Source organism: Armigeres subalbatus, chromosome 1, assembly GCF_024139115.2.
Source record: "Armigeres subalbatus isolate Guangzhou_Male chromosome 1, GZ_Asu_2, whole genome shotgun sequence".
NCBI lineage: Eukaryota > Metazoa > Arthropoda > Insecta > Diptera > Culicidae > Armigeres > Armigeres subalbatus.
Window position 1 is genome coordinate 108,449,408 of NC_085139.1, and position 266,228 is coordinate 108,715,635.

Genomic DNA, 266,228 nt, shown 5'->3' on the forward strand with positions numbered 1-266,228 from the left:
TATTATTTTGTATATTTTTTTTAACAAAAGCGATAGTGAATTTTTATTTAGCATATATATACCTACCACGTATTTCAAAGTATTTTGCAGTATAATATGTACAATAGAATGAATTACATAATGATATCTACGCAAAAATCCAGTATCCTGCATTTGGAAATATAGTCAAAAGAATGGGACCTTCACGTAATATTTATTTAATCATACAATGAAATGTTTTGACGTTTGACATGTTTTGCTTTATGTTATCGTCCTGTAGGATTTACGTGAAAACTGCTGTGGAAAAAATCCATGCTAGTTTTCACGTAAACCTTACGATGATATTTTTCTGGGTGTAGAAACTCATTTCATTGCCAAAACCACATCAATGCTATACATAAATGGTCATATTATAACAGCAGATTAAGATTAATTGAAAAACCATTTGAAATCTACAAAATTTCAGCTAAAACAAAAATCGCGCCGTTTACTCTCATTACCGGCAACACGTCTGGTTTTTAAGCCGTTTGCTCAAAGCTAGTAACACCATCGGATTTGTATAGATTTGTTAGCCAGAGCAGTTCTGCTATGTGATATATTGAAAACCTAGCACGAATATACGTTTTAAAATAACTTGAAGCTAGTTTTTCTAAGGCTGTGAATCATTCCAGCGATTCGTTTAACTTTTAGTTAAAATTTGACATTTCGATGGTTATTTTCCCATCGTGGTTAAAATTTTATCCCGAAGCCGACCCATTTGAGTTTTAACAGATTGATAGTTATTTGGAACAATATAGATTTGGCGCCAATTTTCTCGCGAACAAAGTTTAACTATCAAACTGTCAAATCTAACCATGCTCCGGAGCAGGGTTATTTTTAACCACAGAGAAATAACCATCGAACTGTCAAATTTTAACTAAAAGTTAAACGAATCGGTGAAATGGTTCACAGCCTAAATAAACAATATAAAGTGAATGGCCTAAAAACCACAGCAAACATTCTGCATGGTAGTTAAGGGCGCCAACAAAGGACTTAAAAACCACTACGGTGCAAATGGTTCATGAGCCATTCACTCAAAATAGCAATAAATGTGATTCTTAAGAGATATCAAGTACGGAGTTTTAACTACAGTCAAACCTCCATGAGTCGATATTGAAGGGACCATCGACTCATGGAAATATCGAGGAGTGGAGATGAAAATCCTTGGAAAGCTGTTCAAAGATCATGGTTTTGGTTTATAAGCCGTAATCATATATAACCCCTTGGCAAGACATGCTTTTCAGCGTAGCGAACATCTTCATGAACATGTCCAGCATACATTTTGAAAAGTACTTCTCCCGAATCGTGCGTTTACAAGCAACTACATTTTATCCAAACTATTGTTGGCTACATATTTTCAAATTATTCAAAAATAATACCAGCTATTATGGGCATGTAAATATAATCCTAAAACATCTTTCTGCACACCATTTATTTCATTTCAATTTCACTATTGAATGTTGTTCGAATTGCATCAACTGTGATGCTCATCACAGTATAAACAATAATAATATCTTTTGTTTGATTCGGAGCGGAGAACAAGTTACGAAATATGATTTCGTGTAGCGTTTGATTTCACCTATCGATTCACTCCAATTCGTTAGTTTATTATATTTTATCATCAAATAACATAATTCCCATGGTCAAAGATGGAAATCTTGCAAATTATTTCGAAAACAATTTTCAGATTTAACCAAAACAAATAGTAAACAAAACACATAATGTTTATTTTCGTACAATAACAACGGACGGTAATGAGCTACCGTCCGTGGACATGGTGGCTATTGTCAAACCCCTTGTGGTAGTATAGGACGCCAGGGGGGTGGTGGCACCCGAGCGTGGAAAGCTGGATACCAGCCTTAAAGGCCTTTAAAGGATACAAAATCATAAAAACCACTGTGGCAACACTGCTGCTCGGACAGCTGAGCGTTGTTCATCGACTTGTTTTGAAATCAGTTGCGCGTTTCGTCGACTGCTTGTAAACAAAAATTCACCCCTCCCGCGTTTCCGTTTCACATCGGTCGAAATCACAACACAGCACACACACCTGCGCAAATCGAACAAAGCAGGAAAATTTTTAATGTCGCGTTTCAGAACGGATCGTCGTGAAAATCGTGTGAAAAAAGTTCCTAAACCGCAGGAATCGCTAGTGAATTTAGGTGGAATGCATGGTTGAATGTTGTTCGCCTTACGTAAAAGTGGAATCGATTATCTGGCACAGTGATCGGTAGGTAAAAATGTGATGTGCATTGTGCTGGTATTTTTTTACGGCGAAGAAAAAGCCCCCGATGCAAGCTGTTGGGGGAGAACAACTTGGTCCATTGCGGGGCGCTAGTGTTACGCAAAATCCCAAAAAAAAAAACATTTTCGACGACGGACGACTGAGGGTGCGAGTTGTTTGTGTCTGGAAAGCTTTCTGTTTTGATGATTTCGTATATTATAATATTTCATATAATAATATTATAAGTTACTGTTTTATATTTGTTACACTAATAAATTACAAAGAAATGAAGATGGTAGAATGGTAACAGAAACGGCTGTCACTCTGCGGACTTGAGTTCGATTCTCATTGTTAATCTTTTTTCCCAGTTCCTCGGTTTGAATTTTATGCCAAGGAAAATCAAAAACTCAAAGGTGCAGCCCAATCGGGTTGTACGCAAAAGTGACGTAGGACTACGTAGCTATACGAAATGGATGGTATTTGTCATCATAGTTTGTGTTATTTGATATTTCACTCTCGTATAAGCTCTTTCTTCCTCATCAATTATTGGTGGCCCTGATAAGAGCCGTTTGTTTATGGTTTCGATGGGAATCTGTGAATTCCGGTTATTTCTAGTGGATGCTGAAGTCCATTTCTCCTGCTTCATTTGATAGATCCTGTAAACATTTGATAGATGAGCTTCTGTAAATAAATAAAGAAACAAGGTAAAATTATTCTCTATTAATTTCCATTTATAAGATTATCGTACGAATGCCATTAAAATAGGGTAATAAGAAGTTTTCTGCCTTCGATGAATGCTCTGTAAACGAAAATAAGAAAAATTTCATAGCATTTTTGATCGATCAGTCGTCGATAAATGTGAAAAGCCGAGCAGCTTCCAGCAGGATGGACTTTAAGTCTCCAAAGATGGAAAAGGGATTAACACGACTCATCGGCCGCATCGCCGCTGAAGCCGTTCGTCTGGCATTCAGTGGAGGACATCGGAATCTCAGAAGTCACCATCATCAAACATGTCCAAAAAGAAGGAAAAATAAGCCGAATTGGAAGCGGCGCCAAACCAAACGCAAATATATTTATTTGCAACGTTCGGTTTCCGCCCGCGGTGGAGGCATACGTGTTTCGTTCACTATGGCGCCGGTGAAAAGTGAGAGGAAGTTCAAGAACTGATTGCAAACAGTCCTTTTCAGGACTAAAACTATTTGTCCAGGAGGATGAATTGACCATTGGAAAAAATGACAAACTCTAAGAGTCCCATGAAATTTTCTCGCAAGATTCTCAATTTGGTTATAAGATGTTGTTTATCTAAGATGCATATTGTTGCGAAGAATAACAACAGAAATTTGACTCAAGACGAAGTTTCTTCATATTACCAAACATTATCTCTTGGCATCTGTCTGTCCAAGCGACATTCACTAATTGGTAGTTGCTGTAGGTAGATAGTTTTCACAAAGGTGGCGTCTTTATTGATTTTATACAAAAGAAAGTTGATCCGACTATCCGAAATAAACTTTCTTCAAAGTTCAAAACTCAATCGTAAATAGCGAATTTGATAGCGCGTCGGAGGGAGATGATGTAGAAAATTTTAATGGATGGGATCACTAACAGCAACCAAGCTACCACGTCAAACCCGATGCCACCGAAACAGTCCATTTTCGCAATAAACTATTTCTTTTTATAAAATGTTGGTCCTGAGAAGAACCAATTTTCTTTTCCCAATGTTCCTTTCCAACTAACTGACACCACAATTTGTCAAAAAGTTTGATAATTTGGTGCGGGATCGCCACAGTGCTATTTTTATGGTCAACCTTTTCTTCATATGAAATTCTGGTTCGTTGAGGTTGAATAATCTGCAGCAAACATATCGAGCACCACCACCAATGCGACAGATTTTCTTTGAAAATGTTATCAGCGCCTCCGTGATGCTGTGTCCGCTCCGCTACGATCGCTTTGATGCGTCTGCTATGCGTAAAATCTTGTTCAAACTGAGGATTAGATCCAAACCCGCAAGTGATTGATTTTTGATGTCTGTGCTAGTGATGCATGCACGTGATTGGTTAGTTTACTTATTTCCAAACTTTTGATCAATTATCGATAATAAATAGTTGAAAGTCAGTATTTTCAGAACAATACTAAGAAGCGTTGACTTTTCTTTGTTCGAATGGTCCATAAAAATAAAAAATCGATCGAGAAACAGCTGAGATATTAACGTTCAAAGTCTATCATATTTTCGTGACGGTTTCCGATTTTCGTAATCGTAAAGTGTACCCCAATATAGAAAACACAGACGTAGTCCTACGTCAAAAAATTAAAACCAGAAAATTTCCTTCAATCGAATTTTTAATCGCCCATTTTATTCAATTATATTTTTGCCTTTCTCGTATTTTTGAAACCAGCATTGAGAAGTATTCAATTTTATAAGAACACTAACTCAAGGTGTCTCCGAGATAGAATTGCGTGCAAAGGCGTAGGATTGTCAATCCGGAGATGACGAGTTTGATTCTCGGTCCGGTCTAGGATGTTTTTGGGTGGCATGCTAATAAAATTCTAAGTTGATATTCCAGTTCCAGTTTGAATGTAGAGCCATCGAAGACGAAAGAGAACAGATGGTGTATTAATTGATAATCAAAATCAGGCAACTAATAAAGTCATTTCAAATTTACTAAAGCACGGTGGTCAAGGATTCCAGGATTCACTGTTAATAATTTCTATTGAACGACAATACACGAGACAAATCAGACCGCATTGTGCTCTTATGCTGTTGCATTTTCTGTTTGCTGAAGAAATTTTTAATACTACCCGAAGCTTTTTCAATTCAACAGTATTTCTCAGTGCTATTTATATTTTATACCTACTAATCTCGTTAGCGGTAAGATGTGCGGCTATAAAGCAAGACCATACTAAGGGTGGCTGGGTGCGATTCCCGGTGCCGGTCTAGGCAATTTTCTGTCTGGAAATTGTCTCGACTTCCCTGGGTATAAAAGTATCGTCGTGTTAGCCTCATGATATACGAATGCAAAAATGGTAACCTGGCTTAGAAACCTCGGGGGATGTAATGCCATTAAGGATGTAATGCCAATAAGAAAAAGATATGGTTTCATATTGGAAAACGTTCGACGTATGAACATTTACCCATTAAACACTACCGGCCTCTAAAATGCCACTAATGCAGCTGTTTCATTGCACTTCACGATAAACAACATTCCGCATTCAAAATGATGTTATCAGACTACAAACAATATGTTTTTTACACGGTTGGTATTTATTAATTTCTCGGTTAACCTAACCTTTCACAGCATTTGAAATACCACCTGAATTTTCTTTAATTTCTAGTGATTTTAACGTAAACTACGTCTAAGGGAAAGACTCGGATACAGGGTGACAAATGAAAATTACCAAATTCGAGACCGTCATGAAATTAGGATAGATTTCAAACGCTAATAGGTCCTTTATCTTTCAATGGATTTTATTATCAATCGAATCAGAAACTCTCCAGCATTTTTTAAGCCTATTAGAAGTATTGATTATCAACGTAAAAACATTAAAAATTCCAAATCCTTACCAACCCAGTAAAATTTCAGAGTTTCGTTATGACCGCCGTCTGCGGTTGGTTCTTGCGCTCTAGTTTTGTGCGGTGATTCGCACAAAAAGTACAACAATAGAACCAGAGCAATGACCGCGGCGGAGCAAAAAAGTAGTGTTTATGAAAAAGTGCTACAGATGCTGGACATGTTCATGTAAGCAAGAGGTGATTATTAAAATTGATTATTAACTTTAAACAAGGTTATTATACTATTTAGGCAGCATCCCGTTAAAATAACACTTCAAAAGCATTTAATCGCTATTTAATAGGCAATTAACTATAGTGTTGTCCAATGAGCTGTTCGAAGTAGCTCGAAGTTGTTCCCGTTCTGCTCGTTCTTTTTTGTCAACAAATGGGCATGAGCAGGGCAGGGAGAAACTTCGAGCTACATCAAGCTCTCATTGGACAGCATTTATGGATGCATTAATCACTCTAAGTCGAATAACAGTCGGAGAAAGACATCATCACCACTGCGGAATAATAAATTTGGGGTTTGTAAATGAAAATTTTAAATTGTCATACCCAACCATTTTCATATATAGTGAGTTACGCCAATTTTGTTCGAAACATAAATGGATTGGTGTGCGATCGAGCATGATTTGCGGAAAAACTACACATTACACGCGGCAAAACGTTTACCAAAACGAACCTCGCTACCTCCCGACCCCATATATCCAACATCCCAATGGTTGTAATTTGACTAAGCACGCACGCGCGGTTTGAAGTTTGTATGAGAATTACTATGAAAACAGTAAATTTTTTGGAAAACCGTTTTGCAACGTTGCTAAAAATATATGAGTACGTTGGCAACATAGGAAATTTAGCAAGTGAATAAATCGTCTTTATTGCGAAACAATTTGCTGACCAAACAACCAAAAAGTTGTAACAATTTCAATTTGGGGTCAATATGACCCTAGAGCTTAGACAACGTAAATCTTTCAATAAAACTAGACTGTGGCGTTTATTTTCCAGATTTTTCAAGCAAATTTGCACCTAGCGGAAAGATCTCGGCCGAGTTTTACCAAACTACCAAAAATTATGACATATTAACCCCAGAGCACAGACAAAAGGTTAATGGGAACTGGGAACGCTGCCGCTGCATCCCAGATCATGCGGAGTTTTCCCGGTTTATAAGGGTTATAAACCGGAAAGATAGGTACATACCAGACACGATTAAGTGGATCTTCGAGTTCTGCTACTGATAGTTAGCGAATGTAGCCTTTGATTTCGTATTCCACGACCTTTGCACGAAGTGCCTCTGCGTGAGATTTATCTTTGAGCATTCGTCGTTCCAACCACTCAAACCGATTCAACGCCATCCAACGACTCTCGGGAAGCCTCACGTTTTCATATTTCCAGAGTAGTCAGTTATTGCAGCCTGAGACGAGACCTGCAAAGACGGCTTCTTTTTCCTTGTTTTGACACTTATTCTTCTTTTCATCACAGTTGATCATCGATTCTCAACTGTTTCCTTGAGTGTTTCACCTAAATCCCGGGTAGAATCTTCTGAGCACAATAAAAGTGTTTGTGATTTACGGAATTGTAAACTTATTTTTATAAAGATTTTCCTATCGGAAATAAAACACGTATTCATAACAGTTCAATATTAAGCTGTCCGGCTTTTCTAGAATACTTTTCAAAGTGAAAAAGTACTCGTAAAACAAAATCATTCGGAATACTTTTTGAGGGATACCAATACTTTTACACAAAAAGGTGCTGGTTGCATCTGACAATTCGTGACAGCGCTTGCTGGTTGCAGATGAAGTTACATTTTTTCCTCTTTGCAAGTCCCGTCCCAGATTGCAGCCAGTCTTGCAAAATGTCGTGACCATCACCAGATGATCAGATATGGAAACAAAAACCACCACGCTTTTAAACGATGTTCTTTACTGACAATCACTGCAAGCGCATCGTGACATGTAGAAGCTGACACGTGAGTACCTTCGGTAAGCGTGACACCCAGATTGACAACCACAAGCTGAGAGCCATAAAGAGCATCAGGTCGGTCAGCTGTCAAAAGTGCAGGTGAGCACCGTTATTGATTGATTTTGTTGTCGTTTGATTGGTCTGACGTCGTTTTTAATTGATAAATTGGATAAATCAATAGTAAAATTAAGGGTTCATTCACAAATTACATAACGCTAAAATGGACCCGGGGGCTGAAAGACCCCACCCACCCTCTCGTAACGTATTTTGTATGGGAGGGTTCTGAAATTTGTATGGGCCGTATTTGTGAATGGCTCTAACTAAGTTTTACCAATTTGATCCAGACTATCTTTTGAAAAAGGCCAAATTATTTTATTGATTTTTTCAAATGGATACAATCAAAAAACGACGCATCCTACAAAAAAATGTTAAATGGGTGACTATCGCAAAATCAGTCAAAGTTTCTAATAAAGATATCGGAAACAATTCAAATTGAGCCCTACACTGTAAAAAAATCAGTTTCAACAGTTTAAAAAATTAAAACTCGATTTGCGAAAAAGGCTTTTTGATTTGTATGAAATTGTGTCTCAAGATAGGTGATTATGTTCCTACCAACCGTCCATACATCGCAAGCTGGGCACTTTGAAGGAAAAAAGTTTTTCTAACAAAAACTTTTTCTTGACGAAATTATTTTCAGTGTATTTTTATCCGTTGCGATTAGTTACGACCTAAATATTGTACTCTGCTTGACTGTACAGGAATATTTAAATATATGTATGTATATGTTAAATCCACTGGCACTCCTTGACACTGAGAAAAAAAATCAATTCCGACAAGAAAAATTTTTTGTTAGAAAAACTTTTTTCTCTTAAAAGTGTCAAGCTTGCGATGTATGTACGGTTGGTAGGGAACATAATCACCTATCTTGAGACACAATTTCATCCAAATAAAAAAAAAGCGTTTTTTCGCAAATCGAGTTTTAATTTTTGAAACTGTTGAAACTGATTTTTTTTCAGTGTAGGGCTCAATTTAAATTGTTTCCAATATCTTTATTAGAAACTTTGACTGATTTTGCGATAGTTACCCATACAACACTTTTTCGTAGGATGCGTCGTTTTTTGTTGATATCCATTTGAAAAAATCAATGAATAAAGTTTGGCCTTTTTCAAAAGATAGTCTGGATCAAATTTGGAAAAACTATGTATGTACTTTTCTTTTAATAGCACCTCTTAAAATATTGCACAAAAAGTCAATATAAACAATAAGAACACTTAAATGTTCCCAAAAATTCTATTTTGGCTTCATGCATTTTTATCACAGCAAAAATCCATTAATTTCGCTAAGTGGATTATTCCATTGCTGTCGAGCGTTGATTTCGAACCAAACACCGCAATAGGTCAAGTGATCATCACGATAGTCAAGATGACATGGATATGACAACCACAACATCAGGAAAGTTTTCCTATCATTCATGCTGGTGATCACAGGCAGAAGAAGTGAAGACATGGTGAGTGACCAAGCGCTAGTTGCTAAAATGTCACTTTCATGGTGATCGTTACACCAAGCATGTGAGATCCACATTGAGCATCACAATTGAGTACTTGACACATGACCTGGATTTTGTAATTGTCACGCTTTGCGTGACTTGTACGGTGACACTTTGCAGCACTGATTGCAGCATGTCAAGGGTACGTGCGTTTCCTTTCGACATTAGTGGTTTATCTGCCTTTGTAATTCCCATACTATCAAGTGAAAAGTATTCTTTCACTAACGTATGTAGGTTTTCTTCCTTCTGGCAGTCGCAATGTTCGGTATGAATTATATGGCAGTTCACTAAATAACTACACGATTGCTTACTTCCACTGCAGCATCCATATACAAGCCATCCGAGTCTAGTTTTTGCGGCCACCGGTTGGTTTGGTGCTCTCTCTCGGCCTTTTAAAATCTTTGGTTTGGTTTGACCGATTAAAATCTTTGGTTTAGCCATCTTGTAGCTTTCGATCGGTAGACCTTTCAAATATGGATAATGCTCTTTCATTTGCTCCCTCAGCAGCGTCTCTCGCGGTAAGTTTAGCTCACGCACAGTACGGACTTTAGAAAGTGGTAACTTACGCAGGTTACGCAGGTCACTCACTCCAGATATTCTCAAATCAACACAACGAGAGTAACCTTCATATCGCCGAGTATTTCCCGTCCATTTTGGGCATATCGGTCGTGTTGTTCCCGATACTGCTAACTAACTGTCAATTCTAACTGTCAATCCATCATCCAGAAAGGCATACGTTTCAATCGCTTTATTTTTACCGTAAAGAACTACTGGCACTACTCTGAACAGCGTATCACTAGTGTGTGACTGATGGATGTTGCAGCTCTGCACATTATCAGTATCTGGCGGATGAGAAAACTGCTGGCCGAGTGATGAATTTGTCTCCTTTTTTCAGTGTGTAAAAGCGGGAAATAAATCCGCAGCTTGTCACTTTTATTTAAAAGAGGGGAAGTCGACGAAGAGAATCCTCTCTTGCGACATTCGCCCTTATTCCAGATAGAGCTTGATTTATACGTAAGAAAATGGCAGACCTCCCTCCCCCCATAAGTGCTTACGTAATTAGTGTACGACCCCACAGACGTAAATCCCGAACAGTTGCCCATTTAGAATCGCTAGTGAATTATATGAATCTATCACATTTGGCTGCGATTGAGAGTACCGAACGCCTCATTTTCATGCTCTGCTAAGAAGATTCCCAAAGGAATTTACGGTGTGCTTTTAAGATTTTCCTAAGAAATTTTTGAAGAAATTTTAAATTTTTTATGTAAATTTTGAAGAAATCTCCGGAGGAGGGCGAGCTTGGTGGTCTAGTGGCTACCGCTTCTGCCTTACAAGCAGGAGGTCGCGGGTTCAAATCCAGACTCGTCCCTTTCCTACTTTGTATTTCACGTTCTACCAAAACAATTCCTACTGTCCAAACCTTCCACACTAACAATTCCAAAAAAACCTCCCTTGGCACCTATGAGAGGCCGTAGAGTTCTCTACATCTTTCTTAAGTAGGAGCCCAACTAACCATCCTTCCCCTTCCTCAGCATTCGCAAGGACGTGACAAGGACGGATCTTGACTATTGGAGAGTGCATTGCTTCCATCTAAGAGATAGTGATAGATAGTGATTAGTCCCAAATCAATATCTGTGGTAACGGATGTAAGCCATACTACTTTCATACAATAGTCTTGGCTTGTACCACGTACGAATTTGTGCGAATTGCTCAATGCTAATGCTAATACTTATGCTAATTTTGAAGAAATCTCCGGAGGAATTCCTAAAGAAAAGTCTGGAGAAATACTCAAATTTCTGTAAGAGTTGCTAAATAATTTGCTGGGAATGTCCTAAATATGTTCTTAATAGATTTCCTGGAGGAAGTTCTGGTAGATTTGCTGGTAAATATTTTTAAGGAATTCCAGGAGAATTTTTTAAAAATTCCCGAAAAAAATTCTGAATAATTTCCTTAACCCGTTTCGGTCTGACCTAGAATTTAAAATTAAAATAACCCGTGTGGGCTCATTTTATGCCCGATTGCCATAAAATTTATAAGAAGCGTCATCATGTCTATTTTTTCATTTGACCTTGGTGTATATCCGGCCAGATTTATTTAGGTGGTTCCTGGGTCAAGTGCAGTCAAAAACGGCTAATTTTTCTTAAAACCATTGATAAATGAACGAAAGTGACCAGAATGCTGATGCAAACGTGGTCAATCATCATTGACCAGCATCAGAAGTTAGTTTTGATACATTTGAATCACCAGGACAGGGTTCCGGATGTTCCGGGAACCTGGTTCCCTGGGGTATCCCTGGGGTGGTGGATGAAAATCCTAATAGATGAGTTTTTGGGAGGTTTTGGACACATTGGCCACATCCGGAAGTGTTCCCGGGATCCTGGTTCCCTCAAGAAAGTGGACAAATCTCGATTTGCACCGAAACCCTTCTTGCGACATATCAAACTCCATGATTTTGAAATACAAGCTCAATAGATGAGTTTTTGAGAGGTTTTGGTCACAGTGGCCACATTCGGAAGTGTTCCTGGGAGCCTGGTTCCCTCAGGGAAGTGGACAAATTTCGATTAGCACCAAAACCCATCTTGCGACATATCAAACTCCTTGATTTTGAAAGACACGCACAACACATGATTTTTTGAGAGGTTTTGGACACATTGGCCTCGTCCGTAAGTGTTCCCGGGAGCCTGGTTCCCTCAGGGAAGCGGACAAATTTTGATTAGCACCGAAACCCATCTTGCGACATATCAAACTCCATGATTTTGAAAGACAAGCTCAGTAGATAAGTTTTTGAGAGGTTTTGGACACATTGGCCACATCCGGAAGTGTTCCCGGGATCCTGATTCCCTCAGGGGACCGGACAAATTTCGATTGGCACTGAAACCCATTTTGGGGCATGTCCAACTCCATGATTTTGAAAGACAAGCACAATACATGAATTATTGAGAGATTTTGAACACACTGGCCACGTCCGGGAGTGTTACCGGCAGCCTGGTTCTCTCAGCGAAGCGGTCAAATTTCGATTGGCTCCAAAACCTATATTACGACATATCAAACTTCATTATTTTGCTTGACTTTCAAAATCATGGAATTTGTTACGTCACAAGATGAGTTTCGGTACCAATCTAGATTTGTTTACTTCCTTGAGAGAACCAGGTTCCCAAGAACACTTCCGGTCGTGGCCAATGTGTCCAAAATCTCAAAAAAAATTAATGTATTCAAGTTGTCTTTCAAAATCATGGAGTTTGATATGTCGCAAGATGGGTTTCGGTGCTAATCAAAATTTGTCCACTTCTCTGAGGGAACCAGGTTCCCGGAAACACTTCCGAACATGGGCAATGTGTCCAAAACCTCTCAGAAACTCATTTATTGAGCTTGTCTTTCAAAGTCATGGAGTTTGGCATACCGCAAGATGGGTTCCGGCGCTAATCGAAATTTGTTCGCTTCCCTGAGGAAACCAGGCTCCCGGGAACACTTCCAGACGTGGCCAATGTGTCCAAAATCTCTCAAAAACCCATCTATTGAGGTTGTCTTTCAAAATCATGGAGTTTGATATGTCGCAAGATGGGTTTCGGTGCTAATCGAAATTTGTCCGCTTCCTTGAGGGAACCAGGCTCTCGGGAACACTTACGGACGACTCAAAAAATCATGTGTTGTGCGTGTCTTTCAAAATCATGGAGTTTGATATGTCGCAAGATGGGTTTCGGTGCTAATCGAAACACAAGATGAGATTCGGTTGTCCGCTTCCTTGAGGTAACCAGGCTCCCAAGAACACTTCCGGATGTGGCCAATGTGTCCAAAACCTCTCAAAAACTCATCTATTGAGCTTGTCTTTCAAAATCATGGAGTTTGATGGGTCGCAAGATGGGTTTCGGTGCTAATCGAGATTTGTCCACTTTCTTGAGGGAACTAAGTTCCCGGAAACACTTACGGACGAGGCCAATGTGTCCAAAACCTCTCAAAAATTCATGTGTTGTGCGTTTATTTCAATACATGGAGTTTGATATGTCGCAAGATGGGTTTAGGTGTTAATCGAAATTTTTCCGCTTCCCTGAGGGAACCAGGCTCTCGGGAACACTTACGGACGAGGCCAATGTGTCCAAAACCTCTAAAAAAATCATGTGTTGTGCGTTTCTTTCAAAATCATGGAGTTTGATATGTCGCAAGATGGGTTTCGGTGCTAATCGAGATTTGTCCACTTTCTTGAGGGAACTAAGTTCCCGGGAACACTTCCGAACGTGGCCAATGTGTCCAAAACCTGTCAAAAACTCATCTATTGATAAGAAAATTATTTTGAGCTTTTTAGTGGAATGTTTTCACCTGTCATAAGACGAGTTTATACCATCCCATTGAATTCCACCACTTAATTGTATCTTGACAGATACGTATTTCGACCTCAAAGGTAAGGCCGTCTTCAGTGTCTCGTACTTCGAGACACTCGAGTCGAGTCAAGGACGAGACACTGAAGACGGCCTTACCTTTGAGGTCGAAATACGTATCTGTCAAGATACAATTAAGTGGTGGAATTCAATGGGATGGTATAAACTCGTCTTATGACAGGTCATCCATTGAGCTTGTATTTCAAAAACATGGAGTTTGATATGTCGCAAGATGGGTTTCGGTGCTAATCAAAATTAGTCCGCTTCCTTGAGGGAACCAGGCTCTCGGGAACACTAACGGACGAGGCCAATGTGTCCAAAATCTCTCAAAAAATCATATATTTTGCTTGTCTTTTAAAATCATGGAGTTTGACATGCCGCAAGATTTCGGTGCTAATCGAACTTTGTCCGGTCCTCTGAAGGAATCAGGCGCCCAAGAACACTTCCGGACGTGGCCAATGTGCTCAAAGCCTCTCAAAATTTCATCTATTGAGCTTGTTTTTCAAAATCATGGAGTTTGATATGTCGCAAGATGGGTTTCGGTGCTAATCGAAATTTGTCCGCTTCTCTGAAGGAACCAGGCTCCCGGGAACACTTCCGAACGTGGCCACTGTGTCCAAAACCTCTCAAAAATTCATCTATAGAGCTTGTATTTTAAAATCATGGAGTTTGATATGTCGCAGAATGGGTTTCGGTGCTAATCGAAATTTGTCCACTTCCCTGAGGGAACCAGGTTCCCAGGAACACTTCCGGATGTGGCCAATGTGCCCAAAACATCTCAGAAACTTATTTATTGAGCTTGTCTTTCAAATGTGTGTCGCAAGATGGGTTTCAGTGCTAATCGAAATTTGTCCGCTTCTCTGAAGGAACCAGGCTCCATCTATTGAGGTTGTCTTTTCAAAATCATGGAGTTTGATATGTCGCAAGATGGGTTTCGGTGCTAATCGGAATTTGTCCGCTTCCTTGAGGGAACCAGGCTCTCGGGAACACTTACGGGCGACTCAAAAAATCATGTGTTGTGCGTGTCTTTCAAAATCATGGAGTTTGATATGTCGCAAGATGGGTTTCGGTGCTAATCGAAACACAAGATGAGATTCGGTTGTCCGCTTCCTTGAGGTAACCAGGCTCCCGGGAACACTTCCGAACGTGGCCACTGTGTCCAAAACCTCTCAAAAACTCATCTATTGAGCTTGTATTTCAAAATCATGGAGTTTGATATGTAGCAAGATGGGTTTCGGTGCTAATCGAGATTTGTCCACTTTCTTGAGGGAACTAAGTTCCCGGGAACACTTACGGACGAGGCCAATGTGTCCAAAACCTCTCAAAAAATCATGTGTTGTGTGTTTCTTTCAAAATCATGGAGTTTGATATGTCGCAAGATGGGTTTAGGTGTTAATCGATTTTTTTCCGCTTCCCTGAGGGAACCAGGCTCTCGGGAACACTTACGGACGAGGCCAATGTGTCCAAAACCTCTAAAAAAAATCATGTGTTGTGCGTTTCTTTCAAAATCATGGAGTTTGATATGTCGCAAGATGGGTTTCGGTGCTAATCGAGATTTGTCCACTTTCTTGAGGAAATTAAGTTCCCGGGAACACTTCCGAACGTGACCAATGTGTCCAAAACCTGTCAAAAACTCATCTATTGATAAGAAAATTATTTTGAGCTTTTTAGTGGAATGTTTTCACCTGTCATAAGACGAGTTTATACCATCCCATTAGAATTCCACCATTAATTGTATCTTGACAGATACGTATTTCGACCTCAAAGGTAAGGCCGTCTTCAGTGTCTCGTACTTCGAGACACTCGAGTCGAGTCAAGTACGAGACACTGAAGACGGCCTTACCTTTGAGGTCGAAATACGTATCTGTCAAGATACAATTATGGTGGAATTCAATGGGATGGTATAAACTCGTCTTATGACAGGTCATCTATTGAGCTTGTATTTCAAAAACATGGAGTTTGATATGTCGCAAGATGGGTTTCGGTGCTAATCAAAATTAGTCCGCTTCCTTCAGGGAACCAGGCTCTCGGGAACACTAACGGACGAGGCCAATGTGTCCAAAATCTCTAAAAAATTCATATATTTTGCTTGTCTTTTAAAATCATGGAGTTTGACATGCCGCAAGATTTCGGTGCTAATCGAACTTTGTCCGGTCCTCTGAAGGAATCAGGCGCCCAAGAACACTTCCGGACGTGGCCAATGTGCTCAAAGCCTCTCAAAATTTCATCTATTGAGCTTGTTTTTCAAAATCATGGAGTTTGATATGTCGCAAGATGGGTTTCGGTGCTATTCGAAATTTGTCCGCTTCCCTTAGGGAACCAGGCTTCCCGGAACACTTCCAAACGTGGCCACTGTGTCCAACACCTCTCAAAATTTCATCTACTGAGCTTGTATTTTAAAATCATGGAGTTTGATATGTCGCAAAATGGGTTTCGCTGCTAATCGAGATTTGTCCACTTTCTTGAGGGAACCAAGTTCTCGGGAACACTTCCGGATGTGGCCAATGTGTCCAAAACCTCTCAAAAACTCATCTATTGAGCTTGTCTTTCAAATGTGTGTCGCAAGATGGGTTTCAGTGCTAATCGAAATTTGTCCGCTTCTCTGAAGGAACCAGGCTCCAGGAACACTTCCGAACGTGGCCACTGTGTCCAAAACCTCTCAAAACTCATCTATTGAGCTTGTATTTCAAAATCATGGAGTTTAATATGTCGCAAGATGGGTTTCGGTGCTAATCGAAATTTGTCCACTTCCTTGAGGGAACCAGGATCCCGGGAACACTTCTGGATGTGGCCAATGTGTCCAAAACCTCTCAAAAACTCATCTATTGAGCTTGTCTTTCAAAATCATGGAGTTTGATATGTCGCAAGATGGGTTTCGGTGCTAATCGAAATTTGTCCGCTTCTCTGAGGGAACCAGGCCACTGTGTCCAAAACCTCTCAAAAACTCATCTATTGAGCTTGTATTTCAAAATCATGGAGTTTGATATGTCGCAAGATGGGTTTCGGTGCTAATAGAAATTTGTCCACTTCCTTGAGGGAACCAGGATCCCGGAACATTTCCGGATGTGGCCAATGGGTCCAAAACCTCCCAAAAACTCATCTATTAGGATTCTCTTCCAAAACCATGAAGTTTGATATGTCGCAAGACTGGGTTGTGTTCACTTGAAAAGTGTCCACCACCCCAGGGATACCCCTAGGAACCAGGTTCCCGGAACATCCGGAACCATGTCCTGGTGATTCAAATGTATCAAAACTAACTTCTGATGCTGGTCAATGATGATTGACCACGTTTGCATCAGCATTCTGGTCACTTTCGTTCATTTATCAATGGTTTTAAAAAAATGACCCGTTTTTGACTGCATCTGACCCAGGACCCCCCCTTAATAAATCCGGCCGGATTGGCACCATGGTACCAAAAAATAGACATGATGACGCTTCTTCCTTGAAAATTTCATGGCAATCGAACGAAAAATGAGCCTACACGGGTTATTTCAATTTTGATTTCTAGGTCAGACCGAAACGGGTTAATGTATTTTTGGAAGAATTTTCATAGGAATTTCGGTGGAAATTTGCATGAATTTTTAAAACTATTCAAAGCATTAATTATTCCTATAGTAATTTCCAATCAACTTCCGAATAAATTCTTCCAAATTTCCAAAAGAATTCCTGAAAAAAAATCCATAGGTGTTTCTAAACGAATGATTTAAAAAAAATCCGAAGGAATTTCAGGAGGAAGTTCTGAATTTCGAAGGAATTCCTGAGATTAACTACGAAGTAACTCTTGAAATTTTCTTTCAATTTTCGAAGAGACATCTGGAAATTTTTTAAAAGGAATGTTTAGATTTACTTCCAAAGTAGTTCCCCGAGGATTTTTCGCAGGAATCCCTGGAGGAATTTCTAAAGGAAATCTTGACGGAATTTCTTGGAGAAATCTGAGAATCTTGGAAATTCTTTCAGGAATTCTTTCAGAAATTTGCTAAAGAATTTCTGGATTCAAGAGGGTCCAGAGGGTGCTTTGTCCCTCCAGGAATTTCCAGAGAATTTTTGAAGGAATTTTCGAATAAATTACGGGTAAAGTTTTCGAATGAATAACTACCTGAAGCTATTTTCGAAGAAATTCCTTAAAAAGCTTGAGATGGAATTCTTGAAACAATTACGTAAGGACTTCTCGAAGAAGTTCCTGAGGCAATATCCGAAGGAATTTCTGGAGATATCAAGGAATATCTTCGGAAACTCCAATAGGTTGGTATTTCTACTAAAATTCTATTTGGATTTTTTTCTATGAAATCCTTTGGGAATTCTTTCGAAAATGTGTTCAGGAACTCCTTCGGAAATTCGCTTAGAAATTTCTTCTGAACTTCCTTTATAATCTACATTGTAAATTCCATTGATTTGTTTCAACTGATTCCTCCTGAATTTCATATAAAAAAAATCCTACATGGATTCCTCCATGAAATTTTTTGAGAACTCTTCTAGAAATTTCCTCTAGAATAAGCTTGAAAAATGCGGTACACATATCAAGTTTCGACCTACAATATCAATACATTTCTCGACATTGACTGATTTAGGCTCAAAAGTAACCCGACATCAGTTCTGACTTTGAAAGAACTTTTGCTAAATATTAATTAGTGTGAATGGAAGAAAATAAAAACATGAATGTCTCTAGGTGGTGAATAGTAAGAGGCATTGAAAATTCGTAAAATTTAAAGTATGGCGTTTAGCCACGAAGTTTAATATTTTCCGCAAACACCCGCAAAATTCAGTAAATTGAAAATCATTTAAAAATCTGTTGCAAACCACCGGTGTCTTGAGAACTCCTGTAGGTTAAGCACCACAGCTCTATAGGGCACTGCATGGAAAAATATCTTTCTCTTTCGTTCTTCAAAAATTTTGACGTTTACTGGCCTTGTTGTTTTCTAATTTCTTTGCAGCGAGAAAGGGACAAAGCAGCTTGTGCAGTGCCCTATACGGCACCAACCAAAGAGCAAGAGATGTTTCCGTGCAGTGCCCTTTACACGGAAGAAAAAAAGTACCCAAAATTGAGTATTTTCAAACTTACTTTTGAGTTATTTTTTCTCTTCTCTTTCATCCACTCTTTCTTTTGTTGTCAAAAACAAAAGAGCCAAACAATCCAACGACTCCAGTTCAATACGGGAAGCCAATTTTGAGTTTTATTACCTGAGTGAAATTGAGTGAATTAAACTTACATTTGGGTAAATAAATTTTCCGTTAGGTACTTTTTTAACATGGGAGTAAAGGCAAACTACTTCGACCCTACTTACTCAATTTTGGCTTCCCGTACGGATGTTCGAGGTTGGGTGAATTAAACTCATTATTGGGTAGTTCATTTCTTCCGTGTAGGAACCGTATTTCAAGACAGTGGTTGCCACGCACTTTTTGGGTCGTAGGGGAAATGTTCCGATCTCCATCCCACTGTACATATATACATCTCATCGCTAAACAAAGAAATACGGCACCAAATTCGTCGCTTCTTTTTGTCAACATGCGTGCTCACTGCTGAAAAAAATCACAAAAATAATAAACAAACCAAATTCCTTACCATTGCTTTGTTTTTGATGGGATGGAAATAGGAGCTATGAGATGAAGTGGCGAACCGTTCCCCTATTTGCTGCGGTGATCTCTTGAACAAATTCAAATTAATCTATTACTTACCACTAATAATTTTCAGAACAAAAGTTACATTGAGTGATTACATTCAATCATAAAAATTGACGAAACAGCTTGATTTGTTGGACCATGCATAATGAATTCGTTTATGACATTCTTAACGTTGGAATACGAACTGTTTATGCTGAACATAATATAAACACAAAATGTTTTGTATATTAACCATCAAAGAACTTTTTCAAAGATCTTTTTTTCAGAACAGCTGTTTCACAGTTTCTGGTGATGTTTTGTAAAACCCTTGGTTTGCTCAGTGGAAGGTTATTCTACAGGGTCGGAACTAAACGTAATCGAGTCACCACTTCCACTCCTGGAAGGCTGCCAACAGAACTCACGACAATTAGGGTGATCACATGAACAAAACTAGGTGACCGAAAACTATCGGTATTTGCCAAATGGTTGAATCCGCTCAAAAGCCACAGGGTTAAACCTAGTTCAAAACGAACCGCTAAGGGAGGGAGGTATGGAGACCACACTTGGGTCCGAAATACGTTACCAAATTTATAAACAGTAGTGAGCTTTTAAACACTATGAAAAGTTTCCATGCCAGAGTTGAATTGCATATTAACTAGTATTATATTATACAATTATAGGGTACGAGACATAATTTTGGTACATTTTTGCTTAACCTATTGTGACGTCACATGCTACTTGCGGTTTGTTATGATGGTGGTTATGGGTCATTGTGGGTGGTGCTGATGTCGATGATGGGTCAAATAATCCAGCGGCTATCGGCCGGTGACGCTCTTGGCCTACCGCAGGGAGATGGTTCGCGAACGTTGTCACGCGGCGTGGGCCACGAGTGTCGACCTGGGTTTTGGTTGGTAAGATGACGGCGGAGGGCCGGACGAGTGACGTTGGTTCACAAGCGTTGTGGAGCCGGCGTGGGCCACGGAAGTCGTGCTGATTTTCTGGCCAAGGGAACGGCTGTGGGCCGAACGGGTGACCTTGGTTCACAAGCGTTGGTTTATGACCGGCCGCGGAAGTCGAGCTAGCTTTCTGGTCAAGGGGACGCAACTTGGTCACGGGGATCTGGCAGCGGACCACGGGAACGAAACCTCGTCACGGGAGTCTGACTATGGACCACGGGAATGGATCTTGGTCACGGGGATCTGGCAACGGACCCCGGGAATACAACCTGGTCACAGGAGTCTGACTATGGACCACGGGAATGGATCTTGTCCCGGTGGGGGTCCGGCTACACACTACGGAAGTCCTCTGTTGATTGGTGATAGCCTCTAGAAGAGTGGACAGGCCGTTGGAGCCGACTAATGACCGACGATCGTGCCCGCTATAACGGCGTGCTCCCACGTTTCCTGTGTTCCTTTTGATTCACAAACACAATAGGTTGCGCCCCGTCAAGATGGCTGTCGAAGACAAAGAAAAAGGCCCGTTCGTGGACCTATCCACCATTGTTAATATTTCTGGTCTCATGTCTAGTAAATCCCTCCCATAACCACCTTTAAACCACAAATTTCACAATCTTATGATATACATTATGAAAATTTACCTTTTTCTTCTAGATTATATTGTTCGGTAGAAGTGACCGTTGGGAGCGGTTTGACTATATTTGGAACTACCCTAGTAGTAAAAGGACACTGTTTTTAACTATTATTGCAATATTTAACAGTTTATCTACTAACTAACCACTTATTGCACTTTTTGGACCCTATATTTAGCACTACTATACACCGAATCGTTTCTTTTTGTACCTAAGGAGACTAAACACAGTATAAGAAAATTTCTACACGTTTTTTTTTTCCACTGGATGTGATACTCACAGCTAGAGATCTAACGCGACGCGCACTGAGGCTGCACACTAAGGCGGTCTGAAACGAATTAATTCTAACTCCTGCTAGCAAGCCAAGCCAAAGCCCGAAAATCATAAGGCAATACGAGTAAATCCGATGATCCCGTATTTAATTATTTTTTTTTACCATCGTTGTCGGTCCCCTGGCCCCGCTCACGAATTACCCCTCTTGGGTGAGTGGAGATTGGTAACCGGTTTGAGTGAGTGGTGCTTTGGAATCGTGGAAGGGTACGGGAAATGAGACAAATACAGGGTGGAATTCAGGATGCGGTCACATACCGTAATACTGTTTGCTTGTGATAAAGTAACAAGCTCATAATGTTGAAACCATCGGTTACAGTTTCGTGAGAGCCATTTATACTGATAGAGTATCGCCAAATATACTGCACCAGATGGTATTTCTGACGAATCTTATAAAATACACATTTTCTATTTTATATGATTTGCAAACTCCTCGAATTAAACATATATTTATGGACAACGTTAATTCATATACGTTTTGATAGGAACTAGTCAGGGCTTGTTAACCCTTAAATGCGCAATGTTGTTTTAAAACAACAAACCGAAAATACGTTTAATGTTAATGATTTCAATGGTTATTTACGTTAAAAATATTTCCGGCGATTTCTAAAAAAATCGCCTTGCGCCTTTAAGGGTTAAGAATGGATCAAATAAAACCTTCTTGTCTCGAAATCCGTCCAGAGTGTACTAACTTTAACTTCAAAGGAACCAAATCTGTAGTGCCATTTAGTGATTTCTCAGCTAAACTCCAAAACTATATATTTTAAAACAATACTTCAATCTATATACATAAAAATGAATTTCTGTCTGTCAGACCCTTATGGACTCGGCAACTACTGAACCGATCGGCGTGAAATTTTGTATGCAGAGGTTTTTTATGGCCGGGGAAGGTTCTTAAGATGGTTCGAGACCCCTCCCACTTTTGGAAAGGGGGGCTCCCATAAAAATGAAACACCAATTTCTTCATAATTCGATCAATAATCAGAGAATAAATCAACTTTAGGCGAAACGAAGTTCGTCGGGTCTGCTAGTACACAATAAACGAAGCTTAAACGCGGCCCAGAAAGTTTATGTGCTCATTATAATATGAATTGTACGGCCTACTTTGATTAAATAAGTGACAGGTTTCCGTCAAACACATCCGGAACTCAATAAATAACCCACCGAATGCAACCGAATTCACATCCGTTACATTCTGTATAACCCAAAGATTCTGTCCGAGATAAAATCTTAGCGGGAAGTGGAGGGAGTTGGAAAATAAATCGATTTTTCATCATATTTGTGAATATTTTACAATAATTAAGGCGTTCTCCAAGTTATTTCATTGTCAAATCGGCTTAGACACTACTATATATTGCTCTCCGAGATGCAGAAAAATTATGCGAAGATCAATATTGCACATAGATACAAAATTAAAATACAAATAATCAAATTTTGGATATAAACTCACATTTTTTACATGAAATGCATTGTATCTTAGAATCAAAAGCCTCTTCAAAGATAGTTCCTTCACAAGAGTTGCTCATAATACTGAATTCTTGATTTTTGCTGAAGACACCATCATCCTGTCATGCTCATATAAAAAGTAAGCTGAAGCGCCGCCCTAGCGGGAGAGTTCCTACCTATATGTTTATTACTATATGAAGGCCTATTTATCATGCAACACCTTTGTGGAAGACACCAAACTTCTATGAGGCAACCCTAAGGAGTTATTTATTAATGTCATGATTTCATGATATCCGACCACAGTGAATCGTCAATCCAAAAATCAAGGTCAGAATCAGTTTTCCTAGCATTGTAAAAGTTCCTAGCATTGTATTTTTTTTATGATATTCTATTGTTAAACCGATTGTATCTAGATGGATTCATTCTAACAGTGCGACATAATAGTCTTCTTTTATCGAATTTATTTTTATATGAATCTCCTCGTATTCTAAGATTTTTTTTTACAATTATGACGTGTATAAACTAGTTATGCAATTAGTTCTTATCAAGTGGGTGTGTAGTTGTATGTCCATAGCAATTTTATCTGCGAACAAAATAGATTTTGGTCAAAAGTGTGCGATTCGAGTGTAGAGTTGGATTCAAAAAGGAAGAAAAATAATCTACTTTGATGTTGACGTATATAAGTTGAATGTTTACCTGACAGGCACCCGAAAAGATGTTTTATTCAATGATATGCACGACAAAGAATCGCGTTTCTAGGAAATCCCAATTCCTCGAAACTGTCAATATCTACCTAAAGGAGCCAATCGTTCGTCGCAAACCACCGCATGGTGGCGTTTCCCGTGAGCGCCGTTCCACTGTTGATGTTGGCTGGCCCAAAGTTGTTATTATCGCTTGCTCGTTGTTATTGCCTGTGCGCGCGGTCTTTGTGTGCAAACATCATCGACACATGTAACGACGCGTAGGTAAAGATAGCTCACATAGCGACCTGACTAACTGGTGCTGGCTGAATGAGTACGGGTAAACGCAAACAGCCATAAGCCAGAACAGCGCAGTGGCCGGAGAAAAACACTTATTTAGGAGAATTTTCATAATTTCAGTTTATTTTTATTTTTGGTTTTATTTGTACATAGTACATAAAATCCGTTCAACCTGGTCTAAGGCTACATGTCCCCAACCACGCAGTCTTCGGAGGGTTTGCAAATCGTCTTTCGTTTGATTGATCCTCGCCTTCTTGTGCCCGGTCATCTGATTTTCGTGATGTGCACGATGAATGGTTCGCCCAACAGCTGATGCAATTTGCATCTCACCATATATGGTACGCAGCACTTTCCTTTCGAAAACTCCGAGCATCGTCCAGGTCTCGTGTTCGTAGAGAGGTTGAGCGTACATTTTGTTACAGTGACTATAATAACAGTGTCGTCAAGTGTCAAAATTGGAATAGAATCAGCTGTCAGTTCCATACAAATGCGCGTTCCAATCGAGCAGGAGACCTGTCAAACGTGGAATATGGCGGTACTCTTCTTATAGGACTCTACATTTTGTAGGGTGGCCACTCACTGGAAAAAACTGGGAAAAACACGGGAAATCAAAATCACCTGGAAAAGCCGGGAAATTGATGAAGTCACCTGGAATTTTTCTAAATTTCTTTTCAAGTAAAAAGTACAAACCGTAAGCACAGTTGATATGAATGTTATGAATATTATCAAGTGAGAGTGGAAAACTATTGGAGTTGCAACGCAGAAGCATCGAAGCAACCATTGCTCGAATGTCAGTTAATGTTTATTTAGCCTCAATAAACTTACTTCCTATCAAACCACAGCTGACGACAGACGTGTTTTCATTACACCGGTACGATCAACTTCACTTGAAGTTCCAATAAGTTATGGGCACAGCATTCGAATCAAGACCGGTGAAGTTCCTTCCCCTCGGATATGTTACCTTGCCGCGGTGGGTCGGCTTACGCCATTAGCACTGAGATGGCAACCAAAGACATATCCTGTCGTGGTGGTATCACATGTTGACTATTTTTGTATGGTGCCGCGTTACATATCTGGCATTGACGCACTAATTTACGGCATTTGCATGTGATCCAACGGACATCGTGTCTTGGAGCCTTGAATGGTAGTGCAGTCTGGCAGAGGCCTTTCACATAAGTGAAAATGATGTGAGTTCTCTTCTTTTCGGCAATACTAGACGATGAGACATAGCCAGCTAGCTAGGCATTTATTGATACACAATGTATTCAAGACATTCGTAGGGAAATTACTACTGCTAGAGTGCTTTGAGAATAGGTCGTATGTGCAAAAGAGAGCCTCTCTTCGGTTACATTCTCTTTCGATTATTACAAAGCTATACACAAATTTATGTTGGATATTTTGGCAGATATCTAAAGACAATAACTTTGTCTAGCGTGCTAAAGTGAAAATGTAGCAGAAAATGCTAAACTTGCCGATCTATTAGCGAAAGAGAGCGTGAACAAAGAGAATCTCTCTTTTGCACATACGACCTATTCTCAAAGCAATCTAGACTGGATTCACTGAGTAGAAGTTTTTTTTTAAACTAAGAACGTGGTGCCAGTCTTATTTTGTTATGCCTCACTTCGAAGAGCCATAATAAAAAATACCACACATTATAATGATGGTATATGAACAATCTTATGACGGCTTCATTCTCGATAATTTTCACTAATAGTAGGGAATAGGCGTGATGAAGCTTTACTTTGCCACCGAAAAGTGAATCCTATAGCTGACTCATACCTGATCATTAGTACATAATAGATAATGACAGTTAGTTTGGAAACGATACTTCCTAGAACATAATAAAAGTAATACCTCGACAAAGGAATAACAACAAAATAGACTAAATGCACGAACGAACAGTTTCCATTTTTTACAAAACATAACTTTCATTGTGATGTTTGATAGTATTGACAGGATGAACCAATAACTTAGACAAACAAAGTAATTCAAGGAACGCATTTTTCGTACCTTCTGACCATAAAGACAAGAATGACATCGTACAGATCAATCTATATGATTAGGAATGAGGGAGAGAGTATCTATTAGAGTTTTAAATGTAATGTCTTTTGAGCCAGTTCAACAGTGTCTTAATGGACGAAATGATCCTTGTACGGCTGGAAAACTGCTTCAAAAGTTATTAATTTGTCATATTTTATAAATTGGAGATTGAACACTTTCTTATACTTGATAAAAAAAAAACTTCCGGCTCAGTGTCAGTTTCTACGATGAAGCATTGGGCAACATGTTCCATGTAAATCGGATAAACTGCTTCGGTCGATTTTGAGCGCGTACAATGACATTAGACGTAAAAATAGCATAAAAACTGGCGGAATAATTTGAATCCGACAATAAAATGACAAAAATGACTTTAAAATATTACGAAAATAGTTAGCATCTGACTATTTATGAACGTAAATCCCTTCGATTCGATTGCAACGGCGTCTTCTTAAACGACATGATCCGTGTACGGCTGGCAAACTGCTTCGAATTGAATTATGCACCAAAGGCCTGGTGCAGAGGTTTCTACTCTACTCAGAGTCCCGCCAGTAAACCTCCATAAAAAAAGCATTCGAATCAAGACCGGTGAAGTTTGAAGATATTTTTTGTACTGAAGAATCGAACAAACTGCTGGAAAATGGAGAAGTCGTTTGGGAAGGTCAACGGTACTTATTACGATAACTGGAGTTTCCGTATGATGCTGCTTCTGGTGAAAGAAGGATTTTGGACCGCCGTAAAGGATAAGAATCCTGAACCGGGAATCGCTGCCTGAAAGACAAATGGGTCAAACACAATTGGTACGTTTGCGTGCGTTTTGACAGTTTTTCCATGGGAAAACTGTCAAAACGCACGCAAACGTATCAATTGTGTTTGGCCCAAAGATGAACAAGTTCTGCCGACCATCGAACTGCATGTGGAAGACAATCAGTTTGTACACATTGGAGGGGCAAATCTGCTACCGAAGCATGGGAAAAGCTTGAAAAATTCTCCGTCAAGAAAACATGTACCACAAAGGTATCCGTGATGCACAAGATTTGTCGATTACATTTGAACAAGAATACGAACATGGAAACAATATTTTTACCCTGACGGGTTTTTTCTCTAGAAGCTGAACGATCTGCAGCGCAACAACATGCTCGATGATCAGTGGCTGGTGGCCATTCTGTTGAATAGCCTGCCGAAGGAGCACGAGACCTTCGTTGCCAGGGCGGAGAAAAATATGAACCTGGTGAAAGGAAAGCTGATCGATTAGTGATAAGCGGATAAGAAAAAACAATCCAAGGTAACCAAGCAACAGAAAGTCAATAGTGTCAAACGATTTTGGAAATGGTTTGGATTGCCAACGGCGTGAAAATGCATTCAAAAGTCCGCGGAACTGGTAGTCCTGGATGGTGCCGACAACCACCGAGTGATTACGTTGGATACGGTGCTGTATGTTCCTGAAATAAAGTCCATCCTTTTTTCGGTCCAGCGGTTGGCGAAGAAAGATTCCACACTTCTGTTTGCCAGAAGTGGCAATCAAATTATGACAAATGGAACTAATGGTGCACTTGCTGAGTTAGAAGGAGGTTTGTTCGTGATCCGTCAGCACAAGGATTCTTTGGCGATATCTGTGGATCGATACGGATGAAAACCATTGAAGTACGGGGATATTTCCTGACGTTTGTTGACCATTACACCAAATATACGATTGTTTACATTCTGCGGAACGAATCGGAAACACTAGAGAAATTGGTACGTGGAGAAGGTGAAAACCCTGTTCAACAAGGAAACCGAAAATCCTGCGATCCGACTGAGAGCGTATCTGAAGTGGAACGGGATTGTTTGCCAGTTCACTGTTCCCTATACTCCGCAGCAAAACGGATTGGCCGAGCGGAAAAATCGATACTCGGTGGAAATGGGTCGTATGCTAATTGACGGAAACATGGATCATCGATTCTGTGGAGAGGTGCTGGTTACAGCCAACTATCTTCAAAATCACTTGCTCAATCTCCGGTTTGGTAAGAAACCCAAGCTGGGGCATGTATGATTCTGAGAGGATATATTCTACCATGTGCCTAACGAAAAGTGCGGAAAGCTGGACAGCAAAGTAGTAAAGTTCAACTATAACCATAGAGCACCTAAACGACATCAAATTGGCTGCACGTTGCACTCCTCGCTCAACGGCGTTCTGATATGCAGAGTAAGCTCAACGACAGTGGCCCATGTGTGGTTCACAACATCAATTCTACACTCAGGGTTCAACAATGGTTCTAAAAAATTCCAATTAAATTTACGAATTGTTCATTGTTTGTTGCCAAAATGGTCCGTGTTTGACTAACATCATCAATTCCATACGATAACAATAGGTTTTAAAATACGATGAAATTTACCAATAGACTATTTTTACGGATATTCCGGATCTTCGAGAGGACTTTCCCGGCGGCCATAATGGTCCGTGTGTGGTTCACAACATCAATTCCATACTCAAGGGTCGACAATAAATGATTCTAAAAAAAAATCCCACCGTTCTACGTTCTAATTTTTGAATTGACCTTTTTACGGATGTTTCGGATCTTTCAGTTGGTACAACCAAAACTCCAATAAACGTAATATTTCGTCATTTTCTTTGTGTATATGCTGATGTGTTTGCAACCATGGTGCTTTTTCACGAATACTGAATTGGATGAATTGAATTGGATTGGATTGAAGTGCAATTAGATTGGATTTGAATTGGAATGGGATTTGAATTAGATTGATTGTGGATTGAATTGAATTTTATTGGAACGTGCATGGCATGTTATTGGAATTTTAGTGATGATGGATTGGAATGCGATTGAAATTTGTTTAGAGTTGAAATTGAATTTGATTGTGATTGGATTGGAAGTGGATTTGAATTGTATTGGAATCGGATTTTCACAGTCCATACAGGAATTCCTACAGATGCTCCACCCGGAATTTATCCGGAAGTTCCTCCTGAAATTCATCCGGGAGTTCTCCTAGAAGTTTCTCTCAGAATAGCTCCCGAAATTCCTCGGAAAGTTTCTCCCGCAGTTCCTCCCGGAATTTGTCCGGAAGTTCCTTCCGAAAGTTCTTCCCGGAATTCCTCCAGAAGCTCCTCCCTGAATTCTTCCATAAGTTCCTCCCAGAATTCATCCGGAAGTTCCTCCCTGAATTCCTCCGGAAGTTCCTCCAGTAATTGCTCCGGAAGTTCCTCCGGAAAATAGAATTGGATTGTCCCACGTTCAAGTTCCTCCCGGAATTCCTCCGGAAGTTCTTCCAGGTATGCCTTCACCTTTTGGGACTCCACCAGAAGTTTTTCCCGGAATTCCTCTGGAAGTTCCTTCTGGAATTCCTCCAAAAGTCCAGGAATTCTTGCCAGAATTATTCAGGAAGTTCTTCCCAGAAGTTCCTCCAAGTTCCTTCCTGCTGAAGTTCCTCCCAGAATTTCTCCACGAATTTTTCGGGAAGTTCCTCCCGGAATTCCTCGGGTAGTTCCTCACGGAATTCCTCCAAAATTCTAAATTCAAGGTCCTCCCAGAATTCCTCCAAAAGTTCTTCCCGTAATTCCTCCCGGAATTACTCCAGAAATTCCTTCCAGAATTCTTCAGAAAGTTCTTCCCGGAAGTTCCTCCAAGAATTGCTGTGGAAGCTCCACCCGAATTCAACCGGAAGTTCCTCCTGGAATTCCTGCTGAAGTTCCTCCCGGAATTTCTCCGGAAGTTCCTTCACGAATTCCTCGGAAAGCTCCTTCCGGAATTCCTCGGGTAGTTCCTCACGGAATTCTTCCAAAGTTCTAAATTCAAGGTCGTCCCAGAATTCCTCCAAAAGTTTTTCCTGGAATTCCTCGGGAAGTTCCTCCCGGGATTCCTCTGGAAATTCCTCCAGAAGTTCCTCCCGGAATTTTTCCGGAAGTTCTTGCCCATATTCCTCAGGAAGTTCTTCCCGGAATTCCACCGGAAGTTCCTCCAAGAATTGCTCCGGAAGTTCCACCCGAATTCAACCGGAAGTTCATCCTGAAATTCCTGCGGAGGTTCCTCCCGGAATTTCCTTCACGATTTCCTCGAGTAGATCCTCCCGAAATTCCTCTGGAAGTTCCTCCGGGAATTCTTCCTCTGGAAGTTTGTCCCGAAATTCCTCCGGAAGCTCCCCCCGAAATTCCTCCGGATGATCCTTCCGGAGTTCTTCCCGCAATTCCTCCCAGTGTTCCTCTGGAAATTCCTCCAGGAAATCCTCCGGAAGTTCCCTTACGAGTTTGTCCAGAAGTTTCTCCCGGTATTCCGAAGTTCCTCCCGGAATTCCTCCGGAAGTTCCTCCATGAATTCTTCATGAAGTTTCTCCAGGAATTCCGAAGTTCCTCCTTGAATTCCTCAGGAAGTTCCTCCTGGAATTTCTCAGGAAGTTCCTCTAAGAGTTCCTCAGCAAATTCCTCCAGTAATTTCTCCAAAAATTCCTCCAGGAATTCCTCCGGAACCTCCTCCAGCAATTCCTCCGCAAGTTTCTCCCGGGATTCCTCTGGAAATTCCTCCGGAAGTTCCTCTCGGAACTTTTCCGGAAGTTCTTGCCGGATTTTTTCCGGAAGTTCTTGCTGGAACTCCTCCGGAGTTCTTCCCGAAATTCCACCGGATGTTCCTCCAAGAATTGTTCCGGAAGTTCTTCCCGGAAATTCTGCGGAAATTCTTCCCAGAACTTCTCCGGAAGTTCCTCCAGAAATTTTTCCGGAAGTTCTTCCAGGAATTTCTCCGGAAGTTCTTCCAGGAATTCCTCCGGAAGATCTTCCAGGATTTCCTCCTGAAGTTCTTCCAGGAATTCCTCCGGAAGTTCCTCCAGGAATTCCTCCGGAAGTTCCTCCAGGAATTCCTCCGGTAGTTCCTCCAGGAGTTCCTCTGGAAGTTCCTCCAGGAATTCCTCCGGAAGTTCCTCCAGGAATTCCTCCGGAAGTTCCTCCAGGAATTCCTCCGGAAGTTCCTCCAGGAATTCCTCCGGAAGTTCCTCCAGGAATTCCTCCGGAAGTTTCTCCAGGAATTCCTCCGAAAGTTCCTCCAGGAATTCCTCCGCAAGTTCCTCCAGGAATTCCTCCGCAAGTTCCTCCAGGAATTCCTCCGCAAGTTCCTCCAGGAATTCCTCCGGAAGTTTCTCCCAGAATTCATCCGGAATTATCCAAGGATTTCCTCCGGAAGTTCCTAAAAGATGTTCTCTGGAACTTCTTCCGGAAGTACCTCCAGGAGTTCCACAAAAATTTCCTTCAGGAATTCCTCCGGAAGTTCCTTCAAGAACTCTTCCGGAATTTCCTCAAGGAATTCCTCCTGAAGTTCCTTAAGGGATTACTACGGAAGTTTATCTAAGAGTTCCTCCATGTATTCCTTTTGGATTTCTTCCGGAAGGTCCTCCTAGAGTTCCTTTTGTCCTCAGTCCTCAATGTATTCCTCCAGAAACTCCTTCGAAAGGTTATTCACTTTCAATCTGTGGATATTCCATAGAAATTTTTTTGGGAATCTGTCAATGAATTCCGCTAAAATTTGCTTCAAAAGTTCAAGCGTGAATTCTTTCGACAACGTCTCCGGATTTATGTTTTACATGTGTTTCCTCGGAAATTCTATCAGTAATTCCGCAATCAATTTCTCTGAGTAGTTCTAAAAAAGTTCTCTCTGAAGTTCCTCCAGAAAATCCTCTAAAACTCTTTTTAAATTTCTTCTACATCCTAACAAACATTACTCAAACTCAGAATTTACCGCCGAAAATAAAAAAAAATCTACAGATAGTTCCTCCAAAATTTCTGCAAGAGTTCACTAGAAAAATTCTTCAGGCTTTATCCGATAAATACTTTCAGATATTACAATTTTTTTTTTCTCTATCGAAGTTTTATTCGAAATTTCTGAATTTTTGAGGAAAAATTTCCTGGTACAATTCATGGAGAATTTTTTTGAAGATATTCACGAAGAAATTCCTGAAAAAACCTTTCAGATAAGTTTTTGAAGGAATTGAAATTTCCAATGCAATTTCTGTAGACTTTTCTATGAAATTTCAAGAAAAATACTCAAATAAATCACTGAAAGAGTTATATAAACTCTTAAAGGGATTTCGGGTGAATTGTTGTACAACTGGAGGATTTCCCGATGGAGGCATTCTCGAAGGAATTCCTAAAAAAGTTTCCAAATTCCAAGTGAAATCTAATAATTGGAGGTATTTTTAGGGAAGTTCAAATGGAATTTTTCATAAAATCTCTGACTGAATTTTTGAGTTAATATCTGTTAGCACTATAGGAGGATTTCCATAAATTCCCGAAGAAAATGTCAAAAATCAAATGTGATGCGTGTAAACAAAACACATACTATCATGATTTTTATACTGAGATGTTGGCTACAAAAACATGGCGTCGTGCCACCGACCTGACAGACGGTCCGACTTGGCTCCGACCGAACCAAATTTCCTGGGGCGGAATCAAAGTTGTACAACACGTCGGAGCGTGTGTGGGGCCCCTTAGATACTGGAAGGGGAAACCAGAAGAATTGAAAGCAACAGTGTTATACAACAACATTGCACACGATGCAACTTAGTTGTACAACATTTGACTCCGCCCTTCAGAAGACTGAAAGACTGAGAAAAATCAAACGGTTTTGATTTCTTCCGACGAACTTCACAACTTTGAAACCGTCTGTCCAACAGTCATACAATTTGCCTACATACGGTGTCCGGTTTTACTCCGATCGAACCAAATTTGCGGGTGGAGGTTCATAGTTTTACAACATATCGGAGCGTGTATGGGGCCCTTTAGAATTTCATTTGACTTTACAAGCATGCTCACGGATTTGCAAGGTTTCTTTCATATTTTTAGAAACTTAAGTGCACTCCATGCGATTTTTTGAAAATTCTTGGGAGTTTCCTGCAATTTACGCAGATTTCCAGGTACTTATCGTTAAGTACAGTAATTTGATGCATTTTTGACCAGGATATGCACTGCTGGCATTTTTTTTATATCAAACTGAAGTCGTGTCAAGTACAAGACACTGAAGACGACCTTACTGTTGAGGTCGAAATACGTATCTGTCAAAGGTACAATAAAGTGGTGGAATTAAATGGAATTGTACAAACTCGTCTTATGACAAGTAAATGCATGCAATTTTACAAGATCATCTGGTCGGGGCTTTGCAGAAACTTTGAGAAAAGTTTCAAAAACTTCTTCATATGCTTTCCCGTGGATATTTTTTCGATTATCATCTTTCTGCTTCTTCTTCATGCAACATCAAAGCGCCAATAATTATTTTTTCTACTTTATTTCGACGGCCCGCCACTGTGGTTCATGTCGTCGTGCGTCGCTCGCTCGCTCGCCTGTATAGCGCAGAGCAGCCAGCCAGGATGGAACAAAGAAACGTTCGCCTCCTTCAGTCGTTCGTCGTCGGCCAGACAAAGTGGAGGTAGCTAACTAGAAAACTAGAAATCCCCATCTACCTACGTAAGAAGAACAACTCTTCGGGGCAGGGAGATTCAGTCTAATCCCCAAGTCAGTTTCAATGCGTAGCGAACGGTGGAAGGACTTCTTTATTCACGAATCGTGCAACGGGATTCAGTCATTTTCAGATACCTGTGAATGAGGGATTTAGAGACGTACCATCACCCATCATCGAAGTCAGTCCCAGCTTCAAGTAAACGCGTAGAAAGTGTTTGTGTGTTTTGATTGCGAAACAGCGGACTATGTAGTGCGTGATTTTCGAGCTGAAAGTTGAAAATAGGCTGTTCAGAGAGTGCATTTATTTTTCATGTGAGGTTTCCAGCCAGTGGAAGGAAACCATCAAGAAAAAACAGAGTACGACGAGATCTGGATTATCCCTGCATGGAGCAGAGATTACTATCCTTGAGTTATTTTTAAGTTTGGAAGTAAGTGATTCACCATTCGAGGAAAGAGGAGCCTCGACGAAACGAAGTAAATAATCGCCACATATTGGTGTCTCGTGTCGAATGGTGCAAAATAGTGAAAGAATTCTAAAGAATCAAGTGCAGTGTTTTGAAGCGTTTCTACGAACACAATCTCAACGCGAACATCGTCATCATCATCATTGGGTTGGGTTGGTGTTGTTTTTTGCACCACATTCATATGAACCTTCTTACAACCCCCTCCTCGCCATACCGTGATCCGTCAATAGGCAGAACGGAGAGGAGCGTGTGGAAAGTTTTCCTCAATCGAAAACGAAACACAAAAACAAGAGTGTAGTGAGCAAGCGAGAAGCGAACCCGCCAGCTAGGGAACGTTCAGTCAGTGGAGCCAGAGCGAGCAAAATAAACTCGAACAGCTGAGAAACCTTGAAAATTAATTCGTCGGGTTGGTCGGGTCCGGGTGAGTTGTGGAAAAAAATAACAAACGCGGAATAAGTTGAAGAGTTGAAAAGCGAGTTTACGAAGAATAACAAGAAGAAGAAACCCCCGGACTGGAAGAACGGAATACAGGCAGCCTATCGGGGGAATCGAATCAGAGTCGCGCAAACATGCCGTGGTACGATCCGTGGACCAATGTGATCAAGAAGAAAGTGTGTCGCTTCGTGCTGCAGCGATACCTCGGTCAGTTCATCGAGGAGAAGCTCAGCCTCGATCAGCTGAATGTAGATTTTTACAACGGGACCGGAACGGTGTACGACGTGACGCTGTACTGCCAGGTGAGTGACAGTTTCTTTCTTTTTATGAAGAAAAATAAATAAATAGTAAAAAAAACACCAACGGACGGGCAAGGGTTCACAGCTCGGCCAATTGCCATCATGAATCAGAGCCTGTAGCTAGTCATCGTTTTTGCTGCCCCCATGCGTTGTTTTAGTCAGTAATAGGAAGGCTTGTCGTATGGAAACCATGACCTGGGGTGCGGGCGATGGCGATGCAATTTAATAGTCGGGGCTCTTGGCTCTTGCGTGAATATGATTATCATGACATTCGTATTTACCGATTATTGTTTACAATTAGGTTAATAGAGCGTTTTATTGCTCCGGAACAGGTACCGTGTTCCTTGCAAAAGGCTCTTTCTAATTTGAGCAAATTTTACTTATTCGGATGAAAATAGCTCGATGGTTGGGGTGGTTTAATCTGAATAAAATAAAAATGATCAAGATTTCCGAAGTGCAAGGCTGGTTCAAACTGAGTCACAGAATTTGACAAGGTATAAGACACTTTGAATATTTCAAGTGGTGTCGTAGACTTATTTTATGGCTCCCATGAGATAATTGATGTAGTTGAATAGATGACGTTCTAACATTTAGATTTTTTACGGAAAATTCTTAGAAATTTTGACAAAAGATTCTTCGGAATTTGAACGGTAAATTTTTTTTGAAATTTACAGCAAAAATTCAATCAGTAAATCTTCAAAATTTTCACTATATATTACAAAAAATCCAAATCTATCTAGGATAAAAATCACAAAATCATGAGGATTACTACTCTTGGGCACGCCTATCTTCACCGTAACTTGGGAAGAGAAGGAAGTGTTGATGTAACACTTATTTAATGAGAGGCCCCCGACACAGCGACACCCTTATAAGTACCACGGAGTTGGATATTAGGGAAGGTATTCGTTGTTTCAGGATTAGTCTGTAGCTGACAATGTAACCATGGTAGATCTTACACCGTAACACACCACGCAAAGTTGTGTACCCTGTGCAGCGATGTGTCAAAAACTATCGGCGTCGATGTACACCTTCACTTGGAAAGAAAATTGGTAATTCGCTAACGATTTTCGATTTGGGCCGAAAATTTCATTTGGCCGAAACCGCCGTAGAGCCGAACTGGTAATTTATTCGAGAGAAAAAGTTTGCCAACATTTCGTTTGGCCGAATAGGAAATGTGGCAGAAAATTCCTTTTGGTCGAAATGGTCTTAGGAAGAAAGGGTCATTTGTTCAAAAATGTCATTTGACTGGGTAATTTGACCAAAATTGTCAACTCGTTCCGCCAAGTGACATTTTCGGCCAAATGGACCTTTCTTTCAAACGATCATTTCGATCAAATGGAACGATCGACTGAATGGTCCTTTTTGCAAAACGATTATTTCCGCCACGCGGCTTTTTCAGCAAAATGACCAGTTCAGCCAAACGCACTTTCGGCCTCATGTCCATTTCGGCCAAATTGCCTTTTCAGCTAAACGGCCGTTTCGACCATCACTTCTCATTTTCACGGTTTAGATATTCTTTGTCATTTGCCACTTCTCACAGTACAAATATAAAAAAGTGAGAAGTAACAAATAACAAAAGAGCAGTTGGAATGTTGAGAGGTGATAAATGAGACGAATTGTAAGGAAGTGTAAAATGATAAGTGAGACGATTTTTCGTTTTTGATTATAAATACTATCAGCCAGTGAAGAAAAACTTAAAATCTCCAATCTCATGAACGATTCAAATCAATCGTGAGTTGAATAACACAAACTCAGCACCTAAAAACTGATGGCAAAGTTGAATCATCCATTTCAATCATCGAAGGTTTTCTTTTGTTCTCCGTTGTTAAAAACAGTGAATTGACATTCGTCACATAGAACAATGAATACTCTTGCCTTTATAAACCACGAATTGCCCTAAATTTATTTTGAATGCTTTTTTGGGGCGAAATGAGTGAAACGTTGCGATTTAGCATAAAAAACTGGATGCATTCCTTTAAATTCGCAATCCGATGATTTTACCAACACTCCTGATTTCTAGTGATGTTATTTTTGGGGAAAATAATGTTTTCAAGAAATTATAGTTTTCAAAAAAAAAACCGGTAAAATTTAATTTTTAGGCAAATGTTATTTTCAAGCAAATATTTTTTAGAGGAAATGTTATTTTGAGGAATTTCTATGTTAGTGGAAATGTTATTTTCAGAGAAATGTGATTTTCAAACAAATCTAGCATTATTTTTGACAACGTCATATGTCCAAATGAGAGACACATTTTCATTGCGCTCTCTTTCTCTAATATCTAGGTTAGTTTCGCATTTGTGTCTTTTGTGTGTTTGTTGTGTTTTTTTACCTCAGCATACTAAACAAAGTTCTTCAGATTTCTGCCAAATAAAACAATGTAAATGCTACTAATGCTTCGTAATAATCGAAAGAGAATGAAAATAAAGTGTGCCTCTCTTTTTGACAAACGACGTTTTTAAAAACCAAGCGATAAATGTTATTTTTGGCTCGGTTAAGAAAAATGTAACTTTCCCAGAACAGAACTTTTCATGGAAATGTCATTTTAATGCTAATGGAGAAATGTTGTTTTCGAGGAAATGTTATTTTCTGGAATGCTGTTAAGGGAAATGACAATTTCAGAGAATTATTGTCCTTTTCGAAGTAATGTTATTTTTCTGGCAAATATCATTTTCAGGGAAGTTTTATTTTTAGTCTTATGTTATTTTCCAGCAAGTATTTTGGAAGAAACGTTTCCTTTGAAATGTCATTCTCAGCAAGTGTCATTCAGGAAATGTTACTTTCGTGTAAAAGTTTTTTTTCGGGCAAATGTCTTTTTCGGTGAAGTGTCAATTTCAGAGATATGGCAATGTCATCGGGATAATTTCGTAAAAATTTTATTTTCGAGAAACGCTATTATAGGGAAATGTTGTTATTTTCGGGAAAATGTCACAGAGAAATTTTATTTTCAGAGAAATGTCTTCTTCGGAGTAATGTTACTTTTGGGTAAATGTTACTTTAAGACAATTGTTTTTTTTGGGCTAATGTCATTTTCGGAGGAATGTTATTTTCAGGCAAATATAATTTTTCGGGGAAAATGCTACTTTTGTGGTAGTGTCATTCTCGGCAAATGTAGTTTAGTAGAAAATGTTTTTTTTAATGTTATTTTGAGGCAAATGTCATTTTCAGCAAAATTATATTATTGAAAAATTGGGGAAAGAATTAGTAATTTATTTAGGCACTGTAATTTTACGTTTGGTTCACCCAAAAGCACCAGTTCTGCGTATCAAAGTTTGGCCCACTAAGAGACATTTTTGCCTTTCTCGTACAACAAAGTTGTACCGAAAGGCTATAGGACTACTCCAAAAAACAACTTTTGATAGAAGACCCGGAGACCCATAGTGTTATATACCGATCGACTCAGTTCGACGAATCGAGGTGATGTCTGTATGTGCGTATGTATGTGTGTGTTTTTTTTTCTTCCTAAGCAATGGAGGGGGAATCTGCTCAACAGACATCCTGGGTTGTCCAGGAAGTGCGGGGTTAGGGATCACCTCCAACAGCAAACGAGGGAGGCAGGACTACATCCCCGACCCGCTAAACCGTTTCCATTGCCGCCAAGCTCATAGTCCCTTCGGTACAACCAGAAAGTAATGCTTCAAAGGGGGGCCAGTGCACAACGCACCCTCGAGGTTAGCTGCGTGTCCTTGCAGCACCGAACATCGTAACTCGCTTTTTTTAGAAGAACACCCTGGTATCGTGCCAGCGCGTTGCCGGCTTTCCAGGTGGCCTTACCACGCTCTATGTCCTCGGAAGGTGGGAAGGGTCGACTTCGCGCCTGCTTCCCTCTGCACGACTGGTATCAAGAATGATGATGCCGCGTGTACCCCAAATTGACCTTTCTGCGATAGGGCCTATTCGCCAGCACACAGAGGGACTTGCCGACGCGGTGCCTACGCCTGCCTCAGCCTTGACGAGGACTCCTTTCCGTCCTCGGGCTCGGAACCCGCCGACGATACCATGTTGTTCTTCGCGCGGCCACTTGTTCGATTAAAGGATCGAGTTCGACCACAGGGCATGACCACCGGTATGACCCATGAAGCCGACTCCGATCCCTTGGACCACCTCTTATTTGCGCCTGAACTAGCCATCCTTGAGTCCACGCGCCACCTTCTGTGTAGCTTCGAGACGATTTGGGCGATAGCCGATGAAACGGCGTTCCAGCCAACTTCATCTTTACACATCCTCCGAACTAGGTTGTCCGGGGTAGTGTCCAGACCACATGTGGCAAGCATGTGGTCACGCATTGCGCGAAAACGTGAGCACACGAACAACACGTGTTCCGCCGTTTCCTCTAAACCTGCGCACACCAAACACTCGGGCGAGGCCGAGCAAGCCAGCTGCGTTACCTGCACTGTGATTTTGCAGCACGCTCAAACGCCGGGCACATCGAACCCCCCATGGGGTGCTTGCTGTTCACAGCTTTGCTGGAACAAATCAAACAATTGGGAGGGTTCGTGCAGCAGTTAAGTCCCTCCAATCCGCAGCGTCGGCAGAGATTGCTTCTGTCAGGGCCTTTGCAGTCCCATTGCTTGTGCCCCGGTTCCAGGCACTTGAAGCAAACTTAGGGTTGCTCGTATATGCCCACAGGGCATACCGACCACTACCTTGGAGGCGTCCGCTGCAGATAGCCGAACCAATGCTACCTGCGTCCCTGCCGGACCTTTCCGTAGCCGAACGGCTGCGGTGGGCGTCTCCACTTCACACTGTCGCCGCAGTGCCGTGACGAGCTCTTCGACTTCAGTGATCTCGTCCAGGTCTTTAACCCTTAGATTCACCTCCGTAGTGAGTGTCCTCACCTTGACCGTCTCGCCTAGGACTTCCTCCGTCAACTTTTTGCAGGCAGCGCCCTTTTGCGAGATGCCCCGCTTCAGCTCGAGGATCATCTCGCCCATCCGGGTACGTCTTATTCGACGTACGTCGGCGCCGAGTTCACCGAGCTTGACGTCACTTCTCATCGCCTTCAAGACGTCCGAGTACTTAGCCTCGTCCGCCGTGATGACTAGGGCATCGCCCCTGGAGCGATTGGCGCCTACCCTAGACTTCTTGCTACCCTCATTCGCCTGGGCCTTCTTTTCGGCCCTTGACGTCTTCGGTTTCCTCTTGTTCTTGACCAGGGTCCAGGAGGCGTCATCCCCCTCTATTTCCCTGGTCTGGTGCGGCTGAGAGCTCTCAGCCTACCGTAACCCCTTACCACCGTCTTTCCTGGGTGGACGGACCTTTCCAGGTCCTTCCTCCCCCGGTTTTGGAGGTACCTGGCCGGGGTTCAGCTTCCCAGCCCCACTACCCTTGTTCGGGGTAGTAACCCTCCGCGTTTTAGAGAGACCCCAGGGAGCTTATCCCCTGGAGACTGTCTTCCCCGTTTTTGTGACCGTTGGAGCAGTCACCCCCGACGTGCCCGCAAATACTTTAGCCTCAGTCTGGGTAGATTTTGGGACCACCGTCTTCGCTGGCACTCCTTGGGCCTCAGTCTGGGTAGACCTCCACTCCACGAATTTCACGGGTTTACACTTGGCCGTCCCGACCGCCCTCTTCAGCTTGGCGTCCAGCATCGACTTTCGAAGTTTCTGCAAGCTCCTCTTGAGGTCCTTACTGATTTATGCTTCGATGACGCAAAATCGATGATGGCGTCCAGCTGTTCCGTCGCCACCTCGAAGGCCGAAAGCCCATCGCGTTTGCGGTTCATCGCCTCCACAAGCCATGGGCCGTCAATAACCCCTACCGGCGTTTTTGACGTAAACTACGTCTAAGGGGAAGACTCGGATACAGGGTGACAAATGAAAATTTCCAAATTCGAGACCGTCACGAAATCATGTAAGATTTGTAACATTAATAGGTCTTTTATTTTCCAATGGATTTTAATGATTTATATATCAATTTATTCGTAAACTCTCCACCAATTTGCCAGTAGTTTTGAAACTATTGATTATTAACGCTAAACTATTAAAAAATTTAGTTCTTCCATGCATATTGCATCCCCTATACAGCGCGTTCCAATCCTTGGTAATTGCCTACTTTTAGGGTATTATCTATTATTGAACTGGGTTGTATGAATGGGGTGGCTCAGCCGCTAGACATTGGAGCCCCTACTACCTCATAGAGTGGGAGATGCTGCTAAACCGGGTAGTAGTGTCGTGGGATGGTCCCTTCTCTTCTATATAGAGCGGAATAATTGGTTCAGTGTACTATATTTGGTTTTACGTAGTTTACGTCGAGTGGTCGTGTCTTGTATACAACCCCAAATTTTTTAGCCGAGAGGAAGGTTAAGTGACCCACGCTGGCGCTGCGCACTGAGCTGCCGACTATTGCCTCTGGCCTCCTAGGCGGAGACCTGAACAACCCACCTCTTGCGAAGGGGTTGTCGCCTGCACTACTACCACTAATTGAAGAATTGACTTGGTTTTCCATTTTGGTCCCACGAGTTGCTCGGGAAAAGAGGTCCACCACGCCAGAGCCCAGCATGACGCGGTAAGGGACAATTACTGTGGAGGGTGCCCAGGTACCCCACAGGCTTCGTTAAAGGCCTAGCTATTTCACCTCCTTGGCCATGCATTCCCTCGGCACGGGTCGCTTGACGCCTTGGGATTAGGGGTTAAGGACGATGGTCCCGGTCTAACTCGCAGTGGCCATGGGGAGGGGTCGTCAAGCCCTTTGACAAAGTCCCTGCTGCCCCGATGTATGTATGTGTGTGTGTGTGTGTACATATTTTGTAGACACACTTTTTGGAACTTAGCATTACCCGATTTACTAGTAACAAGTTGCATTCGACGGGAAATGCGGTCCCATTGTTTGCTATTGAAAATTGGGCCGATCGGACATTGCATTTCGGAATTATTGAAAAATCATTGTTTTTTCCCAAAAGTCCCCCCTTGGAAAAAAAATTCTAAATCGAAAAAAAATGTTTTTCCGAGAATGGTGGTAATTAATGCAAAAACATGCAAAATGGTAGAAAATATGCGATCTATTCCCCTAAAGTGCTTTTTTGACCTTTCTTATGTGATTTTTTCAGTACATTTTACGATGCACGAGAAAGGCATCATCGCCGCTAGGTGGATTATTCTGGTTTTTTACCTTCGCTTATCTCATAAGCGGTGCTTACCCATGCGCTTAAACTTGGTTAAACGCTCAAGTGGAGGTGAAGAAATTTACCCTAAGTCACAGATCTCTTCTACGCGGTATCGGACCCGCATGGGGGGAAGTCAGCCCTGTTTGCGTCACGTGTTGCAACGGCATCAAGCAAGAATGCCATGGGACGTATATTTTGAGCCCAAGGCCTCACCCAAAGCTTTCTCGAGCAGCGTGCTAGAGACGAACGACGTGTGTTTCCTAGCTGCGTTAGATTTACTTCCCAGGTAACCAATAAGCATTAAAGTAAGCACTATAGTAGCATTATAATGGCATTGCATATGCTTCATGCTGTAAATAAGCATTTCGAAAACCTGGCTGTTCTAAATAAGCATTCTCAAAGCAATCATGAGAGGCATAGTCTTATAATAGCATTTTGAATGCACAATGTTGTTTTTCGTTAAGTGCAATGGAACAGCTACATTAGTGCCACTTTAAGGCCTGTAGTGTTCATACGTCAAACGTTTTCCAATATGGAACCATATAGCGGAGACTATTTGTCCAATGAACTTAAATTTGAGAATAGAAATCGGTACGTGCAGAATGTTTTTTCCATTCCGACCATTGACAGGAGTAATTGTTGTTAACCTAACCCTATCACTAGTTACATAGTTTAGCTACATTTGATTATTCCATTGCACTATTTTCGATTAATGCATTAAAGCAGCACTACTGTAGCTGTTTCATTGAAACTGGGTATGACGTTTGTGACGGTTGCATTCTGAAATGAGTTAGATTAAGTTTCAATGATCCTGAAAGGGGGTTTTGTTAATGTTGGGCAAAATTATTCCCACTACCATCTCTCTTATGGGCCAGCTGGTAAGGGCGATGACAACTACAGCGTCGGGTGGCAAGAGCGTGAGTTCGAATCCCGCTCGAAGAAAGTAAAAAATTATGTTCCATTTCAAATATGAAAATACAATAACGATATAATATGACAATAAAACTATGTAAAAAAATAATTAGAAAAAAATGTCATTGAAAAAACATTTTTTCTTGTTTTTAAAATTAAGCATTTATTCAGCATTTCGGATGCTGAATAAATGCTACTCAGCAAAATTTCTACTTTATCGATAAAGTAGGATTGAGCATTTAAGCAGCCATATATTGGGCCAAAACCTGCATTAAAATAGCATTAAAGGCGACTATAGGGCTTATTGGCATTTAATGCTTTGCGGTAAAGGCGCATATAATGCCACTTAAATGCTTAAATGCTTTTTTTACTGGTTACCTGGGTTTTCTTTGACCGGCCGTGTCCTCCCAACAGGGAAGAGCAGATGTCACCTCCGGCCGACCAATATCGGTAGCGGTTTACCAAGTTCGAACAATGAGGGTGGAGCTTGACGATTTTTCTCAGCGGCTAGTTTGCTGGCAAAACGTTGTCCTCTTTGATGATGGCGATGGGGCGTGTGGCGGTTCGTAACTCTTAGTTGCACAGAAGTGCAGCTGTTGCAAGCACTCTAGGTAGCAACGGGACCGGATCTGTTGCCGATGATTCTAGTTGGTGCAATCGCAGTATTCTGAAAGGTTGTTGGCGGTCTTGGAATCTGGAACCGCTCGGAGATTCCTTCCAACAATGAAGGGGTTTGACGATCTTTCCTCTGTGGAAGACTAGATGGCGAAGTGCAGCTAAGAACGCAGGAGTCAATAAGTCCGTCCCTAGCTCGATTGGGCCACGGATTTATTTTGGTTGATGACGGTCTTGGGCCAACATTCAAGCTACAGTGAAGGCCATGAAAGTTCCAATCCACTAATGGGAACAGTTGATTATATCCGTTGAGTTGACTTGAGGCGCCTCAAAATACCGTTGGGTCGGTAGGAGTTTCGGAACCAGCTTTGTGCCTCCAGTAGTCTATGCTTGGGGTGGTCTGGATCACCGACATGTGGTTTGCGACGAATGCTTTCCAGCGGGTTGAAGCACGGTGCTTGAATCGGACCAGAAATAGGCAGCGGTGGTGGTCTTCTACGAGACCTCCAGCTTCTTGAAGAGCTGCGTAGAATTGTTGAGCTAAATAATAGCACTGATTGGCGACAGCTCGAAACGAGGATCTTGGCCAGCGAGAATGTAGAACGTGATGTAGAACTGCTTCCAAACGTGTAGAAGCTGATTCGGCAATGAAGAATCCCACTCATAGAACGCATCGCCATCTATGCTTCGATGGCCAAGGACTCTGCTTGAAGTTCTGTTTATGACTGGACCATTGCTGGACCATTAAAATAGCATTAAAGGCGACTATAGGGCTTATTGACATTTAATGCTTTGCGGTAAAGGCGCATGTAATGCCACTTAAATGCTTAAATGCTTTTTTTACTGGTTACCTGGGTTTTCTTTGACCGGCCGTGTCCTCCCAACAGGGAAGAGCAGATGTCACCTCCGGCCGACAAATATCGGTAGCGGTTTACCAAGTTCGAACAATGAGGGTGGAGCTTGACGATTTTTCTCAGCGGCTAGTTTGCTGGCAAAACGTTGTCCTCTTTGATGATGGCGATGGGGCGTGTGGCGGTTCGTAACTCTTAGTTGCACGGAAGTGCATCTGTTGTAAGCACTCGGGGTAGCAATGGGACCGGATCTGTTGCCGATGATTCTAGTTGGTGCAATCGCAGTATTCTGAAAGGTTGTTGGCGGTCTTGGAATCTGGAACCGCTCGGAGATTCCTTCCAACAATGAAGGGGTTTGACGATCTTTCCTCTGTGGAAGACTAGACGACGAAGTGCAGCTAAGAACGCAGGAGTCAATAAGTCCGTCCCTAGCTCGATTGGGCCACGGATTTCTTTTGGTTGATGACGGTCTTGGGCCAACATTCAAGCGACAGTGAAGGCCAGGAAAGTTCCAATCCACTAATGGGAACAGTTGATTATATCCGTTGAGTTGACTTGAGGCACCTCAAAATACCGTTGGGTTGGTAGGAGTTTCGGAACCAGCTTTGTGCCTCCAGTAGCCTATGCATGGGGTGGTCTGGATCACCGACACGTGGTTTGCGACGAATGCTTTCCAGCGGGTTGAAGCACGGTGCTTGAATCGGACCAGAAATAGGCAGAGGTGGTGGTCTTCTACGAGACCTCCAGCTTCTTGAAGAGCTGCGTAGAATTGTTGAGCTGAATAATAGCCCTGATTAGCGACAGCTTAAAACGAGTATCTTGGACAGCGAGTATGTAGAACGTGTTGTAGAACTGCTTCCAAACGTGTAGAAGCTGATTCGGCAATGAAGAATTCCACTCATAGAACGCATCGCCATCTATGCTTCGATGGCCAAGGACTCTGCTTAAAGAGCTTTGTTTCTGTTTATGACTGGACCAGTGCTGCAAAGTGTTACAGTTGAAGTCATAGAGGAAACTGGGGTAATATGCACCCCCGGGGCAAAACGACCCTTTGGCATTTTTTAGTACATTTTCGGCAGTTTTTTCAGAGTATTTACTACAGCGCATGTAGTTCGGATCTCGATCTACCAATCCTGCATTAAACATTCTTGAAAATATTCCTAGAACACAGCTAAAAATGCCAAAAGGTCGTTTTGCCCCGGGGGTGCATATTACCCCAGACACCCCTACATAGCATGACAATCATATAATTCATAGGTCATGTGTCAAGTAATCATGCGGAATTTATTGAAATTTTTGGGATTGGGATAGAGAGGCAGAGGTCCGTCTTGGTTAACGAGCTGCCAATATGATAGATAGGAGAAAGCAACTTATGGAATATCTAATTGGATGAAGGAAACGAGATACTTGCTAGAATAGTCAAGTTGGAGGTATAGGGATAGGAATGGAAACGGTATGGAAGTCAATTTCCAGTTCTAGCGATTGCTAGAACATGAGAATTATTGAGAAAGATACATAGTAGGAGAATGGAACGGACCTGGGAACCCATGACGAAGAAACAGTAGCCATATGACTACCAAGGCCTGCCAGTGAAAACTTTCCAGATGTTGTGGTTGTCATATCCGTGTCATCTTGACTGTCGTGATGATCACTTGACCTATGTTTGGCTCGAAATCAATGCTCGTCAGCAATGAAATAATCCATCTGGCGGAAATTAATGGTTTTTTGCCTGTATTATAAAATGTAAGAAAAATGCATAAAGCCAAAATAAAAATTTTTGGGAACATGCAAGTGTTCTGATTGTTTATGTTGACTTTTTATAGATTTTTTGGTCAATATTTCAAGAGGTGCTGTAAAAAGCAAAGTGCATACTTAGTTTTTCCAAATTTGATCTAGACTATCTGATTGAACTGACTAGTTCTTAGACCTGTTTTTTTTCAGTGTAGGGAACAATTTGGATTGTTTCCAACATTTTTATTTGAAAGTTTGACTGATTTTGCGATAGTCACCCACACAACACTTTTTTTATAGGATGCGTCGTTTTTCGATTATATCCATTTGAAAAAATCAGCAAATAAACGTTTGGCCCTTTTCAAAAGATAGTCTAGATCAAATTTGGAAAATCTTAGTTAATTTAACTATTGATTTATCAATTAAAAAGAGATGTCATTCCTATCAAACGACAACAAAATTGCTGACCGACCTGATGCTTCTTATGGCTCTCAGCTCGTGGTTGCCAGTCTGGGTGTCACGCTTACCTAAAGGGACTCATGCGTCAGCTTCTACATGTCACGATGCGCATGCAGTGATTGTCAATAAAGAACATTGTTTAAAAGCGTGGTGGTTTTTGTTTTCATTTCGGACCATCTGGTGATGGTCACGTCATTTTGCAAGATTGGACTGGACCCAATAGGCCCAGTGGATCGAAAATTCATTGCCTTCCGTTTGGTTAGGACGGCTCCCGGGGGAGATGCCACAATAGGCCGATCATGGAGGTGATCTGCTCATGCTACAGATCGTGCAGAGGTTGGACGGCCATATCTTCTAGCGGGACATCCTGGAGAACTCCTGGGGCGTTCGAGGCCTTCCAGCGTTAGTCTAGCCGAACCTATGCATGGCAGTCCAAACTTCATGCGCCATTACGCTGTTCGAAACGATTGTACTTGACATCGTTGACGACCAAGGCATCTTGGCTCGTGTTCTTCTCGATTCGGCATCGATGTCGAATTGCATTTCGAAACCGTTGATGAAGAACCTCATCAGCCGTTGGTCTATAGTGAAGCCCAGGCAGAAAATTATTATTATTTATTTACTCAGACTAAGTCCGGAGTGACCTATGCAGTTCATGAAAGTCTTCTCCATTCAATTCGGTCCATGACTACACGTTGCCAACCACGCAGTCTTCGGAAGGTCCTCAGATCGTCTTCCACCTGATCGATACACCTTGCTAGCCGGGGGAAAACTATCCCATCACGGTTGAAGTTGGAATGTGTTGTTTATATTTATCTTGAAATCTAAAACAGGATCCCCAGAACGTGAGATTTAGCAAATCAATTCGATTTATCTGAGCTTCTATTTACATCGACTGAGGACTTGAGAAGACTGAAGAGTTAAGACAGTATTCTTCTATTGAGAAATCATCAAATGGACGAGTCTCAGTTAGAATGTTGACCGGCCAATCTAAATTAAGTAGTCATACACTAATAAGCGTGCATTAGATGCCAAAGAAATTGCCAGACAAAACATCGCATTTTCAAATATAAGCGGATCAGATCTACAGCTCCGTAGCTCGTTGCAAAAGTCATTTGCATAGCACCGGATTATAAAATCAGGCAGGGGGTGTTGAGTAGATGCTATTTTTGTTTTGCCTAACTCACGGTGCGGTATTAGTTTTTCTGGATGCAACGCAGATTGTTTTCGCAGCGTCAACAACAGCACAAATATACGACGAATAAACATATATTAGCGCTGTTCAATACGTGTTTCTCAGGTCAACTTGAGTTGTTTGTCAACAAATGATTGGCAAATTATTTCCAGTTTCCTGATGGTTATTTTTCCCTTATTGAACAAAAGGGAGATGATCATGGATTTTTATCGTCTGTACGGTTTGCATAATGTGAAAGATAGATAACAAACCTCACCCACACCCACACATCACTCAAAGTTGACAAAGCCCCTGTCTGGCCGTCTGTCTGTCGGCTGTCAGGAATCTTTCTTCCTTTGTCTCTCCGGTCGGATCGGATGACCGACCGGTGGAACTAAATACCCAACAACCAACACACAGCCACTGTGGTACATAAGCCAAGTGCCTGTCTGTGCCATGTATACCAACATACATATGAATAGTTGTTGAAGAATACGCGGTCGATTGGTGTTTGCCAAAGCGTGTACGACTTGCACGCTGCCCACGCCGAGACCGAGTGCCGCTTGTTTTGGAATTATGCATCGCGCCCGCCGCACCATCCGCAATGCATTTGTGGAACCCAGCAGAACCCAGCCAGAGCGGGCCAGACTTTGTTTACGGTAGATATTGCAACGTGTGTTGTTTGTTGTCGCTCGGGTCGGTTGATAAGGGATGCCCACCGCGAACCAGATGACCGACCGACCGACCGACCGGAGGTTGGCCGCTGATGGAAATTCATTGTTTTGCTTCGATGATTAGGATCTCTGTAGCAATGCATTACAAAATGAAACGGAGGCGGCGCGGGTGAACATCTTAGGTCACACTATTTAGTTGTTTGGGATGTCTTCATGAGAGGAAGTTCCACCAATTGAGGGGATGGAATGGAATAACTGCTAAGATGGCTTATCAACAGTTGCGAACAAACACGTAGCCTTAGCTACTGATTCAATCTTCATCAAATTAGAAATGATGAATTGCCAAACAAATTGGGTCTTACAGTGCTGAACATTTACCAATCTAAAATGGCATAGAAAAAAAAAAGATTGATTATCAACTATGTAATGAAAAAGCAAAGAAATTGTTCACGCTTGGATATTTGATTAATAAGATACTTTCTCCCTAAAAAGAATATTTCTGTTGTTATAATTTTAATCCATCTCACTGTCCAGTGTTTCATCTGAAGATATTTAAAATAATTTGTTCAAAGATTCAAAAGTTCTACTTTTGGATTTTCCCAACGTATTGCTGTCCCCAAGTGTGTTATCAGCTATAATCCTTGTCGAGACATAGCCCACAAATAGTTACCGTCTGCATAGTCTTCTGAAGCAGTATATAGACTGTAAGTGTCGGTAAAAATGCTGTATACAATCTACGGAAAAGGAGTAAGAGCTAAGGTACACATTGGTTGGGCGACGTCTATTCCCCCTATGACACACAACGACTTTCTCCTTTCCCGTTCAGGATTAGTTTTTTTTTCGCATAAATAAACTGAAAGACTGGAACGATGAAAAACTTGTTTGCCTGTGTTGAGCAGACGGTGCTAGTACCTGACTTCATCTAAGAGGAAACACTACAGGACCGGGGCAGAGAAGACACAAAGTGCCAAATGATGCGATGAACTAATAATAATATGCGACGCCGTTCATCGCCGACATGCAGTCAGCGAGTGAACAGCACCAGCAGCAGCAACTGCAAGGAATGAGGTTATTGAACGTGATGTTTTCGTTGTCATCAGCGAGCTGCGGCTGACTGTCGTCACCATTGACGCTGATGCAATCCTAGACATGCAGACGTTTGTCTCAGTCTCAGATGAAAATGGCTTATATGCAACGGTCACAGTAGTTAAAAACCTTTGCGTTCTTTTCTTCTTTTGCGTCAGAAAATTTCGGTAATGTTTTTTTGATTTATCGGATATATCGGTTCTAGAGATGGTACGAGTGCGAACATTAGTTCGGATTCGGGTTCGGGTTGGGTGAGGGTTTGTGAGATGAAAAAAAAAAATCGGGTATGGGTTTGAGGAATAAAACTTGTTCGTTGTTCGGCGTATATCTTTTTCGATGTAAAGAGAAAAAAAGTTTAACATTAAATAAATTATAATTAAAATGATACATACTGCAATATTTATCTCGTAATTTTACAAACAAATTTCAAAAATGTATTATTTTATCTTTCGTTTCAGGTTAGTAATAGTCAAATTATTCGAGAAAGTTCATAAGGTCAGTCAGCGCATTACACGATGGAGTAAGGTATGTTTTAGTAGAAGTTTTGGGGAAAACTCAAAATCTCAAAACTCACGAACGATTCAAATCAACCGTGAGTTTGATTGAACGCATCCAACTCAGTCCTTAGAACGCATGGATTATTTGAATCATCGTAGGTTTTCTTTTGTTCTCTTTCGTTAAAAACAGTAAATTGACATTTATCGCATAAGCAATGGATACTCTTGCATTTGTAAACAATAAATTGACCCTGAATTAAAATATTATTCATTTTTTTTGGTGTGTATTGTCTATACACTGAGGAAACTGGCCGTAAGACCACCATAAGATTTTTTTTTGAAATTTTGCCCCAAGAAAATGTATTGATTTTCATACGATTGTCTAATGGAATGTATTTCAAACGACAATATTATGAAATATTTTCAGTTTGTTTAAAACAAATTGTAACCTGGTTTCGAACCATGAACTTTGTGATTAGGAGGCTTGTGTTTAAAGCGCACCGACGTTTCAAGGAATCATGTCGATATCCAATTGAAAGATAGACTTCAGCAAAATAAGATCTCACGGTTTTTGCAGTTCAATTATTATACAGGCCGGACTCGATTATCCGGAGTGTTGTGAAAAACTTCACTCCGGATAATCGAACCCTCCGGATAATCGAGCCATTTTTTTTTTGTTGCTGAAAATTTAACTTTTGCTCAAATAATCTTTATTCTGCTCTTTTTTAACATCTTATAAAATATTCCGTTGGTCCGTTCATGGATTCTGACTACCGTTAGAGGTCAGCGCCGAAGTTTTCATGGATATTTCTTTGAAATTTTTACAAGAAATTGATCAGGAGTTTGCCTATGCCACCGGGCCGAATTTAACAGAATTTCCTTGTGAATTTTTTAAGTTTCTCAAAAAAAACCATCGGAATTTCAACTGGATTTTTTTTTTAATTTCTTTGGATTTCTACGTAAAATTCCTTATGTTGTCTATTAGTAATTCTTCGGATATCCTACGAGAACATTTTCAAAAGACGAAGGGTCGTTTGGTTGCAAGTCATTCGCTAGAAAGTCATTTGACCGAATACCACTTGACCGAATAATACGTTAAGCCGAAAGCTATCTAGCCGAATTCCATTTGTCCGATACGGTTATAATGTGGAAAATGGTTTGGCGGTACGACCAAACTAGTCATTTGGCCGAAAAAGCCATATGCCCTAACAGGTCGTTTGGTCGAATAGCCCTTGTCGTCGAAAATTCCATTTGAACGAAACGGTAGGGCAATTTGGCCGAAAATTTTATTCGGCTGATTGGATTATACGGCAAAAAACGTCAACCCCTTCGGCAAAATTATCAGTTCGGCCATATGATCTTCACCCGTACGCTGCTTTCAGCCAAATGACATTTTTGGCCAAACTATTTTCGACCTTATGTCACATCGTCCGGCCAAGCAACATTTTCGGTCAATCGAAGTTTTTCGGCAGCTCGGGCAAACAACACTTTCGACCCGTAACGCTGGGTAGAAACCTTTACGTGGTGTGTTACGGGGTAAGATCTACCACGGTTACATTGCCAGCTACAGGCAAATCCTAAACCAACGAATACCTTCCTCATTATCCAACTCCGTGGTACTTATGTATGATGGTGTTGCTAAATCGGTGGCCTCTCGTTAAGTAAGTACCACATCATCACTTCCTTCCTCTCCCTAGTTACGGTGAAGATGGGCGTGGCCAGGGGTAGTATTCCTCATGCTTTTGTTAATTTTGTTTAAAACTGGAATCAAGGACCACTCCACTTCTTGATTTCTGATAGCATTCTAAATAAGGATCTCAAAAGTAAAACATGAGTATCACTAGTGTCCAATCTACGAATTATACCGTAACAATGCTAATGCTAATGCTCTATGTCAGTCTTTTTCCGGATTAATGACATGTTCGGCCAAACAACAATCGGCCCTTTCCCGTCAAAACATTTGATTTCAACGTAAAATTCTGTGCATTTCAACAGGAAATCCTTGAAAATTCTTCGAGATTCCTAAAGGAAATTCTTTATAATTTACCAGGGAATTTGCACCTAGTGGGCTTCGTGACCGTGTGGTTAGTGGCATTCGTCGTCTAAGCGTATTTGTAAGCCATGGCGTGTGAGTTGATTCCCGCCCTAGTAAGGAGAAAACATTTCGTGAAATGGAAAACGTTCCACTTTTTCATTGGGTGCTGTGTGAATGTCCTGTCCATTTTCTAATGCTTAGTGTTAAGTATTCAGTCTGAGTGACCTCTGATCAAAGATGGTGATCCTGTCTTTTAAATGCTACAAAAAGATCTTCCTAATTTTTAAGGAAATTTACTCAGAATTTCAACGGTTTTCGGATTCTTCAGAATTTCCAATGAAACTTCTTAGTTTTTACGAAAAGCTTTTTCGATTTTTCAACGTCCAAATTTTATCGTTAAGCACCAAGATTTTTCAGATGCATTTGTTTTTATATTATGAGCAGGGAATCATTTTTTTGGAATGCGCATGCGAAACAAGCGACAAAAGATAACCAACGACAAAGCTTTGTTTTTGTCGGAGATAATTATGACAAAGATCCGAAAATATTTGTCAGCAACAAAAAAGAAAACAATCTTGTTGCTAATTTTTCATCCCGTTATTTTGCATTATTCCTAGAGCAAATTTCGGTTTTATGCTATCATAGTTTCTGCTTTTATGCAAATATTCGAGAATTGAACAATGATTACAAAATTAGCATCGTATTTTCGGAAATATCAGAGCATGCAAGGCAAATGATTCTTGGCATGTTGTGTTCTGTTTCTGATAATGGTTTGTCGCTAGGTGCGTTTGTCAGTAATAAACTCTGTTGATGACAAAGAGTATATTGTTAGGTGTTGCTTGAATATTGATTTCCTGATTATGAGTATGCACGTGATGTTGTGGCTTATACATCCCAAGCAGCACGCTTGTCATAAACGAGTTGATGTCACTTATGAATGACCAAATCCAGTCATATATGAGTTGTTGCAACCAAATCGGTCTAAATTGTGCTATTTGGGATGTCGTGGCGTTCCGCATATTCCGGAACATCCGTGAAATAAAACAAAAAATAATCAATTTCGTCGCATAGCACCATTTGACATTGTAACAACGTAATTTATTTCATTTGATTTATTCAAACTAAGGCCTTTGCAGTACATAAAATTCGTCTACTTTCAGCTCGGTCAGTAGTTGCACGTCGCCAACTTTGTAGTCCACGGAGGGACCTCAAATCGATCCACCTTGCTCTCTGCGCAGCTCGCCTTCTTGTCCCCTGCTGATCCCTATCAGAAACCATTGTCACCGGGTTATTATCCGATATTCTGAGCATGACATTGTGTATGGATCACATTGACCACCGAGTAATTCTTTAGAAAATGAAAATATTTATTTCATCATTGAAGGATGACACGACACAAGCTTTTTCATCAGTCCCAGCTTGCATAGGCATTCAACCATGTCCATAACGTATTCCAGAAGGTCAAGAGACATAGTGAGATGATTTTGGGATATCCTGGGTCACCCAAACCGTCCAGAGTCCAGAACTTGCGATCTATAGCCACGACACTTGCTTTTTTCAGTGATGAACTTATAAAATCATAAAAAATTACTTTAACCTTTTGTCTGTGCTCTGGGGTCAATATGGCCCCAGGCCACTTTGAGTGGCTGCCATTTTTTTAGTTTTCAACCGATTCTCCTAATTTTTGGTAGTTTGGTAAAACTCGCCAAGATCTGTCTCCTAGGTGCAAATTCGCTTGAAAAATCTTGAAAATATTCGTTACAGTGTACTTTTTTCAAAAAACTTACGTTGTCTGTGCTCTGGGGTCAAATTGACCAAAATTGAAATTGCTATAACTTTTTTAATGTTTGGCCGATTTTAGATTTTTGGGGCTGTTTCGGAAGATAATTTAATCATCTTTCAAATCGTCACCAAAGATTGACTATAGGTGGGCGGGTACATCGCGGGGAGGGATTTTCGTAAAAAAGGGTACAAAAACAGTGATTTTTCACGCTTATTTTACTTATATTTGAAAATGCTACCCATTTTGAACTACACCTTTTCAAAAAGGTTTTACAGGAAGGTGTGTGCTTTCACATGAGGCATTGATTAGTTTAGAGCTTGGTCGCTAGGTGGCGGTATATTTGAATTCATTATTTTAGACTACTATAGTAATTCCGATATACGGAATTTTCCTCATTGTAAATATTCTTATCGCACAAATTTGAAATTTGTAAAGATGACGTCTTCAACAAAGTTTGTCTGGTGGGAATGGACTGTCATGTGACGGAATAAATAATTAGGAAATTTACAATTAGGCGGCGCTAGTGTACTTGCAATATTCTTGCATATATGAAATATTACTTTAGCTCGAGATACCTCATACCTACACCCAAGTTGTATTCGGCAACATTGTTCAGGATGTCCAGGACTACAAAGCGGTGCTCAATATAATGAGCACTTTTTCCAAGATGCGGCGCTAGTGAGCTGTTATATTTGAGTATATTGTTCCATGTGATATCTGATGTATTTTGGTTTGTAGCATTTTTGGCAAATATGAATGTTGTGGTAGAGTTCATCAAAAGTTTTCTTTGTATTCAACCTGCTCCAGCGATGCTGCAAATAATAGAATGTGTTCACAGAATATGTTTTAGGTCATCCAAGAAAACCCTGGAATTAAGGCCTTTGGGCAAGGGGTAACTAACTCTAAACTTTCGACAGTATCCAGAAATACTAACAAATACTAGCGAAAAACTACGTCGTATCGGCGGTAAATTGTCTTTGAGCCCTGGTTGGGAAGGCATGAAACACAACGCCATCCAGTATATACAGTCCACCCAGTTTTAGGAAACACATGATTTCAGTTCCCTTTAAATTCTTGAAAAATCACTGAACAATTATTTCTATTATTATTACTTTTTGAGCAATCTTTAGGACCCACGTTTTGGTTTGATGGCATTAGAATTATAAAATGTGATTTGAAAGTTTTCTAGAATCTGTAGAAGGTAGAAATCAGGTGTTTCCAATACGAGGGAGCACTGTATTTCAACAACTAACTGACAAACGCCATAACAACCGAACTAGCAACCGTTTCTTTGTTTAACGAACATCATGAATATACTAGAAATATCACGAAATACTATTTCGAGACAATGAGTAATATTATCGCAAAGTTTAGAGTTACTTGCCCCTTGCTTTTGGGTCTACATGCGTAACCAAAGATCAGCCAATTTGCCGGCTATTTGTAAAATTCCCAATTATTACTTCCGTCACAAGACAGTCTATTGCCACAGGAAGACCTTTGTTCAAGACGCCATTTCAACAAATTTTAAATTTGTGCGATAAGAATATTTACAATGAGGAGAATTCTATATATCGGAATATCTTGAGTAGTCTAGAATAATGATTTCAAATATATCACCACCTGGCGACCAAGTTCTAAACTTATCAACGCCTCATACCGAAGCACACGCCTTCCTACATAATCTTTTTAAAAAAAGGTGCAGTTCAAAATGGGTAGGATTTTCGGATATAAGTAAAATAATCATGGAAAATCACTGTTTTTGTACCCTTGTTCACTAAAACCCCTCCCCGCGCTGTACCCGCCCACCAATAGTCAATCTTTGGTTTTGATTTGAAAGATGATTAAATTATCTTTTGAAACAGCCCCAAAAATCTAAAATCGGCCAAACAATAAAAAAGTTATAGCAATTTCAATTTGGGGTCAATTTGACCCCAGAGCACAGACAACGTAAGTTTTTTTTAGCACAGACAGAAGGTTAATAAAGAATAAAAAACTTGCTTTTTTCGTCACTCCAAGCTTGGATATGCATTCAACCGTGTCCATAACACATTTCTGAACATCAAAAGACATGGTCAGATGGTTTTGGGATATCCTGGGCCATCTAAAGCGTCCTTAAGTTCAGAGCTTGCGATCTACAACAATTGTAATAATCACATACATATAGCAGCGTTGGGAAAAGATTTCTTAGCAACTGTAGATCTCTAGTTAAAAGTATAGTTTAGATGAGCTAGAATATCCAAAACTATATAACGATGTCTGCAGAATTGAGATGCAATGCATATAGTTGAATACGTATCAAAAGCTTGAGTAGTGGAAAAAACATGGCTACAACTGTTGACTGCACCTCAAGGATAGTTTGGATGACTTAGAATATTTATACTATCTGCCGATCACATTTTATGTGATCCAAAATTTTGCAGTTTGGATTACTCAGAATATCTCAGATCAATCTATCGGTTTTTTCTTCTTCCAATCCAATAGATGCGATGAACAGCGTTGAACGTAAATCAAGACATTTAATAGCAAAAAAACGCTAGTTTGCAAGCTTAAGAACGTAGATTCTGTGCTACAAGACAGTTTGGATGATCTAGAATTTGCTAAGTATCGCATTTATAAGCCGGGAGATCTCCTAGAAGCTGTAATGGATATAACTGAATACACATTCAAGCTTTGAGGATTGGAAAAAGACTCTATTGTAGCTGTAGATCTCAAGGCCCGAACTCAAGGACAGTTTGGAAGACTCAGAATATTTCATAACTATCTCACGATATCTGTTGACCTCCCAGGAGCTGTTATAGATTTAACTGAATGTATGTTGAAGCTTTGAGGACTGAAAAAAGACTTTCTTGCAGCTGTGGATCTCGAGTCTCGAACTCAAGGACAGTTCATTTTTCAATTTCTTGAATTGCTCAGACAAATTGAAGAATTCTATAATTTTGTCACTGGTTTTGATCACACTATAAGGAGTACCTGGTATACCGTAAGGGATGGTTGTGTCGGTAGTTTGATTCTTACGCTATATTTCAATTTCACATGAGCTCTATTTCATATGAATTCAGCTTATCGGCTTTTGTAGTATTATCTAATACCTTTGCGATTAGTAATACTGAGGAACTTATTAACTATACTAATAATCGACCAAAATTTGGTTTCAACTAGAGCCTGGATACGAGAAACGCGGTTAGAAAATGTTTCTCTGTCATTCCAGTCAATCTTCTTTATTATAGAGCTACACTTAATAAAGGGAGAAATTGTTTATCTAAGTAAAAGTTTTCATACTGCTGTTTAATGTGTTTACATCGCATATGCATCTAACAATATGTCAACATCGCATATAACAACATAGTCCAACAAACAAAGCAATTTAATTCCATAATCTATCATTGATTTATTGCAAACGTGTGTAAAATGCGTTAGAAATGTTTTTTCGCTAATGGCGTTATATCCAATTTAGCCGTTTTCAGATTTTGAACCAATAAATTGGCTGCTTGACAGGTCTCTTGCTCGAATGGCTGCAGGTTTTTGACAGTTCCATTGGCGGTACATTCGTATCCGCATTTATCTTATACAGGTCTCTAGTGTAAACTATGATATGTCGAACGAGTGAGTGAAATATTGGCCCAGTACTGCAAAAGGTCGTGATCGTCGTAAGATAGAGACGGTGTCAGTGCTGGTGCTGAGTCGTCGGCTATCGGCATGTGTGATAACAGCCGCGAGTCCACGGTGTTCTCGACTTCGGTCAGGAGACTCCGGACCTTGCCGACGAACACACTACTGCTAGATTGTTCTTGACAGTACGAATCAGCCGCACCCAGCTACCACGGTCGTGAAAAGGCTGCAAGGCGACCGAGCGGAAGCCATGAATGGAGGATTTGGAGCTACGTGCTAGTTTACACTACTGGCAATTTTTATGCACTTTCGTAGCAAACACGCGAGGAATACGGAACTTCTGACGGATTTCATTGAAAACCGTCTCGTGATTGTGGTGATGATACTTGTGGTGGTAGTGCGCAACGATCATGCGGCTGATGAACCACTTGCCCTCAGATGAAAATTCTGGATCGCAATTCCATTTGGTGGCGTCTTCGGCAGGATTTTGCTTGCCAGAGATCCATCTTCATTCGTGTTCTTCGGATATTTCGGTTAAAGAACGTCTGAAATCAGACCAGTACAGCCTACGAAAGATCCTGAAGGTTAGTGACTTTTAAACGATTTGCGTTAGCCGTTCACTAACAACAACAGCTTCGAGTTCCAATCGTGGTATCGAAGTGAATTTCAATTCGGCATTTGGTTGCGACAATGGAACAGGAAGAGGATCCGTCGCGTACGAATCGAAGATAGCAAACGGCAGCCGTGTCGCTCTCACTGGCGTTTTCCACAGTGTGCAGCTTCGCTGATGGGGTACTAAGAACTGTAGCACCGGGTAATATTCTTTATCTTTATTGTTGTTGCATCAACAGGCTACATTTGGCCCCAATGATGTAGAGTATTTGAAAAAAAGTGAACATTAAAAGATGGTGTCAAGGGACAATACAAAATAGGAATAAAACATTTAAACAAGCATAGTCATTGTCTTCGTCTGTTTATGTCTGCGAAGAACGATGAAAATCTTCGGCGTAACATGCTCCGTGTGGCGTGGAAATCGAAGAGTGATGCGACTCTGTTGAAGACACGCTGTAGGCCACAAATAGCTCCATGCATGCCATAATTTGTACGACGAAAGGGCAGCCTCAACATATGGCTGTTACGGAGCATGCGTGGCTGGACGTTCAGGTCTATTTGTTCCAACATAGCTCCACAGTTGATTCGTCCCTGCAGGGTATCGGCGATCATAATGGCTTTGTCGACATCTCTCCTTGAGCGAAGTAGCTCCAAGTTGATCAACTGACATCGGCTTTCGTAACTCGGTAGGCGAAACGGATACCGGCCAAGGTAGCCTACGAAGCGCGAATCGAAGGAAACGGCGTTGAACAGATTCGATTCTCTCAGCACCGTTGTTGTAAGACGGATTCCAGACAACAGAACAGTACTCTAGGGTCGAGCGCACTAGGGAGCAATAGAGAGCTTTTAAACAACATATGTCGGTGAAATTCTTCGCAAATCTGAAGATGAATCCCATAGTTCTGGATGCTTTGTCGACGATGAATGAGATGTGTTGCTTGAATACTAGTTGCGAGTCTAGGATCACGCCGAGGTCCTTCACATGGCTCACTCGCTCTATTTCTGTACCAAAAAGGCTGTAGTTGCAAACGATGGGCTGTTTTTTTTTTCGTGAAAACGTTATGACAGAACACTTGGCTGGGTTTACTACCATTCGGTTTAGAGAGCACCAAACCACTCGCTTTGTTGGCTTTCGTTCATTTTCTAATAAATCCGGATCGTAGCGATTCCATTCCACGTTGTAAGTGAAAACATCGCCGGTCGTGTTTCACCACATGCCTGAGATCTTTTTCGTGGCTGGTTCGGAGGATAGATATTATGACATTTCTCGCCTATGCCAATTTCTTGTAGTGCTACCAAAACCTTTCTCGAATTACTGATTCAGTTTCGAATCATGAATCCGCCTTGCTGATGGACATGCCTTACGTCGTTGGCCAATTAAACGCTGACCTTATCGCCAGCTTAGTGGGACTTTATGATGGCTTGATGCGTCTCTGGATACTCGCTCGCGAATCTATTCTTCACGAACTGCGCAACATGCCCCAAAAGTGTTCCATGTTTGTTCCGAAGGCATGTAATAATCATGAAGCAGGACTTTTCTTATTGTTCAGTATCCCTACTATGGAGAGCCAAGAAAGTTAGCAAACAAGACTTTTGGCCGAAGAAGCCATTTAGCCGAACAAGTCAATCCGCCGATAGATATGACGGAACAGATCATTCTGCTGAAAATGTCGTTTGGCCGAAAACGATTAATGGCCGAACGTGTAATACGACTGAAGAAGTCGTCTCGCCGAACAGGTCATTTGGCCAAAAATGCCGTTCGATTGAATAAGTCATACCCAATATGTCATTTGGCCGAAATATGTTAATTGATTTTTGGCTGAAATCCGAAAATTGTCTAGACCGGCACCGGGAATCGAACCCAGCCACCCTCAGCATGGTCTTGCTTTGTAGCCGCACGTCTTACCGCACGGCTACGGCATACGACGCGCTGTGCATAATTCAGATCTGCAATAGACTGGCAAGTTTTCATTGGAAGGACTAGTCTCATCTTTTAATTTAACAATTAAATAGCGACTCAATAGTAGCCATTTCAATTCCGATAGCTAATATAGCTAATAGCTGCGGCGTACTCATCAATGGGGGCCTGAATCGCCAAATTGAAATTAACTACTTTTATGTGCCTCTTTTCCGGTCTGAATATTTTCAATTCGATGTATTTGGCGGTATGGAATTAGTCTCATACAACTCAGTTGAACTCCGGAGAACAGCGTACACAATTTGCAATAGGCTGGCAAGTTTTCATTGGAAGGACTAGTCTCATCTTTTAATTTAACAATAATAATGAATCAACTTATCAAAACCTTTGTGAACCTGATAAAAAAGGAATCGCCGTCATAAAGAAACGGGAAAAAAAGAGAAGTACATTCCTTCGCCGACGTTGCACTTCAATCACTGGCTATTGCTGCCGTGCTGTGATTGACTTCCGGAAGAATTCACCACAATATGCGCAATCGCATGCAATGCATATGAACTGGTGAAGTTTTGTTTTTTGCTTAGTTTTACCGCAGTTGATATGATTAATCAGCGCCGTATACCTTTGTGAGCACCATGATAAAGAACTCCAGTGCAGATAGATGCACTGAAATGTACGAATGTAGAACCGGAAAGCATTTTTGCTTTCCTGCTGGTCAGCTGTATGATAATAAAGATGTGAATTCAATAGCAAAACTTTTTAATTAGATTGGTCGACAGATTGCATATCGTTTCAAATCATTTGTTCTACAAAATGCGGTAGTGAGCCAACACCAGTTCCGATGAAGATTGTCATGCCTTGTCATGCCTATAATACAACTTTTGAGGTCACACATATTCGCTAATTAACCATTCAAACGTGGTTTTATGACTTTCATTCAAGTGGCCATTCCCAGTATTCTACTATCCTCTCTTTGTTTGTAGTCTTCGAATTTTTCAAACCCCCCAGTTAAGCCAATTTTCGAATAACCTCCCTCCACTACCCACGCAATCCTATATGCTTTCTTTGGGGTAACCCAACCAATGGACACCACACAGTTATCGGCAGATTTGCTATGCTTTGAACCTTGGTTCGCTCGTTCGTTCATTTTTTTTGCGCTGCCATGACTCGCATCAAACCAGTTTATTGACGTGCGTCTGGATAATTCACAGACAAAAAGACACAAAAATGTTCAAAAGCAGCTTACAGTAGTTTGCAATCGTTTAACCTAACCTAATCCGCCATACACATGATTGGTCGTTGACTTTTTGACAATCTATTTATCTGTGGCCACTTAGTAGTTCGGAGCTGCGGGGAACTGGTTTCCAATTTTCGATTCACTACCCGTAGATCATCGCACGTTGAGATCACGTCCATGTACAATGGTCTCCACTGCAGATGTGGAACTGGTTTTCTAAAAGCGATCACCGATTCCGGATTGAATCAGCTGATGGAGCTGGATTGGATATGCATGTTTTATTTTCAAAGGATCAGTTTTATTTTAGAAATTTGATTAAATGGTCCTAGGCGTCTGCTGATAACAGCCCCTTCTCGGTGAACTTGAAACATAGCCACCGGTTTTGACCGGTTCAAAATTATCCAACTCAAAACATTCCGACCCCGTTTCGCCCCTTTCCGCGATTGTTGTGATAGCCAAACGCTTTCAGCCGTCGGTCGTCCATCCGCAGTCATTCTTGACATCACAAATATCACGCAAACCAGGTCCATTTACTACGTCGCAACTTGTTGAATATGCAAATGAGTCCTCCGCGGATGGATCGAGTGCTTCTTTGTTTGAAAATTCAAATGCCGACCAGTCTCATTATTTCGATGATGATGACAAAGGCTGAACTCGATGGCTGACAAGAAGCTGAAAAGTTTTTTTTTCGAATGATAGCAGAATATTTGCAACAACCCGGAAGATTTTGCTGTTTGATCGCTTTGCGATCGATTTTGTTTGTAAATCAATGAAGGCCGTTTTTTCTCTTCATATGAGTTGGGTGATGCGATTCCACAAACAAGACGAAAGATTCAGAAGTATTCGTGGAAGATTCAAGATATGGCGATTGATAATTGAAAGAGGAATACAACTACCAGGGCATGTTGCGACAGGTTTCAACGGGATCCGAAGACTGCGATGAGGGGGCCGCAATGAGTCCCAATTCGTTTGTTCCAAATCTTGGGGTCTTGTTCACGTATCGAATACTGTGACAATGTTCGGACTTCGGAGGGTTTCGTGTTGGGTGGTTTAATGCATTTAAGGATGAGATCATATTGCTACAATAATCCTAGGCGTGCGGTGATGACCGATCAGCTGATTGTGTTCTGTTGTACACGTTGACGGATTAACCACAATTCTTGTTTTCGTAATAGATATTCCATTTTGTATGATAACAGTAACAAACCTGATAACTCACAATACACTGTAGATTAGGGTGCTAATGGAATGTATGGGAAAAAATAATCGAATTTCTAAAAAACGACATTGCTCACAAGTTTCATTACTTCAAAATATTACCCCATGCAAAATTTGAGCTCAATCGGACATGATTTAGGGGTGCCTAAAATAAATTTTCCCAAGGAAAAAGGACCAAAGGAAATGTCGAATATCGAATTCCTGGTACATAAAAGAAAAATGTAAAAAAAAAAACCATTTTTTCTCTTACAACATTTTTGGGACTTTTTTGAGCTAAATCGGACATGATTTAGGGGTGCTGAAAATAAATCAAAAAATTTTTTTTTTTGCTCGCAAGGGGGAATTTTTTGTTTGTTTTTTGATGCCAAAGGACTCCAACTTGTTCTTCGGTTTACACTTCTTGCATTTTCATGCGTAAAAATTTCAAAACTTTGTTGAATTTTAGGCACCCCTAAATCATGTCCGATTGAGCTCAAATTTTGCATGGGGTCATATTTTGGAGTAATGAAACTTGTGAGCAATGTCGTTTTTTGAAATTCGAAAATGGATACTACTATAAATACTACCTACTGTAGATCGTGTATGCGTGGAATGATGATGTGGCAATACACGGTGACACATATAGCAGAACTGTCCATTGTCCAGTGAGATGTAACAAATTGATCTCATTTCGAGATAGTTAGTAAACAGTTTAAAAAAAATCTCAAAAAATATTTTAAAATTTAAAAAAAATCTGCTTATTTCGAACCTCTTGATGAGACTCTAAAGAATTTTTAGTATAAATTACACAGGATTGCTCGTTGAAATCAATTTTTCTGGATGGGTAATGACCGTTTGGCCAAGGTCAGAAAGTTGTTGGTCCGAATATGCCATTTGACCGAACAAACCATTAGGCCAAAATCCATCTGGTCATTTAGCCAGAAATGCCGTTTGGCTGAAATGATCGTTCGGCAGAAAGGGCCATTTGGTCTAAAATGTAATTTAGCCGAAAAAGACATACAGCAGAAAGTGTTGTTTGACCGAACTGGTTGTTTTATCGAAAAATTCGTTTGGCCGAATTGGTCATTTCGCCGAAAATGCCGTTTGGCAGAAAGGGCCATTTGGCCGAATAAGTTGACATTTTTGCACAAATTACCTGCTTAGTATATGACATTTACGGTCGTATGGTCCTTTCGGCGAAATTACTTTCTACTGCCAAACGACCATTTAGATCAAACGGATCAAATTCCTACATACGACTTTTTCGGCCAAATGTTCCTGTTCGGCCAATCGACACATTCGGTCACTGGACCATTTTCAAGGACGGAAATCTTCATTTTCCTATCACTTACATCGACACTCAGCCGACAGTTTCGTGATTGACTCATGATTGGCATAATATTGTTCAGCATCTGTTTCACTGGTTTCCTGTGCGAAGCGATACATTGGATAAAATTTCGAGGAAATTAGTTTGTTCAAGAAGGCGACCGTTACTATGCGTTACGCTTAAAAGTATACATCACTGAAAATCTCAGAACGCACACAATAAGTTTTTTGTCAAAATTGTGAATTTAAAACGCAGGAATCTTCTCATTGACGCATGCCAATCGAAAGAAAAGACTGCTTCGGCTCAAGAGATTAAATTGGGGGTGTCCAATTGGTGGTACATTTGGGGGTTCAAAATATGTTGCACTGTCCAAAACTAAGAATATTTTCATTTCAGAAAATTACAATTTTCAGCGATTTATCAACACTTGATGCCAATTTCAAATTTCTATTTTATAAATGATACTTCCATCTATGAAATGGTGTGATTTCCGCCTATATCAAACGTACTATTTGATACATATAAGCAGATATCGGTAAGCACTTCCTCTAGGGGTCCAAAATGGAACATTTACCCTACCGGAGCAGTTCCTGGAGGTTTTATTTTGGAGTAATTTCTGGTATTTTCCGGAGGAATTTCTGGAGGAACTTTTGTGAGATACCTGGAGCAACTCCCGGTCGAATTGCAGGAGGAACTTCGGGTGGAATTGCTAGAGGAACTTCCGGTGGAATTCCTAGAGGAACTTCCGGTGGAAATGCTGGAGGAATTTATGTTGGAATTGCTGGAGGAACTTCTGATGGAAATCCTGGAGGAACTTCCGTTGGAATTCCTGGAGGAACTTCCGTTGGAATCCCTGGATTTACATCCGTTGGAATTCCTGGATGAATTTCCGGTGGAATTGCTGGAGGAATTCCCGGTGGGATTCGTGGAGGAACTTCCGGTAGAATTCCTGGAGGAACTTCCGGTAGAATTCCTGGAGGAACTTCCGTTAGAATTCTTGGAGGAACTTCCGTTGAAATTCCTGGAGGAACTTCTGGTAGAATTCCTGGAGGAACTTCCAGTAGAATTCCTGGAGGAACTTCCGATGGAATTCCTGGAGGAACTTTCGTTGAAATTCCTGGATTTACTTCCGTTGGAATTCCTGGAGGAACTTCCGGTGGAATTCTACAGGAACTTCCCGTGGAATTCCTCCGGGAACTTCGGGAGGAACTTCCGGTGGAATTCCTGGAAGAACTTCTGGTGGAATTCTTGAAGGAACTTCCGGTGGAATTCCTGGAGGAACTTCCGATGGAATTCCTGGAGGAACTTCCGGTGGAATTCCTGGAGGAACTTCCGTTGGAATTCCTGAAGGAACTTCCGGTGGAATTTCTGGAGGATCTTCCGGTGGAATTCCTGGAGGATCTTCCGGTGAAATTCCTGGAGGATCTTCCGGTGGTATTCCTGGAGGAACTTCCGGTGGAATTCCTGGAGGAACTTCCGGTGGAATTTCTGGAGGAACTTCCGGTGGAATTGCTGGAGGAACTTCTGGTGAAATTTCTGGAAGAACTTCCGGTGGAATTGCTGGAGAAACTTCCGTTGGAATTCCTGGAGGAACTTTTGGTGGAAATGCTGGAGGAACTTCTGTTGGAATTGCTGGAGGAACTTCCATTGGAATTTCTAGAGAAACTTCTGGATTACTGGAGGAACTTCCGGTGGAATTGCTGGAGGAGCTTCGGGTGGAATTGCTGGAGGAACTTCCGGTGGAATACCTGGAGGAACTTCCGGTGGAATTCCTGGAGGAACTTCCGGTGGAATTCCTGGAGGAACTTCCGGTGGAATTCCTGGAGGAACTTCCGGTGGAATTCCTGGAGGAACTTCCAGTGGAATTCCTGGAGGAACTTCCAGTGGAATTCCTGGAGGAGCTTCCGGTGGAATACCTGGAGGAACTTCCGGTGGAATTCCTGGAGGAACTTCCGGTGAAATTCCTGGAGGAACTTCCGGTGGAATTGCTGGAGGAACTTTTGGTGGAATTTCTGGAGGAACTTCCGGTGGAATTTCTGGAGGAACTTCCGTTGGAATTGCTGGAGGAAAAGCTGGGGAAACTTCTGTTGGAATTGCTGGAGAAACTTCCATTGGAAATTCTGGAGAAACTTCTGGATCACTGGAGGAACTTCCGGTGGAATTGCTGAAGGAGCTTCGAGTGGAATTGCTGGAGAAACTTCGTGTGGAGTTGCTGGAGGAACTTCGGGTGGAATTCCTGGAAGAACTTCCGGTGGAATACCTGGAGGAACTTCCGGTAGAATTCCTGGAGGAACTTCCGGTGGAATTCCTGGAGGAACTTCCGGTGGAATTCCTGGAGGAACTTCCGGTGGAATTCCTGGAGGAACTTCCGGTGGAATTCCTGGAGGAACTTCCGGTGGAATTCCTGGAGGAGCTTCCGGTGGAATTCCTGGAGGAACTTCCGGTGGAATTCCTGGAGGAACTTTTGGTGGAATTCCTGGAGGAACTCCGGTGGAATTCCTAGAGGAACTTCCGGTGGAATTCCTGGAGGAACTTCCGGTGGAATTCCTGGAGGAATTTCTTGTAGAATTCCTGGAGGAACTTACGGTGGAATTCCTGGAGGAACTTCCGGTGGAATTCCTGGACGAACTACCGGTGGAATTCCTGGAGGTACTTTCGGTGGAATTCCTGGAGGAACTTTCGGTGGAATTCCTGGAGGAATTTTCGGTGGAATTCCTGGAGGTACTTCCGATGGAATTGCTGGAGGAACTTCCAGAGGAATTCCTGATGGAATTTCTGGAGAAATTCTTGGAGAAACTTCCGGTGATATTTCTGGAGGAACTTCCGGTGATATTCCTGGAGGAACTTCTGGTGGAATTCATGGAAGAATTTCCGTTAGAATTCCTGGAGTAACTTCCGGTGGAATTGCTGGAGGAACTTCCTTTGGAATTGCTGGAGGAACTTCCGTTGGAATTCCTGGAGGATCTTCCAGGGTAACTTCTGGAGAAACTTCCGAGAAATTCCTGGAAGACCTTCCGATGGAATTCCTGAAGGAACTTTCGGTAGAATTCCTGGAGAAACTTCCGGTGGAATTCCAGGAGGAAGTTCCGGTGGTATCCCTGGAGGAGCTTCTGGTGGAATTCCTGGAGAAACTTACGGTGGAATTCCGGGAGGGACTTGCGTTGGAATTCCCGGAGGAACTGCCGGTAGAATTGCTGGAGGAACTTCCGGTGGCTTTCCTGGAGGAACTTCCGGTGGAATTCCTGGAGGAACTTCCGGCGGAATTCCTGGAGGAACTTCCATTGGAATTCCTGGAGGAACTTCCGGTGGAACTCCTGGAGGAACTTCCGGTGGAATTCCTGGAGGAACTTCCGGTGGAATTCATGGAGGATCTTCCGGTGGAATTTCTGGAGGATCTTCCGGTGGAATTCCTGGAGGATCTTCCGGTGGAATTCCTGGAGGAACTTCCGGTGGATTTCCTGGAGGAACTTCCGGTGGATTTCCTGGAGGAACTTCCGGTGGATTTCCTGGAGGAACTTCCGGTGGAATTCCTGGAGGAACTATTGGTGTAATTTCTGGAGGAGCTTCCGGTGGAATTGCTGGAGGAACTTCCGTTGGAATTGCTGGAGGAACTTCTGGTGGAAAAGCTGGGGGAACTTCTGTTGGAATTGCTGGAGGAACTTCCATTGGAATTTCTGGAGAAACTTCTGGATTACTGGAGGAACTTCCGGTGGAATTACTGGAGGAGCTTCGAGTGGAATTGCTGGAGAAACTTCGTGTGGAGTTGCTGGAGGAACTTCGGGTGGAATTCCTGGAGGAACTTCCAGTGGAATTCCTGGAGGAACTTCCGGTGGAACTCCTGGAGGAACTTCCGGTGGAATACCTGGAGGAACTTCCGGTGGAATTCCTGGAGGAACTTCCGGTGGAATTGCTGGAGGAGCTTCCGGTGGAATTCCTGGAGGAACTTCCGGTGGAATTCCTGGAGGATCTTCCGGTGGAATTTCTGGAGGATCTTCCGGTGGAATTCCTGGAGGAACTTCCGGTAGAACTCCTGGAGGAACTTCCGGTAGAATTCCTGGAGGTATTTCCGGTGGAATTTTTGGAGGAACTTTCGGTGGAATTTTTGGAGGAACTTCTGGTGGAATACCTGGAGGAACTTCCGGTAGAATTCCTGGAGGAACTTCCGGTGGAATTCCCGGAGGAACTTAAGAAGGAATTCCTGGAGAAACTTCCGGTGGAATTCCTGGAAGAACTTCCGGTGGAATTCATGGAGGATCTTCCGGTAGAATTTCTGGAGGATCTTCCGGAGGAATTTCTGCAGGATCTTCCGGTGGATTTCCTGGAGGAACTTCCGGTGGATTTCCTGGAGGAACTTCCGGTGGATTTCCTGGAGGAACTTCCGGTGGAATTCCTGGAGGAACTTTTGGTGGAATTTCTGGAGGAACTTCCGGTGGAATTGCTGGAGGAACTTCCGTTGGAATTGCTGGAGGAACTTCTGGTGGAAAAGCTGGGGGAACTTCTGTTGGAATTGCTGGAGGAACTTCCATTGGAATTTCTGGAGAAACTTCTGGATTACTGGAGGAACTTCCGGTGGAATTACTGGAGGAGCTTCGAGTGGAATTGCTGGAGAAACTTCGTGTGGAGTTGCTGGAGGAACTTCGGGTGGAATTCCTGGAGGAACTTCCGGTGGAATACCTGGAGGAACTTCCGGTAGAATTCCTGGAGGAACTTCCGGTGGAATTTCTGGAGGAGCTTCCGGGGGAATTCCTGGAGGAACTTCCGGTGGTATCCCTGGAGGAACTTCTGGTGGAATTCCTGGAAAAACTTCCAGTGGAATTCCTGGAGGAATTTCTGGTGGAATTCCTGGAGGAACTTGCGTTGGAATTCACGGAGGAACTTCGGGAGGAATTTCTGGAGGAACTTCCGGAGGAATTCCTGAAGGAACTTCCAAAGGAATTCCTGAAGGAACTTTCAAAGGAATTCCTGGGGAGAACTTCCGGAGGAATTCCTGGTAGATCTACCGGAGGAATTCCTGGTAGAACTACCGGAGGAACTTTCAGAGGAATTCCTGGAGGAGCTTCCGGAACACTTCCTGGTTGAACTTCCGGAGCACTTCCTGGGTGAACCTCTGGAGCACTTCCTGGATGAACTTCCTGGAGGTATTTCAGAAGGAATATCTGAAGGAATGTCCAGAGGTATTTCTTGATGAACTTCCCAACGAACTCGGGGAGGAAATTCCCTGGGAATTCGATGAGGAACTTCTAAACAAATTCCGGTGAATTTTTGACGCTTGCAATAAGTTCACGCCGACCCACGCCGCCGCGCCGCGCCGCCGATCACCAACAGCGTGACCCCGCTACCGCTGGCTGAAAATGATCTGTCACGCCCCCGCCAGTAAAATTTCAATCGACGCGTAGGTCTAAAAATGTGTATGGTGGTGGGCCAATAGAATTTTTGGAATTTTCCGGGTGAATTGTAGCGATTCCCGATTAAAAATTTAAAAACATCTAAATAAAGTTTATAACCCCAACTTAATTCAACTAGTAGTGATACTGCCTTCCTTGCATTTAGCCAAGACACCAACCTTATATTAACTATATTACGTTCGAGGTACTATTTTCTTAATAACTTTTAAACGCAACGGTCGATCGTTATCAAATTCAATAGTGATCAACTAGGCTTAACCAGCTTCCGAATGCAACTTGTTGACCAAATCGGTTAAGGGTCACTATAGGAAAAGTTGTCTAATGTTTTTCTTAGCTTTTGTGCACACACATACACACATACATACACACGGACAGACAGACATTTGCTCAGCTCGTCGAGCTGAGTCGATTGGTATATAACACTATGGGTCTCCGAGACTTATAAAAAGTTCGTTTTTGGAGTGAAATGATAGCCTTTTGGTACAACTTTGTTGTTCGAGATAGATAAAAAAGGTGTACTGCTCTATTGAGAATTGCATTACATATGACGAAGAAAACCGTCAATATAGATTATCGACTTATTCAACAAAATGATTGGACGGGCTTGGTGGTCATATGGCTACCGCCCCTGCTTTATACGCAGGAGGTCGCGGGTTCAATCCCAGGCCTGGTCCATTCCTTCTACTTTGTATCTTTTCATATATTTCTCGTGTTCTAGCAATCGCTAGAACAGGAAATGGGCTCACATACCGTTTCCATCTTCGATCCCTATACCTACACAACTTAATTTGTTCTAGCAGGTAACTGTTAGAATTCGAATTTCATTCCTATCACATTGGCAACCCGTTAACCAAGACGAACCTCTGCCGTAGAACCCTAACCCCCAGATTCCAATAAAATTGCGCAGGAACTCGTGGCGAGTGCAGGTGTTCTCGGCTTGCAGTGGACGAGTAGTTGCATCATCAATTCCTTCCCATCACCGATGACCGTGAGATCGTGGTCAGCGCTGTTATCGACCATCCAAAATACTAGAGCTCTCAGACTGTGCACATTGAGGTTGGAGAGCAAGTCCCATGCTTCCATCCATTGGTTCCCTGTGCAATTGCGATTGTTCTGGTCGATCACGGAGTAGCAACTACGAAATGCACAGTCATCATGCTCATGCTCATGCTCATGCTCAAAATGATTATTGATTCAATAATTGATAGTTCCTACCTAGTTGAACTCATGTGTAATAGTGAACATTGGGAATAGGAAAACATTTTGAATATGAGGGATTCGACTACTCATCTAGATTAATTTTCCGATTAGCTGAGTAATTGAGGTAATTGCAAAAATTGGACTCGTTAACAAGCGTCATACTCAAAGCAGATTACTAATTGCAGAGCCATAGAAAACGTCAATAGGCACAAACGTTTTATTAAAGGTTTATGGCACGCGTGCCATAGATTCGTGCGTAACACTCGTGACAGCAGCGTGTTCATCTAATCTGAAGTAGGGTGGTTCCAAGTTAAGAGAAAAAGGGAAATATAGCTTCAAAAAGCAGTACAAAGCAAGATGGTTAAATGAGGTCTGAAACTGTATGTCTTGATTTATTATCAGTTCACCCTAACGCAGATGGCATTAATATTCACATCAGTATGTCACTGGGCGAACTGTAATCAGCCGACCTACAATGCTGGCCGACCATTTCATTCCCTTGGTCATGACAATCATCTGCCTACCGCGTGAAACAAGCGCGAGTTGTCCGATTTGCCTTTTTCTCTGTAATAACTTCTGGCCGGTTGGTCGGTCGGTCGTTTGGCCCTTACTTTATACGCAACGAATGCCCCCTCTAATAGAAAGACGAGTTTTGTGCTGAAACGGGAACCGGAGAACACTCGAGCGACAGAGCGTGTATAAATTAATTAAACAGTTAAGTGTTGACTTGTTTGATCCGTACGCCGCCACGCCGCAGCAGCAGCAGCTGATCGCATCTAGGGGCGCATAAAGATAGATTGTTATACTAATTGCGAACTATTTGCGGTTGAAGGAACTCGTGCAAACCAAACTAGAACTATTTGCGCGAACTTGCGATTCTGTTACAGCAGTAATTTGCGTCAACAGTCAGCACCCAACCAAGCCTTTTCCGATCAACTATTCAGCTGTGACTAATCACTTGGCTGTCCTTGAACGGTCTTCACCTGCGAACGCGCGTGGAACCGTATTAATATTGACCACGGCGTTATAATTTCTAAAACCCGGCAGGCAATAACGGCGGCGCACCAATTCCGCATATTCACACACATTAACCTTGCGGTAATTTGACTTGAGCCAGCAGCGCAGGCAAACTATACGCCCGGCTCTGCTATCAGAACATTAGAACGCAAAGAAAAAAAAAGTGCGGTTTAACTCAAGCCTCCAAGTTCGGACAGGTCCTATGCTGTTAGCGAAAATTTGTCATTCTTGCGGTTGAGCACGAACGCCAGCGCAGAACGGCTCCACTATTAGACGGATGTGTGGATACGGCGCAACACCGCTTTCGTATTCTAATCGCGCGATTTCCTCGTCGTCTATTTGCGAGTTTTAATACACGGGGCTGACTGTGCGGTGTTTGTTAGCTAATATGTCGAATGGTCGTCGTGTTTATAAATTGTATTCGAAGCAGCTGGCATTTGCATAGCCCCAATGACGGAAGAACGATGAACGGGGGCCTGTATTAACGTGCCAGCTATGGAACAATTCGTCATTTATTGTCACTCATTTTTTTTTTGGTTTGAGGATCGCATGCGGAAATTGTTATGAATGTTTACAAACAACACCAAAGATTAGATCAGTGTTGCCAAATTTCGAAAGCAATTAGTTTCGGCACCAGAGCCAACCCATTCAATCCGTTTACCAATGAATCACACACTTTGTTCGCTCAATTAAATAGTATCAAACACCGATATATCCGAAGCTTTTGCTGACTTGATTTTACGCCTACTTCTAGGATTTCAAGCCATGCATTTGATTTGACAGAATATGCAATAAAATGGGGAAGTTCCGGGTTTGTTTGCAATTTCATCACCCCAGAACGCATGCTTCCATCGTTATCTACCGCGTTGACGTGGCAAAGTGCAGGCAAACTCTCTTATATTCACCTCTCATTATAGCAAACCGACGAAAGAACTTTTTTCGACTTATACTCCAGCAAGAGCTTAAAGAATAATGACCATTGCAATGATTTTCAAAAAACTTAAAACAAATCTTCAATGTAACAAAAGCGCGTTGTCCAAATTGGGTTGGTATTTGCAAACATCTTATGTAACTGTTTGAATTTATGGAAAAACAAACTTTTCACACAATTACGGTGTCCAGAGCAAATATTTCATCACCTTCGACCGGAAATACGATGAATCCGCTTGTTGTTGTTTTGTTAAGATGCCTTTCTCCAAGTTACGGCGTAAAAGTGATTTCACCATGATTTGGACTCGTTCTCCATCGAAAGGCTTATCGGGCGAGTAAATGATATACGCCATCAGTTATTGGTGATTTTCCAATGTCGACAACAGTTGTTTACACGTGTACCCCAGAGTGTGTATTTGTGCGGTGTGGGCCTGAATATGAAGTAGCGCAATACAAATGACGACAAATCGCTCGCGATGACAAACATCAGAACAACAACAACAACAGCCCCACTATGGGGGATCCCCATACAAGCGAGCGGTCAAAAATAAAATTGGACTTTTAAAGTGATTTTCCACTTAGTTTTAGCTGTGTATGGTCGAAATAGCATGAATATACAATTTCCAACCCCCCCCCCCTTTGGGGATCGTCTATGAATTACGTAATTATTTTTTTCATAGGTTCGATTAACGTGACAAAGCAAACCTATTTGGGAAGTTGAAATTTCGTGCGTTTTCTTAAGGAGAAGGAAGGGGCTGTACAAAAACTAAGTTCAGCAATTTATGGACATTATGGCGGCGATCATGTTAAATGACATTAATTTCATGACATTCCGTGATATTTTTTGTTCTCACTCTCATGCCTCACAATTTGTATTTAGAACAATTTGTTTGACAAAGTACTAGGATCTGAAGGATCATAAAGCATTAAATGTTAATCAAATAATCAGAATTGAAAATAACTTTTGAAAAAGGGTATTAGCAAATTAGAAATCGCAATCCCATGACATTTTTACGTGTACAAGTTATTCAAAAATGAGATTAATATATTCTCAAAAAATGTGGACATTCATTGTGGAATGTAAGAATGCTCCATTCTTCCGAAAAGCAAAATTCTTTTAATTTAAATAACAACACTATTTGAATTACTTTTGATTTGTTTTCATGATTTCTACAAGTTATATACAGCATCATTCTTTTTCTGTGTCAAGGTTTAAGTCTTCAATGATATTTTCTTCAATTCCATCAACGATGGAAGATGAGATAAATTCATCTAAAGTATTAGAAGATAAAGAACTTTTGAAAATCTTCAAATATTACAAAATTACGCATGGCATAAGAATAACTAAGTGAAAAATTTTTTCCAACGTCTCCTCGTTATCCAAATCGAGCTTAAAATGGATCTGATTCATGTAAGGCACGAAGGAAAATGTCAACATTTGCCTCTCTTGATCATTTTCTTGCATTATGAGTTCTAAATTTCTTCAACTGTTTATATTGACTTTCCGCTGGTTGTTCAGCCAGTGAACCTCAAAGTGTAGATGAGTGAATAAATATTTCCCTACCATTAGCCAGACATTCATGAACACTAGCAGGAATTTCATACGCTCCGTTCTAACTAAGATATTGTTCGTCTTTACTTTTGCAATAAACATGTCGGAATTATTGATTCCAGGAGATTTATAAATATTTACATATTATGAAATCTCATATTTAGTTCTCCATCAGTAGCTAATGAATAGCTCAGAAAATTAGGTTTAGAGAATGACTCAAACCACTCAAGCCCCAAACGCATTTCAGCGGAATGGCGACGGAAACAGTAAAATTTGACAGGAAATATATGAGCGAACTGTTAAATCCTTCCGTTACCGTTGTGCTGCATTGCATTGGGGTTTTATTCATTTACTCCTTTGAAAAGTTAATTAAATGAGCTCAAATGGTTATAAATAAAGTCGAAGTTATTACCAATAAATGTATTTTGACCATACCCTTTGAGCGCATAGTTCAGTCTGACCCATTTTCAATAGGAAACGATGGGACTAGATTTCCCGTCGAATGAAACTTGTTGCGAGAAAATCGGACACAAATAAGTGTCTAAATGGCGATTGCGTTCTTTTGCGCACATACATACAGACGCGCATGCACACACACAGACATCACCTCAATTCTTCGCGCTGAGTTAGTTGATATATACCACTAGGGGTCTCCGGGCCTTCTATCAAACATTCGTTTTTGGAATGAGCATTAACCTTGGAGTACGAGAGAGGCAAAACACGGTAAAAAAACAAATGAAAAAAAAATCAGAGTGACTTAACTCTGTTAATTGCAAATACTGGCAAGAAATTCTTTCGGGACATTTTAGTCGAAGCTTTGTCCTTGATGTGTATCATAAAAGAACCCGGGATTCCTGAGGAAAAAAAGTTCTTCTCTATCAAAGTTGAAAATTGCGTCGTTTTGGAAAAAATATTGCTTCCGCATTTTTTCAATTTTTTCACAGTGTAACCATTAGTTTTTGCACACCATTTAAAAGCTTATACAATAACCTTTGTAATGATGTATTAACATTGAAGAAAAACATTTAAAAATATTTCAATAAATAGTTGAAAATAAAATATTTTTCAGAAAATTTGCTAACTTTTTTACCCATTTCTGACTTTGCCACCTTATATCTTTGGAACTAGTGCACCTAGAGACTTCAAATTCAGAATTTCTCTTAATTAGAGTATTGACAATGGAGAGAAAATATTTTAAAATAATTCGGAAGACATGACATTTTCGATTAATGACCGCCCGAAATCCTATAGTGAGCCCGTGTCACGTCCAACTGAGAGAACGCATTTCGCATATGATAAGCGTCAAACTGTTAAAATCTCTGTCTGCCAAAAATGAAGGTCGCGCGCTCTGAACGATCCGGTACGGTTTGGTTTGGCGACACTTGCTTTTTGTTATTTGATTTATTTCCCCAAGTGTGGGACGCAATAGACTTCGAAGTGAACCTGATAAACGTCTCTGAGCAAACAAGCAAACAGGATATCACCGCGTATGCGCGCTTATTGTGACAGGTGAAGGTTTATTTCGCGAAGCGAAATTGATCGCAATATGCGAGATTATTTGTACCGTTTGGCCTTGGGTGACGAGATGAGTTTTGCAGGGCTGTTTCGAATTTCATAAAAAATATGCTAAATACACGAATTTGAAATCTGCGAAATTTGAAAAATCTATTAGAGTTTGATTCAATTGACAACAATTAAATTTTAGTTTTTATGTTTCTCGTATATTAAGTATTCGTGAAAGGCTATATATTCGCTCCAAAAACAAACTTTTTATAGAAAGCCCGGAAACACATATTGTTAAACACCCGATCCTTTTTCACGCGGAGGATGCGTTCCGTGTAAAAAAGCTTACAGTTTAAAATTCAAAAATCACGTACAGTTTAAACAAAATAAAAAAGAACCGTGTAAAAAAAGTTTTTTGATTTCTAGACAAATCATGCCAAATTGATTAACTTAGCAAAAATTGTGTATGTATATGATTTTTTTTCCACTGCCGTGTAAAACGATCCGTGAAAAAAACAATATCGGGTGTATACTAATCGAGTTTGATATAGTTTCTTATTGAACATCGGACCGCACTATGAACTCTGAAGTTTTGGCCAAAACACTATTTCTTTTATAATGCACGAAAAAGGCACAATTACTACTCGGTGTGTCAATAAGGTTTTTTTTATTGCAATTTAGATTTGAATTAAACTGGATTTTATTCATTCGATTATGAAACAGATTTGATTTCGAATGGACTCAGATTAAATTTTGATAAAATTTCTATTGTTGTTTGAACACTTTTCCCTTCAATATTGGAATAAATTCGAATCGATTTATTTAATTTTAATCGATTTCGTACCAAATCAAATTCAATTTTTATTATACTTATAAAATTATTTTTTGAAATTGAATTAATTTCAATTTCAAATTGATCCGTCTCCGATTCAGTTCCGTTTGAATTCGGATTTCGATTCTGGATTTAATGTGATAAATTTGAATTCTATTTATGTTTATTTAGATTCCAATTCGACTTCACTTTTGAATTGATCCCGGTTCTAATTAGATTTTGGCTCACATTTCGAGGAAATGTTCATTAAATGTTGAATCCACTTTTACTCTATTTAAATAATTAATTTAATTTGATTTTTATTTCACTAAAATTTTATTTTATTTATATTATTCCATTGCAAAATAGTTTAATTTGAGTTTTTCATCGATCTGATTTGAGTCTAAATTACGTTTTGAATAAAAAACTGTTTTTCGAATTTAAATTCGATTTATCGCTGTAATCGCTTGCCATAGTTAAGTATGCATTTTTGTACGAAACTACACCACTTTATAACTTTGTAACAGAGACGTATTCCGACCTCAACAGAAAGGTCGTCTTCAGTGTCTCATGTTTGATTCGGAATTAAACGGAAGAGTATTCTGAAAAGGCATTCCACTAAACAAGCTCTCAAACAATTTTCTATTTAAATATTATTCTTTTTGAGAGAACTGTTCCCATTTCCATCCAACTGTTATAATTGCATCCCAATGAAAAAATGAACGAATCAATGAAATAGAGGTTTATGGCCACTTGAAATGAACCGGTGCCAGCGAAAGTGGTACATGTTATATTGAGTAAATTTTTCAGGAGACGCATTTTCTCAAAAACATCGAATAAGAAATTCATATTTGCAATTTTTTGCAACTAAACTGTACCAACATGTTATGACTGATGTGCCTAAAGATAGTAGTGTAAAATAAGCAAATTTTATGACAAATTCCAAGATTATTAGAAAAAATTGCACATGTATAACTATTAATGGGAGCAAAAGGAAACAGAAACCGAAAAACGTTGACAGTAAAAGTGGTACATGTACATTTATAAAATCATTTTAAACGGCAGTAAACTATCTTGAAAATCAAAATAGGATTAAAATCTGTTGTGAAAACAATCATGTTGCTGAATTTTCTTTTAAATAAGCTTATTTTAGTGGGTGGAACTGTACATGTACCACTTTTTCTGGCAACGAAATGGCCATTGTGATATATACCAGAAAATAAAATGTGCACATCTCCAGATTTAGTTGCCAAAAATCACGTTTTCGTTATTCCCTAGCTAGATTTTTGCAAATAGAAGCTGTTGGTGTAAAAATCTCAAAATTGATAAAAATGGTTTATGTACCACTTTCGCTGGCACCGGTTCAAATAATGCTGTCATTCGGTCGAATGCCGTTTAGCTGAATAATTGATGTTTTTTACCATTAGTTAAATCAAATGAGAAATAAGACGTAAAAAGTGAGTAGGAAGAAGAAATAAGGATGTGAAAAAAGGAAGTAGAAAGGAAGAAAACAGACAAAAAGAATGAAAAATAGAGAATGAAGCAACAAGGAATTCAGAAGGAAGAAGCATGAAAGAATGTAGAATAAAATTAATAATGAAGAAGAAATAAGAAGGAATAACGAAGAGCGAAAAATAAACAAGAAGAAGGAACAACTAAAAGTGAAAAAAAGAATAACGAAGAAAGATGAAGAAAAAATGAATAAAATAAGTAAGAAGAGAAGAAAAGAAAAAAGAAGGAAGAAAGGTGAGAAAATATAAAAGCAGGAAGAAAGAAGAAGGATGAAGAAAGAAAATAGAAGTAGAAAAACAACGAATAAAAAATATGCTAGGACAAAGCAAAAAATTGAAAGGAAGACAAAAGAAGTCAGAGGAAGAAACAAGAAGGAAGAATTTGAAATAAAATGAAGAGATGTTCTTCTTTATTCATTCTTCTTTCTATTTTTGTACCTTCTTCCTTACTTTTTGTTTTTCTCTTTTTCATGTTTTCCTTTATCCTTATTCCTTCTTTCTTCTCTCTCTTTATTTGTCTTTCTTTATTTTTATTCTCTTTTCTTCTTCCTTTTTTATTGACATCGCCTTTCGCGTTCAACAAAGTTGTACCAACAAGCTGCCATTTGCTATTTTCTTCTTATTTTTTGTTCTTTTTATTTACTTTTTTCTTCTTTCCTATTCTTTCGTTCTACTTTATTAGATCTCATTCTTTTTTTAAACTCGATCTGCTTTCTTCTCTTTCTGTTCTCCATCCGTTATTTTTTAGTTATCTTCTTTTTTTTAATTTCAGCTTTTACTTCTCTTCTAACTTCTTTTAACTTGTTACTTCTCACTCCCCATTGTTCTACGTAAAATATTTGTGGTGTTCAGCCGACCCGTTCTACCAAATGGCATTCGGTCGAATGGCATCGGTTTTTTTTCTCTGCTGGCGTGCTCACTACGAAGATAAGAAACAAATCGAACTGCAATGCATTTCTTTTTTTTTTGATAGGATAAATATGGGATTTTTGAGACAAAAAACTGACACAGTTATCCTATGTCAATTAGATTTTGATTTAGATTCTATTCTAAACCAATAGAGAATTTTTATTCTAATTTATTTTCAAACATATTTCCGTTTCATTTACGTTTAAATTCCATTAGTTTTATTTGATTTCAGCTTTTATTTTATTTCGATTTCAAATTAATTTTAATTTCGCTCCGATTCACATTGGTTTAATTCTGATTCCTTTTAGATGCGATTTCAATTCGAACCTGTTCTCATTGAATTTCGAACACCCATCTATTCGTTTTGTAATATGCCATTTTAAATCAATTTTAAGCCGATATCTATTCTACTTCGAATCGGTTTAATTTTGATTTCGATTTGATTTGATTTACATAATTTAATTTCAATCAATAGATTCTAGCCGGTCATTCACGATCCGGACCATTGCACCCAAAAGCAACTCTCTCTCTCGCTTAGTAGGTTAATTTCTGTCTGCCGTAAATGAATTTTGAAACCGTTTTTCAAAGCTGGAGCAGCTTGCTAGCAACAGTTTGCCTTGGACCATATCTCTTCTAGAAGTGAACCGAGGGCAAACTCCCTTCATTGACTATATGGGAGCGACCATTATCAGATCGATTGGGAAACCTGTGACCAGGGTTTTGCTGAATCAATCATCAATTGATAACTTCTCACGTGTGAATAGTAAGCGGGTTGTCGTTAGCGATAACTTTTCAAAATTTGAAGTCAATTGATAATAAACACAAAATTATATCCTAATGTAAACCTTACCAAAACAAATTTACACTGGATTCTTTTTTACACGATTTACATTTTCTCAATGTTACACTTACCCTAAACGTTTATCGCATATTAGTTACCATGTGATTTTTCTTTGAATTATTTAGGATTTTTTGAAACATGTTGCAAAGACTTTGCTGGCAAATTGAAGTCACACGATCAAAATTACGAGCGGAAAAAAATCGTGTAAAAAAGAATCCTGTGTAATGTCAACAATGGTATGATGTTTGGCATTGTCATTTGTTGTTTTGTGTAGAAAAAGTTCAAAAAGTAACGGTAAATGCTTCAAATCGAGATACTATTATCGAACGATTTTCACTCGCTAACGAGCTTTTATCGATTGATTCTTTGGATATGTTATCGCGTGAGAGTGGTGTTCATCCTCCATTATTTGAAATTTTGATTTTTCCCATCCCTGCCTGTGACGCTGAATTCTGATTCTACACTCAGATCCTAGCCCTTGAAATGTTACCCCTAAACCATTCCCAAAAAGGAGATTTAAAGGTAGTTTCTATCATCGAACGTACGTCTGACGTTATGACTTATTTGAGCTTTGGGATATTGCTTGTGTCCTCGAAAGGACTGGAAATAAGAATGATAACTAGCACCATCCACAATTCATGGGAGCTCGACAAAAACTACTTCCAATATCTAAGGCTAAATATTTATGCCTCGCATGTTTGCATTTGCGATGCGAGAAAAAGTTTCAGTTGTACGACCATGGTTCCGGAGGGCGGCCGAGTCTGGCAAACTCGCTCCAGTTTGAACAATGGCGCAGTTGCAGTCTCGAAAAATTGCAAGATTTCAATTAAATTTGAAACAGTTTCGATTTACGCTTTCGTTTCGACTGATGATTGTTTACAAGCAATTTACAATTGATTATTTACGGGGGTCGCTTTTCACGCGTTTTTTTTTTAATTTCTTTTCTACGCGGCTTTTGTAATTTACGCCGATTTTTCGAAAAAGTCGTTCTTACGAAGCTTTTCAAAATGGTCGTAAAATTCAAGAAAACCGCAAAAAACGATTTTTGATTACCGTCGTCGGGGGTGGCAATGGGTCAAATGGGGGTGAGCATAGGTCACTGTTTCAACTACTTAGAATGATTGTAGAATGGATTGAATGTATCTGAGGGTAAGTAGACTAAAATATAAGAAACCTTTTTGAATGATTTTGCTCTACGACCTCCAGACTGCCGGTAAGAGCGATGACCCATTCTCACCCCCAGACCCATTGTCACACCCGATGGCGTAAGTCATTTTTTACGCGGTTTTTAGGATTTACGTGGTTTAAATTTATCGAACAGTACGAACTTCACTTGTCATAAGACGAGTTTGTACCATCCCATTTTATTCCACCACTTTATTGTAGTCGAGAGTCAAATACGAGATACTAAAGACGGCCAAAGTTACAATAAAGTGGTGGAATTGAATGGGATAGTACAAACTTGTCTTATGACAAGTGAAGTTCGTACTGTTAAATTTGTTTTCCACTTTCAATTGTTCATATCGACAGATTTCAGATTTCAATGACAAATGGAACACGTATTCAGTGCCTTGTACCTGACTAGACTTCTGAAGTCTCAGGTCCATCGGCTGGTCTGGACAACTGGTCTTATAAGCATTTTGTATATGATACATTTGGAGCGAGTGCGAATCTTTTTAGCTTTTTAGAAATTTCCTCTAGGATCAATTCTTTCTGATATTTCTTTGAAAATTGAAAACCGAACTTCTAAGAATTCCTTTGGGGTTTCCTTTAGATTCCTTTAGAAAAAACTCAGAAAATTCCTTAATGAGTTCCACCGGAAATTTCTTTGGAAATTTCTCCGGAAATTCCTTCCAATATTTCTTCGATAATTCCTTCAGGAATTCATTCGGTAATTACTAAGTGAATCATTTCAGGATTTTTTTTAAATTGTTTTAGCGCTTTTTTAAAGATTTTTTTTTACAATTTCTTAAGAAGTTCTCCGGAAAGTGATTCAATAATTTCTTCGGAATTTTCTTAAGAATTCCTTCAGGATTTATTTGAGAATGCTTTCAAAAATTCCGTTACGAATTCCTTGAGGTATTTCACTGGAAATTCTTTTGGGAGTTCTGCCACAAATTGCTTCGGCAATTACTTCAGGAATTTGAAAAAAATCTCCAGATATTCCTTCGAACAAACCTTCAGTAATTCATTCGGTTATTCCTCCAGTAATTCCTTCGAAAACTCATGGAAGAAATCATTTGCATTTCTTTAAAAATTCTCCAGGAATTGCTTTGAAATGTCCTTTAGAAATTTATTTGGCAATTTCTCCGAAAATTATTTTAGAAACCCTTCCATGAGTTCAGTGCGTGTTGGCTCTTGTTTCGGATGGCCGTACGATCGCGCGATTTGCCGAAATTTTGAGATTTGCATTGCGCGGCCGGTAGTAAAGTTAATTAGTTCAGTGCGTGTTGGCTCTTGTTTCGGACGGCCGTACGATCGCGCGATTTGCCGAAATTTTGTGATTCGCATTGCGCGGCCGGTAGTAAAGTTAATTAGTTCAGTGCGTGTTGGCTCTTGTTTCGAGTCAGCGGATCGACCGGTCGTCAAAGTTTAGTTTTGCTTTGTGCGGGTGAGTAAATAAATCAGAAAGTGAAAGTTTGTTTCTTGTCCGGTCGTGTTTCTCCAGTCAGCGGATCGGCCGGTCGTCGAAGTTTAGTTTTGCTTTGTGCGGAAGGCAAAACGATCGGCCGGTCGCCGTAATTTTGCTCTGATTTGCGCGGGTGAGTAAATGAATCAGAAAGTGAAAGTTTGTTTCTTGTCCGGTCGTGTTTCTCCAGTAAGCCGATCGGCCGGTCGTCGAAGTTTAGTTTTGCTTTGTGCGGAAGGCAAAACGATCAGCCGGTCGTCGTAATTTTGTTCTGCTTTGCGCGGGTGAGTGAATAAATCAGAAAGTGAAAGTTTCAGACAGCGAGAGTGTTATTTCCCATCCCATAGATCGCATCACTTACCGAAGTGAATCCAGATAAATTATCCTTTGTAACTAAAACGATATCCTATCCTAAGACAATCGTGGAGATGCAGTTGTATACTCGGTCTCTAGTAGCAATGTGCGCCGGACTAACAATCTTTCTCTTCCTATATGACCGTAAGGACGTGGCCGGCGCCGTGATTGACTTTAGATATTTGAGCTCCAGAAACGCGTACATTAAGAATGGGTAGCTTGGCCCAAGCCCCATTTATTGTATTCTCTGTACAATATCTCAAGTTCTAGTCAATCACGGAGTAGCAACTACGAATTGTGCGGTCATAATGCTCAATGCTCAATGCTCAAAATTATTTTAGAAACCCTTCCAGAAATTCCTTTAGACCTTGCTTGAGAAATTTATTTAGGATTTCTTTCGTCACATTCTTTTATGAATCCTCCGGAAATTTAAGTTGAAAAATCCGTTAGGGATACGTTCGAGAGTTCGTGTAGACATTCCTTGTAGAAATTCGACTAGGAACTCCTTCGAAAATCCTTCAAAAACTTCCCCCTGAACTCGTTTAGTATCTTCATAGTAAACTATTTCATTCTTCAATAAATTTTCGGAAGAATTCACACAACAAAATTTCCGAATTTCGAAAGAATTTTTGTTGTTTTCCGAAGGAATTTCGAACGGAACTTCCGGAGAAATTATTATAGGAGCTTCTGAAGTTTTTTTTTTGAATCGGCCCAGATTTTTTTTAATTAGCAAAAAATTTGTTTATTTTTCAATACAATTTAGGCGAAAATATTAAATTCCCAGTTTAGCTCCATCAGTGCTTTAACTGAAGTCTGAAGAATAAGATCATACTCTATTTTGATCCCTACGAATGTGCATTGTGCATGTTATAATTAATTTGGAAAAATTCAATATATTAAAAATATTTTTAGAAGCGTACACACCAAAAAATTATAAATATTACAGGTGACGCATTTCAATAAAATGACACAAAACCACAACACATAATTTAATTTAAAATTAAATGTCACGAAACCTAGACACAGCACCTAACGCGCAAGCACTCGATGACTTGATGCAGTGAAATACTCGTGGAACGTGTTTTACTTTGATCACCCCTCTTTCAAGAAACGAAGATAGCTGAGTGGTAACGTGTTGGGCTCTCACTCAGCGAGCTTATGTTCGATTCTCGTTTCAATCCTTCATTTTTTTTTGTCAATGAATTTGTGATGTTAAATTAAAGTATCACCTAATTTTATGTCAAAAGTGACGCTCGTATATGTCAGCTAAAATTACTTTAATTGGAATTCATTAATTTCTTGGTTAACCCGAACATTCACAGCTTTTTAAATACCACCTGAATTTTCTTTGATTTTTTGTGAATATTTTCGTGGGGTTAACTCATTATTTCATTGACGTTGAAGGTCTTAAACGACTAAAACCAAACCGTGTAAAAAACCTGATTGTATATCTTGTGTACGTTATATTGGGGGTACGCTATATCAAGGATTACCTGTATTCATTATTTTTCTTGATATTTAAAATTTGTGTTTTTTTTTTCAAAATTACCAATTAATTGAAGATTTTCAAATATTTCTGTTCGAAAAATTTTAAAATTATTTTGATAATTTAAAATAAATTATTTCAATATAGTTTCCTTAAAGATAAAATTTAAAAAACAATTTAAGGAATTTTCTAAATAGAGTTACTGCTCCTGGACTTCATTTCATAGCTCCGAGGTTGGTCTCACGAAAAACAAAGAAATGAAAAGGTATTTGGTTTGTTTATTATTTTTATGATTTTTTCAGCAGTGAGCACACATGTTAGCAAAAAGAAGCGACGAAATTGATGCCGTATTTCTTTGTTTCGCGATGAGATGAATATATGTTCAGTGAGATGGAAAACGGAACAGTTCCATTTTGAAGTTCTCTCTAGAATAAAAAAAATCTGACAGTTTTGATTTTGAAGTTCATCTGTGATTTTGAGAAGTTCTTCAGAAAATAGAAAAAATCTTCGAGGGTTTTCTTTAAATTCTATCAAGACCAAAATCCCATAAATATCACATATTTTAGTAATTTTTCTAAAAATTTCCCATGATATTTTTGTGACATTTTTTAACACTGTTTCGAACCATGTATGGTGCATTGCAGAATGGAAACGGCACATGGAGAAGGCGAATGAACTGCGACATCGTTTATACAGCAAAGAACGTTGTCCGAATGCCGGACATTAACCCGGTGAAAATGGTTCTCTATAGTGATCCGACTGGTACAGGAAGACGAAGCGCGCAGGGAAAAAAGATGGGTGGTACAGGTTGAAGGAGATTTGCGAAACTGGGAACATGCGGCTATGAGCTGATCGAAACGAAGAGGACTTGCGTTTCACGTACTGCACAGGCCACTTCAACGATAGACTGACGAATAATTTAAAAATTGAAATAAATAAACAATCGTTTGCTTTCAAGTGGCTGCTTCAAAACTGTTTCCCAAGGAAAGTCGAACCGGGTTCGGGACCAGGATTTGAATCACATCCACCTAATTGCTAAATTACGGAAGGTCCCAGTTAAATAAGTCTAACATATGATTAACATCATGAGTACAACCATTGACAAAAATATCCACCGTTCGCACATCTTACCCTCATTCATGATTCTGATGGATGTGTCATGTTCTTTCCTATGTACGTCGACATTTCTTTATGATCGGTCGGTGGTTACTGCGCGGTGCGGAACCGCGGCAACACGTCGTGCGGTCATGGCGATGGCGATAGGCGACAGCTGCTCGTGGCGTTCTGTCGCGCATCGGGACTGGTCGTCGTCGACTGGCCGTAAATGCGTTGTAGCGCTTGAGTTTTTAGACCTTTGCGCCGATGTAAATATATTATCTCCGGTGACTCTAATGATATTTGTTTTCTCATTTGTTATTATAAATGTAATTCAAATAATCGACAATAATATCTCTAGATGCAATTTTTTCAGTCATTGGTTAAAATTCTTTCAAAACTATGAAAAGATTGAAGAAAAATACTAAAAATATGTAATTATTGCCAACATTTGGTGAGCAGCGTAGTACCTTTTTTGCGGCGACTTATGTGTATAACCAGTGTCGGCACATAGGTCTGATAACAACGTGGTTCTTCGTCATTTACCCACATTCTAGCTTAAAACCACATTCAATCGGAATCGCAGGGCGCGCTGCGCGCGGTTGATCATCATAGCACGTGTTTGTGATTTTTTGCCATTTTTGTCAGCAAACATTTTACTGCAAAATCAGACTTTCCAGGAATTCAGATAGATAGACAAAAGACTCAGGGAGTCAAGTTGCATATAGGATAATTGCTCCGGCTCATCAAAAGCTAGTTTTCGAGTGACCCTGTCGTCTTTACTTAGTGGACGAGAAAGACAAAAATTGCGTCTGATTTAGTAAATAATCTACTTAGATATCGAGTAGTATTTATCATTTCAATAAATTATTTATATCTTTTTGATACCTCTTTCTTTTGTTATCTTCCAATGTTGCTTTTGCCCTGTTTACAATCAATTATAGAACTCTCGGATCTCTTGTGATAAACAATAATACAAATAATACGCATTTCAAGACTAGCAAGACACCATCACTAGGAGCCACTAATGTATACCCGAACGCTTTATTATGTCGATATGGTGCGTACAATTTTTGAATATTTCAAGTCCTCGTCCATAAACATAAAAAGTGAGAGAGCAGCAGGAAATCGCGTAAATTTATCACAAGCATGAATGAAACAAAGTGCTTGGCTACCATCCAAACACGTATTCTTACCCTGCACCCCCATCAACGCTATTATGCGCTGCTGCTAACTTGCTCTACCGCTAGATAGATATAACAGAGTTGCTGCTTCTGCTGCTCTGACCGACCGGACAAAAGAAAAACAAAACCCGATCGCAAGATATTTACCTTTTTCAGCAATCTCGCACTCGTTGCTGCTATCTTTGGATGTCGTCGGTCGGCCGGGCAGCCTATTAAGAAACAGCTGAGCCCAGTTGTAGAACTTCCCGGTTTGTGACCGTGTGCTAAGCGGAGTGCAGTGCACTGAAGTTCACAGTCACTGACTACTATATGTTCGTATACACCAACGGTGTACGTCATTCGTTCGGCACATGCTTCTCTAGGGTTATCTCTCAAAAGGGCCAAACTGGCACATTGGAATCGGAATGGGCATGCGATTTAGGCAGATTTCAACTCTGAGTCAGAAGCTTCCAAAGAAGAAATTTATTTTGAAAGTCTTTAATTTGTTACTTTGGTATTTTTCAAACGTCTATCAAGGTTTATGCACCCTTTTTTGCTCCGTTGCTCGATGGGCAGTCGCGGCGGCGGTGGTCGATGTGATTATAGGCTTGGTTGGGCGTAGATATTCCGTGCAGTAGGACAAAAAAAGGCTTGTGCTGCTATTGCTAACGTGTTGGATAGCATCGCGATGCATCGGACCCGGCATTCATTTGCGCGTTGCAGAATTTATATTCGGCTTACTTGCTTTCATGCTGCCTGTCTACCGTATTTGGTTCGCTCGAGCGCATACCGTTGTTTCAGCAGGCAGCAGAACTTTATCGTCTATCTTCGTTAACCCAGAAGATGGAAGACTGCATTGGGAAGTGTTTGTTTATGCTCCGGGAGGGCATTCTAGTTGACCTCACACGTTGTAAAGTTATACGGGCTATTGATGATAGGGAAATTTTGCGGAACGCTGCTGATGCAGTTTCGAGACAGTAAGCACTTGTTCCAGGAATCAGTTGACATTTATGTAAATTACTATACTAGATTCGTCACTCCCAAGAGCTGGGCGCTTTCTAGAACGAATCAAGGTCTTTTTAACAATTGAAATAAACAAAAATAATTTAATGCAGATCCCTCATTTGAATGATTCAAACTCAAACTCAGTATTCTGGGTTGTATTCAATGAAACTTAAGAAACAATACTAGATTTTAAATTACATATTTCCAGTTAGGGAGATATTGAGATAGGGAAAACCTTTATATGCCGTTTGGCTGAATACACAATGGTCGGTAAAAGACGGAATTTGGCCTAAACTAATTTCAAGGCGTTTTTCACTATTATCATATCTGGATGCCATATAGAGGAAAAAGAGGTTTCAAAATAATATTTAGCCTATTTTAAGATATGTTGTGAATATTATTCTTAAAATATTTAGGAATAATTTAAAAAACACAACAGAATAGCTAAAATTGAAGTTTTTTATTCAAATTGATCTAACGAGGAAATGTGGAAGACATTTCGAATTAAATCGGTGTATTTAAGGGCGACACTGAGGATTTAACTTCAAAACTAACTTTTTGATAGAAGGCCAGAAAGGCCGACTGCTGTATATCAATCCCTACACACTTAACTCATTTCACCGTATTCGGTAAATTTTACCGAAATCTCAACAGCAGAACTGTTCGGTAATTTATTTTACAGATTTTTTGTAACTTTTTCCATTGCTCAACTGTCAAAATCACTGAAAATCAGTAAAATTATTTACCGAATAGTTCTGCTGTTGAGATTTTGGTAAAATTTTACCGAATTCGGCGATTTATTTTAAGTGTGTACAGCTTGGCAAATTGAGATAATCTATGTCCGTATGTATGTATGTATGTACACAGTGAATTTGTGTTCATAATTCAGGTAGCATTGTCTCAATTGATTTGCACACAAAAGAAGGGGAATTCAGTCTAGTTCCAGTTAAAAAAAAATAGCGTAATCGGTCAACGTGTTAAAAAATTATGTTCAAAAACTAAAATTCTAGAAAGTGTTTAGGAAAAAACACCTTTTTTAGCACTTATACACATCCGAATTGCTCGCAACAAGCTTCAAACGATGGAGACTTTTGCATTGAATATAAATAAAATACGTAAATAGTGGGACATATCCACCTATCAGTGCTTTATTTGATTTTATGATATATATTTATCTCAAATTAGACATATTTTCAAATAGATCTAACTTGAAAATGTGCAAACTTTTTCGACGCTCCTTGAAAGGGCGGGTGGTACTCTGACATGTGGTACATAATAAGTAGCGAAGACATGCGACGACAAAAGTAAAAAATCGTTGATTTTTCATATTTTTTCGATCAAGTGTGTAGACACTGTCAGACACCGCAAAAGCATTTTTTTTATTAATGAAAAAAGTGCCTTGGGAAGGTTTTAGTATGAGTATCAATGTAACTAATAACATATCTTCTATATATATAAAACTCAATGTTTGCATGTTTGTATGTATGTTCCAGCATAACTTCTGAACCCATTTACCGATTTCAACCAAATTTGGAACACACATTCTTTATCTTAGGGAAACAACGATAGGGAGATTAGGGATGCTCTTTGGAACAGGGGAGGGTGTGGGGGGAGGGGTATTTCTTAGTTATCGATCAACTCAGTTTAACTTCTGAACCCCTTGGCCGATTTCAACCAAATTTGGAACACAAATTCTTTATCTTGAGGAGACGAAGATAGGGGGGTTAGGGATGATTTTTTTAAAGGGGGAGGGTGTAGGGGGAGGGGTATTGCTTAGTTATCGATCAACTCAGTTCAACTTCTGAACCCCTTGGCAGATTTCAACCAAATTTGGAACACAAATTCTCTATCTTAACGTTTAACTTCTGAACCCATTGACCGATTTCAACCAAATTTGGAACACACATTCTTTATCTTAAGGAAACGACGATAGGGGGATTAGGGATGCTCTTTGGAAAAGGGGGAGGGTGTGGGGGGAGGGGTATTTCTTAGTTATCGATCAACTCAGTTTAACTTCTGAACCCCTTGGCAGATTTCAACCAAATTTGGAACACAAATTCTTTATCTAAAGGAGACGAAGATAGGGGGATTAGGGATGCTCTTTGGAAAAGGGGGAGGGTGTAGGGGGAGGGGTATTGCTTAGTTATCGATCAACTCAGTTCAACTTCTGAACCCCTTGGCAGATTTCAACCAAATTTGGAAATTCTCTATCTTAAGGAGACGAAGATAGGGGGTTAGGGATGCTCTTTGGAAAAGAGGAAGGGTGTGTGGGGTGGGGTATTGCTTAGTTTTCTATCAACTCAGTGTAACATCTGAACCCTTTGACACTTTAATAAAGAAAAAAAAATTTGAACCAAATTTGGAACACATATTCTTTATCATAAAGAGACGACGATAGAGGGTTAGGGATGCTCTTTGGAAAAGAGTGAAGGTATGGGGGAGGGGTATCGTTAAGGTATCGATCAACTCAGTGTAACTTCTAAACCCCTTGGAAGGGGTATTGTTCAGCAATCTATCAACTCAATGTAAGTCTTGAACCCCATGACCGATTTGAACCAACTTTGTATTAAATATTGTCTTTCCTAAGGAAACGATTTTAGTGGATGTGGGTAGGTCATTTTAAAAAGGGGAGGGTGTGAGAGAGGGGTATTGTTTAACTATTGAACTCAGTGAAACTTCTGAACCCATTTACCGATGTTTATGAAATATGGAACCCATATTCTCCGTCTAAGGAAGAATATATCATACTGGGAGGCTGAATGCAGAATGAGAGAGAGGGTGTATTTATTACACGAACAGTTTAGTATACCTTTTTATTGCATGAGTAAATTCAAACCAAATTTGTAAACACGTATTCTCTACCCGATAGAAACTATATTATAGAGAGTCTGGGAGGGACTTTTGCAATGCGGGAGGTTATTGGGGTTGGGTATTGTTTAGCAAACGACTTAATTTAAAATCCCTCTTATTTAGTTAATCCGAGGTTCTTTGACATTCTACAATGCTCCGAAAACAAATTGCCCATATCTTTGCATGAATCAGGCCATTAACATCCCAAGTAACATTTTAAGTTTTATAACGCTCTTGAAGACCATAGTTTACTCTTCAAGAGTTTTATAAAACCAACATAAAACCAAAATGTTACTGGGGATAACACCATTTGGCCTAAGGTCATTCGACATGAAGTGCATTTCGGATAATTATGAACAGCATCAGAAAAATCTTTCATAGAAAGCATGCATTTGCTGGGTATAAAGCAATGATAATTGTTACCCTTCATCGGAATCATGGTTTGCCCAGTGAAAAGCAATTAATAATTTGTTTCCCTCTGTATGGTGGATTTGATTGTTTCTTTAAAAGTAGGCATTTGCCCGGAATAATGCAATGGTGGGTGTGGTCCCTTCTTTTAAAATTTGCGTTTGCCCGGAATAATGCATCGATGGATATTTTTCCTTCTTGAGAAATAGACGTTTGCCCGGAATAAGGCTATTCAAATCTACGATCCCTTCAAAATAAGTCAATGTTCCCAAAAGCCTTATTTTAATCAAATGATGAAGCATCAATAAGTAAACACAATTACCCTGTTGACCAATTGGTTTTATCATTTTCCGATTGTGAAAAAAACCGCGAACCAAACTGGCAATTCCGAGCAAGGCCGGGTACATAAAGCTAGTGTATAACATATTATACAGTGTAAATATGTGTTCTTTACGCATTTTTGGAAAACAACATTTTTCACATTTTTCTCAAAGGCCATTTTGACGCCTCTAACAACAATGGAAGCTATTTTCAAATTAGATTTGAATCAGTGTGCACAAAAATATAGCTTATTCACTTTTTAATAAGATCAATAAAAGTAGAGAATCTGGGAAATCATGTTTTGGTAGGCCCCTTTGTATGGAGTCCGACCATTGTGGAATAGTTTAAATTTGTTTCCTCATTAAGTGAAATGAGAACTAAGATGTTCGAAATGAAGCAAAAACAGAGAAGTGAGTACAGAGTAGTGTGAAAACAGTTACAAAAAAAGAAAATGATTGCGAAGTGAGAACTAATGTGAAGTGAGAACTGGGAGATACTTCCACATGTGTATAGTACACGTCCACATTATAGAGGAGCGTGAGTATTTAGAATGTCTGGCGGCTATACACATACCTCCAATACATTTTCCAAATCAATATCTTCCACATAACGTACATATTCACATATGAGTTTTACATAACATTGTAAATTAACGTCCAAGTCGGGTGGTTTAATCCCCGGAAATAGGCAATTATCTTTGATTGAATCAAAGTAGAGAGAAATTAGTGGAGAGATGTGAGTCAGAGAGAAGAAGGAACACATGAGGAAGAAGAAAAAATACAGAAGAAAAGAGAAATAATCTCGTTTTTTAGTTCTCGTTCCTCGGTCCTCATTTTTCACTCATTTTCCCTTCTCACAACTCACCTTTCATTCCTTATTTCTCGCTTCTCAGTATTTGCTTCTTACTTCTCTCTTCGCAAATCTCGCTTCTCATCTCCCTCTTCCCACTACTCACTTCCCACAATTCATTTATCACTTCTCATGTCTCATTTTTCATTTCTCACTTATTACTTCTTATTTCTCTTTTCTCACTTATCGCTTTTCACTTCTCACTGATACTTCGCACTTCTAATTTCTCATTAACATTTCAGTTCGTATTTCCCACTACTCACTTCTCTTTTCTCAAGTTTAACTTTACACTTCTCAGTATTAATTTCTCAATTCTCATTTCGCACATCTCATTTCTCACTTCTCGCTTATCACTTTTCACATCCATCTTCTAACTATATCGTGCATGTAAATGTTTCTGACAACATCACAACATCATTCACTTTTCAGTAATATTCTGGTTTTATCACCACCCTGGTGAATTTTGGGGCGATAAAATAGGAAATGTGACAAATTTGTTTCGCAAATATGAATCAGGGAAGGCAAAATACGTGAACGGAACCCATAATTTCTTGTGGAATAGGCTACTCAGATACTCAGAAATGATTCATAATAAAACACAGCCGGGAAAGTGATTTCATGAAAATGATTATTGTTTATAAACCGTGTACGATTTTATTTACAAAAAATAAAAGAAAGACTGAAATTTTCATTTGTTTCTGTGGTGACAAAATCGGGTCGAAAACGTGAAAAAATCAGGGGAGACATAATAGAGGAGTGAAAAAATCGGGTCGATACTGTATTCATTATCTGCCCTCCGTTTTTCGATTTTCATCTGGAACTTCTTCCTGCCCACTTATCACTTTTTATTTTTCAACTAGCAGACCCGACGAACTTCGTTTCGCCTAAAATTGATTTATTATCTGATTAGATCTCGAATAATGCTGAAATTTCTGTTTCATTTGTATGGGAGCCCCCCTTTTCAGAAGGGGGAGGGTTTTAGAACTACCACACAACATATCTTCCCTTCCAAAAACTCCACAGGCCAGATTTGGTTCCATCTTAATTAGTTCTCGAGTTATGAAGAAATTGGTGTTTAATTTGTATGGGAGCCCCCCTTTCCAAAGCAGGGAGGGGTCTTGAACCTAGAGGTGTGCGCCGCCGCGCCACGCCGCCGCCGCCGACAGTTTTTGGCACGCCGCCGCCGCCGATAATTTTACATCGGCGCGCCGCCGTTTAAAATTTGTCACGCCGCTGAACTATGATTTTTCACGCCGATTGAAATTCGAAGAAGTCCGCAGAATTTTCCGATGGATATCTCCAACTCATCATGTTGAAACTCCAGTGAAATTTTCGTGAAAATACCAATGATTTCCTTGGAAAAAAAAACTAAGAAGAACTTCGAGTGCAAATTCTGAAGGATTACTTTTTAAAACTTTTTTATCCTTGTTTTAGGATTTCCGTTGAAATCCAAAGAATTTCTCGTTGAAATAGAACTTTTGCACGGTCGACATTTGGCCGAAAGAAATATTGTTTGGGCAAATATAGCATTTGATTGAAAAAACCATTTAGCCGAAGGCCATTCAAAGCTGTTTCTTAGCTTAGCTTAGACTGACTAAATATAACAAGCCCTATCTCGAACATTCGACCTCTGGATCTAAAGGGCGATACCCTACCATCGGTGCTACTAAGCAACTCTTACCATCAAGCCTAAAGTTGTTTCGCCGAAAAATGTCGTTTGGTAGAAAGGTACATACTGGCGAAAATGTCGTTCGGCCGAACAGTTCCTTTGGCTGAAAAAGTCCGTTGGCAGAATAGCTCAATTGGCCGAAATGGTCGTTTGATAGAAAGGGCCATTTGGCCGGAACGGACATCTTGCCTAAGCTGTCGGAGTGTTTTGCAGAAAGGTCATTTCGACTAAATGATCTATTCGGCAAAACGAAATTTTCGGCCGAACGATTATTTCGACCAAACGGCAGTTTCAGTCTACAGGGTTGCTAGGTTAAACAACTTTGTTGGCAAAATTACATTTTCGGTCAAACCACTTTCGACCCAACAACCGTTTCGGACAAACGTTTACATAATTCCGCCAAATGGCCTACAGTGTTATTCGGCCAAGCGACATCCGAACAAATGGTTTTTCGATCGAACGACAGTAAGGGTCATTTGGCCAAAAGGTACAATAAATCATTAGATTCATCTGGCCGAAAATGTCATTTAACGAAATGGATATACGATCGAAAAAGTCGTTTGGCCAAATAGGTCATCTGACCGAAAATACCGTTTGCCGAAAAGGTGGTTTGGTCGAAAAGGTCATTTGGCCGAAATGGCCGTCTAGCTGAAAGGCCATTGAGTCGTGTCAAACGACCATTACGACCAAACGGCATTTTCGGCCTATTGACTCATTCGGCCAAACGACAATTTCGGCCAACAACCTGTTAGAGACAACGATTTTTTTCGGCCGATTGTCGCTTTGGCCAAATGAAATTTTTGGTCAACCGTTCACCATGTATAACCGTTTTGCACGAAATGTATTTCCGTCGAATGATTTTCGGCCAAACGACCCTTTCCAATTTTTTAGTAATTTTTTGAAGATGGTGTATTCGGCTGTGCAGTGTAGAACTCTGTCAGAATGATGATTTTATGTTCGTCTCGTTTTTGTTTTTGGTAGTTGATACACGTGTTATGTTTTTCGTTTTATTTTGTTAATTTTGTTAATGTTTTAGTAATTATTTTTTGCACTTTCACTAATCGGAGTAAATCGCTGGCTGAAGAATTTTCAAAAAATTTCCCATGATCAAATCGAAAAATGACCCGTAGAATGTCTAAAGAAATTCGTTCAAAATTACGAAAAATAAAACAGCTTTTCGTAAAAAAATAAAAATAAAAAAAAATTCTATACACGCTGAAGAATCTTGTACGATTGAAACAACTGTTTCGTTTGTTGCATCAAACAACGATCATATTTTCGATAAAGTAGTTTGGCAGAAATTTCGTAAGTAAAAACAACCATGATTTTTGGGCAAAAGGGGAATCTTTTTTGGTAGTCTGTGGTGAGAAACATATTTCACTTACATTTTTCGCTAGAGCAGGCTTGAAAAATAAACGAAAATGTACCTACTTGATGAAATTCTTTTTTCATTTCATCATTCTTACCGCGAAAATTTTCAGTATGCGTTTTAAAAAAATAAGGACTGCAATGGGATTCGAACCTGGAACATCAACAAAAATAGCACTGGGTTGTGCACACTTTAGCCATTCCTCCACGTTGACTGCTTATTGGGAAATTTTCCGTGAAAACTCCGCAGCATCTCGTAAAAATTTCGAAGATTTTTCCATAAAAAATTATTAAACAGAAATTCGGAAAAACTTTCCGTGGATATTTTGAACATTCCCTATAGAAATTTTGATTTCCTTTGAAAATTCTAAAGAATTCTCGAAACTTCAAAATAGTTTCCGTGAAAAATTCGAAAATAATTTCCGAACGAATATTTTGGAAAAACTTTGTAAATTTTGTGGGGAAATACCTTAGACTTTACCCGTGAAATTCTAAAGATTCTTCCGTTAAAATCTTGAAAAAAAGAAAAAAAAAATAAATATGAACGTTATAAAAAATTGCCACGCCGATTCACGCCGCCGCCGCTGGCTAAAATGACTTTCGGCGTAACGCCGAAAACGCCGCCGCCGCCGCCCAAAATTCTGTCAAACGCCACCGCCGACGTTTTTTGGACCGGCGCTCACCTTTACTTGAACCATCTTAAGAACCCGGCCCCTGGCCTCAAAAACCTCTGCATATAAATTTTTACGCCGATCGGTTCAGTAGTTTCCTAGTCTATAAGGTTTAGATAGACAAAAATTCATTTTTATGTATATAGATTTTCAGTTTTTACTTTTCTTCTTCCACTTCCCGCTCTTCACTTCTATTTTTTCAATCCTTGCTTTTTACTTCTTCCTTCTAGTTTTCACTTTTTTCTCTTCACCTTTCATTATCAATTTTCACTTTTTACCTTTTATCTTTCTCTTTCGTAAACAAGGGGTGCTTGGTGGCCTTGTGTCACTGCTTCTGCCTCATAAGCAGGAGATTAAGGGTTTGATCCCTGGCCCTTTCCAATTTCCTATTAGATAATTTCGTTAATCATATAACTCAATCTCTTTGCAAATCAAATTCTCATTGCTAGCAAGTATGATTCTAAATATAGAATTGTTATAAAAAGCTGCCTGTTACTTAGTAGCAGTAAATAAAATGATTGGTATTCATTTGTACCCGCATACGAATGCTATATACGGTCGCTATGCTCGTGCAGGCCTCATACAAGTAAGAATGTGTGAGGTTAATGTGCGGGTAGCGATGGTGTGGTAGACGTGTGCGTCGTATTAGAATCAATAGCATTCAAATTCTAATTGTAAAAAAATGAATCCATTAGAATTCACTTTAATACTTTCTCATTACTCTAGTACTTCTAATTCTCATTCATATATTCCTATCCCATAGATCGCATCACTTACCAAAGTGAATCCAGATAATATATCCCTTCATACTAACACAATATCCTATCCTAAGACTATCGTAGAGATGCAGAGGTATACTCGGTCTCTAGTAGCAACGAGAGTTGAACTAATAATCCTTCCTTCCCGTAAGGACGTGGCCGGCGCCGTAATTGACTTAGTAAAATGCATTGAATTTCCGAAATTTGCACATTGAGAATGATAGCTAAACCCAAGCTCCATTCAATTGGTTCCTGTGCAATTTCGCAAGTTCTAATCAATCACGGAGTAGCAACTTCTGAATTGTGTACAGTTATCCTGCTCATGCTCATGCTCATCTTTCTCTTTCGTAAACCTTTTATTTCTCACCTTTCAACTTATACTTATCACATTTTTATTTTCACTTTTCGCTTTCCACATTTTTACCTTTCATTTTGCGCTATATTTTTCACTCTCTCTTCTAACGTATCGCTACTCTTCTCTTGTTTTACATTTTTCACATTAAAAATTTTACTTTTCATTATTCGCTTTCCACTTTTCCATTTTTACTCCTCATTTTCAACATATTGCTCATAGCTATTTTATTTACTTTTTATTGAACACTTCTGGCTTGGCATTTCTCATTTTGCTATTCTTACGTTTTACTTTTCACTTTGGCTTTTTTCTACTTTTCATTTAACAACTTGCACTTCTCTTTTTCATCTTTCACTTCTCACTTGTCATTATACTCTTTTCACTATTTATTTTTTCATTTCTTAATTTTTGCCTTTCTCGTACAACAAAGTTGTACCGAAAAGCTATACGATTACTTAACATGCGATCTATTCCCCTAAAGTGCTTTTTTGATCTTTCTAATGTGATTTTTTCAATAAATTCAATAAATGCACGAGAAAGGCAACATCGCCGATAGATGGATTAATCTGATTAATTTTTTATTTTTTTACTTTTCAATTCATGCTTTTCACTTTTACTATTTGCTTTTCGCTTCTCGCTTTTTAATTCGTACATCTCATTACTTACCTTTCAACTTTAATTTTTCACATTTTAATTTCAACCTTTTGCTTTTCACTTTTTACTTAGAATTTTTCTTCTCTTATTTTGCGCTTTATTTTTCTCTTTTCACTTCTAACATTTAGCTACTCTTCTTGTTTTTAATTATTACCTTTCACATTTCACTTCTTATTGCTAACTTTCCGCTTTCCGCTTCTTATTTTTCAATTTCCGAACACGCACCAATTGTTTACTCACTCGGCCGCGCGAACTATCTGCTTACTGAGCAGAAACACTACAAAACAGGCACTGACGGCCGCGCAATGCAGAACACAATATTTCGGTCACTCGCGCGATCGTTCTGTTGTCCGAAACAAGAGCCAACACGCATTGAACTCTTATTACTTTTGACGTTTCATTTTTTACTGAAAATAAGAAAAGTAGTGAATGATAATTGAAATCTCTGACTTATATTTTTTTTTTTGCATCTCACACAATGAAAGGGAAATTTATTTTTCAATTATTCGGCCGAAAGGCATTCGGTCAAATATCCCTTTCGATCAAATAGTATTCAGCCGTACGGCGTCAAGTCGCTTCGCTGAACGGGTTGTTCTAGCAAAAAGTTGAAAAATGAGAGGTGAGCATGGCGACATGTGAAGTGATATTTGAGAAATGAGTCGTTTCTCATTTCACAAAAGAAATAAGGAATAAGAAGTCAGGCATGAGCAGTGTGAAGTAAAAAGTGCGATGTGAAAAGTGTGAAATGAGGAGTAGGATGTGAGTACTGGAAGTGAGAAGAAGGATTGTACAGAGAGGTTTTTTTCTTTTCTAAAAGAGCCTTTTTTCGGTACTGAAATTTAGAATCAAGCGAGTAGCCAAAAAGTGGGAAAGTAGAAATATGAAATAAGTAGTGAATAACAAGAAGTGAGAAGTAAAGGATGAGAAGCGAGAAGGAGCAATGGAATTAAAAAGTAAGAAATTAACCTTTTTTCCCTTCTCCCGTAGCTATTTTTTTTATTCTTTCCTTTTTCTACCTTCTTTCTTGATCCTTGTTTTTATTGTTCGTTTCTCTTCCTTTTGTTTTTCTTTATTACCTGTTTTTTTCTATTCTTCTTTCTAGTTTCTTCGTTCTTCTTTATTCTTATTTTTTCTTTTATTTTACCTGATCCATTCTTCATTTTACTTGAAAAATAATTATTCAATCATCATCTCACTTTGAACAGTTCACGTCTTACTTCTAGTTACTCACCTCTACATCTATTCTCTATTCAATTCTCACTAATCACTTCGAACATTTCACGGAACTTCGGGCTCATTCAATAGCCGCTAAGTTGCGACAGCCGACGAAGGTGCTTCGAAGCTTAGTTTATTAAAAGCACCAGTCTAGCGTAGTGGGTCGTGGGTTCGAGTCCCGTCGAAGGAAAGTGGTGGAAAGTAGCTATTGATTCTCACTTCTTATTACTCATATCTCAATTCGCGCTTCTCCTTTTTTATTATACGTGCAATAAAACACAAATTTAAATTATTTAGACCAAACGACATCCGGCCAAATGATCCAAAATCTTTTTAATTAAGTGAATATAGAAGTTTTGAGAAGAAGAATAGGACAGTTACCTTATCAAGCCTACTATAAATAGCGAAAAAATAGTTCGAATTCCTTTTCGGATGCAAGTTGTTGCAAATCGGACAATGCTAAGCAATAAAATGTATGTCCTTTATTTATTTACTCATATCCTATCTATTTATTTATATATTTTAATTCATCAAGTTGAGTATATTGGTATGCAATACTTAGGGGTTTCCAAGCCTTCTATCAAAAGTTCGGTTTTGAAATGTTTCTATAAAAGCCTTTACGTAACCAAGTACAATAAAGGCAAATAAATGAATAATCAATCGCATGTATTTATTTATTTCATTTTTTTTTTATTTCAGAGAACATAAAAAATAACCTATTACTAAACTATTCACCTTTTTTTTGGAAATTTCATATTCATCAATATGCTTCTACTTCGATTTTTGCCTTTCTCGTACAACTAAGTTGTACCGAAAGGCTATCATTTCACTCCAAAATCGAACTTTTGATAGAAGTCCCGGAGACCCATAGTGTTATATACCATTCGACTCAGCTCGATGAGCTGAACAAATGTCTGTCTGTCCGTGTGTGCGTGTGTGTGTATGTATGTGTGTGCGTGTGTGTGTGCACAAAATGCCATAAAAAACATTAGCCAAATTTTCACATAGAAACTCTTAACCGATTTTCTTACAACAAGTTGCATCCGACAGACACTAAAAGGCTGTTGATCATTATTGAATTTCATAATAATTGCTAATTGCAAAAAATAGATAATATTAAAATAGTGATGAGACATAGTCACATAGAACAATAATGTGTTATGAAAAATGCCTTGCATCTATGAATATTTTATCCGTGGCTTCCCATTAAGAGTTTCATCGTACTATAAAGATGCTCGTGTTGCACGCATTTAGGCGTAAGTATGCTCTTCGTTCAGTTTCATAGTACTATGAAATTGTCCGAAAGTCAAAATTCGAACATAGGAAATTCGAGAAACTTTTGGCAGTGCCATCTGTCGTCTACTAGTGTAAATTTTCTATCATAACATTAGACGATGTAACTGTTTTGCCTTTCTTGTACATCATCGAGGTGTAAGCGTAAAGGCTACATTTATTATCTTTTGCGCGAGAAAGGCGCCATCACCGCTAGGTGGATTAATCTGGGTTTTTTTTGGCAATTTTCGGAATTAATTCATTGAAAACTTCTAGCTTTCAACTTTGTGTTTTTATTTTAGTCAATTTTTGAGAGCGATCATCTTTTGTAATCCATTCATTATAGGGTAACGGTACCAATAGTGGAGGTATTAGTAGATCCACAAAAGAAAATATTTTTTAAAAATTGATAATTATGGAAAATTTACTGCTTTAATATCTTAGTCAATAGATAAACTAATAAACTTGCTAACAAAAATTAGATAGATGTCATTTAACATCAACAATTACCAAATATTGCTTGCACCACTATGGGTACACTGTTCCTTTAGTGGCGGTAAAAATTAATTTTGGTTCCTATAGTGGTGCTATCCATTGATTTCTTATGAGACTCGCCACTATTGGTACAGTTGCACCACTATAGGTGCAAGGGAACATTACAATTTTGTTAAGAAAAATCATTGTTTTCAATAGTTTTGCAAGCGAAATCTTAGGATTAGTAGCATTTAACATGATATTTAAAGCACGACGCATCAACTGAAACCATCGTAAAGTGTATAATTATGATAAATCTCATTAAAACCCCACTACCTCCACTATTGGTGCTACCTCCACTAAGGGTACGGTTACCCTAACCTGATTTGAAATTTTCAAAATTTGAGTAATTGTGTACTACTCGAAGTAGTAATTACGATTAGATGAGATTTTTTTTCAAGCTAACAACGATTAGTAGACGTGTAGTAAGCAAACTAACTTATGCTCGGTTGAATTTCGACACTTGTGAAATCATCAAATAATTAAAATACAGAAAAATTCTGTCTTTTATCTACCTCAACTCAAGTGGGGCAACTATTGGGCGCCTAATGGTGAAATGGAATGGTGGATTTCTATTGACTTTTGAAATGGTATGACAAACTTGCAATTGGCTCCAGATGTAGCGTCATATGTCCGTTGTAGTAAAGCAAATATAATTATAATCAAATATCAGTACACAGGAGTCACTTTCTGTAATGCAAAATTTTCTTCCAATTTGTTTAAGCTGTAGAAATTGATTTTGATCCATAATTTTGCATTTTTCCTACTCTATAATAAATTATTGCAAATGTTGATGTGACGGCGTTCTAACGGATGCGATAACGTGTTGCAAACATCCCTGTTGATTGGCGTTAGCTAGTCGAGTAATCGACTTTCAAGGCTATTCGGTCTATCAGCCTGGTGCCATAATAATGGAATTCCTAGTTAAGATTGGATCTCGCAATGCTGACGAAAGTACTCTGTAATTATACTCAATTGATTTGATTCAATTATCACCAAAGTGGTAACATGTTTGACCTTTGTTTGTAGCGTCTGATTACAATAAGTTCACCAGGTGGACCGTAGTATCAATGTCTCGTTGAATGTGTCATCCAATTGACTTGACCGTAATAATAATGCATATTACGTTTCTTTTTTTTCTTGCAGGCACTAAATGATCTCTGCGAAGGACAGGGCTGGGGAATCGAGGTATTATGCGGTCACATCGGTGCAGTCACGGTGAACATTCCCTACGAGGCCCCGCTGGCAAAGGACAGCTCGATCGAAGTGACCAACCTATCCATCAGCCTCCGCCCGAAAGCCCGGGTCACCGATGGCACGTCAATGTTCGAGTCGATGTGGTCATCGATGTCCAGCTCGATGCAACTGGCACAGGAGTGCCTGCAGCGGGAAAGTGGATGCGCCGAGTCTCCCTCGGCCGCCCCAACTAGCACAATCGAAGGGCTGGAGAAGTTTGCACAAATCATCGACAACGGTGAGTGGCGGCAACATTGTGCAGTGCAATGTTATTGTTTTCGCTTCGTCCCACAAGAAACGAAACGCGCAATAATATTGCCTTGGTTCAGAATTGTGTATAAATAAAGCAAATGTCGCAGCAATAGCATGCGGACATCGGCTGACTAACTGGTGAATGGTGATGGTAGAAATAAAATCCCACTGACCTAATTTCTAACAAGCGGGAGACGGTTCGCTATCAGCTGTGTAGGAGGAGGGAAAGTTTGCACTCCTAAGGCAAACAAACACTGATATCGATGTGTTACGGCAACGTTTGAAAAGTGTTGCAGACCAATAATGAATTAATTGTACTCTATTATGCTTCTTCGTTGCAGTGTTGAACCGAATAAAGGCCCGCTTGGTCAACACGGAATTACGACTGGAATACCTGCCACCGGACAGTGACTGCGGGGTTGCGCTAATAGTCAAAATTAAGAGGTAAGAACCATGTGATCACGACGAATTACTTGAAAATTCCAGAATCGCGATAAGGAGCTCAGACACGCACCCAAATCCCCGACCATCGACAGCTCACCTTGTCGTATGAATTGCGAACTGACCTATTTCCATTTTTTGCGCACGGGCAACATTCGCCATTCGGCGTCGAGGCCAGTGCCTCCTCGCGGCGGTACCGGTGTGTAGGTAAGCCGGAGCTTGCGAATTTTGTTTTCACTTTCATTTTCGCACTAAAGCCGCGCATAGTAATTGGCGCGATATCGCTAAAACAGCTGTTCGGCTCCGTGTTGGAATAGGAATGGTTTACGCCGTTAGCGGCTGACTGTGCTGGTGGTGGTCAACGGCGAATTCATCCGATTTGCGAACCACCCAACTCGCTATCAAAATTAATTCCAGGAAATGTGCTGCTTGTATTGCTTTGATATACTTCGACTTTGGTTTTTGTGCTGGGAATGAAATTCTTACGCATAATGTACCCCTTGGATTGAATTTGAACATTCATTTCAGTCCCATGAGTTTGATATCCAACTAAAGCTATCAGTACACTGTTTGCCGTAATGACAAATATTTTTGATGTCAGCCTGATATTAATGTCGATTTCTAATCGGTTTGATAGATGGATAAACTTGACAAATACTTGTCATTATTACACACAGTGAGTGTGAACTGCGGGATTAACACTTCATTGGTTCTGCTTCGTTTGTAAAGTGCCAGGTGTCTCAAAGCTGCTAGGTATTGAAGAGCTAATATGCGACGTTTGTTTCTGTCCATGTGTTGACCAGATTACAGCGGTAGGTTCATTCGTTTAACAATTTGACGACCGTCGCGTTTTTGCACTCAAGCGTTTGCTAGTGCTGGCTAAGCTTTCCATACGGAACCCAGTGGTGAAGACGCATTATGTGGATTTCCTTAAGGAAATATGAAGTTCCATGAACTCCAGTTGGGTGGGTCCCCAGTTAACCTTGGGGCCTTGCGAGCAAAGGCGTAGGATTGCCAGTTCGGAGATGGCGAGTTCGATTCTCGGTTCGGTCTAGGATGCTTTCGGGTGGAAACCGGGCAAAGACAATGGCGGGCATAGAAAAGAGCTTTTAATTAATAATTGAGGAAATGCTAATAGAATACTAATAGTTGAAAAACAGGCCAAGTTCCAGTTGGGATGTAGCCATAGAATAAAAAGTGTGTAATAATTAAATAGCTCGATGAAAATGTATCTATTGGCTTTCGGCCAGCAGGGAACAAGGTTTCCAAGTTTTTCAATACGACGTGTATTAAAAACTTTCAGTAGTTATATACTGAGCAGTTTTTGACTCTATTTGCCTAATACCTGCAATTAAGGATGTTAACGATCATTCAGTAATTTGCGTTCGATCATTTAGTAGTTTGTCAATAACACATTCCAGAAGCTGAATTTCAAAATATGTTGTATGGTGGACTTCTAGTGCGAAGGTTTTTCTACAACTCTCCCTAATGGTTCGTTGTTTGAATTACACTAGTAATGGAGTTATAGCTATAGTTTCAGTAACTTAGACTAAATGATAACAAAATTCCAATCATTTAGTTTAAGTTACTGCAACTAGCGCTCTAACTCCGTTATTAGTTGATTTCTAATAACGAACCATTAGCCAAAGTTGCAGGGATAATTCGTTTCTAAGTTCGGTTGATTAAAGATATATCTAATAGGATTTATCGTCACTATCGCTATCCGGCATAAGCTTATCTAGCCTAATTCGCAGTTTACGTCAATCGAACTTCCTGTATAATAAATTTCATTAATTTTGTTTGAATTCAACTTCGACTTTTTCTTTTTGCATTTAGACATACCGGGATAATGGGAATTTCTGAATTAATTTAATCATTTATGTTCTACAAAAAAACTACGTTGGACTCTTTCACGTCATGGCTGTGCGGAGGAAACAAACTTAGAAATATAAACCCGAGCAAAATCCAAAAAAACTCACAACCAAACTATCATTTTAACTGCACCTCCCGCACTAAGAGTTACTAGTTGATTATAATTAGGAAACTTAGAATTAACTTGTTCATAGCTAGGCAGAGCAATAAATTGTAGAATATAAATTTGTTGAATTCTTCTGTGCACAATCTTCAGTCACTTGTTACTTCATGATCATCTGTAGGTAACGTTCGTTCGTCGTTCGTAGCAGAAATCCTATTGTTGTGATGCGGGGTCCGAGAGTACGTTCCATGACATTAGCTGATCGATTAGTTGTCTTTTCCACTTACGTTGACACGCTGACCGAGAGGTCGTTACAGTACAGTACAGTATTTGACCAGTAAAATTCATATCAAAATTAAAACAACATTGATTATGTATATTTTTACCGAAATTTTCTACATTTAGGGGGAAACATCGGAGGTAATCACATTTAGTGTAACTTAAACAATGTCCAAAAGATATTACTGCAACAAAATTCATTTGTTATTTTAACATCTAATCGGTCAAATTTATTACAAATTTTGTTACAATATTTTTCTGAAATAAACTTTCCTTGTTCTAATTTTGTTATGCATTCTTAATCGGGTAATAGTTTTGGTTTGGAAACTGCTTACGATTGTCGCTCATTTTCTGATGGTATATCATTTTGAATGAAATTAGGTTCTGGAACATCTTGTGTTCATACGAGTTGCCTTGGACCTACTTTGACTTGCTAGTTGAGAATCGCTGTGTCAATTTTCACCTCGTTTGTTGGCCGAATTATGTATTAAATGTTGAAGATTGACCAAACAGAAAGTAGCTCTTGCTCGGCTTCATCTTGTCTAGTGTGCTGTACTGCTGGCATTGGAGATTGAAGACCCAACATGTCAACCAGGATGCCCAGTGGTGTTGTTGTTACTTCACTGGAACTAAGCTTGAGCAAATTGAAGTGTGAGCTGATGAGCGTCTTCTGCCAATTGTAATCGTCCAAAAGAGCATTGGGGTTGGCTCGACCAAATGGTCTCGATGGTTACGCCTGAATCGATTGAATTGCTCTTTCTGATGTTAATAAGGAAAAAAAATAGTGGCTCGAATGGTCGTGATGGAAAAAATCGAGAACTATCATCATGTTACGATCAAGCATCAGCTGCAAGGACTGGTTTTGAAAACCTGGAAGATGTTCGGAGGTGTTGAATGCCGTTTTTATGCACTGTTGTATCATCATATTAAGGACATATTTTTCTCCCAGCCTAGATTTGTTTTGGACCCGTTGGAGTTTGAGCTTTGAGGTGATGAGAGGATAATTTTCTTGTAGACAGAAAGCTTATTTTTCAGGGACAATGTTGAGAGCGGGTTAGACCTGTGCGCTGATCTACTTTAAGCCGGCGGCGGCGCGAGCGCAATTTTCTAATGGCGGCGGCGCCTCGGATCAGCGCGGTTCCAAATTATCGTTCGTCGGTGGGTGGGTGCTTGACGAAAAATGCTTTCGTTAAATATTTGCTTTTCTCGTGCCCTAATCGAAATAAGTATATTTTATATGGTAGGTACATACGCTGTAAAGTACTTCAGGAATATCATGAGAATCACCTAAGGTTCCTTTAAAATTCTTTCAAACTTTCTTCAGGAATTTCTTAACGGTCTCCTTCAGTGATTTCAGAAGAAATTCTTCATGAATTTTTTAATAGTTCATCCAGGAGGGTGTGAAATTCCTAGTGAGAAGACTAACAAAAAATCTGAACTATGGCTTCCTTAGTTTAGCGGCTACAAAGCTATAATCGTGTTAGTTTTATGACACATTAGAGGGTCTTGTTTTCCGGACTATAAAAAATCCCGGGATCCAGGATTACATTTTTCGTTATCCCGGGATCCCGGGATAAAAATAAAAATACTTGCAAATTTCAATTTCATATATTTATTACATTTTTAGGAATGGTAAAATTATGTATCAATTCAATTTACTAACGAATCGTCACTTGTCTACTCGCTTGCAATACGGTTTAAAAAATGTTAAGGCGTTGATGCTTGAATCCGACAATGAAGACTTCTTATTAGTTATTTTAAAATAAGAATCAGAGAACACCCGCTCGCTCAACCGGTAGATTTTCTAACAATTCTGTATAAGAACCTACCAAACCCTGTATGAGAACTGGGCATATGCGAAAACGCTAGATTCTTCTACAAATATTATATGAACCTTACAATTTTGAAAGCTTTTCTTACAATTTTTGTTTGTGATCTTATATTGTATAATAATCTAACAATGTTGCATATGCCCAGTTTTTATACAGGTTTTGGTAGGTCCTTCTACAGAATTGTATGAAAATCGAATAGTCGCTGGTTGGGTGTATTAATCGAAGTGGGTTCAATGGACTTCAATGCCATGAATGCCAATGCCAGTTCTCCAGACTCAATGCTAGTTCATCAGTTACTTCAAACAGAGCATGCTTCTTATTGATGAAATCATTCAAGCTACGACGCATTTCTCTGTTTCTGGTTCATAGCTTCCAACTCTTCTACGAGAGATGATGCCTTGTACCCGTCAGATTCAGAAAATGATGTGTGGATCCAATGAGAATTGATAGAAGGTGAGGAAGAAGACCAAATGCAAGTGTATTGGTGGATGATGAAAAATGTAAACAGCAAATGGTGACGTACATATTTGCACGGCTTCTTATGGGAGCTCGTTCGAATGTAGTAGTGAAAGGTTTTTTGCCATACACGAAAGGCACGCACACAGCATATGGATTTCCATACCTTAGTGTTTATTTTCATTGGTGTGGATCGGCAACTTAAACAAACTTAATCAGCTAGTGACGGGAAGCGATCGAAAACTCAGCAGAATTCGAAAATTACCTTTCTTTACTTTGAAGCCATCTCATAAGTGAGAAAAGCTTGTTGTCTCGACGCTCATCTACTAGTTTTAGAACTGCATAATGCAATCGTGCAGGTTTTGCTGGCTATTCAGTTTAGATAGTAAAAAGTCTAGTCAACAACATTACGTCGCGACCCTTCAGCGCCTCCGATACCACCCCAACAGGCTGGAGAGCGTCGAATATCGATTGAACCAGATCCAGATAATTTTTGATTATGTACGTACTTTTATTCTTATGGAGTTTGGTGAGCGATTTCACGTAATAAGTGTACAATCAAGTGTGCGGTAAGACGCGCGGCTACAAAGCAAGACCATGCTGAGGGTGGCTGGGTTCGATTCCCGGTGCCGGTCTAGGCAATTTTCGGATTGGAAATTGTCTCGACTTCCCTGGGCATAAAAGTATCATCGTGCTAGCCACATGATATACGAATGCAAAAATGGTAACCTGGCTTAGAAACCTCGCAGTTAATAACTGTGGAAGTGCTTAATGAACACTAAGCTGCGAGGCGGCTCTGCCCCAGTGTGGGGGATGTAATGCCATTAATAATAAGAAGAAGATGAGACGCAACTGGGCTGAAAATCGGAGCTAGCTGCTCCGACGTGAAAAAAGCTGCAGAATCCTCCGAGGGTAGAGGTAGCTCATCTTGTTTCAGATGGAATCCAGAGGATGGGAGCGGTAGTCATTCGCTGGTGGATGGACTAAATGTTCCTAGACTTGAAGCTTTAGATGAGAACGAAGCTGCAGCAGCTGCTAACTTCTTCTATGGTTGCAGCGGTTTAAGGACCGAAATCGGCCGCCGAAGACCGACGTTTTCTATCGTCCATCGGTGGAGTAGATCTTCGGCTTGTATTTCGCAGATTTCTGCCCGCTTTGTTGTGGCCCGGTGCTTGTCTCCACAGTTGGCACACTTGGAGCTCAATTCTTCCATTTGAACGATCTGCCCTCGGCCATCAGCTTTACACCTTTGACAACGATACGAAAGATGCACTTAAGTCGTCAAGCGATCTGCTTTCGCAGTCGGGTCACCCTTAACAAAAATCGACGGACACTTCTCCTTCCGCTCAGGGGATTTTTCTTGAAACAACGGCGCGGCGGCTGCTTCCCCTGTTTTATTGCTATTCCCAGCGAATTGCCAGGGACTCCGTCCTTCAGCGGGGAGAATTTGTTGCTTTGCATTTCATACGTCCAACCTACAATCCAATTCGACTTGTTTACATTTTGCATCCATAAGAAGCAAGCAAAAAGTTCAATGGCTGCCAGTATTATTTTCACGATTTCATGCATTTTCATACGTTGCCATTTCGACAGTTTTTCACTCCGCTGGTCTCTGGTTATAGGGTTGCTAGTCTAACCCAACATTTTATGTAAAAACACATGAGACAGAAACGCTAGAAAGAAATAAGCGAATCGAATACACGTTGAGCACACAAACTTTTGAATCAGCCGAATTTCGGCTTGTCAGACGACTTGTCAAAACATCACGCCAAAATGCGTTCGGACGCACAGCCTACTTACAGCTGAGAGCACAAAGACTTGTCGTGTACCGTCACGCTGAGGTTTCTAAACAGCAACCGCACGTTGGTCTTTGCTCCGTTCTTCAGATCTCTGACGAATTTCCGGATAATCGGTGTCGGGAATTCAATGGTGAACTCCGAGTTGTCTGCAGGTCGATTGGGAATGCTTTCTTGATTGCTGAAACGTTTAGTCAAGAATTTAGAAGGACCTTGCTCCTCGTCGTCCTCCGTACCTTAGCGGGTACTGATAACTAAATTCCCAGCAACAGGTCTGGTGGGAACTTTGCATCATTTCAGGCTGTTCCAGTTTTTTACAGTTGAAAACGTTTTCTCTTTGACTTTTTGCTTCATCGCCAATGGCTTACTGGTTTTTTGATCCATGCTTACTACACAACGCCTCTGCTTTGTTGCAACTGATTGATAGCGCAATATATAGCATGTCAATGCATGGGTCAACGGATGGGGCCATTCCTTAGCCATGGCTGACCATTTTGAATGTGGCTGGGTTAGATTTCCGATGCGGTCCAGGAAATTTTCGGGTTAGAAATTTTCTCGACTTCCCTGGGCAAAAAAAGTATCATCGTATTAGACTCATGATAAACGAATGCAAAAATGGCAACTTGGCTTAGGAACCTCGAAGTTAGTAACTGTGGAAGTGCTTAGAGAACATAAAGCTGCGAGGCGTCAATGTACCAGTGGGCAATCTAATACCAATAAAAAGACGGACAATATCAATATAGAATGATGCAGCTGCATCAGCCGTTAGTTTGCAACGCCGGACGCCTGAGGTTTATTATCATAGGCTCATAATTTTACACGCACTAGAAGTAGAAACTCTACCGACGCTAGCTTGTGATTTGAACTCACCAGCTCATAGACGTAGGCCCGCATTACGGCTTCCCAACATGCTTCAAGGAATCAAATCATCCGCATCGAAAACGCCTGCTTGATCAGGTCTGAAGCATCTGAAGCAGTGGACTGTAAATGGTGATGGATCCGAGGAATCAAATGTCATGGCAGCTTCGCTCTTTGAGGTTTTGCCACGCTATTCCGGAATCGGGATTCTATATAGGAATAAAGACTACAATTGCTACACAATAATTAGCTTTATTTTCTCCAAAATATTTACCGACTATAATTTTATTCCTGTTGCTGTTGGAGCACGGAGCACACCGACCTAAGGTCGGGTACGAACTGACTTTACGTCGGCTCTGATGGATTTGTTCGTTGTGGGAATGAATAGACGTACGCTTATACGGAAGCGAGTGAAAGAGGTAAACATCACCAACGTATGGTCCAATGCACAGAATGAACACAATGACATTTGAGCGGTGCGCTGTTTACTAAAAATGAACACTTGATCAAGTTCATTCAAGTGTTCATTTTTAGTAAACAGGTGAAAAAGTATTCATTCTTAGTAAACAGTGCACCGCTCTAACGTCAATGATGAACTCGGTGCATTGGACCATAGACCTGTGCAGCAGTTCATCGAATTCACTCACCCGATGGATTTTGACATTTGAGCGGGTCGTCTTCTCGAATTTCTTGGGGGAGTTCATTTTGCGTTAGTCTATGGTCCAATGCACCGAATGAACACAATGACGTTTGAGACGGGCGCTGTTTACTAAAAATGAACACTTGAATGAACTCGATGAATGAAAAAGTATTCATTCTTAGTAAACAGCGCACCACTCTAACGTCAATGATGAACTCGGTGCATTGGACCATAGAGCTGCGGTGGAGTTCATCAAATGCACTCACCTAATGAATTTTGACGCTTGAGCGGGGTATTCACTCGAACAAAAGTTCATTTTGCGTTCATTTACGACGCGCTCAAACGTCAAAATTTTTTAGGGGAGTTCATTTTGCGTTGGTAGAGAGGTGCATCAAATGAACACAATGATGTTAGAGCAATACGCTGTTTATTAAAAATGAACACTCTTCCATACATCGAGTTCATTCAAAATTAATTTCGGCACCGTTCAAACGTCAAATAATGAACCTATGCACTGCTCCATAGACCAACGCAAAATGAACTCCCCAAAGAAATTATGTTCATAGATGGGGTCGTAAATGAACTTTTGTTCGAGTGAATAGTCCGCTCTCAAGTGTCAAAATCCAAGGTTTATTTATCCAATCGGCGCATTGGACCATTAGGTGAGTGAATTTGATGAACTCCTGCACAGGTCTATGGTCCAATGCACTGAATGAACACAAGGACGTTTGAGCGGTGCGCTATTTAATAAAAATGAACGCTTTTTCATACATCAAGTTTATGCTAAATGAATTTCTGCACCGCTCAAACGTCAAATAATGAACCTATGCACTGGACCATTAGGTTCTGCAGCATGTCGTCACGAATGAATTCGGTCCTCGTCGAATGAACTTTTTTGACAGTTCAGTAGTACTGACTCCGACAAGGTTCGACTTCGTGATTGGTTGGCTGCCTCCGAGTTCAACGCGAAATACTACTAATATGTCGACAGTTTGAGGTTACGTACAGACTCTGAAGAACCTAATAGGCTGCTTGATGATTGGTCTTCATGTGCTTCTACTCGATGTGCTGCATGCCTGACATGTCTTGCTTGTTTATTTGGCTGGCGGGATTTCTATCACATGTCAATCGCTTTGTCTCCTCCATCAGAGGACGTATCAACGCCCATGTCGTGTATTTTTTTCTGCTTCATAACTGTTCGATGGCCAGCAATCCAACGGTGGCCAGCAAATGCGTGCTTTAAAAGGAGCCAACATTATTTTTCGCCTTATCCCGTGCCACCGTTTGATAAAAAAGGGTATAAAGATTCAAGAAAATAAAATTATTTTCACCTATATGTACCAGATTTTAGAGAATGATACATTCCGAGGAATGGTCTCCTGGGAACAAGTATATGTATTTTGAGAAAAAGATTCAAATGGTTTGGTTTTCTGGGAAATTGTATAGAACCTGCTTCTAGCCATCTAATCTGGGAGAGTAGCCTATGTGCAAATGAAGGCAAAAATCCTTTTGAAATTATAACTTATTTAAATGCAATTATTAGCTACGACAATGAAATTCTCAAAATCTTAAATAATCCATCCGACGGAATGGCCATTTTTCTGAAAATATGTTATTTTTATAACTTGTACCAAACGGTCATTATGCCAAACGTCGTACCCTGACATACACCTTATCACATGGTACCCTCATTCAAAAATGTTCCCTTTTTCCTTCCAGCATCGATTACCAAAATGAAGCCGGAAATGATCCAGCCGAACGGCATGGATCAGACACCGCCAGTGAAGACGGCACCAGTAGCCAGCACGAGCCACGATCCAAACAAAAATCTTTCCTCATTTCTACACATGCCACGCATCACATCAGTATGGAGGGAATCACATTCTACACGGAGGAATTCCGGATACACAATCCACGGCAACGACGACGACAACAACAACAACAACAACAATCGCCCCAGCAACAATCGGAGCCCTCCTCCTGCGCGGATAATCGTGGCAGTAGCGGCGCCAGTGAGCAGTTTCTTAGCACGATGTCGGATTTGCCGGAATCGGTGGCGTCTGGCGGCAATGAGTTCTATAGTTTTACAAGCGCATGTGATAGTAGCAATAGTAGACATAATTATAAGCGTACAGACAGTAAGGGAAGCACCAGCGGAGCCCCCTCCGAGGTGGATGAAGACGAAGATGACGACTATGTGGAATGCATTCGATCAGGCGAGATCCTGGCAGGCAAGATCACATCGAAGCAGGAGGTTCGGATCAGGATGAAACAGGCGGACAACCTGAGTGGACCGAACGTTGAGTTGGAAATGAGTTTGGGGTGCTTGCAACTGTTTCTCTCCCCAAGGCAGTTGCATTCAATTGTGCTGCTGAGTGACACCATGCTCGGACTGAATGAGATACCCTCGCCTTCCAAGTGTTCACCTCCCGAATTGATACCCAAAGAGCAGCGATACGAGGAGACGGAATATGACTTGAAGCACAACATAAATCGCATGAGTGGAGGAATCGGGTTAAATCAGGGGTGGTCACTGGCCGACCCGATGCAGACAATGATTCAAGAGCAAGCTGATTTTTTGGGCAGCAACTTCCGAGAAGACGAAGGGGTGTCGGAAATGATAGAGTCATCCAACAGTTCCATGACAAGCTCGTTCACATCGTCTAGCATGGGTTCTAGAACGACATCCGCAAGTAGGAGACGGATGATCGACCCGGATGCGGATGCAGATATATCAAAGTTTAATGTAAGGGTGGCAGCAATAGCGATTGTGCTATTGCATGAAGATTTGCTAGTGGAAAGCAGTCAAATCAATTCGAATGAGTCACCGCTAAGTGAAGCGAGCGTTCAGAAGCTGCAAACAAAATCAGAACAATTCTTCCATTCAATTGGCAATTTGGGGCTTGGCCTAGGAGCAAATGATATTCTGAATGCTGGACTTATTATGGATTCTGGTTGTGATAGCAGTCACTTACGGTTGCTACTTGCGCCAATAATCGTGGAGGGAGATGAGCAACGAAATCGACTCGGATCATTGTTACGGTTTACGATTTCTGTAGCCCGAGTTGATCTGCGTGAAGTACTGACAGACGTATCGGTTCCCTTGCTAGAGTTCTATCGTGAACGAAATTCAACTGCACTGCCAAAGCGTCCGGAGCTCTCGGCAAGTTTCAAACAGACTTGCAATGCTATAAAAGGATCAAGCGGAAAACGCTTCACTCCTCCACGAACGGAAATACGTTGCTCACTTGCTCCGTTCCTAACCGAGTTTGATATCACTATTCTGGATCGGCTGAGTTCCTTAATTTATCAATCTCCTTTTGCTGCCTACTACAACCAGTCCACTCCAGTTAATTCTCCTGCATCGCCATCACACGCAGGATCTAGTCGAAAAATGGAAGCCAAAACCGATCTATACATAGACTCCCCTGCCATCGATTTTCGGTTAAGATTTCCAATCCCAGACTTGAGGCCCATCCATGACCCTCAACGTGTTCCTTGGTGGCGTCGTAACATTCGGTCCGACTACATTATGGTAAAATTGCAGCAAGCTCATGCCACCATAGCCTTGAACCCGCACCCAATTTTCGACATCTCGGCAAACGAGATTCAGCTTTTCTACCACGAAAGTGATCAGAAGAGCGACTGTGTACATATAGGCAAAGCTGTGATGACAGATAATCTGGGAAGTAGGTACAGCCCTAGTCATGGCGGCAAACAATCGGAACCGACCCCACCCACGGGAGTGGAATATCCACGAATCGTGATCGAAATCCCTAGTGAAGCGGCCATGCAAAGGCTACAGGAAGAGAGCACCAAGGCGAAAGCCAATCCCCAGAAGCGCACCATGACCAGCGAGGAAAGCGACAGCGAACCAACGTCGGGCGAAAGCTTCGGTGTGACAACTGGCCGAAGCAAAGAGGACACTCCTTTTAGCGCTAGGCGCGTGTGTCGCGAAAGTGACACACCGCACATGAAAGCATCGGCCGACGATCCGGAAACGTTAACACTGCCCGGCGATGCCGAAGAACTGGACGCATTCTGTACGGCGGCGATGAAGCTCAGCAGAATACAGCTGCGGATCGATTTGCCGGTCGTGAGCTTGCAACTCAAGTGAGTATGATTTCGAGTTTTTGTATATGCGATGCTTGAAAAAAAACCTTTGTTATCTGATTGGCTGTTTTTCCTCCCCGTAGCTCTATTTTTCCTATAATCTTCGGTTATTTCTATCAATTTCTCTTTTTGTTTTGAATGGCCTCTTGCAATTATTTTTCTTGACGCGTTTCATTTGCCAGTCACTTTAATTTTTATAATTTATTTTGTTCATTATGTAAATGTAACGTAGGACAAGTGTCTTTTTAAGTTCTTCTATTTTGTTTAATTAAATCTAAATCGTAAATTTTAGATCTAAACATCTGTACGAGGTGATCTACAACCGCATCAGCACGGATCTTCTGCTTTGGGCACCGAGTGCGCCAGCAGCAACGGCGGCAGCGGAAGCGAGTGCCAACCTTAGCGCTTCAAGGGTAGCGTTCCAAGAACCCCAAATCAACCTCGCCAGCATGGGAATGATGGACAGCATCTACGCTCCGTTCACGATGTGCCAAAGTGCAATACAACTCGGTAAGACAGTTAGTTTTCGTCTTCCAAATCTTCTTACTAACATAGAGCGTATTCCCCTCCCACGTGTAGATTCCAGCTCATCGGCCACCAATTCGGAGTCGGAGTCCGACTCGGATGGGATATTCTATTCGGTGTACGATCGCAGCTGCAGACGGTTACCGGGTGAAACCGCCGGAAGCGGAGCAGGTGACCAGCGGAAGCAGCACCATTCGGGGCACCACCACGGCGGCAATCGGAGGCATCAACAGCAGCACCAGCGGAACGCATCGTTTGTCGACCGGAGCAATGCCATATCGTTTCAGTTGAACATTGGGCAAGGCATGCTAACGATGTTTGCACCAGTGCGGGTAAGTCGAATGAGAAACAATCTTTTCCGTGGATTTAAGGATGCCTTTGCAAGAGTATTTTATCGATGGTGCAACCAGTATGCAATATAAATTACAACAGCCAATCGCTAATTGGACTAAGACATCAGCCTAGTTAACGAATGTTGCTTTTCTACTGGGCGGACGTGGGAATTCGTGATGCATTGTTTTTGACGAATAACTGCTTTTTAACTAGGCTTTAGCTCAGTAAGCAAACAATCAGTTAAAAATCATTATCTTAACCCTTTCTGGACAGATGGGTCATATCGGATCCGACAACTCGAACTGTTCGCAGTATTCTGTGGTAATAACGACATGCGACAATAATCTGGGCGAACTGTGCACCCAGAGAAAGGAATGGATCATCGATGAGACCTGCAGCCGAATTCCGGTAAAAAAAATCTCTTGTAAGAATCTCTCGATGGATGTGCCCAAGGATGGAGCGGTTATTGTGGCGAAGGAAGAGAGCGTAATAAAATGTCTACAGCAACCTTGAATGTGAAGAAGGTTCTGTATATCGCGGACCTTCGCGACAACCTGCTGTCGGTGAAAAAGCTGGCCACTGCTTGTGTTGTAGTGCCAAAATAGTGGCCACTGGTATCGACTACAAGCCAGGTCAGAATCAATTCTGTGATGCGTGCGCCAGTGGTAAGCAGTGTCGGGAGCCATGCAATGGAACTCGTCAACGAGCGAAGTGGCCCCTCGAGCGGATTCACTCGGACGTTTGTGGCCCCATCGATCCACCAGCTTGGGACGGATCGAGGTATTTTGAGTCGTTTATCAACGACAAGACGCACTTCGCCATGATCTACCTGATGAAGCGGAAGTCGGAAGTCTTTGAGAAGTCAAACAGTTTACGTCTAAACGTCAGCAAGACTAGAACGATTGTTTACACACACTTGCTTTATTATTTATTTTTTTCTCGAAATATAATCCTAAAAACTGTGAATTCTGGGTAAACGCACCACGGTCGGTTCGTGTAACGTCGCGAGTTCGGAAAGTGGTACCAATGGACCACATACCATAATGATCCGCAAAAATTACGACAAAAGCAAGGTTCGCATAACCTCAACTCAACCAGCGATCAATGATATGATCGAGAGAAATCTGCAAGCTGCAAATGCTCAGCAAAGACGCCGTAGCAACTCAATGGGCGATTGCACCGTGCAGCACCCGGATCCGACAAATAGCAGACATCAACTCGCATCCCAACCGATGGCCGGTTGTAGTAGTGTCAATAATACACTGGTAGCAGTTCCCAATGTGCCAACTGTAAACACATACGACTCACTGATGGATGTTGGCAATGTTCCCACCAGTTCGCACGAAACGGGTGCAACACCACAACCCACTGCACGGATTCACTGCCCACCAATATTTGTGCAAAATTCGAACGTGATTGACATCAACAAGCTTATGTCCTCATTAGAAGTAGGTAAAAAAAACTACTCGCAGAAGATCATCAGAGATGGAATCCGACTGCAAATTAACGAGAAGGCAAAGTTCGACACAGTTGTTGCTGCCCTCAAATCAAACGATGTGAAGTTTTTTACACACAGCACTAGCGATGAGATTCCGATAAGAATAGTTCTAGCTGGCCTACCGACATTCGACTTGAAGGATGTACAAGAAGAACTAAAGTGCAAAAACATTTTCCCGGTGGAGGTGAAAATGCTGCACTCATCGAAGAAATGTGATTCCGCTTTGTATCTTCTCAATTTTCGCAAGGGCGCGATAAAACTACAGGACAAACAGAAGGCCCTTTTCAACGTCATTGTTAGCTGGCGTTATTTTTCTAAGAAGATTGGAGAAATCGTCCAGTGCTTCCGATGCCAACAGTTTGGCCACGGCATGCGGAACTGCAATATGCAAGCCAGGTGTGTGAAGTGCGGCGAGTTACATCTCACGAAGGATTGCAGCATACCGTCACGCTCAACTCCCGACGATCAATCTTCCCGATCAAAGATACGGTGCGCAAACTGTAGTCAGAACCATACATCCAGTTTCAAAGGCTGTCCTGCAAAAAAAAAACATATCGACGAGACTGCAACTAAAAAGGAAAAGATTACACGGCCCAGTCAAATGGCTAGCACCACAGGACGCACTTTTCGATCTACATTCGTATCCCCGAATATAACGTTCGCCGAAGCCAATAAGAAAAACGACTGCTTTGTTGGCGCTGCCGCTGCTGCGACAGGAGGTGACGTTAGAACCAACGACTCGGAACTTTTCTCGCTCTCCGAGTTCCTGAATTTAGCTAACGAGCTCTTTTCACGTCTCGCCACATGCAAATCGAAAGCATCACAATTCCTCGCTCTGTCTGAGCTGATGATAAAGTATGTTTACAATGGATAATACCACCAGCCTAAACATACTTAATTGGAACAGTCGTTCCATTCGCAACAAAGAAGATGATTTTTTCAATGTATTGGATAACCGTAATATTGATGTAGCTATTGTTACGGAAACATGGTTACGCCCACACATGTCAATATATCACCCAAACTACACATGCGTCCGTTTAGACCGTTCCACTACGATAGCAACCCGAGGCGGTGGCGTTGCAATTTTCGTGCGTAAAGGTATCAAATTTTCCCAAGCTGACGGACTAAACACCAGTGCTATCGAGGCTATACAGATCACTGTCTACACCGCATCCACTCCAGTTCATCTGATTGCCGCTTATTTTCCCGGATCGGCGAGCTCAACTATTCTCAACAAGTTTCATCGAGATTTGCGGTGCCTTACTCGTCTCACGGAACCATTCTTTGTTATTGGCGACCTTAATTCCAGACATAGTTATTGGAAGTGTAATCGAATGAACAAGGCGGGTAGAATACTATTTCGCGAATACGAGTCTTCAAATTTTTTCATACACTTTCCGGATAGCTATACACGCATGTCTCCCAACGGAAAAACTACTTCCACCTTAGATTTAGTCCTATCCAACAATCTTATTGGAATGTCGGTTCCAGAAACGATTCACGATCTCTCTTCGGATCATTTTCCAGTTCTGTTCACTATCAACGCCGATACACCATTCAAGGATGAGGTGAAGGGATTCAAAAACTATAAACGTGCCAACTGGTCACTATTCAACAGCTCTGTTTCAAGAAGACTCGACCTCACATCACCCTTAATCAACAGTCTGAATTCAACGGAGAAAGTCGATGCTGCTCTCGAGTACCTTGAATCTGCACTAAATACCGCCGAGAACGATGCAGTTCCTGTCGAAATCGTTACTCCCCGCAAATATCAGCTCCCTGATCAAACGAAACTTATTATTCGATTAAGGAATTTGCGACGAAGACAGTTTTGTCGTTCAAAAGATCCATTACTGAAAGGAATCGTAGACAATCTTAATATCCGGATTCGAAACGATTGTGCGGCACACAAATTCAAAAACTTTGGAACCACCATCCACAATTTAACAAACGGCAGTTCTAAGTTCTGGAAAATTAGCAAAAATCTTCGAAATAAAATCAAATACCAACCCCCTCTTCGTAACGATAATCGACTGGTTGTTACCGACACAGAAAAGGCAAATACTCTGGCGGAAAGTTTTGCACGAGCACACAACAATCAACTCGTCTGCTAATCCATTAATACTGGACATTTTCCCATAAGCATATCTGTGATAAAATTAGTATAAGCATCTAAGTTGAATTCAGGGTTTTTTTTTAAATATTTTTCTCCCTTGTGAACTATCTCGCCAATGAACTATCAATTTTCTAAATAAGCCACAGCATTAATCGCAGCTGTAAGTGTAACAAATCTCTGCATAAGAATAATTGTGAATTTATATAATGTCGAATCAACAGCCAATAAATAAATAAATAAATCTATGACATAAAATCTTCGAGAAGTTCTAGGAGTATGAGTGACTGGTGACCGCGCATTATGGTTTGCGCATTCCGAAGCTTACCGAGGACCAAGGCCGTGAATATGGTTTGACCTTTTACAAAAATAAGAACAGAACGGCGTAGCCGAGTGATTAAATCGGACGCTGGTGGAAAAAGTGAGGACAATGTGATGTGATGTCAATGTGGTGCGAAGCAGCCCTGACAGCGGTGTATTTGATTAACTGCAACCCATCAGCAACGTTGTTGAAGGGTACCAAACCGGCGGAATGTTGGATTCGATCTAAGCCGGATCAGTCGAGGCATACGCGTTTATCCCCGGCCAACTCCGCAAAAAGTTGGATGACAAGATTCAGGAGCTTGTCATGATCGGCTACGCCTCTGGAGCAGGAAAAGTAGGAAGTTGGTGATTGCTCGTGATGACCGTTTCATAGCTTCTGGAAGCAGAGATGAGCAACCGTTAGTAGTGCTACCATCGTACGAGCAAGAAGCTTAGGTCGGTCGAAGAGGGACTACCGCCTGTACGATGCTGGGTCATTAGGCCGAATGGCCATTGGACCGAATGATAACTGGAGAGTGAGAAGTGAGTAGTTCGAAATGAGGAAGAAGAAAAAAGGAGAAAGAAGGAAGAAGTAAGAAAGAAAAAGGAAGACGGAAGAAGTAAGAAGGAAGAAAGAAGAAGGAAAAAGGAAAAAGAAATAAGGAAGGAGGTAGAAGGAAGAAATAAGAAGGAAGAAGTAAGAAGGAAGAAGGAAAAAGGAAAAAAGGAAGAAGGAAGAAGGAAAATGGAAGAAGGAAGAAGAAAGAAAGAAGAAGAAAGAAGGAAGACAGGAGAAAGAAGGAAGAAAACAAAAGAAAGAAGAAGGAAGAAGACAGAATGTAGAAGGAAGAAGGAAGAAAAAAGAAGGAAGAAGGAAAAAGGAAGGAGGAAGAAGTAAGAAGGAAAAAAGAAGAAGGAAGAAATAGGAAGGAAGGCGGAAGAAGAATGAAAGAATAAGGAAGAAGGAAAAAGTAAGATAGAAGACGGGAGAAAGAACAAAAAAACGGAAGAAAGAAAAAAGAAGAAGGTACAAGGAAAAGGGTAGAAGAAAGAAAGAAGAAGGTAGAAGGAAAAGGGAAGAAGAAAGAAGAAAGAAAGAAGAAGGAAAAAGGAAGAAGGAAAAAGTAAGCAGTAAGAAGGAAGAAGGAAGAAGGAAAAAGGAAGAAGGAAAAAGAAAGAAGAAAGAAAGAAGAAGGTAAAAGGGAAAAGGAAGAAGGAAGAAGGAAGAAGGAAGTAAGAAGAAGAAAGAAGGAGAAAGAAGGAAGAAGAAAAACGGTAAAGGGAAGAAGGAAGAAGAAAGAAGGAAGAAGGAAAAAGGAAGAAGGAAGATGGAAGGAAGAAGAATGAAGAAGGAAGTAAAAGGAAGAATGAAGAAGGAAGAAGTATTAAAGGAAGAAGGAAGAAAGATGAAAAAGAAGGAAGAAGGAAGAACGAAGATGGAAGAAGGGAGAAGGATGAAGAAAGAAAGTAAAAGAAAGAAAGAAGAAGGAAGGAGGAAGAAGGGAGAAGGAATAAGGAAGAAGGAAGAATGAAGAAGGAAGACGGGAGAAAGAAGGAATAAAACAGAAGGGAGAAAGAAGAATGAAGACGGGAGAAAGAAGGAAGAAGAAAGAAGGAACAAGGAGAAGGATGAAGGAAAAAGGAAGAAGGTAAAAGGAAGAAGGAAAAAGGAAATTAGGCCTTCGGCTTAATGGCCTGATATCCGCCTGTACGTCAGGTACCATGCCGGTGACGTGATGTACATTATTCTGTACGTCGATGATCTTCTGATTGTGGGAAGAAACTTGAGTTCCATCAACGCCGTCATTATCGGCTGACTTACAGCGCCTATGCCGCGTATTGAGCTAAGTCTCTGCAGCGTAATCGACGTTGACAAAACTCTACGAATGTTCTAGGAATCTGAGGAGATGAGGAGCAACGAGTGGCAACTCATCAACGGATTGAGGATGGGCAATTCATAGTTGAATTGCCTTTCAATGAGAAGAAATTTGAAATTGGAGAATCCCTCACAGCGGCAAAGCATCGTCTGCTCGCAATGGAGCGAAGATTTCTACGGGACAAAAAATACGAAGAACACTATAGAGACTTCATGAACGAATATGCCAATGTGGAAAAAAGGGCTTTCATCTCCCCCTCCACGCAGGTTTAAAGGAAGACAGCTGCAGTACAACTAAATTGCGAGTGGTTTTTGACGTCTACTGGCATTTCCTTCAATCAGGCATTGGAAGTTGGTCAAAACATAAACCCAGATTTGTTGGTAGTGCATTCCCATTGTCGCACTTAGGGCCGATGCCCACGTAGCGTTTTTTTCAAACTGCATGTCGTCGTGCACACGTCTACGTGTGCATTACTCCATTTGATGCTGGGTACCTTGCGTGCACGCAGCGTAAAAAACCGCTACGTGGACATCGGCCCTTATGTTGTCGTCTTTGTAGCAGATGTTATGAAAATGTATCGTCAAATACTGTAAATACGAAGGACATCGACCGACTACCAAAGGGTGGTGTGGCGAGCCAACGAAAGCAATACGATCCGATAGAGCATTATCGATTGTTAACAAGTATGCAGCGTACACACCAGTCAAGCAGTTTGACGAACATTGACTTCGCCCGCAAGAAAACGCTTTGGTTGCTGCTTTGTTTGAACGTGTGTGAAGTTGTTCGAGCAATCATTTGACAGTTGGCGGCTCGGTTGGAAAAAAATAAAACGGTTTGATTTTGGTTTGAGTTGTCGGGGGCGGAGTCAATGTTCGCCGTACATGTTTGAGCATTTGTAGTGAAGTTGCACAAACCCCCATATATTTTTTTAAGGTTGGTGCTCAAGTTGGCGCTTCGGTCGATCGTGTGTGATATTGTTGGTCGAATAAATTGATTATTTGTGCCGCTGTTGGTAAAACTTGATGGATGCTTGAATAAACGAGAGTTGGAGTCAATATTGGGTCAAACTGCTTGACAGTGTATACGATCCATTACATATGGTACCGCATGTGCGGCGTATCTTGCAATCGTATATGCGGCAAATGATTTCGAAGGGAAATATCCGGATGCAGTAAAGCGAATTGTTATGGATCGTTATGTGGACGATTTGATGACAGGTGCCAACAGTCTACAAGAAGCAAGCACCCTTCGACAGCAAATCGTTGAAATACTGGACAGCCCCCGTAAAGCTGTGATCTTTATGTAGCTTTCAGGGTTCGTAATGCTCACTCAATCTCAGGATGCTCCCTCACCAAAATTTTCGGGAAGAAATCACTTTTCGGGAAAGAAAAACAGCCTGGAGAGTGATAACCCTTTTTCGCTCACTTCGATTGCCGCCAAACGTTGGTATGTTCTTCTTCATTCATATTCGAGTTTTTTCGTGGCACCATAAATGCAAATGGTAGTAGCTTATGTGGACCAAATAACTTAACGCTTTCATACAGATAACGTGCTATTATTGTTACTATTCTGGCTTCGAATCCCGGTGCGGCCATACCATTATGTAATTATTCTGCGATAATTCTCGCGAAAAGTGAGTGAGAGGGAAAAGTGATGAAACGAAAAAGGTTTTTCATCTAATAAGGCAAGATTTTCGTTTTTCTTCCCAGGCTAATTCTGGAGAAAGATTGATGGGTGAAAGATGATCCTCAACATAAACAACGCTTGCTTGCTTTGGTCTCATTGAAACGAAAAGTCGAAACCCTGAGCTTAATCCATTTTTCATGCTAGGGCAATAAGTTGTGGTATTTCAAGGTTGGTTGACAACATGGTTGAAAGACTCAAATTCCTCTCGTTTGAGGCTAAACTGTATGCAGCGGAAACATATTTTCTAGCAATTAGTTATAAAACCAGGGCCCATCAACCTAGGCTGAACTTACTGCTGGAAAAAGTTCGAGTTAGGGTTCTATGGATGCACTAACTCTTCATGAACTGGGAAACAATGGTAGTTCGAGGAACACACGGAAATTCTTGTTACTGAACAACTTCTCTAGATTGAAATGGTCTTGTAGATCCCTTGGGTTTGTAGCTTTACTGGTGATATTCTAGAAGCAAGACAAGGATGTGACTAGTAGGGTGGTTCAAAAAATCGATTTTGCTCCACAGTGCTCATCTGATTCTTTACCATGTTCTGAGTGTCCTCTGAAAATTAAAACTGACTTAGCACAAGCCGTTTCAAGTTTGCATGCAAATTAGTATGGGGAAATTTATTTTTTCATTATACTGTTAATGATGCCTCCCATCAAGCGCATATTAAAAGAAAACCTACATAGCTAAAAGGAATACTTAGCAGCTTTCACTCAGTGAAAACCGCATCTCAATCAATCGTTCCAAATTTAATCTATACCGTGGTTTTCTGGAGCTAATTGCACAACTCATCAACAGGCAACATTGCTGCTCATGGCGCGAAAGATTGGCGCATGGCCAATTAACAGTATTGCTGTTATGTTTTCTCAAGGGAAGATTTGATAAGGGGCGCGCTTTCAATGCGATTGCTCTCTGTGAAGGGTCTAAATAGCGGGACCTTGTCATGTACTCTTGGGAAAAAAAACAAGATCTGTATCGAAACCGATACTTCATTGCTTCTCAATAGACGAATCCAAGTAAAAATAAGAAGAAGATACACGACGGTGTTAACTTTGACAGATCCTACAGCACAGCATAGGAAGATCATTTTAAAATGCTTATAATAAATTCTAGACAAAATGTAATTAATATCTGATTGATGTATGGTACGGAAAAAGTTCCGAACTGTATGATAGTTACATTTTTGGAAAATATTCAAAAAATTGAGATAAGCTTCCAAATATGTAATTCTCTGTTTGGGAGGATTCATCACCGTGAGATTCTTATTTGAAATTTTCGTTGGCTTTTTTCGGCGAGTACATACGCACTAGGCTCAAAGTAGAAGGGAGCAATCGAAAGTAATGAAGAACAGAAATGAAAGATATCGCAAGTAAGCGACAAGTATGAAATTTTTTCTTTATAGAAGGTTAAAGTGTGCAAGGGCCATCAGTGAACAATATTGATTGAAATCGCTGTTATTTTGCCTAACGTCCACCCAGGAACGGCTTGGCTGATAGCGTGGGGACTATCTAGCCTGTCTTGGTATGATAGTCCCCACGCTATCAGCCAAGCCGTTCCTGGGTGGACGTTAGGCAAAATAACAGCGATTTCAATCAATATTGTTCACTGATGGCCCTTGCACACTTTAACCTTCTATAAAGAAAAAATTTCATACTTGTCGCTCACTTGCGATATCTTTCATTTCTGTTCTTCATTACTTTCGATTGCTCCCTTCTACTTTGAGCCTAGTGCGTATGTACTCACCGAAAAAAGCCAACGAAAATTTCAAATAAAAACATGTAATTCAGAACTTTTTCCGTATCGTACATTTATCAGATTTTAATTACAATTTGTCTAGAATTAATTATAAGCATTTTAAAATTATCTTCCTATGCTGTGCTGTAGGATCTGTCGAAGTTAACACCGTCGTGTGTCGTCTTCTTATTTTTACTTGGATTCGTCTATAGCAGCAGGCCTCAACCTTTTTCTTGAGAGGTACCCCTTCGAACTTTTGCATAATTTGAGGTACCCCCTCTTGAAAGTAGGCTTCCAATCCCCTTGAACACATAATTCCGAGCCCTTTTGAAGGGAAGCTCCTTTATGCTTTTGAATCCCTTTAGAGTAGGCTTCCGCGCCTTTTTATTAGAGGCTTCTGAGCCTCTTGTAGAGAGGCTTCCGAGCCTCTTGAAGGCGGTTTTCGAGCCACTTAAACGGAAGCTTCCGTTGCATTTTGAAAGAACGCTTCTGAGCCTCTTGATAGTATGCTTCCAAGCCTATTGAAAAAAGAATTCTGAGCTTCTTGAAGCGAGGCTTCCGAGCCTCTTGAAAGGAGGCTGCCGAGCCTCTTGAAAAAAGGCTTCCGAGCCTCTTGAAAGAAGGCAACCTAACCACTTGAAAAAAGGCTTCCGAACCTCTTGAAAAGAGGCTTCCGAGCCTCTCGTAAGGAGCCTTCCGATCCTCTTGAAAAGAGGCTTCAGAGCCTCTTGAAAGGAGGCTTTTGAGCCTCTTGACAGAAGGCTTCCGAGCATCTTGAAAGGAGCTTTTTGAGTCTTTAGAAAAGAAGGCTTTTGAGCCTCTTGAAAGGATCCTTCCAAGCCTCTTGGACAGAGGCTTCGAGGCCTCTTGAAAGGAAGCTTTTGAGCCTCTTGAAAGGAAGCTTTTGAGCCTCTTGAGAGGCTTCCGATCCTCTTGAGAGGAGGCTTCTGAGCCTCTTGAGAGGAGGCTTCTAAGCCTCTTGAGAGGAGGCTTCCAAACCTCTTGAAAGGAGGCTTCCGAGCCTCTTGAAAGGAGGCTTCCGAGCCTCTTGAAAGGAGGCTTCCGAGCCTCTTGAAAGGAGGCTTCCGAGCCTCTTGAAAGGAGGCTTCCGAACCTCTTGAAAGGAAGCTTCCAAACCTCTTGAAAAAAGGCTTCCGAGCCTCTTGAAAGGAGGCCTTCGAGCTGCTTGGAAGAAGGCTTCCGAGAGGCGTAAAGGATGCTTCTAATTTGAAAGGAGGCTTCCGAACCTTTTGAAAGGTGGCTTCCGAGCCTCTTGAAAGGAAGCCTTCGAGCTGCTTGGAAGAAGGATTCCGAGAGGCCTAAAAGGATGCTTCTATTAGTACATTCAAAGTTAATTGCCTATATGCCGGGTATTAAGCCACCCGGTGTGGAAATAAATTACTATGTCTGAAACTTGATTATGCATATGTACAACATGTGATAGTTTTTTTTCGGAAAAGGTATTGGAGGGTAACCGGCCCTTCGGTGGGGTTTGATCCCACGACCCTAGTTCGCATGACAGGTGCTTTCCCTACTAAGCTACGAAGGACCTCCGTCGTCCACCGCAGCTTAGCGGGTACTGATGAAACCAAATTCCCAGCACCAGGTACCAGCCGATCTCCGATTGGTTGACATGTGTACAAAAATACATTTGAGAGAGTTGGTTCTGAAAATGTATTGCGAGAGATCGGCTGGTACCTGGTGCTGGGAATTTGGTTTCATCAGTACCCGCTAAGCTGCGGTGGACGACGGAGGTCCTTCGTAGCTTAGTAGGGAAAGCACCTGTCATGCGAACTGGGGTCGTGGGATCAAACCCCACCGAAGGGATGATTACCCTCCAATACCTTTTCCGAACTAAATCTATCACATGTTGTACATATGCATAATCAAGTTTCAGACACAGGATGCTTCTAATTTTCTTACAATGAAGCAATCGAGTTTTAGTGAAAAAAAATCATTTTGTTCATTCAACGTTTTGTTCGTTGGATCTTTTGTTCCGCAGCCCTTCATATATTGTGCTGGTTGTGTCAATTGGGATTTATTGATCGCATTACATATTATGTACATTATAAATTTTTGAAATAGAAAATACACAAAAATTTAAGCTTTATAAATGAATTTTGATTGAAATTGTAATATGTCCGAAATTACGCATTTTTGCCCGAGGTACCCCCTAGGACCAGCGAAGGTACCCCCAGGGGTATATGTACCCCAGGTTGAGAACCGCTGGTCTATAGTAATGGAGTAATTCTACATGCACTTAAAAACTAAGGATGTGGGGAATGCTACAATAGATCTAATAACTGGTCGCAGTGGCACACCCGAACAGGAAAAAAACTAGGCTGCGCCGGTTTGCAACTGCGAAAATGGGCAACAAATAAGCCGGAACTGCTCGAAGGTGTTACTGAAGTCGGCAAGGAAGCAATTTCTCTACAACTCAATGGTGAACAGTCAAAAGTGGTCAAAACACTTGAAGCTACCCGATGAAGACGCATTTTCATTCAAGGTTTCTCTCCCGGTGGAGGAGATTGTTCGACCCGAACGGATGACTTTCACCGGCAATAATCAAGGCAAAGATCTGTTACCAGCAAACATGGTTATATGACCTGCAGTTCGGCTATCCTCTTCCGCCGGCAGTTCCAAAAGAGTGGCTTGAACTGCGCGACAACCTACATCTGGAGCAAGTGCGAATTCCTCGATAGAACCATAGAAGTTGAATTCATCTACATGGCCTTTCTGATGCCTCGGAAGCAGCATATACACCAGTAGTTTATACGAGATCGGTCGACGATGAAGACAACGTGCACATCCAATTGTTTGCAGCCAGAACTAAGCTAGCGCCAGTACAGCAGACATCCTTACCTAGGCTTGAGCTTATTTTTGTTTTGTTAATTACGATCTATGTTTTCGACTAAAAGTTGGAAATTTGCTATACGCCAATGACTTAAAAAAATCGAATCGTAAAGTCTCTACACTGCTGCGCGCTGCAAGCTGACGTATTTGATTTTAATATATCAAAGAAAGGCCGTTACAAATATTTATTTAACTTTTTGTCCTACGTCTCCAAATGGTAAAGAGGGGGGGGGGGTTTCGGCTAATTAAAGATAAATATTAAAATAAAAAAAATCTAAGAACTCCTCGGATTTGTTGAAGAATGTTTTGAAAATCCTCAAAATTATCCGAATTTTATTTTGTTGCTCCCTCAAAATATTACTTTTTGGCTAAAAAATCCGAGGGGGTGGGGTAGACAAAATAGTTTTTAAATATTTGTATCGGCCATATGTGTTTAAATATAGGATTAAGGCTCTAGGTTAAAGTGGAGACGATGGTAACAAATAAATAAATAATAAGCCACCGCTTGTTTCAGAACTGTTTTAAGGATGGTTATGTGTTCTTTTAACCCTGCTGACAGATCTGGCTATTTCATGTATATTGATTCGAGAATTCGTGTCTCTTTACTTCGTTTAACTTGGAAGTTTTATCTCCGAAGAGTGAAGAATAGTCACTATTTTTTTTAGATCGATGATCGATCGATGACACCTCGATGGCGAAATGATAAATTACTTGGGTTGTTGTAATATCGATCATGCTTCTCAGCGCATGATCCTATTACTTAAGGATTACATTATCCGTCTTGCGCTGCTACATTTCCCTTTATTCACAATTTTCTACCGACAAGAATCTGTCTTAAATTTCTATAATGAAATTACAAATACTAAAATTTTTTTCTTTTTGTTCAAGTTGTTTGTTATCTGCTGGATCAAATATCCGACTCAAAGGACCTAAATTTGTGCAAGTATAATATATTTTTCCTACCCTTTTCAGGATGCCCAGAAACACGTGATACCGGGACAGCTCGGCGAGTTCATCGTGAAAATTCAGTCAACATACGTTTTCTCGGTGAACGGCTTCCACGGGAATACCAATCTTGGATATCTTTGCATTCAAGGCAAAGCAGCTGACATCTATCATTGTGGTATGTCCAAATGAGAAAAAAATGAAACTCCTTTACTAAAAATCGTTTTTTTTTTGCAGGCCTAATCCCAACACCAGCCAACAACCCACCCCTGCGGCTGGTGAACAGTGTACTTCCGGCGTACATCTTGAGCACACTCTATCCCACGCCAAGAAATCTTACCGTGAATGATCAGCGCGGATGTCCGAAGCGGGAAATGTTCTCCCTAGCCATACAGATCAAAGCCCTTCCAGAGCAAAACATCAAACGGATTCGCCTAGCGGCTGGCATTCAGCTGACAACGCTGCGACACCACTCCACCCTGCCGCAACATTCGTGGCTTACGCAGCTGATGGACATGTTCGACGTGGTGGACTATCCGGTGCAAGGCTACACTCCCCTTGGTGTGATAACCGAAATGCATCTGCATCTGTGGGATTGTGCGATCGATTACCGGCCGCTGTATTTCCCATACCGGGCGGTGATTACGATCGGTGCATTCATGATCAGCAGCAATATCACAACGGAGAGTTCTGGTCTGACGTTGAGGTTTATCGCCGAGGATGCGGCGTTATGCCTGGCGCCACAAGTGGTCACACTGCCTAATGTTGAGAAGGACATGCCACAAAGGCGAAGTAGTAGTGCCAGTACAAGAGAGGAGAACAAAGTCACGGTTCTGCCTGCTAGTGAACTGGTCTGTTTGGTTGAGCTTGGGCTATTTGAGATTTCTCTTAGGTTGAACGAAAGAGCTACTTGTTCGTTTCCCAAATTTGATCTAAGAACTGCCATCAATGACGTTCATGTGCGAACCTGTGCTGATTCTGGAAGGGCATTGGCACAGTTGATTGGATACCTAGCGGCTGAAGGGGATTTGTTACCCCAAGATGATGGAACAAGCGATGTTGGGGATAATGAGAGCGTTTGTGGTTTGCCGATGGGGACCGAACTTGAAGGGGACTTGGTTCCTGTGAAATCTGCCCAAGCACCAGAAGTCACGCCGAAGCAACAGCAACGAGTGAATGTTCTAATGGCTGATGCGATGGAAGAGAGTATGTCCCTGCAAAGCACCAATAGTGATCTTTCCCGGGACGATCAATTGGTAGCAGACGGGGAAGGAGTTGAAGTATTTTTCTTCCCCGATGAAGATCAGACACGGGCAGCCGCACAGAAAAAGTTGATGAACAATCTTATTTCGGACAATAGCAATAAACGACGGTTTGCTTCGGATGATGATTCACTGAGTATAGACGAAGGATCGAGCATTCCTTCATCGTACCAGGACGACGATCATTACCTGAAACAAAGGCAGTTTGATGAGCAATCCGATGACAATGTTAGCTACAATACGGATGTGCGAGAGTTACTTAATTTCGAACGATCGGTAATGGGATTGCAGAAGGATAATGAAGAAGACGAAGTGGTTGAAGCTCTTCCACAAGTTACAATGGATTTTGGAGATGTTTCGAAGGTCGCACACAAATTGGATAAAAGTCCTCAGCGGAAAGTTAGCTCCGATACGGATGAAGATTTCTGCTTCATTGCGGATGAAGAAAAGCCGCATTGTGGAAATCAAGAAGTACCAGTGCTGGAAGACCCGATTCGCATAGTTGATAATCATTTCAGTGTTCCAACAGGGAAACCTGACCTTCTACTGGCCCCGAAAGGCTTCCCAATGGCAGTCACTCGGTACACTATCTGCGAAATGACAGTCACTTGGCATGTGTACGGAGGTCACGATTTCGCTACAGATGACGATAAAAAGAAATCCAAAGCGAAAAAGTCGCATTCTGAACTGCCATTTGCGCATTTCCCCATGTCCGAGGCGTACAAAAGTGGCGTGAGTTATTCAAAGGGATCTCCTTCTGTATCTTTCGGCACCTCTCAAAAACTGACGTGGAAAAGTCGCGGTGGACCCGAACGAAGGCATGACGTTATGATGGAGGTTCAGATAAATAAAGTTAAATTCTCCCACGAGGTGTACCCAGCGAATACGGAGCAGGCCTCCCGACAAGTACTCCTCATAACGGAACTCGAAATCCTCGATCGACTGGCGATATCGGACATCAAAAAGTTCCTCTATCAATCCAGCCTCCATAGGCCTATCAAAGGTAACAACCACATGATCGTCATCAAAGCGCTTCACCTTCGACCAAACCCGATTCTCCCAGCGCAGGAGTGTTGCCTCCGGATCTCGGTTCTACCCATTCGATTAAACATCGATCAGGATTCTCTTCTCTTCATGGTTAACTTTTTCAACCAACTCGGAGGTGGAGATGATCTGAACGATCCGGCCATGCAATATCAACAAAGCACCAGTCGCCCTAGTCATCAAGCGACACCCTCCCTCCAACCACCGGTAATGATGGTTGAGCTGCCGGATGCAGCACAGGAGCTGCAAGCTCGCAAGATGGTGTCGGAGAATCTTATGTTGCTGATAGAGGAGGAAGAGAAGAACAAGGATCAACAGGAAACAACCAGTGAAATGGGTGACGAGGCGCCTCCGATTTACTTCCGTAACGTAATTTTCGGTCCGGACGTTCCCATCCGGATTGACTATCACGGCAAACGAGTGGAACTATCACGTGGTCCGCTGGCCGGGCTACTGATGGGGCTGGGACAACTGCAGTGTTCGGAGATCCGGCTCAAGAAGATCTCCTACAGGCACGGACTGTTGGGCGTTGATCGTCTGATATCGTTCCTGCTGCAGGAGTGGCTCCAGGATATCAAGAAAAAGCAGTTGCCGAAAATCCTTGGAGGCGTTGGGCCGATGTATTCGCTTGTCCAGCTATGTAAGATGGCCGGTTTTGGATAGGAAAGTTTTGATACTAATTCAATTTTTATTTGCATTACAGTCCAAGGCATTTGGGATCTGTTTTGGTTGCCGATCGAGCAGTACCAGAAAGATGGCCGTATTGTGCGGGGATTGCAACGGGGTGCACAGAGCTTCACTGCCAGAACAGCTTTGGCCGCTCTGGAGATTACCACCAGGATTATTCACCTTCTGCAGGTAATTGAGTGAAACTTCGTTAGCTTTTCAATACGGTACAATGTGGCATCTTACAAATCCGTTTTAGATAACGGCTGAAACGGCGTACGACATGGTTTCGCCTGGACCATCGGTGCGACGTTGTCGGGGTAACAAGAAAGGCAAGCGAAAACGGTTACACCCGCCACAAGATATACGCGAGGGGATGACCAATGCCATACAGATAGTGAGAGAGGTAAGTTGATACGATAATTAATTGGATTTTTTTCAGGATAATTTTCCGGGCAGTTGAAAGTTTTTTCTGTTCAGTGTGCTTTCTGCCCAATTTCAAGAGCAAGTCACGTCTTTCTTTTCGATACGATTAGCACTCTTTGTTGTCATTGAGGTGGATTGAAAGGTGCATATGATCAAGAATATATATATATATATATATATATATATATATATATATATATATATATATATATATAAGCACCATAATATGCTTTTTTAAAAAATGGGGCTTGGGGAAAGACCGTCACTCATAGAGGGCGGTAAGCTGGGTATCCGTTTTGCATAACCAGAAACTAGAAGCCAACTCCACTGATCTGCAAAATCAAGTAAATGACACATGTACACTCCAAATAATCTAAACGTTGTTTCCACCTGAATTTTCAGGTACATTTTACGTGCACACGTAGCTGCAAATGTTTCAGAAAAATTCAGGTGAAACTTACGTGTCCGGTGAATTCTATCCAAAACTCAGGTAGAACTTACCTGATTTTCACGTAGAATGAAAATTCTATCAAAAAATCAGGTAAAAGTTACGTGAATTTCAGGTGGAAAAAATCTACGTACTTTTTCAGGTGGAAACAACGTGCAGATTTTTTTGGGTGTACAGTTCTGAAAAACCCTGATTAATCCACCTAGTGGTAATATTGCCTTTCTCGGTGAAGGTAATACAAACATGTAAGGAAAGTCAAAAATATCACCGATAGATGAGTCGATCCAAATTTTCACATTCGTGTATACTCATTGCAAGATTCCCCGTTTAATGCGAACTTGTTGTGTGCAAATCGAATAAGTAAATTTGTTCAAAAAGGGATTTTTCCTATACCCGATTGAAAATTTGAACTTCTAAGCCCATAGTATTACGAAATTTTGTTGATTGATGATGACAAATAAAAGTTTTTTTTTACAAACGATGGAAATTCTTGACACGGATCTTATTCCAGACACAGACTCAGCGATATTATTTTGCCTAAGCTTCACTGCCTACAAGAAATTTACAACCCAGCTTATTGAACCCAATATTACGTTCAATAAGCTGGGTTGTAAATTTCTAGTAATATTATTACGGGTGAACCAAATTGCATTTGCCGGACCGGAACACCTGCCGTTTCCATAGTATTACCTACGAAAAATTCATACAAGAAAATAAAATTGAGGCTTATTTTATAATGTGACGTGCTTATTCCTCAGGGGTGACAGGCTTACCCGCATCTTTTTGAGGACATCCATTTTCTACACGGTTAGAAAAAAGTACCTAATTTTAGGGCATAAAAGTATCATCGTGTTAGCCTCATGATATACGAATGCAGAAATGGTAACTTGGCTTAGAAACCTCGCAGTTAATGACTGTGGAAGTGCTTAATGAACACTAAGCTGCTAGGCGGCTCTGTCCCAGTGTGGGATGTAATGCCAATAAGAAGAAGAAGAAGAAGATGCTTGATCCACGTTACTATTTCTGCACGATGTTTGGAACACAATAGTCGTTATATCTGCTTGGGAATATACATTCGACTACTTCACCTCGGTACTGTTTGGCTAGGATTTTTTTTAGTATGACTTTCCACGACTGTTGCATCATTTGCATCATCAGAATTATCCTCTGCTTCCGAAAAATACGATGAGCGATGAGTCGGATTCGTGTTCATCAGTTTCAGATTCAACTTGAATCACGTCACTACTTGAGTTGACATCAATGATATTGGAAAGTGGAAGTGCAGAATACTCTTCTACGAAATGCAGATTCACAAATGTTCTGATTCTAGGCTTCGAAATAAAATTCACTCCTCTTGACCTTGATACTTGGGCTTGTTTAAAAAAAATTACATCACGACTTTTGAATATAATTTTCTTTGCAAGGTCATACAAACGATAGGCTTTTGTTTCCTTTTCATATCCTACAAAGACAGATTCTTTTGATTTGGCATCCCATTTCTTCATTTTTTGTTTATGGATGTGTGCCATTACTTTGGATCCGAATACGCGCACTTGGGACAAATCCGGTTTGCGATTAGACCATGCTTCTTCGAGGGTTAGTTTATGAACCTTTGTTGGAGAACGATTTGTCAAATAAGTCGCAGCTGCTACTGCTTCTGCGCAAAAAGATTTGGGAAGCTTCGCTTCAAATAACATACATCGCGCTTGCTCCGCATTTGTACGGTTGACACGTCCTGCCATGCCGTTCTGCTCTGGATTGTACTCAACTGTTGTTTGATGTCGTATTCTGAGCTTCATCAGTAGATTCTGGAATGCTTTATTGATGAATTCTTTGCCATTATCTGTTCGTAATACCTTCATTTTCGGCTAAATTACGGAATTGATGGAATGCTCGTATGACTTCATCTTCACATTTTTGTTCCAAGAAATAGCTAAAAATTCGCCTTGTCTTGTCATCAATGAAGGATAGATAGTACCAGCTTCCTCCAAGCGATTTTTCTTCCATCGGACAACAGATGTTAGAATGAACTAATTCCAGGACTTCAGATGCCCTGTGTCCTATCTTCGGAAATTGTAATCGAGTTTGTTTTCCCATAGCACATACAACGCATTCTTCCAGTTCTCAATCTTTAAATGTGAATCCAGATGCCAGACCCGATTCCAGTTGTTTCAAAATAGAGATGCCAAGATGACCCATCCTGCGGTGCCATAGATGCAAACTTGTTGGTACACAAGCCAAAGATACTGCAGCGCTTTTTTGCCTTCATCAAATTTGATCAATCCTTTTTTTTTGGTTCGTTTATTTGAAGGCTCACTCGCCGTACCGTATTCAGCTTCACAGAGCCAATAACATTTTCACTATTATACTAGTGATTATTAAAAACTATTTACAATTTGATTTTCCTACGAAAACATTTTTGCGCAGACGGTTTTTCAACAATCATTGCAGAATCTGTTTTCCGGGAACACTGGTCAGAGCACACTTTTTTGATTGCATTCTCCTTCTGCCTTGATCGCCGTCGTTTGTTTGCCACTTCGATGAATAGTCAGATAATAGTGCTGTCCAATGAGCAGCTCGAATTAGCTCGAAGTTGTTCCCGCCCTGCTCGTTCTTTTTTGTCAACAAACGGGCATGAGCAGGACAGGGAGAAACTTTGAGCTACTTCAAGCTCTTATTGGACAGCACTAATGTATTAGATGTATTAATGCTGTCCAATGAGCAGCTCGAAGTAGCTCAAAGTTGTTCCCGTCCTGCTCGTTCTTTTTTGTCAACAAATGGGCATGAGCAGGACAGGGCGAAACTTCGAGCTACTTCAAGCTCTCATTGGACAGCACTACCCGGGTAGAGGTGAATAACAAACAAATAACATAATAATAACAAATTTTGCTATGATATCAGATTTAGTTATTCTTATGTTATTCTTAAATAACATAAAATAACATTTCAACAACAAATTTTGTTATAATAATAAAATAAGTTATTTATATGTTATTGTAAGGAGGAGTAGAACAACAAATAACGAACACATTTTACAATCATAGCACTTGTTTTTATTCATTTATCATTTGGAATTTCTCAGCATATGCGCAATAACTGATTTTGATATTTTCTTTCTCTCAAATATTTTGCTATTGGTTTGTTATTATAATAGCAAAATGAGTTATTTATGAGTTATTTGCTAGAGCAATGTCTGTTATTATTTTTGCTATTTTAGCAACTATATCAAACAAACTAATAGCAGATTTTGCTATTCAGTTATTCATATATTAATAGTAAAATTTGATATTATTTTGCTGTTTTCTTCTACCCGGGTATTGTCTTCAATGTCGGTCCAGTCCTCTTCGTTTTGATGATGCCGTTCTTCAGTTGTAGGATCGCTGTTTACAATAGGTACGGTCTTCGCTTCTGTGTCTATTGGGGGAAATCGGCTTGGTTAAACTCGTCGGTTGATTGCAGTACTGTCGTTGTCACCGTTGAAATTTTATTTTGTGATTTCGTACATTTTCTACTCGGATGAGCTGGTTCCTCGCATTCATGACAAAATATAGTTTGGTTAAAGCACGAGAACATTGACTTTTCGTTTTCTATGGTGATGAAAGTCTGTATGTGGTGGAGCAAATTCATCCGTAGCACGCGCACACCGTTCGAGATGCCGGGAAAAGAATGATTTCAAGTCTCACTCCGAATAGAAATTACTTCACCAAACTTTAACATGTAATCTTGAATAGTCGAATCATTCATTGACGGAGGCAGATCATGTACCCGCACAATCACTGCTTTGCAATCGATATATACTGGAATGCGAAACTCTTTATCCGCGCAAACCATTGTTCTCTTCCAGTTGTGCCCCAACTGGTAGCGCGATGCAATATCTTTACTGACCATTTCGATAAGCACACAGTTACGGGAGTTAGTAACTGTATGCTTTTGAAATCGGGATATTGCAATTCAATTTCATTGTCCAAACACCGTTGTATACTTCTAACATCGTCTTGATGGAATCACCAGTTATCGGAATACCGGAATTTTCCAGCGCCATCAGCATAGGCTTGTATTCCTCTGATAATCCAGCTAGTAGTAGTGTTTCGACCCAAATTTCAAATCCTACACCACGTAGTTGATGGGCAGTCGAAATGATGTCGTTGACGTAGGAATCCATAGAATCGCACGACGAAAGACTTGCCGTAATAAGTTTCCGCAATAAAGCAACACGTCTAGGTGCGTCTAGTAAGACCGTTCTCTTCAGCGTCGCCCATACTTTTCGGGCTGTCTTCGCATCTTTAACGTGGACATAATTCACTGGATCTAACAGAAGGATTATCCTCGCACGAGCTTTACGGTATTTCACTGCATCAACGGCAGCTTGTCCTTCAGCAACAGTGGTGAGCTTCACAACTTCCCATAAGTCAAGTTCTAGGAAAGTTTACACGTCGAATTTCCAAGTATTTCAGTTTTCTCGTCCGATTAGTCTCTCAATCGATGGTAAGTTGGAAAGGTCGTAGTGGGTCACTTGAGTAATTTCTCGTCTTGTGCGAACCGCACCCTCCCTTCCACCATTTTTTTTTCAGAATTCGTACTTGACATTTTTCAGTGAAAATTTTCTGGGCTCAAAACCTCTTAGTTTACTGCCGTAGAAAGACAACTACTTAGGGGAACTGAACCAGTTTTGGCCTTGTTCCTAATTTGGCCAATTTCTCGCATAATTCCAAAAATAAAGAAATCTAACAGGAGATATATTCCTCACGCTCCTTCACTGTTGAAACTGATCGGTATTTTTTTTGTAAAATATGTATTTTTCAGGGCTGGCTAAATTAGGCACTAAGGTGGCCAAAACCGACACACTTACCTTGACCGATACACTTACTTTGACAGTTGAATAGAGAATGAAAAATGTTAACTTCAGTCCAAACGCCTACTAACCTACTACTAACAAATTTATTTTAATAAACTAAAGCTTAGCCTATTTTGATTGGTTTGTCGTCGGACTGGACGCATGACGCCTACTTGTTCTGACACTCCTCCTCGGACAGATCTGGACGCAAGCCTATTTCCATTCGCAATTTCTCTAAGCGAACTCGTTGAAGAGGTTTCGTTAGTAGATCGGCTAGCATATGTTCCATTGGACAATAGAGAAGATTAATAATATTTTTCTCTTGTAGATCCCTTAGGTACGCAAACAAATATTTGTCTCGATATGATTGCTACGCTGCTCTATCTTATCGCTTTCCACTAGCTTGATACAGCTCTGATTGTCCTCAAAAACTGTTTTTGGACGCTAAACTTCTCCACATTCCAAGTACAAATATGGATCTAGCTTGGACTGCTCAAACCCCATGGCTTAAAAATAGTATCCACCTTTCGATTCCACACGCGAGCAGACTGTTTCAATCCGGTTATTGCCGGTAGAATACCCTTATGGCTGCCGCATGTAAATAGTATCTTCCAGATCACCATTCAGATAAGCCGTTTTAACATCAACGTGTTTAACTATGGACTCCGGCTAGCGTAACTTGTTTTGCCACCGGTGCAAAAACTTCGTCAAAGTTGGTGCCATACTTTTGCGTGAAGCCCTGTGCTACGATACTCGCCTTGAGCCGTACGATGGCGCCTTTCTTATCGACCTTCGTTTTGAACAGCCATTTGCATCCAATGGCTTTCTTGTTCGGATGTAGTTGAACTAGCTCCCAGGTCTCGTTATCCATCAAAGCATGAAACTCCTCATCCATGGCGGCCTGCCACTGTTCCGCATCGGGACATCGCATTGCTTATGCCGGTGTCCGAGGATCATCAGAAAATCTGAAGTTAATATCTCAATATCCGTCAGTCAATATCTTCTTGCTTTCAGACCTTGCAGCGTAGTACTAGGACCGAATTGCTCCACTAGATCGGTGGACACGGATGAATCTATAGAATGTTGGTACGGAAAGTTTTTGTTCAAAAGGAAGCTCCCAAGCCTCTTAAAGAGCGCCTCTTGAAAGGAGGTCTCCGAGCATCTTGAAAGGAGACTTCCAAGCTTCTTGAAAGAAGAATTCCAAGCCTCTTAAAAGAAGACTTCTAAGCCTCTTGAAAAGATGCTTCCTAACCTCTTGAAAGGAGATCTCCGAGCCTTTTGGAAGGAGGCTTCCGAGCCTCTTAAAAGGAGACTTCTGAGTCTCTTGAATTGAGGCTTCCGAGCTTCTTGAAAGGAGGTTTTCGAGCCTCTTGGAAGGAGACTTCCAAGCCTCTTGAAAAGAGGTTTCCGAGCATCTTGAAAGAAGAATTCTGAGCCTCTTGAAGGGATTTTTACGAGCCTCTTGAAAGGAGGCTTCCAAGCCTCATGAAAGGATGCTTCAAAATCACTTGCAATGAAGCTACTGAGCTTTCCAGAAAAAGGGCTTTCTCAAATAGAGGCTTTCGCCTTCAGATTCTTGATTTTAGTTCAGAAATATACTGCCGCTAACCGTAAGTCGAGCACATCTGTATATGAGCCTCTATATACAGATGTGCTCGACTTGCGGTTAGCGGCAGTATATTCCTAACATATTATTCAACATTTTGTAGATTGGTAGATTTCATTGAAGATTTTCAAAATTTGTTTATTCGACGTTTTGTCCTTTTGATCTTTTGTTCCCACTGCCCTTCATACACTATGCTTGGGATAAGCAGGATTCAAAAGTCTTCGATCAACTGATGCATAGGGGTGATCGGGGCAATATGGGCCACCTAAGGAAATCGTTACGAAAAGCGCTGAAAAGCTAAAAAACTCGTCACTCAAATGTAGTTGACTTATACTAGGGAGTGTTACCTTTCATATTACGTCGACGAACGATGAAAAATGCGTTAAAAAATGTTGGAATGCACTGTTGTTTGTTTGTTTGTGTTGTTTCTAATGTGTGTTTCCTAATATATGGGGAAATATGGGCCAACATTTGGGGCAGTATGGACCCATCCCATCCCATCCAAAACGTTCTTTTGGGAGACAAAAGTGTCGTAATGTGAATGAATATGATATTCCTACAATAGTTTAGTGTATTCCATACAAAAAGAGATTAATAAGCCGCGTAACAGCGGACCGAACCGATTTGCCACTCTTCACCGTTTGCACAGACACATTACGATTGGTCTATGATTATTTTGTCTGTTCCGATCGCAGTGATACGATATTGTAATTTATCCGTAATGAATCTAACATTGATGATAATGTTCTTGTATTCGGCAACTGAAATTTGAACTTGTTCGCATATTAGTACCTAATATGTTGCTCTGTGCAGGTATGTCCATATTGCCCCGTAGAGAGTGGTTTTGGGAAAAAAATGTTTTATGATAAATTCAGATTTGTATCAGTACAAACATGTGTGCACAATTTTCAATTATAATAGATCTTTTGATTGTGGTGCATTTTTGACCTGTATTTTAATCAGTTTTGTGTCAAAACCTTATTTATAAACTTCAAATCTTATAATAATTCTGCCTATGCAGCGAAAATTTACATTTTCAAGTGTATTTCCATGTTTGAATTGAATTTTAATGCGGTTTCCACGTTGAGGCTTATGTGGAGCATTCTCTTAAAGATCATACAACTTTGAGATGATAAAACTTGTCAATAAGCTCAAATTGAGAGTGGCTCATATTGCCCGGTATGTTCATATTGCCCCTACTGCCCCTATTATGTACAATGCCAAGTCTTTGAATAAAAACCCATATTAATCTACCTAGCGGTGACGATGCCTTTCTCGATTCATTTCCTTCGTTTTGCCTTAGTGTGATATACATCATAAATACACTGAGGATTAGGGTGGTTCAAAAAATCGATTTTGCTCCACAGTGCTCATCTGATTCTTTACCATGTTCTGAGTGTCCTCTGAAAATTTGAGCTCACTTGGATTAAAACTGATTTAGCACAAACCGTTCCATGTTTGCATGCAAATTAGTATGGGGAAGTTTATTTTTTCATTACAGGTATACCTCGATTATATGGACCCTCGATTATATGGACTTTTTACCTCGATTATATGGACTTTTTTTTCGCCCAATTTTTTTTTCGTGTTTAAAAGGTTTTAAAAAGATGTTGAATATTGCAAGTCATACACTCTAAAAAATCATCACGTCATATTCACGTGAAAAATCACGTAACTGATCTGTCTTGAACAAACGACGATTGTTACGTGACGTTAGTAATGTTCACCTGAAATTCACGTAACTTGTACTAAAAATCATGGTGAATATGTTTGTATGTACTCGTAAACAATTTAAGTGCGATTGTGTTCGTGTGATTGCAGCTTCGGTATTTGCGGAAAATCTGCATTGTAAACAATCTTCACGTCAGATTTACCTGAAAACAAATATGGTTCTCATCCATTATACTTTTCATGTAAGATTGACTTGACACTCACGTACGAATGAACGACACATAACCTAAACATATTTAAGCTTCGCAGAAGTAAGCGATATCAAGTGCAACTAGGCGGGGATTTTGAAAAAAAAAAAAAAAAAATCAACGGAAGTCGGATGAAATTTATAAGATTCGTAGTGATATGGAAGAAGACGAAGCTACATGAAGATAGAAATTACAGTTTTTCGATAGCGTTAATTTGAAATGTTATTCCAGATTTCAGCTACTTTTGGACTACTTTTTGAATTATTTTACAGCAGCAATTTCCGAGAAAGAAACTAGTTTCATCATTTCTCAACAAATCTGATAAATTTTATTCGATATTCGTCAGTAACTTTGATTTGTTCTCCAACAGTGTTTTTGCGATAACTTCGAAGCGCAATGGCCGAATGACAGCATTTTCTGTCTAATGATAAAAACATCCCAAGCAACCAGAAGTTCGGATAAGAAGGGCTATTTTGGCTTAATCAGCTCTCATTTTAAGTAATTTTTTGTATGTAACGGAACTTTAAGTGAACTTTAAAGTTCCGTTAAGGATGCTTGGAACTTGATGTGAACCATAGTGAACCAATTAGTTCGGTTAAGAGTAAATTTAAGTAAAATCTGAACTTCTGGTTGCTTGGGATCGTTCTGCATCAAATGATTTTCAACACATCAACATGCAAAGAGGTCTCCGTTTTACGGCTGCGGGCGTCACTAACTTATTTTGTATTCATTAAAAACATTTTGCAATATATTTCAAACCATGTAGTGGTTGCCTGATTTCATGTAGCTTTCACTAAAAGTTCACGTAACCGGTACGTAGAATTCACGTAAGGTTCACCTGATCAAACACGTAACTACTTTCAAACTTCACGTCATTAGTACTGGAAAATCCAGTCAGATTCACCGGATAAATCACGTAACTCAACGAAGCTTAACTTTGTTCAGGTTACATGTCATTCAGGTCACTCTTACGTGAAAAGTATGGTGGATGAGAACCACATTTGTTTTCAGGTAAATATGACGTGAAGATTTTTCAGAGTGTATTTTACATCGATTCTATATTTATTAAGGTGCATTGGGGCAAAAAAAGGCCCGCAAGGAATGTTTTCGAAGTTATATATGAAAGTGAACTCTGAGTCATATGTTCAGTTGACTTCATTGATTTACCATTTTCATGTTGCAAATTTCATTGTATATAATGAAGAATTATTCTTTAATTCGCAAAAGCCACGACCATGACCTTACAAATAGGTGGTGAAAAATAACGCGTATTCTTAGTGATCTCTGCCATACGAAAAAGTGAAGTGAATTGCCAGTCTGACAGTATGCGGAGCAAGTGATGAGATGAGATTGCCATATTTAGCTGTTAGATCTTTGCTTCCAACCTTTTCTGCTTTTGGTGAATGGAATTATGTTTAGAAGGGCTGATGATGCATTGCCATCCAGCAAATTGGACTCACTGAGACTGATTTTTTAAGTATATCCACGATACTGGAAGAGTTTATTTCAATATGTGATACATAAAGATTCAAATGGTTTTCAAATCTGGCATTATTTCTTCTGGACGAACTTGATAATGATTTGAATGTAAAGAACTGAAAAATCTTCGAGCAGTCTAAATGTCTAAATAAATGTTGCCACCAGTTAGTGTGAGTTAGCAGTTCTTAAATCAATTGCTGCTTAACCATTCAGCAAAGCGTGATCCTGAAACGCTCATGCAAACTCGTTCATGCTGTGTAATGTGAGCGATGTGTTTTTCGTTAGTCTTGTACAAAATACAACAGCGTGCGTGCTCACGTGCATGTCAATTGGTTCTTGTAAAAATGACACTGATACGTGGATAGAACCCCTTATTTACATTCATTTAAATTATTTTTAAGAATATCAATCAAACGCAACTTGTTGCAAGGAGATCTGTTAAAGATAAGTGTCAGAAAAGAGAGACTGTTCCACGCGATTTTTGCATAAACAAATGGATTTTGGCCATATCTTCTGAGCCCATAGTTCAATCCGGCCAATTTTCCATCGGCTTCAATTTGCTGCGATCAAATAAAAAGAGGACAAGTGTCAGTCCTTCTATATAAAGCGAACATATAGCTTCCTCGACCACTCAGTGTTTGCCTTGTTGCTGAAACAGGAAGGCACTGTAGTTAGAACTCGTGAACAAGAATATTAGTGTGCTCACATTAAGCTTGGCGAAGTCTTCATTACTAACGTAATCTTAGAAACTAAGAAACTACTACTAAGGTTACGTTCTTATAAAAAAAATCATCATCTACTGAGTCATCATAAAATTAGCCCAAACATGCGGATTAGACTGAAGGCAATATATGGGTATTTTCTTTCAACTTTTAAGACTTATTTCATCGTGTAACCCAAATTTCGAGAAAAAAAAATTTGCTTCGATTATATGGAAAATTCGATTATATGGACTTTTTTGCATCGAAAAAGTCCATATAATCGAGGTATACCTGTATACTGTTAATGACGTTGCCCCATTACGCGCAGGATAAAAGAAAACCTACATAGCTGAAGGAAATACTCAACAGCTTTCACCCAACGAAAATTGCATGTTGATTATTCGCCTCAATAATTAGTAATCGAATTTAATCTATACCGTGGTTTTCTGGAGCTAATTGCATAACTCATCAACAGGCAACATTGCTGCTCGTGGCGCGAAAGATAGCACACACAAATTCAGGCTACTATGTTGGACTGCACATTTCAGTGATGCCCTCAAAGAAGTTTAACGATCATGGCTAAAGATTCGCAACCTGTCTTAAAATCGATTACTAATTATTGGGGTGATTATTCAACATGCGATTTTCGTTGGGTGAATGCTGTTGAGTATACCTTTTAGCTGTGTTGGTTTTCTTTTAACCTGCGCTTAATAGGGAAGCGTCATTAACAGCATAATGAAAACATAAATTTCCCCATACTAATTTGCATGCAAACTTGAAACGGCTTGTGCTAAATCAGTTTTATTCCAAATGAGCTGAAATTTTCAGAAGACACTCAGAACATGGTAAAGAATCAATTTCTCTTTTGAAATTTCGCCACAAGAAAATGTATTGATTTTCATACGATTATCTAATGGAATGCATTTCATACGACAATCTTATGAAATATTTTCAGTTTGTTAAAAAAAAAGTGTAACCCAGTTTCGAACCATGGACGTCGTGATTAGGAGGCGTGCGTTCATATCACACGCCCACCGACGCTTCGAGAAACTGTCTCGTTGGAAACCCAATAAAGAGTTAGAATTGATCGAAAAAAGATCCTACGATTTTCATAGTTCAATTCGTATGAAACATTCTCATAAGTTTGGTCGTATGAAAATCTTACGGCCAGTATCCTCAGTGTAATTGCCTACATTACGGCACTTGCAAACGCTGTAAGGTAAATCACCCAACCAACCGTATATGGTTCAACACACCATTTATTTCATAACTTTGAACGCAATGACCGATCGTTATTATATTCAATAGAGATCAACTAGGGTTTGTCCCCAGTCGAATGCAACTTGTTGCGAAAAAATCGGTTAAGAATTATTGTATGAAAAAGTGGCAAATGTTTTTCAGTTTTCGTGTGCACACACACACACATACACACGGACAGACAGACATTTGTTCAGCTCGTCGAGCTGAGTCGATTGGTATAGAACATCATAGGTTTCCGAGACTTCTATAAAAAGTTCTGAAAAGTTATTCAGAACATCCGCCATTACGCATTTTTGTCCGAGGTATCCCCAGGGCCAGCGCAGGTACCCCCAGGGGTACATGTACCTCAGGTTGAGTACCGCTGAATTAGAATATATTTCCACCCTTTCATTACTATCACATTGGCAACCCTTTTAACCAAGGCGAACCTCTGCCATAGAACCTAATCCCCAGATTCCAATAAAATTCCGCATTAACTCGTGGCAAGTGCAGAGGTGTTCTCGGCTTGCAATGGACGAGTGACTGTATTATCAATTTGTAAATCAATTCTTTCAAATAAAGAAGATTTAGGTGTTAACGTGTTAATCATGCTTAATACAGCCGACTTCCAACGATCCATCCATCCGAGGGAATCGTAATCCAAGGACACTTCCGTGTCATTCCAAAGTTTTCGACGATTACCCTCCACAGAGTCTTATGGTCCGTTGTTACGGAACAGTATGCCTTTCTGGACTTCAGGACTTTGTTATAGCTGTCTATAATCGTCAATCAATAATAATTGCTTTATCTTTGTCTCTTGGTTGGGCCTTTTCTGGGTGTGCTTTTTCTTCAGCAAGTGTGCTGTGTTAGCACCACTTTATTCTCTTGACCGCCCGAATAATGAAATGAATGTTTTAGTTGAATACATTTCTCCTTACCAGAACAAATAAACAGGAAACGATCCACCTATTTGTTGTTCCCGCTGTTCTGTGAAACACGTAGTTCTATTGGACAACATATTATTGTGGAGTTCACACTGCTGTCTAAGGTTATGCAAATAATTCTTTAGATCCAAAGTAGGTATACCGAGATCTTTCATCGGCGGAAAACTAAAGAAAATGATTTAAAATCCATTTGCCACCTCGTAGAAGTTGTCCATACACATGCATATTGATCCTCAATTCACTTTGCTTTTCTATCTTTCTATCTTAACAGGGCATCAGCGATACGGCGCATAACCTGGTGGAGCTCACCGCCCTGGAGCACGACCAAAAGGGATACACCGGTGCCGTCGGAGCCGTCATGCGTCAAATACCACCCATCGTGGTGCAGCCAATTGTGCTGGCCACCCAGGCAACCAGCAACGTGCTCGGCGGAGTCAAGAACCAACTGGTGCCGGACGCCCGTGCCGAGGCCCGCGAGAAGTACAAGGACGATGTGGAATAGAAGCGCCGCCGACTGGACGCCTTCAGTCGGTCGGTTTAGATGGATGTTTTATTTTAAGGAAAAGATTGACACTAATCTTAGATTTTTATGTGATCTAATGCAAACCCATTAGTCTGGGTTTTAACGTTTATGATTTTTTTTACAAAAATTTAAAAAAAACTCTTAAGTTGATCTAGCGTTAGTTTGTCTTGGAACTACTTACCAGGTTTTGTAGTGAAACGAAGGAAATAATGTGATAAACAGTAATGAAAACAATATTTTAGAGCAGCTGAGTTGTGTGCTGACGAATATGTAGCTGATGTCGCATGCCAATAACATTTTTTCGGAAACAGTTTTTTTTAGACATTTCCATAGTTATGCAGAAGGTATAGCACCAACTAACTACTAATTCGCTAATGATAGATGGTAAAAACTCTCTACGAACTAATATTCTGATTAAAAACGGCTTATTCTGATAATACTATTGAAAAAGACCCATATCTGGTCTCCTACTTTATCGTATTCAGATCAATTTAGAGCATCCATATTTCTACATTATAATAAGAACTTACTACAGTTATCCCTTCAGTAACAGAAACTGATCTGATCGATGAGATAATGATAGAAAATGACTTCCCGTGTGTGCCGGAATAATTGGAATGTTTCTTCTTTCAGTCATTTATAAAAGAATATGGTTTTTGGAATGAGTGATACCAAGTGCTAGACATTATTTAACTGAAGGATAATAATATGGAATGAATGAAAAAAATAACCGCAAGGAATCGTTTAGTTTAAGAACTATATTCAATTACGAGTACAGTTTGTTTGTATTAATAGAGTTGAATAAATTAACTCGCCAAAAAGTTTTGGCGAACTCTGAAATCATGCGAAACCGATTTGTTACTGCTTGTGAAAGTTCATCAATAAGGAGAGTTGCAGCAACAATTCACTATCAGCTGGTGCTCGTAACATGAATTTGCATAAATGAAACTGCAGTCCTCCTTGTATCCGCAACCTCCGTAGCCAATACCTGTAAGTATTCCAATATGTATCGACTGACAATTGAACCATAATTCAGAACAAACCATTTGACCCTCCCCCGAATCCGTTTCCGTAACCGCCGCTCGTCGTTCCACAGCAGCACCCATCGTGGTAAACCTTGTAGTCGCAATAGCTGTACACCGAAGCGTCACACAGTGGGCACCCCGGTAGGGCTCGATTTCTCTGTTGAATCAGTAGTACCTGTTGTGTCGGCAGCGGGGCTCGGAATGTGTCGAGAACGCGTGTTACCAGCTTCAGTGTGGGGTTTTCATCGCGTCCGGTGAGGGCACCATCTGCTTGTGGTTTGGTTTTGCGTATGCTGCTGTCACCATGGCTGTACCGCACTGGCTTGGCATTTTCTGTGGCCAATGCGATTGGATCAGCGGCAATCAATGACTGGGGTATGACTATTTGCTGGACCGCTGGCGATTGAAGAACTTGAACTGAAAGAGTAATGGGAAATAGAATAAAAACTAATGAGAACGTTTGACTTGGCTTTGAAAGGCAAGGCTAGATTTTTTTTCTATTAAGTGTACCCTGACGCCCTGATTTCTCGCGCGCCCTGACTTTGCGCATTAAAAATTTATTTATTTTTTTCAATTTTTAGGTATAGGCAAAATTGAAAAATAGGGAGAATTACAAAATATTATTGTTTCGAAGGAATTCGCGATGCGTGTTTTACATAAAGCTTAAAGAATTTACCATTCAGAATCCCCTCGTCACCGAGTCTTTGTTGTTGTTTTTGACGAATAACTGCTTTTTAACTGGTATTTGGCCCAGTTAGCGAATGCACAGTTAAAAAACAGTCCAGTTAAAAAGCACCTAGTTAGCGAGCTGATGCTGTACCTACTGGGAAAAGAACCATTTTCTTCAGAAGTGAGCAACTTCTGTAGTATTATTATTATTTATTCAGACTAAGGCCGAAGTGGCCTGTGCGGTATACGAGTCTTCTCCATTCGGCTCGGTCCATGGCTACACGTCGCCAACCATGCAGTCTACGGAGGGTCCGCAAGTCATCTTCCACCTGATCGATCCAACTTGCCCGCTGCGCACCTCGCCTTCTTGTGCCCGTCGGATCGTTGTCGACAACCATTTTAACCGGATTACTGTCCGACCAGTAAAAACTTTTACACAACCACGCGAATGAAGATGAAAGTCTGTTCTCTGTGGTTTAATACTTACTTACTGTCAAACCCCACCACATCCTAGGCAGACACCACAACTCGCAGATGGCCTGGGGAGGGATCGTCAAGCCCTTGGACGTAGTCCCTGCTGGGCTAGTAAAATTAACATTCGTCATGCAAATGTTTTCCAGAGTAATAAGGTCCTCCACATTGTAACGGTCGGCAATCTTCGCCGTCCGAATCGGTTGGAGTAACCACTTGGTTTAAGCGCCAAGCAAGCAAAAAGTTTCACCTGCATGCGAAGAGGCAAGATTTGTATCCCGGCGAGACTCCTCAAGGCGAGTCCATAAAAAAAAACAACCGAACCGGCGAGTCGTACCACCTCACACTCTCTAAACTCAATCGTTAGACGGGATGGTCAACGGGGAATCAAAATAACGCATGCAAAAGATAAAAAAAACTCGGTTATCGCTTTTCTCTCCTCGTTCGAGCGGCTGAATAAAATGTATTTTTGGCTTCTATAGAATCGCTTAAGCTACAGGGTTCGGCTCTTCTTTACCGACCTGAGAAGGTAGTTATAAGAAGGGAGTAGTAGGAAGTGAAAACTGACAGACAAGGAAAGAGAAGTAGGGTAATTCGCCAATTGTTGAACACTACCTAAATGTTGAACGGTGTGAATAAAAATCATAATGGATTTCACTATAAACATTTTCCTAGAAATATAACAAAAGTCGCAAATGCGCTTGAAACGTTATGACATTTTCTGGTGATATTTTGCTTTGCATCTTGGTTTTTACTATGTGAAAATTAATTCCGAAAATATTTTACACTTGATGTTTCAACGATACCTAATATCTCTAAATTAAAAATTAAATTTTTGCTCTCACTATTTAAGCTTTACAACTTTAATTACTTTACACATCACTACCACTATTTTTTCAAATTAAATCCGAAAAGTTTCTCATATGATTGACTAAATTTATATTACTTATTGTTATTAATTTGATGAATTTAATGAATATTTTAATTGCATTTTTATTCTTGCTTATGTGGCCATTTGTTGAACACTAACATAACCTAAAGCAGCTGGCTTCGTAAGCAGAAGTGCCAGATAGTTTTCCATTTCACTAATAAATGCTCCACAAAATATAAAAAAATAAAACCCTTTATTAGGTAGTACTGATGTAATTGTATCCAATGGTTTATTAAAAAGCTTATTATTAAGCTTGTTTAACAATATTCGCATAATATTCATAGAAAATCCAAACTTTCGCATTTTTAATGAATAATTTCTGGCCACACGGTCCATGACATTTGCCTTGTTTACAACTTCAGTTCGTGTAGCAATAAAATTATTTGTGTCGTTAGATAGTTGCTCTCTTCCCCCAAAATGGACATGGATAATACGGTAAAATAATCATTTAAATGATGCATTACATACATTATTGATCTGTTGAACTTTTCTTTTATTACAGGAAACACTTACTGAAAAGCAAGTTGCTAAAAATCGAAGCAAACAAAAACAGTATCCGGAATCTAACCTCAATCATGCAGTAGCCGCTGTGAAGTCAAAGATGATGACGTTGGGAAAAGCTGCTAGTCACTACGGCATACCGAAAGGAACGCTTCATTTTCGGCTAAGCTCCAAGTGGTCAGGAAAAATTCCCCGTGGACCTAAACCAGTGCTTTCCCAGCACGATGAGAACAAACTTGCGCAATGGATTAAGGAGATGGAAAAACGAGGATTCCCTTGCACGAAGGACGCTCTGTTTTCGAGAGTGAAGACGTTTTTGGACTCGACGAACCGGGACACAATTTTTAAGGATAACACTCCCGGTAATATTTTATATAATATTCCTAATAAATGATTCAATATTTATGTATTTTTTTGTTTCACAGGTTATAAGTGGTTGGAACTATTCTTAAAACGTCGAGGAGTGATCGATGCATTGTCTATCCGGAAGCCCGAAAACATAAGTCATGCGGCTGCAACTGTCTGTGAATCCGATATCAGGAAGTGGTTTCAATTAATTGGAGACTACGTCGCAAAGGAAAATCTGTCAGATATCCTGAAAGACCCGCGGCGAATTCTGAATGGAGACGAAACGATGTTCCTATTCGATCCAGAGACGAAGTCAGTTATTGCAACGAAAGGAAATCGAAATGTGTACCTCGTTCAGAAAGCAGACCCAAAGAAGAATATTACGGTTTTGTTCACCTTTGATGCTGATGGGTATATGTTCCCGCCGGATATCATCCTGCCGTACAAGCGTCTATCGAAACATATTCTGATGAGCATGCAATCCGATTGGGGTGTTGGCAAATCTGAGCGCGGCTGGATGGACAGAGAAAATTTCCAGGCTTACATTCAGAACATTCTGTATCCATCGTTAGTGCGCCGCAATGTTCCGTTTCCGGTTATCTTCTTTGTAGACGGCCACTCTTCCCACACTGGCATTGAAGCAGCAGAGGCTTGTGCTACTTTGGGAATAATTTTAATCGCATTATACCCGAATGCAACGCACATAATGCAACCCTGTGATGTTTCAATATTCAAGCCCCTTAAAACCAGTGGACTAAGGTAATCGACCAATGGAAGATGGAGAACGATGGAAACACCTTCACGATTGACCATTTTGGAGGTGCCCTAGATACTGCTATCCGAACCGGAACTTTTCCCTTTGATGTGGATGCCATTGATTACAGTAGATGTTTGGCGAGATCATCGGAAATAGAAGCTGTGCCGAATGTTCCAGTAGTGCCTGTGGGTTCGTTAACCGGGTCCAGCTTACGAGATCCACCAACTTTGACAGTAATTACATACTCCACAGAAAACTCCAATGAGTCCTCGGCGGAAAGTCTCTTAGTAGCTTCAGGATTTTTGGCAACACCTCCATCTCCGAAAATAACGCTTTGGTCATCTACACCGGATTCTGATTTTGAACCAAGCCTGTCTCCGTTACCACGCCAGCTGTCGCCAATTCCGAACACACCGCAAATGGTAGGTACTTCCCCAATGCTACTGCACACCTCGTCATATGCTGAAGATCCTATCAATTCGGAAACTGCACTAATGGAAAACGTCAATACAAAATCGGCAATAAGTCAAACATCAATCGGAACCCAATTTTCAAGAGCTGAAGGTGGGTCACGAATTACTGACCATGGTCCTCGTCGCATTAGTATTTCTAATTTCCTACAACTCCCACCAACTCCGAAACGGAAGCAAATAAAACGTAACTACAAACAAAAACGCCATTTCATCCTAACTGCTGCAGAGCGCATTCAAGAGCTTGAACAGAAGGAGCAAGAAAAAGAAAACGCTGCGATTCGTCGTCAGGAAGCCGTCGAACAACGGGCATCGAAAAAAGCGGACGTCGAAAGGAAGAAACAAGAGCGGAAAATTTTGCTTGAGCAGCGACGAGCTTTGAAGAAAGTTGAAAATGAGAAAAAGAAAGAACTGAAGGATAAAATGAAAAATCTAAAATTGAAAAACAAACGAAATATGGATAAAGTGGAGGCATCTGAAGAAAAAGGAAAAATGTCCAAGCGGATCCGCAATTGATCGGTATCACATGAAGAACTACTTTAAGCATTTATTAATCATTATTTTTTGGAAATCGGCTATTTAAAATACCTAAACACAAAAGTTGAAATGTATGGATTCTATACAATGAATTTGAAATAAAATGAATGACATTCTATGGATTAATCATTTTTGTTTTAAATTGTTGGTTACCATAATAGTTTGTTCGTTTTATTGGTTTTGATTTTCGAATTCAATTTTCATCGTGTAAAACAATGTAAAACATTTTCCTATAGATATTTCCCGTCTTGAATAACAAACTTATTATTTAACGTCTTGAGCAGCAAACAACAACCGTTCAACATCTAACGAGGATCGTTCAACATTAGACTTTTATAGGTTATGGATGCGTTCAACATTTAGGTTCGAAAGGAGTCATATAAAACAACGTCTGTGTATCCAACGATAAATATTATTTATTTGAAACATAAGAGAACGGACACTGAATCACTGGCTTTATAAGATGACCTTATGTTACGAACCCTGAACTAAGTATTCACAGAACAATTAATTAAAAACAAAAAAGTCGAACTTAACCGTTCAACATTTAGCGAATTACCCTAATAAACGAGATTTTTTCTGTTTCCTTCTTTTTTTTCATCTTCCTTCTTTTTTATGTCTTTTATATTCCTCCACTCACTTCCACTTCCCAACTTTGCGCAGCTCCTAACTTTGCGCATTTTGTGGTTATTTTTGTAATAGAATGCGTTTAAATCAAATTTCGAAATATAATTATTACTTGTCAGCACAATATACATGTTATCATAACAGTGCATGCATTTTTTCGCTGTTAAATGACATATTTTTCATTTTAATAGTCAAAACTTGTACTGAAAACAGTGAAAATGACCAAAATGGCGTGTTCTTAGCACAAATGACAAGTGACAGTTTACCTGAAAACTGTATTTTTGTAAATTTTTACATTCGCTGACAACTGATTACACATGGACCCAATAATTATAATATTGTAGAAGCCATCTCATGAGAATTTGAGAATTTTATTTACATTTTTCTTTAAAATATATGATGCGCAATGTTAGGAACAATTTTTCAATACAGTGTACCTAATTTTGCGCACAACTCGTATTTCTTCGATATTTTCAACATTTATGATATACCTCGTCGGAATAGGGTTTACGCAAAAAATTACTTTTGTTTGCTGTGGCTAATGTACATAAATGAGGCTGTACATACACCAACAGACGTGAAAACATACTAAGTATGTGGAATCATAAGAAAATAATGCCGGGCATCCCCATATTCTCAAATATGCTCAAATATGCCTACAAATGGAATGAACATAAATTGTAATAGTAGTATTAGCTGAAAAAATAAAATTTGGATGAAAAATTGTATGATAGACGCTTGCTTCGTGTTAGAAATTTTCCAAGTTATGTGCGCAAAGTTAGGCATATAATAAGGGGTCTGCTTTGAAGTTCAATTTACTATTTATTTTGAATTTTTTGTACCAAATTTAATTCTCAAACAATAATATGATAATAATACTACAGCATGTAAACTATTTCAGGCAGATAGCTACTTTCTGTAAGTTGTACGAGTTGATTCAATTTTGCATTTCCTTAACTGCGCAAAGTATGGTGCGTGCACGGTATCATCTCTCATTGCTCACCTCTTGCTTATGCTTATCTCACTACTCATATCCTACTATACTTACTTTGCAATTATCACATCTTACTTCTCACTCCTCACTTCTCATATCTCACCTCTCATGTCTCACTTCCTACTACTCACATGTTACTACACACATCGCACTACTCAATACTCACTTCTGTTTCTCAGTACTCACTTCTCACTACTCTGTACTTATTTCGAACATCTCATTTCTCATTTCCCAGTTCTCGCTGTTCACTATTCACCTCGAACACACCACTTCCACTTTACTTAATAAGGAAACAAAGTTAAACTATTCGGACAAGTATAAATGTGTTCCCTATCTCGATGCCTCCCTAACTCGACGGTCCCTTCAATATCGAGTAAGGGAGAGTCCACTGTATATTGTTGCTGACTATATCTCGCTTAACTTTTCAAAAGGACCTAAGTAACATTTTTTTCATGAATTAATTTGAGTACTGCAATCAAAAGCTTTCATGTTTTTCTGTTGATTGCGCTATTCAAATTAATTCATGAAAAAAATGTTACTTAGGTTCTTTTTGAAAAGTTAACCGAGATATATTTTACATAGTTTAATTAAAGAACAAGAACGGCAGATTAAAGGAGTCATCCCCAACCCGTTGATGATGAATTTATCTCCGTAGCCGATGGAAACATTGGTCATACCGCGACACCGGAAACTGGGGATAGACGGCAAGGGGAAGAGGTAGCCCTTCATTGCCCTGGCCGCCGTCCTACATAATCAAATACCTTCACGACACCGAGACATCGGGATAGACGGCAGGGGGAGGGGTAGTCCTCATATACCCTGGCCGCCGCCCTACACTTGCAAGCACGAAGCACCCAGCATATACAACCGATGAAAGCGTTAATAGCGGAGCAGTTGGAAGTACTACACAAAGCCTTTCCCCAGTCCCGGCTGTTGCAGGCAGATCTGGATGTAATCGTGTAGTAGTTTCAGCAACGGCTGGCACTGTGGTGCAAGGCATCCCACAGGTCAGCCCTCAAGGTTCCTTTCAGCAAACAGATACTGTCTCGAAAAATCTTACAGGTCCACACCACACCACAGCAGCTCTCTCACCCGGAACAGGCCCATCCCATCGAATAAATATTACATAAAGCGCATCCCCAGTGCCGGCTGTTGTCGGTATTGGCAAAACTAGTGTAGTGGTTTCGACAGCGGCTTATACTGTGGGGCAAAGCGTCCCACAGGCAAGTCCCATTATAGTACAAACACCTGCAGAAGTAACCGCTCTCTCCGCCGACGCGGAGGGCATCCACATCATAATCCGTCACACGGTCCGTCACGGATAGTCTATCCGGTGGCGGTTTCGCCCTACAGTAGAACCTGCGTGGCTTCAGTGGCAATATCAGCGAATTGAGGCTTCTTATCGCTGATCTCGAGCCTTGCGTCGTTGCACTACAGGAGACCAAGGTAAATCAAACCGTTGTTGCACCAGATTTCGTGGGCAGGAACTATATATTACTTCTGGAGTCAAACAGCGTACACTACTGGCAACACGGGGTTGGCCTAGCCATCCGAGAAGGCATACCGTTTGAGCGTGTGCAGATCCACACCACCCTGCAACTTATCGCAGTACGCATCCACGCACCGATCCAGGTGACGGTAGTATCTGTCTACATCCCGCCGAAATCTATGCAGTGTCAGGCTACGATGAATGAGCTATTCGAGCAGCTAGAGAGTCCGATGTTGCTTTTTGGGGACTTCAACGCGCTCCATCTCGCATGGGGATCTCACCAATCGAACCCGCTTGTTCGCTTCATCGCCGAGACGATTTTGACCCATCGGTTGGTGATTCTGAACGACGGCACACATACCCGCATCGATCCGGGTACGGACAAAACCTCGGCAATTGACGTAACCATCTGTTACTTGGCGAACCCTGTCGGACACGCATAATAGCGACCACCTCCCGATCATCTTATCCATTCCCAGATGGACGAACCATCGAACGACACGACAGAAGTGGCTCTACGATCAAGCTGATTGGACGTTGTACGAGTGGCTTATGGCCGAAACCATCCGGCCAGATGTCGAGTGGGACATTAACATCATCACCGAGAAGATACGATCCAGCGGTCGAATTGGACCGAAAGCGACACCATGGTGGTACCCCGAAGCGAAAGCAGCAATTCGACACCGGCGAAAGTGTCTCCGATACCGCAGCAATGTGATCCGGGCCATCCCGAAGCTTTGGCGAAATTCCAGGAAGCACGATTGGCGGCGCGATCAGTGAGGCAAAAGAACAGTCATGGCAAAACTTTGTAGCGAAAATATCACCCAGCAGCACGACGACCGAATTGTGGCGGACAGTGAATACTCTGCGTGGTAATCGGCAACAGCACCCGGTAGTCCTGAAGCGAGTGGATGGATTCACGGATGATCCTAAAGAAGCGGCAGAAGAACTGGCAAAAGTGTATTGCGAGAGATCGGCAACTTCCAGCTAGCCCTCCATCGTTCCAGATGGCGAAAGCAGCAGCTGAACGACGGCCCATAGATTTTTCGCATCACAATGATGATGTATACAACATCGATATTACCCTGAGCGAACTTCTGTGGGCCCTCAACAAAGGGCGAAGTGCCTCAACAGGTCCAGATTCGATCGGGTACCCTCTGCTGCAACGTCTTCCGGTATCCATGAAATCGACGCTTCTCGAGGTGTTAACCTATATCTGGCGCAGTGGCGAGTTTCCCGCTAACTGGCGGAAAGCCGTCGTCATTCCTATTCCAAAACCAAACTGCCGCGATTTCGGACCGAATGCCTTCTGGCCAATCTCGCTCACCAGATGCATGGCGAAGCTTCTCGAGCGGATTATTAATCGGCGACTGATTACCGAACTCGAATCCAGTAGAACGGCTCTGTTGGCCTACCCCATTAGGCCAGCGCGCGCATCTGTTTATAGCATTAGCTACATCGTCGCAGCCCTACAGCAGATACAGCTTCGATGACAGTGAAGTGACAGGTAGTTCTGCCGTCACCGGGTGAGTCAGCAAAGTAGAAGACCAAAGTAAATTAATACCATGCATATCAGCTACTCGTGCTACAAATAGTATCTTATTATTAAAGTAAATCTTACCTAAAAGTGCTTATACTAACTATATATAATTGTGTGCTTAACATCTACATACGTAACCGGTAAAGTAATTTATCCTAAAACTATGTGAACTATGAACTAAACCTTTGATGTTATAGCAGGCCCGATTGCATAACCAAAGCTGCTTTCCGCAGTGCTTAGCTCCCCTAAATTATCACACCGGTGATATTTGATTACCACACGGGTAAGCGAACAAAGAGAATGTCTTCGAATTGAACACTAAACTCAACTTATTACCTAGATCATTGCTACTACAAACTAGATACAGACTACGAACTATTATATGAACTAAAAGGAAAACTAAAACGTGAGTAAACCTCTGTATATTTGCGTTATTGAAATGCAGTATGTTCTCATTTAATAATAACCTCTATTACAAGTATACTGAGAATAGCCTTAAATTATATGTACACATTGTAAATGCATTTCACAGGAAAATTATATTCTCGATACTACCAACAACCGGATCAAACGTTTTTATTTCGCTTCCGGTCGAGAATTATAATTCCGGAAATATCCCCCGTTAGGTTAACTCCAAAAGGCTCGATAAGCGCCATCACGCTTTTCATGCTGGGCATGGTACCGATACGTACTTTGTCGAGCTTGAAAGATCGTTGCCTACTACCGACGATCATTGCCTGATAGCATCCCTGGTTTTATCGAAGGCATACGACACCACCTGGCGAAATGGCATTCTGCGAACTCTAAAGTCTTGGTGAATACGTGGACGGATGCTGAATTTACTGCTGAGTTTCCTCTCAGAACGCAAGAGTACCTCTTAGAGAACGGAGTACCTCAGGGTTCCGTTCTGTCCGTGACGCTGTTTCTCATCGCGATGCAGCCAATTTTCCGCGTGTTGCCCGCTGGAGTTGAAATTATTTTGTATGCTGATGACATCCTCCTCGCGGTGCGTAGAGCAAAAGAGGAAGGTTTAGGCTAGATGTACCAGTTGTGGCTATAGCACCAGTTGTCGCACTAGTGCTTTATATGCCAAATGGCCAATCAAATCACCGCAAACCAAGTTCATATCGATAAAGCATATTCATATGATACCATAAAACCTTTGATCTCCTCCAAAACAAGCAAAGCATAATTGTAAAAATTGATTTTGCTTAATTTTTAACTTCCTTTGCACCAGTTGTCGCACTAGTGGTCCCTATTTGGCCAATCCCATAAGAAAACAATGGGAATTGCCAAATAAGGAACCAAAATTAAGAATAGTGCCACAACTGGTGCATGCGGTCCTATTATGGATTAATCAATTTTGAGGATTAAAACAAATTTTATTGTGGTTTTCAGAGCTGTTCTAAGGAGCAGGAAGTAAAACCTTTCGCTTGATATATAAAGTCCACCCACATGCCTTTTACTTATTTTTTTAAAAATAGTTGTCCTTATGTATGGCGTCAATTGGTACACCCACCCTACACCGCAGATTGCAAACCGCCGTCAAAGCTGTGAACAAGTGGGCGAAGAGCGTGGGATTCTCTATACCAGCGACCAAATCGCAGACTGCAGCCCCAACGCGCGCAGAGAGCCGGCGAAAGAGATCACCTTCGAACGAACTCTTGTTCCGAAAACCAACCTCCTAAAGATCCTGGGTGTCACTCTGGACCGAACGCTCACGTTTAAACCGCACTGTAAAGCGGTGAAAAAATCGTGCGACTCACGACTGCGAATCCTCCAGATGATTGGAGCGAAACTTCCACGTGGTAACCGAGCGACCCTACTGCAGGTGGGTTCGGCGCTAGTAACTGCGAAATTGATGTATGGAGTTGGACTAGTGAGCCGAGGAGGACCGGAGACCCTGCAGACCCTCGTACAATAAAATGGTATGCTATGCTTTCGGAGCTTTTATGACCATCCCGATTAATTCCATCATGGCCGAAGCTTGCACTCTTCCGTTTGGATTACTTGTTACACAGTCGGTAGCGCGGACGGCCATTCGAATTATGACTAAAAGTCCAAACAACAGCACCCTTCTGTTGATCCGTCGGGTATCAAACTGTCTTTGCGAAATTCCGGGTACAACACTACTCGCTGTCGAGGCAGAGTGATCGTGTCTGACACGCACGAAGACCATCAATAGTGTGGGATGTAAAGAACTGCGTTCAAGCCGGCGCCCCGCCAAATAGAGCAATACCGACACCGCGAAAGCGACGATACCATGTTGTTCTTCGCGCGGCCACTTATTCGATAAAAGGATCGAGTTCGACCACAGAGCATGACCACCGGCATGACCCATGAAGCCGACTCCGATCCCTTGGACCACCTCTTATTTGCGCCTGAACTAGCCATCCTTGAGTCCACGCGCCACCTTATGTGTAGCTCCGAGACGATTTGGGCGATAGCCGATAAAACGGCGTTCCAGCCAACTTCATCTTTACACATCCTCCGAACTAGGTTGTCCGGGGTAGTGTCCACATGTGGTCACGCATTGCGCGAAAACATGAGCACACGAACAACACGTGTTCCGCCGTTTCCTCTAAACCTGCGCACACCAAACACTCGGGCGAGGCCGAGCAAGCCAGCTGCGTTACCTGCACTGTGATTTTGCAGCACGCTTAAACGCCGGGCACATCGAACCCCCATGGGGTGCTTGCTGTTCATAGCTTTGCTGGAACAAATCAAACAATTGGGAGGGTTCGTGCAGCATTGTGCCTTATGTCCCTCCAATCCGCAGCGTCGGCAGAGATTGCTTCTGTCAGGGCCTTTGCAGTCCCATTGCTTGTGCCCCGGTTCCAGGCACTTGAAGCAAACTTCGGGTTGCTCGTATATGCTCACAGGGCATACCGACCATCCCGCCTTGACGCTCCCTAACTTGACTACCTTGGAGGCGTCCTCTGCAGATAGCCGGACCAATGCTACCTGCGTCCCTGCCGAACCTTTCCGTAGCCGAACGGCTGCGGTGGGCGCCTCCACTTCACACTGTCGCCGCAGTGCCGTGACGAGCTCTTCGACTTCGGTGATCTCGTCCAGGTCTTTAACCCTTAGATTAACCTCCGTCGTGAGTGCCCTCACCTTGACCGTCTCGCCTAGGACTTCCTCCGCCAACTGCTTGTAGGCGGCGCCCTTTTGCGAGACGCCCCGCATAAGCTCGAGGATCATCTCGCCCATCCGGGTACGTCTTATTCGACGTACGTCGACGCCGAGTTCACCGAGATTGACGTCACTCCTCATCGCCTTTAAGACGTCCGAGTACTTAGCCTCGTTCGTTTTGATGACTAGGGCATCGCCCCTTGAGCGATTGGCGCCTACCCTAGACTTCTTGCTACCCTCATACGCCTGGGCCTTCTTTTCGAACCTTGACGTCTTCGATTTCCTCTTGTTTTGACCAGGGTCCAGGAGGCGTCATCCCCCTCTATTTCCCTGGTCGGGTGCGGCTGAGAGCTCTCAGCCTGCCGTAACCCCTTACCACCGTCTTTCCTGGATGGACGGACCTTTCCAGGTCCTTCCTCCTCCGGTTTTGGAGGTACCTGGCCGGGGATCAGCTTCCCAGCCCCACTACCCTTGTTCGGGGTAGTAACCCTCCGCGTTTTGGAGCGGCCCCCAGGGAGCTCATCCCCTGGAGACTGTCTCCCCCGTTCTTGTGTCTGCTCCGTTGGAGCAGTCACCCCCGACGTGCCCGAGAATACTTGAGCCTCAGTCTGGGTAGACTTTGGCACCACCGTCTTCGCTGGCACGCCCTCGGTCGATTCGACCTTGCCCGAGTCCGCGAATCCTTGGGCCTCAGTCTGGGTAGACCTCGACTCCACGGATTTCACGGGCTTACACTTGGCCGTCCCGAATGCCCTCTTCAGCTTGGCGTCCAGCATCGACTTTCGAAGTTTCAGCAAGCTCCTCTTACTGATATTATGCTCCGTTCCTTACTGATATTATGCTTCGAAGACGCAAAGTCGATGATGGCGTCCAGCTGTTCCGTCGCCACCTCGAAGGCCGAAAGCCCATCGCCTTCACAAGCCATGGGCCGTCTATAACCTCTACCGGCGGATTCTGGGAGATGGTTAAGTGACCCAAGAAAAATAATATAGTAGTTAAGTTAGTTTTTGTGTCTATTGTGTTACCGGAGGTAGTAACCCAAGCAACACATTTGTCATAGACGAGTTAATAAGACCTATATATGACCAAATCAAGTCATGCATAAGTTGCTGCAACCAAATCAGACTGAATTGTGTTACTCGGGAATTGAAAAGATTTATATCTTACGCTACTGGACAATAAACAAACAAACAAAAGAGGTCCACCACGCCAGAGCCCAGCATGACGCGGTAAAGGACAATTACTGTGGAGGGTGCCCAGGTACCCCACCCCATGCATCCCCTCGGCACGGGTCGCTTAACGCCTTGGGATTATGGGTTAGGGACGATGGTCCCGTCACCTTGGGCAAGGTGGATCGATCAGGTGGAAGATGACTTGCGGACCCTCCGTAGACTGCGTGGCTGGCGACGTGTAGCCATGGACCGAGCCGAATGGAGAAGACTCTTATATACCACACAGGCCACTTCGGCCTTAGTCTGAATAAATAAATATTAATAATGATGGTCCCGTTGGTCGCACCCACTCACTCTAGCTGATGTCAGCAGCCGGGTGGCATCCCTATCTCACACAATAGGTTTGTTTTGCAGCCAACATTACGCGACCGTATCCCACTGACAGTTCTGTATCCTAATGAGAATCAAACGTGATGTTTGTAAACAAAACAAATACTATCATGAATTTTACATTGAGATGTTGGCTACAAAAACATGGCGTCGTGCCACCGACCTGGATGTCAGAAGGACAACAGTGCCCAGGCTGCACTACCAGCTAAGTACGCAACCCTTAGCTGGCGGTCAATTGTCATCGGAAGACCCGTGGAAGCGTGAGATTGGAACTTGTGAGGACCAGAGCTGGTAGGTCGCTCCTTCCCAGATGTTAACTCACCATTTCGCAGCCCTGTGTGTGCGTGTGTGTATGTGTGTGTGTGTATGTGTGTGCCCAAAATAATCTCACTCATTTTTCAGACACTTATCCTTAACCGATTTGCTCGCAATAAGTTGCATTCAACGCGGAATCTTGTCCCATTGTTTCGTATTGAATCCTGGCCGGATCAAACTATGGGCTCAGAAGTTATGGCCAAAATACTTTTTTTTTCATACCAAAAGTGCGTAGAAATTACTCACTCGAAAAAAACGAGAAAGGCACCATCACCGCTAGGTGGATTAATCTGGGTTTTTATGGAAAAATTACAAAAAATGTCACCTATTTTTCGGACACCTAACCTTGATCGATTTACACGCAACAAATTGCATTCGACGCAGAATCTTGTCCCATTATTTTCTGTTGAAAATTGGCCAGATTGGACTATGGGATCGGAGGTTATAGCTAAAATGCAAACTTTTACGAAAAAATCGCGTAAAGAATGTCACTCATTTGGGCATTTATCCTCAGCTGATTTGCTTGCAACAAGTTGCATTCGACGCATAGTCCTGTCCCAATGTGTCCTATTGAACATTGGCCTGATCGGAAGTTATGGCCGAAACACAAAGTATACGAAAAGGCTATATGTTTGCTCCAAAACCAAACTTTTACAGAAGGCCTGGGCCCTGTAGCATAATCCGACTAATAATATTAGCTACAAGTTACAAGTTACAAGTCAACAAATTACAAGTACTTGTAATTTGCGTCGCATAATAATGTTTTGCCAACTAATAATATTAGTACTTGTATTATTAGTAAGGTTGAAATTACAAGTCCGTCAGGTTCATTTACCTGTCAAAATTCATCCGACAGTTCACTGTCAATGCGGAGGTAAACGATTTGTTTACAAGGTTAAAATACTATTATTCTTCCATTTACTTCCACTATTAACTTTTTTATGTATCAACAAGCAGATACGTATTTCGTTTCCTACTTGAAACTTCTTCAGTGTTGTTATCGACTTTGCTCATTAACTTTAAATACTGTATCGTTTCCTACTTGGAAACTTCTTCAGTGTTTGTTATCGACGAAGAAGTTTCCAAGTAGGAAACGAAATACGTATCTGCTTGTTGATACATAAAAAAAGTTAATAGTGGAAGTAAATGGAAGAATAATAGTATTTTAACCTTGTAGCATTTCCCCTAAGACGCTCTAAAATAATTAATTATTATAATGGCAACCAAGCCCTCAGATCCAAAAAAGTTCATCGCACTCAAGAAAATCATTGCCTCATTACATAAAGATATTTCCTTGAAAATTGCCTAAAACTAACACTTACCCCTGTCAGCCATAAAATTAAAGTAAGATCACCCAACCATGCCCATCTTATTCAGAAAATAGAACGAGAGCACGTAAAAGAAAGCATCAAAACATTGTACAGTAAATTGAATATCAAAAATTTAGAATGTTATAATTTGCACCTTTAAATTAGCTAAACAATATCCAGCAGAATTCTCTTTTGACTAAAGTAAAAGTAGCAGAAAAATGTGAGTCTGAGCGCAAAAGATTGTTACATGCTAAAACTAAATTTATTAAAATTCCGAAGTGATAAAGTGAAAAGTGATATAGTGAAAGTGATAAAGTGAAAGTGCACCCTTGGAAGGATTCGTAGTCAACAGATCATCGCAGGAGTTTTCATCAGAACAAGTATAGACATAAAATGGTTTAAATTACGCTTTGACCTCAAAGCCTGATTTAAACCAAATAATTATAGACTTAGAGACGGCCATAGACTCATGCCAAATTTCCTTGACCAGAAAAACACAGCTAGGACATTTACAGAAGACACATTAAAGACACTAGAACACACACCCAAATAACACACGAGACTAAAACTATTAAGGAATTAAAAGAAAAACCAGTTTTCTATACAAAAGTCGATAAAGGCAATGCAATTGTCATTATAGATAAAAGTAATTACGATAACCTCATGACAGAAAAACTTAATAATGGTCCATACAGAAAACAGAGAAAAGATCCTTTGGCAGATATTGTGAAAAAAGTAGATAAAACCATCAAAGAATGTAAACCTATATTTGAAAATTTACCTCGACTTAAAATCTCCAACTCAACTTTACCTAGAATTAAAGGACAATCAATAATTCACAAACCAGGAAACGAAATCAGACAAATAATATCTGCGGAAGGATCCCCAACTCACAAAATAGCGAAATGGTTAGTCAAAGAATTCCAAACACTCTACACACACAAACAGACACTAGCCAGATACAAAACACAAAACAGTTTATTTACAATTTTCAAAATTCAAGAGATATCGAAGAAGACGAGATAATGGTTTCATTTGATGTGGCTACATTGTTCCCCAGTGTACCTGTAAAAGAAGCTATTCTCTTGTTGGAAGATTGGTTACTTAAACAAAAATCAGACGTAACTTGGAAGACAAAAGTACGCACATATTTAATATTAACAAGACTTTGCATAGAGGAGAACTATTTTACATTCAGGGGAGAATACTACAAACAGACAAAAGGAACATTAATGGGTAATCCCTGTCCCTTTCTTATGTGAACTGTTCATGGCTAATCTTGAAAAGGATTTGAAGGAAAAGGGCCATTCCTGAGCGATGGTGGAGATATGTAGATGATATCTTCAGCATCATTAGGAAAGACGCACTCCATCAATCCTAGAAGCCATTAACAGTGCACATAGGGATATCAAGTTCACTTGTGAACAAGAGAAAGACGGAAAATTGCCCTTTTGGATGTTTTAATAGTTAGAGAATCAAACCAAATGAATTTCTGAAATTTACAGAAAACCCACACACACACAAAGAGTTATACCCAACACTTCAAACCATTCACACCAACACAAAGCAGCCGCATTCCAACACATGATACATAGACTCGAGACTTTTCCACTTAGCGTCACAGGGAAACAGAAAGAATTAAATTACATTTTTGAAACAGCTAGACTAAACGGATACTCAACTAGAACTATTCAAGCTATTATAGACAAACATAGAAAACCCAGTACAGAAAAATCATTAACTACATTATCACCAATAACAAATGAATTATGACGAGTATCCGTTAATTTTGACCATAATATAACCAGACCATTACGCTCAAAATTTAGAAAAATTGGTATCGAATTAGTTTTCAGTAGCAGGAACAACCAACTGAAGACACTACTTGGAAGCACAAAAGACCCCGTTGACGCATTAGGAAAATCTGGAGTTTATAAAATATCATGCCCACACTGTGACAAAATCTACATAGGACAGACAAAACGAACACTAGACACGAGGTTCAAAGAACATTTGGCAGAAGTAACTAAAGCAAACAAAGACACTGAAAAGGGTATACATTATCATTTCAAATCTAAAGTAGCCGAACATATATTTAACGAAGATCATCAATTAACCAAAGACAACATATCACTTCTCAGACAAATACAAAATCCTTGGAAACTTGACGTAGCGGAAAGCTTAGAAATTTACAAACAAAACAAATAAACTTACTTTAAAAAGATCAAGGAAACGGATATACCTGGCTGTTTAGATTACTACCCACGGGACGACGACGAATCGGTCCAAGCGACGTGCCCTAATTTTTACCTACAGTTCTACCTACACACCATATTTAAAGTTAATGAGCAATGTTTTTCTTCAGTCGATAACAACACTGAAGAAGTTTCCAAGTAGGAAACGAAATACGTATCTGTTTGTTGATACATAAAAAATGAATAGTGGAAGTAAATGGAAAAATAATAGTATTTTAACCTTGTAGCATTTCCCCTAAGACGCTCTAAAATAATTAATGATTTGTTTACGTTTGTTTGCAAATTTGTGGATAGAATATATGTTTTGACTGCGATAGGTATGCACGGAACACGAATTATTATCTCCGTAAATTTATTGATTCCGCGGTTTAAGCCGGCTTCGTGGTATTGGCAGTTTTAACCAAACCAATGTTACCAAACCAATGGAGTCGTTTTTACGTGGCCTTTGGGATTGACTTAAGTTTTAATTACCGCGATTTGTAAGTTACGCGTACGTATCCTCCATGATAAATCAAATCCCTATAGACTTGTTTGTTGTGTGTTTTTGAAACGGGTTTAATTTACGTGTATTGACTTATGCAAGTTTGTAAATTCTTGTAAATTCATACTTGTAGATTCATTATGCAACAGAAAAATACAAGTTACAAGCTACTCTACTAATATTATTAGTAAAATTTCGATTATGCTACAGGCCCCTGGAGACCCATAGTGTTATATACCAATCGACTCAGCTCGACGAACTAAGATGATGTCTCTGTGTGTGTGTATGTGAGTGTGTGCGCGCACCAAAAGTGCGAGAAGTTTAGCTCACTTTTTTGGTACTCATCCTCAACCGATTTACTTGCGACGCGGAATCCTGTCGTATTGTTTTCTATTGAAAATTTGGTAGATCGGACTATGGGCACAGAAATTATGGCCAAAATACTTTGTGTTATAAAAAGGCGCGTAAAAAAGTCTAACTCACTTTTAATGCACTTACCCTCAACCCGAGTAGACGAAAATAGCTCATTAATATCAAATGTTGATTAGATAGCAAAATGAGATATGGACATGATCGATATAAAAGATAAAAGATCAGACGACAATATCAATATTTTGCACTAAAATATCATGAGGAGATCAAGTCATGCTATTTGTAAGAAGTGATCAATATCAAGTGCTATTAGTTTGTTCTTATCCATAGCATATATTTAAATAATATTTCGGTGCAAATTTTTGATATTGTTGCCTGTTTTTTTATCTTTTATATCAATCAAGTCCATATCATGTTTTGTTATTCTGTTCATGGCTTCTACCCGGGAATCGATTTACTCACAACAAATAGCATTAGACGCGGAATCCTGTCCTATTACTTTCTATTGAAAATTGGCCCGATTGGACTATTACCTTAAAAATTATGGCCAAAATACTTTTTACCTTTCTTGTGCAACAAAGTTGTACCGAAAGGCTATAATTTCTCTCCGAAAACGAATTATCGGATGCTTCCACACTGATACACTTCCCTCCCTCTTCATACGTGAGTTTGGCGGAAGGACGGTCATGAGATTTATATCATAACAAATATTTATTGCCCTCCGCTCGCTTGATGGGAATGACATTTTCGTTTTCTTTTTATGTAGTCGGAGCTTCAGTTTAACAAACATCCAAAAGTGATATCCTTAAAATATATGACTGGGTAAAATAAAACAGGAGTATGTAGGGGAACTGTTCCGTTTTCCATCTCACTGAACATATATTAATCTCATCGCGAAACAAAGAAATACGGCACCAATTGCATCGCTTCTTTCTGCTAACATGCGTGCTCACTGCTGAAAAAAATGACAAAAATAATAAACAAACCAGATACCTTCTCATTGCTTTGTTTTTCATGAGACCAATATCGGAGCTATGAGCTGAAGTCCAGGAGCAGTAACCCTACGTCAAAAGATTGGAAAAGGAAAAAAAAATGTCGAAATTGTTATAAGCATGTTGTAGATCAAGTTGAAAACCGAACCGAGGTCTCGCGACAATCGCATTTTCTCGCATTTCCGGATGTTGCAACTGCATCGCGAGTAGCGCACGTATCTGTGCCATAGTCGTGCGCCATCATGCGCACCACTCGCGATGCAGTTCCGGGAATGGGACAAAATATTTAATTTCCTATTTTTTTTTTTTAACTAAATTTATTTGCTAATTATCCAATACATGCATTCATCTCTTAGACTAGGTGTTCCGTGTTTTCTTAACACTATCATCCTTATTTGCTATGTTACTTTTTTTATTATTCATACATTTCAATTGCCTCTGGCTTCAATTTTTTCTCTGGTTTAATTGAACCATGTAGGAATTACAATGTTTTTAACTTAAACTAAACCTAAGCTAATTTATACTAAGGGTACAAGGAGCTAATCGTTGCAATAGAAGATTGCAACGATTTTTGTCTAAAATTGGAAATTATTTTGTTGGACATTTGTTTCAATATCTCAATATTAGAAATTCTATGAAGTTCCACGGAGGCAACTTCAGAATAATTTTCAAAATTTTATTTTGAATCCTCTGAAGTGCCTTCTTTCTGGTATTGGCACAGCGTACAACATGGCTGGTCTAAAAATTTGTTTGTAAATCAAAAGTTTGTTCTTAAGAAAAAGTTTTGATTTTCTGTTTATAAGTGGATATAGTCACTTAATATATTTGTTACATTTCGCTTGAAGGCCTTCAATGTGATTTTTAAAAGTTAATTTTTGATCTAGCAGAAGTCCCAAATATTTAGCTTCGCTAGACCAATTAATTGGAACCCCATTCATAGTGACAATATGTCTGCTAGAAGGTTTCAAATAAGAAGCTCTCGGCTTATGTGGGAAAATTATAAGCTGAGTTTTGGAAGCATTCGGGGAAATTTTCCATTTTTGCAAGTAAGTAAAGAAAATATCCAAACTTTTTTGTAACCTACTACAAATGACACGAAGGCTTCGCCCTTTGGCTGAGAGGCCCGAGTCATCTGCAAACAAAGATTTTTGACACCCTGGTGGTGAATCAGGTAAGTCAGAAGTAAAAATGTTATACAATATGGGCCCCAGTATGCTGCCTTGGGGAAACACTGTCGAATGCTTTCTCTATATCAAGAAGAGCAACTCCAGTCGAATATCCTTCAGATTTGTTGAGCCGAATTAAGTTCGTAACTCTCAATAATTGATGAGTGGTTGAATGCCCATGGCGAAAACCTAATTGCTCATCAGCAAAAATAGAATTGTCATTAATATGAACCATCATTCTATTTAAAATAATCTTTTCAAACAATTTGCTTATTGAAGAAAGCAAACTGATTGGGCGATAACTAGAAGCCTCAGCTGGATTTTTGTCCGGCTTTAAAATTGGAACAACTTTGGCGTTTTTCCATTTATCTGGGAAGTATGCGAATTGAAAACATTTGTTAAGTAAATTAACCAAAAAGGATAAAGAGCTCTCAGGAAGTTTTTTGATAAGTATGTAGAAAATACCATCATCACCTGGTGCTTTCATATTTTTAAATGTTCTAGTAATAGATCTCACTTCATCCAAATTAGTTCCCAACGAAGGGTCAAAAACATTATCTTGATTGAGAATGTCTTCGAAGCTTCGTGTAACCTGATCCTCAATTGGACTAGTGAGACCTAGACTAAAATTATGGGCACTCTCGAACTGCTGAGCAAGTTTTTGAGCCTTTTCGTCATTTGTTAATAAAATTTTATTTCCCTCGTTAAGCGCTGGAATTGGCTTTTGAGGTTTTTTTAAGAATTTTCGTTAATTTCCGAACTGGGTTTCGAACTGGGATCCAACTTCGAGACATTATTCTCAAAGTTGGTATTTCTCAGAATAGCGAAACGTTTTTTAATTTCATTTTGCAAATCACGCCAAATAACTTTCAATGCGGGATCGCGAGTTCTTTGGTATTGCCTTCGCCTTACATTTTTAAGACGGATCAGTAGCTGAAGATCGTCGTCAATAATAATGGAATTAAATTAAATTTCACATTTAGGAATTGCAATGCCTTCGGCTTCGACAATTAAATTTGTCAAAGATACGAGAGCATTATCAATATCACTTTTGGTATTGAGAGGAATATCAAAATCAAAATTCCTATCTATATATGTTTTATAAAAATCCCAATCAGCTCTATGATAATTAAAAGTAGAGCTGATTGGATTATAAATGGCTTCTTGTGAGATTTCAAACGTCACAGGAAGGTGATCAGAGTCAAAGTCAGCATGAGTTACCAATTGGCCACACAGCTGACTTGAATCCGTTAAAACCAAATCAATTGTCGAAGGATTTCGAGTGGATGAAAGACAAGTTAGTATAATATATATTATATTAGTATAATAGTATAATATCCCGCAGAACAATCTTCAAATAAAATTTTGCCGTTGGAATTGCTTTGAGCATTATTCCATGAACGGTGTTTGGCATTGAAGTCACCAATTACGAAGAATTTTGATTTGTTGCGAGTCAGAATTTGAAGATCAGCTTTCAACAAATTCTTTTGCTGCCCATTGCATTGAAAAGGCAAGTAGGCTGCAATGAAGGAAAATTGTCCAAAATTTGTTTCAACAGGAACTCCCAAGGTTTCAAAAACTTTGGTTTCGAACGAAGAAAATAATTTATGTTTGATACGTCTATTAATGACAATGGCGACCCCACCACAGGCGCTGTCAAGACGATTATTCCGGTAAATAAAATAATTTGGATCTCTTTTGATGAAAAGACCAGGTTTTAAATAAGTTTCAGTTATAATGCCAATGTGCACATTATGAACTGATAGGAAGTTGAATAATTCATCTTCCTTACCCTTTAAAGAGCGGGCATTCCAATTTAAAATTTTCAAAGAATTATTTGGATCCATTAAAACGAAGTCCAATAACATTTTTTTGAGTAAATTTGATACCAACCTGAACTGCTTCAGTTTTGGTATTTGCTTTGAACATTGCATCAATCATGTGATGCAATTGTTCATTAAGAAAATCAAAGTCGGAAGCAGACATGCTACCTGAGTCGTCAAAACGAACGTTATTTCCCGTTGAAGAATGGGTATGAAAGTCATTCATCGTCGGTAAATTTTCGGAAATAAAATTTTGCCTGCCTGCAGCGATGCTAGCATAGGAGGGCGTGTTTGAAAAATTAGAATTCGACGAACTGCTCGTTACCCGTTGAGAGGTAGGAGCAAAATTTGTTCGTTGATTGTGGTGGGTATGAATTACTCGACCGGCAAATGATTGCGGATTTTGAGCGTTTGAAATATGTTTACCCGGCGAATCTGGGATCGTATTGGAATTTCCCGTCATCAATTTTGCACGGAAATTCAAAACTTTTTTGCGTGAAGGGCATTCCCAGAAATTGGATTTATGATTGCCCCCACAGTTAGCACATTTAAATTTATTGGAATCTTCTCTCACAGGACAGGCGTCCTTGACGTGGAGGTTCCTCCACAAATCATGCATTTAGCATCCATCATGCAATGTTTAGTTCCGTGACCCCACTTTTGGCACTTACGGCATTTAGTGGGGTTTTGGAAATTTCCCCCAGGCCTGCGGAAATGTTCCCATGTAATACGGACATGGGACATAATACAGGCCTTTTCCAAACTTTTCATATTATTTAGTTCATTTTTGTTAAAGTGAACTAAATAAAAATCTTGAGAAATACCCTTCTGGGAGTACCAGAGCGAGATTTCTTTTTCATCTTAATTACTTGGACTGGTGAAAATCCAAGTAATTCAGAAATTTCAATTTTAATTTCATCCAGTGATTTGTCGTCACTGGGGAGACCTTTCAAGACGACTTTGAACAATCGCTCAGTTTTGACGTCGTATGTGGAGAATTTATGGCGCTTCTCAGTTAAATACTGAAGAAGACGTTTGCGATCGTCAAAAGATCCCGGCAAAACGCGGCAGTCACCCTTCCTAGCAATCTGGAATGAAACCTTGATCACCTGAAGGTTACTTAAAAGATACCACAAATTTCGGAATCCTTTGCTTTTTCGCATGAATCGAATCACCTGGGCTAGAGGTAGATTCGATTTGCCCAATTTCATCATTAATCAAATCGAACTGATTGCTCAGTTCGATAGGAGAAGAATTATTTCCGATATTAGAGTAAGAAGGAATATCTGAATTCTTCAGCTTCCTTCTATTTTTTCCGCGCTTTGGCAGGACGGTCTTGAAACCTTGTTTCTTAGAAGGAGGTGGAGAATTCAGAGACTCTCGCTTCCTTTTATTTTTATTAATACTCATTGCTGAGCTCCACCACGGACCAGGTGTTCGCTATTCGCCAAGTACTGCAGAAATACCGCGAATACAACGTGCCCACACATCATCTATTCATCGACTTCAAAGCCGCATATGATACAATCGATCGGGACCAGCTATGGCAGCTAATGCACGAACACGGTGTTCCGGATAAACTGACACGGTTGATCAAAGCGACGATGGATCGGGTGATGTGCGTAGTTCGAGTTTCAGGGCATTCTCGAGTCCCTTCGAAACCCGCAGAGGGTTACGGCAAGGTGATGGTCTCATCGCTTTGGAAGGGGTAATACGAAGAGCAGGGATTAACACGAGTGGTACAATTTTCAATAAGTCCGTCCAGCTATTTGGTTTCGCCGACGACATAGATATTATGGCACGTAACTTTGAGAAGATGGAGGAAGCCTACATCAGACTGAAGAGGGAAGCTAAGCGGATCGGACTAGTCATCAACACGTCGAAGACGAAGTACATGATAGGAAGAGGTTCAAGAGAAGACAATGTGAGCCACCCACCGCGAGTTTGCATCGGTGGTGACGAAATCGAGGTGGTAGAAGAATTTGTGTATTTGGGCTCACTGGTGACTGCCGAAAATGACACCAGCAGAGAAATTCGGAGACGCATAGTGGCTGGAAATCGTACGTACTTTGGACTCCGAATAGAGTTCGCCGCCGTACCAAACTGACAATCTACAAAACGCTAATTAGACCGGTAGTCCTCTACGGACACGAGACCTGGACGATGCTCGTGGAGGACCAACGCGCACTTGGAGTTTTCGAAAGGAAAGTGCTGCGTACCATCTATGGTGGGGTGCAGATGGCGGACGGTACGTGGAGGAGGCGAATGAACCACGAATTGCATCAGCTGTTGGGAGAACCATCCATCGTTCACACCGCGAAAATCGGACGACTGCGATGGGCCGGGCACGTAGCCAGAATGTCGGACAGTAACCCGGTGAAAATGGTTCTCGACAACGATCCGACGGGCACAAGAAGGCGAGGCGCAGCGGGCAAGGTGGATCGATCAGGTGGAAGATGACTTGCGGACCCTCCGTAGACTGCGTGGTTAGCGACGTGTAGCCATGGACCGAGCCGAATGGAGAAGACTCTTATATACCGCACAGGCCACTTCGGCCTTAGTCTGAATAAATAATAATAATAATGCTGAGCGTGGAGACGTGACCTTCTAGGAGTTTTTTTCCCAGAACGGTGTCCCTGCAGGATTACCACCGCTTGTCGGAATTTTTCTTCCGCAAACGGGTCCAACGTAAAACGAAGGCACGGGTCCTTGCAAAGATCGTAACGGGATCAGTGGGTACAAATAGCGCTAAGAAGCACTGTTGAAATTAAAATAGCTTCGGGTAGTATTAAAAACTTCCTTCCGCAAAGAGAGAAAATAGAACCGCACAGCACGAAAGCACGATGCGGTCTGAATGGGACAAAATATGATTTTCGGTTTTCAACTGGATCTACAATATCTTTGCATGAAGTAATCCGATTTTCATAGAACGGACAAAGAAATTTTTCTTTTTTACTCCTAGTCACTAGCTCATCTATTTTTAAGCACACACATTTTGCGAAGGTCGAGAAAGGCACCATCACCGCTAGGTGGATTAATCTGGGTTTTTTAAAGATGAGGATATTTTGTGCCCTTTTGAGAAGTAATTTATTAGAAACTAGCAGACCCGCCAAACTTCGTTTCGCCTAAAATTTATTTTCTGATTAGTTCTCGAGTTATACAGAAATGTATGTTTCATTTGTATGGGAGCCCCCTTTTCCAAATAGGGGAGGCGTCTCGAATCATCTCAAGAACCTTCCCCGGCCCCAATAACCTCTGCATACAAATTTTTACGCCGATCGGTTCAGTAGTTTCCGAGTCTATAAGGTTCAGACAGACAGAAATTCATTTTTATGTATATAGAAGAGAAGATTTGCTGAAAGGGACTTTTCCCTTATCATTTTTTTTTGTTAAAAAAAAAAATAATAATAAAAATCATTAAATGATTTTACAAATACAATGATTTGAAATACAAATTTTGTATTGGGAAAGGTTTAAACTTAGATTTATAATTCGTTGAAACATTTATTGAAACTTTTTCACGAATGGAACGATAACCTTTCAATGGATCTCTGGTACATGGAATTGAGACACCTTGAAAGCACGCATTTTGCCATATTTGATCATTTCATCACGGTCGCAAATTGATGCCTGATACACTGGATGAATATATTCCACTGGTGTGTGGGTGTTTGGTTTAATAGCTTTTAATGTCGGTTGGTAATATATAATATAGGTGGATACTTGATACTTGATAATAGCCATAAATAAAAAACACACCCACCGAATCACCGTACCTACGTCATAGCATAAATCTGTGTAACGTAGCCGTTGGCCACCGTTAGTTAAGACTAATTAATCTGGGTCAACTCAGTCATTCGGTGGTCTGACTTATCTGGACAGGTGAACTTGAATAACGCAACGCCATGAGCATGTGCTAGGCTAGTAAATCCGGCGATGTTGCGCTGCTGCAGTGCTGGTTGGGAGCACGTAACGACGTTACGATTAAACCAAGGCAGCGTGAAGCTTACATATTACTTACTTGCGGGATTACTTACCGATATTATCAATTGTCGGAATGGTGGCGTCAATCAGTTGAACAGCGACAGATAGAAGGAATATGTAACATAGCTGTCGGTGATGATTCGTCATTTTCAGGCGGTTGGAACTTTATATCTGTGCGCAGTTTACGTAGATGGCTTCTAGATAGGTTAAACTCGACGCTGTAAATTAAGCAGAAAACGAGCAATTCGTCTTATTTTAGGATAACATATATGTAGAGTGACAGCACCAGCACCATATTCCCGTCCTCAATGTTTATTATTCTGTCTATAAAATAAATTCACAATGTTCAATTATATTACGTTAAACCCAATATCATTGCTTGAACTTTGTACCTAAATCATAATTGTTTGCCTACCTTGCAATTCTCCCTCTAATTTATCTAATTTTCATAACTTCTTTGTTATAATTTAATCATTTATCAATCACTAAATTAACACATCAGATTAGACTATTAATCTGTATCCGACCGCCCGTAGTCCTATATCCAATCACTCAATTAATCAAACTTAACTAATCCTAATTCCTCACGGGATGACGGTAGCACAGCAACTATCCGCGGCGAGAATTCCGAATGAACTAAAATTTCGTTTGGAGAAAATAAGACAAAAACAAGATTTGAACTGCTGTAAAGGTGAGAAAAGTGTGGAACTGTGAAGCCAAGGGGAGAATTAAAATCGCCGCGCCGGGATGCTGCGTTGCGTGTATCATGTCTGCTGGTCCACTCTCGCTGGGTCAAATAGGCGCAACAGGATAGCACCGAACCGCGAGGGACAGCAAACAGGTGATCAACAACGGCGCGCAGAGACAGAAGAAGATCAACAGATCTCACGCGAGCCCATACTCTCGAGCCATAGCGGTACTCTGTACTCTGGGTCTGGAGAATGCTTTTTGTTTTTGCGTTGACCATCCTACACTATACTGAGGTGCGATGGCATCGTTAAAGTAGGCGGGCTGGCTGGCCGCGGCAATGAGAAAGCTAACACTTAGGGGAATGGAATCAGCAGTCGGATAGCAGCGATCGCGAATCAAAAGCATTTTATGTTTCCTTTTAACTCATATAAACAAACTAAAATATTCCAAGTAGAAACTAATGAGAAAAGGGGGGCTCAATTTCTGCAATATTAAGCCAATTCTAGTTACTCATACGGAGGAGCTTACAGAATTAAAATTACAAATTTATCGATTGCTGAGAATTCAACAGCCGAAATACCGGCTATGATTTCGACGAATCTAAGTAAAAATTTCATTTCCGGGATCCTGGTAAAAAATCAATCTCCCAAATTTCTGTAAAATAATGACGAAATTTCGGCAAAGGAATTACCAAATTTCGATAAAATATTTCCCGGTATCCCGGGTGTTGCAATCTCGGCAAAATCTTTGCTAAGGTCGGTAAAATAATTTAAGTTTGTAGTAATGCAATTTTTTTCTTGGATTGACACATGCACATAAAACTAAAAATAAACCTGCATATCTCACTGTTAACTACCTTCCCTTACTTTACCTTTCACATTATTTGGAAGCAGATCGTTCACGACATCTAATACCCCTAGGAAATGTTAGAATGTAAAAAAAAAACAGAGAATAGCTAATGATCATGTTAGGAGATAGTTCAAGTAGGAGGCTGAAGACGGAAGCTGACACAGAACGTGGATGATTAAATAAAATGTCTTAACCATTATCGAGGCTATCCATTTCAAATGCAGTTAAGTGGGACGCTACTTTGACCTTGTTCTTGGGATCTGCATTGCATTAAATATATTATCACTGTGTGCTACTGTTATCACTATTATAAACTGTTGTTTAACCTTCCTAATGCATTAGAAAAAAGTTACACATTGTGCATTGGGGTCCATTTTGATTCAAGATTTCATCATGATGCCAAAAACTCACATTTCAACCGATTTTCGATCTTCAGGCACTAAACGAAAGCAATAGGTTCCTAAAACAAGCCCATGAAATGATTTATCAAAATTGACCATAAACATAAAATTTCTTGCAAATATATGCTCTGATGATACCAATTGTATTTGCTAGACGAGCTCGGTGGTCTAGTGTGTAACCAGTGGTGTGTTGATCTATCCAAGCTTGTTGAGATTTTCGTGGTTTTTGTATTCGGTTTTTGTTGTATATGCCTTGAAAGTTATTGATCCATTGAAACTTGACCCAATCAACACCCACTGTGCCGACATCAGCAGCATAGGATAGCTCCGCTACTCAACACCAGGTGTACGCAAGGACATGGGAGGTCATGGTGGGTGGTGTAATGGGGAACAGCAATAGGGCGAAAATGTGATGAGGGAAAAAGGTATCGGCCAAGCCCAAGGCCAAGCCTTTTCGCGCGAAAGACCACCATCGCTAAATGGGAATTACCATGCAACTTTTGCTAGAGAAAGACGTGAGTCGATTAGCTATCCGGAAAGTTTAAACCAAAAAGTTAAAGTCGAAGATCTGTGAAAAAGTGAATTGCGCGACATAGGAGGGAATATCCAGGACCCCTTTTTGGCTAGACCTTAGTGCACCCACATCAGCCTACGTGAACTCGGCCGTGGAGTGTTCTCGGAACCATTAACCAAGCAGCGGTGGACCGCTAGCGTCCGAAGCACAACTGTCCAGACACCGCAATTTTGTGGATATCATCAACGCTGCAGGCATTCCGGTAGGGATCGTAGTGTGCGGCGTTTAAGACAGAACTTGAAAATTTTGCTCCCGTATTTTTTTCAAATTTCTTTTAACTTGTTTTCCGGAGCTCCATTTCATATTTAATGAAAAATAATTAGTGCTCAAGTTTATCGTATAGAAGCGTTCCGGCGTGTATGAGTGCACCCTCTGCCTCCGGTTAAGTACTGAAACCAGCGTTAAGGGAATATTAGGGGAGCATCTGTGACTGCGCATCTGAAGAGTATATCCTTCAAGCCGATCTCTACGTCCACCCGACTTCTACTGATGCGGATCCCAAGTACAGCTCTTTTCTCCTCTGCATCGAATCAAAGAAGAAGCCTTGGTAATACCAATCTAAATCCTTCCGGTGATCACCTGTTCACAAAGACGACTAAAACCTGCCTATTGATTAAAACGTACTCCTGCCAACCGATGCATCTACGTTGCATCAAGAAACTTGCGAAGCCGATTAACATCCATCCGCTAAAGGAAAGTCATCCAGCGACGAATATAACAGGACGGGACTTCGGTGAGTTCTTTCCGATTTGTTTTATTTACGTTCATTTTACATGTTACACTTACTCGCCACTCTATGAAAGATGTTTCGTTATCAAGCGCTTCCAAAGTAGGTGAAAGTTCTATTACAATTTTAAAGCATTCACAAGGACGCTGCCAAGTGCACAGACAAATCGCGTCTCTTTGTTTTCAGAGGTGAACTCCTATAATGAAGAATTATTTTAAAAAGATGACTTAGTATGAGATCCATCGGTCGATTTTTTAAAATATATTTTGTGGCAATTACCCAAGTAACAAAAAGTTCAGGAAGTAGGTCGTGGTGTGTGATGAAGACATGAAAATTATTCATCCATAAATTTCCGGTTTATTGCAAAACTAATACATTTTTCAAAATCGTTTTGATTCTCTAAGAGGGGAAGAAATCTTTATCCCACAAATCATCGTCAGAAAAAGTGTTGGCATAGGTACAAATTCATCAAGCAACTAAAGGCGGCGGCGACGATGAAAGCTGACAGGGAGTTACTGGAACTTGATGAAACTACCCATGGATAACAAGTGTAACATGTAGCAACAAGTGTCTCTCTCAGCGGTCTAAACAAAATTCTGGAATTATAAAAAACCTCAAGCTCCCATGGTCATAGCATTCAAACAGATATCTCTAGGACATGATAAATCCGGTTCCGTTCTATACAAATTTGAGATCAAGACGGAATTGCTGTTATTTGGCAAAGAACGTGGTTTAGTTTTGAGCGTGAATTTTTTTTTTTTAATTTCCCGGTAAAATATAGGAAAATATCACTTTTCCTTAACATTTTTGCTCCCTTGCACCAGTAATAGTGTGGCGTTCCTATAATAGTGAATCCCATAAGATACCAATGGGATTCACTGTTATAGGAATAGAAGTTAGCAAGTAACACTATTACTTGTCCATGTCCCATATAGTGGAGGAAGCGATTTCCAAAAGAAAATAATATTTTAAAGAGTCAACACCATTTTTCTTGAAAAGTGGAAAAGAACAGCTTTTTTCCAATGTGAATGGAATGTATTCCTATCATTTGGTACGAATTAAACAATTTAGACATGTCACTAATACCACTATTACTGGTACACCGACCCTACCAGACTATTGTAAATTGAATTTCATTTCATATAATTATGGCGATATTGGGTTATTCATAATATTGTTTTGCAGCATTGTTTGCATAGAACAATGGAAAAATATTATCTTCGATATTCAAAATTATTATTTATAGAAGTAATTGAAACCATCATCCAAAAATAATTTCATGTTTCAAAATATTTTTAAAAAGTTATTTTATTTCCACATATTTTTATGTATTTCCGTACATTTTCACATATCATTTAAAGATTCCTCATATTTTCGAATATTTTTTAATCACATTATTTGGAAAACAAATCGTATGTTTCACTATTCCATGTATTTCATATTCTACATTAATGTATTAAACATTTTTGTCACACCTTTCTTGCATTTGAGAAAATAGCTATCTAATAAAATACAATTAGAATATTTGTTTGCAATCTATTGTGGTATACCTTGTTTCCAATATAAAACATCCTGTACCGGATCCAGAATACGATTTATTATTTCCGTACAGGTCGTGCCCGTACATGCAAGTCGTGTCATAATAATCATATATTCATAGATCGTAATCTCATGAATTCCTAAGCTATAATATAATACAATTCTCGCGCTTGGTTTCATAGGGGCGTGACTGTGTTGATCGATTTCTCTTCGCCGATGTTTTCTTTTTATTATTGTACCGAATTGCGCTAGTTTGTCAATGATTTAATAGATTGGTGTGATAAAGGATGATTGTATCTTGCACCAGAATCAATAATCACGGTTGTAGCTTTTGAAACAATTGATTTATTAACAAAATATAAAATCGATTAAGAGAAATCGATCAATACAGTTGCGCCCCTGTGAGGCTATGTGCGAGAATTGTTTTGCTCACACCACGTTTATCCATCATATAATTTCTAAAAACTTACAATATTTTTCAAATTGGATGGGCAAAATCAGAGTACACAAAAATCTAGTGTTATAATTTTTGGTACTGCTTTTATTCTTCTTATCTCATCTATTCAGGATTCAAGAACTCTATTCCAAATTTACAGTTCAAAACGAAACATATTTCCTGAATTCAACAAGGATATTCCTCGACGAATAATTGACTTTTCCATCCTTGAAGACAACTACTTATATAAAGCATGCTGATATTGAAGAGACGGTCTCGCCCATCCTGGACAAACATGTGGAAATTCGGTGAGAGAATTCCATTGTATATATTACATTGTATATATAACATCGAAACTATATGATTATATAAAAGTACCATCAGGGCACCCGATTGAAGCGATTTGGATAGGAAGAGTGGAATCGCCAACTTCCTATTGTTAACATCTCGTGGATAAAGGGCGGGCTCTTCTCCCCATCTATTGGGTCAATCTGGGAAACGAGGGCTAGATTATATTATTGTATGTACGAACTTTCTTCTGGAAGGAGATTCTCTATTCATCCCGTGGATTCGCATAAGTGTCTCTGCTTATGAAACCACCCCACCCATTTTGGCACTTCATACAGGAGTTTGATGAAATATAAACAATAATATAATCATGATCAAATCGTTTGTCAGATATGGCCAGTGCTATCGGCAGGTGCCTTGCTACAATAGATGGTAGTATCATCATCATCATCATCATCATCATCAACGCTGCAGGCATTCCGTGACTGGGTTCGAGGAGACAAGCCAGCAACAAAACCTCGAGGTAGTGTCCCACCCGAGACAGTCCAATACGGGCTATAATTGGAGCTTCCCGGTAGAGGAAGCGGTTGGAGTAGCGGAACGTGAAGGGGGCCCCACTGAAGAGTTAGAAAAGTGAGGTAGGAGGTAGATTAAGGAAGTGGGAATACGAAGGAGTAATAACGCCCTATGTCGAGTTAGAAAAGTGCGGTAGGAGTTAGATTAAGGTAGTGGGAATACGAAGTGTAACCGTTGGTTCCAATTAATACTTGCCAGCTCCTCCGCAAGTTACATTTTATTGACATCAAGCCCACCGTGTTTTTCTCTACCTACAAGGAACTCACGCTGAGAAAGGTGTGAGCACCGCATGTCAAAACACCATTTATGCTGCATGGGTAGTGTTTAATTGCAGCGGTTTGAGCACGAGCAAAACATTAAAAGCTCCTGAGGTTCTTTTCATCTGCCAACAGGTGAAATAGGATGGAAGGGTTGCCAAATAGAAGACACTGTCATGTGCTCGTAGATTTTCGTGTCCTGTCGTACCAAATTCGCCTTTATAATCTCAGTGAATATCTCAAGGAGATTAGTCGTTTCGAAACGCTGGTCGGAATCGCAGTGCGCGTCGGAAAGTAAGATTTTTAGATTTTTCAATTTGTAAGTTAAAAACTAATTGTGAATTTGTAGGAATCTAAAGTTAAGTGTTGTTCTCTATAGAATTGTCGACACAAGTGAAAGCCTAGTGAGAATAAAAGGCTATTCAAAAGAAGTACCAGCAGTTGTACTTTAAAACCAAGAAAAAGGTAAAAAGTGTTGGAAAACATTATGGCATTGTAGTATTGTGCAAAATGGTGGCGTCACATGGTGCTAATCAGTGGTACAGGTCCGCATAGTGGGCCTTTTTCTTTTTGTATGCCCTTTTGGCGGTGCTGGAAGTGGCATTTTCTATTCCGCAGAACAGGGGTGCATCGGTTTCCCGGAACAGGCACGGCCAGACGTATATAGAATCGGGGAGTTCGACTTTGCACGTGGACCAACAACGACTGAACAGCCGGAGTGCCACACCTTGGCCCGGCCACGACACCATCGCGGCAGTGAATCGTCCTACAACACCGTCACCTTGCGCCTTGCGCCGGATTGCCTTGAAAACCCTGCCAAAGTCCAACATCCGGCTTCCGGCTGAATACCATCGCCTCGCCGCAAAGCTCTCCGGCCGCCATTGCGAAGCATCACATCACGCAAAGCCCCGCACCTCCATCGTCGGCTTTCGTCCGGCACGCCATCGATCCGCCATCGAACCGACATCGCCGGCTCTAGCCCGGCACGCCATCGACCCACCATCGAAACGACAGCGCCGGCTCTCGTCCGGCACGCCATCGTCCTTCATCGGACATCGTAGCACCATCGAAACGATACCGCCGGTTCTCGTCCGGCACGCCATCGTGTCGCCATCGAACCGATCTCGCCGGCCGTCGTCCGGCACGCCATCGTCATTCATCGTCGGTCATCATCGAACCGTCATCGCCGGGTATAGTCCGACACGCTATCATCAATCATCGTACGGCAATTGCAGGCCCTCGGTCCGCCATCGTCCGGCCATTATCAGCCCTCGTACGACCATTGTCGGCCATCATCCGGCATTCCAGCAATCATCAGCGCTCGTAGTGAACGGCAAGCAGCGGAAATGCCGAGCGACCAAGAGCAACAACATCGAGACTCACCCTTCATCAGCGCCGGCGGACACTAACCGCCCGAATGCTACCACCAACAAACAAACCGCAAGTACCCATTCAAGCCCTGTTGACGTCACAATCAATTAAATAAACAAGCATGTAAAAACATTTGGCCGTGTATGTAGCACATTCTTTGAGACTACGCAGCCCTTTAGATTTCTCCAACTCCTTGGTTTTGTTGTCGCTTTACCGGACTCAGATTGAGTCATCAAGCCTCGCCTACTGTGTTTCACTTACGATTTTTCTCCTTGAGTCGCTTTTGAGCCGCTTAGGTACGGCACTGTTTGTCGGTTTTTCCATCGTACCACACAGGTGGGCACGTGTTTCGCGACACACGTGTGTGTAGCTCCTGCTACAGGTAAGTACTACCGTGAGCGTGTGTGGTGTGGTGATTTACGGTAAACGACCCTTCATTTGTCTCCCATTCGTAGCTTGATTGGAGCTAGCGGGTAACAGAAGAAGTAATCACGCCCTATGTCCTCGGAAGATGGGAAGGATCGACTTCGCGCCTGCTTCCCTCTGCACGACTGGTATCAAGAATGATGATGCCGCGTGCACCCCAAATTGACCTCTCTGCGATAGGGCCTATTCGCCAACATACAAAGGGACTTGCCGACGCGGTGCTACGCCTGCCCCAGCCTTGGCGAGGACCCCTTTTCGTCCTCGGGCTCGGAATCCGCCTGGTTGACCGACGATACCATGTTGTTCTTCGCGCGGCCACTTGCTCAATAAAAGAGTAGAGTTCGACCACAGGGCACCGGTATGACCCATGAAGCCGACTCCGAACCCTTGGACCACCTCTTTTTTTGCGCCTGAACTAGCCATCCTTGAGTCCACGCGCCACCTTCTGTGTAGCTCCGAGACGATTTGGACGATAGCCGATAAAACGGCGTTCCAGCCTACTTCATCTTTACACATCCTCCGAACTAGGTTGTCCGGGGTAGTGTCCAGACCACATGCGGTCACGCATTGCGCGAATACGTGGACACACGAACAACACGTGTTCCGCCGTTTCCTCTAAACCTGCGCACACCAAACACTCGGGCGAGGCCGAGCAAGCCAGCTGCGTTACCTGCACTGTTAATTTGCAGCACGCTTGAACGCCGGACACTTCGAACCCCTCATGGGGTGCTTGCTGTTCACAGCTTTGCTGGAACAAATCAAACAATTGGGAGGGTTCGTGCAGCATTGTGCCTTATGTCCCTCCAATCCGCAGCGTCGCAGCGTTGACGTTTTCGGTTTCCTCTTGTTCTTGACCAGGGCCCAGGAGGCGTCATCCCCATGTTTTTCCCTGGTCTGGGGCGGCTGAGAGTTCTCAGCCTGCCGTAACCCCTTACCACCGTCTTTCCTGGGTGGACGGACCTTTCCAGGTCCTTCCTCCCCTGGTTTGGGAGGTACCTGGCCGGGGTTCAGCTTCCCAGCCCCACTACCCTTGTTCGGAGTAGTAACCCTCCGCGTTTTGGAGCGGCCCCCAGGGAGCTCATCCCCTGGAGACTGTCTCCCCCGTTTTTGTGTCTGCTCTGTTGGAGCAGCCACCCCCGACGTGCCCGCGAATACTTGAGCCTCAGTCTGGGTAGACTTTGGCACCACCGTCTTCGCTGGCACGCCCTCGGTCGATTCGACCTTGCCTGTGTCCGCGAATCCTTGGGCCTCAGTCTAGGTAGACCTCGACTCCACGGATTTCACGGGTTTAGACTTGGCCGTCCCGACCGCCCTCTCCAGCTTGACGTCCAACATCGACTTTCGAAGTTTCAGCAAGCTCCTCTTGAGTTCCTTACTGATATTATGCTTCGATGACGCAAAGTCGATGATGGCGTCCAGCTGTTCCGTCGCCACCTCGAAGGCCGAAAGCCCATCGCGTTTGCGGTTCATCGCCTCCACAAGCCATGGGCCGTCAATAACCTCTACCGGCGTTTTTTTTAGCCGAGAGGAAGGTTGAGTGACCCACGCTGGCGCTGCGCATCGTGCTGCCGACTATTGCCTCTGGCCTCCTAGGCGGAGACCTGAAAAAACCACCTCTTGTGAAGGGGTTATTGCCTACACTAATACCACAAATTGAAGAATTGACTTGGTTTTCCATTTTGATCTCACGAGTTGCTCGGGAAAAGGGGTCCACAACGGCAGAGCCCAGCATGACGCTGTAAGGGACAATTACTGTGAAGGGTGCCCATGTACCCCACAGGCTCCATTAAAGGCCTATCTCATTATTTCACCTCCTGGCCATGCATCCCTCGGCACGGGTCGCTTGACGCCTTGGGATTAGGGGTTACGGACGATGGTCCCGGTCTAACTCGCAGTGGCCATGGGAAGAGGTCGTCAAGCCATTGGACAAAGCCCCTGCTGCCCCCGTGTGTGTGAGAGTGTGTTTTTTTTACAAGGGTTAAAGGTCATCAAAAATCTGCGCGACAGACACCTCGAGCATCCACACTATGCTCGAAGGCGAACAGGGATGGGCTCCTCCCGACCTGCTAAAAATGTGCCTCCCGGATAAACCGGGTCCCTTATACAATACAATTTTTTATGCCCAAAACATGTTAAAAACTACTCATTCACATTTAGTATTTTTTGTACGAGAAAGGCACCAACACCAATAGGAGGATGAATCAGGGTTTTTTTTCTTCCTTATTTCTTCTTCCTTTTTTCTTCCTTCTTTAATTCTTGCTTCTATCTTCTTCGTGCTTTCTTCTTCCTTGCTTCTTTTTTCTTCTTCTTTCTTCCTTCTCCATTTTTCCTTCTTCTTTCTTCTTCTGCTTCCTTCTTTCTTTATCTTGTTTCCTTCTTACTACTGACTTCACACTATGCTCTTCTCACTTCTCATTTCTCAATATGTACTTACTTCTCACATTTCACTATCCACTTCTTACTTCTCGTTCGGCTTAATGACCGTTCCGCCTAATGGCCTTCGGCCTAATCACCTTCAGCCTAACGGTTTTCGGCCTTATGACCCGGCCTCCAATTTTGAATGTCTAGTTCTAACACATCTCCTATCGTAATTAATTCCTTTGGGAAAATCCTCTGATTTACAATTTTTTGGACAACGTCGAGCTTCCTTCTACTTGACAAATTAATCTCTGAGGATTATGATTCACCAAAATTAACATTAATCTTCTTCTTATAGGCATTACATCCCCACACTGGGACAGAGCCGCCTCGCAGCTTAGTGTTCATTCAGCATTTCCACAGTTATTAACTGCAAGGTTTCTAAGCCAAGTTACCATTTTTGCATTCGTATATCATGAGGCTAACACGATGATACTTGAATGCCCAGAGAAATCGAGATAATTTCCAATCCGAAAATTGCCTAGACCGGCACTGGGAATCGAACCCAGCCACCCTCAGCATGGTCTTGCTTTGTAGCCGCGCGTCTTACCGCACGGCTAAGGAGGGCCTCACATTAATAGAGATCTTAAATAATTTACCTCATTCCTCTCTTCTCTGTACATCCCCTACACCAATTTTTGATCTTCCTTTCTCATTACCCATTAGTTACAAACTTTGGTAATTAATGTCACCACAGGCATACAAATGAGTACAATCTGATTATTGATTTAAACATATGTTTATGACAAAATGTTTCTCTATAATCCCACTCTAATAAATAATCATGGTGATTTATTATATTATATCCATCATATTTGTTTGAAGGCAAAGCCAGACTCAGAGTGATACGGCGATACAACTTATAAATGACTTATTTGGATTTCTTTCGTCAATTGATTCTTCTGCTCATCATATACAATAAATACTTAGGCACGTTTATTCGTAAGATCATTATTCAAAAGCCTTATCTCGCATAATTTAGATAGCATCAACCAGAGCCTGGAAAAGGGCTTCGTCGCCAGTCATCTTCACCTTGCCCTGTTCGACGGCATCGTGCACCGAAACCGACTTAGTTCCGACGGCAATGAAGTCCTCGTCCGAAATATTGATCACGACATCGGCACCGTCAACCTTGCCCTCGTAAACCTTCAGACCCTTCAGATCTACAACCAGCTCATGAGTGCCATCGGCTGCTACGATGTTCAACTGGAACACTCCCAGAACCTTACGTGGTCCGCTGGCGTCGATTCCGGCAACACGGGCCTTGATTTTCTCAACAACGGCGTCGCTCTTCATGGTTGATTGGATTGAGATTGGGGGAACTTCACTGGTCGAAAAAACTGCGAGTAACTGATGAAGATAGTAACACCGGAATGGTTATTTATATGAATCGAGTAAACTGCGTTTCGGAAGTAGCAGGTGCTCCGGATTAGTTAAGATTGTTATCTATTTGCCAGCTGTAGTGTTTCTTAACCAAAGACAATCTCTTAAGCTGATGTTCCCCATGGCTTTTGTATGAACGTCATTCTTTGCATTTGACGGAATAATGTTTTTGTTCCTTCCGTTCAATAATCCTTAGCAAATCTCCAATTCTGATAACGCTTCTAAATGACGAGCGGAAGAAATATGTTTGTATCGCACATATATGGTTAAGGATTGCATATCTGCTGTTGCACTAATCTAACTAGACTATGGCTACAACTGGATTGTATCGTACCGGACGAACCTATAAATACGTTTACCCGTCTATACCGAAGGAATCATTTGCTTCACAGTTTTTCTCAAATCAACTTCAGTTGCCAAAGGGTGCCTATTAGTGTTCAACATGAAGAGTGACGCCGTTATTGAAAAGATTAAGGCTCGCGTTGCCGGCATTGACGCCAGTGGTCCTCGCAAGGTTCTGGGAGTGTTCCAGTTGAACATTGAAGCTGCCGACGGCGTTCACGAGCTGGGTGAGTACTGAGTGATAAATTGACAAGTGTTAAATCCAACTGACCGATCTTTTTCGCGCTAATTGCAGTTGTTGATCTGAAGAATCTGAAGGTATACGATGGCAAGGCATCCGGTGCCGATGTCGTGATCAACATCTCGGACGAAAACTTCATTGCCGTCGGAACCAAGTCTGTATCCGTGCATGATGCCGTCGAACAGGGCAAGGTCAAGATGACCGGTGACGAAGCCCTCTTCCAGGCTCTGGTTGATGCCATCTAAAATGGATTAGATTTTCGACTTTCGCATTTACAATGGTCTGACTGAAACAAATTCTGAATTCTTTGAAATTATCGATAAGTTATTAAATATAAGGTTTCAAGAGCTAAGCTAACGAATATTTTTATTTATTAGTAAGTATAGCGTTTTCTTCCTGCAGACGGTCGCAGGATTCTAAGCGCTACTCACCTTATCAGCAGGAATTCAATCACAGACCCACCCTTTTTTGCCATTGGGTCCATTCACAAAATATGTAACGAAAATGTGGGCAATTTTAGACCCCCTCGTAACACTTTTTGTATGGATGATTTTAATTATTTGTATGAACCTTAACGCTTGGTCTGACCCCTCCCTCCCCATATAGTGTTATGTAAAGGCTCCCCCAGACCTAAGCGATTTCATCGCCGCGATTCTATCGTTGGGTCGCTGCAAGCAATGTTTTATTTACGCTTCCATACCAACGGCGACAGAATTGCTGTCGCCAAACGATAGAATCGCGTCGCGACTGTTGCATCGCGTGTGTTTGGGAGAACCTTAACTTGTAACTGTGTGAAATGTGTGTACAAACAATAGAAGACACGAATCATTAACCAATTTTCTCGCAACAGGTCTAGTTTTTCACCATTACACAGACGCTAAAATCGTGTTTTCAGCGCGTTTTACTACTATGCGATTTAGCGCAACAGTGTTTTCCAGACATTTTATCAGTAAGTTAATGCGCTTCCTTCTAGGTTCATTTTTCATTTATTTAGTTTACATCTAAACAGATAACACTGAATCAACAATTTGACGCCACAATACACGTTTCGAGACCGCATCTCTCCATCCTCGAATACGCCCCACGCTCGCCAAGTCGTTCTGCACCTGGTCTGCCCATCTCGCTCGCTGCGCTCCACGTCGTCTCGTACCTGCCGGATCGGAAGCGAACACCATCTTTGCAGGGTTGCTGTCCGGCATTCTTGCAACATGCCCTGCCCATCGTACCCTTCCGGCTTTACTACACACTTAACTCATTTCACAGTATTCGGTAAATTTTACCGAAATCTCAACAGCAGAACTATTCGGTAATTATTTTACAGATTTTTTGTAATTTTTTCCATTGTTCAACTGTCAAAATCACCGAAAATCAGTAAAATTATTTACCGAACAGTTCTGCTGTTGAGATTTCGGTAAAATTTTACCGAATTCGGCGATTTATTTTAAGTGTGTACCTTCTGGATACTGGGTTCGCCGTAGAGTTGGGCGAGCTCATGGTTCATTCTTCGCCGCCACACACCGTCTTCTTGCACACCGCCAAAGATGGTCCTAAGCACCCGTCTCTCGAATACTCCGAGTGCTTGCAAGTCCTCCTCGAGCATTGTCCATGTTTCATGTCCGTAGAGGACAACCGGTCTTATAAGCGTCTTGTACATTTTGTACACGCATTCGGTGCGGTGTTGAATCTTTTTTGACCGCAGTTTCTTCTGGATCCCGTAGTAGCCCGAATTCTGCAGATGATGCGCTCTTATTTCACGACTAACCTTATTGTCACCGTTAGCAAGGATCCAAAGTAGACGAATTCATCGACCACCTCGAAGGTATCCCCGTCTATCGTAACACTGCTTCCCAGGCGGGCCCTGTCGCGCTCGGTTCCGCCCACAAGCATGTACTTTGTCTTTGACGCATTCACCACCAGTCCAAATTTTGTTGCTTCACGTTTCAGGCGGGTGTACAGTTCTGCCACCTTTGCAAATGTTCGGCCGACAATGTCCATGTCATCCGCGAAGCAAATAAATTGACTGGATCTGTTGAAAATCGTACCCCGGCTGTTACACCCGGCTCTCCGCATTACACCTTCTAGCGCAATGTTGAACAACAGGCACGAAAGTCCATCACCTTGTCTTAGTCCCCGGCGCGATTCGAACGAACTAGATTGTTCGCCCGAAATCTTCACACAGTTTTGCAGACCATCCACCGTTGCTTTGATCAGTCTGGTAAGCTTCCCAGGGAAGCTGTTCTCGTCCATAATTTTCCATAGCTCTACGCGGTCTATACTGTCGTATGCCGCCTTGAAATCAACGAACAGATGGTGCGTTGGGACCTGGTACTCACGGCATTTTTGAAGGATTTGCCGTACAGTAAAGATCTGGTCAGTTGTCGAGCGGCCGTCAACGAAGCCGGCTTGATAACTTCCCACGAACTCGTTTACTAATGGTGACAGACGACGGAAGATGATCTGGGATATCACTTTGTAGGCGGCATTAAGGATGGTGATCGCTCGAAAGTTCTAACCCCTTCCTTCCACTGCTCCGGTAGCTGTTCGGTTTCAGAGATTCTGACTATCAGTTTGTGCAGGCAAGTGGCCAGCTTTTCCGGGGCCATCCTGATGACCTCAGCTCCGATACCATTCTTACCAGCTGCTTTATTGGTCTTTAGCTGTTGAATGGCATCCTTAACTTCCCTCAAGGTGGGGGCTGGTTGGCTTCCATCGTCCGCTGAACTGACGTAGTCATCTCCTCCGCTGCCTTGACTTTCACTGCCTGTACTCTCAGCGCCATTCAGATGTTCCTCGTAGTGCTGCTTCCACCTTTCGATCCCCACACGTTCGTCCGTCAAGATGCTCCCATCCTTATCTCGGCACATTTCGGCTCGCGGCACGAAGTCTTTGCGGGATGCGTTGAGCTTCTGATATAACTTGCGTGTTTCTTGAGAACGGCACAGCTGTTCCATCTCCTCGCACTCCGCTTCTTCCAGGCGGCGTTTCTTCTCATGAAAAAGGTGGGTCTGCTGTCTCCGCTTCCGTCTATAACGTTCAACGTTCTGCCGGGTACCTTGCTGTAGCGCGACCGCCCGCGATGCGTCCTTCTCCTCCAGAATCTGTCTGCACTCTTCGTCGAACCAATCGTTCCGTATATACCCGACGTTGTTCTCCATTGCGTCGTTAATGGCGGCTTTAACTGTATTCCAGCAGTCCTCAAAAGGAACCCCATCGAGCTCACCTTCTTTCGGCTACGCTGCCTCGAGATTCTGCGCGTATGCAGTGGCGACATCAGGTTGCTTTAGTCGCTCTAGGTCGTACCGCGGCGGTCATCGGTACCGAACATTGTTGATGACGGATAGTTTTGGGCGCAGTTTAACCATCACCAGATAGTGGTCAGAGTCGATGTTAGCGCCACGATATGTCCTGACGTCGATAATGTCGGAGAAGTGCCGTCCATCAATCAGAACGTGGTCGATTTGTGATTCTGTCTGCAGTGGTGATCTCCAGGTGTACCGATACGGGAGGCTGTGTTGAAGTAGGTGCTGCGAATGGCCATATTCTTGGAGGCGGCGAAATCAATTAGTCGTAGGCTGAAATTGAGATTTTTTTTTTAAATTTTACAACGTAGGGGAACTGTTCCGATCTTCATCTCGCTGAATATTCATCTCATCGCAAAACAAAGCAATTACTTATGGATCCTGTACACCTCCGGTGGTGCAAAGGGCCGAGTTGAAAGATCTCCATCCTGAGCGTTGCCCAGCTATCGCTTTAACCTGTTGCCAGGTTAGATTTCGGTCGACTTCTTTTATTTTTTTACTAGCAGACCCAACGAACTTCGTTTCGCCGAAAACTGATTTATTTTCTGATTAGATCTCGAGTTATGAAGAAATTAGTGTTTCATTTGTATGGGAACCCCCCTTTCCAAAGCGGGGAGGGGTCTCGAACCATCTTAAGAACCTTCCCCGGCCCCAAAAACCTCTACATACAAATTTTCACGTCGATCGGTTCAGTAGTTTCCGAGTCTATAAGGCACAGACAGACAGAAATTCATTTTTATGTATATAGAAGAAGAAGAAGAAGATATAGAAGAAGAAGATTGAGGCTTCGCCGCCATGAGCCTCTGGGTCTGCCTCTGCTACGATCAGGCCTGGGATTTGTCACCTTCATACAGAAAAACCATGCGACAAAACCAAAGAGAAAACAGTCACCTCAAACTGGACAACACAACCTAACCAACGTAGCTCGATACAGCGTACTACTGGTCTCTCACTCCGACGAGACATTTTGAATCTTGTCACATACCTATTTTGTTACGATATATTTGTCGTGTGACGCTTTCCATCGCGACTAAGGTTTTGCACAACCAGACGGATTAGAATAGTTGTCATGGTTATTGACAAAAAGTTCGTCATGTCACCTTTGAGTTTTGTCGCGACAAAAATTTTTGTCGTTGTCAGCAAAATGTTGTCATTATGAATTGATGACAAGATGTGGAGAAACCACTGAAATGATGTGGTTTCTGGGTTTTACAGCAGTTGAAGTCGAGCTCATTATAAAAACGGCTAATATGTACGGCATAATAATAATGTGTCGAATTTTGGTGATTTTAGTCCAGCTCCTCCTGTTTAACCAAAATGCGTCATTTAATTACATATCTAAAATGTATGTTTAAAAGTCACGAATGGTTTGAAACTATCTATATCCGGAAATCTTTTAAGCGGGCCATTAACACTCGAGCACACAAGCTGTTGTATTTTGAACATCATAAACCAAAAACATATCACGCTGTACATAGCATGAACAAGCCCTCATGAGCGTTTCATGACCGTACACTTATTACGTAAGCACTTATGGAAGGAGTACTATCATTTTCTTACTCTCCATATAAATAAAAAAATAATGTGTAAGAAAAAAATTTTACATTGGAGGGGGCTTCGAAAAACACAGAAAAATGCACCGTAATAAGTGTACGGCCCCACAACAGCGCGTGGCTAGCGATTAAAATTTAATACTCCGCCCAAGTTAACGTGCAGTAATTCCAATCAATCAAAAATGTATCGAATGTTCCTAAATTGCCCCTAATGTAGGATATACGCTTAAATAAAATTCCGTATTTCTCTTATACATAAAATATTGCAGTCAAATAACCGTCTATCAGGCAATTGCTACAAACCGTGTACCGTTAAAACCGGGTAAATTACGAAAACCGCGTAAAAATGATTTTATCAAAAATCGCTGTTTCGTATGCCCCGATTTTTTTTCAAACCCAAGTGAACAAAATCGGTTAAAAAAACAGCATCAATACAAAACCTTGAAATGGTTTGAAAAGTACGAAAACTCCATAAACCGCGTGAAAAACGAGCAAACTTGCGTTGCGTTAAAAGAGACACTTGTTTTTTTTTTTGTTTATGTATTAGGGTAAATGATGTATCTTGGACAAGCGCAGGACATTCATTAGAAAATATATCGAGATTGAATAGTATAAACCAATTGAAAACCACTAGCTTCATCCAAATACATAACCTATGATTAGTCTTGTGTCTCCATTGCCCAATTTTTGAGTAAATTACGTTTACAAGGTGTAAACTGTGATATACTGCGAACTGAAATATTTTCTTTTTGGACATCAAATATATAATTTCGACATGGAAAATGAATATATTTTGGACAGAGTCATTTTCTCCTATATTTAAAAATGGCCACCCACAGATGTCAATGGTATGACATGGCCTACACGTATCCACATTCATTTAAATGCATTTATTTGCTTAACTGACATAGATTAACTTAACTGACATAGATTGTTTCGCAATCTTATCGATATCATTGAAAACAGCCTGAAAGTTGGCAATTATTGGTTCATCCATGTACTGTACATGGGGTGACCAATAAGTTCATGTTAAGCGATTGGAATATGTTAGTATCTCAATTACAATCAAACTTTGGCCGCAGGACCTCAAGATTGCCGTTTGAACCAATTTAAACGTGTTTCAGGTGCATGTTACGAAGAGTCCTATACTGCATGTTCTCCTGCATACAGGCGAGAAGTATACAATGATCATACTTCTCTTCATATCTAAAATTGATCGAAGAAGCTCAGGCTTGTCCAAAATATATCATTTACCCTATTATGTACGTAACAACGCAAACATTGAATAAAATGTCTTATTTCTAAACAGAAAATCTGTCAAGAGAACAAAGAAATAATTAATTATAAAGTGCTCTTTTCAGTATGATATTTCAAATTTGTCCGCTGCTATTGCTCCTCCACGCAGATGGACAACCAGAAGATGCGACATAACTTACTTTCGGGACCAATGTTGTGTCGTGCACAGAGTCGAAAGTGTATGCGTTGTCACACTTTTGTCGCAGATGTGTGCTCTAACAAGACATACAACAAAAGCAAATTGTCGCGGTTGAAAAAAGTTGTCATCTGGTCGTTGAGATCCAGTCGTGCGACGGAAAACTGGAAGTTGACAAGTTTTTTTTGACTGACTATGCTTTTATGTATCTTGTCATGCGTCACTGACAAACGCGACAATTCCCAGGCCTGGCTACGATGTCCCGCTGGGTTCCAGTTGAATGCTTGTTCACAGATTTCGTTTCGGCCCCTACGTAAAGTGTGGCCGACTTAGCCCCATTTCCAATCCTGAATTTCTGTTGCTATCGGCCTCTGGTGACAACGAAGATGGAGCTCGTTGTTTGAGATCCAGTTGTGAGGCCACCAGGCCCGAACTATATACCGCAGGCATCTGTATTTATTATTAGAGTCAAGACTTCCATAGCATAAATAATTTTACAATCACTGTTTAGGTCATTCGGCTAAGTTTTCCACCATTATCCTGTCGATGATAACCCGGTAGTGTTGTCGATTCTGGAACACAAAGCTGCTCGATAGCTGGCTTAAATCCATAATGCGCAAAAGGGCACTTTTCATTGGTTGTACGTCTTCCACTTGCGTATCTGATCGATTAACGATTAACGTTACCAGATTGACGATTCTCCATTGCTTTGTTGCATGTATCAATCTGAAAATTTGTTCATGCTTTACAGAGATTTTTTCATTGATTCCATAGTATGAACTTACTTTTTTTTATGCTTCCGCATAACTATTGCCACTGGTAAAATTATCATTTTATTCACTTTTACGTGTTTACGTTAAATTCAATGCATCTAAATAAATATAATTTTTTCCTCGACAGTTGTTTTCTTTTATCGACATGTTTTTATTACTTCAATTGGGAACAGATGTTCAAAACACGTTAAAGTGCATAGTTTCCCTTGTAGTATTAATTCAATGTTTTCTTCTAATCAGTTTGACGTGGAAAGTTAGTGATAATCTAACTGGATGAAACACGCTGGATTCTCGTGAAATAGAACATTACATGGACGCGTATAATATTTTCAGTGCAGCACCTTACGCTTAAACACTCCGAAAGCTCTCCGATCAGCCTTCTTTAACGTCCATGTTTCATGGCCGTATGAAGCCACCGGAAGAATCAGAGAAGTATACAGCGCAAATTTTGTTTTCGTATGCAGACTACGGGATTTAAGCTTGTTACGAAGTCCGTAATAAGCCCTTTGCAGCTGCAATACGCCTTTTCACCTCGCGGGTAACATCATTACCGCACGTCACTAATGTTCCAAGATACATATCATTTCAAATTTTCCACCATCTAGCACCATTTCGCTACCACCACCACTAATGAACCCACGTTGATTGCCAGCGACCATGTACTTCGTTTTGCTGGTATTGATCGTGAGTCAATCCTCGCTGTCCCCCTTTTAAAAGGCACAAAAGCCTTTTCCACGGCACGGCGATCAATCCCGATGATATCGATATCGTCCGCAAATCCAAGGATCATATGCGATCTTGTGATAATGGTACCGCTTCTTTGTACACCAGCTCTTCTAATCGTTCCCTCGAGCGCTATATTGAACAGAAGATTCGAGAGTGCATCACCCTGCTTTAATCCATCGAAGGTAACAAATGACGTCGTTATTTCATCCGCAACCCTTACACTTGATTTCGATCCGTCCAGCGTTATACGAATCAGCCGTATCAGTTTCGCCGGAGAACCATGTTCAAGCATAATTTGCCATAATTCATTCCGTTTCGCTAGCGTATTACAGAAAGGATTTCACGTTAGAGTTAAAAATTCGTATTTTGGTGCGTTATCTGCCTGTTTTTCCAGATATTTCTTAAACTCGCAAAGGCTTTCTTGATCCGTGTGCCTATGTCGATCTTGGTACCGCCGTCTGACGCCATTTGGCGTCTTGAAGGGTACCAAGTGAATCTGGAAGGGGTCGCCGTGTTTACATCCAATGATTTGGTTGTGTTGACGTTGATGACTAAGCCTGTCGAAGAGGAGCGCTCGGCAAGGTCGTTGAGCTTACTCTGCATATCAGAGCGCCGTTGAGCGAGGAGTGGAACGTCAGTAGCCAATTCTAAGTCGTTTAGGTGCTTCATGGTAACAGGCTGCCATAACAGCCCGCGGTTTGGTTCACGGTCAATCGCACCTACCACCATCTCGTCAATTACGATGAGGAACAGTAAGGGTGATAGAATACATCCTTCCCTAGCAGCACACATATTCCACATAGGTTACTGCAACTTATATGTGACCGGATTCAGTCACAATCAAGTTGCTGCAACCATTTTTGTCTGACTTGTGTTGCTCGGGTTGCCTCACACCAGCTACGACCCGGATAGGGTCGGACAAGACCCCATTGTGCAGCACTCTATACGAAAAGGCCTCTAACTGTGCCTCGATGAGGCCGATGATTTTCTCAGAAACCCCATTGCGTCTCAGGGAGCGTCACATATTCTCGTGATTGAGGCGGTTTTCGTAGGCAATGAATACTAAGCAAAGGGACTGTTGGAATTCGTTGACCTGTTCCAGAATGGTACAGAGCGTGACAATATGGTCCACACAGGATCTTCCGGCACGGAACCTGGCCTGCTGCCGCCGGAATGTCGCATCGATCTTCTCCTAAATCCGTGCTAAAATAACTTTGCATAGTACTTTGAGAACATTACACAGCAACATAATGCCGCGCCAGTTATCGCATACAGTCAGGTCACCCTTTTTGGGCACCTTCACTAAGATACATTGCATGCAGTACCGGGAAAGTTGCGGTGTCCCAGATATTACGAAATAAACGATGCAGTAGTTGAGCGGATGTCATGGGATTAGCTTTGAGCATCTCGGCTGATATGCGATCGACCCCTGGGGCTTTATTCGATTTCATGCTTTGGATGGCTGTTTGAATCTCTAGCAGTGATGGGGCTTCGGTATTGACGGAACCAGGTGATGATCAGACGCGATATCGGCACTACGTTTATTCCGTACATCAAGAAGGATCCGTTTCCATTTTCGGCTGATGCAGATGTGGTCGATTTTATTTTCCGTAAAGCCGTCACGGGAGACCCACGTGACCTTGTGAACCGGTCGATGATTGAAGAGCGATCCGCCGATCACCATGTCGTTATTACCACAAAATTCTGCGAACAGCTCTCCGTTTTCGCTCATTTCTCCGAGACCATGGCGTCCCATAATGCGCTCATGGTTCGAGTTGTCGGATCCGATCTTCGCATTGAAGTCGCCAAAATAGATCTTGATATCACCCTTCGAAATTCTATCTACTGCGGCATTGCGTTGACTGTAGAAGTTCTCTTTGTCTTGCAGATCGGCAGCATCGGTTAGCGCATAACATTGGATTTACCAATTTACCCTGCTGGGCCAGGGTTAAAACGTTCCATGTTCCCATTCGTGTCCGTTGTTTCGCGCTAAGAGTCGTCGCCGTAAAATTAGCCAGTGTTCTTTCTGCTTGGGGACTCATGCAGCTTTTTATAGAAGTTCAACAGAGCCCACTGTCGAACCCCACCACATCCTAGGCAGACCCCACAGGACGCACCCTCTCACCATTTCGTAGCCCGAAACAAAGCAATACGGCACCAATTTCGTCGCTTCTTTTTGTCAACATGTGTGCTCACTGCTAAACAAAATCACAAAATAAGAAATTAATAAAATACCTTCAGTTCTTTGTTTTTGATTGGAGCCATGAGATGAAATCCAGGAGCATAATACCTGGAACTGTCGGACGGGGAGCTGCGATGGTCGGATAGTTCACTTTGTTGATTGCAGGAACACGGTTCTTCTTCGGCAGGGTCCTGGTGGAAGCATTCTTCCGGAAATACATGAACTCCGCCCGATTTGGACAGTCTTTGGTTGGCCCAATGTTTATCACCACAGTTGGCGCACTTGGGATCGGCCACCTCCATCTTGTCACACTCATTCGTCAGGTGGGGTTTGCCACACTTGTTGCAGTGCGCAGACAAGGTCATGCTGGAAGAGGGACGGTTAGTTCCCAGCCTCTTTCTCAGCCCATATCTTCTAACAAAAGATGTTGCGTCAGTGACGACAGCGATAATTTTTCTCTATGGCTTATTACCTCAATTCAAGCGACCGACGGTAAATCCGCGCCGATTGTCACTATGATGTTGCTTACTGCAGTGCGAATTCAACGTTTCCATGGTGGCGCGTTCAAACAGCTCCGAAACGTCACACACGACGATGGAAGCCTGGGCCCCTTGCGTTAATCATGGATTTCCTTATTGGGCTAAAGCTCTCGTTGGTACCGTGCAAAGCTTTGCAGACAGACTCGTTGGCATTCATGATTGAGCCTCACATATAATAATGGTTTCTCGGTGTTCGACTATGTCTAAGACCTTGACGATCCACCTTTTTTACCTTTCTCGTACAACAAAGTTGTACCGAAAGGCTATCATTTCACTCCAAAATCGAACTTTTTATAGAAATCTCGTAGACCTATGATAATATATACCGTGGTGCATCGAAACCCGTACATTTAAGCACTTCAGTATATGTAAAAATCCCTAGAAAATACAAATCGAATGCAAATAGAACGTCCGTTATTGATCTAACTGCACGAGGGCCTCTATTTTTTGTGTGCTCCACTGTATTGCATTGAAAGTAATGAAAAATATGATAAAAATACGAACAAAATCAACACCTTCTGATTCGAAATCCGTCCACCGTGGACGGACTTCGAATCATAGGATCATAATCCGTACAGCTATTTTCTAACAAAATATTTAAATTAAAGAAGACCAATTGATCAAACTAACACTGTGAATAGCACAATACGCACCTTGAGAAGCGATCCCTTTGTTATTTATGCTGCTGATCTTACTCTATTGATTGCAAATTGCAATTTAAACACACTCACTTTCGGTACCATTCGCGAAGTCGAAGCAAATTCTGCTCTTCCCTCCTATGGGAAATCCCATTGGTATCTGTCAGAGTTTTTTATTTGTGAAACATGGCCGCCATCTCCTCTTCTCTGTTGCTCTACTGTAAAAACCCATAAAGAACTGTCATTGTTTGTGTGAAGAATTTTGCTTCGACTTCGCGAATTGCGTACAACATGCGAACAAAATTGCACCTGAAACTTCGCGTTTGCGGGCCTGCGACTTGTTTTTTTTTTTTAATAATGTTATTTTCATTTCAGAGCCTACTATCCATTTTAATGGCCAAAAAGCTTACTGTCAAGCATAAGATCAAAATAAGATAAATGATTTATAAATTAATTCCCTTAAACCCCCTTTATTTTATTGATTTCTCACGAAGTGGACGAATTTCGGTGCTGTACGGATTTCGGTCCCTCACGGTACCAAACGACTCAGCTCGTCGAACTGAAAAAATGTCTGTCAGTCCGTGTGTATTTGTGTGGGTGTGTGCACACGAAAACCGAAAAACATTAGTCACTTTTTCATATAGTAATTCTTAACCGATTTTCTCGCAACAAGTTGCATTCGGCAGTGGACAAAACCATGTTGAGAGGGGATCGTAGTGTGCCGCGCGTGAAAGTGGATGTCATTTTTTTCTCCAGCGGTAATTTTAGTAACTTTTGCATTTGCATCAGCGGATTGCAAATTCGGCTGATGGTGGCTGCCGTTTACTGCGCATTCCACAGTTTTTGTACGCGTGGTGATTTTAAAAATTATTCGTGAAGTGAAAAGTGGCCGTGAATCGAAGTATCGAAGTTAAGTTTGAATAAGTCAGGTGTTATGGAACGTACACACGGTCAAGCAGTTTGACCAACATTGACTCCACCTCTCGTTTATTCAAACATCCATCAAGTTTTACCAACAGCGGCACGAACAATCAATTTATTCGACTAACAATATCACACACGAACGACCGAAGCGCCAACCTGAGCACCAACCGTCAAAAAATATATGAAGGTTTGTGCAACTTCACTACAAATGCTCAAACATGTTCGGCGAACCTTGACTCCACCCCCGACAATTCAAAACAAAATCAAACCGTTTTAATTTTTTCCAACCGAGCCGCCAACTGTCAAATTGTTGTTCGAACAACTTCACACACGTTCAAACAAAGCAGCAACCGAAGCGTTTTCCTGGGGGCGGAGTCAATGTTCGTCAAACTGCTTGACTGGTGTGTACGTAGCATTAAACTTGTCCTACAATAAGATTGCGGTTCGTGGTGTGTTCATCCGGTGTAGCAGATGGTTCGTGGGACTGTGTGGTTCCGGATTCGCATTTCGGTGGATCCGAAGGACAGAAGAACCAATATAAAGAATGGTGAAGCAGAGCAAATTGACCGAGATGATTGGCAAACTCCCTCCTGCTAATTGTTTCGCAAATGATTGACGGTGGTAAGGTCTCTTCGAATCATCGGGACAGTCATGAGTACGAAATAGGAGATCGTCAGTTGCGTTCTAGCAAAAATTCCGCTTGAGGCCCTTCCTAAATATTTTAACAACAGCCACTACACCTGACGGTATAATCGCAATATTTCCATTATCAGGCGACAGGTGGTGTTGCTGTGTGTTTGTATCAATGTAATATTGCATATACACTAGTGACATCTGCTGTTCGATATCGTAAGCTTTCAATGTTCCTTCCACACACACGAGGTGGAGAACAGTCTTGAAGAAATTGAAAGTATACAGCTAGAATTTAGTATGGAGGTACAATGAAATCTCTTTTATTGTTTAGAACTGTAAAACAAGTCGTGGGAACAAAAAGTCTAAAAATTATTTGTTGCTTTTTGACCTAGGTTTCATATTGATGCGATGCGTAGTTAATGAGAACGGATGATTTGTCCATACAAGGAAATTCATTTTACTTTAAATGTTGTGGCGCCATCTCGTTCAAACAGCACCTTTGTCTTTGCCTTATTGGTAAGCACGTTCCGGTTGCTGTCAAACGCATCATCCTTGATGCTTAACACACGCTTAAAATATATTTTGCTCGTAGTCACTTTTTTTGACACAAACATCCAGTAAAAGTTAAAATGTTTAGTTAGGTCGATTTATTCATTCCGGATATAGTTAAACATGTACCGAAATATTCGTAATTACACTATCATTTTACGGAATTGGGTATAATTATTATTCAATTGAAAATCGTGCGGTTAAACTAAACAAACAGCGACTCGAAGCTTTTTTTTTTTACGGAATACCCGTTTACATAGAATATTTTTGCAGACAATTTCCAGCAAAGTTTCCAGTGTGTTGCTGTTGAGTGTAAATTGATTTGTTGCTGATTTTGTGATTTTTGATTTCAATAAAGAAAACGCCAGATAGTAATTTAGGGCTTTAGAAGCAGAAAGGTGTAAGTGACATTTTATTCAAATTTGAGTTGATGACAGCAAAAATGCTATGGTTTTAGTGCTTTACGGCAACATATTGATATGGTTTGCACGTTATTTGTAAAAATGTGAAAATTCACAAAAAATTCATATCATTTGTTTGGAACGAAAAAATATTGAAAACCTTTACACTTATTTTCTCAAAACTAAGTTTTGACACATACACTCCTTTGCATTTGTCCCCTCAATCAATTAAAATAGCACAAATTAGTACGAAATTGTCATTTTGCAAATTTCATTAATATATGAGCATATCATTATTGATGGAAGTTTGTTCGTGTGCCGATTATGGAAAAATCATATAGAAATCTATTGCAAACCATTAGTTTTGAGAGTGTTTATGTGTTATCATAGAAACATCCTGGTTATTTAAAAATAATCTTTGAATGTATAGAATACAATGTATATTGTTACCCGAATGTTCGATAATTCTACATTTACGTTCTACAATATTTCTACAACATTACATCCAAGTTCAACATAACCATTACCCTACCAAAAAAATTGAATGCGGTATTTTTACGGAAAAGGACCTGTGAACAAAACAAAAACTTCCTAGTGGCTAGCTCCTCATGATCATGGAGAAACTCATCACGAACAGGAGAGATTAACTTTATAATACCTCATTCTGTTTTTGATACCATACTCTGTTATGAACTGGGCGTGGTGGAAGGTTGTACCAGGAATTAATATGCAATGTCTTCCGGTATAACATGCTGTTTTATGGAACGTACACACGGTCAAGCAGTTTGACCAACATTGACTCCACCTCTCGTTTATTCTAACATCCATCAAGTTTTACCAACAGCGCCACGAACAATCAATTTATTCGACCTTGTTGGTCACACACGAACGACCGAAGCACCAACTCGAGCACCAACCATCAAAAAATATATGGGGGTTTGTGCAACTTCACTACAAATGCTCAAACATGATCGGCGAACCTTGACTCCACCCCCGACAACTCAAACCAAAATCAAACCGTTTTAATTTTTTCCAACCGAGCCGCCAACTGTCAAATGGTTGTTCGAACAACTTCACACACGTTCTAACAAAGCAGCAACCGAAGCGTTTTCTTGGGGGTGGAGTCAATGTTCGTCAAACTGCTTGACTGGTGTGTACGTTGCATAACAAGTTATTATTCGCTTGGTATTGTGATTTTGGATCACGTACCCTAGTTCAACCAATTACCAATTCAAGTAATTGCCGCAATAGATCAGCTACAATGAGGATCGATGAAAAACGGCACCCGCTGAAGCCCACAATATTCATGGATTCTTCTTGGAAAAAAACCTACTGTTTTCTGTTTTTTTTGCTAGTTATTCCAAGGAGGAGGTCTTCCAAGAATCCCTCAGAAGGTTCTTTAATGATCGTTCAGAATGTTCTTCGACTGCTACGCGCACATAAAATTTAGTACACGGGCGCCTCACGAAGCTTGTGTACCTCACATTAACATTGGTGAGTCGCATTGAGAAATCTCAATACGATCAGCTCACGCGCTGGCAAACCTTTGCAAACAACAGCAGAGGCGCGTAAAACAGCTTGGGCGGGAAATTTTCATTCAATAGTATAAGTAACGCCAGTTATACATTCCTAGCGCATGAGATGAGTCTCATGAAACGTACATTGAGATACGCTCACTCAGTTATTTTATGCGCGCTAGCTTCTCTCGTCGCACAGAATCGATGCTACGTGAGCTTTTGTAGCTCATGGCACACTGTCTCATCCATGTATACACGAGAATTGAGAGACTATGGTATTTCATTTCTGTCCTCCATTCAATAAGAATAGCGATGAAGACTCCCGTGGAGGTGCTCTAAACGCTGGCAATTTCGGGAAAATTGGCTGTCACTTAGCTTTTGTGAAACCGAGTGCACAACACAACGTCGGAAATAATCACACATCAATAATTCACAAATTTCAAATAACTTTTCTAATATGTGATTTTTAGACTTTTTCTTGGCCCTTTGTCTCCGGGTTCGGAGGTCTTAGAGAATCCGAAATAGACCAAATTAATAATATGTTGATATAAGATTAAAGAAATCTCGCTTAACTTTTCAAAAGGACCTAAGTAACATTTTTTTCATGAATTAATTTGAATAGCGCAATTAACAGAAAAACATGAAAGCTATTGATTGCTGTATTCAAATTAATTCATGAAAAAAATGTTACTTAGGTCCTTTTGAAAAGTTAAGCGAGAAATATTCCTTGTTTGCTCTAAATTACTCAAAATATTGTCACTATAAACCTTTGTACTTTGTAGTAGGTTTGTTATTAATTGGTCCTTAAACTAAAACAATTCTTGATTTCGGCGCCCCCCTGAGGGCTGGCGCCCTTGGCGGGGGCCAACCCGGTCAACCACACGCTACGGCGCTGCGGATAGACAATACTAATACAGTGGGTCCAAAAAGTATTCGTCTAGCTGCATATTTTTTAGTAAGATGTAAAACTTAGGCGTGATAGAAGTGAAATCAAAAAACTTTCTTTTAAATTTGGTAGATAACTTATCCACACATGATTATTATTCAAAAACAAATAGAAATTTCAATTACCTTTTCTGGTATGTAGAGAATATCTAAATTTCGTCAATTTCGCTTGCTCAAAAAGTATTCGTCTATTCAGAAAATAATCGAGCGAAACACGAATATAATAGTTTGCGTATAATGTAATTACACTAGCACACTCTAGTGATGTCTAGCAACAGCTTGTCAATACTCAATGACAGATCAAATAATGTTTTTGTTTGTTTGTTTGAACTTGGCGCGGAAAATAGAAGCACCATGGGTGGGAAAAGTAAAAAGATGAGTCCCAATGAAAAAAAAACTTATTCTACGCCTGCATAATTAGTGCAAGTTGACTTATGACTTTGCATGAAATGTGGGTAGACCAAGGGTAGCAAGAATTCAACCATTTAATTGGGGATTGGTCGCATCAGCGCACTATGGTCCAGGATACAGATTTACGCGGAAAGATGAATTTTACGCCAAAACTATATTTTTTAGAAAAAAATGTTGTTCTACAAAATTGTTCGAAATAGTGAGGCCATCTTTATGGTTCTACCAAAAAATAGGGTGGCCCATCATATAAAAAAAATTAGAAAATATTTTTTTTATTTCTCAGAATATTGACATGTTATGTTCTACAAAGTTGTAGCGCAGCTTATTCCAATCAATTTTGCTAAAAAAACTTTTTCTGTAGCTCTTGAGTTGGCTGATTTAGAGCAATTTTACCTTATTGGATTAGGGTGTACCTCAAAAAAACAGTATTTTTTATCTACTTTTTTTATTTTAGATTTTTCGAAAAAGTCGTGTTCAGGTGACTTTTAGAGCTCAAAAAAATGCAACTTTTGATGGGTAAATATGCTCAATATCTTTTTCCGATAAAAAGTTATAATCGTTTTTCTGTCAAAATTACATTTTTTTCATATGTTGATATCTCCGGTTAGGGCAGACCAAAAAAATATATTCATACGGCATCTGAAAGAGAAATTAATATTCTTTATTATGTCAAAAAATAGGGGATATGTTATTTTTTTATCTCAAGTTTTACCAATTTTACTAAAATCATGTTTTTTCAAATAAATTGATGTAACTCGACAACGGAAGAAGATACAAACGATATTCTTATAGCAAAACACGCGTTTTGGAAAGCCCCAAAAGTCTTCAGAAGGTGACATCCATGAAAAATAAAAAATGAAATGAGCAGATCATAAATATTGTTTTTTGAGGGACATCCTAATCCTGGTAAGTAAAATTACTCTAAACAAGTGAGCTTAAGAGCTACATAAAAAGTTTATATAGCAAAGTTGATTGGAAAAAGCTGCGCTACAACTTTGTAGAACATTTTATGTCAATATTCCGCAAAATAAAAAAATAAAATTTTCACATTTTTATAAAATGGCCCACCCTATTTTTCGGTAACTCTATAATAAGGGCCCAAGTATCCAGAACAACTTTGTAGAACAAATTTTGTTTCTTAAAAGTATGCTTCAGACCGAAAATGCATCTTTTCTCGTAAATCTTGCAATACGATAATAATGATAAAACTTATAAAAAGTGTTAAAGCTGTAGATTTTTTATTTTTCATTTCTCATGAATGACATCTTCTGAAGACTTTCGGGGCTTTCCAAAACGCGTGTTTTGCTATAAGAATATCGTCTGTATCTTCTTCCGTTGTCGAGTTATATTATTTTTTAATAAAAAACATGACTTTAGTTAAATTGATAAAACTTGAGATCAAAAAATAACATATCCCCAATTTTTTGACATAATAAAGAATATTAATTTCTCTTTCAAATGCCGTGTAAATTTATTTTTTTGATCTGCCCTAACCGGAGATATCAACTTATGAAAAAAATGTAATTTTGACGGAAAAACGATTATAACTTTTTATCGGAAAAAGATATTGAGCATATTTACCCATCAAAAGTTGCATTTTTTTGAGCTCTAAAAGTCACCTGAACACGACTTTTTCGAGAAATCTAAAACAAAAAAAGTAGATAAAAAATACTGTTTTTTTGAGGTACACCCTAATCCAATAAGGTAAAATTGCTCTAAATCAGCCAACTAAAGAGCTACAGAAACAATTTTTTTAGCGAAATTGATTGGAATAAGCTACGCTACAACTTTGTAGGACATAACATGTCAATATTCTGAGAAATAAATAAAATATTTTCTAATTTTTTTTATATGATGGGCCACCCTATTTTTCGGTAGAACCATAATGATGGCCTTACTATTTCAAACAATTTTGTAGAACAACAGTTTTTTCTAAAAAATATAGTTTAGGCGTGAAATGCATCTTTCCGCGTAAATCTGTATCCTGGACCATAGTGCAGCGTCACAAAAATCTATCAAAACAAATAACAGAGTGGTCGTCAGCGATGGTAAACTGATAACGATGAGCGATTTCTTGTGCGGAAAATAAAAAAATCCTTAAAAACGAGTTCACCCATGTAGGCAAGTGAGTTGGAGAGAAGAAGTGCTCAGATATGAACGAATACGAACAGAAATACCTGTGAAAAGTATGGGTATAATGGGCGAATATCACGGAAGAAAATTCAAGTGAGCCATCAAATTATCAAAAACAGCTCCATTTCAGCTAAAAATATCGCTGGAAGAAGTATGACTTTCGGAATCAAGTCATGTTATCTGACGAAAGCAAGTACAGCATATTTGAATCAAATGGCCGATGTATAGTATGGCGGAAAAGGAATATTGAGATACAGCCGCAGAATATCTTTTGAGCAGTAAAGCATGGTAGGGGCTCCGTCATGATATCTGAGGTGCTTGAGCGCAACCGGTGTGGGAAAATTTCACCTTATTGAAGGAATTATGTATCACAAAATGTTCATCCGCATTTTGAAAGAAAATTTGAGCTCCATTGCTGAGAAATAAGGCTTACAGGGAACATACATCTTACGGGGTGATAATTACCTCGAGCACACAGCCCAAAGTACTAAGCTGTAGCTACTCTATAATACTTCAATCAACTCAAAACGCCTCTTCAGAGCCCAGATATGAATCCAACTTAACTCCATTTGAAGGTTCTGGACGACAAACTTTACGTGAAATTCGTGAAAGTCATATTTCCAACAACAACGAATTGAAATTAGTGTTGTAAGAAGAATGGAAGAATATTCCGTCCCCCGTTACGGCTAATTTGGTCAGTTCCATGTCACAAGAACTACAGCCCGTAATAGATACACAGGGGAATCCAACGAAATATTGAATTCCATTCTACAACTCCTGTTTTCGTTTCAAAAGCGCGCAAAACCTGAATAGACGAATACTTTTTGAGCCTGTATTTAATGAATTGTTATGTTTTGTTACCTTTGCTTTTGTTATTGTTTTATTCTTCTGTTTGATTTTTAACAATAAAGATGAATTGATTTTTTTGCTACGAAATGTAATCGTTAGTTTCATTTTTTTGAGCTTACTAGATTCTATTTTTGACATTTTCTAGAAAACGCACAGCTAGACGAATACTTTTTGGACTCACTGTATAAAAGTGAAACAATCAGTGCAAGTTTGTTTGTGTTTTGTGTTAGACATAGAACGATCAGAGATCGCGTCCAGACATATTTTCTTCAGTAAGCAGAACGATCGGCTGATCATCAAAATTTTGTTCTGCTTTGTGCGGTGAGCAAAACGATCAACCGGTCACCGAAATTTTGTTCTGCTTTGTGGGGGTGTAAAATAACTGAATAGTAAAAGTTTGAATCGCGTCCAGACATGCTTCTTCAGTAAGCAGAACGATCGGCTGATCATCGAATTTTGTTCTGCTTTGTGCGGTGAGCAGAACGATCGGCTGGTTACCGAAATTTTGTTTTGCTTTGTTAGGCCTTCAATATAAAATTGTTAGTTTTGTTTTCTTCGATCAAACTATACACGGCATACCGTTTACCAAAACGAACCCTGCCACACTTCCTACCCCATATATCCAACATCCCAATGATTTCTCGTGGAAGTGCAGATGACTCGTCGGCTTCTATCAAAGCGAGTATCATGTCAACATTCTCCTACCCATTCCTTAATTGACCTGCATTCGGACACGGCCGGCGCTGGTATTGCTTATTTTTGGGTCACCAGTTCTTACACATTGAAGATGATGTTAGTCCCAAACTTCATCTGTTGGTTCTCTGTGTAATTACAGCTGACCTGGCAATAACGGAGTAGCAACCGTGGGCGGTCAATCATGCTCATGCTCATGCTCACAGGGGACAATGTCTTGTTGATCACTAGTGAATTTGAAAGCGACAAACCATCACGTTTAAAAGTTATTAAGAAAATGGTTTAAAAGTTATTATTCACATACCAGGTGGGAAGGTAGGAAATCGAATTCGTTAACGTCTATTCTTCCGTTGACGTTGTCGATGTGTGCTACTGAAGAGCACAGGGGCAGCAGGGTCTATGTCCAAGGGCTTTACGGTCATTCTACACGGCCTCTGCGAGTTAAGGCGCCTTGGCAGTGGGCTCTGTTAAACCTCTACAAAAAGCTGTAATGTGTCCGCAAGCAGGCCCTATCAAAGCGCACAGGAGTCCAGGGAGTGCCAATTGGCACATCAGGATCAATACCAGTGAGATCCTGATAATGGCATTCTGGCCGCATGTCAACGGACCTTTTCTTTGATATCGTAATATTGTGAAAGCGAGGGCTGGCAGTCTGACATTCTACTCTCTTAGTAAAGGTATGCGATAACACACTTTCCTAACGAAACGAAACGAAATTTAAAATGTCTATGTTGATTCGGATCGGAACGAAACGAAATATAGATAGATTTAATTCTTTCGAGACTTCGAAAGATACGAAATCAAGATACATTTAATTCGAAATTTTTCGAAACGAAACGAAGAAGTGGAATAACTGTTTTGCGACCAAAAGAGTTTTAATAACTGAAGAGGCAATCTATGAATTCATCGTGGAGCGTGTGCTCCCGAATCTGATATATTTTATATCAGTTTTATATCAGTAAGTATATAAAAATACAGAAATTGTGGGATTTTTCATATACGGATTCAAATTTCGTTTAAAACCTTATTAACTGTGCTTTGAAAATAGGTCGTATGTGCAAAAGAGAGTCTCTCTTTGGATCTATTCTCTTTCGATTATTACGAAACTATACAAAAGTTTACTTCGAATTTCTTGGCAGGTATACAAAGACAATAGCTTTGTCTATCATGCTGAAGTAAAAATGTAGCAAAACATGCCAAACTAGCCGATATATTAGCGAAAGAGAGCGTGATCAAAGAGAATCTCTCTTTTGCACATACGACCTATTCTCAAAGCAATCTAGAGTCCACCTAGAAATTATGTAATTATGCTGAAGCATACTTCATATTGTCTTGGCAGCGTGGTTTTACAGTATCGACTTAGTCAAAATTTGAAAAAGAATGCTTAGATTTATTTTTTATTTAGTGGGATCCCTAATTATGTATCCACATCTGCCAGGCGTATACGCAGATTTAGAATTGATATTACTAGTTCAACATTTGAAAAGGGCGTATCTGCCAAAATTTATTCCTTCTTATTCTTTGTCAACATATATAGCATACATTTGCTCACTAGAAGAATCCTGTGCACCTTTCTAAAATGCACAAAGATATGTATTTCAGATTGAATTTCACAGACCCATACTGCCGCTAATCGCAAGTCAAGCACATCTGTATATGGGCGTCCACATACAGATGTGCTCGACTTGCGGTTAGCGGCAGCATAGTCTTATATACAATCAGCTCGTCAAACTGAGCTACTGTGCGTGTGTCCTTGGCATATGAGAACAGCTGTTATGGTCAGTATGTGCTGAAAGCAATCATAAGTAAAGAATTCTCAGCAATTTTAATGATCTTTCAACCCGCTCTGGAAATTCCATGGAAGGTCTAGAAATGCCCACAAATCTGCAATGTTCCTCACATATTGTTCAAATAGTTAAAGAAGAGCTTATTAGCTTAATTAACTGTACACATCATAGTTGCTAATCATGATTGGCCGAGAAACAGCAAATATGCACAGCTCACCAATTAAATAATATTCTTGGGATACAAAAAAAGTTATTTTTATTGTATACTTGCTTCGGAGTTTCCAATTCATGACCAATAACGATGCTGGTCACGTGCTTATAGTCAATTTAGGATTAGGAGAGGAACATTAGCTTAACACTCATTGTTTTAAGAGACCGAGGAATGCTCTGCATCTCCGTGAGCGCTACGGAAAAGGAATCGTTGGTTGAGAAGGTAATTCATGTGAAACCCCTTGGTAAGCGGCAAAATATTTATTGTAAACGAAGTTATTTTGAAAACAAGAAGACGAAAACTGTGTTTCAAATCAATCTAACGCAAGATCAATATGCTTCGTTTAATAATCTTCTACAACACGATCGATTCCGCACTAAATAATTTTGTGCTGGTGATTTTGTATGACGTATGTGATTTTGTAAACAATGATTCAAATGTCGATTTGTCCAATCCGATTGCACTCCCACGCAAATCATCACCACAGACAGGTAGGGGAAGCCTTCGGCTATCTGTTGGTGGTGATGTTTTGCGTGGGAGTGCCATCAGATTAGACAAATCGACGTTCGAACCTTTGTTTACAAAATCACATACGTCCTTTTGAATAAGTACCCGAGATTTCGTCTCGAACCACCTAAAATGTTTTTTTTTTAAATACCGCATATGCTTATCTCTTAGTAGAGCCGGGTGACACTGATTCGAAACGGCGAGTGAGCTAATGGCTAGGCTGTCTTCCGTCCCCTAAAACAGTGGCGGGCATTGTAGCACGCTGTCCAATCCTACCACCAAGCTTTGCCTGCAGGGTGGGAGTAGGTTTAGATGCCCTTTCCTAATTTGCGCTGATCTGGCTCTGAACACCCTTGTCAACCCTTGTCAAGCCTTGCATGGCCTACCTGTATGTCGTAAGGTATGCAAAGATAGCCATGGGATCATTAAAGGCAACTATTCCAGTAAGATTCGACGGCAGCCACAAGGGGACTTAATTACAATGAGTGAAGCAAAAAAATATTCTTTTGACGATGCGTAATGCATGGAAGTGGTAAACAGCTTTGCCAAGGGGGGTTTGGTGATGTTTTCTCCCAAGGATGTGGAGGGCGGAGCGACGGAGGCTGCAACTAGCAGCACCGGAATCTCCCCAGCAGTGACGGTGTATAGCCCTATCAGCACGCTCGGTGGGCCAACACCCGGGATGCGGGGGGTCACCGAGCAACTCGATGATATCTTCGAGTCCGCGAACGCAAGGCAGAACATCAGTAGGGAACTGAAACAGAACCTTTCGATGCTCCGCCAGGCTGTTTGAGTCGCAAGACAAGAACTGGATGCGTTAATCAGGCGGGTGGTGGGAAGAAAGAAGGTCGAAAAAGGTGCCCAAACCGATGCCTTCTTCTTCCTTGAAGGAGTGACTATGGCCCAAGGGGCGATTGATTTCGCCCTGACGGCCAATGAAGAAAATACTGCGCCTAACCCGAAACGGTTCAGGCAGCAATCAGGTGAAGGGGCCCAAAGCAAAGCCAAATGACGTGCCATCATAAAGGCCAATCGCCGTCTGGATTGAGCGGATTGGGTTGCAGAGGAGCCCGAAGGGCGTCGACCTGAGAAGGCGACTTCTCGGCCCAAAAGGGCGAAAGGCACCAACCAGACGCAAGTCGCCGGGCCGAAAAAGGGTACCAGCCGGCCGGTGTCATTGGTACTTCCGACCTAGTGGATCGTAAGCCGGTCGTCATAGCAGGAGATTTTAACGCTTGGACAGTGGAGTGGGGTAGCCGCTGCACCAATCGAGGAGGTCAAGCGTTACTAGAGGCTATAGCGAAGCTCGACGCAGTGCTAGTTAATGGATTAACGTAACGTTTGTCAGTCCTGGTCTGGCACCAGACTTGGACTGGAGGGTGGATGATGGTTACACCTAAAAAGATCATATAGCAATTCTCTTTAAGATCAACTATGGCGTGCAGCATTCGAGGTCCAGGGATCCCTGTCAGGTCCATGGGTGGATGACCAATCACTTCGACAGCGAAGTTTTCACCGCGGCCCTGGGACTGAAAGCCAACGTTGGTAGCTGTCCTATCACGCGCGTACGATGTCACCATGCCGAGGAAAGCCCTGCCGAGAAATGACAAACGCTCGGAATACTGGTGGAGTGCCGAGATTGCGGCCCTACGAATATGTACAAGTTAGCTATGCAGAGATGCCTTGATGAGTGTAGATTCCCCGGCAGATAGAAATTGGTGTTATTGCCAATGGCCGGAAATCCGTCGGGCGACCTATCGGCGTATAGATCAATCTGTCTTATAAACATGACATGCAAGTTGCTAGAGAGGATCATCCGCGACAGGTAGACCCCGTACTCAGAGGGTATGGACGGCCTATCAAGCAATCATTTCGATTTTCGCAAGGGAAGTCCTCGTTGTGTTGGACGTTATTAACTCGGTGGTCAAGATTTCCGAGATAGCGATCCAACAGAAAAGGCGAGGTTTTCGATACTGAGTGTCAGTGACACTTGATAAGAAGAACGCATTCAACAGCGCAAGCAGTTCAAGTATCGCGCTCTCGTTACACCGGCTTAGCCTGCCGGTGGGCCTGTGCCGGTTTTTGGAAAGCTATTTGGAAAGCCTGGGCCCTCCTTAGCCGTACGATAAGATGCGCGGCTACAAAGCAAAACCATGCTGAGGATGGCTGGGTTCGATTCCCGGTGCCGGTCTAGACAATTTTCGGATTGGCAATTGTCTCGACTTCCATGGGCATAAAAGTATCATCGTGGTGTTAGCCTCATGATATACGAATGCAAAAATGGTAACCTGGCTAAGAAACCTCGCAGTTAATAACTGTGGAAGTACTTAATGAACACTAAGCTGCGAGGCGGCTCTGTCCTAGTAGGGGATGTAATGCCAATAAGAAGAGGAAGACGATTTGGAAAGCTACTATGGCCTATGTGACTATGGTCCAAGAGGCGATTGATTTCGCCCTGACGGCCAATGAAGAAAATACTGCGCCTAACCCGAAACGGTTCAGGCAGCAATCAGGTGAAGGGGCCCAAAGCAAAGCCAAATGACGTGCCATCATAAAGGCCAATCGCCGTCTGGATTGAGCGGATTGGGTTGCAGAGGAGCCCGAAGGGCGTCGACCTGAGAAGGCGACTTCTCGGCCCAAAAGGGCGAAAGGCACCAACCAGACGCAAGTCGCCGGGCCGAAAAAGGGTACCAGCCGGCCGGTGTCATTGGTACTTCCGACCTAGTGGATCGTAAGCCGGTCGTCATAGCAGGAGATTTTAACGCTTGGACAGTGGAGTGGGGTAGCCGCTGCACCAATCGAGGAGGTCAAGCGTTACTAGAGGCTATAGCGAAGCTCGACGCAGTGCTAGTTAATGGATTAACGTAACGTTTGTCAGTCCTGGTCTGGCACCAGACTTGGACTGGAGGGTGGATGATGGTTACACCTAAAAGGATCATCTAGCAATTCTCTTTAAGATCAACTATGGCGTGCAGCATTCGAGGTCCAGGGATCCATGTCAGGTCCGTGGGTGGATGACCAATCACTTCTACAGCGAAGTTTTCATCGCGACCCTGGGACTGGAAGCCAACGTTGGTAGCTGTCCTATCACGCGCGTACGATGTCACCATGCCGAGGAAAGCCCTGCCGAGAAATGGCAAACGCCCGGTATATTGGTGGAGTGCCGAGATTGCGGCCCTACGAATATGTTCAAGTTAGCTATGCAGAGATGCCTTGATGAGTGTAGATTTCCCGCTAGATGGAAATTGGTGTTATTGCCAATAACCGGAAATTCGTCGGGCGACCTATCGGCGTATAGATCAATCTGTCTTATAAACATGACATGCAAGTTGCTAGAGAGGATCATCCTCGACAGGTAGACCCCGTACTCAGAGGGTATGGACGGCCTGTCAAGCAATCATTTCAATTTTTTCAAGGGAAGTCCTCGTTGTGTTCTTCAAAGCTATTTGGAAAGCCTGGGCCCTCCTTAGCCGTACGATAAGATGCGCGGCTACAAAGCAAAACCATGCTGAGGATGGCTGGGTTCGATTCCCGGTGCCGGTCTAGACAATTTTCGGATTGGCAATTGTCTCGACTTCCATGGGCATAAAAGTATCATCGTGGTGTTAGCCTCATGATATACGAATGCAAAAATGGTAACCTGGCTAAGAAACCTCGCAGTTAATAACTGTGGAAGTACTTAATGAACACTAAGCTGCGAGGCGACTCTGTCCCATCTGACACAATTCCTGTCAGGCCATGGCTGCTTCCGGCAGTACCTCCACAGGTTTGGGCACGCGGAGAGCCCCGTCTGTCCGTATGTCCTTGTTTCGACGTCGAAAGAAGAGCTATGCTAGACGTTTGCGGTCGGGACACAATTCCGGATATTCTTATCCAGATGATGTGCCAAGCGGTGGAGAAGTGGAACGCATTTTGATTTCTATACGGAGAATTTTTCTTTTATAGTTGCAATTTTTGATTTAAAAAGAACCATTTTTTTTTGTTTTGTTGAAAATTTTCAATTAGGCCGTTACAAATATTTAATTAACATTCTGTCCTACTGGTCGCCGAAACGTCAAGGGGGGGGGGGGGCTAATAAAAAATTATACACTTGTCATAAGACGAGTTTGTACAATCCCATTTAATTCCACCACTTAAGGTCACTCCTGACAGAATCCAAGTTTCAAAGTGCTCGCGTTTTCGTGAGCACACCACTCGATACGGAGGCGTCGCACATCAGCCCGAAAACGCGAGCACTTTGAAACTTGGATTCCGTCAGGAGTGACCTTAATTGTACCTTGACAGATACGTATTTCGACCTCAACAGTAAGGTCGTCTTCAGTGTCTCGTACTTGACTCGGCTCGAAGAGACACTGAAGTCGAAATACGTATCTGTCAAGGTACAATTAAATGGTGGAATTAAATGGGATTGTACAAACTTGTCTTATGACAAGTGAAGACATTCCACTAAAAAGCTCAAAATAATTTTCTTAACAAAAAATAAATATTAAAATGAAAAAAATCAAAAAACTCCTCGGATTTGTTAAGAATTTTTTGAAAATCCTCAAAATTATCGGAATTTTATTTTGTTGCTCCCTCAAAATATTATTTTTTGGCAAAAAATCCGAGGAGGGGGAGACAAAATAGGTTTTAAATATTTGTATCGGCCTTATTTGTGGAAATTTCATATTTGTTTATTGCTCATTCTCTGATTTCTTAATTGGCAATTTCCTAATTAAAAGGAAAATTTTATTTTGCTGCTGCCACATGCAGAGGTGCTTGAACGAGTGAAGGGAATAGTCAACATTTGGTCCTGCATCCAAAGCCGGGAAGCCACCAGGTGACCCCTCAGCGTACAGACCAATCTGTCTGATAGATACTCCAGGGAAATTACTGCAGAAGTTGCACCTAAGCTGTCCCAGTAAGGTTTAATATAACGTGTGGACAGTTGAGCAAACGATTCGGCTTTCGAAGAGGAAGGTCCACACTAAAAATTAATTGTTGGATACTATCTAGGCCGTCATCGAAATGCTATGCTTTTAACAGTGCCTGCTCGGCAGAGATCGCGAACTCGCTACTTCGGCTTTTATTGTCGGCGTAGCACCAAATTAGAATTCGGAAGTCGGGACTTCCGAACCGAACTTTCTTCCCGAAGTTTTATCTGTCAAACTAATTGATGCGTTGTTTAGCGCATCTTTAGGGGAATCCAGCGCACTACTTCCGAAGTTGGGTAAGTTGCCTGTATCTGGAGAAAAATTCATCTTCGGTATAAAAAGCGTTCTAACTTTATTCCGGATAGACAATAGTACCGGCAAGGTTATAAAAAAATCTGGAAAACTACTTTCGGTATTGAGTACTGTACTGATCTACGAGACAGAGGAAGGCTTGGCTGGATATTACTGTAGGTGTCCCGCAGGGATCTATCCTGGGCCCTCTGTTGTGGAATGTGATGTGCAATGGTGCATTTAGGTTAAAGCTCTCGCCTGGGATTCACCGATGTTATAGTGGAATCTATAACAAAAGGTCGAAAGACAAAAGGTTGAAATGACAAAAGGTCGAAAAGACAAAACGTCTAAAAGGACAGAAGGTCGGAAGGACAGGAGGTCGAAAGAGACAAAAGGGTCGAAAGGGATAAAAGGTCGGAAAGGACAAAAGGTCGATCAAGAACAAGTTGATAACAAGTTGGGTGTATTCCAAAGGAATATGTGAAATGCATTTAACTTCAAGCAGAAGTAATTCACTCATTTCATCAATCAAAGTTGAAGAATGAGCAATTTTCAAAGAAGGAATAATTACTCTGAAACAACATTATGAATATCTAGATAGTTCTGTTAGAGATAAAAAGGATTGTTGATTAAAGAAATGAATAAAATTTTATTGTGCAAGATTAATTCCAGGCATTGCAATATCATCTGAGCACAGGATATTATCTTTGCTTGTACAAAGATATTATCTCTAATCAAAGAGCACTCTGGAAAGATATTATCATTTGAGCATATCATGATGATCCTGATAGCCAGCGTAGTTCGGGGTTTGTACACGTTGCGAGGGCGTTGCTACAACAAAAGCAGTGAAAAAATGTTTCTCCATGGCGAACATTGCAGTTTGTTTACTGAGCAGATAGATAACTAAGATTGATATCCCATTATTTCATCTGTATCTTTGCTCAGAAGATCGAATGATGAGATGGATTGCAATGCCTGATTAATTCTCTCCGTTTCAGTTTCTTGTCTATTTCGACCTTCTGTCCATTTCGACTATTTGTCTCTTCGATGTTTTGTCTTTCGACCTTTTGTCCTTTCGACCTTTTGACTTTCGACATTTTGTCCCTAACCCGTTGTAATGATGGCAGTGTATGGATAGTCCATCCGATCAGCCTTGTCGAGAAATGGTTGCGCAGCATGAAGTTACAGCTGGCGCATAATAAAACTGTAATGATAGTTGTTAACAGCCTGGAAATCGGTAAAAGAGATGTCATTTACAGTTGGCAACATCATCTTCTCAAAATCTCGGGTACTTATTCAAAAGGACGTATGTGATTTTGTAATCAAAGATTCCGACGTCGATTTGTCCGGGCTGATTGCCCTACCAGGCAACCCATCACCATAGACAGATAGGGGGAGGCTTCGGCTACCGGTTAATGGTGTTGGTTTGCGTGGGAGTGCCATCAGATCGGACGAATCGACGTTTGAATCTTTGTTTACAAAATCACATACTTCCTTTGAATAAGTACCCGAGAAATGTTGAACAATTTAGGCATAGCTTCAGCAGTAATATCGACTACACCTGCGAGAGCGCGTCGATAGTGATACTAGCGGTACTATCGATGATGTAGGCGAACAGTTCGAGGGTGTGCTCCAGCAAGAACAGGCTGCTGACAAGCGTGGCGTTTGCGGCAGAATTATAATCAGCAAGTTATCCTGTGTTAGGAATTCGGAAGATTCCATTTTCCAACTTAGACATAGTACGCGCGGGCTGCTGGTCGCTGGCAGCAGAGGTTCTAGTGCGCTGAAAGGAATAGGAACTTCCTTATAATGGTGGAAATAACCTAAAGGCAGACTTCATGAAGGACGATTAATGAGTAAGGTACTCGATGAAACCAGAGATGAGCTTTCTCTGGAATGCAATCCAAGGATGTGCAATTTATGGAGAAATATTAGATAAGTCTTGGGTAGATTAGTCTAATTTGCGCAAAAATACCAGTCATGTTTGAAGCAGAAAGGCGCATAGATAAGTTCAATGAATAAGATTCCCAAACGCAGCCCAACCCATCAATACTCAATAACACACATTGGTAATAATTATCTAATCGGCCAAGCTGTCGTCATAAATGTGTGAAATTGGTGATTTTCAACCGTGGATAACCGTCAAAAATCACAAATTACGTTTACAGTGAACTACATAATGATTCATATGTGCACATTGCAATTAATTAAAAAGACAAAAAAAAAAACGAATGATGGGTAATGTCTGGTACATAATCGCGAAGTAGACGTAGGACTTAAAACGGACGTGTTTTCAAAGTTCTATTATAAAACGTATTTTGTAATTATTATTATTATTATTTCAGACTAAGGCCGAAGTGGCCTGTGCGGTATGTAAGAGTCTTCTCCATTCGGCTCGGTCCATGGCAACACGTCGCCAGCCACGCAGTCTACGGAGGGTCCGCAAGTCATCTTCCACCTGATCGATCCACCTTGCCCGCTGCGCACCTCGCCTTCTTGTGCCCGTCGGATCGTTGTCGAGAACCATTTTCACCGGGTTATTGTCCGACATTCTGGCTACGTGCCCGGCCTACCGCAGTCGTCCGATTTTCGCGGTGTGAACGATGGATGGTTCTCCCAACAGCTGATGCAACTCGTGGTTCATTCGCCTCCTCCACGTACCGTCCGCCATCTGCACCCCACCATAGATGGTACGCAGCACTTTCCTTTCGAAAACTCCGAGTGCGCGTTGGTCCTCCTCCTCCATATTTTGTAAGTGAGGAATATTATTAATGGACATTCAATCAACTTGTTTTTTTTTTCATTTCTAAAAAATAAATATTTTTTCATCGATCTTAGTTTTAATATTGACTAATTTATATTTTTGAAACTTTAGTACTATGGGGCCCTCCTTAGCCGTGAGGTAAGACGCGCGGCTACAAAGCAAGACCATGCTGAGGGTGGCTGGGTTCGATTTTCGGATTGGAAATTGCCTCGACTTCCCTGGGCATAAAAGTATCATCGTGTTAGCCTCATGATATACGAATGCAAAAATGGTAACCTGGCTTAGAAACCTCGTAGTTAACAACTGTGGAAGTGCTTAATGAACACTAAGCTGCGAGGCGGCTCTGTCCCAGTGTGGGGATGTAATGCCAATAAGAAGAAGAAGAAGTACTACGCAAATGCTCCGTCATTGTATATCGTTCGTTGGAAAATCTTTTATATCTCCGATCAAGTTATTAATGTCACGCAAAAAAAAGGTTGCTTTCTAATTTTATTTTAATTTCTTGGGTTTTAACAGTCTTGTAATGTATGATTGAATATTAACAATTAGGGGAAGTGCACCGGTTTTGGCCAACTTAGTGCTAGTATTGTTCAACATATATCAAGCCAGTGTAACGATCTCGATTTTGAAATATTGAAATGACAGAGAGACGAAAGTCCTCCGTCAAAAATATAAGTCCAAGCAAAGCTGTGAAATCTCAGAAAAAAAATGTATTCATTTCATTTTCTAGACAGACAGAATTCTCACTGTAGATAAGATACAAATCATTATCAAAAGGGTCTTTACCCTAAATTGCAAATTTGTACGATATTTGCCATTATAAATAACATTGATGTGCGCCCTGAAGCCATCAGTTCAATTGTTCCTCTAGCCGGCTATCACGCTCGGAAAGTGTCGTATCCAACCCAATTTATTGCGCTTATCATGTCTGTGGAAACCATCATCGAGAAGATTAAGGCTCGCTTGGCAGCCCCCCATCCGAACGAATCTCGCAAGGTTGATGGCGTGTTCCAGCTGAACATCAAGACTGAATCCGGTGTCGAACAATTTGGTTAGTTTTTATTATAATTTGGATGCTGCTGAAGCGCGCAGTTTGCTAATTAGTGATGTCTTTTTTGCAGTTCTCGATCTGAAGCAATTGACGATCGATGCGGGTGTTTCGGCTAGTCCGAATGCTTCCCTCACTATCGCATTGGAGGATATTCTGGCCATCAGCGGTAAGACATTGACCGTTGGCGATGCTCTGAAGAACGGTAAGTTCGAGATCAGCGGAGATACCGAATTGGCTACCAAGTTGGGCGAAGGGCTGATTGGAGGTTAAATACACGATGAGGATAAGTTAAACGTGATTCGGAATTGTTCTTTTTTTGGTTGTGCCGAAGGGTCTCAGATTTTTATAACATTTTTTTTTCTAACAGTGTTTATAGATGTATGAGAAATAAAAATGAAATAAAAGATGGGTTTCCTCAAAAACACCAATGAATTTCTTTGTTTTACTCAAACTTTTCGTATCATCTTCAAAAAATCATTGCTCACAATAAACAATTTTTTATCGGAACTTTTCCATTTTTTTTGTAAAAATGTTTGAAAAAATATTTTTTAGAGTTTAAATCCTAAGAGGTGAGCCAGCCCAGCAAGCCTCTGTAATAAAGGCAAAACAAAGCTTAAATCCTTTTTGCCTTTCTCGTATACTAAGTATACGTAAAGGCAATATGATCACTCCAAAACCAAACTTTTGATAGAAGGCTCGGAGACCCATAGTGTTATATACCAATCGACTCAGCTCGACGAATTGAGGTGATGTCTGTTTGTGTGTATGTATGTATGTGTGTGTATGTGTACAAAATTTTGTAGACACACTTTTTGAAACTTAGCATTGGCCGAATTACTCGCAACAAGTTCCATTCGACTGAGAATCCTGTCCCATTGTTTGCTATTGAAAATTGGCCAAATTGGACTTTGGGATCAGAAGTTATGGCCAAAATACTATACAATGTACAATACACGCTAAAAAACACTCACTCATATTTTTTAGTTTTTTTTTGACGAGAAAGGCACCAACACCGCTAGGTGGATTAATCTGGGTTTTTTCTTACCTATTTCTTCTTGTTTCTCCCTTCTGCTATCTTCCTTCGTTTTGTTTCTTTCTTTCTTCTTGTTTCTTCTTATCCCTTCATGCTTTTTTCGGCTTCCTTTTTCTTTTTTCGACCTTTCTAATGCGGTTTTCTTAATACATTTTATAATGCTCGAGAAAGGCATTATCACCGCTAGGTGGATTAATTTTGTTTTTTTAACCGTTCGAATCATGGCATCGTCCTATTGAATGTCTTACCTAATACCCATTCAGCCTAATGGCTAACTTGTGGTATCAACCGATTTATGTAAATGAAGTTGAGTTTTTTACGGAGACCTTTTTTAGATTTTTTTCATAAAAACAATTGGAAAAAAATGGGGAATGTATAGAAGCATGTGCAAAAAAGCTTCCCAGAAAAGCAGAAATGTTAAAATTCCAAGGGGTTCCAAAAAAATATTCCGTAAAAGTTGTATAGTTAGATAGAAATTATGAGCATGTATTGAGAGAAAAATCGCATTTATGTGTGCGTATGTGTGGAAATATTCAAATATACTATCATACATATTATTATTGACCACCATTGAGTTTCATTCTAATCAAGGACCGGTTGAATTAGTTATTGATTATTTGAACTTGGGCCTTAGAAAAATATAAAAATACGACAGTGTTCAACGGAGGTTGCGATTCTAATTTTCAAAATATTGTCGGGCCACCAAACCGGACCGCGCAATTGAGCACTCGCGACAATTCGAATTATGTCATTAGTAGTGCGCATCATGCACGCATTGATGCACTATCATGCGCACTAATCTAAATGAGTTGAAACGTCTCATAACTGCGGATATTTCAATATTATTGAAAACAAATTTCTGATTTTTTACCATGCACGGAATATTTTGCTTGAAACCTGCAAATTTGCTCTCAGTGTTTAATTTAAACGTTACGATTTCCTCACATTAAGTTATTATTATGTTTAACTATTCTTAAATTAATTGTAAAGTTTTCGTCGATTAACTGCATTGCATAAATTATTGTGCCGATTGAAAATTTATTTCATGTAGTTCACTTATATTGAATTCCGCGATTGAAATAAAATGACTGTAGAAAATTGAGTTTTGTTAGAAATGAACTGATTTGCGATCAAAATGCTCACAAACTCTCTCGATGCGATGGATACTTTTGGACAGTTTACTTTGGAGATTTTTTGACAATCGTTTTAAGATTTATTGACAATCGCCCCCATATAATTATATAAATAAAAATTTATAAATAAAAAATTTGTATTTTGTCACTCAACCCATAAAAACCGCATTTTGTTAGGCCATTTGTTTTGAACTTAAGGACAAGCCTGCCGCAATGCACTCGCGTCTTGTAGGGCACACCATTCAAAACGGAAGTAACGCACAACTGTCATTTTTATTATTTCACGCATGCTGTGACGCTGGAATAATACAAATGACAGTTGTGCGTTGCTTTCGTATTGAGTGAGTGATTCTAGTTTTACATTCCAGGAGGCTTGTCCTTAACACACTTAGTCGCCGTGGGTAGGTGAGTAGTTTTTTTTGGGTGTCAGGCCATTGAGCCGTTTGGCCGAAGGTCATTAGGCTGAATTAGCAAAAAGAAGCAAAAAGTGAAAATGAGAAGTTCGTTTTTCATCTAACTCCTTCTTTATTCTCCTTTCTTGCATCTTCTTTTTTCTTCTTCTGTCTTTTTTTCTTTTTCGCTCTTCCTTCTTCTTTTTTCTTTGTTAGATATTTCTTCCCCCTTCCTCCCTTCTACATTCTTCTCCCTTCTTTCTTCCTTCACTCCTCTTCTTTCTTTGGTCTTCCTTCTTCCTCTTCCTTCTTTCTTTTTTCTTCTTTTCCCCACCCCTCTTTTTTCTCCCTCTTCTTTCTTCCTTCTTCTCGTATCCTTCTTGCTTTTTCTTTCTTTCTGTTGCTTCTTTCTTCTTGGAGTTCAGTGCGTGTTCTCTCTTGTTCCGGACAGCAGAACGATCGCGCGGTTGGCCGAATTATTCTGTTCTGCACTGCGCGGCCGGTAATAAAATTAATCAGTTCAGTGCGTGCTCTCTTTTGTTCCGGACAGCAGAACGATCGCGCGGTCGCCGAATTATTGTGTTCTGCACTGCGCGGCCGGTAATAAAATTAATCAGTTCAGTGCGTGTTCTATCATGTTCCGGACAGCAGAACGATCGTGCGGTCGCCCGAATTATTGTGTTCTGCACTGCGCGGCCGGTAATAAAATTAATCAGTTCAGTGCGTGATCTCTCTTGTTCCGGACAGCAGAACGATCGCGCGGTCGCCCGAATTATTGTGTTCTGCATTGCGCGGCCGGTAATAAAATTAATCAGTTCAGTGCGTGTTTTATCATGTTCCGGACAGCAGAACGATCGTGCGGTCGCCCGAATTATTGTGTTCTGCACTGCGCGGCCGGTAATAAAATTAATCAGTTCAGTGCGTGATCTCTCTTGTTCCGGACAGCAGAACGATCGCGCGGTCGCCCGAATTATTCTGTTCTGCATTGCGCGGCCGGTAATAAAATTAATCAGTTCAGTGCGTGTTCTCTCTTGTTTAAAAGCGGGCTTGGTAGTCATAAGGCTACTGCTTCTGCCTCATAAGCAGGAGGTCGTGGGTTCAATCCCAGGTCCGTTCCATTCTCCTACTTTGTATCTTTCTCTTTATTTATCATGTTCTAGCAATCGCTAGAACTGGAAATGGACTTCCATACTGTTTCCATTACTATTCCTATACCTTCAACTTGAGTATTCTATCAGTAATCTGCTAGAATTGGAAATGAACTATAGAGCTCGTTTCCTACATCCAATTAGAAAATCCATCAGTTACCTTCTCCTATCTATCACATTGGCAGCTCGTTAACCAAGACGGACCTCTGCCTCTCCAACCTAACCCAGAAATTCCAACAAATTCCGCATGAACTCGTGGCAAGTGCAGAGGTATATTCGGCTTGCAGTGGGCGAGTGATTGCATCATCATTTCCTCCCCCTTCCCTACATTGACTTGCATTCTGACGTGGCAGGCGCCAGTATGACCTAACAAATGAGATCACCAGTACTTGTACATTGAAGATGTGTGCTAGTCCCAAGCAAACATCTGTTGGTTCCCTGTGCAAGAACAGCTGATCTGGTCATAATGGAGTAGCAACTACGAGCAGTCAATCAAGCAAAAGCTCAAGCTCAAGCTTTCTGTTGCTTCTTTCTTCTTGTTTCTTTCTTTTCTCTTCTTCCTTCTCAATTATTCCTTCTTTCGTCCTCCTTCTTTCTTCCTCCTTCTTTCTTCTTCTTTCTCTTCATTTTTCCTTTTTCGCTTTTTTCTCCCTTCTATCTTCTACCTTATTTCTTATTCTTTATTGCTTATCCCTTCTTTCTCCTTCCTTCTTCTTCCTTATTTCTCTCTTCTTCTTCCTTCTTTCTTCATTCTTCCTCCTTTCCTCAGACGTCTTCCTTCTTTCTTTTTCCTTCTGCCTTCTTCCTTCTTTTTTATTCCTTCCTCCTTCTTTTTCCCTTCTTCTTTCTTCTTTTTCCTTCTTCTTTATTCATTATTGCTCCTTTCCTCAGTCTTTTTGTTATTCCTTTTTCTTTCTTCCTTCTTCTTTCTCTTTTCTTCTTCTTCCTTCCCTCTTCCTCCTTCCTTCTTCTTTCTTCTTTTTTCATTCTTCCTTCTTCCCTCATCCCTTTTCCTTCTTCCTTCTTCCTCCTTCTTTCTTCCTTCTTCCTTTTTCTTTCTTCCCTTCTCCTTCTTTCTTCTTCCCTCTTTCTTCTACCTTCTTTCTACTTCCTTCTTCATTTTTCTTTCTTCCGTTTTCTTCCTTCTTTCTCTCGTCTTCCTTCTATCTTCTTCTTTCATTCTGCTTCCTTTTTCCTTCTTCTTTCTATTTTCTTCTTTCTTTCTTCTTCCTTCTTACTTTTTCCTCCTTTTTACTTTTCTCTTTATCCGTTCTACTTCTTCCTAACTTTACACTGCTCACTTCTCACTCCCCAGTTCTCATTCGGCCTAGCATCGATTTTTTCTCGATTAAAATACTGAAATAATCTGAAACTGCAAGGAAGAGTAAAAATCTCACTGTAGGGAAATTTAGTGTGTACTGAACAGAGGTGTACGCCACCGCACACTGGTTCAAAAGCCCCCAAAACGTGCGTTTTTTTAGTTTTTGACCTGAAAACTACATTTTAGAGACATGATGTCTTGAGAAGAGTTGAAGGATATTTCTTGGACTTTCTTTTGATAAGAAAACATCAATGAATGTCAATCAATGTCAAAGTTCTGAGGAATCTTTAAAAAAAATAGTCAATTTTCACATCAAAACACCATGAAAAGCGGCAAGAGGCGGCAAGCCAAACAGCCACCATCTGAAAGATTTGGTATTAAGCTACCGAATGCACAATGTTTTGTGTTGTTCCGCCGTGTTCCACTATTATTTCGAATCAACTTAAAAAAGTCCATAATGTACGTTTTTCAGGCAGGTTTCAAGATAGATCAAAGTAGACTTCTAGACAAACATGTTTTTTGTCATTATGTACAACTTTCTAGAACAAACCATACTGCTAAAATCATTTCCAAAAAAGTTATGCTCAAAAAATATTTTTTGGGAGTCATTCATACAAAACGTGCTCTAACTCGTTACAAAACCGTCATTCCAAAATGGTGTCTTCAGAAAAGATGTTCCAATTCACTTTCTTTATAACATTGCAGAGGACAACCACTGCTTTTGTACATCTGCGTAATTTTTTTTATTTCACACCGCCCTTTAAGGTGGATAGATCATTGATGTTTTCTTATCAAAAGAAAGCCCAAGAAATATCCTTCAACTCTTCTGAAGACATCATGTCTCTAAAACGTAGTTTTCAGGTCGAAAACTAAAAAACGCACGTTTTGGGGGCTTTTGAACCAGTGTGCACCGCCGCCGGCAGTTTTTACACGCAGCCTCCGTTGACATTTTTGCATCGGCGCACAGTTGTTTAAAATTTGTCACGCCGCTGTTTTATAGCCATTCCATTCCAGTCCATAAAATTTTCCGTGAAAACTATGAAGATTCAATGAAATTTCCGAAGAATTTCCCCATGTAGGGGAGACTGGGTAGACTTGATCCCCTTTTCTGATTTCCGATGTATCACAACCAAAAATAAATAAACATACGTGATTTCCACACAGACTCTCTAAGAAATATAGTATTTAACTTTACTGATGTATGACTGTCCTTTAGTTATTGTTGTTATTGATACACAATCGATTTTTTAGAGTGTTGTCAAAAATCGACTTTGAAAATATACGGGGGAAATTGATCCCTCTCCAAGAACTTGCTTTGATAAAATTAGAAAAGTGCCCTCAGATTTTTTAAATATTCTCCCTTCAAAATACGCGGAATGATCGAATTGCTGTACGTATACATGAACGATTTTTGTTATTGAATTCGACAGCACATGCAATTTTAAAATTTAGAGGGACTTGATCTGCTTTCTATGAGATCTACGCAATAAATCATTTTTCCTGCCAACCTTTCATCAAATCCGTCAAATCTACAAAAAAATAGAAGCTTAAGAAAATATTTATATTTTTTTGAGTTTTTTCGCCAAATTTTTGTATGGGTGATTAAGGGGGGATTAAGTGTCCCCATATTGAGGCAATAACTTCAAATCCAAATATTCTAAAACTTTGATGGAATGTTGACATTTTTATCAGTACAGATCAATAAGCATATTTATGGCTTGTTGCTATGAAAAAACGAAAGACTTGCCCGCATAATAAAATACCTTCTGGCTTGATGTTGGTACCATTCAATTGCTTTAAGTCAAAGTGTTGAAATATATGTAACGTTTCTTTTATAATTTGACAATATTGATTCTGCTGTAATCAACTGTACCGAATTATTAATCTACATCAATATATGCAGTTAATATATATCACAATGTTGACCAGGTGTGTTTTATTGTTCAAATGGTAATGAAGGATTATAAGGAACAATTATTTAGTTGTTTGACATGTATTAACTATATCACGTAAAATCCAAACACGGTTATACTAAAGACACACTGGTGGTACAAGGACCGTGGTATACCACGGTTATGTACCCTAGTACATATTGTACCACGGTTTTCCACGTTGTACCAGCATGGTACAAGGTGACACACCTGTGGTACAACTTGTACCATGGTACGAATACCACCAGTGTGTCATTAGTATTAGTTATTCTCCATCAACAAAGTGTCAAACAATGTTGTTAGCTCTCGATAAAGTGCCTAAGTCAGCTACTTCGTTCGCATTTTCCCGATTTCTTCGGTCCTCAAACAAATATTGCTGCAGATGTGATAATTTATTGGTAAGAACGAAGGTAAGAATTTGTTAATGCGATATTTTTACGACCTATATTATCGGTTAGTTTTTTCCCATGGTAAATTTTACAGACATGCGCGACGCCAAAATTGGAATATAGTGCGGAACCTGAATACTAAAAATGCTGCAGCTTACCTATAACAAAGCTGTGTCAATTAGAACCATGTAACATGGGTAAGATCAAATGATATTAGGTATAATAAAACTAGTATTTTATAGAGATGATATGTTTAGTCTATTTTTCCAGGATTGAATCAATATACCCACAATGTGGATTGAAGGAACGCGTTCGACCTGATGTAATCTTCGCAGCTGCATTCTCCGGAGGCTCCAAAATTTCAATGGTATGTAGCAGTACTGAATAATTGTGATCTATTCACTAAAATTTTCCGTTATATCTCCCACTATCCGCCAGTGAAAGTATTATTTCTACGTAAAGTTAAGAGACTTACAATGATATGGAAATGCCAATATCATCTTCCTAGCTTAGACATACATGATCATGATAGAATTAGAAGCGAAAGTATAAAATTGATAGTTCCAGTAGGATACGGCAGGTATGAAGATTGTTTTTATAGAAGTCGATTTGAAAGCGAGCGGAGGGCAATATTTGTGATGGCATATATCACACGACCTTCCTTCTGCCAAACTCAAGACCAAACTCCCGTATGAAGGATATCCCAGCGGAGATATATCAGCTTCCACATTGATATGCTTCCCTCCCCCTTCTTACGGAAGTTTGGCAGAAGGAAGATCGTGCGATATATACCATCATAAATATTGTCCTCCGCTCGCTTTCAAATCGACTTCTATAAAAACGTTCTTCATGCCTGCCTTATCTATAAGGATCTAATTCTATTATGAACATGTACGTCTAAATTTGGAATGATATTAGCTTTTCCATATCATCACTAAATTTGGTTTAAGTCAGTAAAAAAAATATCAGAAATAAAATTATGCTTGTATCAAACCTTCGAACAATGATTATTATTCAAATTCTATGAAAGAAAATTTAAAAAAATACAAATTCATAAAAATAATACGCAGGTCAAGGGGTACCGATGCATATATATTTACAATATCATTCAACAATAACCTCGACATAAGGTTTATTGTTTGACTCCCCAAAAATGGATAATATATCAACCTTACGACATACAATAGCTGGGAAATTTTGTTCGAGAAAACGATCGATTTTTTATGGTAACATAACTTAACCGCCCTTTCCACATATTGTATTTTGGCAAATTACCATTTTCTATATTGTCAAAACAATTTTGGGTAGGTTATTCTGGATTATCTGTGAGGCAGTCTAAGTATGGTTTAAAATAGTTATGAATTATATGGTAGATAGTAATGTTACCGTTTCTAACTATGCGGGTGGGCATTGTTATGAAAAGTTGTTCAAATTTTGCGTGGCCAATAAATTTTTTTTAAGGGAGGTCAAAACATACAAACCGCCCTGCAGAATAAATAAGGTTGTCAATCCAAAAAATAACTCACCACATAAAGCTCATTTGTCTAGAGGATGTATACTAAAAAATACGCTAGAACAAAACTACTTTAGTTCTCGATAAAACAGGGGGTGATCAAGTATCCCCAGGGATCAAGTCTACCCACCTTTCCCTATATTGGTTGGTCGTTTTGCCGACAAAGTCGCTTAATGGAATAGATCATTTAGCCGAAAATGCCGTTTGGCCGAAGGGATGTTTGACAGAAAGGGCATTTTTGAGCCAAATGGCTTTTCCTGCCAGAAGATCATTTTTACAAAACGGCATTTTCAACCAAATGATCTATTCGGTCAAACGACGTTTTCGGCCAAACGGCATTTTCAGCCAAATGACCTGTTGGGGCAAACAATTGTGTCGGCCAAACTACCAACTTTGCCGAACGTCTCTTTCGGCTGTACGTCGCTTGCGGCTAAATGCCATTTTCGGCTGAACTATTTTTGACATAATAACCAATGACTTTCGGCTTAAAGTGTTATTCCGCTTAACGTGTTATTTCGAACAAATGGCTTTCCGCCGAATGACTTTTGGCCTAAAAGTGCCCACAGAAAGTTAAGCGCAGCGATTCGTTTTAATAGTTATCCGATGTATATTCTGTCAAAACGCGCCGCTGCGCTCACCATTCTGGCTGGACCATAAGGACATCTAGAAAAAAATGTCGTTTAGCCGAAATGGACATACGTCCGAGAAAGTCGTTCGACCGAACTTGTCATTTTGTCGAAAAAGTCGTTTGGCCAAATAGGTAGGCTGACCACATCCTTTCGGTGAAAAAACGGGACAAATGCACTTGCAAAACGGGACATGTCAAAAAAACCTTGTTGGAAAATTCAAGAGCTGTGGAAATTTCAAAATGTGTGGGCTTAATTTTCATTTTCCGTGTAAAAAGTTAGAGAATTTTTTTAGAGTGAATCATTCACCACCATAACCTTCTCTTGTATTATGTTAGTTGTAGAAATACAGGGGATGTCCAAAATAACTGGGATAGGCAAATTTTAGGCATAATTAGATGTGTTGTAACTATGTCAATTATTATCCGATTTGGACAATTCACGGATGCCTGAACTAGAAATTTAATGTAGTTTCACCATATGCTCATGGAACCGACCATGGCCATCGGATACCGGAGATATTCCGGGTTTTTCGAAGGTAGGTTCAGAACCGTAAATTTGTGGTGGGTATTAGGATAAGTTGTAATTGAAAACAGAATAATATTAGTAATCACAAATAAAGTAGGGCTCTTTCTGATTGGAACCATATGCTGAAATTCGAAATCGGACCAGAATCAAGTGAGATATGGCCATTTGCTTAGATTCGGTGCCGATCGGGAGTTTTAAAAAGGACCAGGCCACACATTCATTTGCATCAAGCTTTTTGAGCGATCTTCGATTGTTATTACATTCCAGAAGTCTTCTGTCACGTCAAGAATGAAAAACCAACCAAAAAGACAGATTCTGAAGTCGCTGGGGTGCCCCCGGGGAACCCGTAGAGGGGACATTTCAGTTTTGGCACCAAAGCTAGCCATGCGACGGTTCGTTCTTCATGGTTTTATATCAGGAAGCGAAGTATGAGTATAAAATGGACCATTGACGGCCTTGACCGCTTCCGAGACCTACGGATTGTCCCCAGGGAACCCGTAGAAGGGGACATTCCAGTTTTAGCGCCAAAACTGGTCATTCGACGGTTCGTTTTTCATGGTTCTCTATCAGGAAGCGAGGTATGAGTATAAAATGGATCATTGACGGCTTTGACCGCTTCCGAGACCTACGGATTGTCCCCGGGGAACCCGTAGAAGGGGACATTTCTGTTTTAGCACCAAAACTGGACATTCGACGGTTCTTTTCTCATGGTTTTCTATCAGGAAGCGAGGTATGAGTATAAAATGAACAATTGACGGCTTTGGCCGCTTCCGGGACCTACGGATTTGTCCCCGGGGAACCCGTAGAAGGGGACATTTTTGTTTTAGCGCCAAAACTGGTCATCCGACGGTTCGTTTTTCATGGTTCTCTATCCGGAAGTGAGGTATGAGTATAAAATGGATCATTGACGGCTTTGACCGCTTCCGGGACCTACGGATTATCCCCGGGGAACCCGTAGAAGGGGACATTTCAGTTTTGGCACCAAAGCTAGTCATTCGACGGTTCGTTTTTCATGGTTCTTTGTCAGGAAGTGAGGTAGAGTATAAAATAGACAATTGACGGCTTTGACCGCTTCCGGGACCTGGGGATTGTCCCCGGGGGAACCCGTAGAGGGGACATTTAAGTTTTGGCACCGAATCTAGTCATTCGACGGTTCTTTTTCATGGTTTTCGAAAGACTTCTGATCGTTAAATGACTTCTTTTTGCACTAAAACTGAAATGTCCCCTACTACAGGCTACTACAGAATCAGAATCGTCAATAGTCCATCTTATATTCAAACCTCGCTTTCGGATAAAAAACTATAAAAAACAACCGTCGAATGATTAGTTTCGGCGCAAACACTGGAATTCTCCTTATATAGGTTTCCCTGGGGCAGCTGGTAGGTTCCAGAAGTAGTCAGAGTCTTCAATGGTCCATTTTATATTCATACTGCGCTTCCTGATAGAAAACCATGAAAAAAAGCTGTTCAATGACTTGTTTTGGCGCTAAAACTGAAATGTCTCCATCATCAGATTTCCTTGCAGCAATGCATAGGTTCCGGAAGTGATCATAATCGCTAATATTCATCTAATATTCATTCCTTGCTTCTTAATCGATAACCTTGAGAACAGAACCCTCGAATGACTTATTCTGGCGCAGTGTGTGAAATGTCCTCTTCTACAGGTTCCTCGGGAATAATCCATAGGTCCCAAAAGCGGACAAAGTCGTCAAAAATAGATTTTATAATCATACCTCGCTTCCTGATAGAAAACTTTGACAAAAGATCCGTCGTGTGACTAAATTTGACGCTAAATCCGAAAAGACTCTTTTTACAGGTTCTTCTGGGAGTAATCCAGAGCTCCCGGAAGCGGTCAGAATCGTCAATGGTTAATTTTATATTCATACCTCGCTTCCCGATCGAAACCATGAGGAACGAGTCGCCGAATGACTAGCTTTAGTGCTCAACCCTTAAATGCGCAATGTTGTTTTAAAACAACAAACCGAAAATACGTTTAATGGAATTTTACAATGGTTATTTTCGTTAAAAATATTTCCGACGAATTCTAAAAAAATCGTCTAGCGCCTTCAAGGGTTAAGCTGAAATGTCCCCTTCCCCTACAATCCGTAGGTCCCGGAAACGGTCAGTGTCATCAATGGTCAATTTTATATTCAAAGCTCGCTTCCCGATTGAAAACCATAAAGAACGAGCCATTGAATGACTAGTTTTGGTGCTTAAACTGAAATATCCCCTTTTCCAGGTTCCCCGGGGACAATCCGTAGGTCCCGGAAGCGGTCAAAGCCGTCAATTTTATACTCATACCTCACTTTCTGATAGAAAACCATGGAAAACGAACCGTCGAATGACCAGTTTTGGCGCTAAAACATAAATGTCCCCTTCTACAGGTTCCCCGGGGACAAATCCGTAGGTCCCGGAAGCGGCCAAAGCCGTCAATTGTTCATTTTATACTCATACCTCACTTTCTGATTGAAAACCATGGAAAACGAACCGTCGAATGATCAGTTTTGGCGCTAAAACATAAATGTCCCCTTCTACAGGTTCCCTGGGGACAATCCGTAGGTCCCGGAAGCGGTCAAAGCCGTCAATGATCTATTTTATACTCATACCTCACTTCCGGATAGAGAACCATGAAAAACGAACCGTCGAATGACCAGTTTTGACGCTAAAACATAAATGTCCCCTTCTACAGGTTCCCCGGGGACAAATCCGTAGGTCCCGGAAGCGGCCATAGCCGTCAATTGTTCATTTTATACTCATACCTCGCTCCCTGATAGAAAACCATGAGAAAAGAACCATCGAATGTCCAGTTTTGGCGCTAAAACTGGAATGTCCCCTTCTACGGGTTCCCTGGGGACAATCCGTAGGTCTCGGAAGCGGTCAAGGCTGTCAATGGTCCATTTTATACTCATACCTCGCTTCCTGATAGAAAACCATGAAAAACGAACCGTCGGATGGCTAGCTTTGGTGCCAAAACTGAAATGTCTCCTTCTACGGGTTCCCCGGGATAATCCGTAGGTCCCGGAAGCGGTCAAAGCCGTCAATGATCTATTTTATACTCATACCTCACTTCCGGATAGAGAACCATGAAAAACGAACCGTCGAATGACCAGTTTTGACGCTAAAACATAAATGTCCCCTTCTACAGGTTCCCCGGGGACAAATCCGTAGGTCCCGGAAGCGGCCATAGCCGTCAATTGTTCATTTTATACTCATACCTCGCTCCCTGATAGAAAACCATGAGAAAAGAACCATCGAATGTCCAGTTTTGGCGCTAAAACTGGAATGTCCCCTTCTACGGGTTCCCTGGGGACAATCCGTAGGTCTCGGAAGCGGTCAAGGCTGTCAATGGTCCATTTTATACTCATACCTCGCTTCCTGATAGAAAACCATGAAAAACGAACCGTCGGATGGCAAGCTTTGGTGCCAAAACTGAAATGTCTCCTTCTACGGGTTCCCCGGGATAATCCGTAGGTCTCGGAAGCGGTCAAAGCCGTCAATGATCTATTTTATACTCATACCTCGCTTCCGGATAGAGATCCATGAAAAACGAACCGTCGAATGACCAGTTTTGGCGCTAAAACATAAATGTCCCCTTCTACAAGTTCCCCGGGGACAAATCCGTAGGTCCCGGAAGCGGCCAAAGCCATCAATTGTTCATTTTATACTCATACCTCGCTTCCTGATAGAAAACCATGAGAAAAGAACCGTCGAATGTCCAGTTTTGGTGCTAAAACTGGAATGTCCCCTTCTACGGGTTCCCCGGGGACAATCCGTAGGTCTCGGAAGCGGTCAAGGCCGTCAATGGTCCATTTTATACTCATACCTCGCTTCCTGATAGAAAACCATGAAAAACGAACCGTCGAATGGCTAGCTTTGGTGCCAAAACTGAAATGTCCCCTCTACGGGTTCCCCGGGGGTACCCCAGCGACTTCAGAATCCGTCTTTTTGGTTGGTTTTTCATTCTTGACGTGACAGAAGACTTCTGGAATGTAATCATAATCGAAGATCGCTCAAAAAGCTTGATTCAAATGAATGTGTGGCCTGGTCCCTTTTAAAATTCCCGATCGGCACCGATTCTAAGCAAATGGCCATATCTCACTTGATTCTGGTCCGATTTCGAATTTCAGCATATGGTTCCAATCAGAAAGAGTCCTACTTTATTTGTGGTTACTAATATTATTCTGTTTTCAACAACAACTTATCCTAATACCCACCACAAATTTACGGTTCTGAACCTACCTTCGAAAAGCCCGGAATATCTCTGGTATCCGATGGCCATGGTCGGTTCCATGAGCATATGGTGAAACTACATTAAATTTCTAGTTCAGGCATCCGTGAATTGTCCAAATCGGATAATAATTGACATAGTTACAACACATCTAATTATGCCTAAAATTTGCCTATCCCAGTTATTTTGGACATCCCCTGTATATAACAAATAATTCACTCTTCAAAACAATACGGAAAAACACGAAGGAGTTATTTAAATTATTAACGCATTCTTCATTTTTTTTTTAATTGTGGAATTTTGAAATTTTTGATCTACTCTTAAACGTGGATTTTATCACTAACCAATATCAAAAATTTTTCCAACTGTGAATAATTGAAAATAACAAAAAAAATAGTCAAAGTACCCTGTCAAAAGGCCTATATGCGAAAAGAGCAATAGGGTAGGATTATAGATTTTTGGTGCTAAAACCCTTTTTCATGAATATAAATGAGGGAAAATCTACAGAGAGAGGCTGAGTAGGCTTGGACCAGGATGGAAGGATTTTTTCTCCGCTGTCAAGTTTTTTTTATTCAATTTACTGTCAGACCAACGTTTTTATGGATTTTTGAGTCCTTGGAGCTAATTCTGAAAACTGGCAAGGCGCGATGGAAAATAAAGTGAAGTAAAAACTGAAGTTCTAAGTGCAGTCGTTCTGATGTCAAGTTCCTCGTCGTCACACTTCACGAATATTCGCAAAGCAGGACCGTTTTAAACTTTCATTACATTTTTCACATACTGTTTTTTGTGTCTTACTTATCACAACCACTTTCGCACCTTTTCTAGCCACGACTCTGAAGTGCTCCTGCAAAAAGATGAATCCATTTTGGAACATTTCTAGGGAGCCATCAAGACCACGTCGCCAAATTTGTTGTACTTTTTGCTTCCAGCTTCCAGCCCACCTTCAATTCGGTGGGGGCTACAACAAGGCGTGAGAACCAGTGTTTTGTTGTGAGGTAATATTCCTAAAGAACTTAACCCAGTTTCTACTGTCTATCCTGGAAGCTGACAGTGTATTTATGCTCTCCCGATTCGACTGCCCCGTTGGTCGGAGGGCTTAGAGGTATGCCCTTTCTTGGAGGTATGTATTATCTTAATATCCCTATCTTTGAAAAACTCGGTAATACCAGTGTTCGGGAATATAGGATCATAGAATTATATAATGAGTAGACCCCACGTCTGAAAACCCTTGAAGATGACGATATTTATGATTTCATCAGTATAACGCATTTCGGTACCTGGCTTGTGAATTGGCAATAATCAGGAACTCTCGTGTTGGGCCCATCTTGAAGATCTCTCGTGGAAAGAGGCACAGGAGGGTTGCGTTTAGGCAGGTTTCGCAGTTTCTGACATATCGCAAACATTTTAGATACCAAAAAATGTCAAAGAAAATTTTCTTCTTCGTACATTTCATCAGATATTTTCAGTTGGTTGGATTTAGATTCAGAAGTGCACCAAAACAGCATCAAAGTGAAGTTTTATGTTCTGCAAATGCATTGTGATTATTGACTGATCCGGTTTTAGATTCAGCATTTCATGTACTTTTTGCTGCTGTCAGACGAACCCATTAGACAGCCCTAGATCACAATATATATTTATTCTGGCCTTTGCTTGCCTTCTATTTGACTATCTTTAAATCTTCCTTCTCATAGCCTATTCCAAATATATCTCTTTTGTCAACTATCTTCCTCGCTTTCCATTTTGTTAGTAGAAAATGCATTTTAGACATAGCTAATTCTTTGAAGAGCTTGAGCTTGAGCTTGAGCTTGATTGACTGCTCGTAGTTGCTACTCCATTATGACCAGATCAGCTGTTCTTGCACAGGGAACCAACAGATGTTTGCTTGGGACTAGCACACTTCTTCAATGTACAAGTACTGGTGATCTCATTTGTTTGGTCATACTGGCGCCTGCCACGTCAGAATGCAAGTCAATGTAGGGAAGAGGGAGGAAATGATGATGCAATCACTCGCCCACTGCAAGCCGAATATACCTCTGCACTTGCCACGAGTTCATGCGGAATTTATTGGAATTTCTGGGTTAGGAAGGAGAGGCAGAGGTCCGTCTTGGTTAACGAGCTGCCAATGTGATAGATAGGAGAAGGTAACTCATGGAATTTATAATTGGATGTAGGAAACGAGCTCTATAGTTCATTTCCAATTCTAGCAGATTACTGTTAGAATACTCAAGTTGAAGGTATAGGAATAGTAATGGAAACGGTATAGAAGTCCATTTCCAGTTCTAGCGATTGCTAGAACATGAGAAATAAAGAGAATGATACAAAGTAGGAGAATGGAACGGACCCTGGGATTGAACCCACGACCTCCTGCGTATGAGGCAGAAGCAGTAGCCATATGACTACCAAGTCCGCTTCGAAAAAAGAGAGATCACGCACTGAACTGATTATTTTTATTACCGGCCGCGCAATGCAGAACACAATAATTCGGCCGACCGCGCGATCGTTCTGCTGTCCGAAACATGAGAGATCACGCACTCAGGAGTACAGAGGCCACATGTTGATTACAAAAATTAACGTTGAAATCAAAATTATAATAATACTTCAATTATAGTGATTGATTCTTTCCTCAGCTACTTTTCCAAAATACACTTGAAAATGCTGAACACTGAAAACACTTTTACGCTTATGCATCACACTAGCACTATCAATTTTTACACATCTCCGTATACACATTGCAAAGGCCATTTCGCGCCGTATTTTGTAACACTCGAATAAAAGAAATAAAATTTGAAATCACTAAAACACTTCTTCTCCATGAAAATTCAATGGAAAATCAGCCAAACCTTAATCCTAATTTTGCGCAAACGGAGAAAAACGTGACAACAATTTCAAAACAAGCCATCCGCGCGCGTGGCTTGCTGCGATCAGACTCCTAGACATAGCTAATTCTTTGAAGAGTGGTAAAAATGCTAATACCTATTAGGTTGGTAAGAAAATAGATCAGAGTGGGTGGGTTTTTATATGATATGCAGATTGTTCGCGAGAATCAGAAGCTTTTGATCTGCTTGTGCGGTCGATATGTGAATAGATTTTATTAATCGCAATGCTGTACTTGGAAACATGCCTCAGAGACGTTTACTTAGGAGTATCAAATTTTCTGTCGGAATTAAGTGAAAACAAATAAATCATGTTTGTTTGTTGCTTGAAAGACAAATGTTCAGCATTCAGAGGTCACGTACAGTCATGATTTGTTTAGTAGGCAGAATGATCGGCCGGTCATGACATAATTTGTTCTGCTTTGTGCGGTTAGCAGAGAGATCGGCTGGTCATCGACAATTTTGTTCTGCTTAGTGCGGTCGGTAATTAAAATAATTAGTGTTTGTTCGATTATGTTTTGAATTGACCAAACAACACGCTAACACGGCATACCGTTTACCAAAACGAACCCTGCCACAATCCCAGTGATTTCTCGTGGAAGTGCAGATGACTCGTCGGCTTCTATCAAAGCGAGTATCATGTCAACATTTTCCTACCCATTCCTTAATTGACCTGCATTCGGATACGGCCGGCGCTGGTATTGCTTATTTTTGGGTCACCAGTTCTTACACATTGAAGATGATGTTAGTCCCAAACTTCATCTGTTGGCTCTCTGTGTAATTACAGCTGACCTGGCAATAACGGAGTAGCAACCGTGGGCGGTAAATCATGCTCATGCTCATGCTCAATATAAATGAGGGAAAATCTACAGACAAGAATACCAAAAATATCAACAAGAAACGAATATTACTTCTTCTTCTTATTGGCATTACATCCCCACACTGGGACAGAGCCACCTCGCAGCTTAGTGTTCTAAGCACTTCCACAGTTGTTAACTGCGAGGTTACCATTTTTGCATTCGTTTATCATGAGGCACGATGATTCTTTTTTGCCCAGGGAAGTCGAGACAATTTCCAATTCGAAATTGCCAAGACCGGCACCGGGAATCGAACCTAGCCACCCTCAGCATGGTCTTGCTTTGTAGCCGCACGTCTTACCGCACGGCTAAGGAGGGCCCCGAAACGAACATTAATTAAATGTAATTTTAATTATTTCCATGAATATGGTTGGCGCATGTGCTTAGATGTAAAAACTAATCAACTCACAGTACTTTTTGATCGAAATTGATTTTAATGACGCTAAAAGTAGCCTCACACATTGGGAATCTTGTCCATTGTTTTTGTTCCATGTGCTTCTAAAAGAGTGGGACTCATGCAATTTCGTCACCAAAAGTAAAACAAATCCCGGCTTATTTGTAGGCTGATTTTCAGCTCGGACTCTCGGAAATTTCCACCGGATTGTATTTTGAATCGGGCCGAAATTCTAACTTCTTACAACGAAATCCCATAAATCTTGCCCACACATATGAAAGCGAAACTTGCTGACAAGCTCCTGATCTGTAAACTAGCCTTAAAGTACGTGAGAACCGAAATCCGAACAAACTTTTCCTCGGTTTGATAATGCCTCAAACTCGATTTGTTCAACTGATTTAAATTTTTTTTCAATTGTCGTCGATTTTTTACAGTATATGATTTCGAAATATGAGGAATTATTCAGAAAGACTGAATGATTCCTAATGTTTCGAAAAGAATCAATCGAAAAAAAAACAGAATTACTGTCGCAAGAAAAGAAAATCGTAAATTAAATTTAATTTGGAAATTAGAATGTCTGTTCCTGCGCTTTATTTTCATGGCGTTGAGGCCTGACCTGGTTTTCAGGATGTACTTGCCTACCAAGTTACCGGTTCCGTTTAATTCATTGATGAAATTGGCCAAATTTGTAATGGCTTCGAAAAAAAAAAACACAGAAAAAGTCATTGAAATGAAACTGTATGAAGAAATTTCCCGTTGTCACCCGTCGTCATTAACTGTGAAAAACCTTAAGAAAGTCAATCCATGCGAAATGCAAAATGGCATAAATAGCTTCCTTTGAAAATCAACACAATCTCACACTTTTTTCTATTGGTTTCGTCAACTTTCTTTGTATTTGGATTGAGATTCCTGCCTAAAATATTGATTTTTTTCTTTTGGAAGAATCAATGAAAAAACGGGACAATTTGAGGATTTTTTAGATTACGACGGGACAGCACAATAAGGTCTAAAAAACGGGACTGTCCCGTTAAATACGGAACGTATGCGCATGGTCAGCCTACAAATAGGTCAGTTGACCGAAGATGCTGTTTACCGAAATGATACTTTGGCCGAGAAGGCCGAAATAGTTGATTGGCAGAAAAGCCATTATATCGAAAATGTCATTTGGCTGACTTATTCGGCCAAACGGCCAAATGCCAAATGAAATTTTAAGCCGTTTTCGATCTTATAACCGTTTCGTTAATTTCGGCCAAATGAAACTAGGCTAGATGACTTTCGGCTTAAGCTTTCCGCCGAATGATTTGATTTGCAGTTTATTACGCACAATCCAAAAAAAACTCCAAATAATTTCCTGTGGGAATTTCGAACCATTTTTCGTGAAAATCCAAAGATTTTTTTTTAAATGCATATGTTGAACAATTTTCCACATAAACTCTGAAGAAATTTCCTGAAAACTTTTCGTGTTAATTCCAGAGAGTTTGTCGTGAAAAATCCGCAATGTTACCCGTGGATATTTCAAAGAATTTTCTGTGTAAATTTCGAACAATTTTCTACAGAAATTCCGAAGTTTATTTCATGGATTGTATGGCATTTGCCAGAAAACCATTTGCCAGAGTCAATTTGCCAGAATGAGTTTTGCCAGAAACCCATTTGCCAGAATGGACCATATGCCAGAAAGCCATTCCCCAGAATAGACCATTTGCCAGAATGTACCATTCCCCAGAAATAGTAAAACTGGAAATTCCCATTGTTATTGATAGCTTGTCGTATACAATATTAGAAATCTCCAATTCTCAGTAGTAATTAGCATGCTATTTAGCATCCAAATAATACAGTTATAAATCATTCCAAATAGACAACCAAACTAGCATTGATTAGGACTTCCCAGCTTTTCAGATTTACCAACGTTAAATTGTCAACGTCTGTACAGCAAATCCTTCAAAAGTTCCGTGGCTATCAGATCTCAGGGCACGATATGTTTATCGATTTCTATGCGGCATACGGCAGTAGGGGAAGGTGGGTAGACTTGATCCCCGGGGAGACTTGATCACCCCCTGTTTTATAGAGAACTAAAGTAGTTTGGTTGTATGACATTCGCCAGAAAGTCATTTGCCAGAAGGCATTTTGCCAGAATCAATTTGCCAGAATGGACGTTTGCCAGAAAGCCGTTTGCCAGAATGCACCATTCCCCAGAAAGCCATTCGCCAGAATGCACCATTCCCCAGAATTGGTCATCTTCTATTTGGTTAAGAAAATTATTTTGAGCTTTTTAGTGGAATGTCTTCACTTGTCATAAGACGAGTTTGTACCCGAGTCGAAGTCGTGTCAAGTACGAGACACTGAAGACGACCTTACTGTTGAGGTCGAAATACGTATCTGTCAAGGTACAATCAAGTGGTGGAATTAAGTGGGAAGGTACAAACTCGTCTTATGACAAGTGGCATCTTCTATTAGCCATTCACGCGTTTGCCCAGTATGCGCAATAATTCATAACGCCATGAACTTTTGGCATAACTGTGAGCAGCCTCGAAAGGGAGGGTCATATGATCCCTTCTTTAAAGAAGGCGCTATCCCGGATTACGGCAATGGTGAATGTGATCCCTTCTTTAAAAGCAGGCGTTTGCCGGGATTAATGAAATAGACGATGTGATCCCTTCTTAAAACAAAGGAGCTTGCCCGGATTCAGGCAATGGTGAATGCGATACCTTCTTTTAAAGCAGCTGCTTGCCCGAATTAAGGCTATGGTGGATGTGATTCCTTCTTTAAAAAAGGCCTTTGCCGGGATTAATGAAATGGAAGATGTGATTTCAAGACAAAATTTTCAAAACGACTTATCTGCTTTTGTAAACAAAGATTCAAACTACGATTTGACGAATCTGATAGCTCTTCCACGCAAACCAACACCATCAACAGGTAGCGGAAACCTTCACCTACCCATTGGGGGTGTTGGTTTGCGTGGGAGTGCTATCAGATTCGTCAAATCGTCGTTTGAATCTTTGTTTATAAAAGCAGATAAGTCGTTTTGAAAATTTTGTCTTGATTTCTTCTTTGAAAGTAGCCGCTTGCCCGAATTAAGGCAATGGTGGATGTTATTCCTTCTTTAAAAATAGGCGCTTGTACGGATTAAGGCAATGGTGGATGTGATCCATTCTTTGAAAATAGGCGTTTTCTAAAGCAATGGTGGTTGGGAACAATTTTTTAAAGAAGGCGCATGCTCCGATTAAGGTAAGGGTAGATGTTATCCCTTCTTTAAAGGTGGGTGTTTGAATATGGCAATTGTGGATATGATTCCTTCTTTAGAAGTAGACATTTTGCCTAGACTTGTAGATATAACTTCTTCAATAGCCGTCCAGTATGATTTAAAATAATATTATCCAATTGTAGGTATGATTCAATTTTTAAAATGAAGTCTGTGTCTGGAATGAGGCGAAGAAATATGATATCCATTCGTAAGCAGTTTGTTTGGTTTTAGACAAACATTATTGTAATTTTTTGACAAATAGTATCCATCTTTCTGAAAACTATCTAATATGTTAAATAATCTCTTTTATGAAAATTAGTTATACCGAAAATCCCTTCATTAGTAAACAATGCCAAATTCCCGTTATGCAAAATTTCCTTCTTAATATAATTACTTTTGTATTCTTTAGCCACCACTAATAATCGGAATTTCCAGTTTTACTATTTCTGGGGAATGGTACATTCTGGCAAATGGTCTATTCTGGGGAATGGCTTTCTGGCATATGGACCATTCTGGCAAATGGGTTTCTGGCAAAAATCATTCTGGCAAATTGATTCTGGCAAATGGTTTTCTGGCAAATGTCATACAATCAAGTAGTTTTGTTCCAGCGTATTTTTTAGTATAGATCCTCTAGACAAATGACCTTTATGCGGTGAGTTATTTTTTGGATTGACAACCTTATTTATTCTGCAGGGCGGTTTGTATGTTTTGACCTTCCAAAAGATTTTTTTATTGGCCACGTAAAATTTGAATAACTTTTCATAACAATGACCAAATGCTTTCGATTTTCACAGCACAAAGCCATAAAAGTGCTTAATGATTTGTACTGATGAAAATGTCAACATTCCATCAAAGTTTTAGGATATTTGGATTTGAAGTTTTTGCCTCAATATGGGTACACTTGATCCTCCATTAGTCACCCATACAAAAAATTGGCGAAAAAATTCAAAAAAATATAAATCTGGTCTCAGGCTTCTAATTTTTTGTAGATTTGACAGATTTGATGAAGTGTTGGCAGGAAAAATTATTTATTGTGTAGATATCATAGAGAGGGGATCAAGTCTCCCCAAATTTAAAAATTGCATGTGCTGTCGAATTTAATAACAAAAATCGTTCATGTATACGCACAGCAATTCGAAAATTGCGCGTATTTTGAAGGAAAAATATTTAAAAAATCTGAGAGCACCTTTCTAATTTTATCAAAGCAAGTTCTTCCCCCGAATATTTTAAAAGTGGATTTTTGACAGCACTCTAAAAAATCGATTGTGTGTCAATAACAACAATAATTTAAGGACTGTCATACATCAGTAAAATTAAATACTATATTTCTTAGAGAGAAGGCAAAGTACATGCTGATGGGTGGAACCGAGTGCGTCAGGGCCCGCCTGGGGAGCAGTATCTTCGAGGTGGTCGAGAATATTTTAGTCGTGAAATAGGATGGCGCATTATCTGTGGAAGTCGGACCTATTATGGGCTCTATGTATCATGCACAAGACCAATGTTCGTCTACGAATATAAAAATTGGACCATGCTCAAGGAGATTTTACCAGCTTCATAATAACAAGAGATGTAAGTCCTATGTCAAAACCATTAGTTCACACAATGCTATGAAAGTGAAATTGTCATGATTTTACGTAAAAAAATATACACTTCATAATCGTGACCAACAGATTTTTTACTGTAGATAAGATTCAAATCACTATCAAAAGGTCTTCACTCTAAATTACCAATCTCTTCGTTGTAGCCGTTATAAATAAGATTGATAGGCTCCCTGAAACCATCAGTTCAATTGTTCCTCCAGTCGGCTATCACGCTCGGGAAGTGTCGTACCCAACAAATTTATTGCGCTTATCATGTCTGTGGATACCATCATCGAGAAAATTAAGGCGCGCTTGGCAGCCGTTGATCCGAATGGGCCCCGCAAGGTAGTGGGCGTGTTCCAGCTGAACATCAAGACCGATTCCGATGTCAAGCAATATAGTGAGTTGCCTAAATTCGGGTGTGGCCGAAGTGCATAGTTTGCTAATTAGTGATGCCATTTTTTTGTAGTTCTTGATCTGAAGCAATTGAAGGTCGATACGGGAGTTAGTCCTAGCCCGGATGCCACTCTCACTGTCGGATTGGAGGATATGCTGGCCATCAGCGCGAAAACATTGTCCAGTAGCGATGCTGTGAAGGATGGTAAGATTGAGATCACCGGAGATCTCGAACTGGCTGCCAAGTTGAGCGGAGGGTTGGGTTAAATTTGGGTGGATTTTACCATGTGAATAAGCTAAATGTGATCCGAGATGATTTTATTATTATTTATTGGTAGTGTTGGAAAAAGTTCCAAATTTCAAAACATATTGTAGATTCAAATCAGCTGCTAGTAAAACAATCGAACAAAAAATCTTTAACTCATTTGTTATTTTAGATAATTCTTCCCTATTTCCGGTTCGACAATGAAACTACTGAAACTGTTAGTTTATGACTTAATCTGAAACAAATTGGTAACCTTAAAATTATCGTAGGTTTATTTGAGCCTTTTCAGACTACGAGTCTTATCTCGTGATAAATGAATATTGATTGATATGAAACGAAATTCCCAGTGAATATTAGATAGTCGTAAATCGGATTCAGTACCTAAAGTAAAGGAAAATTTCTCAGACATACAGTGGATAGACCTTCAGTGCGGTAATACAGATTACAATAAAACAATTTTTAGTGTCATAGTGTCAGTTTATTGTCAACCAATGTTTTACTTTTTAGATCGGGGAATGCAACTTCCGCCTAATCGTCTAAACCATGGCAGTGACATGATGTCGACAATATGTGAGGAAGAAGAATTGTGTGATAGCTGACTGGATGGACTCATTTGCAACGTTTTTTAATTTGGCACAGACTGGAGTTACCGAATAATATGTTTCATATATTTGGCGTACAAAAGCATGCCTTATATACTGTTATAGTAACCACTTGAAGAGTACCGAGTCGGTTTTCGTGAGGGCCTAAAAACGATGGAGTACAACTTGAAATCACAAAATATGGCTATCCGGCGGAACTAATACGGCGGATCCGTGTAACGCTGGGTAGATCGATCATTGAGATTGTGGATGAGATTGTGACGTGTGATGATAATGTTACCTGCGAGGTGAAAAACGTGAGTAACATCGAGCAACCAAGTAGCACTATTTAAGTGGAAGGAGTGATGAGGATCAGCCTTCTGATGATCCAGAACGGCATGCCGTATTTGACGACGTGGATTATGAACTGCCTGCAGATAGCAAGCTTGTGTTGAGCCATTACAAAGGGAAAATCTTACAGTGGATGAAGTAATTAGGCTTTCTGATCACTCTACCTTTGTAGACGAGAGATGTGTCATTTGCGAACAGAGACAGGGTGTCGCCTTCTAGAGGTTCTGGAATAACTGAGGTGTATATGTTAAATAGCAGTGGCTTGAGATATTGCCCTGGGGAATGCTTGTGATGCCGTGTACATTGGAAATCGCTCCACTGAATAATACCCGGAGTATCCTCGCGGATAGATTATTGTTGATAATTTCCCTCAGGTAGCTGGGGTACACCAGGTCGTCATGCCAAACTTTGTCGAATGTCGTTTTGACTATGGTGAATTTAGTAGATACAGACTTGTGCCGTGTCCGTCTAAAGACGTTAAATAGCTAATTTTTTTTTGCTACTTATCTAATACATGCATTCATCTCTTAGACTAGGTGTTCCGTGCTTTTTTAACACTATCATCCTTATTTGCTATGTTACATTCTTAGTTATTATTGATACAATTCAATTGCCTCTGGCAGTTTGGATTTTTCCTCTGGTTAAATTGAACCATGTAGGAATAACCTAACCTAATTTATACTAAGGGTACAAGTACCCAATCGTTGCAATAGAAGATTGAAACGATTTTTGTCCAAAATTGGAAATTATTTTATTGGACATTTGTTGCAATGGCTCAATGTTAGAAGTTCTATGAAGTTCATTGGTACTATACCACTGAGACAACTTCAGAATCATTTTCGAAATTTTATTTTGAATCCTCTAGAGTGCCTTCTTTCTGGTATTGCTGCAACTAGTCCATATTGGCACAGCATACAGCGTGGCTGGTCTAAAAATATGTTTGTAAATCAAAAATTTGTATCAAGACAAATTTTTGTTTTTCTGTTTATAAGTGGATATATACACTTAATATATTTGTTACATTTGGCTTGAATGCCTTCAATGTGACTTTTAAAAGTTAATTTTGATCTAGCAGAAGTCCTAAATATTTCGCTTCGCTAGGCCAATCAATTGTAACCCCATTCATAGTGACAATATGCCTGATAGAAGGTTTCAAATAAGAAGCTCTCGGCTTATGTAAGAAAATTATAAGCTGAGTTTTGGAAGCATTCGGGGAAATTTTCCATTTTTGCAAGTAAGTTGAGAAAATATCCAAACTTTTTTGCAATCTACTACAAATGATACGAAGGCTTCGCCCTTTGGCTGAAAGGCCCGTGTCATCTGCAAACAAAGATTTTTGACACCTTGGTGGTAAATCAGGTACCGCCATCAGGGGTGACAATGCGTCTGGGGTGAGAATGGGTCATCGCTCTCACCAACAGTCTGGAGGTCGTAGAGCAAAATCGTTCAAAAGGTTTCTTATGTTTTAGTCTTCTTGCCCCCCCGATACATTCAATCTATTCTACAAGCATTCTAAATTGTTGAAACAGTGACCCATTGTCACCCCCGACGACGGTTAGTCAGAAGCAGTCTTCCCACGAACATGTGTGATGTTCAACACAAGTACATTTTCACCAACTCGTGTTGAACACTGAACATGGATTATTGACGTACTCGAGTACAAAGGGATACCCAGTACCTACCTAAACGAACTTGTACTCAAGTACAAAACACATGTACAAACTTGCTTTCAGGTCCGAGAGTCGACCGGCAAGAAGCAGACCCCACACGACGGAAAAAGTTTGACAAACTATTGATTATTGAAGAAAAAGATTGATCGTGTGAGTGCGAACCCAAAATATTGAAGTAAATATTGAGGGAAATCAGAAAAGTTTGATATTCTATTCAATATTTCCCCTCATCTCCCCCCGCAGTTTGCCCACAGGAGTCGATGACGGTTGAGTGTGTGCGTGTTTTGTGCGTTATACCGCTATTTGATTCATATTAGTTCAAGAAAAAATTGAGTTTTTCTTCAGCTACGGCCATGCCGGCTAATCAGTGAAAATATTGAAGAAAAGTTTGATGAAAAGTTTGACGAAAAAAGTATTGTCAATATATGCCTCGTGTAAGGTCTGCTAGAGACAAAGAGAATGAACAAAATGGAATTCGAAAACTGTGCACGCTGAAATGAAGATGCACAGTGGTGGGTGGATCTGGAAGGCTTTTTTTCTCGAATAATTTTCTAATGTTGCAAAACTTTTTCACGACGTTGGTAACCAACTGGCCCATGTCCAACATCACGTAAACAATAATTAAGTTTACAGAAGATATTGATAAATTTGACTTCGATTCACATACCGCTATATAACTTTTGTTGAGCGTGTACATTCCACAGGGAAGGAATAGAAAGCGCATAATTATAAATACTATGTATACTCATAGATCAGTGGAACAATGTCTGGACTTTGTTGTTTTCCTAATAAAACTAAATTGTGTATTGTCACGCTTTTAGAAAAGCTCCATCGGGAGAGAGCATTTCGTGTTGCACTATGGGACCGCTCACAAATTACATAACATAAAATTGGGCGAATCCAGTCCTCTTTTTTGGAGCACATTATGTATTGACAATTTAATTCTTTTGTCTGAATCGTAACCCTTGAGGCTATCCCCTTCCTCCATATATAGCGTCACGTAATTCATCCACAGCCCCCATGGATGCACAGCATTTTTTTTGTCAAAAACCGGCTTCGTGTTGGAAAATACCATACATAACATATTACGCAATAGCCTCCACAGACTACCAGCTCTTTGACTTAATGATATCAAAGATCACACACTTCATTTTATTTTAAAATGATATCAAATGACTATACTCGTAATCTGTACAGACTACCCGAGAAACACAAGTCAGGCAATTTTGGTTGCCTCAACTTGATTGCGACTAAATCTGGTCACATATGAGTTACAGTAACCTATGTGGAATATGTGTGCTGCTAGGGTATAACCTAGGAATGTAGAACTGAACCATTCCAAATGACAACAACATTGTCCTCTCAGAATTGTCCTCAGAATTAACTAAACACGCAACAAGCGAGTGACTTTGACTTTACAACAAAACAATTGAATAACAATTGAAAGATATAAACTTAATTTTTGCGTGAACACTCTTGGTGGCCATTTTACTGAGCCTTCTAAAGTACAAAACCACATGAAAATATTGATATATAATAAATTTGCTGATATCCGCACATCTATGAATTTGTTCACTGTCTACATTTGCTTTGTTTGAGAAGCTTCTGGAACGCTATTCAACAGCAAATTTTACAACCAGAGTGTACATGTGTACTGTACAGATGTACAGTACATCGGTACAAAATGAAACTCGGACGCAAGTTCGGGTACAAGTATACATTTCGTGCGTATACGTATAAACACGAAGCAAGGGTACAGATGGAGTATACGGACAGCTGTACTCAGCGTGTTTGATGTTCGTTTGGGAAGACTGGGCAGAAGTAAAATGTTATACAATATGGGCCCCAGTATTGCTGCCTTGGGGAACACCAGCTCTTACAGGTAATCCATCAGATTTAGAATTTGATAGTTTATCTGCAGTGAGCGTTCAGATAAATAATTTTGGATCAGTTTAATAATGTACAGAGGAAAATTAAAATTCATCAATTTTATAATCATGCTTCATGCAAAACACTGTGAAATGCTTTCTCTATGTCAAGAAGAGCAACTCCAGTCGAATATCCTTCAGATTTGTTGAGCCGAATTAAATTCGTAACTCTCAATAACTGATGAATGCCCTGACGAAAACCAATTTGCTCATTAGCAAAATAGAATTGTCATTAATATGAACCATCATTCTATTTGAAATAATATTTTCAAACAGTTTGCTTATTGATGAAAGCAAACTGATTGGACGATAACTAGAAGCCTCTGCTAAATTTTGGTCCGGCTTCAAATCTGGAACAACTTTGGCGCTTTTCAATTATCTGTAAAGTATGCCAATTGAACACATTTGTTAAACAAATTAATCAAAAAGCATAAAGAGCTCTCAAGAAGTTTTTTTGATAAGTATGTAGAAAATACCATCATCACCCGGGGCTTTCATATTTTTAAATTTTCTAGTAATAGATCTCACTTCATCCAAATTAGTTCCCAACGAAAAAGGGTCAAAAAAATTCTCTTGATTGAGAATGTCTTCAAATTTCCGCGTGACCTGATCCTCAATAGGACTAGGTGAGACCTAGACTAAAATTATGGGCACTCTCGAACTGCTGAGCAAGTTTTTGAGCCTTTTCGCCATTTGTTAATAAAATTTTATTTCCCTCTTTACTGGGTTTCGAACTGGGAACCAACTTCGAGACATTATTCTCGAAGTTGGTATTTCGCAGTATAGCGAAACATTTTTTAATTTAATTTTGCAAATCTCGCCAAATAACTTTCAACGCGGGATCGCGAGTTCTTTGGTATTGCCTTCGCCTCACATTTTTAAGACGGATCAGAGGCTGAAGATCGTCGTAAATTATTTCACATTTAGAAATTGCAATGTCTCTGGCTTCGACAATTAAATTTGTCAATGATACGAGAGCATTATCAATATCACTTTTGGTGTCGAGAGGAATATGAACATCAAAATTCCTATAGATATAAGTTTTATATAAATCCCAATCAGCTATATGATCATTAAAAGTATAGCTGATTGGATTATAAATGGCTTCTTGTGAGATTTCAAACGTCACAGGAAGGTGATCAGAGTCAAAGTCAGCATGAGTTACCAATTGGCCACACAGCTGACTTGAATCCGTTAAAAGCAAATCAATTGTCGAAGGATTTCGACTGGATGGAAAACATGTTGGGCCATTGAGATATTGAATAGTATAATATCCCGCTGAACAATCTTCAAATGAAATTTTGCCGTTGGAATTGCTTTGAGCATTATGTTTGGCATTGAAGTCACCAATTACGAATAATTTAGATTTGTTGCGAGTTAGAATTTGAAGATCAGCTTATTCAACAAATTGTTTTGCTGCCCATTGCATTGAAAAGGCAAGTAGGTTGCAATGAAGGAAAATTGTCCAAAATTTGTTTCAACAGAAACTGCCATGGTTTCAAAAACTTTGGTTTCGAACGAAGAAAATAATTTATGTTTGATACGTCTATTAATTTATTTATTTATTTATTTTATTGTTACCTCCATCTGACTTATAGTCTTAATGAAGTTTACTAACAGCTATTCACATGTCTACAAAATAGTCACAGAAACTTACAAAACAGTCAATTACTATAAAAAAAAATCTACATATATATTCTACAGCATCTGTTGTTTTTCACGCGACTTCACATTCGCAGCCTTAACTGGTTAGCAAATATAGAAGCTCCCTCATCAAACTCGAAAACCCAAATGCATCGTTGAAACGCGAAGCCATAAACCTTATTGGATCATGCTGACCATAACGGCTATTACGAGGAGCGAGATACAGGAAATTTCTGCGTCGTAGAGGGCGTTTTGGAACATAAATATACAATTCAGCTAGAATAGCAGGGCATCGATCCCGCCGGTCAGTATTTTTGCAACGGATACTGCTAGTATCGTGGTCCTTCTTTTCTCCAATGTTTCGATTCCGAGCAGCATGCAGCGATGTTCATATGGCGGTGCATCACGCCACGGCAGATTTCGCAGAGCTATGCGAACGAATTTTCGTTGAACTGCTTCGATTCGTTCGATCCAGCTCCTAGCATGAGGACACCAGACCACCAGTGCTGATTCCAAAATTGATCGTACCAATGCGCAGTACAAAGCTTTCAGGCAGAGGGATCAGTGAATTCATCGGCCATCTTTAGAATAAAGCCAAGCTGTTTGTTAGCTTTAGAGATAACGTTTTCGTAATGAGGTCGAAACGTTAGTTCACTATCGAGCAACACGCCAAGGTCTCTAACTTGATCGAGTCGTTCCAACGGTTGTCCAGATAAAGTGTACACATGGTGCAACGGATATCGTTTTTTTGTGAAGGAAATCGTACTGCATTTATCGACACACAGTTCCAGGCAATTACGTTTGCTCCATTCTTCGAAAGAATCCAGCATGTTTTGTAGCTCCAGGCAATCATCAATACCCGCAATAATCATATAGATTTTCATGTCATCTGCGTAGAAAACTCGATTGCCAGCAGGCAATACATATGTGACGTCGTTGATGTACAGGGAAAATAATAATGGGCCAAGGTTACTCCCTGAGGCACACCAGATGTGACAAAGAAAGCGTCGGATTCTATCGAGCCAAGTCTCACTTTCATTGACCTTCCTGAAAGGTATGATCTTAGCCAATTGACGATTGCTAGTGAAACACCTAACTTTTGGAGCTTGTGTAGTAGGACGTCATGATTTACCCGATCGAAGGCAGCTTTGAAATCGGTATAAACAGCATCGACTTGCAAACCCGCATCCATAGAGCGTATGCACACAGAGGAAAACTCAACAAGGTTAGTATTGACTGATCTTCTCGGATAGAACCCGTGCTGGGCACAGGAAATATGATTCTTACAAGATTCGAAGAGGGCATTATTAACAATAATCTCAAATAGTTTGGAGCAGGCGCACAGTGATGTTATTCCTCTGTAATTAGCTACGTTATTTTTATCGCCTTTCTTGTGGATAGGGGACAAAAACGATGCCTTCCAGCTAGTAGGAAACTCCATTTGATGTAACGATTTGTTGAACAGCTTTACGAGTGGTGTAATAAGCGTAGTTGAACATTCCTTCAGAACTGCAGAAGGAATTCCATCGGGACCGGGAGATACGGAGTATTTTAGCTTCTGGATTGCATTAAGAACTTGATCTTCTGAAATTTCGGTGATATTGAAGTCGATGCTATTTGTTACAACATCTCGTAAGGCAGCGTCAATTTGTGTAGGTGATACTTGTATGTTGGAAAAAGCACTCATAAAATGTTCAGCAAACAATTCGCATTTTCTGGAAGCCGTTTCAGCAGAGGATTCGCGCAGATACATTAAAGAAGGCAACCCATCTTCCTTGCGTTTTGACCGGACGAAGGACCAGAATCGTTTCGGACATGTGCGCAGACTTCGTTGCATTCGGTCTATGTAGCGAGCATACAAGATGCGGTTGTAGCGCACATACTTATTGCTGGCAAGCGAGAAGCGACGTTTGGAACAAGGCGAGCGATTAAGTCGATATCTCCGGAGTGCAGAGCGCTTAGCACGCTTCAATTTTTGAAGACGTTTGTTTGCCCACGGAGGTTTTAACGGTGGTCGCTGTAGCGGAACATTAGCTTCAATCACTCGTTGTATCTCGTCGTTGAAGAGCTGCACCATGGCATTGAGATCTAGTTCGAAGTCCAAGAAACGCCAATCGATGGACGAAAAAGCGTCGTTCAGTGCGTCGTAGTCAGCGCGTCGAAAATTGAATCGAATGATATCCATAACTTGATCGAAACGTACAGGCAAAGGAACAGGGACAGTGACCTCTAGAGGAGGATGAGGTACATCAACTTGGACTAGCGTTTCATCAGCTTCTAGAATATTTGCTGCTAATGCCTCATCGTTCACTAAAACTAGATCCAGAGTGCGAGAACTGGGGTTTGTCACCGAGTTTATCTGCGTAAGGCCTGCGCATCCATAGAGCGTATGCACACAGAGGAAAACTCAACAAGGTTAGTATTGACTGATCTTCTCGGATAGAACCCGTGCTGGGCACAGGAAATATGATTCTTACAAGATTCGAAGAGGGCATTATTAACAATAATCTCAAATAGTTTGGAGCAGGCGCACAGTGATGTTATTCCTCTGTAATTAGCTACGTTATTTTTATCGCCTTTCTTGTGGATAGGGGACAAAAACGATGCCTTCCAGCTAGTAGGAAACTCCATTTGATGTAACGATTTGTTGAACAGCTTTACGAGTGGTGTAATAAGCGTAGTTGAACATTCCTTCAGAACTGCAGAAGGAATTCCATCGGGACCGGGAGATACGGAGTATTTTAGCTTCTGGATTGCATTAAGAACTTGATCTTCTGAAATTTCGGTGATATTGAAGTCGATGCTATTTGTTACAACATCTCGTAAGGCAGCGTCAATTTGTGTAGGTGATACTTGTATGTTGGAAAAAGCACTCATAAAATGTTCAGCAAACAATTCGCATTTTCTGGAAGCCGTTTCAGCAGAGGATTCGCGCAGATACATTAAAGAAGGCAACCCATCTTCCTTGCGTTTTGACCGGACGAAGGACCAGAATCGTTTCGGACATGTGCGCAGACTTCGTTGCATTCGGTCTATGTAGCGAGCATACAAGATGCGGTTGTAGCGCACATACTTATTGCTGGCAAGCGAGAAGCGACGTTTGGAACAAGGCGAGCGATTAAGTCGATATCTCCGGAGTGCAGAGCGCTTAGCACGCTTCAATTTTTGAAGACGTTTGTTTGCCCACGGAGGTTTTAACGGTGGTCGCTGTAGCGGAACATTAGCTTCAATCACTCGTTGTATCTCGTCGTTGAAGAGCTGCACCATGGCATTGAGATCTAGTCGAAGGAAACGCCAATCGATGGAAGATAATTGATCGTTCAGTGCGTCGTAGTCAGCGCGTCGAGTATTGAATCGAATGATATCCATAACTTGATCGAAACGTACAGGCAAAGGAACAGGGACAGTGACCTCTAGAGGAGGATGAGGTACATCAACTTGGACTAGCGTTTCATCAGCTTCTAGAATATTTGCTGCTAATGCCTCATCGTTCACTAAAACTAGATCCAGAGTGCGAGAACTGGGGTTTGTCACCGAGTTTATCTGCGTAAGGCCATGAAAGCAAAACCCATCATATAACATGCCGCCTGCTCTTGTCAATCGTGATTGGTTGGCATCTAATACTAGACCTCCGTCTTCAGAAGGAGCCCAAAACATTTCAGGATGATTATAATCGCCGAACTGGAAAGCAATGTCTTGCGGGTTCAAACGAGACAAAACAGAATTCAAAGACTCGATGTGCTGCTGAATCAGATTTTCATCATTCCTACGGTCAGGTGGTAGGTACAGCACTCCGATGCTGATAGAGTTTTGTGGCAATTTGATCTTCACCCATAGCTGTTCCAAATTATTGCTCACCGGAGCCGAAACAATATTGCAACTTAAATAAGACGCAACAGCTATTAATACTCCACCTCCTCTGATTTTGCAGATTTTAAGGATTTTCAGAACATTCTTTAACAAATCCGAGGAGTTTTTTTTATTTTTCATTTTATTATTTATCTTTTATTATCCTCCCCTTGACGTTTCGGAGACCAGTAGGACAAAAAGTTATTTAAATATTTGTAACGGCCTTATTTGGATCCATTGAAACGAAGGCTGGTAACATTTTTTGTGTGTACTTTATACCAATCTTAACAGCTTCAGGTATGGTATTTGCTTTGGACATTGCATCAATCATATGATGCAAGTGTTCAGTTTAGAAAATCAAAATCGGAAGCAGACATGCTACCTGAATCGGCAACATGACCGTTATTTTCCGTTGGGACATGGGTAGGGTAAATGATTTCAAAAAGTGCGTGGGCAATACGCACCCCCTTAACCAAAGACGTTTCATAGCCCTTTCTAAGGGTAACTTTCTAAAAAACCAACATAAGTCCATTACAGCAGACTTGAATTACATTTCAATAGTTTCCATATGATTTGGAAACAACTGCTGCAAGCTCGCCGCGCCAGTGTCCAGTTGGTAAGGGCATATCGTCCTGCCTACACTGCGGCGTTTTGACCAGTGAAACATATTTTTGAAAAACGTTACATTTTTGAAGATGGAAGCAATTTTATATCATATTAACTACTGAGAAAAATTATTTTGTTGCCCAACTGAGTGTTCCAGTGCAAGTTTTGTGGACAGTATGCTAGCGTCGCTCCAGAATGTTGAGCAAACAAACATTAAAAGTTACATCAAAACTGTAACTTTTTGTATGTTGCTATTACACTGGATTCTGTTTTTACACGATTTACATTTTCTCAATTTTCCACTCATCGTAAATGTCAAACGTATTTTAATTATCATGTGATTTGCCTTTGATTTATTCTGGATTTTTTGAAACATGTTGCGAAGGGTTTGGTGGCAAATTGAAGTCACACGATCAAAAATACGAGCGAAAAAAAATCGTGTAAAAACGAAATCCTGTGTATTTTCATTTTGTAATACAAAAATACTTCCACATTCACATAGTATGATTGTTTTACAAATTATTATATATACCAACTGATTTTTATACCCTTAATTTGTTATAGTTTTCTAGAAATCAAAGGGGGGCGTTTTGGTCAGGTGGGGCGCATTATACCGTCTTACCCTATACACCTCATTTTGAGAAGAGAAATTTTGTCTACCAGCAGCGATGTTTGCATACGTAGTTACATTGGAAAAAATTGGAATTTACTGAAGTGCTTGCAAAATTTGTTCGTGGATTGTGGTGGGTATGAATAGCTCGACCGGTAACTGGTTTCGAAGTTTTTGCGTTTGTAAAATTTCTATCCGTCGAATCTGGGATTTCCCGATTGGAATTTCCCGTTATCAATTTTGCACGGGAATTCAAAACTTTTTTTGCGTGAAGGGCATTCCCAGAAATTGGATTTATGATTGCCCCCACAATTAGCACATTTAAATTTATTGGAATCTTCTCTCACAGGACAGGCGTCCTTGGCGTGAGAGGTTCCACCACAAATCATGCATTTAGCATCCATGTGGCAATGTTTAGTTCCGTGACCACACTTTTGGCACGTACGGCACTGAGTGGGGTTCTGAAAATTGCCCCCCGGCCTGCGGAAATGTTCCCATGTAACATTGACATGGGACAAAATGCTGGCCATTTCCAAACTGTTCATATTATTTAGTTCTCTTTTGTTGAAGTGAACTAAATAAAATTCTTGAGTAATAACTCTCTGGGAAGTACCAGGATAGGATTTTTTTATCGTAATAAATTGGACTGGTGGAAATCCAAATAATTATCAAAATAATTATTAATATTTCAATTTTAATCTCATCCAGTGATTTATCATCACGGGGAAAACCTTGCTATACGACTTAGGACAATCGCTCAGTTTTGACGTCGTACGTGAAAAAAATATGCTGCTTCTCAGTTAAGCTGAACAAGACGTTTGCGATCGTCAAAGGATCCCGGCAAAACGCGGCAGTCGCATGGATCGAATCACCTGGGCTAGGCTAGGTAGATTCGATTTGCTCAATTTCGTCATCAATCAAATCAAACGTATTGCTCAGTTCGATAGGAGAAGAATTATGTCCAAGAAGAAGGAATATCTGAAGTCTCCAGCTTCCTTCTAGTTTTCCCGCGCTTGGGCAGGACGGTCTTGAAACCTTGTTTCTTAGAAGGAAGTTGAGAATTTAGAGACTCCCCCTTCCTCTTGTTTTTATTAATGCTCATTGCTGAGCGTGGAGACGTGACCTTCTCAGAAGTTTTTTTTTCCAGAACGGTGTCCTGGCAGGATTACCACCGCTTGTCGGAATTTTACTTCCGCAAACGGGTCCAACGTAAAACGAAGGCACGGGTCCAAGCAAAGATCGTAACGGGATCAGTAGGTACTCGGGGAATCAATAGCGGTACCTGCCTGGGCCAACAGATACTACGCTAAGACACTCCTACCTCAGCATGCACAAACTTCAGCCATGCCTCGGGGTGACCATAGCGTTTACCCGCAACGACACTCCATCCTCAGCACAGGCCGATCACTCACTCGCTAACCTACCGAAGTTGGGACAGTTCCCATGCTCCTTGGGGTGTTTTGGAACGTCATATTGTCAGCTTCAGAGCTTGGCGATACGGCCGGTTTTACATCGTTACGCACTACTTCAGAGTATCCATATACCAGCGTAACGGGCGAAGCTTGAGCACTTTATGGAATATCTCAGAGGTTCCCAATCTTTTTAGATATGCGACCCACCTAGCTGAATTCCATATTGCTTGCGACTTACCAGCCCAAGTAACATTTTAAGTTTTATTCCGCTCTTGGAATGGTTTTCAAGATGAAATAATAAGAACTAACAATAAAACTGATAACTACACGACAACCTTCTGATGATTACTATAAGAGTAAAATATGACCAAGTGGCCCTCTCTCGATAACCACTATAAACCTCTTATAAGAGTATTTGAAAACCTCTTTTTGAACCACCCGCAAAAAAAGGGAAATGGACTGATGATGAAATTCATGATGAGGATGTCAACAAAATAATATTTATCAGGTTTGTTTTTCAATATACTTTCTTTGAAATCTTTCGATTTTATGGTGAAAGCTAGGTAAAAAATAAAACTGTATACCACGCGCCGGCAAAATAATGTAGTTTAGCGCTTTTAATTGAGAATAACATCAACATAGTAAATATCCACCTAATCTGTCGTAAATATCCACCTAATTCCAATCATTTAGCAAGAAAAGTGTTCTACGCGATGAAAATATCATTTATTTATGGATTTCAGCGATACATTTCACCGACTTGAAAATACTTCTCCTATTTTACACCGTTATAAACTCTTTGCAATGCAAATATTCTTATTGGGGTTATTCATTTGACCACATTACGACTAAAAATTGTGGCTTTGACCGAGCTTTGTAAATATGGCTTAATAAGCTCTTCAGTACAACCGTAGAGTTGCTCATAAGATCAATCGGAATTTGACGTTTGAAGCTTTTCCAGCAGATTTATGAGTGGTTTATTGATAGTAATAAGAGCACCAATAAAACTGAAAACTAGTCATGGCGGTTGCTGTCATAAAACCACTATAAGAATTAAATAAATCCAACAAGCATAGAAATTGTTACTTGGGAGGTTTGGTACCTTGCAAGATTTTTAGAATTGGATTTGGTTCGGATTTGGAGCGGATTTGGTTTGGATTTTGATTGGTTTTGAATTGGATTTGGTTTATATTGGATTTTGATTGGATTCAAATTAGATTTGGGTTGGTTTTTAATTGGATTTGGATTGAATTTGATTTGTATTTGAATTGGCTTGGATTGGATCAAGATTCAATTTGGATTGGATTTTAAACAGAATGGTTTTGTATTGATTTGGATAGGATTAGGATTGGATTGGATTAAATTTGGATTTGGTTTGGATATGATTTGATTTTTTTTTTATTGTGTTCGATTAGGTTTGGAATGGATTTTTGTTAGATTTAGATTGTGTTGGATTTAATTGTATTTGCTAAAATCTCTGTAATTTTTTATCCCATTTCTGAGTTTCTGACTCTTTTCAGCATTCATATTCTCTTCTTACTCGGATAACAAAAGAAGGCCATCGACTATGTAAAATTTGTTGTTCTCTAGTCACCCATTTATTACCAAGATCCAAATCTAATTGCTGGAATAGATTTAAGGGGCAAAATAAAGATTTTGATGATTGATTTTCGCGACCTCCCCGTGGGGGTCGCGACCCACAGTTTATGAACCCATGGAATATCTTTTGTATGTGCGAATAGTTTTCCTACTGCTATGGTCTCGTTTGAGGTTTTAACGGAGAAACTTTTTCCTGAAGAACAAATAGCATTAGCACCCATGTTTTATAAATTTTGATAAGAATTACTTACTTTTTAAGCATAAACTAACTAATTAGTAATCGACACTTTAGTGTGGTTTATTTAGTGCTATGTAACTTTTCGTGGTACGACATTGAGCGGATTGTACCTTTCGCCGAATGATATTTGACGGAATTTACCATTTCGCGGAATATTAATAACAATAGCTTAGTGTTAATTGAGCACTTCTACAATTATTATCTGCGAGGTTTCTAAGCTAAGTTATCTTTTTTTTTGCATTCGTATAACACGAATTTCTAATCGAAAAATATTCTAGACAGGGCCAGAAGTTTAACCCAGCGTAGCCTTGGGGTCTCCAGTAGCCTTGCGATCAAAGGCATAGGATTGCCAATCTGGAGATAGCGAGCTCGATTCTCGGTCCGGTCTAGGATGTTTTCGGGTTGGAAACTTTCTTTACACCCTGGGCATAATGTATCCATTGTACTTGCCACACAAGATACATACTCATGCAATGGCGGGCATAGAAAAGCTTTCAAATAATAACTGAGCTGCCATGGACATGACGGGCTTCCATTGGCATGGGTTTCCGTAGTTTTCTTCAGCAAAATTTGCATATCATCTTTCATCAGTCATAGAGGTCATTTTAGAGTCACTAGGGATGTCCAGAAGAAGCATATTGTTCATATATAGTACTAGAAACTAGAAAAAAAATGTTATAAAACATTTTTGGAACCTGTAAGTGATGTTCACACTAAAATATGTTATGTAAAGTAAATTATACTATATTTTGAAAAGATCATCCTTACTCACGCCCCTCTGGGGGGAGAATGAGCATACCTAGAATCATAACTTACCAGTATGGTAAGGCTAGATGAGATGGGTAAGATATCCGTAAAAGAATTGTGAAAATCGGTCAAAAGGCGCCTGAGAACCAGCTGTTTGAAAATGTAGTTACCATGATTTTCTGATCACGGTAGTCCCCGTAAGTAATTTTATCACGGTATTCGTAGTGTCAAAGCAGAAATTATCTACTCGTTTTGCCTTATACCCGCCAGACGCATCTATTTAAAGAAGGCATTACCCCTCCCTTCGAGTTATACCGGGCAGACGCGTTCGTTTAAATGAAGGCATTATCAACTACTTCCGCTTTATACCGGGCAGACGCATCCATTCAGAAGATGGCTTTTCCCTTTGCTTTATACCGGAAAGATGCGTTCTTTCAAAGCAGACATTGGGGAAGATCCATCAACGTAACGCAAAAAAACTATTTTCAAATTCCCACACTTCTTGTATGGAGCATTCAAAATTTTTATATGGATTGTCACACTTCTGGCAACCCCCCTCCCCCCTCTAAGCGTTACGTTATTTATGGATGCTCCCTTGTTTACTCCTTTCGCCTTATACCGGGCAGACGCATCCACTTTAAAAGGCATCATCCCTCCCTTCGCCTTATGCCAAGCAGACGTGTTCTTTCAAAGAAGGCATTATTAACTCTTTTCGCCTTATACCGGGCAAACGCATCCATTTACAGAAAGCATTACCCCTCCCTTTGCCTTATACCGGGCAGTTTGTTCGCTTTATACCGGGCCGACGCATCTTTTCAAAATAGGTAATATCTTTCCCCTTTGTTTTACACCGGCAGATGCGTTAATTCATAGAAGGGACTTCCTCATTTCTTTTCTTTATACCGAGCAAACGTGTCCTGTTCAAGAAGGCATTTTTTCTTCACTTTGCCGTATACCGACCGCATGCGGTCATACAAAGAAAGCATTGCTTTAAATCACAATCCAAAAGAATTTAGACTGGATTTCGAAATTTCTTTCGGAAAAAAGTGCATTCCGCGAAATGTGTTACGGAGATTTGGTACATTCCGCGGAGTGTCGTACAGCGAACAAAAATCGCATAGCTTCCGGACTTCTTTCCTCCACATCCGCTGAGGCTGCCTTCGACGAAGCAGGTGCCCTCTCATGTCGCCATCGTATGCAGGCGGCTGTTTGCCAGCTTCACCCCAGTGGCTAGGGTCCACTAGAACTGGGCTAAGAGCTGGCACTTCTTCTCTACTAACGTAAACCACTCCATTGCGAGGCGCCTCATAAGACTAGACAACACGGAAGCTCTACGAAGATCAGTCGCCGAGCTGCTAAACACCGAGTTCATGAACCACGAGCATCGCAACACTGACGGATCCCTTTTGAAAGAAGGTGTTGGCTTAGCCGTTACTGGGAACAACTTAACGGTCACTTGTCATAAGACGAGTTTGTACAATCCCATTGAATTCCACCACTTAATTGTATCTTGACAGATACGTATTTCGACCTCAACAGTAAGGCTGTCTTCAGTGTCTCGTACACAAGTCGAGTCAAGTACGAGACACTGAAGACGGCCTTACTGTTGAGGTCGAAATACGTATCTGTCAAGATACAATTAAGTGGTGGAATTCAATGGGATTGTACAAACTCGTCTTATGACAAGTGAAGACATTCCACTAAAAAGCTCAAAATAATTTTCTTAACCTAACATTGTTGGATAGCCTTCCTGAACAACGCAGCGTCTTCTCAGCGGAAACCGCAGCTCTGTTTATTGCCGCTACCACCCCCTCCGACAAACCGACCATAGAGCTTACTGATTCCGCCAGTGCCATCGCTGCGCTGCAAAGCGACCTCCCCCCCCTAAAGCATCCATGGATCCAGGCCATTCTCGTCTCGTTTGCGAACAACAGTCCAAAACCTTCGCCTGGATCTTGGTGCACTGTGAGGTGCCATAGAATGTCATTGTGGACGTTTTGGCTGAAGTCAGTCATCAAGGCCGGCGTTTCACGACATCGTTAAAACCTGAATAAACAAAATCGTCAGTCAGGGTTAGAAAAATCAATGGGCAGCTTCCATGATAGCAGCTACGGAAGGTCAAAGGATTCACGGCACCCTAGAACGATATGTCGAGAAGGTGAGTGAATCACGAGTTGCATCAGCTGTTGGGAGAACCATCCATCGTTCACAGAGTAAAATTGGACGTCAGGGTACGTAGCCAGAATGTCGGACAGTAATCCTGGGAAAATGGTTCTCGACAACCATCCGACGGGCATAAGAAGGCGAGGTGCGCAGCGAGCAAAGTGGATCGATCAGATGAAAGATGGTTTGTGAACCCTTGATAGGCTGCGTAGTTGGCGAAGTGCAGCCATAGACCGAGCTGAATGGAGAAGACTTTTAGTACTGCACCAATGTAAGTGGTAGTCTGATTAAATAAATAAATGACGTTCTCTTAATAATCGAGAAGAAATCAAGAATTCGACAGTTCAGAATTAATCGATTATCGAAACGGTTAATCGATTAATCGAAGTAAGCGAAAAAATTACGACATATCTTCTTACGGCGGGGCAGTCAGCGCAATGATGCACAGAAGAAATAAACTACCCAATAGTGAGTTTAATTCACCCAACCTCGAACATCCGTACGGGAAGCCAAAATTGAGTAAGTAGGGTCGAATATAGCTAGTAGAATCTATAGATGAGCGAAAGCATGGCTGAGTCGTTTTTTTGCCCGTGCACACGCGCATATGACGTCACAGCCCTTAACGTTTTCATTGAAATTGTGACGTCAGCTCGTTTGGAGACACGTTTGATTGTAGTTCTAGCTTTGTGCTTAACTGATTGCAATATTTTTAGTAGATTGATAAATCACATCCATCTATGTTAGAAAGTTCACGCAAAGCGTTGTCGGTGAAAATGACGTGTCAGTGCTGAACCGGTCTAAAGTACACTTGATAAACAGAATTTCCACTGTAGATAAGATTCAGCGCACAATCGCAAGACTGGTTCTCCACCCTAAATGGCCAATCTCTACGTTGTTGATCATTATAAATAAGATTGATTGGTTGCCCAAAACCACCAGTTCAATTGTTGCCGACTGTACGGGAAGTGTCGTCCGGAACATATTTTTTTTCGCGCTAATCATGACTGTAGAAACCATCATCGAGAGAATTAAGGTTCGCGTAGCCGCCGTTGACCCGAACGGTCCGCGCAAGGTTCTGGGCGTGTTCCAGCTGAACATCAAGACCGAAACCGGTGTCGAGCAGTGGAGTGAGTTTCTGACATCCAGGAAGCCGTGTACAGTTTGCTAATTAGTGATGCCATTTTTTTTCGCAGTTGTCGATTTGAAGCAATTGAAGGTCGATGCGGGAGTTACGGCAACCCCCGATGTTACGGTCACTGTCGGCCTGGAGAGCATGCTGGCCATCAGCGGAAAGACATTGACCATTACCGATGCTCTGAAGGACGGTAAAATTGAGATCACTGGAGATGCCGATCTGGCTACCAAGTTGGCCGAAGTGATTTAAATTATTTGATAAGTGAATAAATATGTTATGTGAATAAGCTTAATTTGATCCGGTGTACTTTTATTCATGATGAACTTTTCATGCTAAATTATTTATGCCAATAAAAAAGTTGCATGCTATATTTCGTTTCTAGACGATTTTTTTTTTCAAAAATCTATAGGGGAACTGTTTTATTTTCCAAATAACTAAAAATTCATCTCATTCCGAAAGAAACGAATAGAGTAACAACTGAGTTTTGGCACGCTTGCTTGCTGCTGGAAAACAAATCTAGGAACATTTTTTTAAATTTACTTTATTAAAATGATTTTTTTAAATGAGCTTATAAGTTCGGCACTTGCTTTTGCTTTATATGGAAGCAACAAGATGAACAACTGAAACAGTAACCCTGTTTGCATTTCCTTCAAATTGAAACATCTTATCATATCGGCAAATACAGTAAGAACCAATGTTAAGCAGTTATACAATCTGTAACTTGATATTCCACTCCGTGACCCTTATCTAGAGCAACGGACTATTATCTGCAATGTTAAGCAACCGGCTATCAGCTTTTGGGGCTGATAATGCCGAATGGCGCGGAGCTTATTGTTTTCGATAAGAGCTGCAAATGCGTTCTCCTTTGTTGTCACCAAGCACTGATGCATCCGACTAGCTTGGTCGGATGACATAATTCAGGGCTCAATCAAATGAGATGCTCGTTGTGGCGCTAAAATTATTAAGATTAGGCATCGGATTGCAGGAAACGTCGTGAGCAGAGCCTTGTGGGGTAGAACATTTTGTTTTCAATATTTCAGTAATTGGACGCTATTTCAAATTTATTATTGCTATAATAGAATTTGCGTTTCAAATTATAATCATCAAACATTTCCCGACTAGAAGGTCATATCAAAATTATATCAACATATGTTATTATACTAGTTTTTTATAACAAAATTTGTTAGAAACATGGTGCAGGATGTTGTTAAAATATCTAAATTTTTATCAAAAATTACAGTACTGGAAACAAAAAGCTATCAAATTTTGTTACAATTTTATCAAAAAAATTACATGTTTTGTTAGAAATTTTTAACAGAATCAGATACAAATTGTTGAGTTGACTTGAGTCTGTGCAGTTGACTTTTGTTGCAGGTTATTGGTCTGCTTATTGTGGTAAACAAACAGACATTTTTGTTTTTGTCTGAACAAGAATATTTTTCAAGAACACGAAACTAACAACAACCTTTTCAAATGATATCACTAGCGTTGTGATATCTATTCCTTGTAGACTTTGCTACATCTATTTTAATTGTCTACTGTTGGGCAATTCGGTGTTTTTTAAATCATATTTTTAAAAAGTCCTACAACAACATTTGAAAGATAATGGCTACTAAGAACAAAATTGTATCAACATAAGTTATGAATATCACAATATGTTAAAATTTTGTTCAGTTTCTGTTATGCTCTTCTAGTCGGGTTCTTATTGCTATTTCGTTTTTAACGATGCTTATGACTTCATTGAATGCCTGATAAAAGGCTGATTGTGTTTTTCAATGATTATTGAGGTAAGAAGTTCAAGTGGAATGATTAGGCACCAATGGTTGGAATAAATTCCGAAATACGTGTAAATCTTTCACGAGATGAAAGCCTCCCCAATAAAACACAGTTATTAACTACATATAAGGAACAGCAAATTAACTCACTTTATGGTTCCTTTCACTCAAATCCGCCCTTGCGTGAAAGAAGCCAAAAGTACGTGAAAATAATGCAAAAAATCCGGTGAACACTTTACCTTTATTCCAGTGTTGAATTTTAACCCACCACTAGGTTAATCGAACTTCTATACAAGTGCGAAAAAACAAAACTGGATAGGCATCCCCACCGAGAAGTGATGAATAAAACGCATCGATCTCGCTCATTTTGTATTGGGGACAACATTTTTTTTTCGTACATCTGTGAAAACAAGTTTGAAATGCATCATCAGAACAATTGCCCTCCGCATTTGGAGCTTTTTATTTTTTTTTACGGGCTAATGCTTGTCGATGAACCTACGCCGAGTATCCTTCTGCACTGGACTCGATCCTTTTCACTTCGCGGGTAAAATCATTATCGCACGTCACTAATGTTCCAAGATACACAAATTCTTCTACCACTTCAAATTTTCCACCATTCAGCACCATTTCACTACCACCACCGCTAATGAGTCCACGTTGATTGCCAGCGACCATGTACATCGTTTTGCTGGTATTGATCGTGAGTCCAATCCTTACTGTCTCCCTCTTCCACGGCACGGCATTCAATTCCGATTATATCGATATCGTCTGCAAATCCCAGGAGCATATGCGATCTTGTGATGATGGTGCCGCTTCTTTCCAAACCTGCTCTCCTAATCGCTCCCTCGAGCGCTATATTGAACAGTAGATTCAAGAGTGCATCACCACCCTGCTAAGGTAACAAATGACGTCGATATTTCATCCGCAACCCTTACACTTGATTTCGATCCGTTCAACGTTATTCGAAGCAGCCGTATCAGTTTCGCCGGAAAACTATGTTCTAGCATAATTTGCCATAATTCATTCCGTTTCACTGAATCGTATGCCACCTTGATATAAAAAAACAGATGATGTGTCTGTTGTACTACCGGAATTTATCAAGGATTTGTCTCAGGGGACGCATTTGATCTGTCGTTGATCGGCTCTCACGAAAACCTGCCTGATATTCGCCGACGATGGACTCTTCAAGCGGTCTCAATCTGGTGAACAGAATTCGGTACATAATTTTGTACGCTGAATTAAGGAGGGTTATTCTTTGGTAATTGGAGCATTCTAGTTTGTGCCCTTTCTTAAAGAGAGGGCAAATTAGGCCGTCCAATCAGACATCAGTCAATTCCTCATCTTCCCATATTTTTGACATAATATGATGCAGAACTTAAAAAAGCAGCTCACTGCCATATTTGAGAAGCTGGTCCTTCCCTGCAGATTTATTGTTTTTCAGCTCTTTAATGGTTTTTCTAACCTCATCTAAAGTATGCGGCTCCACAGCTTGTCAATCGTCGCTAATATTTATTCTGTTCATCGATGAACCGGCACTTAAACTATTCAAACAAGTCTAGAAGTGTTGCTTCCACCTGGCAGTCACTTCGATTTCATCTGCCAGCAAATTCCCTTTTTGGTCGTTGCACATAACGGGAGATGGCGCTGTCTTTATCCGCACGCCATGGACAGTTTCATAAAACCTCCGCCCTGCTCCATTATGTAATGCGCCTCACTAATTACTTTTTTGTACTCTTTTTTCTTTCTACGGTGGGTTCGTTTTTCGGCTGCTCTTGCATCCTTGTAGGGACGTTCCGATACTTCAAAATATCGATATTTGATTCGATACGATAATCGAATCAAAGTATCGATTCACCGATATATTGGAATCAAAATATAGATATATCGGATAATCATATGATATTTTAGACATGCGCATATTTGAAAGATATTTGCTGTTGATGTTTGTTTTTACTCCTTTTAAAAAGTAATTACAAATGACTATGATATATTAGTTTATTCCTGAGAGTTTAACCAACTTGCGGGTAGAGGTGGCTCAACATTCAGCGACGTCGACGTTCGTCGTATTTTTACCCGGTAGCGAAGACGTTTTAGACATAAGGCTGAATTCCCTTTTTTCTATCCGCCTAAATTTCTTCGAAAAATTCAATTAAATTTCTAACAAATTTTCTGAAAATCCACTAACAATTCTTCAAATTGCCTTAAAAAGTTCTCCTTAAAATCTGTTTTCAGCATATAAGGGAAAATATTAATTCTTTTAACAAAAACATTCTTTCTTCAGAATTTCCAATAGAAAATCCATATTGTTATATTCCGAACGATCAAAGAAAATTTCTCTGGAACTTGCTGAAATTTCGCATGACTGACAATTGTTTTTATTCACTACGGAAAACTCTTCGAAAAAAAATGTAGTTTTACGGGTAATTAGTTTGTTCATTTTCATAATTATTTTTAGCAGAAAATATTTTTTTTATTAGAATTTTAACGAAAGTATTTTCAAAATGTCCCCGAGAAATCTTTTCATTTCCACAGGCATTTCTCTTCATTTTACACTCGGTTTCCTTCTGATTTTCCGAAAGAAATATCCACATAAAATTCTTGAAAATGTCTGCACGACATTCTTCTTCATTTCTACAGGAATTAATTCATCCTAATTTCTTACTAATTCCTTTGAAGCTTCGGAAATTGGAATCAAAATCAACTCAAAAGTGATAGTTCAATAATTTTAACCTGCTTGCAAAGCGAGATAACTTTTGATATAGATATCGAATAAATAATAATAGATTGGTCTTGCTGTGTAATAATTTTAACCTTATTATAATTATTTAGTTATTAATATTTAATTTTCGATCTGTTTTTAAGTTTAATTTGATTTTGACATGATTTTGGATCACGTCATATATAATTGAATTAGCGCGAGAAATTAAAGTTCAGCGACGTGAAAGATTTTTCAACATTTTTGGTGGTGATGAGTTTCCAAAATTGTCAACAATGGCAGCACAACCTCAATCTAAATATATCATCCACGCTACCGCTACCTTTTTATTAAAATACGGCATTTTAGATCCAATTTATGATCGGGCTGGAATAAAATTTGGTCTTTCTTTTGACATATTGGTCTTTGTATAATGAGAGTGGAAAATAAAGAAGAAATGAGTAAATTTATAAATTCGCAAGAATGTTTGGGTAAAGTTCTTTTTTTTTTAATTTGGCCATACAACTTTAAATTCTCCCCTCAAAACATAAAATTTGATCTCAAAATGTTGAGGGCTAAGGAGTCAGTAGGAGAAAATAATATTTGTAACCTTACCGTTATAGCATATAAGCATATAATTTTATTAGTACTTTCTTTTTTATCTGTTCAATAACGGGAATTTTAAAATATTTAACTTTTTCACTCAGTACTTCTGCAGTAAAATAAAATACTAATGTAGTTTCAGTCCGTCTTTTTCGTATTCGATATATTGATATCTAAAGCAAAAATATCGATATGACCGATATATTGAAAGCAAAATATCGATACAAAAATATCGGATATCGAAACAAATATATCGATATACCGATATATCGGAAATATCGGAACGTCCCTACATCCTTGTACCATTCTCTATTCGATCGGGTAACTGATACCAACATCCGGCTTCTGGCAACGTTCTTCTCGCATGTCCCTCTCAGACACTCCACATCGAATCAACCCGTCCAGGATCACCTCTGTTCTCACACAGAAATAAAATCCGTGGTAAAACTACTATTTTGTAGACTACGCTCTGTTTTTAAAAATACCATGAAATCTCGGTAAATTTTACCATGGTTTCAGCTAAATTCACCACTGTTTTAGTTCATGTGCCGACATTCTGCATGGGCCACAGTTGATTTTTACTGCTTTTTTATGACCAGACTAAGGCCGGAGTGGCCTGTGCAATACATGAAAGTCTTCTCCATTTAGCTCGGTCCATGGCTGCACTTCGCCAACCACGAAGTCTGCGGAGGGTCCGCAAAACGTCCTCCACCTGATCGATCCACCATGCACGCTGTGCATCTCGCCTTCTTGTTCCCGTCGGATCGTTGTCGAGAACCATTTTCATCGGGTTACTGTCCGACATTCTGGCTACGTGCAGTCTTCCGATTTGAAAACGCGGTGAAAACGATGGATGGTTCTCCCAGCAGCTCATGCAGCTCGTGGTGCATTCGCCTCCTCCACGTACCGTCCGCCATCTGCACCCCAGCATAGATGGTACGCAGCACTTTCGAAAACTCCACGTGCGCGTTTGTTCTTCCACGAGCATCGTCCAAGTCTCGTGTCCGTAGAAGGACTACCGGTCTAATGTGCGTTTTGTAGATTGTCAGTTTGGTACGGCGCACAGAAGGACCAATCTTCAAAAAGACGGTCAAAAACCATTTTTTTCAAAATGATCCAAATTGATAACTTGAGTCATGGGGTGTTAGTAGAATACTTGACGATGATATTAACATAGTTTTGAGTCATTTTATTCGGGTGGATCTTACCTTTACAGTCAATACAAGTTGAGCATGTTGCTGATTTTTAATTCTGTTAAATCTTGAAACATTTATATTACTGCTTCATTATGTTGGCCACGACGTATACATCACCCAAACCTATTATATTTGGCATCATCACAAAGTGTAGTCCAAAAACTAATAAAGCCACGCTAATACGTTCGTAAATTATTTTTGATCGCGCAGAAAGCACTCGGTCTTTATTATGTATAAAATTATTATTGTATTATCTTCTTGCTGTATTCATTGTGAAATTCAAAAAGGTACCCATCGGTACCCATCAATGAAATTCACACTGTAGTTTCATTTTTTTGTCAGGAATCCAATCCTGCAGAAATTAGGTTCCGCCACCCTCCGCCCGCTCAGTTATTTCGGTTTTACTGACAGTGGTCGTTTCGGGTTTGCCAATCAATTTTGTTGAAAAGCAACACACAATATGTTTTCTCTTCTCCTTCTACTTCTCATTTGCCCCAATACAATGGTGCGACGTCAGCTGAAAATTGTCTAGGGATCGTACACTTATTACGTAAGCGTTATTTCTGTTTTTTCAAACCCCCCTAATGTAAGATTTCTTACATACAAATGATTTTTTTATTTATAGGTAAAACGACAGATCCCCCTCCCCCATAAGGGCATACGTAATATGTGTACGCCCCCCTAGTACCATTTGTTCTTGTCTCACGCATACTTTAATTAAAGAAATTCTACGTGATCATGAGTTTTTACAGGCACTTGCGCTCTGAGATTTTGAAAATATTGTTAAAGGAAGTAGGACAAACTAGAAATACTACAATAAGAGATCGGCGAAGACGCCATCTTGTTTCCAATCGAACCGTCAAAAGCGGTTCCAATTCGACTTGTTTACTTTTTGCCTCCATAAGAAGCAAGCAAAAAGTTCAAGTGATGCCGGTATTATTTTCACGATTTCATGCATTTTCATACGTTGCCATTTCGACAGTTTTTCACTCCGCCGGTCTCTGGTTATAGGGTGGCTAGGACAAACTATCAAGTCATGTGATGTTTAGTCGCAATGCATGGAGAGTATTTTATTTGTCCCCTACGTCTAATTTTCCATAATTACTCTGTAAAAAGATCATGAGTTTTTCACATGAACCGTAATATCAAGAAACGATTTGCGCCTCTATAGCTTTACTAATTAAAGGAATACCTGTGAAAGTGCTCATAGAAATAGAACTCTACACTGGCGGTGCTAGCCATTGATATTTGATGAGACACCACTTGGTGCAAGCACGTTGTCTTTGAAAACGTTAGCGTGCTTGCGACGACTGGTGCCCAACCTCTCGT

At 40.6% G+C, this 266,228-nt stretch overlaps 9 protein-coding genes and 1 long non-coding RNA gene across 15 annotated transcripts; 8 read left to right on the top strand and 2 right to left on the bottom strand.

Annotated features, from left to right (window-relative positions):
* Positions 1-2,060: 2,060 nt before the first annotated feature.
* LOC134204666 (autophagy-related protein 2 homolog A) lies at positions 2,061-145,100 on the top strand. Of its 3 annotated transcripts, none has more exons than XM_062679448.1 (12): positions 2,061-2,245; positions 33,194-34,273; positions 100,565-100,892; positions 101,248-101,350; positions 110,903-113,296; positions 113,589-113,806; positions 113,876-114,153; positions 127,194-127,344; positions 127,404-130,112; positions 130,176-130,330; positions 130,398-130,544; positions 144,006-145,100. In XM_062679448.1, exons 2-12 carry the CDS (start codon positions 34,106-34,108, stop codon positions 144,234-144,236), a joined length of 6,882 nt encoding a protein of 2,293 aa, XP_062535432.1. In that variant the 5' UTR covers positions 2,061-2,245; positions 33,194-34,105; the 3' UTR covers positions 144,237-145,100. The 3 variants fall into 3 exon arrangements, with proteins under 3 accessions (XP_062535432.1, XP_062535440.1, XP_062535429.1); XM_062679456.1 differs by having other exon boundaries at positions 33,204-34,273; XM_062679445.1 differs by lacking the exon at positions 2,061-2,245 and having other exon boundaries at positions 33,003-34,273.
* LOC134204686 (uncharacterized) lies at positions 144,998-172,684 on the bottom strand. The gene is made up of 4 exons (XM_062679466.1): positions 172,427-172,684; positions 172,065-172,229; positions 145,301-145,699; positions 144,998-145,245 (listed from the first exon to the last, which is right to left on the bottom strand). Exons 2-4 carry the CDS (start codon positions 172,156-172,158, stop codon positions 145,136-145,138), a joined length of 603 nt encoding a protein of 200 aa, XP_062535450.1. The 5' UTR covers positions 172,159-172,229; positions 172,427-172,684; the 3' UTR covers positions 144,998-145,135.
* Positions 147,722-150,268, top strand: LOC134205175 (uncharacterized). Its single transcript, XM_062680184.1, has 3 exons — positions 147,722-147,788; positions 147,856-148,216; positions 148,280-150,268. Exons 1-3 carry the CDS (start codon positions 147,771-147,773, stop codon positions 148,963-148,965), a joined length of 1,065 nt encoding a protein of 354 aa, XP_062536168.1. The 5' UTR covers positions 147,722-147,770; the 3' UTR covers positions 148,966-150,268.
* A 5,809-nt stretch (positions 172,685-178,493) lies between the features above and the next one.
* LOC134206413 (uncharacterized) lies at positions 178,494-179,851 on the top strand. Its single transcript, XM_062682129.1, has 3 exons — positions 178,494-178,628; positions 178,778-178,813; positions 178,967-179,851. Exons 1-3 carry the CDS (start codon positions 178,494-178,496, stop codon positions 179,828-179,830), a joined length of 1,035 nt encoding a protein of 344 aa, XP_062538113.1. The 3' UTR covers positions 179,831-179,851.
* A 3,626-nt stretch (positions 179,852-183,477) lies between these two features.
* LOC134205182 (non-specific lipid-transfer protein-like 1) lies at positions 183,478-183,932 on the bottom strand. The gene has a single exon (XM_062680196.1). It carries the CDS (start codon positions 183,857-183,859, stop codon positions 183,542-183,544), a length of 318 nt encoding a protein of 105 aa, XP_062536180.1. The 5' UTR covers positions 183,860-183,932; the 3' UTR covers positions 183,478-183,541.
* Positions 183,933-184,319: 387 nt separating this feature from the next.
* LOC134205187 (non-specific lipid-transfer protein-like 1) lies at positions 184,320-184,881 on the top strand. The gene is made up of 2 exons (XM_062680209.1): positions 184,320-184,515; positions 184,584-184,881. The coding sequence occupies exons 1-2, from the start codon at positions 184,389-184,391 to the stop codon at positions 184,772-184,774; spliced, it is 318 nt and encodes a 105-aa protein (XP_062536193.1). The 5' UTR covers positions 184,320-184,388; the 3' UTR covers positions 184,775-184,881.
* Positions 184,882-215,953: 31,072 nt separating this feature from the next.
* On the top strand, positions 215,954-216,672 carry LOC134205194 (peroxisomal multifunctional enzyme A-like). Its single transcript, XM_062680223.1, has 2 exons — positions 215,954-216,250; positions 216,321-216,672. The coding sequence occupies exons 1-2, from the start codon at positions 216,124-216,126 to the stop codon at positions 216,518-216,520; spliced, it is 327 nt and encodes a 108-aa protein (XP_062536207.1). The 5' UTR covers positions 215,954-216,123; the 3' UTR covers positions 216,521-216,672.
* A 6,847-nt stretch (positions 216,673-223,519) lies between these two features.
* LOC134205198 (uncharacterized) lies at positions 223,520-223,914 on the top strand. Of its 4 annotated transcripts, none has more exons than XR_009978078.1 (3): positions 223,520-223,618; positions 223,667-223,794; positions 223,855-223,914. It is a non-coding gene; the product is annotated as an uncharacterized LOC134205198 (long non-coding RNA). The 4 variants fall into 4 exon arrangements; XR_009978081.1 differs by having other exon boundaries at positions 223,868-223,901; XR_009978079.1 differs by having other exon boundaries at positions 223,535-223,618; positions 223,692-223,794.
* Positions 223,915-239,623: 15,709 nt separating this feature from the next.
* LOC134205208 (uncharacterized) lies at positions 239,624-240,247 on the top strand. The gene is made up of 2 exons (XM_062680254.1): positions 239,624-239,836; positions 239,906-240,247. The coding sequence occupies exons 1-2, from the start codon at positions 239,710-239,712 to the stop codon at positions 240,097-240,099; spliced, it is 321 nt and encodes a 106-aa protein (XP_062536238.1). The 5' UTR covers positions 239,624-239,709; the 3' UTR covers positions 240,100-240,247.
* An 18,121-nt stretch (positions 240,248-258,368) lies between these two features.
* Positions 258,369-259,000, top strand: LOC134205214 (uncharacterized). The gene is made up of 2 exons (XM_062680266.1): positions 258,369-258,622; positions 258,689-259,000. Exons 1-2 carry the CDS (start codon positions 258,496-258,498, stop codon positions 258,877-258,879), a joined length of 318 nt encoding a protein of 105 aa, XP_062536250.1. The 5' UTR covers positions 258,369-258,495; the 3' UTR covers positions 258,880-259,000.
* The last annotated feature ends 7,228 nt before the right edge of the window (positions 259,001-266,228 follow it).

Bases quoted from the DNA above. Each gene is read 5' to 3' on its own strand.
- LOC134204666 (XM_062679448.1), top strand. From the start codon at position 34,106: ATGCCGTGGTACGATCCGTGGACCAATGTGATCAAGAAGAAAGTGTGT. The intron at 101,351-110,902 runs GTAAGAACCATG...TTTTCCTTCCAG, and splicing joins CTAATAGTCAAAATTAAGAG to CATCGATTACCAAAATGAAG. The intron at 114,154-127,193 runs GTAAGTCGAATG...TACCCTTTTCAG, and splicing joins CGATGTTTGCACCAGTGCGG to GATGCCCAGAAACACGTGAT.
- LOC134205175 (XM_062680184.1), top strand. The intron at 148,217-148,279 runs GTAATATTTTAT...TTTGTTTCACAG, and splicing joins TTTTAAGGATAACACTCCCG to GTTATAAGTGGTTGGAACTA.
- LOC134204686 (XM_062679466.1), bottom strand. From the start codon at position 172,158: ATGACGAATCATCACCGACAGCTATGTTACATATTCCTTCTATCTGTC. The intron at 145,700-172,064 runs GTAAGTAATCCC...TTACTCTTTCAG, and splicing joins TCCGACAATTGATAATATCG to TTCAAGTTCTTCAATCGCCA. The intron at 145,246-145,300 runs GTTTGTTCTGAA...GAATACTTACAG, and splicing joins ATTCGGGGGAGGGTCAAATG to GTATTGGCTACGGAGGTTGC.
- LOC134206413 (XM_062682129.1), top strand. From the start codon at position 178,494: ATGGAAGGGTTGCCAAATAGAAGACACTGTCATGTGCTCGTAGATTTT. The intron at 178,629-178,777 runs GTGCGCGTCGGA...GCTATTCAAAAG, and splicing joins AAACGCTGGTCGGAATCGCA to AAGTACCAGCAGTTGTACTT. The intron at 178,814-178,966 runs GTAAAAAGTGTT...TCTATTCCGCAG, and splicing joins ACTTTAAAACCAAGAAAAAG to AACAGGGGTGCATCGGTTTC.
- LOC134205182 (XM_062680196.1), bottom strand. From the start codon at position 183,859: ATGAAGAGCGACGCCGTTGTTGAGAAAATCAAGGCCCGTGTTGCCGGA.
- LOC134205187 (XM_062680209.1), top strand. From the start codon at position 184,389: ATGAAGAGTGACGCCGTTATTGAAAAGATTAAGGCTCGCGTTGCCGGC. The intron at 184,516-184,583 runs GTGAGTACTGAG...CGCTAATTGCAG, and splicing joins CGACGGCGTTCACGAGCTGG to TTGTTGATCTGAAGAATCTG.
- LOC134205194 (XM_062680223.1), top strand. From the start codon at position 216,124: ATGTCTGTGGAAACCATCATCGAGAAGATTAAGGCTCGCTTGGCAGCC. The intron at 216,251-216,320 runs GTTAGTTTTTAT...TCTTTTTTGCAG, and splicing joins ATCCGGTGTCGAACAATTTG to TTCTCGATCTGAAGCAATTG.
- LOC134205208 (XM_062680254.1), top strand. From the start codon at position 239,710: ATGTCTGTGGATACCATCATCGAGAAAATTAAGGCGCGCTTGGCAGCC. The intron at 239,837-239,905 runs GTGAGTTGCCTA...ATTTTTTTGTAG, and splicing joins TTCCGATGTCAAGCAATATA to TTCTTGATCTGAAGCAATTG.
- LOC134205214 (XM_062680266.1), top strand. From the start codon at position 258,496: ATGACTGTAGAAACCATCATCGAGAGAATTAAGGTTCGCGTAGCCGCC. The intron at 258,623-258,688 runs GTGAGTTTCTGA...TTTTTTTCGCAG, and splicing joins AACCGGTGTCGAGCAGTGGA to TTGTCGATTTGAAGCAATTG.